Source organism: Brassica rapa, chromosome A07, assembly GCF_000309985.2.
Source record: "Brassica rapa cultivar Chiifu-401-42 chromosome A07, CAAS_Brap_v3.01, whole genome shotgun sequence".
NCBI lineage: Eukaryota > Viridiplantae > Streptophyta > Magnoliopsida > Brassicales > Brassicaceae > Brassica > Brassica rapa.
This window is the reverse complement of record NC_024801.2, coordinates 3,204,813-3,442,221: the sequence shown is the minus strand read 5'-3', so window position 1 is coordinate 3,442,221 and position 237,409 is coordinate 3,204,813. Positions and strand designations below refer to the sequence as shown.

Below are 237,409 nucleotides of genomic sequence, written 5' to 3'. Positions count from 1 at the left end.
AAATAAAAAACAATCGACCAATCAAATTATAATAATTTTTTTGAAACTTCACCTATGAGCGACACGTCACCAGAGCGACTCGTCACCAGATCTCACTAAAGTGACTTTTCTTATAATATATAGGGGATTATACTAAAATTTAAAATTATTTAATTATATAATAAATGATGAAATAAGCTTAAGAAAACTTCAAACCGTATTACATGCAATTTGACTGAACATTCATTTAGCTGCAATAAAACAGAGGCCAACCCTAGGAAAACAGCCCTCCTTGTCTTTTCCACCACCGATGAAAACAGCTCTGTCTCTCTTCTCTTTGGATGTCTAAGTCTTTAGTTCTGAGAAAGCATCAACCTTTTGAGGTTGACTTCAGATATGAATGAGTTAATAGATAGATTCTATGACTGGTTTTCAATCTTTTTTGTTGCTGTTTGGATTGAGTAGCGTTATGGGTTGGATTCGTCGGCTTCAGTATGGTGGTCATGAGTTTGTCTATGTGTTATGGCTCTGTTGAAGCTCGGTGATCAACCAAGGCTACGTGTCGTTCCTTGGTTTTAAACCGATGGGCTTTTTCGGATTTCTTGGTAAAAGATTGTAGAGCTTAGCTCAATTATGTTTGGTCGTTGAGTAGTTTGATTTTTTAACCGTGTTCTTCATCGGCTGCTCAGGTGAAGATACGCTTTTTCGTAACTTCCATCAGTTGAAGTTTGTTTTTGAGTGGCGTTTGCTCGGGGTTCATGTCGGATCATGTCTTGGAGCTCTTCTACCATCCCAATAATTCGATCATCAACGCTTTCTCGTTCATTCCAGCTTCCCTTATCGACTTGCTTCACCTTATTTATATTTTTTCTAGTTACTCAAGTCTCCATTGATCTTGTTTCTTCTTAGCTCTTGTATTGTTAAGTTATTTTCTAGATTATCATTTAGCTCCGGATAGTATTGTTTGCTATGCTAGCTCTTAGCTCTATAAGGGATTTTTACCTTACCAGCTAGGTGTAATTCACGTTTATTTTGAATATTAATCTAATAGATGAAAAAAAAAAAATTAAAGGAAACTTATAACATCGGTTTAACATTAAACCGGTATAAACCATATAGTTTCTAAGCCTTTGGTCATACAAACAAAGTTGTTTTCAAGAGTTTAGTCTCGACCGTCGAGTGGTTTGCAAGCTACCACTCCCCTTATATATTAATTAAGAAACATTACAACATTGTTTTGTAGCCACGTGTCATCATGAGAATGAAGTTAAAAATTCTCAGAGAAATAGGTTGGTCCATCTTAACTTATATTATATTTTTTTATTAAACTAACTATAAAATTAATAAACAGTATACAAAAGAATATTCTCTCACTATCTTTAAATAAAAACTATGGAATTGCCTAATATGGTTAACATATATATGACAATTAATAGTTATGAATAATAAATATTTGATAACAATTTTTGTATCTTAGCTCTTTTTGTTTAATTTTATATTATTAAAAGATATTAAACAACCACATTAACCATATAATAAAAAAATTAATTTTATTCTTATATGGTATATTTTGAATTTTTAAAACGACTATAAATTACTAAAACGTTAAATGTCTCACACTAAAATTGTGTGATCAATGGTTTAACTTTTTTGGTAATAACAAGATAGAAATGATTATAAATCGTATGAATATGAAGTCTCATTAACTAGACATTCATATTATATATTCATATAGTTTAAAATTAAACTATACTAGATTTTGACCTGCGCTTGAAAAGCGCGGGTTTGTTTTCGAAATTAAATTGTTTTTGAAATTAAATAATGTTTTAAAATGAATTTCTATATAATATAGTGTATAGGTTTGACGCGAACCAAACCATACTAAACTGAAAAAACGAAAGCAAAAGTGAACTGAATTTCATAAATAACATATCATATATCTTTAAAACCGGAAAATTGAAACCGGACTGTGAATCAAATGGACACCTGAATTTTAAAAATAAAATTATATACTTACAATTACTAATTATATTTAATTTTTAAATACCCAAATATCATAAAAATAATATTTTATATTCCGAATTATCTGAATCACCGAATTACCTGGATATTTTGTATTAAAATAATTATCTGAATTATCAGATACTTTATACGAACAACTCGAACTACATGATATCTAAACTGAATACTCAAATTATCCTATATTTTTATCAACGAATCTGTAATTACCCAAAAAATCAGAATATAACGAAACCGAATTGGACCCAATTTTTTTTTTTTTTTTGCATATTAGTCGTTCCCAACTTTCCTATTTTACCGAACCAAAAACAAAAATAACCCAACTGAAATCAAATCAAACTTTGTAAATACCAGAACGGTTCCTAAATTTTTAGAACCAAAATACATCCTGATGACTAATATTGCATATATATTTAAATGGTGCGAAGAAAGCATTCTTATTTTTACAAATTATTTAACTCTTTTTAGTATGAGTACATATCTGGGTTATAGACCTATTAAGACATAAGAAATATTCTTATATCCAAACCAGATCCACGGTTGAACTGGTAAATTCGGTTGTCGTATATAATATGGGCTGGTTTATATTTTTCATATAACATTTTATCAAAGGTTATATCAACTCATATGTTTTCACAAAATTCAGATTTAATGAAAACCTATTAATTAAGAATCCGACAAAACCTATAAACCCGCATTAACCCGTAAACCGACACCCGGCAGAATTCAGAAAAAAAATCTTATAATATTCTTTTAAAATTTGATTAAACTTTTCATATACTTTATAATAGTACATGAAACTAAATAAATATTTTCTTTTTCATATAAAGTAAATATATTGTATTTATATTATGCATTTTTAGTTATAGGTCTTTAGTGATCAATAACATTACAATCTTAACGTAGATAATTTATTTTTTCTATTTAGAAGCATACAATGGGTTTAGTTATATTAATAAAATTAAATTTATGATTGCTAAAATAGACGTGAGAATAATATTAATTTTATTAATAGGTCTAAGCGAATTTAATATTATTGTGCATGTGTCATTTATAAAGGATATCTGGAATGCATAACATTATTCTGCATGTATAATATTAATTTTATTAATAGGCTTAAGTGAATTTAATATTATTCTGCGTGTGTCGTTACAATATAATTCTTTAATTGTAAATAATTAATAACTCTATATGCAATTATTCATGAATTATAAAATAAATCGCTATTTTCAATATCAATAAAAAGGCATTTATTGTTCTTGATAGAATGCAATAATATGTTTTTAATCAAAGAATTTCATTATATTATTAATGTAATAAAAATTTATTTTTAAATTAATAAATCACATGCAACATATTTTAAAAAGGATTATGTGTGATATACTCATTTAAATACCTTGCAATGCGGGAGTATATTGGTGAGGAGGTTACGGGAAGTTGAAATATATTGTTTACAGATTTTGTTAACAAAGAGTTAAGAAGAATATAATATGTAGGGCTGGGCAAATAAACTGAATCCGAAAACCCGAACCGAATCCGATCCGATAAAAATGAATCCGAACCGATCCGAACCCGACGTAAATACCGAATGGATCTTGTTTTATGGTATTTCGGGTTATGGGTATTATCCAAACCGAACCCGAATCTAAATGGATATCCGATAGAATCCGAAATATTCAAAACCTCGAAAAGATCTTGTACTAAACATGATCTCAATTCCTAATATGTATCCAAAATACACTAAGAAATATTGAATATCTAAAATACTTATCTGTTACATGAAGGTTGGTGGTTCAATTGCATGAAGGTTAGTGGTTCTATTATATGAAGGTTGATGGTTGAAGATGGCCGTTGAATCTTGAAGTATTTAGATTTAGATTTTGTTTTCGTTAAACAATGTTTCTCATTTCATGAGAACTTGGTTTTCATTTTATACTTTTATTTATTTGGTTTTCTTTTTATCAGTAAATATGTTTACTTTTCGTTTGATTTTGAATGATCACAGTTGGTGTTCTTTATTTTTTAATCGATTTTACTTAAGTTTTGGTTACATAATAGGTACACATCAGGTATTTTAAAACTGAAGAACCGATTTTACTCATATTTTGGTTATAAAATAGATAAAAATCAGGTACTTTTAAACCGAAAAACCGACTGGGACCCGAACCCGAAAGTATATTGGGTTGTACCGGTTCTTTGAAGATTTACTAACCCCGACCCGAACCTGATAGAACCCGAACCGGTCCCAAACCGAACTTTCATATAATCCGAATGGGGCTGATTTTAATAAACCCAAAAAACCGAAATCCGATTGGATAGAACCGAAACCCGTTTGGGACCCCGAATGCCCCGGCCTAATAATATGTGCTAGAATAGGAAAGGGATATGTATAAGAGAATATGTCTATTACATTGCAATATATACGGTTGCAGTAGTGCTTTTAAATTAAAGATAAAAACATATGTGGTTGTTATAGTGGTTAACTCACAGTAAAAATCGGATAAATATACGTAATAATATTATTGAGTAATGTAGTGTTACAAATATATAATATAAGACCAAAATAAAAACTAAATCTAATGAAATGGTCCAACAACCTTGAATAAGTAGATTTTTTCAGAATGTTTCTCTTTTAATAGTATAGATAACATAGAAAAATACTTAAATATGTTCATTTCTAAATTTGATTTGAAAAAGTATTGTAACCTTAATATTTTAATTTTGAAATTTTCCATTAAAAAATTGCAAGAAATTTTTTGTTTATCATATGAGTATGAATTCTCGATAATAAATATTTATATTAAAATATACTCCCTCCGTTCCATTAAGATAGACTTTATAGAAAAAAAAATTGTTTCACAAATATGTATTTTTTGTGTTTTCTATGAGAAAATTGTAAACTCCAAGAAAATTAATTGACTTTATTGAATTACTATTGGTTAAAAGTTATTAAAAATTACATAAAACGATACATTTATTATGGTAGTTTAATGTGTTTTCTTAATATGTGTGAAAATACTAAAAAACATTATCTTTGTGGAATGGAGGGAGTACTATATGTCTATGTACATGTCATTAAAATTTAGTTATATACCATATAAAATAAATAAAATAATTTTTTGATTCATATACCAAAAAAGTATCGTAAATAAACAAGATGTATTGTTTTGATTTATGTGTTTATTCTAATTTAACTAGAGATACTTTTAGAACGGATTGTAAAGATTGATAGCAATAATTCAAGAAGACTGGCCCAGCTTTTCAACAAAAGTGAATGAATTAAAGGTTTTAAAGCAAAGCTTCTAACACTTTTCAATTGGATATCTTCCTTGAGGTGGAAATACAACAGTAGGTTTTTTTGGCTAAAATTGCTGGAATATTTCATAAAATTTATTTGATTATTTTATTCCGGTTAGTTATCCAGAACATATTTATTTTGAATAATAGAATAGTCTTTCAATGTCAAAAAAATTATATTCATATCAAAAAAAAAAATATATATATATATATATATTTGTTGTTTTACATATTGATTACAGATCACATCTATATTATTAAAGTTGAAGTACACATTGAGATTGTTTGACAATACGGATTGTAGTTAAAAAAAAATTGTACTGTTTGGAAACATAGATAGTAGTAAGTTAGAAAAAAAAATAATGGGCTTATGATACTAAAAATTGGAAGTCCATTACATTATATTAAAAAGTAATGGGTCAATGTTATTTGATATATAATATATTCAAATCAAAATAATAATTTAAAATTGATTTATATAAAAAATTCATTCAAATATATATATATATATTCAAAATTTAATTTTTACTAACATATTTTCTAATAACTATTATAAAAATATTTTCAATATATATAAGAAAAATATAATACAAAGCCCAATTTCAAACACCAACTAAAATTATGGTTTTTATATTTCACATTAAATTTTGAAATATAATATATGTGATTATTTATATGATTGTACGTATAAAATATTATTAATTATAAGAAAACTTATTTGATGGTACGTATAAAATACAATTAATTATATGATAACACATATTTTGTAACCTATGATGACACATATAGGATATATATATAATAGTGATTAGGGGTGGGCGTTCGGGTTCGTTTTCAGGTCTTTTTGAGATTTCGTGTTCAGTTCAGATCTTTGAAGATTTTGTTCGGATTTAGATAACCAATTTAAATAGGTTTGGTTTAAATATTTGGATAGAGAATTAATAATTATTTAAGTATTTTTGGAGTTTTGAGTATATTTTAACTATTTAAGATATTTACGTTTGATTATTTTTATATATTTTAAAGCATTTAAGCGAACTTAAAAGTTTACATCATATATATAAGTATTTAAGCGAACTTAGAAGTTTACATCATATTTTCAAGCATTTAAGCGAACTTAAAAGTTTACATCATATATTTAAGTATTTACGTTTGATTATTTGTATATATTTACATCATATATATTCCGGATGTTTTTATATATATTAAATCTAAAAAGAATTAATATATATAAGTATATAAATCTATTTTGGATACCCAAAATACTTCGGTTCGGATCGGATTAAATTTCAGTTCTTCAAATACCAACATTTTGAATAATTCGGATATTTAATCAATTCCGGTTCAGATTTAGTACTACTTATTCGGATTGGGATCGGTTTAATTCTTCGAATTTGAATTTTTTGACCAACCCTAAATAGTGACATAAAAATCAAATAGCATCATATTTTTTTAAAAAATACACCTGCACAGGGCGTGCGGATCAAAATCTAGTATGCATTAAAGAATGGCCCAAACAGCCTACTAAGTTATGAGTTTATCACTACATTATTGTTCTTTTTCTATTTAACGTATCTATTTTGCATTTAATTATTTAATATATATATCACCTTTTGATCTTAAATGAACTCATAACAGTACTATATATAGAAGCTCTCCTTGTCCCTCAAGCCACTTTCTGTAGACTTTTGCCACTTTGTTTGATAAAGCTATGTTAGAAGTAAAAGAAAAAAACAACAACATGGGTCTGATGAGATCGATGATTCCGAACGGGAAGCAACTTTTCAAATCACAATCTTTGAAAAAAAGAAACCAATGCCCATCAGCACCAAATTTAGAGCTTGTTCCAACGGGTCATGTCGCAGTCTATGTAGGAGAACAAGTGGAAAAGAAGAGGTTCGTGGTTCCTATATCGTACTTAAACCATCCTCTCTTCAGAGATTTTCTTAGCTGCGCTGCGGAAAAACGGCCTATTGGTACCTGAACTAGGGTCATATCCTCTAATCAGTACCCAAATTATTTCACTGTGCGATTTTGTACCTGATCTTTCAAAAAAAAATTGAAATCAATACCTACCACTGACAACGTGTCCGGTAACAAATGATCTAATCGGTCATTATATTGATGTGGCACTGAGTTACGGGTAGAAGCTTAAAATTGTATCGTTTCAATTTAAAAAAATAAACAAAAAGGTTTCCCCTAAAATCAAACCCGGGGCTATAGCTTTAAATTGTACATCCCAAACCATCTTTGCTACCGAGTAAACAATGTTCATGCACGCAAATAGCACATATATAGTTTTAATACCAGCACCCTCCGCTGACTCAGGTCCTCCACCTGATCATTCCATTGTTGGTTCTCCTCCTCCACCTACCGATTCCGCACCTCCTCCTTCTCTGCTGGCTAATTCATCACCACCGCCTAATATCCCATCTCCACCTCCTCCCGAATCCAATCCCCGACCTCTTCCCACGAATGATGCACCTACGTTTGATCCTCCTCCGGTGTAATCCAGTTCTACCGGAGCCCACAAACTCTCCTCCACCTCCGTCCCTTGGGGAATTTGAATCACCACCACTGCCTCCTACGAGAAGAAGATGACGAACAAAAATAAATGGTATCTTCTCTATATTTCGGACATGTTCGTTTGTACATCTGGAAGATGCATCCAGATGGTCCATCTAGATGTCTTATCCAGATGCTCCATCTGGGTGTTGTTCGTTTCTTCATTTCGTCCATGCATCCAGATGAATCATCTGAATGCAACTATGTTCGTTTGCTTGTCATTTTTTAACTTCCATCTGCATCCAGGTGGACTTGTTAATAAAATGACTAAAATATAATTTTTTACGTTTCGGTGGAAAAATAGCATTTTTACGGTTTTGGCCGAAAATATTTTTGCGATTTTTGAGGAAATATGTGTTTTTTGAGAAAAAGTGCATTTTTATGGTTTTGGCGGAAAAATAAGTTTTATGGGTTTGGCGGAAAAATATGATTTTGCGGTTTGGACGGAAAAAGTGTGTTTTGAAGTTTTGGCGGGAAAAGTGTTTTTGACGGGAAAAGTTTTTTTTTCACAATTTTGGCGGGAAAAGTTATTTTTTTGCGTTTTGGCGGGAAAATACATTTTTCTGGTTTGACAAGAAAATGCATTTTTTCCAGTTTTGGCGGGAAAATACATTTTCCCGGCTTTGGCAGGAAAATGCGTTTTTCCGGTTTTGGCGGGAAAATGCGTTTTTCGGTTTTGGCGGGAAAAAGCGGTTTCCGGTTTTGGCGGGAAAATGCGTTTTCCAGTTTTGGCGGGAAAATAAGTTTTTTCCGGTTTTGGCGGTAAAATACATTTTTCCGGTTTTAGCGGGAAAATACGTTTTCCGGTTTTGGCGGGAAAATACGTTTTTTCGGTTTTGGCGGGAAAATGCGTTTTTCCGGTTTTAGCGGGAAAATGTGTTTTTCTGGTTTTGGCGGGAAAATTTCGTTTTCCGGTTTTGGCGGGAAAATGCATTTTTCCGGTTTTGGCGGGAAAATGCGTTTTTCCGGTTTTGGCGGGAAAATTCCATTTTCTGGTTTTGGCGGGAAAATTCCGTTTTCCGGTTTTGGCGGGAAAATTGTATTTTCCGGTTTTGGCGGGAGAATTGTATTTTTCGGTTTTGGTGAGAAAATGCGTTTTTTTGGTTTTGGCGAGAAAATGCTTTGTTTCCGGTTTTGGCTGGAAAATGCTTTTTGCGGTTTTGGCCGGAAAATGCTTTTGGAGTTTTGGCGGGAATATGAGTTTTTTGGGTTTTGGTCGAAAAGTGTGGTTTTACTGGTTTAGCTGAAAAATGTATTTTAATGAAAATGTGTGATTTATGTTTTTTGCGGAAAAATGCATCTTGCGGTTTTGGCGGAAAAGTGTGTTTTTCCGTTTTTGCGAGAAAATGTATTTTCCGGTTTTGGCGGAAAAATGTATTTGCAAAAAAATAAGATTGACGGTTTGAAAATAACATTTTGATTTTAAAAGGTCATTTTTGTCATTTATCTTTTTGGACTGAACTAGGTGCATCTGGATGCAGATGCATCTAGTTCAGTCCAAAAAGATAAATGCATCTGCATCCAGATGCACCATCAAGACTCACCTTCATTTGGGTGAGAATTTGAGATGAGTTTTTAAAAATTCAGCTAGGTGATCCATCTGGATGTAACATTATAATGCATTAAACGAACATTAATTTGCATCTTCACCCAGATGGATCACCTGGGTGAGCAAACGAACATAGCCTTCTTCTATCTAATAGATACGATTATATATCTACTAACTGTACAAAAGAACAAAGTTTCTTCGCTAGTACGGTTTGGGATGTACAGTATAAAGCTATAGCCCCGGGTTCAATTCTAGGGGAAAACCTTTTCATTTTTTTTTTAAATCGAAACGACACCGTTTTAAGCTTCTATCTGTAGCTGAGTGCCACATCAGCATAATGACTGATTATATCACTGGTTACACTGGTTACCGGACATGTTGTCAGTCGTAGGTATGTAAAAGTCGTTTTACATAAATCTAGGTATTGATTTCAATGTTTTTGATAGATCATGTACCAAATCGCACAGTGAAATAGTTTGGATAGTGATTTGAGGATATGACCCTAGTTCAGGTACCAATCGGCCGTTTTTCCCCTGAAGAAGAGTTCGGATTCAATCACCTAATGAGCCCCCTGTAGAGAAGAAACCTTTTGTAGTCATTAGCATCTCATTAATTCTCAGTTGTATTGAAGAGAACGTTGAACAAGAAAGCTACTGATTCTTAAGTTGGGGTTTTGATGAAGGTTCTTACTCTTTGAATATAAACAGATCAGTAATTAATGTATGTATATGGTAACTAAAGCTAATAATGTCCGTTGGAACTTAGTGCAAATATATGACCATATAGCTCAGTTGGTAGAGCGCAAGCTTCTTAACCATGTGTTCCTAGATACGAACTCCCTTACGGACAAAGACCCAAGTTATTTTTATTGTAGAAATTTTTTAAAAGTTGAGTCAATCGTTTTTTTTTCATCAATATTTTTATTAATTAAAAGGCGAAGCCTAAGGACAAAACCCACCAACCAGAACAACAACAAAAACAAAAAGCCTAAACATACGGGCCAGCTAAAAAACCACACTACGGGCCTAAAGCCCAACAAAATGAAAACCCTAGAAGCCGCATGCCGCCACCGATACAGCCACGCAAACTCTGTAACTTTACCGGATCCCACCTGACCTAGAACCACATCGCGACCTCTTAATCTTCCGATCATCGTACCACAGAGAGCCTTCATCGAACGAATCGAGATCTCATCCGCCGCATACTTCTTCCAATGGAGAGCATCAATCGATTTTGATCGAGATCTAATCCTTAACACAAACGAAGCCACCACACTCAGATCCATCTTCAGTCTGTCGGAGAGCTTCAGCAAACGAATCGAAATCTCATCCGACCACCAAACACACAAGAAAAGGGAAATAAAACTGGAAGCCCTAGAACCACCGACTCCATCTCTCGGGACACCCCAAGCCGACTACAACGACTGCTGCAGAGCCAAACCCACCAAACGCCTTCATAGACAAAGGCCACAAATGCCAACGACGCAGAGCTAAGAGAGCCTCCCCCCCCCCCCCCCCCCACCCACCAAACGCCTTCATAGACAAAGGCCACAGATGCCAACGACGCAGAGCTAAGAGATCTAATCCTTAACAAAAACGAAGCCACCACACTCAGATCCATCTTCAGTCCGTCGGAGAGCTTCAGCAAACAAATCGAAATCTCATCCGACCACCAAACACACAAGAAAAGGGAAATAAAACTGGAAGCCCAAGAACCACCGACTCCATCTATCGGGACACCCCGAGCCGACTACAACGACTCCTGCAGAGCCAAACCCACCAAACGCCTTCATAGACAAAGGCCACAAATGCCAACGATGCAGAGCTAAGAGAGCCTCCACCACCACCCCCCCCCCCCACCCCACCCACCAAACGCCTTCATAGACAAAGGCCACAGATGCCAACGACGCAGAGCTAAGAGAGCCCCCCCCCCCCCCCAAACGCCTTCATAGACAAAGGCCACAGATGCCAACGACGCAGAGCTAAGAGAGCCTCGCCCCCCCTCCCCCCCCCCCCCCCCGGGGACAAAAACCGACAACAACGGAGCTATACGCTCCGTACTTCTCAAAACCAAACACATCAAACCGAGTAAAGAATCCAATGGACAAAGAGACACAACGCCAGATCGATGGTGGCTGTGGAAGCCCTTCCATCGGCCGGAAAACCAGATCTCTTTTTCTCTCTCTCTTTTAACCGTTGCGTAGGTGGATTGATTTGGTGTTGAGTCAATCGTCTAATTTTTGTTTTTTTTTTTGTTTGTTTTCCATCTAAACAAGTATGTAGTAATTAATTAGCACAAGAATTGGCCGTTAATGCAATCCTGAAAATGATTTCAATGTGTTGTGTGTTAATACTATTTTGTTAAAACGATGTCATTTATGGATCCGGTCTTAAAAGTCCATATGGTCTTTGTTTCTTCTTCGTCCACCGTCAGGGCCTGTGACGAAGCATAAAGCAACCGTCAAAGACAAAACGCCTTTCTTGTCTTCTTGCTTTCTACGCCTTTTACTTCAGAGCAGGACGATTGAGTTCGTAACCATCTCAAAAATACCATCATGAAGACGATTGTTATTAGACATGATCTCTTCCTCGCTTTCCTTCTCCTTGCTTCACCTTTCCTCCAAGGTTCTTAACACCTTTCTCTGCTCATCCGTAGCTTGACATATGTTTACTGTTTACTGCTGATTCTTCTCTCTTTCTTATCGCCGATGCTCTTAATCTTGTTCCATCTCGCATGAGATTTGCTTTTATGGGTTTTGACAAACTTTGAGTTGTGTGTTCATAGTTGCGTTGTGCCAGTCGGATTCGGAGGATTCTGGGTTTGAAGTTTCCGATGTTGGCGAAGACGAGAGCGAAACAGAGCAAGTGTTTGGTTTGGAGCTTACCTCAGCTCCTGGAATTGAAACCCTCTGCGTTTTCCCTAATAACAGAGCAAAAAGTATTTGATTTTTCTTCGGTCCTGTTTCTGATTCTAAGTTCCAAAACTAGGGTTCTTGTTCTTGCCAGTTCTGTATGCTAACGCCCTGTGTTCTGCAGTAATTAAAGCTGGAACTGAGACTGAGGTGCTCGTTGGAATGAAAAATGATGGTAATGAAATGGTTTCATATCATACTCATAACGTGAAGTTAGCTGAAAGTTTCTAACTTTCCTTTATTGGTTCATATTATATGATTAGGTCCATCCGATGTAGACATTGTTGCGGTTAAAGGCAGTTTACATCTTCCTTTCGATCAAAAGCCTCTTGTTCAGAATCTCACCACTCTGGTAATTATTTAATGCGTCTTGCCTCTGTCAAGTGTAAGAGCATTTTTAACTTCATTCTAACTTTTCCTCCGAAATAGAATTTAGAATACAATTATACTATATTTTCCACTTCATAATAAAATAAAAATGAGTTTACTCTATGGATAATTAAATATTGTAACTTTTTTTTTATTTTTTTGTTCCATAACTTTGTTTTTTACCAGGAAAAATATAATGAACCATTGGAGATGGTCTTTTACAGTAATACTTTGTTGTTACTTGCTGTTTCAATATTGCAAGAAAGTTTAGTTTTGTTCATTTATGTTTTGACCGTTGGTATATTTCTCTAAGCCGTAATGTTATTCCATATACCTCATTTCTAGAATTAGAAAGTTATTATGTAGTTAAATGTATCTTCTATTTGTAGAGCTTCGGCAACGCTTCTGTGCCTGTTTCAGCGCAAGCTACCTTCCCATATATCTTCGCTGTCAGCAAGTTCCTGGAGGTCTATTTGCTAATCATATTGTTTTTCTAGTCATGAGTTTTCGCTCCAGAAGATTGAAAAGTTATCCTAGCTTTAAACCATGTCCTTGTGCAGGCTGGTGCTTTTGATCTAGTTGGCACCATTGTCTATGAGATGGATGGCAAGCCCTACCAAAGCATATTTTACAATGGAACCATCGAAGTTGTTGAAGACGGTCCTCTCTTCAGGATGGAGTCAGTCTTCCTTAGTGGTCTTTTGATTTCGCTTATTGTTGTTCTTATCATCTATATCCAAAATGGTCTGAGGCATATGACCAAGGTACAAACTTTTACATCCCACTTGGCTATCTGATGTTGTGTCCTTTTGTCGTGAAAATACAATACCAAAAAGCGTTATTAGATTTGAAAATGGTTAATGCAGCCTAATCCTTCCTTTTACATGCGCAGAAAACAAAGAGAGCAACAAAAGCAAAAGTTGAAGTTGGAACTGCGGCTAAAGATGCTTCACTTGATGAATGGCTTGAGGTACTTGCGTAGACAAGCTCTAATAACTTCTCCATAATGGGTTTTTGCATTGTTTGAATGTTTTGAAACCGATGCATTATTACTCTTGATTTACAACGCAGGGCACTGCCTATACTCAGTCTTCGAGTAAGTCAAAGAAGAAGAAGTAGATCAGACCAAATCTCACAGGCTTTCTCTGTATCTCCAGGGACTTGTAAAACCAAAACCACACGAACGAGATAGTAACGGTATAGATTGAGAGTGAGAGAGAGAGAGAGTAGTTGGTCGAGATCATCCTTCCTAAACTTGTAACTTCATAAAATCTTAAATGCTTTTTTCTTCTTACTGTGGTAGATGTTACAAGGAAACTTGTTACCTTTGTTAAAAATGTCAGAATACTTTTTTATGACTTTCCATGAGTCGTGGTTACTTTTGTGATTGGGTTAAGAAAGTTTCAAAATGCATGATCGCAAAAAAAAAAAAAGAAACTAGAAAGTATCATTAGATTAACGATACAAGTTAAAAGTTCCAGAGTTGTGTCATTGCATTTGTTCACAGCTATATATAAAGAGAGATGAGAAAGAGAAACTAAGAACAACAAAATCAGAAGTGATCAAAGGTGCGGAGAGTAAAGTTCCAAATAAGTGGACGATACAAACCTGAAAAATTGGTTTCCTGGAATATTGTTGTAGAGTGCACGGTATGGTCTTTGTTGGAGTCAAAATTGGTCCTACCGATATCAATATCTATAATCACTTAAACATAGCAAAACATATCATCTACGTAGTCGAGTCGAAAATGTTGAGAGAATAGCTCTACATACGCAACGTCGGTTTAAATGATGATACATAGAAATAAGCATCATATAATTCTTCTAGAAGATGTAATAAAAACAATTTTCATGCAAACTAGAATTATTTGGAAAACATTCCCTCACAATGGATTAACTAGAACTTCCTTCTAAAATAACCAGGACGAGTTAATCTGGTGGTAAACGGTTTGCGGTTGCAAGTACGGCCCCGGGTTTGACTCGCACTGGCCACCAAGAAATTTACATGCGGACTTGTTTTGGCACCCGAGACCGAAGACCGTTGCCTGGCCATGACCCACTCTCGGGTGTGCGTCCGCGCTGCTAAAGGGTTCAGTCTCTAGTCTGGACCACCACGGTGGGACCAGGAAACTCGGTTATAAAAAAAAAAAAAAAAACTTCTTTCTAATCAGAAACGTTTTACGGCACAGTTTTGTAGAACGAAACTAAACAATTTTACAAAAAAAACTAACTTCGACAAAGTTGTATGAAACAACTTTCATAAAATTAGTTAAATAGTTTTATACTAAACAACAATTTTATTCCATAAAATTAACTTCGACAATGTTTTACAAAACAACTTTCGTGAGATTAAATAAAAACTCAACGTTTTACGAAATAACCTTCGGAAACAAAACATGATTACAGGAAACAATCAAGACGAGAAGATCCAACAATGTACCTGCTCGCCCATTTCTCTCTCTCTCTCTCTCTCTCTCTCTCTCTCTCTCTCTCTCTCTCTCTCTCTCTCTTAGCTCGCCCACCAAAAGCTGCTCGCATGTTCCTCCTCGCCCACTCGTCCTCACCATCTATTCTTCTCTCGTGTGCTCACCCAGCTTGACATGCTCGCCTGTTGCTGCTCACCCAATCGTGCTTGCCCCTTCTCCATTGTATCGTCACGAGTTGTCACTGAACGTTTTATGGTTTGTGTTTGGAAATCCATTACTTTCACCAAAGTGGCCAAATCTTGAGTCGAAAACTGTTATTATTTAAAAAAAGATATTGAGAATTTTATATCCAAGACAATTATACTATTGTTTAGTTTAAATATTGTTATAATACTCTATAATATAGGCCTTGTAATTAACTTTTTGACACTAATCTTCTCTTTTTTGGTACACTAATACTTATATAAATTTTTCTTTTCCCACCATCATTGTAATAACCCTCAATAAGAATAACTATATGGACGAAGCCAAAGAATGGTGGAAGAGAAAAATGGTCGTTGTATGACCACGAAAATGCCGATGGATGAACGAATAAGGAAATTCGAGCCTAAATGGTTTTGATGAGCAACCATGATTCTAACGACTGAATAAATTTGGGCAAAGCTTTGGAATTAGTTTCACACAAGAAAATATTGCATGAACTCGAATGCTCAGAAGAGCATTAAGGTTTCAGAAAATTCAAGCACCAGGAAGCCACAAGTAGAAATGGTAGTGTTCGAGAATGAGAAGTCAAAGTCCAAAGGACAAAGGACTTAGAAAATTATTTGTTGCCAGAGTACACATCGAATCAGTCAGATTATCAGTTGCAATGGTCGAGAAACTGTTTCTTCGATAGTTCAGAAATGATTGCAAAACACTAGATTGGGAAGACCGCAAGTGATGTCGAGAAAACAACTTAATATCATGTTATGGGAGGCCAAGTGATGTTAAGCTTCTTAAGAGGTGCTTCCATTTGAAGTTGAGGTTTGTAAGAAATAATGGCACATGAAGATTCTTAGGAAAATTTAACGGGTTAGAAACCTCGCAGCCGTTCTAGAAATTTAGGAAAATTTTAATTTAATTTTTTAGAGTAGGAATGACCTTAGAACTATTTTAGAAGTATTTATGTCTGTGAAAACAAGGTTTTTGCCAAGGAGAAAAATTTCCGGCAATCCGGATCATACAACGGGACATTTGGAATTAAATGTGGTTCGTTCGGGTCTTGCTCTCCTCCTTACAGTAACTGGACACTTTGATGTGCCCTGGATCGTAGACCCGGGCCAGGATGGTGCACAACTCGACCCAACCAAGGTTTCCCCATCGGATGAAGCAACCATGGTCGAGCCAGAAGCTAACTTTGGACGAGCTGGACGAAGTGACACTTATTTGGGCGAGCTGGTCGAGCTGAATATTTGGGCGAGCTGGTCGAGCTGAATCAAAGTGACACTTACATATCTGAGCTGGATGAGCTGAGTGAGCTAAGTGACACTAGTTTGGAGCTGAATGAGCTAAGTGACACTGAAGATGGAGCTGGTTTAGTTGCTGGGCGAAATGGGCCTTTTTCTGTCCAAAGAAAAATTCATAACAAATTCAATGTGGGTCGGTTTTACACCAAATTCGACCAGGCCTTTGCTGATGGTCTCCTGCCCATTTGCATCAAGAAATATCAACAAAAGGAGTCAAAGTCGTGATCATCCAAGAGCCATTCAACAACACACTTATTTCTAGTCAAAAGTCTTAGTCTTTGTTTATGTTTTCTAAGTTTCTAGTTTTCTACAAAACTCTTAAGTCTTTCTTTGACTCATTGTACTATAAATATGTAAACTCTGCCATGAATAAAATCAGTCTATGTTTTTGAGTTTATTTCGTTTCTTCTCTGAGTGAGAAAGAGAGTTCTTTAGCTAGTTCATCGGTTTGAACCGGCTTGTTGATTTGGTGGTCAGCCAATCATCTTTGTGTGTCGTTTGGTGGTTATCCAACACACTACATTTGTCCTTAGGTGGTTAGCCTTAGATCGTAGGTATATCAAGAGTCATTCCGCATCTCTTGACGATCCTTTCAATCCATCTCAGTTTCAGAAGTGCCGTTTGCCTTCTCGGATCATATCCAACACCCAGCTAAAGTGATCCTTCCTTATTTTGGTTCTATCAAGTGGTATCAGAGCCACTTTGGCTGGTTTGTTTTCATTCTTCTTATCATCTTCTCATATCTTCATCATTTTTCTTTTCTTATTTCTTTTTGGATCCGGGCTGTTCCTTTACTCTCTTGTGATCGCCAGTTATTAAAAAAAAAAGAGAAAAAAAAAATCGATCAAAAAAAGAAAAAAAAAGTAAAAATTTTGGCTTGAATCACTTCTGAAGAGAAATCCAGGGGGAGTGGTGGAAGAGAAACCCTGCTGGCTGAAGAGAAACCCAGCCTTAGGACAGTTAAGGCGGATCCACACAAAAATCTCTTCATTGTTCTTTCTCTTTTCTTTTCCCACAAAGTTTGTTTTGGGTTTTGACTGCTGATTTTTTACTGCCTATCATCCTTTGAACCAGTGAAAGAACTCTGAGTGACCATCTAAAAATCGTGAGCTAAACACTTGAGAGTGTGAGGATTTTTTGCTAACTTTGTTAAGTGTTTTCAGGATGTTTGGACTTCTCAAGAAATCAAAACCACAACAAGACGTCTACTTTCCTTTTAAAACTGTTTTTGAAAAGGAGCAATTGATTTTTGATAAGAAACAGTTTGCTTCTAATGGGTTTGACTTTGTGCAGAAACAAAAAAAGAGACAAAACAGGTGCGATGATAAGAAGTGGGTCAGAAGTGGTGATCGTCCCTTCACCAAAGCCAAGAGAAGCAACTGTGATGTGCCTGATCAGAACGAGCTTCAGACTTATGCCAGCTTGGAAAAGATGTTGCATAAGGCGATTCATGTTGTCCGGCAACTCAAAAAGAAGGGAAACAACAACACTTCTTCTGCACCAAAACAACAAAGTAATTCTTCTTCTCTTTCAAATTTTGATTTGAAAACTAATGTGTTGTCTTCTGATAAAAGCAAGGCTGTGAAAACCACAAGCAAGGCTCTTTCTACCAGGTGCTTCAAATGTCATAGGATCGGTCATTATGCCAACAAGTGCCAAAAACAGAAACCGTTGGTGACTTTGGAGAAAGTTGAAACCGAGCCAGAAAAGGAAGACCCTTTGCCAATTTTCGATAACTATGCACATGAACCAAAGGAAGGGTCAGGTGGAGAGCAAAACTGTGGTCATCAAGAAGAACCATCTTCCATTCACAAACCGGACCGAACTCAAGGTGAGCAACGTTCTGATTATGGTTCTTTTGCATATAATCCTTTTCCTTTTAATGTTTCAGATTTGAGGACAAATCTTTTTGAAGAGAGAGGGAATGATGTGCCCTGGATCGTAGACCCGGGCCAGGATGGTGCACAACTCGACCCAACCAAGGTTTTCCCATCGGATGAAGCAACCATGGTCGAGCCAGAAGCTAACTTTGGACGAGCTGGACGAAGTGACACTTATTTGGGCGAGCTGGTCGAGCTGAATCGAAGTGACACTTATTTGGGCGAGCTGGTCGAGCTGAATCAAAGTGACACTTACATATCTGAGCTGGATGAGCTGAGTGAGATAAGTGACACTAGTTTGGAGCTGAATGAGCTAAGTGACACTGAAGATGGAGCTGGTTTAGTTGCTGGGCGAAATGGGCCTTTTTCTGTCCAAAGAAAAATTCATAACAAATTCAATTTGGGTCGGTTTTACACCAAATTCGACCAGGCCTTTGCTGATGGTCTCCTGCCCATTTGCATCAAGAAATATCAACAAAAGGAGTCAAAGTCGTGATCATCCAAGAGCCATTCAACAACACACTTATTTCTAGTCAAAAGTCTTAGTCTTTGTTTATGTTTTCTAAGTTTCTAGTTTTCTACAAAACTCTTAAGTCTTTCTTTGACTCATTGTACTATAAATATGTAAACTCTGCCATGAATAAAATCAGTCTATGTTTTTGAGTTTATTTCGTTTCTTCTCTGAGTGAGAAAGAGAGTTCTTTAGCTAGTTCATCAGTTTGAACCGGCTTGTTGATTTGGTGGTCAGCCAATCATCTTTGTGTGTCGTTTGGTGGTTATCCAACACACTACATTTGTCCTTAGGTGGTTAGCCTTAGATCGTAGGTATATCAAGAGTCATTCCGCATCTCTTGACGATCCTTTCAATCCATCTCAGTTTCAGAAGTGCCGTTTGCCTTCTCGGATCATATCCAACACCCAGCTAAAGTGATCCTTCCTTATTTTGGTTCTATCACACTTGTCTTAACTTGACTGGACCTCCTCCAAGTTGGTCATGTTTTATTATGATTGGTTGAATTGGTGGCTGACCACAAATCTGTTTCTTATTGGGCAGAATCCGGCTGGACACCAATCTGCCTCCTATTGGTTGTTAAGGTCGGCCAGGCCACCTCCAGCCTGTTACCCATGACCTTAAGCTCCCCTTAGTCATTCCCATCACCTATAAATACGTCCACACCCCTTAGTTTAGTTCCGACACTAAAACTCGACAATAGGAAAACGAAAGAACCTGAGAGCACCCAAACCTTAAGGTAAACCTTCTAGTCTTTAGCTTTCCTTTTAAATTTATTTTTTACTTCTTTATTTAGATTCAGATTTATATCCTGGTTCAGACTAACAGAACATCGGAACTCTTTTTATTCTAGGATTAATTTGATAGAAACTCTAAGTTGTGCCGGCCGCGAGATAGAGGTGATAGAATCCCATAAGGATATCGTGCTAAGGCTAAACCACTCGATCACCCAGGTGAATCTCGGCTATGGGTTATGATTGTTGTGTGTGCGGTTAGCGCCTGCAAAACAAGAGTATTGGTTGATGCATTGCTAGGTTGCGCATTTAGATATATAATGATATGATAATGATTGATACTTGTTAAAGATATTGAGTTATATCGTTCGGGCCTCGTCTCGGGGGTATAACATGTTTGTGATATAATGATATTATGTTGCATAGACTTGTTTGATTGCATTATATCGTTTCGGTCTCGGCTCGGAAGGTATAACATGTTTGATCATATTATAACAGGGAAACCCCTAAAGCCACAAAATTTAGTTAAGGAATGATATGTGAGAGTCCGACACTCGGTGGAGTGTCGTGAGAGTCATTGGTGTCCATTCGAGGCCCATGCCTTTTCTGGGGCCTTACCAAAATTAGTTCCGAAAAGGACGCAAAGATAGTGCTAGCTACCCTCGACCGTGTAGCTGCATGACAATGCGGCTAGTGTGTTATCCGGGCCATCTGCTTTTTAGATTTTGTGTTTAGAGCCAATGGGCGCAAGAAGGGATGTGTTATGGACTTCGTATCGAGATAGGAACTAATGGCAAGAGGCAGTCATCGACGATCGATAATGATCTAACCACCAAAATTTATTATGATTTGTTGAATTGGTGGCTGACCACAAATCTGTTTCTTATTGGGCAGAATCCGGCTGGACACCAATCTGCCTCCTATTGGTTGTTAAGGTCAGCCAGGCCACCTCCAGCCTGTTACCCATGACCTTAAGCTCCCCTTAGTCATTCCCATCACCTATAAATACGTCCACACCCCTTAGTTTAGTTCCGACACTAAAACTCGACAATAGGAAAACGAAAGAACCTGAGAGCACCCAAACCTTAAGGTAAACCTTCTAGTCTTTAGCTTTCCTTTTAAATTTATTTTTTACTTCTTTATTTAGATTCAGATTTATATCCTGGTTCAGACTAACAGAACATCGGAACTCTTTTTATTCTAGGATTAATTTGATAGAAACTCTAAGTTGTGCCGGCCGCGAGATAGAGGTGATAGAATCCCATAAGGATATCGTGCTAAGGCTAAACCACTCGATCACCCAGGTGAATCTCGGCTATGGGTTATGATTGTTGTGTGTGCGGTTAGCGCCTGCAAAACAAGAGTGTTCAGGTACCCGTTGCGATACAGATTGGATATTTGGAATTTTGGTTCTAATTTATTTCACATCTGAGGACTTATTCTGTTAAATTTGTAAGTACAAAACAAGTTCGAATATAAAACATCGGTTTTACTTCGAAATTGTATCACATCTAAAATCCATAAAGTAACAATATATTGTTCCGATTTAGGTTATATGGTTCCGTTCAGATATATCCGAAGTTCAATCCAAAATTGAAAAGCAAAAGATAAGAAATATGATTGGATATTTAAGGTACTCATTGAACATTTAAATACTTATATATATATATATATATATATAATTTCAATAAATATAGAATTGAATATTTGAAGTACATATTTATGTTTCATATATTTATATTTGCGATTAATTTGAAATTTTGGTCTGTTTTTGGATATTTCAGGTACTTATTGAACATTTAAATACTTATTTATATACATAATTTCAAAATAAATATAGAATTGATTATTTGAAGTACATATTTATGTTTCATATATTTATATTTGCGATTAATTTGAAATTTTGGTCTGTTTTTGGATTTTTTTGTTTTTCGAGTTCGGCTAATAATATTTTGGGTTTGGATATTTGATGTACCACACTACAAAACCTATTATGGGATTTCTTATATTTCGGATTGGGTACTGATCAAGTTTTTTTTGTTTGAGTTCGGTATTGACTTTGGATTACAAATTTTATGTCTAGACCTACATTAAATGAAGAAATAATGAGATTATATAAAAAATTTACCAAGAAATTATCTCGCGTTTATATTGGGTTTATTTAAAAATCTAATAATGACTTTAATATTGGGTTTAAGACGGATTATAAATACCATCGTCCGTATATTTTTCTCACCCATTCATATGTGTAGAAAATTTCCACTATACCATTTGTTTGTTGTGTTTTATGTTTTCTCTAATATAAACAAGTTCTAGATCGTTTTTCTTTAACCAAAAAAATGTTGGATCAACTAAATGCGTTTGGGCTTTAATTAAATTGTGAATGTAAATGACATGGGCTTTAGATATAATAAAACCCAAGGAAATGTCAATTAAATGAATAAGAGGTCATGGGGAAGTATCCCACACCGGCCAAGAAGGGTGAGAGAGAGTGATATATATGTGCTCATGTGTTATGAGTTGTTAGGAAATCTCTCCACGTGGGTTCGGGTCTTGGTGGAGGATTAGAAAATTTTCTGGACCAAATTAAACTCAATATTTTGTCATTTAAATTCTCAAAAACCACATGCATTTTATTTTGAAACGACAAGCAGTTTGTCTACAAAATAAAAACGTCATGCAGTTTATCCTCTCGAAATTTTTTAAACGAGATAAAAGAGAGTCTTGGGGAATAAGTTTCGCAACTCAACTTCTCTCGATCTCCGCGAGATTATCGCCCACGTGCATCAGCTGTTGCGGGAAGTGGGTTGTCTCCGTCTCTTTAAATATCGTCTTTCCTCTTCATTCATTTCTTAACTTTTGTCACATCGAAACCAACAGCAAAAAACCCTTAGCGTAAGTCATAAATACGAGAGTGTTTTGTAGAGTTTATAGTTCGATAGGGCGATCACGAGTGAGGCGTGATTCGTCTGCCATGATTGTATCCCGAGACTCTATATTCGTACAGTCTCGTCTCAGTAACAAAGCGAATATTTTGAGTTAAGGAAAGAGATCATATCTCGACTTCATGTCTCTTTGCGACGCAAATACGATTTTTTATCGTTCTTGTATTCGCCTTTTACATTCGTATATTTCCTTAACATCGCTTTTATTTTATCGTTTATGTCAGTCCGGTTTTCCGGATTCTACAAAAAAAAAAGATAATTTTCAAAACAGTTGTAGATTTGTATTTCCTAGACCTAATAATGTAGTGGCACTAATACTAATATGATCAATTGTTAACCTCGTAAGTGCACAATAGTGCATAGTAATACTAAACTATCGAATCCACAAAGACCAATCATATTACTATTTTTGGAGAGAAGAGAAAACTAAGACAAAAATGGTTGTTTTGTTCCTGGGAATAAAATCTAAAATCCGAGATCCAAACCAAACTCGATATGTTATCCGATATGAAATGCGAGAAAATATCCGAGTGGATTTTATAGGGTGTTACCTCAATTAAATATTTACTTTATATGATATATAAAATAAGTATTAAAACTTAAATAAATACATTAAATACCCAATTACATATAAATCATTACTTTATAATTTACTTGTTAAAATAACAAGTCTACTCTGTCTATAAGTTAATGTATATTGTTTACAAATGATATTCTTTTTATGCTTGATTTAACATTTTTTGTTATTTTATAAATTTGATGTGTGCTAGATTAACTTATATTCAATTTTTTTACTTTCGATATATCCAAACCGAACCGATATAACCTGAATCCGAATGATATATAGTTACTTTATGGATTTTAACATGTATGTACAAATTATAACCGAATCCAAAAAGTTATTAACCGATACTTATAAAATATTATTTTTGACCAACAATTACCCCCTATATATTAATAGATAAACATTTAGAAAATTATAACATGTAATTTGTACTAATTAAAAATTGTCATGCTGAGTTGTCACATAATTGAAATGTTAATTTTGCTTATGTGGCGGCTTGAGAATCAGTTGAGAAATTTTTTATATCAAAATTAAATTTTTAGGGAATGTTATATTATATAATATGTCTATTATGGACCATTCATTTATCAAATTAAAATTAATTATTATATATTCTTTCCTTAAATAAAACCTACAGAATTATCTAATATGATTAAGATATATAAGGCAATTAATTATTTTAACTAATAAAGATTTGCTAACAATATGTATACTTTATATCATTTTTAATTATTTATAATTAAAATAAATTACACAATTACATTAATCATATAATAAAAATTAAGATTTTTTTATATAGGTTGTATTTTGAATTTTTCAAAATGAGTATAAAATAATAAAACTGTTAAAAGTCACACATACACTTTTGTGATCAAGGTTTAATTTTTTTCTATAATAAAATACAATGATTATAAAATCATATGAATAAATAATTTTATTTTAATAGGTGTTTATGTTAATATATATATATATATATTTCATATCGTTTAAATTAAACTATGCATCATATAAAAATACATACTTATATTTTGATATCTGCGTTGATCATATATTGAAAAGTTAATATTTTAATTTTGAAATCTTCATTCTTGTTTTTAAATGATTATAAATTATTGAAATCACTAAACATTCCACATTGAAAAAAAATCGCTGGTCTAAAATTTTGTTACATAAATATGCAAATAATCATAAAATCATATGAGTAGAAACCTTATTTAATAAATATCCATATTAAAAGTATACTATATATTTATGTTAATATCATTTAAATTTAATTATATATCATATACGATATATAAGATTGATTGTTTTGATTTATTTATCCTAAAATAATTGCGAATAAACAAGAGCGGTTGTTTGATTTTATATACGCAAGCCAATTTATTACATAATAGTAACTAATTTTTTAGTTATTTAATATATAATTATTAGTTTATTATTTCATAATATGCATATAAACATAAAATAAGTAATAAATATAAAATATTTATTCTGCACAAGGCGCAGATCTTAACCTAAATATGTATTTATTAAATAATTTTAAATCTTAAATATTTTCTAAATTTTAGGCCAAAACAGCATAACGAAATGAGAATAAACTAAAAAAATCAATATTTATTTCGAGCAATAACCAAAATGAAAAAAATGATACAAAATTTGAAAAATATTGAAGATATATAGGATTGACACGTGAACGTAAACTTCTCGTAACCATAATTAACTTTTAAATTGCTAAATCATGATATAAAACCAAAATGACATAGTTTCATTGTAACCAAATAGTAGGCATGAGATTTTTCGGTCTCAACGTTAGGTTTTTATGTAATAAGTGATTTTTTGAAATATTTTTAAAAATGAGATCAGCTCATCAGTAAATAAATTATGTAATTAACAAAAAAACTTTTAAAAAAATTTTAAGGGCCAAAAATATTAATTCGATCAAGAATATAAATTTTATTTTTTATACGATATTTTTTAAATAATTTTCATATAAATTCGTTATGCACAAGGTGCAGGTGTTATCCAAATAAAATATTATAGTGAGAGTTAGGAGAGTGAATCCAAAATTTGAAAGCCCGAAATACCCCATCTGAATCCGAATGAATCCCGAACGTCTATGGCGCATGAGGGTTAAAATTTGTAAAATACATGCACACGTCGAGTAAAACTTTGTTGTTTTTAATTTCACACGTCACGTGTTGCGTGTGAAACTGTGTTCACATTAGTCACAGCTCGACACAACTATATTCATACAAAGTCTTGATAGTATTAACTGCGTGGAGCCAATACCTTTAAAACCAATAACTATAACTTTTTTTTTGTAACACACCAATAACTATAACCCAAACCCATTATCAAAAAACCAAATTAATTATTTTGTTATATTTATTGCTCAGCACAAAAGGTTGGGGAGATAATCAAGGAACATTAATGTTCTTGACTCGTACGAATACTCTCATGTTCAGACCATGAGACCATCATAAACTAGGAGTACTACTTTTTTCTTTTGTCTTTGTCAACAACCTCAATTAATATTTCAGCAGTTGAACGTTGTATGATTTCCTTTTTATCTACTGGCTTTTAAGACTACCATAACTACTCATCTTCTCTTCTTGTTCTTTATTGCTTATAGTGCTGAGAAATCAAATGGATCCAAATCATAATCTCCTATTTGTCTCCTTTCTTGTTCTATGCTTAGCCGTAAATGGAGTTACTGGATATGCCACCGTCACAGGATCAGTGTTTTGTGACCAATGCAAGGATGGAGAGAGATCTTTATTCGATTTCCCTGTCTCTGGTAATTAATAACAACATTTGTCAATACTTTGTTTTTGCTGTATCTCTGCTTAAGATGTGTTGTTGATTTCTTAAAGGAATCAAGGTTAGTGTCACATGTGCTGATGAAAGTGGACAAGTCTACATGTCGAGAGAAGAGACAACTAACTGGCTTGGAGGATATGTAATGAGGTTTGACGGGACACCGGATTTGAGCAACTGTTATGCTCAGGTTTCAGACAATGGAGCTCAACAACAAGGCTCAAGTAGTAGTTGCAGCATTGCTTCAGGTCCTGCACAGAAACTTAAACTATTGTTTAGCTTTTTTGGATTTGAAACGTTCGCTGCGGATGTGCTTCTTACTCAGCCGGTTCGGCCAATGTCTTATTGTCCTAAACCACCACCAGCTCCAGTAATGTCTCCTCCTCACCAAGCCCCACCGCCTCCTGAGGTTAAGCTTCCACCTTCGCCTCCTAAACCTCAAGTTCCGGTCTTGCCTCCTCCTCAGGCCCCGGTCACGAGTCCTCCTCCAGCTACATCGCCTCCTCAGTTTAAGCTTCCACCTTTGCCTCCAATCCCTCCAGTTCCATTTGTAGATCCATCAGCTTGTTCCCACCAGTGAGTTTCTCTCTAATTTATTTTTTGTTGATTAACTCTGTTTTACATACTTCCTTAACATTTGGACTTTGTGACTTATATAGGCTGTGGATAAGACCTGAGTACAGATGCTATTGGAGGGTGATAGGTCCAGACACGAAGGTGGCAGTTGCGTTCGGACTAATAGCTGGGAGGAGATATGGTACTGATATGACAGTACGTGAAGCACTAGACGGGCGAGGAGAAGCCTACAAGACTCTCTTAAGGGAAGCAACAACTGCATTACTCAATTCATACAACTCTCTTGGCTTTCCTTATAACTCCATCGCTGTCATCACACACACAAATTTGGCACTCCTCGGTAATTCTCAGCACGATGTTCTCATGACCGCTATCCGTTTCATCAAGGCTAATTCAGGGACTTGCAAGTTCACAGTTTGCAAGTGATTGGTTGTGCGGTCTTCCTATTTATATACTCCACACCTTTTTTCTTCAATTGTTCTTGTGTACGTTGGTAACACCTACTGTAAAAGTCTATCTTTGGATGCATTGGGGAATATTATTATATATATATATGCCCTTCTAGTATATGGATTACGGACAAACAGAATCAATTCTTGCATTTATGTTAAAAAGCGTAACGAATTAGGAACTAGAATTTGAATTTAGACAATACTAATACAAATTCTTATGCTACCTTCATGTGAGTCCTACGCTAGTCAATGATGCGAGTCCTAAAAATGAATATATTTGTATGACTGATCCAGAGGGGGAGACATGAACAAACATATGATAAAAGCTTTATTCATAACAGAGATCACAAGGTTCTTAGAAACATGAAAAACAACCATGGAACTATTTATCAGACAAGTAACGTGTTATGTTTTGGCTATTGGAAGACACATGCTTTCCTAGAACGTCTGGTCTTTGCTTCTCGGACACACATACTGTTCAACACGGTTTGAGGGAAAATCAAAATCAAAGATAATCAATCAGGTTGTGTACCTTTTCAACTCGCTCTAGGGTGTATTTATTAACTAGCATTTCCTCATACTCCATTGGCATTATAAAATTCATCCTAAGCGTTTGTTAAATCTTAAATTGGTACGTACGTAATGAACGTACAAATTTGATGATGAGTTATTTGAAACACCATTATTAAATAACTAGGTGCTGATCTGCGCTTTTTCCGGAGTGACGCATTTGTTGACAAACTGGGTCGAGTTTACTTTATTTGATGGGTCTTATTTGAAGGATGTAATCTCTCCTAGTTCATTGCGAGAGATGAAGCCATTCTCAATGAATTTACATGAGTAGGTTATTAAAGTAAAGAATTTGACACTTGTCCTTCAAAATGATGTCGGACTTCCATTTCGGCACGTCCAAGAGATCCGATATGTTTACCATGAACCGTCTAAAATCTCAGTTCATTAATCTACCGTTTTTGATCCGTAAACCGGATCCTAGTTTACGTTGAAAAGTGGAATCGTTGCTCCTGAAAAAGCGGGAAGCAAGCCGCCGTTTTAGATTTCGTAGACCTAATGTGATGACTTTTCGTTTGTCGTGCCATACTTCTATAAATAGATGATCATATTCTCATTTCCTCACTTCTCTTCGCGATTAAAGGTAGTTCTCACGCAAACTCTATGTTTGTGTGTAACAGCAACTGCTCGAGTTAGAACACACGAACACGGACCCCAGACGCCTTGAAAGGATGAGAGAAGTACGTTAATGTCACTCAGTACAGGCTGGATCCGAGGATATTCTGTGGGATTGAGAGTAATTCCCTTGCCAAAACTCTTGAAGATTCAAAGATGATCCTTTGTTAGTGAGTGTGTCTCATGATTGTTATCGCCCAATGCAAAGCTATCAGCTCTGCTTCCCTGGTCGTCTGTAACTTCGAAAAGGCTCTATGACTGTGACGAATAGTTCTGTCCTGATATCTCTAAGAATCCACGCTGCTCCTCTATTGACATGATTTCCAGTCCATGAAACAGCTATGTTACATTTAAGCATTCCTGGTGGCGTGCGGTTTCGTCCATCTATTCAACCGGGCAGAAGCCAATGCAGAAGCGGACCTATCAGTCTCCTCAGGATAGTTTACCTCAAGCCACACTTTGCTTCCTCTCTTACTTTTAAAACATCAATCTTTTAAAGACAACAAATCCAATAAATCAATTTTTTTAACACACAAGGATTATGAAATACGAATGAAGCATACGAGGTCAAACCCGAATAACTAGATCTGGACACTCGGTGGATTTTGAAACAACAAAAATGTAATTTTATTTTCCTTCTAATGGGCAAAAAGTTCAATCCTCTCTCAAAGATATAATGTTTTTTTTTGTATGTAATATTCTTCCCGGAAAATAAAAAAATAAAATAACAGTCTCAACAAAGAACAATGGATCTTCAATTAGCAAGATACTGCTAACAATGGCTCTCCATTGCCAGATTCCACAATCTCAATTCTCATCATTACCTGCAGCATCACATGAACTCAAGAAGCTGTTGTTGTTAAATATACTAAGAACTGTCCCCATTTTCAGAAGTTTCCAGCTTTCCATTAATCATAAGTGAATCCAAAACACTTCTTCTGCTAATACACATCCAAGTTCTTGAAGACTCATTGTTTTGGCTTGCAACAGGAACATGCCATGACCCTTTCTCTGACTCCTGATATGTACTCAAGATTTATTCAGAAAACTCCATTTCTTAAAACCGGATAAAAAGAAAAAAAAAACATGAATAGGAATAGGAATAAGATGGTGAACCTGAATGACAACAGAAAAAGGAGGCGGCATTTCAAGCTTCAGATTACCTTTCGTAAATGTATACCGAACCTACCACCAAAACCATAAACCATAAGGTAATTTTACATTCACAAGATTATATTTTTTTTTACATAAAGGGCTCATTCAGGCTTATTATACTTTATAAGGGATTATAGATTTTTACCTGATGCCTTTCTTTCCACTTTTGGAAAAAACTGTTGCTTAAGAGTTCAAAAATGTGATCTCTCATCTCATCATTTGTCACAAGCAAACACTTGAGTTTAGCAGCTGCATAGAGCCAATACCTGAAATAGAAGGAAAATGCCCAGGAGATGAGTGTAAGCAGACTCTGTTTAATAATGGGATTTTAAGAGAAGCTAAATTCATACCAATCATCGTTGAAACCTGGTGGAGTCGCATACAGGACGCCGTTGTTAATCCATTCATCAACCAGATTCCTGTGAGTTGGGTTCTCTAAAAGCGTCCTGACCCGTTTCTTATGCAAGAGAATCAGGGGCCATTTTTTATCACCACTTTTATGATATAGTTCGTTTACCACACCTTCAAGCTGCTCGGTCGCACACCTACGTTGTTAGTCTTGCACGAAGTGTATTCAAAATTTTGAAAGAAGAAAGTGACAAGTAAAGATAGATGAGAGAACCTGTGAAAGACTGAAACCGCCGTCTGCAAAATTTTGTTGATAGAGACCAATATTTGCTCCATCTACTATAGCCTCGTAATCTCCATGTTTCTCAAGCCAGTCCTGACAAAGATTCGTGTAACGTTCAGACAAAGATCAATATTTGAATACTCAAGATTCTTTGTATTTTCAGTTTTAGAAAACTACATTATAAGCACCAACTAAGTAGAATTCCACAATGGACAATAGGAGATACATACATTAACATATAATGAAATCTTAAAACACAGAAGCTAATAAGAGCATTTTCTTCTTCCTATATTACTTCCATTTTTTGATTAATTCCTGAATAAAACTCCACCGTAATTTCCTTCTTTTTTTTTTTTTGCTTATCAAAGTTAAAAGTAAGCAAAAGAAAATCTTGCAAGATTCTGTCCTAGACTTATTAGAAGCAATCTAAGAGAATCATTAATTCATTCTCTAACCTGAAACTCGCTGAAGTCCACCTTTGTCTCGGAAGAAATCATCTTTGCCTTCCTCTCCATAGCCAAAGCCACCAAAGAATCCACAAACTTCTGTGTTTCTACCTCATTGGTATCAACACAAGCCAGCTGCTCATTGCAGCTCAAACATCTTCCGGTCGAGCTAACATTATCTTTCTTCACAATCCATTTACCTTCCCCAACCCATCCACGCCCATGCCACCCACCTCCATTCCTCAAAACAGCTTCCCTAAGCATCTCAACATCAGAGCCAATCCCATCACTACTAACCTCTCCAGCTTTCTCTCCACAGAACCAGTCCTCTATAACTTTCGATGTCTCTTCACAAACGCATCCAACAGATTCCCTAAGTTTATGTAAATATCTATAAACCTTGTTTTCTCGGCTCGTGGCAGCGCTTGCCTTCAACAAAGCCGAGATCTCAGCCTCCTCTAGTGCAATGCCTGCAGCTTCCATGTGCTCTTCCACCTCATAACCCTTCTCAGCCTCCAACCTCTCGCAGAAACAGAGCAAAGCAGGCGCATAGGTTCTGAGACGGGGAATCGATGTGCCGCCAACAGAAGCAAAGTCCTTAACAATCTCGAAAGCGTAATCTCCATCACCCTTAGCAGAAGCCAGACGAGCGACTGAAGTGACGGTTGCCTCATTAAGAGTTAACCCGGAAGTGACCATACGGTCAAAAATCTGGTAGCCACGTTCAACAGCAAGGGTTTGAAGACAAGGGTCGCTAATGGAAGCCGAGCATAGGTAAAGAAGGGTCTGAAAATGTTGCTGGTTTAGTCGGACTTCGTTGGAAGCCACGGCTGCATCATAAAGAGCTAATGCAGCTGAGAGATCCTTAGACTTGGAGCATGAGTTGAGATTGAAGAGGAGATTCTTTTCCGGGTTCTTGTTTGCCTTCCTCTTCTTGTTGGGGTTTGAAGGGCTTTCGTCGTCCTGGCGAGAGCGGCGTTGACCATTAGCAGCCATCAAATAGTAGCACAAGATTTGCACCCTAAACCCTCCTGACCAGCATTAAGAGAGCTGAAATAAACCAATAAACAACATATATGCTTGAAAAGTCTAAGTACTCAGCGTTATCAAGGCAAGTTTATCAAAGAATATAAATCTGAAAGTATCAATTGAATTCATAACAAAGATCCACCAAATATCAAAACTTTTTGAACTGTACCGGTACAGTTTATATGATTCCACGGTGGATACTATGTTTCAATTTATATGGGCAGTTTTTAGACAGAGCATGCAGTAGTAATACTATTTCTTGTTCCTAAGACAGAGCATAGAGAGTTTACCGTGTTTGAAGTAGACGATACACTCGAAGAAGAGCCGGCGGGGTTAGGTGATTAGACGGTGGAACAACGTCGACGGGCGGAGAAGAGAGAGACCACGAATTCGACTCGAGACTACGGCGGCGACTCGCTGAACAAAAAAAAGAATTTAAAGGTAACCGGATCGCCTATCTGGTCACTGGATACATAACGGGTGGATCATTAAGGCGACCCGGTCTGCAGATTTGTGGTTTTTTTATTAATTAAAACTAATTAGAGAAATTGTATATATTATCACTTTCCTAATAGGCTAATACCATTTTTGGTTACTTTTAATACACGCTTATATATTATTTACGGATCTTTTAAATAGTTATAACTTCAATTTTATATTAACTAGAGGACTTTTCCGCACTACGCGTAGATTATATACTATAATTTTTTCTACAAATGTTTTTTTAATATTCTGTTTTACTTGTTTTATTTTCTTTTATATTTGAAGTATAGTTTTCATATTTATTCTGTATGTATAATCATAAAATTCACATAAGGTTCCAACATTTAGAGAATGAATTGTTTGATTTAGAACTTTAACAAAGTTTTTGTATGTTATAATTTTATATGACATGATAGTCATTGTTACTCTAAGTTTTGAGTAGTTGCATATTCACTTAAACTAAATATTTTAAATTTAAGTAACCCACAAGAAAAAGGAAAATTTGAATATTAATTTTACTTTTGGCATAATAGAGAAAAAGAATAATAGTATGCGACTTTTGTTTTGAGAAAGGGCATGAGTTTGAAAGATTTATAAGCATTATTGTTTATTCAAAATGGTTCAATTTGTCACCAAATGAATTACGTAAGGATTTGGTATAGTCTAAAAAACTATAATTTTTTACTTTCGGTGTGTTTCTATTAGGTGAAGTTGGTATATAATATTTTTTGTTGGTTATGATGTTTTTTTTTAAATATTTTTTAAAACTTTTTGTAGACAACATGCGAATCTCTTTCCAAAAATCACATAGAGTTTTGATTCCTTCTTTGGTAATAGAAAGTTAAAAACTTATATTTTTGGTAAAATAAAGTTACAAAATATTTTGGTAATGGTTATTTCATAGTGATTTTTTGCATTTATGAATTTCACTTTTTGTTTGTTGTTGTGTCTCATATTTATATTTCTATAGCTTTTAGCAATTCTTATTGAATCTGGTGTTAATTATTAACTGTACACTATTTAAATATATGAGAAATATAGTATTGTAATAGTGTTTGGAAATTTTTTTATCCAAAACACTTAAACATTCATCAAATATAAAAATAAATAATTATTTAATTGTGTATATTATATTTTTTAGTTATTTATTATCTGTCATTTGTCATTTATGTTGTTTAATACTTTTATCTCCTTTTATATTTTGTTTTCTTTAATTATTATGATAATGTTTGTGTATTATATATACATAAATAAAATTTAATGTTCATCAAACAAAATATATGCAGTAGGAAGTTTGTTTATTTTAGTTCAGAGTGTGAATTCTTAATATTCATAATATTAATGTTAAATATTTAGTATAAGTAAAAAAATTTTATCTTTTGGGCTTCTATTTAAAATGATCCATTAAATTATTACTTATCATATTAAAACTAATTCATTATAATTTACTGCATATGTTTTGGTTAAATTATTTTATTCATTAAATTCTTTATTTCACCCACTTACTCATATCAAATAAATAATGTATTGTATTTTTCTTTATTGTATATGTGTTACTAAAAACACAATATTAAGTGGTCATCTTGATATAGAACCATAGATGAAATTCTATTTGGGAGTTGAGGAAACCAAAACTATTATTTGTTACTTAAGCTTAAATCTTGAACAGTTTGAATAGTTGAGTATTATCTTACATTCCTTAATACTTAAGTCATTATATAAAGATAAAATTTAGCTTTTTCAAGCAATAATAAAATTCTGTATAGGAATACAAAACCGGAAAAAAAAAACAAATTGACAATCTATAAACTGTAAAATCTCATTGTTCTTCTCCGACATTAGCATGATCAAAACATGAAACAAATATTTCTTATTCTTCAAGTGCAGCATTCACCAGATGTTTTTTTTTTCACCAGACGTTTCTTGTAATACAATTGTTCAAAAACAACAAAGTGAATGTCTATATAATTGCCTATCCCCAAGCCTTTGGTGAATGCTTTCTTCTTGGTGTGTTATGTTCCATTACCTAACATTAAACCAATTTAAAAAAGCAAAACTATATTTACCTACTTACTCAATATACTCTTATGGAATATTATTTGATTACTACAATATAAAATCACTAAAACTAATCACCTTGGAGCTCAAAGATGTAAATTAAGAAAATATACATTTTCTGTTATCATTTGAAGAAAATAATTTATAAAATTATTTTAAGTTCTCAGAATGTATATTACATGATTGTTTTTTACTATTTTTAATTATATGGAGTTTCAGAACCCTTAGATGCTTAGCATATGTGTAATAGTCTGTATATTTTATATTTATATCACATGTTTAATTTTCAGTTTGATTTCTTAGTCAGGCTTTTATATACAAAACACTGAAAGATTTTAAACCAAACACCAATTTGAATTGGAAAGAACACGTAACTGGAATTTGAAGACTCTTTATATAGTTTTCAAATTTGATTGACAAAATTTGTTTCCAAAATAATCTAATACCACTTGAAATTATAAGTCAACCAAGTCATATGGTCGTTATATATATTAATATTTGTCTTTTTCATAATGTATAGATCATTGTGAATGTGAAATTTTCATCTTTGTATTTATATATCTTAGCTTCAGTTCCTTATTTAGTAAAGAACTTATGGAAAATTATGACGAAGATGACATATACGCAAACAACTATAAAGCATACACACGTCCCGTCATGCCATTGCAGCACACAATTCTATATAACATACACACTGATGTGTTTCAAAAATAAACATACACACTAACGTCATGCCATTGCAGCCAAAAACAAAGAAGCAGCAAAGAGGAGTTGGTTCGTCGAAGTCAAATAAGTTCCAATATATATAAAAGCTGAACAAAGAAAAAAAAAGTATAAATGCCCTTTTACAGTTAAAAAAAAAAATAAATTAAACTTATTCCAGCAAACATAATTTGTCATGTTTCTAACTGTAGGAGAAGACGTGAAGTGGTCTTTATTACTCTCTTCATGAAACTCTTCACCTCTTGGATCCATACACAATGATTTTGTGATTCTTGAGCTTGATTTTACATATTATCAACTTTGCTTTCTGATTCTCCGAGCATTGACAGCATCTTATGAAATTGATTCCCAGCTAATGCATTTTCCTCTTCAATCAGTTTGACTCCATCACTTTAGGTTTTCCACAAGACACTTATATATTCATCAAATATAAAACAAAATAATAACCTGATTTTTTAGTCCAAAATCATTATTTATGTTTTGCTAGTGAAACCGGGTAATCAGGATGACACAACACACCTCCTGACATTACTTGATATGCATCAGTTTCTTGGAACGCTATTGCTACGTTATCTCCAGCTCTTGCAATGGTGAAACCCTGAGAGTCATGCTCCAGAGAAGCAAGATTTCTTGATCTCCCGATGTCATAACCATTACCTAGCAGAATGTTCCAGTAATGTAAGCCATTAGTTGAAGCAGACTCATTAGTATCATTAAACAATATACTAAAAGCACATCCATAAGAAAGTTTTTCGATTTAAAGCTAATGACAACAAAGAGAACTTGTAAACCCATAACACCTAAACATAACTTGTACACGAAGCAGTAGTTCTGTTTAAGGATACTAATGAAAAACAAACGAAGTGAGTGCTCTGTTAAACCCTTGTTGAGCGAATCTGGTCTGAGTCAAACTCTCTCAAAGACTGTAACTTTAACTGTCTCTGTGTCTCTCTTCATCTCTGTTGCAAACTTGTGTTCCAACTTTCCGACATGTCGTTGTGTACATCTAATCTCCACCCTTCATCTTCTTCTATCAATCTCTTCTCCAACAACAACAACTCCCCAAAACCATCTCTCAGCTCTCTCCGGTTCTCCACCTCTACTTCTCCCTCTTCCTCTGTTGCTCCTCTCCGTTTCGCCACCACCAACCACGCCCTTAGCTCTCCGTTCCCTTTAAACCATATCCAAAGCCGCCAACTTTGGCTTCGTTGCGTCACGTCAGAGTCCGAGCCCTCTATTTCAGTTGCTCCCGGTGGTAACGGCGGCGCTGGTAAGTTCCAGCGATACCCTTTTGCTCGCTTAATATTCAGTGTACTAACTTCGTTTCAGTTACTGCAGAAGAGAGAGTGATAGTTCTTGTAATCGGTACCGGAGGGAGAGAACACTCCCTTTGTCACGCCTTGAAACGCTCTCCTTCCTGCAACTCTGTGCTATGCGCGCCTGGAAACCCCGGCATCACGAGCTCCGGAGACGCTACATGCGTACCTGACCTCGACGTATCAGACAGCTCAGCTGTCATCTCCTTCTGTCGAAAACAGAATGTGGGTTTAGTCGTTGTTGGTCCTGAAGTGCCTCTTGATTTCGATCGTATCACTGAGATGCGTTTCTACAGCCAACTTGATTTGAAAGGATTTAGGTTTAGACGTAGTGCTTTATATAGGAGGAGGATCAACAGGAGGTGAAACAAAACAATCAAGAAGAGTTTATAGATCATCATTGATTGATCAGTAGTGTCTCAAGGTAACTGAAAGTTCTGAGTTTCAGAGAAGAAGACGAAGTGGAAGAGTCGGGGAAGATCATTGATTCTCAAAAATTTAGAGGAAAAACAAAGGTTTGGCAAAGCGGAGCTGGTATGGGCTGAGTTAAAACGTTAACTAAAAAAAAAGAGAAAAATACCAAAATAGCACTAAATCAAGTTTTTGTTTCCAAACTAGCACTCAAGGCCAAAAGTCACAAAATAGCACTCAATGGGTGGGGTTTAGGGTTTAGAGTTTAGGGTTTAGGGTTTAGAGTTTAGGTTTTAGGGTTTAGAGTTGAGAAGTGAGGTTTTGGGGATAAGATTTCAAATTTTGAAAAATAAAAAAAATTTAAATTTTTCAAAAGATAAAATGCTATTTTGGTCATTTTAGTTTTTGAGTGCTATTTTTGTGATAAAATGCTCTTCATCAGTAGAAACGATTCTGAAATGGCGGAGATCTAATCTCTTATTGGTCGATTTTTTTTGAGGACGTGGCAGCCTCTTCATTAAATATATTTAGCTTTTAGTATTGTTAGATTACAAAATGAAATTACTTAGGTATCATTTCGTAACTTATACTTATTGCTTTTTGTTTTGTGCACTTTTTTTGTGCACACTTATTCTTATTGCGCATTCTTAGACAAACTATACAAAAATTTTAGTCTAAAATTTTAGTTTTTTTTATTTTTTTTACGTCGTCTAAAATTTTATTTATCTAGAACATTTATTAAGGTTACATTAAAATAGTACTAATGCATTTTTCGGACCAAACACATTAACTCATGTGTACGTACAAATCATGTGGACCAAATATTAACTTTTACAAGAATGTAACGTAAATATTAACTTTCAAGCAAATAAAGTAAAACCACTATCGAACGTATGGGAAAATGGCCAATTCCTCCATAAACTAACGACTCCCGGTTTTTTAACACACAAACTTTAACGCCAAGCCAAAACCCACACGAACAATTTTATTTTTTTAATTACATACACAAACTTTTGATTTTAACCTAATTGCCACAAACCGTAAACGGTGTTATGTTAGCCGTCAACGGTTTAATGACATGTCTGATTTGGTTTAGTTTCTCATATAATTCTGGTTAAACCAAACAAAAAATCACGTCATTTTGGTCTTCTTCTTTAATAGGAGATAAAATAAGAATTAGGTTTCACGACAAAAACAGAAAAGGGAGGGTAAAAAGATTTTCTGTAGAATGAGAGTGATTCTAATCGGTATTCTCATTAGCTAGAGACGTGTTTTTTGCAATTGGTGGATTGGGACCAAACAAAGCTCGAGAATGAGGTAAGTGAACTTTGGTTATCTCTGAAATTCTCAAAATCAGGTCGTTTTACTCTCCTTTTGATGGCCTGCTGTTTATTTTGCAGTAGCAACATATTTTTGGAGTGTGAAACAGAGAGAGACGAGGCAGGGATGGAAGAAAATGAAAGAGATGCAGAGAGATATGAGTATGAAAGAGATACTGAGAGAGATAGGTCTCCATGTTATGAAGAAGCAAGAGTTGAGAGAAATGTGAGGGATTTTGTGGATGAAGATGTTGATTTGTTTGCTACACCTGTTGGCTCAGATGATGATCAAGATGGTAATGAAGGAGAAGGCTACTTCACATACAAGAAAGGCAGTGGTGAGCTTCAGTTAAAACAAGCCTTTGATAGTTTACAGGCTTTCAAGCAAGCAATGGTAGATTATGTGTTAAAACATGGTTGGAATGTGAAGTATGTCCGTTGGGATAAAGACAAATCTGAACTCAAATGTGCTAGTGAAGCAGAAGAAGGAGAAGAAGCTTGTATGTGGAGGATATACTGCTCCTATGAAGCACCATTGCAAAAATGGATGGTTAAAGTGTATGTAAAGGATCACAGTTGCAGTAAAAGTGGGTACTCAAGGCTGATTACACAAGAAGTCATTGCCAAGTTGTTTAAAAATGATCTTAGAGACGACCCCAAGATAATGCCAAAGGAGATATTGGTTGATATTCAGAAGCGTTGGGAATTGACGGTGACCATAGATCAGTGTAGAAATGCAAAGACAAGGGCTTTAGAAATGATCAAAGAGGAGAATGATCAACAATTCTCAAGGCTTAGAGATTATCGGGTAGAGTTGTTAGAGTAAGTGTTTCATGTTTTGTATTTATAAATGTCATGTTTTGTCTTTATTTGAACTTAATATTTATTTGTTTTTACTAGGTCCAATGAGGATTCAACGGTAGAGCTCGAGACGTTCAATGGAGATGATGGTTCAGATGTTTTCTATAGATTTTACGTTTGCTTTGCTGCATTGAAGAAGACTTGGTGTGCTCACTGTCGACCGATATTTGGTCTTGATGCATGCTTCCTCAAGTGCACAACAAAGGGTCAGTTGTTAGCAGCTGTTGGCAGAGATGCAAATAACCAAATGTTTCCTATAGCGTGGGCTGTTGTTGACGTCGAGAGTGAAGACAATTGGGTTTGGTTTATTGAGAAATTGCAGACGGACCTGAATCTCCACGATGGTGAAGGCTTTACTATCATATCAGATAGACAAAAAGTAATAATATCAAAGTTTTTATTTATTTTCAGAGCTTATTTATGTTAGTATGAGGATAAAAACAAAGCTTTTCTTTATTTTCAGGGGTTACTTAATGCAGTATCAAATATCTTGCCAATGGTTGAGCACAGGATGTGTGCAAGACATATTTACGCAAACTTAAAGAAGAAACATCCACATAGAACTGACATGAAAGGCAAATTCTGGAAGGTCGCCAAGAGCTACAACATGGCGCAGTACAACAAGAGGGTGGATGAGGTGAAGGCATATGACATGAGTGTATATGATTCGATGATGATGAAGAATCCCAAAAATTGCAGCCTCGCCTTCTTTACTCCATCCTCGACTTGTGATGATGTAAGCAACAACATATCTGAGTCTTTTAATTTTGCGGCAATTATGTGTTGTGGTCTTTCTATGAATGGAAAATCTGAAGATAAACCATTCCCAAGCTCTCTTGTTGTAGAAACAGAGAAACCTGCGAGAGAGAAAACTACCGTGGAAGTTGAATATATTAAATCTGAGAACTTGAATAATATCTTTCTATATTCCACAAGGAACCAATGATGCATATGCTGTAATCCGTCTTCTCTGTGCTGAAGTCTGTGACTTTTTTTTTACTTTATTATCTCCTAAAAGTAAATTAAAATATGGAAGTCTCATCTTACGATGATAATTCCTTTTTGCTCCGTCGTCGTGAAAGCTATGTTGTCGTAAATCTTAATATTGATTTAATCCCTAAGTGAAGAAGAAAAGCAATACAACGTCGTTTTCCTCTTTATTTAACCAGATTTAAATGAGAGATTAAGGCTGTTGACGGCTAACATAACAACGTTTACGGTTTGTGTCAATTAGGTTAAAATCAAAAGTTCATGTATGTAATTAAAAATATAAAGTTGTTCGTGTGGGTTTCGGCTTGGCATCAAAGTTCGTGTGTTAAAAAACCGGGGGTTGTTAGTTTATGGAGGAATCGACCATTTTCCCATCGAACGTATATCACATCTTTTCCATATATCGTAACTATAATTATACTGATATATATATAAGATATACTTTTTTTTTATATTAGATACAACTATATGCATCGATTGTCACATATTATATAATTATTTTGTACATATATGTTTGTTATTTGAATTCTCATGTATCCTCTATATTGACTATACCATTGAAAAATGCTTAGCTACTAATTATAAATAGTAATTATGGTTAGTTAGGATTCAAAATTAAAAATTAACAGAATATGTAATAAGTAATGAATATCTTACCTTATGGACAACCAATATATAATAAGCTTTTATTGTGTGTTACATCAATATTTTAAAAGATACTGAAGTATTCATTATTAGGTTATAGTATATATGCTTTAATACAAAATCATCTATCTATACTATTATTTGCGAAGTAAAATTTTGGAATCGAGCTCTCACATTGAAAGTTAGAGCGGTTAATATCTATAATACCCTTAATGAATTTTATATATAATTAATTATATAATCAAAAACTAATTTTTATTAATAATATTAAATTTTAAAAAATAAGATAATTCTTATATATTGTGCTGTTATCTTAAAACATATTTTTCAATTATAAAATTTAGAAATAAAATATAAAACAATTATAATAAATTCAGTAGTTAAAGTCAATGTTATCTTTAATAAATTTTAATTAAACATATATATTTAATTAGATTTTGTCATATATTATATATATATATGTTTGATTTAATTTTTTTGAAAACATAAATAACAAGATATTATTCTGGTTTTTGAATTAATAAAAAATAAACTAATAAATATTTTTTTTTAAAAAAGAACTAATAAATATTTGTAAAACGATTAAGCCCGCATATGCGGGTAAGACACCTAGTTTAAAATAAATACCAAATGTGGCGTTTTAATTTACCAAAATGGAATTGTGATCTGAAATTTACCAAATGTGGTTCTTATTAATTTGCCTCACAAACCCAATCCCCCTTCAGCAAAATGACCAAAGTTTCTATAATACACAAACTTAAATTATATAGTTACAAAAACTTAATTCTAAGCCCATCGTTCTACAAGACTTTGTCCATTAATTATAAATCCTTAACTGGTCCATTAATTCAATGCACCTTATTCATTTGTCCAAATAATTATTTACAGCAACCGATATTTCACTTTTATAATGTAACAATAAATTATATGCTTGATTCTACGATATTTAATGGGAATATCGCATAAAAATTTTGAAAGTATCACTTACTCATACTTTAAATTTTAAAGTTTTTTCACGAATACTTTTAACCTTTAAAGTGATATTTGCATCACAAAAAAAACATCCAAAGTAAAAAAATTGACAGGTTGTACGGGTAAAAAAATCATGTGTCGAGTTTTTATGAAAAAAAATTATTTAATTAATGAAATTGACAAAAAAATTAAGTAAAAAACTCATAAATTAAATGAAAATAAATAAAAATAAATAAAAAATCGTAAAATTAAATAAAATTCAGAAAACCAAAAAATTAAATTAAAAATCAGAAAATTAAATAAATATTTAGAAAACTAAATAAAAATAAAAGATTAAAATAAAAAGAATAAATTAAAATACAGAAAAACTGAATAAAATTAAAAAATTTAGAAAATTCAAAACAATTTTTTTTAATTAAAATATTTTGTTAAGAAATTATATTAGATTCAACAATAACAGTTTCAAATATATCATTAATACCAATGATGGTTTCTCACGTAACCATTAACAATGAAGGTTTTTGGCATATCTCCAATGATAATTTCAGACATAATCGTTGAAAATGATTTTGTTTTTATTTTGAATTTTGGAATTTTCAAATTTTTTTTGAAATTTATAATTATTTTTAATTTTTTTTCGTATTTTAGTTTGATCTTATTTATTTTTGATTTTTTAATTATTTTGTACTTATTTAATTGTCTGATTTATAAAAGAAAGTTTCTGAATTTTTATTCAATTTTATGAGTTTGTTGTTAAATTTTCTGATTTTATATAATTTACCAATCCGTGTTCAAAAAAAAAAAAATTTACTAATTTTTACTGATTTTTGTTTATTTATTAATTGAATTACTATTTTTTTGAAAATCATATTGACACATCATTTTTTGCATGTACAGTCAGTCAACTTTTTTACATTTCGAGGTTTTTTATATGAAAACGTCAATTAAAAGGTTAAAAGTGTAAGTCAAAAAATTTCAAAGTTTAAATTGTTAGTAAGTGGCACTTTAAAAGTTTAATGTGATTTTCCCGATATTTAATTAAAACTCTTATATAATTTTAACCCTGCACAAAGCGCATACCTCTATCTAGTTTACACTTAAAAGTTTAGATTTGACGGGTATAGTTTATGATTTTAATAAATATTTAAAAACAATTTTAAAAAAATTAAAAAATAGTTTGGAAAACAATTTCGAATCTCAAAATATAAATCTCGAAAATATTTTTTTTAAAACTCTCGAAAAAATAAATTTAAAAAAGTTTGAATTTGAAAATTATATAAAAAGATATTTTCTTTTCTTTTATTTTATTGTTTGTTGAAATAATTATTTATTTTATATATCTCCAAAACAAGTTAAGAATGGTTTTGAACTCCTTAACAAAGAAGACATTTGCGAAAATACTTAATGAACGAAACATGAACAATGGTACCAAATATGCTGTAAAGTGAAATTTCCCCAACTAAATAAGGTGTTGATTGGTTAAACTAGTTTTTGGTTTCTAGATTTTAGCTTTAGATATTTAGATTTTTGTTTTTTTTCCAGATTTTATTTCTAATTTTCAGCTTGTGCTTTTGGTTTTTTTATTTATTTTCAGAAAATAACCAGTACATTATTTGTTTGCCAAAAATAAAAAATACATTATTTTGAAGTAATACGAAATATAAATAAAATATTAATAAATTACCATTAAATTTATCAAATTATAAATATTTTAATTTAAAAATAAATAAATTAACATGTTTTAAGTTATTGTATTTTAATATTATACTAAAATATAATCATTTAAAGATCTTATAATATCAGTAAATTAGTAAAAAAATTATAATTTTGAAACTAATTATACATTTTCATATATTAATATTTAAAAAAAACTTGAATATTTTACTGTCAAGATTAATAAAATATATTATTTTATTAAAATACATTAGGTTTTATAATTTAGTTATTTTTAATATGTCTAATAATTATTACAAATTGGTTTATAATTTAATTTATAGAAATTAATAACTAATTATTTACAATTAATTAATATTATATGTAAATATCTTAATTTATTTTACATATATGAAATAAAATAGATTATTTTACATTATTCTTTAAATAAAATTTCTGTCCAAAATGTTTTATGAGAATTTTATCTTTGTAAAAATATTATTTATTAACTCATAATTAATTAAAATGTAGTATGTCTACAAAAAGAAACAAAATTCGTTTTTTTATAAAATCTCAAAAACTTGGTTTTGGATTTTTCTTCATAAATTTGGTTAAACTTTTCAAAAAAACTAGTTTCTCTATTTTTTAGAGAATCTATTTATCAGAAATATGGATTGGCAAATCAAATGTTTTTTTACAAAAATTTAAACTAAAAGCTAAAACTTGATTGGATGAAAAATGGTTTTTGGAACAAATAAAATAAAACCACAAACAAGCATCACTAAAAATATAATCTTGCGTCATCTACATAAAATATTAGTATTGAGCAGCACTGTTTAATATCATATGCAAGTAGAGCGGTCGAATAAGACTCTTATCTAATAAAAATATTATTATAGATCCCTTATATATTAATAGAGAAACATTAAAAAAATTATAACATATAGTTTGTATTAATTAAAAAAGTGTCCAGCTGAGTGATCACGTAATTAGAATGTTAATTTTGCTTACGTACTTGAGAATCAATTGAGAATTTTGTTAGTCCAAAATTAAATTGCTAGGGAATGTTTTATTATATAGTATGTCCATTATGGACCATTCATTTATCAAATTGAATTTTTTTCTTAAATAAAACATACGAAATTATCTAATGTGATTAAGATATATATGACAATTAATGATTTAAATAATAAAAATTTGCTGACAATCTGTATACTTTCTATCATTTTGTTTAATTACTTATTATTAAAATAAATTACATAATTATATTAATCATATAATAAAAATTTAGATTTGTTTGTATATGTTGTATTTTGAATTTTTCAAAACGAGTATAAATTATTGATACTGTTAAAAGTCTCACATAAACTTTTGTGACCAAGATTTAAATTTTTTTCTATAATAAGATACAATAATTATAAAACCAAACAAATAAATAATTTTATTTTAATAGGTGTTTATGTTAATATATATATATATATATATATATATTTCATATCGTTTAAATTAACTATATACATCATATGAAAATACATACTTATATTATGATATCTACGTTGAACATATATTGAAAAGTTAATATTTTAATTTTGAAATCTTCATTGTTTTTTTAATAATTATAAATTATTGAAACCACTAACATTCAACATTAAAAAAAACTCGTTGGTGTAAAATTTTGTTACACAAATATGCAAATAATCATAAAATCATATTAGTAGAAACCTCATTTAATAAATATCCATATTAAAAGTATACTGTATATCTATGTTAATATCATTTAAATTTAATTATATATCATATACAATAGATAAGATTGATTGTTTTGATTTATTTACCCTAAAATGATTGCGAATAAATAAGAGCGATTGTTTGATTTATATGTGCATGCCAATTTATTACATAATTGTAATTGATTTTTTAGTTATTTAATATATAATTATTATTTTATTATTTCATAATATGCAGAAAAACATAAATTATGTAATAAATGTAAAATATTTATTCTGCGCAAGGTGCAGATGTTAACCTAAGTATGTATCTCTTTAATAATTTTAAATCTTAAACATTTTCTAAATCTCATGCCAAAACAAAATAACGAAATGAGAATAAACTCAAAAATCAATATTTATATCGAGCAATAACCAAAATGAAGAAAGCGACACGAAAATGAGAAAAATATTGAAGATATTTAGGATTGGCACGTGAACGTAAACTTCTCATAACCATAATTAACTTTTAAATTGCTAAATCATGATATAAAACAAAGCTCTCATATTTTCATTGTAACCAAATAGTATGTCTGAGATTCTTCGGCCTAAACGATAGGTTCTTATGCGATAAATAATTTATTGACCTAAAATATTTTTAAAATGGGACCAGCTCATCAGTAAACAAATTATATAAATAACAAAAAAAATTTTAAAAAATTATTTAAGGGCCAAAAGTATTTATTCGATCAAGAATATAAATTTTAATTTTCCGTATGATATTTTTAAATAATTTTCATATAAATTCGTCATGTGTAAGGCACATATCTTATCCTAGTATACAAATTGAAACATAAAACTTTATATTTTTATTTAAAATTTATGATCTTGATTTCAAAAAGAAAAAAGTTCAAACATATATTAATTGAAGCTATTCACTTTTAAAACTAGATCATTACTTTTCATATATTATATTAATTGTTTTAATGAGATCTGGCAAAAACAAAAATGACACAAAACTTGTAGTGAAACACAAAATAATCTTTTTTTAATTTTCATTGGTCATATTCACCCTACAAGTTTTTGTTATTAACGAAAAATACCATCACTTTCCCCCCCAAAATGATTGTTTTATCCAATCATCTTCGTTTTCATCTCTTATCTACAACAGTATCATTGTCTTCTATGGGCTAAGTGTAGATTCTGTTTCGGCCAATTTAAGTGTGTCTTTGGGATCAATGTCCAGATTATTGAAGACTTTGTTATTCTTCTATATCTTTATTTAACTGTGTATTTCCCATTTTGTGTGAAATGCCAACCATATCTATCTCCCATCTGACTCCTACTAAGTCTTCAATAATCTGGACATTGATCACAGAGACACACTTAAATTGGCAGAAACATAATCTACACTATGGGTTAAGGCACAAATATTGGACACACAGCAGACACCACCACACATAGAGCCAGTGAACCTACCCTCATTACCAGGAAAATGGTGTTTCACAGGTGGTTCTTGGAAAAAAAAATGATATTTTCTCTTGACAAGGTTGGTTTAGTACTCTAACGGGTTTTGATGGGTTGATGGGGGAGAGAAATGTTAGGGCTAGTCTCTCCCGTCTTCATGCGGAGATGGAAGCGCTATTAGGGGCAATGGAATGTACATGGAATTTACGATAATTTCAGGTTACGTTTGCAACGGATTGTTCTGAATTGGTGAAGATGGTTTCAAAACCACGAGAATTTCCAGCTATTGCAAGCTATTTAGAAGATATCAAGACCTTGAAAGGAAGTTTTTTTTCAGATCAGATATCATTTATGTACCAAGGACGCAGAACTTAAAGGCGGATAGCCTAGCACGTAGTGTCAGGAAGCAACCGTCTTTCATCGTTCACATGGATGCAGATCTTTCGGTTTGGTTTACAGAGTCAGTATGAGTCTGTATAAGTTGATGACAAAAAAAAATCATGTTCCATCAATACACTAATGTTTTAATTATACTAAATACTAGGTGATTACCCGCGCACGTGCGCATAATAAAATGTATATTCTAATATAAATGTTAAATACAAACTTTGATAGTTCAACCATAATTATATCATTCATAAGGCCCTATATAAATATTAATATGAATATCTATTAAATCTGATTTGTACTCATATGGTTTTATGATCATTTGTATTTTTTTATAACAAAAACATTTAAACTATAGATGATAAAATTTTCATTGTGAGATTTTTAACAATTTTTGTTATCTATACCGTTTTTAAAAATTCAAAATATAACATATACGAAAAAATCTAAATTTTTATTATATGGTTAATATAATTGTTTAATTTAGTTTAATATTAAAACATTAAAAATAATAGAAGATATGTAAAATGTTGTCAAATCTTTATTATTAAAATCATTAGTTGTCAAATATATATTTTATTCAATTTTGGTAATTCCGTAGTTTTTATTTAGAGAAATAATAAAAAATAATAATTGTAGATTGTTAATTAATTTTATGGTTAGTTTAATGAAAAGTATATATTATACGTGTAGTGGACCAATATATTTATCTAGAGACTTTATAAATCATTCTAGTTTTGATACATGTCATAGTTAAAAATGTTGTAATAATTCTCTTTTAATATATATGAGATTTGTATGATCCTAGAGAAAATGAATCTTACAATATAAATACTCTAAAATAATTGAGCCATATATAACAGATGAAATATTACACTTTTCATATTTTATACTTTTTCAAAGAAAAAGAAAACCTTTCATATTTTATGAGTTACCTGGGCCTTTAACACATTTTTCTGAAATCGTTCCAAGACCAAATGGTCATTTAATCGCTAAAAGGTTTACTAACTAAAATCATTTATTTTGGGTGGGGTTGGGAGAAAAACATTTATTTATATATATTACTTGTAAATAACTGCATTACAACCACACAGAAGAGAACGATAATTTTGATACATGATCGAGGCCTTAATCATTAGAAAGGCGTAATTACAGAGAACCAATGTTGAGATAGAAAAACAAAGACATGAAAATGTTGAACTTGGTGTTGAATGCTGAGACTGAGACTCTAACGGACCCTCCTGCAATTAAGCCTGACCTCGTTACCATTCCCACTGATACTACTCATCTTGATCATGGATTTCACAAAAGCCCTCTCATACTCTTCCATGGAAGTTGCGTATTTGGCCACAAGTTTCTTTGTAGAAGGTGTTGTGAGAAGTGCTTGGTCTGATGAGAATAGCGATTTGCCTTGCATAAGCATCTTGTAATATATGTTGTCGAATGATGTCGTGCTACCGTCCATAGTCGCTCCAGCGTTCTTAGCCTTGTTATGGGCTGGGCAAATTCCTTTCAAGCTGGCCGCAAATGATGGGTTTAATGTTGGGTCAACCTGTTTTTGTGTGCTGAAGTTGTTAATCCTATTTTGGAACGATGAGCAGTGTGCGAATCCAAGTGTGTGTCCTCCTGCAATATCATAAAACATTCCATGTTAATACTCTTGTATCATAAAAAAAAATAACATATTGAGAAAACTATTATGGTATTTGTACATTGAAACGTTAAAAAATATCACTAGACACACTGATCAGTATCCACCTAATGCCTATGTTGTTTCGATGACAGCCTAAACGCCCATTTTCTGAATTTTTCTATTCATAATGTATGTTCTAGTTTTTGGCATTTTTAACATACATATTATAATGAAGTTTTGCAAGTGTATTATTGGACTGTCAAGGACATCAAAATCGAGGCACTCTGTTGGTTGACACGGCTGAGCATTTAGGTAGCAAAGCGATATGATCCTTGCGCTGTATATTTAAAGGATAGAGAAAATGTATAATACCAGAGAGAACAACAAGATCGTGCATAGAAAGGCCTCTTTGGCTAAAGCTTTGTTGCAGCTGAGAGATGTTGAAAGTAGGAGCTGGTAGTTGTCTTGTTTCTATTGCCTTTGATACTCTTCCATCTTTTCTCCCTTTTGGCACTTCCCATGTAGGCCCTCCAGACTATCAAAACATCCATACAAATGAATTATATGGATTATTAGAATTATTAAATAGTATATAATATGTAAAATGGTAAGAGACTAACGAGAGCGACAGCATCTCTTGCAGCGAGTGAAACGATATCCGCACACGAGACGACACCAGGACATTGCTCTTCTAATGCCTTCTTTGCATTGTCAATCACATAAAACGCATGGAGTGAGATGTTAGGAGGTCCATCTTTCTCTGCTTTGTTCTTTCCCTTCGAGTCTAACAGCACTGACGCATCACATCCCTTTAATCAACAAAAATATTCTCCAACAGCGTTACTTCTTCACTATATATATATTATTGAAAGATTACAAGAATGTGGTGTGCAAGTAGTAGCTACCCTAACAAAGCAATCGTGGAAATGCATCCTCAAGAGCGCGGCAGGGACAGTTTTGTCATTTGACATGGCTTTCTTGACTGCATTGGTGACTATTTGGTCGGCTTGTGGACATGAATGGTCGTAGTAGTGAGGACTAAGTGCTTCAGTGTTGAAGGAAATCACTAAAATGACTGTAAGAATGAGACTGAGAAAATAGACATTCATTTCGGCCAACTTTTGGAAATCTTAATTACTGACAAGATTCTTAAAAATATTTCTTGATAAAAAGAATGTATTTAGAGCGAATAGTTTGTGTTGCTTAGGTGATGGAAGATTAACAAGATTTTATAGGCATAGCTAAAGGTGTTTAAGTTTTGGGTGATGGAGTTGTTAGTGAGACGATAAGGTTGTTAAGCAAATTAGGTTATGAAGACAAGACTTATTTGGTTGGTTGTGGTGGAGTAGAGTTTAAGCATTTGTAATATAGATTCATGAAAATGACAGATCAAAACAAAGGAAAAATGTTCAATAAATATATTATAACTGTAGTATGAGATATTAATTGTCTACGTCAAAATTAACGAACTTTTAAGAATGCTGATGGAATTTGACATTCAATAATTAATACCGAAGTAGACATGATTTGGTTTTGGTGGAGTAGAGTTTAAGATTTGCAAATTAGATTCCTGAAAATGACAGCCGAATACATACAACATAAAAAAGTTAGTTCGTTACAGCAAATATAGGTGTGTGTGGTACAATTGATCTATTGTCCACGTAAATTTCTTAAGAAAGTTGATGAAACTTGACATTTGATATTACATCTCTAAACAACCATGTCTGCTTTTTAAATATTCGAACAGCTAATAATTATGTCTGGAATAATATTATAACAACCTACCAAATCATGTCGAAACAAAAATCACGGTGTGCCAAACATTATATCATTTACTCATTGTCCACATGTAAATGGCTAGCTTGATCATGGAGATGAGTTTCGCTAACTCCTCAAAACCTATCAAACAATGATGTAACAGCCGCCTCTCCCAACATTACCGGGGATTACCGAGCGCGGGGTTAAGGACACCCATATCTACACATCTGACATTTCCGTCTGTCCTGTTACAGGTCTCAAGAACTTCAGGTGTGTTTCTTTTGTTACAAACCATCCATCACGGCCATTTCCGACACTTCACTTACAGTTTTGCTAAAATGGAAAAAAAGAGAGAGGTGAATACGACTACTCAGTAAAGTGATTCTAGACCAGTCTCTCCGTATGAACCTTTATACCGCTCTATGCGAAAGAGAATTGACTAGCCACTGTCTATCATCATTTTGAGGCAACTTAACTACAAGATTATATAATTTTTTATTTCACTCAACCAATCATTGTGGGATCTCAGTCACCACTCAAGCACACACTTAGTTTTGACTTTTGTTTATCCTAGAACTCTAGGTTCTCATAACACTTGGTTCTTATAACCTCTAGATTCTTATAAACTCTAGATCTCTGATGCACACCCAAGGAATCACTTTCCGGTCTTACATGACGTGCATCCTTGCAATCGGCCGCTGGTATGCGCAAACATACAGGTCCAGATAAGGTTCCACCTCGGCTGATCACTTACTGCCACTACTCGGCATTGACTCGATCTTAACTGGTGCCATTGAAACCGCCGTCGCTGTCGCCGTCCTTTCACGGCCCTCAGCCCCGCTTTCTTTTTCCCACCGCGGTCAGCGTCCCTAGACATCACCTTTACCGGTGTCTAGTTCTATACCTATTTTTATTAACCTTTATATTTCTTTTAACCGGATTCATTTCCTTTTTTTTTTAACCTTACTTATACACTTCCATTCAATACTAGATGCCACCTGTTCTCAGTGTCACACTCAATTCATACAACTTCCAATCACACGGTTCTTAGCATTCATCTAACTGGACCGGTTAGCAGTGTTCTAGGAACCTACATTTAATTCTTTCTAAACACCCTAGCTTTCACAAACATTCAAGTCACACACTCAAATCAGAAATCCACATCAACACAAGTTAGTCCATTAAGGTCCTTTAACAGTATGAGTGTTCTTATGCAACATGATCTACCATCTTAGCTTTCAATCAGGGTCTAATCAATCCTAGATCCACATACAACAGTATAAAAGGGCATGAGAACAGATCTGGGTTCAAAACACCTCACCTGGGATTAGATTTGAGTAGATCTGAAACAAGGAAGAATGAGAGTTCGAGATTGGCAACAACACACCACACAGCCACCACCACCACTCGCGGTTTCTCACGGCGAGGAGAGAGGGAGAGAGGCGCAGCAAAGAGAGAGAAAGAGGAGAGAAAGAGACGACGCGAGGAGAGAAAGTCGACGGCTAGGGCTTCCTGTCTCTGGGGTTTTCCTGCATAGCTTCGCTTCAAAGTTTCTGATGAGAGAAGGGGGTGGGGGGGGTGGGGTGGGGTGGATGCTTGTATTTATTAGAAAGAGGGGTAAGAAACCCTATGTTTTTCTCATTGGGGCGTAGAAAGACCCATCCCCTAAATTATTTTTGAAACAAGCTGGTTTTGGGATGTTATAAATGAGTTCAGCCAATTTACATCATTTCCAAACCTGGCGATGAATATGATCAAAACAAAAAGTCACTATTAGGAAGAAGAAAAAAAAATGAAGAGAAAAGCTTATTCGACTTACTCTTATCTAATAGGGAGTTTACCAAAATAGAACCAAAAAAAACACAATCTTTGTCCTTTTGTTAGAAAACCAACCTTAATTTGTCTTTACAGTATATTTTTTTCTAAGGATCCAAAAATTAGCCATTGATTAATCAAATAAAATATAATTTAAATTAAAACTACTTTAAATATTAAAAACGGAAATACATATAATAAACAATTTAAAACAAAAAGATCCAAATTAGGACCTAACCCTAATTCTAATTGTTTTATCCGCCTCTCTCTCTTGACGAACACGAAAGCAATTTCAGAGTTTCCCTCGGTAAAATCAACAGCGAGATCAATCACCGATGAAATCAAGAACGGAACCTCTTCGTCTTTCTCCGACATCGCTAGCACCGAAGGTAAACTCAAAACTTTCTCCTTTCCAATTTTATCTAGTCTCTATTTGTATGCTCTTTTCTCCTACTAAATCTAATTGGTTTCTCCGCCTTCCTCTCTCGACAAAGTCGATTTTGGAGCTTCTCTCGGTGAAATCAACGCCAAGACCAGCCACCGGGAAATCGAGTCTCTCTTCCAGCAGAACCCCTTGGTCTTTTTCCAACATATCTAGTACCGAAGGTAAAGTCAAAACTTTCTCCTTCCAATTTGATCGAGTATCTCTTTGTATGTTCCTTTCTTAGGATTAATAGTTATGTTGTTCTATTTGTTAACTGATTTCGTTAATAGAATGAAGTAATCGGGTTTTCGACTTTTTTAGTTTGATTTCATTCAATATGTGGTTGTGACTTTTTAACTGAATGAAGGAATCAGGGTGTTGAGTTGTTGTAGTTTTAGTTTGATTTCATTAGTTTTATGATCAAAATGAAAGTGTGTGTTTTTCCCTTCTGGATTTGTTTGATTTTGAGTTATCTTAATTCAAATTTTGTAGGAAATTTGTCATTTATGTGTCCATTTGTTTGAAACCGTGTTTAAGGATGTATATGTTGTCATGAACATAATTTTCAAAACATTATTAATTGAATTGAAAGTGTTTGTGTTTGTGAATGTTTATTGATGTATTTTTTATTTGTCTTGTGTTAGTTTTTGTTTCACTCTTAAGTTTGGTCCTTTTGACTTAAATCAATTTCTTTTGTCTTTTGTAGATATATTTTCAGAGCTACCTAAGTGTTTATACTAAAAGGGTTTCGAACCTCAGATCAAGAAGATCAACAAGAGCTGCCGCATAACACTTCTCAAAATTCTGAAGAAAGTTATGTCTGAAGAATACATAGAAGTGAAGAGAGATCATGTATTCCCATCTATATCAGTTTACATAAGTGATTTTAATATATGTATCAGTTATAAAATAATAAATATACTATTTTCTTATATAATTATAATATTTTATTATATAATTATAATGAATTTAAACTAATTTATATTAATTTCAAACCCATGTTAAAATATCAGAAAAACATTGTTATACTTTAATAATTTTAAATAAAAACAACGAAACTAAAATTGTTTACTAAATAATAATTATGAAATTATTAATTAATAATAGTTCTTTAATTTGTGTCTTCAACTTAACTACCATTTCAGAATTTTCTATCTCTAGTCTAGTTGTAGTTGAGCATCTCACTAATTTTGATGGTGTTCTCCTCCTGAACACTATAGACCAAAAACTTGAACAAGTTTATCATCCAAGATAATTGTAACATTGTTGTGTCGTGCGTGCGGATTTTTTTAACTCATCAAAGTTGTAAGTGCTTCCTAGAAAAAGCATAAAAAGGTGCCAAACTAATCAACTAAGAAAAACAAGGAATGGTGCAAGACTAACTGCTCGTATTTGTGCATCCTCTCATACAAAGCTGCCATTAAGTTTCGTGCAAGTCTCAGTGAAAAACTCTGTTTGGCATAGTGCTTTTTCCTGTCTTTATTTTATTCACAAAAAAAAGAAAAAAAAATATACATTATCAGTATAATAAACTAGTTTTATATCATAATTACATGTTACTTACAATCTCACTTATTCTCCTTGAAAATATATTTTCCACATAAGTGAGGCATAGTAGGCTTTTTTTTTGTTCTTTGTATTCCGCTTTTACATTTTCTGAAACCTCACATATTAAAAATTTGCATTTGAAACCTCACATATTCCATTTTTAGGAAATCTTATGTGAACGAAATATTCTCCCATTGATCTTAAGGAACATTTTTGAGTCGATCTTGCAATGTTTCACTTAGATCATTTTGTTTGTGTGTTTTCCAAAGATGTAGTTTAACATCTTTGCACTTTCTTCCTAGTGCATTCATTGCATATTCTTTTCTCATCATCAGATAATCAAACCATAATTTGGATTGAAATGACAACGAATACAATGGTTGATGAAGAAAAAATATTGTTTCAGAACATTGCTTGTTTAACATATATATAGAGATAAATAGATGGTGAAAGTTACTGAATTACATCCCATGATTTCCTTTTAGTGTAAATATTAGCTAACCTCCGATTGATGTAATTGATAGGCAGCAAATTCACATCATTACTTAATTGACCTAACCATGATCCAACTAAACCACAAGAACCTCGTAATTCGCTTCCGCTAATTCGTCACTGCATAATAATCGCTTTGCTATTTTGAAATTTTCAAACATATTTAGATGTCACTATTTTGTCTTTTGTGTAGATCAAAATATTTATATTAGTACAAATTAAACTTTTATCACTTCTAATGGCTTTAACATAAACATTTATCAACATACCATGTATTTAAAATACAAATTTTATCAGTTTTAATGTAAATTTAGTCTTAAATATATAACAGTAAAAAAAAAACTTTTGCAAAGGCCAATTTCATGGAAACACCAAAACATCACATTTAGTATAGTTTAACTGCAATAAAACATTAAAAAGTGAGACATTCCCACCAAATTTGGTGTTTTATGAGTAATATTATACTAAATTTGGTTTAAACTTTAACACAATTCATCACGCCAAATACTAAAATAATATATTTTAATACTTTTCATTTAATTGTAGGTATATTGTTATTATTAATTAGTTTTAAGTTATAGTTAAAATAAGTATATCATACTATTTTTTATTTTCCTTTTTTGCTTTTATTTTACTCAACATGAAATATTATTATTTTATTATTAATTAAGAATATAAGTAAATGCATCTTATAAATTACATCAAACTGTTACAAGATAAAAAATCATTTATTATGTATTTTAATTTTTAAATGTATAAATTTTAATTTCAACTAATATTTTATATTAAATTAATAAAATAATATATCTCCCAATAAGCATATCAGGGTTACATTTTTAAATCTTAAAAAAATTAAACAGAAAATTATATTAAAATAAACTAATTATAAGTTAACAAAAAGAGATAAAATAAAAAGGAATTAACTTGATATGTATATATATATATATATGAAAACTGTTTCAAAAACTAATGTGAAAAAAATTAATTAAAATTGTGTACGAAAGTATGCCAAGACATACAAATAGCTAGGGGTGGGCGTTCGGGTACCCGTTCGGGTTCGGGTCAGGTATTTCGGATTTTCGGGTATTTCGGTATAGAGGTCTAGAACCCGTTCGGGTATTTTTGTACTTCGGGTCGGGTTTGGGTATTTTTAGTTCGGATTCGGTTATTTCGGATCGGGTTCGGATATTTAGATTTTGAAAAAAATATATTAAAATTTTCATTTCTCAAGTTTATTGTATTTAAAAATATAACTTTTAGTTAACTAATTTTTTATTTTTAATAGATTGAATGGTTAATAGATTTGGACATAACATTTTAAAACTAAAAAGACACTAATTTAGTTTTTTTTTTTTAATTTTGGATATAACTTTTTGTTAATTTTTGAAATAAAAAACTTGACATGCATTTTAAGTGAGTAGCAAATCATTTTTTCCGGAATTGTATGTATATCATACGAACTTAAATTATGTGTAGTATCAATATAAATATTTTATATAAAATGAGAGATATAAACTAGAAACATAAGGTTAATTATACATATGTTCGGTTATCTTCGGATATCCATTCGGGTTCGGGTATTATCCGTTCGGGTTTGGGTATCCAATCTCTCCTTATTCAATACCCGTTTAGGTATTTTGCTACTTCGGTTCGGATTTCGGTTTGGTTTTTTCGGATCGGGTTCGGGTGCCACTTCAGATATCGGGTAAAGTGCCCACCCCTACAAATAGCGGACACATCAAAATAAAACAGTTAACTAATATAAAAAAATTATACCAACAAAAACTAATAATAAGGTAAACATGAATTAAGAATTTAATTTTTTTTTGTTTATTTTCTATTTGTATCAACTATAAATTATAATTTAAATAACACTACTTTACTATGTTTTGATACAAATGTTTTTATATAATTATAATTCAAATCTTCATAGAAACTAATCAAATAGCTAGCTATAATGAAGCAAACATAAAGATTATTGTAATCTACGAGTTGAAAAAATTCATAAACAATAAAGCAAAGTAAATGATCTTATATCTTTAATCCAATTCACCGATAAATATTTGGGAGTTAAATTTTATAAAATTTTAGCAAGAAACATAATATATAAAATTAAAGATGATCTCACATGATTCAATCAAAGAAAGATATCTGAAGAAAAATATCAATAAAATATATAAAAACATATTAAGTCAAAATATGCTCCCGAAAATAAGCTTCTAATAATATTTACTATTAATACTCTAACATGAACTAATAAAATAACATAATCTTGACATTATTATTTTATATTTTAATAAGAAGTAGAAGACAGATCTAATATTTTAGATTTATATATTCTTATTTCAATAAAATAAAATATTACTTAACATTATTTAAAATTATATATATTTATTTCCCTTCTCTTATATTTAACATGGAAATTTTATTGGTATTTCAATTAAAAAAATATTTGTGATGATTAATAATGGAATCTAAATATAATACTATTACATATACATTCAAAAGAATTAAATAAGAGTAAGCTAAGTATCTATGCATATAATAAATATACAATAATCATACATTAATTGTAAAAGTGTACTTAATATTAATCAAAGTTAAAAAAAATATGAATAAAGATTAATTATTCATTACATTCAAGGGAAAATTACATGTTTACCACTTTCATGGTACCACTTTTCATTTTTACCATCACTAAGGAAACATTTTCAAAAATACATTATTCATTAAGTGGCAAAAGACTCTTATGCCCTTGTTATTTATATATATAATTAACCATTATTTAAATAAAATAAAAATAAATAAATACAAAAAATAAATATATATTTAAAAAAAAAATTATGTTTTCGAATTATACTTTTTCAAATTCGAACTTTTTATAATTTTTTTTTTGAAATTCGAAAACTATATGAAATTTGAGATAAATTAGAAACCTCTATTATTTAAAGAGTATATTTGATAATATTGTAAATATAAAAATAATTAATCATATTTTGAATACATTTTCGTAAATATAGATAAATAATTAATAATATTGTATCCGCGTACTAACTTTATTAAGCTTAGTTTGTTCGACTGAGGAAGAATATAGAGATCTTACTGAAGAACATAAAGCCTTATTGAGCTTAGTTTGTTTGACTGAGAAAGACCATTGATATCTGATTGAGCTTTAAGCTAAATATTTTTTATTAACTCGATCCTAAAAAATTTACGGACCACCCATATAAACTGTATTGTCATGTATTGGTTCATGTTTGTTCCAAGAACATTGAGAACATAGAGATCCGTTGCAAATATATCGTTTTATGTATTTTATTGAGCTTAGGTTGTAAAGTATTCCACATATATATGTTCTCTTTATCTTTATCTTCATCTTAAGAATCCTATTATTCCACGTAGCATATGTAGTCATGATAATGTTTGTAAAGTAGTTCTCATTTCTTATATATGTTTCGGAAATTATATTAAAAATTTGACGAACATCCCTTATGTAAAATACAAGATCACTATAATCATTTTTAATAATAAATTAGGTTATACGTAATTGATGAGCTGACTAATTTTTTTTAGAACTAAATACCGACTAATTTGTTTTATTATGCTTTTTGTTTATAATTATTAGACCCAAAAAATTATACGCTCCATGAAGAATGTAATTCACTGTGTTTTCTATAAAAGTTGAGAGAATGTTATTGTTTCCTAAAATACTTTACAAAATTATCAATCATGTCATTATAACTGATTTCACGATTTTGACTACATTCTAATAAGAAACTAGGGGTGGGCATTTTACCCGAAATCCGAAGTGGCACCCGAACCCGATCCGAAAAACCCGAACCGAAATCCGAACCGAAGTAGCAAAATATCCGAACGGGTATTGAATTAGGAGAGATTGGATATCCGAACCCGAACGGGTAATATCCGAACCCGAATGGATATCCGAAAATAACCGAACATATGATAATTAACCTTATATTTATAGTTTACATCTTTCATTTTATATAAAATATTTATATTGATACTACACATACTTTAAGTTCATATGATATACATACAATTACGTAGAAGATGATTTGCTATTCGCATAAAATGCATGTCAAACTTTTTATTTCATCAATTAACAAAAAGTTGCATCCAAAATTTAAAAACAATAACCAAATTAATGTCTTTTTAGTTTGAAAATGTTATGTCCAAATCTATTAACCATGCAATCTATTAAAAATAAAAAATAGTTAAGTGAAAAGTTATATATTTAAATACAAGAAATTTGAGAAATGAAAATTTTCATTTTTTTTTCTTCAAAATCTAAATATCCGAACCCGATCCGAAATAACCGAAACCGAACTTAAAATACCCGAACCCGACCCGAAGTACAGAAATACCCGAACGGGTTCTACACATCTATACCGAAATACCCGAAAATCCGAAATACCCGATCCGAACCCGAACGGGTACCCGAACGCCCACCCCTATAAGAAACTTTATTATTTTCTTAATCTCTTTAATGTTTGTATATTTATGTGGATACCCAATCACGTAATCCTTCCATGACAATTTCGAGCTTCAAAATATTTGGTAATTAATGCATGATTGAATCAAATTTCAACTTTTGCGTTGAATAATGATCTAATACAAGATTACGAACATCCCTTATGTAAAATACAAGATCACTATAATTATTTTTAATAATAAATTAGGTTATACGTAATTGATGAGCTGACTAACTTTTTTTTAGAACTAAATACCGACTAATTTGTTTTATTATGCTTTTTGTTTATAATTATTAGACCCAAAAAAATTATACGCTACGTGAAGAATGTAATTCACTATGTTTTATATAAAAGTTGAGAGAATGTTATTGTTTCCTAAAATACTTTACAAAATTATCAATCATGTCATTATAACTGACTAGATAGATATCTGCGCTACGCTGCGGAATGTTTTGTATCTTCGGCTTTAACATCTTTAAATCTTCTATATCTTATATTTTTATGTTTTTTTATATTATGCTATGGTAAAATTGAATTATATAAAAATAAATATTCTAAATGTAAATCTATTTGATGTGATATTAAAAAACTTAATTTAGTTATTAAAACTAAATAAAACCAAATAAAATGAGGAGTAGACATGTCTTCTTTATAAGAAAACAAAATATATGTTTTATTATTTTGCATATAACCTCAATTCTCACGGCTAATCCAAATTGATTATAAACCTTTAAAATAAAATAACATCGTGTATGTTTTTCTTTTAATTTTAAAGTTTGAATATGTCACTTTTTTTTAAGTCATCCCATGTATATTATTACATTTTGATATTTATTACAAAGAACTGATGTATTTCACCAAATTCAACAGCAGCCTATGTTCTTCAATTTGTTATAGCTCTATTATCTTGATCTCCACCATTTTTTAGACTCCAACAGTCCACTGAAGAAATATTTTTTTCTTCTCACTACACCTTTAAATGTCATCTCTCTTTTCTAATGTCTATATCTTTGTATGATATGAACAAAGTTCAGTGTCTTTTTTTTTTATCACCCATGGTATTATTTTCATTTAAACTGTTATTCAATTTGTTTATCTTGGGTTTACATTGAGTGCAAAATGAGTTTGGATAACTTCTTACTTTTATTTTAACATTTGTCCAAAGGGAAGATTTCTCATAATTCTTATGTTTTTTTTTCCATTTTTAGTCATCTAATAGTGTCATTGTATTTCTATGAAATGACAATGTATCATATTCCTATCTCATATATGTTCATCTATTTTTTTTTTTTAATTTGCTGTCGTTCATCTTCCACTTTTTCTTTGACCACTTTCCAGGTGTTCTCCTTCCTTTTGTCTTAACTCAATTCATTATCATCATACAATTCAATCATAAAAATTGCTAATATTATGTGTTTATCTCAAAATAATATTTTAATATACTTTAAGTTTAAATTCTGAAACTTCAAATATTAAATTGCGTTAAAATAATTTCTTAAATAATATTAAATAGATATGAAAAATATCAACGTTTATGGTTTCACTTGCATTAGTAATTATTACAAAATAATCTGAGCAAAAAGATGCTATCCACACATTCCTGATTTTATTAATATGCATGACAAATTTTCTCTCGGTAGACAATTGTTGAATTTTGAAACACCATAACCTAATCACCCTACGTTTGACAAATTTAAAGGGTTATAAAGTTGTAAAAATGACCAGTCAAATGTATTCTTTGAATTGGTTCCATGACCATATAGTGTTTTCTTGGATGAGTTAAATATATGCCATTGCTTTAACGAACCAATAAATGATGGTAAAATCTTAAGAAAAATAGAACATTCATCTATCAAATATATACATGTATTGACTTTTTACTAAACTTTATGTGAGCGAAAAATCCTTTAAATCTTCATCTTCATCTCCTTCAACAAGCCTAAAAGCAGATCACACAAAGCTTATATAAAAATTATACTCAATGGCTCACTGTGCCAGAACCTGTTTCTACAGAACAGGAAAGAGAAGCAGCAGTCGGTAACAAATGGATTTTTGATGTAAGATTGTGTTGTGGTTCATTGACACAAGAGCTCGTTAAGCACCACATTATCAACTCTATTTCCTTTCACAATCAGATCCTTAGTGGCTACGGCCTTTAAGACGTTGGGACGAGCCAAAATCATACTCATGATAGTGGATGTGAACACAACAACATGTTTTGTCAGACATTGTTGTCTTGCTCACCAATCTCGTCGAGAAATATGAGTTGGTTTGTGCACAACTGTCACAAGAACGTGACTTCTCACATGTAGAGGACCGTAAACAAACAGATTCAGTGGAGAAATTGTGAAAGACTTAGTATACAAAAGAAAAGAGACTAACCAACACTTTGGGAATGTAGTTGTTATTATTATTATTATTATTTTTTGTTCACCAGGGAACGTAGTTGTTAGATATTAATTTTTTTTACTTTATCAATGTTATGAACGTGAATAAAACGAATAAATGAAAACATTTGATATATAAGTGACGTGTAAGTTTCTTTTGTTTTCATTGGAAGCATAATTTTTTCATTAATTGAGTTGTCAACTCCACAACACTCGAAAATGCTGATGTGTCAACTTCTTGAGAAGCACTTGTGTTATTATTGTGTTGATTTCACGATTTTGACTACATTCTGATAAGAAACTTTATTATTTTCTTAATCTCTTTAATGTTTGTATATTTATGTGGATACCCAATCACGTAATCCTTCCATGACAATTTCGAGCTTCAAAATATTTGATAATTAATGCATTATTGAATCAAATTTCAACTTTTGCATTGAATAATGATCTAATTCGATAATATATTAAACAAATATGGTGTAAGCTGATTAAGCAGTAATTAGATTATACACCTTCCTTTGTGACACTCTCAATAATTGACGTAGCACCATTGTTCTACTATTTAAATACAACTTGCATCTCCATTTAGAAATCATTCATCTTTAAACGTTTTCCAATATCCTACTTTATCATGTTTTATGCCGTCATTAAAACCCTAACCCATATAAAAGATTTAATAAATGTGCATGTATAAACAGCTTTGATAGGCCGTTGCATTATAAATTTGCCCATATACATATGATCGTAGACCTACTAGCTACTTTTTTATGGAGAATTCATAGGAAATTGTTTCATACGAATATGCTAAACTATTAAAAGTTGAAGGAATATGAATAGTTCATTTTTCTATAAATATATTTAATTATGGTGTATAAATGTATTTAATTATATTTATTATTTAGGTAGATCCACTTATTGGAATAGTTCAATTTTATATAAATTATTCCTGAATGTTCGGTATTTCTAAAATGCTATGTGAATGTGAATCTCATAACGTAATGTAATATTTCGTTTTTATCACTATGAGCTCGGTGAATGCACATTCTTGATCTTCAGTCAAAGATCTGTGTAAGGTAAATATATAATGAAAACCGTAAGGATATAAATGTATTAATTCACGGGATCACAATCTTGCATTCAAATATTGAAGAATATTTTTTTCTTGCAACTAAAGATTGAAGAATATTTGAATGCACAACAATATATATGGCATTGATTCAAGATATATAATTATATCATTAGTATTAAAAGAATTAATATAGAAAAAATTTAGTCAAAAGTCAAAACCAATTCTGTACGAAAATTATAACAATTTTGTATAAATGATTTCTGTATTTAATGTCGTATATATGTAATTTATTTACATTTATTGTTGCATTAATAGGTTAGTCATTGGTTCTTCTATACAAACACCAACTTATTTCGTATTACATTTCATCACAAGCATAAACTCTTACCTCTCTATACGATTTAGTTGTTCTTAAGTATAAAATGGTTGATTTTGATTTTTTTGGTGATTTGATGCCTTTAAAGTCTATATGTGGAAGATAAGAGTAATTGTTTGAACAAGCCTTTAGAATAAAGTAATACCATTTGTCCCCTTATTTTTTAAAGTACACTAGATATTGACCCGCGTTGAAACGCGGTTATATTTTTTTTCATTTTAGTTATAAAATCGATAATCAAAATTATTGTTAATTCAAAATATTAGATTAGATATTTGCTTGTTTGGATTTGTGTCACTATTGCGGAAACATTTATGGCTGAGAAATTTAGTCTAAACCGATGGATCATGTCCTGTTTGACTTGCGGATCGATTTATTTTAAAAATATGAATTGCGAGTGCGGTTAAAATTATTTTAGGCGGGACATGTACCACCAACCCGCAAATTTCTAAAAATATTTTCGTTGAAATATATTAAATATTACAAATATTTATATTATTTTGATTTTAAATATATTAGTTAAATAATTTTAAGCTAAATAATTAAAATATATATTTTATATTTAATAATACTGGCAGATCCTGCTGGTTACCAACATTTTTTTGCGGGTTATGCGGTTATAAATTTGTTACTTTGCAAATTACGCGGATCAGGTTTTATCCTCAACCCATTCCTAAGATCAATCTTACCCGATTTTGTAACAATCATTATATATGTTGATAATTAAGATTTATTGTAATGAATATATAATCTATTCTTTTAATTTAGGTTTCATAGCCTTTACAAATATCCATAAATGAATAAGCTTCAGATGATTTTTTTAATTTGAACGCTTGAGGTGTTGTTGTGAACTTGTGATTAGAAAAATGCAATCGAGGGTTGTCTATATATAATGTTTATGGTTAGGTTTGCTGTAGCTTAAGGATTCCTTATTATGTGGGATAATATTTTGTAATCTTCGAGGCTATCATCGAATTCTAATTGTTTTTTAAATAGTTTGCTATTAATTATTAGTAAATAGATTGTTATCTTCGAGGCTATTTTTAAGTCTAACAAAGAATCAATCAACTTAGATTCAGTTAACATATAGCACAAAAATAAGGTGTAAAAAGAGTTAGCGTATCTAGTCTGTTATAGAAGCAAAGAGGAACCAAACATATACATGTTCTTTGTGTGCTGATATGATGTCGATAAGAAAAAAATATAAATCAACTTAGAGCAAAGTTTCATCTATAGTAAAAGAGGTCCAAGTGAGAGTTATTGTATGTGCTAATAAATTAAAAAAAATACAATCGGTCTACTTTAATTTTAATAGAACATAATTCGTTTGGTTTACTTATAATAGAGTAGATTGTTGGTTTAATTTAAGTTGTCCGGTTTTAATGTAATAATAGTGTCTAATATAATTATATTGTAACTAACTCAGATATGGTCCAAAAATTAAGTAATATAGTAACAAACTTGAAACAGTCCAAAACTTAAATGACAACTTTAATGGTAGATAAATTTAGGACTCTATTTTAATAGAGTAGATATGTTTGTATGTTTACTGAAACATTTTATTTATTTTGTTAATGGAATTCCAAGCAAAGCATATTGAATACCAAATTTATAAACGGTTAGTTCAAAAAAAAAAAAACCAAAATTCCGAGATAGCTTTATACAATCTCGGTCAACCTACAATTTTTTGTGTTTAATTCCCTTTTGGTTTGGTTTTTTCGGTTTCACTATTTTGGTTTGTAAAAATAACTACTATAGTAAAACCATATATATATTAGTTTGGTTCGGTTTATATACCATTAGTTTTTGGGTTATTCGGTTTTTTTTAATCAAAAACCTATAAATATATTTATCTTTTATAGCATTTTTTGATTTTACTTTAGATGATTAGATATCGGTTTTAATAAAACATGAAAATATTTCAGTTTTTTAAATAGACCATTTTTTCTTTTCTTTTTTACAATCTAAATTAATTAGTAAACATATTGTAAGCTAATAATAACTTTTTTTTTATAAAATAAAAATAAGAAAATTAGTAATCCATAATATTATTAAATAACTAAATACTAGCACACATATTTGTCAACGGAAAAGTAAAAAATATGTTTTGTTTAAGAGAAATTGCTACACATACCACATTCATAGTACCACTTTTCATGTCTACACTAATCACTTTTACCCTCACTTTTAATAAATAGTAAAAGACAGTTATACCCCTAGGAGTAACTAATATAGACTTAGGGTTTAGAGTTGAGGGGTAGGGTAGGGTTTTTGAAATATGAAATTTATGATTCTAATAAATATATAAATAAATACTTAAAAAATATAAAAAAATTTTAAAATAGTTTCAAACATAAATTTTCGATTTTCAAAATGAAAATTTGAAAAAAATAAAAAAAGTTCAATTTTTTTTTATTAAAAGTTCAAATTTGAAAAAGTATAAGTCGAAAACATTAAAAAAATTATTATTTTTTCTTATTTTATTATTTTTATTTATTTAAATAATGATTCATTATATATATAACAATGGTATAAGAGTCTTTTGACACTTAATAAAGAACGTAGTTTTGAAAATATTTCTTTAGTGGTGGTAAAAATGAAATTTGGTACCATGAAAGTGGTAAACATGAAATTTCTCCATCTTATATCAATTTTTTTTTGTAAACTAAACATATAAATGATCAATCATTGAAGTTCCATCTTATATTAACATGCATAATTTCTTTACATCTTTTATTATATAACATATAATATTTATGATTACAACTTTTACATTTTTAACACCTATAGATTAAAAATAAATAATTTATATTACATCATTCACTCCGTGCAGGACGTAGGTTACCACCTAGTGGGTAGTTATAAACATCATCGTCGACATTAGCGTGCGTGGAAAATATGCAAGTGAAACGTAGAAAGTTCCTTTGTACAATGTGGAAAATTCAAAAGCTTTTTGAGTTGAAAGTCGTCGTTTTCCAGATCGGTCCAAGTTGGGTTGCTGTATTAATATTTGAGAACAATTTTATCCACAGAATATTCAATATATGAGAATATATAAACACATCGCTTGTGCAAATTACTGACCAAATTAACTCACAAGAACCATCACATTCGCAAGGTACATATATAGAGAGAGATGGCTCCTACGTACACGATGGCCGGAAGCAAGGGTCCAAACAGCTATAGTCAGCACTCAACGTATCAGGTTAGTAGTTTTTAAAAAAAAATTCCGGACGGTCAAAAATTCTCTAAAACGGTGTATTACTAATGGATGGTCCGAGACTGAAGGAGAATATGGTGCTGGAATTGTTGAAATTGTTGAAGTTTGAATCAAATTAAATATCGACGATGTTTTAAATTGTTTAAGTCTTTTTTTTTCAAATATATTTAAATTTGACGAACTTTGAAAATATAGAACATATTGTTTTATTGATATAACTGATCATTGTCTTTGGGGTTATTAATATATTTAATGTTAAATTTGGTTCTTCTTTTTAATTGAGCTTTAAGTTAATTTGAGACATGAGAACTTTAAATCTAAGAAGTATGCTGTCCATTGATGATGGGGTTGATCATTGTAGAGAGCGTTACTTGAAGTCGCAAAGGAAAAAATCAATGAAGCTATCTCGACCAAACTCAACGTCAACTCAGCTTCCAGTCGCTTTAACATAGCGGATTTCGGTTGTTCCACTGGACCTAATACTTTTCTTGCAGTACAAAACATAATAGATGCTGTGGAAGAAAAGTATCGCAAGGAAACTCAGCAAAATCCGGACGGTAACATTGAGTTCCAAGTTCTCTTTAACGATCACTTCAAGAATGATTTCAACACTCTTTTTCAAACACTCCCTCCGACCAAAAAATACTTTGTTGCTGGAGTTCCGGGTTCTTTTTTTGGTCGTGTTCTTCCTCGAGACAGTCTCCATGTGGGACATTGTTCTTATTCGCTTCATTGGTTGTCCCAAGTTCCTAAAGGGATCGCGGATAGAAACTCTCCAGCATGGAACAAGGACATTCATTGCACTGGATTCTCGGAAGAGGTCGCGGAAGCGTACCATGATCAGTTCAAGATCGACATGGGAAGTTTCTTGAGAGCAAGAGGAGAAGAACTTGTCTCAGGGGGTTTGCTATTCCTTCTTGGATCATGTCTACCTGATGGAATTAAAATGTCTGAAACAATGAAAGGAATGCTTCTTGATTTCATGGGAAATTGCCTCCATGATGTGGCTAAAGAGGTAAAAATATTGTCGCTCAGATCCTTCACTAGAATTGTAGTGTGTACCACGGTGCAAAAGTATTATCTTTTATATTTTTGACGCTTTTGCATCATTGTTTTGCTTAGGGGCTAATTGACCAAGAAGAGCTAGACTCTCTCAATTTCCCAATCTATCCGGCACATGTTGCGGAGTTCAAGAGTGTCATTGAGGACAGTGGGTGTTTTACGACAGAAGCGTTTGAGAGAATTAGTCATGCGAATGAAGAACTTCCCTTGGACCCAGAGTTCTTGGTAACCTCACACAAAATTACATTTGGAGGAATTCTTGAGACGCGGTTTGGTAAAGAAGCAATGGAGAAGACAATGGAGCGCATTGAGGAAAAGTGTCAAGATATACTTCCACAACTTGCGAATGCCAAATCCGGAATGCAATATTTCATTATGCTTCGAAAGAATTGATTCCTGTCAAATAAAATATTGGTGATGTTTGTTGATGGCTTCCAAACTCTTTTGTCGATGAGACCGAGTTATTGTTGTTTTTTTTTGGTCAACAGAATTATTTTTGTTAATTGGGTTGTTCCATGCATTTCAAAAAGTCTTAGGAGAGAATGAATTCAACTAAGAGTTTCAGATAATCTATATTATTAAAACTGAAGTACATTTGAGAGTTGTTTGGAAACTTGGATAGTATAAATAAGAATTGTTTGGAAACATGGATAGTAGTATAAATGAGAATTGTTTGGAAGCATGGATAACAGTAGAAAATAATACTTGCTTATCTTAATTGATTTTTTAAAAGATTTTTATTATATTGTTAATCAATTCTAACCCTTCATCTATTATATTTACTAAATAAGTTAATATCATTTATTACAGAAGTACAAAACAAAATTTATTTGTTTTCAATTTTTATTTTATCTTTTGCATTCATTTTTCTCAATTTTAATTATTTCTATACAAAATTCAAATCAAAATAATAATTTAAAATTAATTTATATAAATAATTGATTCAAATATATATATATATATATATATATATATTTTTTAAAAAAATTTACTAAAATATTTTCCAATAACCATTTAAAAAATATTTTCACTATATATAAGAAAAATACAATACATAACTTAATTAAAAACACCAACTTAAATTATGGTTTTTATATTTTATATTAAGTTTATAAATATAATATATGTGATTATTTATATGATGGTATGTATAAAATAATATTAATTATATGATTACTTATATTATGGTACATATAAAATATGATTAATTATATGATGACATATATATGATATATAATAGTGACATGAAAAACAAAACTTATTTGTTTTCAATTTTTTTTATTTTATCTTTTACATTCATTTTCTCACTTTTTAACTATCTCATTAATTATATTTACTATAATATTTTGCCAGGATTATTTACATATTAACTATAATAATTCGACATATTTGAATGAAACCACTCTATTTGTGATAAGAATTCAAAATGGTTAACAATTTTTTTTATTTACTTATGTATCGGTTAGACATGGACATTCGGATAACTATTCAGCTACGAGTTATTTTTGTGGGTTATCATGCTTTTTGAGTTTTGAAACTAGACTTCATTTCGGTATTATAAATTTTCATGTGTGTTTCGAATCGGGTCCAGATGAATTCAGTCTTGATATATACAAACCTACAAATATCCAAAAACTAATGTATTTGACGCCGGTACGGATATTTGTATGAAAAGTAAGAATATTAACCGATTCAATTCGGGTATGTTGAATTCAAATTAAACTAAAAATAACCAAATAACCAAAAGTAATCATATTACTCTATTTGATTCAGGTTCGATTATGAGTCATAAAAATAAAATATCGATTTATAAGAAAGTAAAAATTAACACCCGCACGGGCGTTCGGGTCAATCTCTAGTTTGTATTAAAATAACAAATCTACTGTTATTCATCCACTATTATTGTACTAGGGTGTTTGAGAATAGTTTCTTAGTTATAAAAATAAAAATAAAAATCTCATAGTTTTAGATAAGATTCTAGAGTTGTTTAACAAAAATCATACCAAATTCTAATATTCACCTAAATCATCTAAAACTCATTAAAATCAAATTACTTCAAATTTCAGATTAACACCCACTTATAATTTGAATTTTTTTAATATAGTGAAGGCAATGGAGAATCTATATTAATAAAGTTGCTCAGAAACTCTCTTCAGGCCTCCACCTCAGCGTTGCATATCTGAAAACATGACACCTGTCATCTCTTAAAACTATATGAACTTCCGTCTTCTTCCTAACCTCTGCGATACGGCCTTCTTAACGCCTACTCTACATTCACGCTAAGTAATAAAGCTTCTCATTTATGGGCTTCAACCCACCCCTCCCACTATCTAACATTAAATTCTCTGATTCCGATCTTTTCATCCTATATATAGAGAAATTTGTACAAATAACTCATTGATTGCAATCAGATGCGCTGAGAAGATATGTATTTAGTAAGAGGGAGTGGTGGCTACGGACAACCGGTAACCGCCGTACGGTTCTCAATTGGGTTATCCTCACAATGTAAGATCAAACTTTATCCATCAAAATCCAATTTTTACTACTATATTTGATTGAAGCTAATCGTCATTTCATTGCCTGTTTCTATTCGTTGCTGATTGATGAATTGCTCATTGTTCTTGATAATAATTGGCTGATTGGGTTATATTAATATGCAGCTCATCCAGGAAGAACAGTCAGTCGGGCAGAAGGGGTATCTCAGATTCCTTTGCCTTTCGCCATCCATCATTAAATAAAAGAAATGTCCTCAGAAGACTGACATTGGTGCCTACAGATATCATTTATCCACAGCCACTCATTACGGAACGCAATATGGGTCGGTCTATGGAGCTACTTCTCTTACCAGCTCCCATCTTTGAGCACACAAGTCGTCGGATTATCCGGATATGTCCCCACTCTGCCAGTCACCAAAGTATGCTTCTGGAAGCTATTTGTCTCCCTCGAGCAACGTTTATGGTCAAAAGGTAGAAGATTTGTATTCAGATAAGCTGTCTGGTTACGTTTTCGTTGACAGAAGGCAGTTTGGTGAAAGGTCAAGTATTTATCTTGGTCGGGAGTTGCAAAGTGACACAACTACTCGATATTCTGATTCACAACAGCCGTGACACTATTCTGCACATCCAAGTACACAAACTTAATCTCTACGTTGTTGACTTGAAATAGAGAGTATGGAGAAAGAAAACGAACATTTCACCTCCGACTTCTCCAAAGTCAGTATCTTTCTGTTTCAAAAAGTCATATGGTTAACAACATCCAATGCTGTATCTGTTGATTTACTGTTTTGAGTATCTAACAGCCTTAGAAAATAAATGCAGGAATACTATGAGGACATTGTTATACAATGGAAGGCGAAGCTGGAGAGAAGTGCTTCGGGTGAGCAGAAGCGGGAACTTTTTTATAGCATTATAGCCAACAAAATTTATGAAGTCTTTCACTTTTATATGTACGTTTGCTTCTTCAAATATAAAAATATTATTTCCCTTTGGCAATGATGTTATGTGGACTTGTGTGTTGTGTTTGATTTCGTTTGTCTTCACTATTTTCGGTTTGATATATAAACTGATTTTCGTTTGGTTCATTCTTTGTTTCCCATCATTATTTGTGTTAAATTTGAATAATTATAATTTTTTTTTTTTGTTTAGATTTTTGTAGCAATGTGTTTGATGAAACCGGGTTATTCATATTGAAATGTGGCTACAAGGTCTTTAGCCTGTGGGTCTATTCAATCTTGTCTGAATTGGGCATTGCTTGATATCGATTGTGATGGATCCATGGCTAATAAGTCTATTTCTATCTTTATCTTAGAATTAGACAACATTTAAAGTATTGTGGGCTTTTAGGCCTAAAAATATTAAAATTAATCGAAATTGTAAATTCTGAAAAAATCAGAATTTTTGTTACAGCGTACAAATAGAACACTATTGTCCATAATACCTCACCATAATATTAATTTTTTGTTTAATTATACCACATTTTCTCATCTTCTATTATTTAAACCAAATCTATCTAAAAACCCAATTAATAGTTTGTTTTCAGTTCAACAAATTTTTTGACATCAATATTTCTAACAATGAAAATACATAATGTAGTCTAAAAATACATCAAATTAAGAATAGATAGAAAATATTAAGAATAACAAAAAGAGAGGAATTTATTTACGATTTTGTTTTTTCTCACTTTTATTGAACCCATCTATCAAAAAAAAAGGTGGATCTCACTGACTTTTTTTCCTTCATCAAACAGATTAGAAAAACAACAAAAAAACATAGAAATCCACATTCAAAGATTAATACACGATCCAAAAAAAAAATAGTGTGGAAAATGAAGGTACTAGACACAAACAGTAAAAAAAATAGTAAAAATACATAATCTAACTTGAGTTCGGGGAAAACTTTAGTCAACAAATAATAATTTGTGAAATTACATAATATAATTTAAAATACATAAATGTTATAAACTGATTAAAACATTCAGAAGAAATAAAATGAGAAATTCTGTTTATGCTATTTTCTTTTCCACCGTTCACTAAACCTAGGGCAATGAAGACCAAATGGAGTAAATCTCATAAAATTTTCTGTAGTTTTGAAAAATTAATAAAAAGAAATGATGGAACTACAATCAATGATGAATACATAATTAAATCATAGGTTAATAAGATCATGAATATCAGAGAATACTAAAGGGTTTCTTGACTCCTGGGCCCCACAAAAAATTTAAAAATCAGTTTCAAAAGGCGTGAGATAAGGACCGATTGTCGTGGTTTTTTGTACTGTTCGCGAACCCACCGACACGTGGCGCCCCGCGATTGATGCATTTTTTAATTTTAATTATTTTTAAATCAGACAAAAAAAATTATTAAAAAAATTCTTAAGTGGGTTTCGGGAATAATCATGGTCTAATATAAAATAAAACACTACTTTCTCATGATGACACTTCATCAAGAAACTTGCTACAAACTTGAAATATCACCATATGTTCAATTATTAATTATTCCAGTTTTCTCCTCTTTTATTATTTAGAACAAATATATTAATAACTCATTTAACAATTTAAACTCATTTTTAATCAATATTTTATTTTCAGCTCTATAAATCTTTTGACATCAATATTTATTAAAAAAATAATTAGTGAAAACATAATATAATTCAAAAGTACATAAATTAGAAAATAGAGAAAATTAATAAAAACAAAAAAGGAGAAATTCATAGGCTATATATCCATGCTTCATCAACCCACCCTAATAAAATAAAATAAAAAGTGAATCTCACATCTTTTCTGTTCACCAAACTCAATTTACAAAACCAAAAAAAAATAATAATAGATAACCACATTTGAAGATAAATACATAACCAAAACTAAAATTTTAAAAAGTTTGGAAAATAGAAGTAACTAGATATAAAATAGGAAAATAGTATACTTGAGTTCGGGGAAAAATTAGTCAGCAAATAATAATTTGTGAAGATCATAATATTATCTAAAAATGTATAAATTGAAAATCGATAAGAAAAATTCAAAACAAAATGAGAACAGATATCGCAAATCATTGAAAAAACTATTAGACAACATATCATGTCCACTCAGTATCATCAAAAACCAAAGCTTCGAGGGCTACTGTAGTGTTGGTTTAGTGCTCATATGAGGGGAAGTTAGCTTTTTTTTGCCATTCTATTAGCTTCTTGGTTGTATATAATTTTTTTTTATATTGATCAATAAATTTAATATTTTATCAATAAAGTAAAATAAATAAATAAATACAAACAGTTTTTGTCTTTAAAAGTAGTGTATCTTTGGATCTTTTTCTCTCTTTTATGGTCCCAAACTCAAATTAAGGAAATATTAAAAAAATCATGCAAATCCATAATCAAGAGTTAATACTCCATTAACTAAAATTTTATTCCAAAAATAGTTGGAAAACCAAAAAAAAAAAAAAGACTTTTGCCCAAATTTGGAAAAAAATAGAACATATGTAAAATAAAATAATTGATATAAAGTATAACTCTAAAGTTATGCTATCTAATAAAATATTTATAACTCACCAGACTTCTTTATTCAGTAAGTTAAGAGACACCACATCTCTAATAAATACTCATATATTACTAAAATCGTGAAAAGTAAATATAATATACATTAAAAGCACATGAAAAAAGGAAAAATAGAGTACACAGTTAATCAAAAGAAAAAATAGTTAAAGAAAAAAATACATTTTCCCTTTTCGAACAAACTACATCAATATATAAACAATTGTTAAATCATAAAATTAAAATAAAAAAATAAAATATAAATATAAAATTCCGCGCGAAGCGCGGACAAACCACTAGTAATCTCAATAAAAAAATACACACAAATGCACACCATACCATATACAAGCTCAATCCTTTAGCTTAAAGCTAACTTGAAATTTTGAAAACGATCAGTTTATTTCATTAATACTTTTAAGACGAAGAAATTTGATCAAACCTGATAAATATATGGAAAACAAAGTGTACCATAGAGACGCTCATGCCTTTAATTTTGATTAAGATAAGGCTTTGGTTTATTCTTCTGATAAAAAAAAATTATCAAAAATATCACATTCATAGTAATTTTTTTTATGTTTACACTAACCACTTTTACTCTCACTTTTAATGAAGGGTAAAAGACATTTATAATCCTAAGTTTATTTAATTTAGACTTAGGATTTAGAGTTGAGGAATGAGGTTTTTGGAATGTGAAATTTAGGATTCTAATAAATATATAAATAACAAAATAGTTTCAAACATAATTTTCGATTTTCAAAAAAAAATTTGAAAAACAAAATTCGAAAAAGTAAAAAAAATAATAAAAAAGTTTGAATTTGAAAAAGTATAATTCATAAAAAATATATTATTATTATTATTATTATTTTTGTATTTCAATTGTTATTTATTATATATATATATATTTATTAAACAAGAATATAAGAGTCTTTTGTCATTTAAAAAAAAATATTTTTTTTGAAAATGTCCTTTTAATAATGATAAAGATGAATAATGGTACCATAAAAATAGTAAACATGAAATTTTTCTATAAAAAAGTACTATTTTGATAAATAAAATAAACACTAACTATTGAAGAGGTTTAAAACACCAGAGAGAACCATTGAGGACCGCCGCAGCGACCACCGGCAAAACGATCGCCGACAAAAAAGTCCATGAGGATAACTCTTCTGTAAAGGAGTCTTGGCATCTAGTTTAGCTTTTTTCTTAGAAGGTACCTCTTTAGTCAAAGTTAGGCCTGGGCATTCGGGGTCCCAATCGGGTTTCGGTTTTATCCATTCGGGTTTCGGTTTTTCGGGTTTATCAAAATCAGCCCCATTCGGATTATATGAAAGTTCGGTTCGGGACCGGTTCGGGTTCTATCGGGTTCGGGTCGGGGTTAGTAAATCTTCAAAGAACCGGCACAACCCAATATACTTTCGGGTTCGGGTCCCAATCGGTTTTTCGGTTTAAAAGTACCTGATTTTTACCTATTTTAGAACTAAAACATGAGTAAAATCGGTTCTTCAATTTAAAAATATCTGATTTGTACCTATTTTGTAACCAAAAGTTAAGTAAAATCGATTCAAAAATAAGGAACATCAACCTTGATCATTCAAAATCAAACGAAAAGTAAACATATTTACTGATAAAAAGAAAACCAAATAAATAAAAGCATAAAACGAAAACCAAGTTCTCATGAAATGAGAAACATTGTTTAACGAAAACAAAATCTAAATCTAAATACTTAAAGATTCAACGGCCAACTTCAACCATCAACCTTCATGCAATAGAACCACCAACATTCATGTAATAGAACCACCAACCTTCATGTAATAGATAAGTATTTTAGATGTTCAATATTTCTTAGTGTATTTTGGATACATATTAGGAATTGAGATCATGTTTGGTATAAGATCTTTTCGAGGTTTTAAATGTTTCGGGTTCTATCGGATATCCATTTAGATTCGGGTTCGGTTCGGATAATACCCATAACCCAAAATACCACAAAACAAGATCCATTCGGTATTTACATCGGGTTCGGATCGGTTCGGATTCATTTTTATCGGATCGGATTCGGTTCGGGTTATCGGATTCGGTTTATTTGCCCAGGCCTAGTCAAAGTGATCAACAAAGCCAATCTTTCAATCATCTCCTTCGTATCAGCCAATCTCTAAAGAATGTGTAATAATATAAGTTTTCACATTGAAAATTTTAATGAAATAGTATATAAATAACTTCTACCAATCCGTTAACCATCAATTGGTTTTAAGTTGAAAGCTCATGATATATTCGAAAATAACAAATGATGCACCACTTGAGTACAAGGTAAATGTTTCTTAACCTGATGAGCATATAAGACGCACACAAACATGTTTGACATGTGAACTTCTTATAAATCCTAGGAAGTACTAATAGAAGGATCTGATTGCAAGTAAACTTGGATGTACTCATCTTAAGGTCGGTGTATAAACATACAGTATTATGTATACTTAGATAAATAACAAAAACCATCTTACGCAAAAACTGAATAGATAAGTTAGGAAGCAAAACTAAATCCCTTGGACAAAGTATTTAATCAATCAGTATTTCAAATCAAAACTGTAATCCGTAGATAGGCATTGTAATTAATAAATTCAAAAATGGAAGAACAATTGACACATAAGTTTTGTATCGACTAGTCAAAAGTATAAAACCGTTCAAAGCAAATAAAAGAATTATATTCCTGATTCTTAGTTCTTATTGGTGCGACCGCACTTGACTTGCACCGCAAGCATCTTCACGACTTTGGGGCATGAATCCTTTTTATCTTGCTGGAATGTGCTCTTGTTCACCGGAATGTCACACTCCGATTTACCCAAACAATACTGCACCAATAACAAAAACAGTTTTATTATTTCAATTGCAAGTAACGTTAGTTATAAAAAAAGCAGACAAAGTTTATAATTGTTACCTTCTCGATGACTTGCTTAGAGGCAGGAGCATTACAAGATCCAAGGGTGAAATTTCCACAAGTCCCAGTTGGGTTTCCGAAGCTAGCAAATTCTACAGCGGCAATCTTCTTAGTACCGGAACACTTGAGATTAGCCGTGAGAAAAACATCATCAGCGATGGCTTGGACTTTGTCATTTTTCTTGGTCCAGTGTCGTACACTAGGAGTGTAGTTTTCTCCGATGTAAGAACACACAGTGTCTCTGTTGATGATGACAAAGTCGATAAGCTCTGGTTTCACATTTGGTTCTTCCTCAAATATAACCAGAAGATTTTTCTTGGGCTTCAAGAAAGACCTAGGTATATGATACTCTACTTGCGTAGGATTTTTTAAAGGCGATAAAAACGACATCCAATATCTACCAACACCTTCTCCATTCACCCAAATCAAACCTTTCCCCATTCCATTCATCCTAATTGCTACTGAGTTTTTGCTCTCTGGCGCATCAAAGCGTGTCTGCATTCACCTCACACGTTGTTCAGGAGTTATATATCTTGCTACCCAAATCATCTCTAATATATGATATATGATCATAAATCCTTTTATTTTATTTTGGATGTTTTAGTATTTCTACCTGATACCATGTAAGCCCTGGTGCTTTTCCTGAGAATTTCTGCCATTTAACCTTCTTTAACCCTTTCTCGGCGTGGATACCGAGCTTTTCGCCTTCCATACCCACCTAAAGATTAGGAAAACCGGATCAAAATCGCCAAAAATGATCGAGAAAGTAAGATTCTTGTTAAACCTTGTTTCCCCATTTGTTTTTCTCGGTGAGATCAAGTGGTCCAGAGCTGAGGCCTAAGATGGAAACACTACGCGGACCTGTGTATCTATGCTCCAAATAAGATCCACTGTCCTGTTCATACAAGACATTCATATATCTCATCATCGTAATTTAAACTTTTTTTTCTTTGCTACTTAGGCTCTTAAAACGTCTATGTTTCTTACCGGAAATCCTGTTAAAACGCCTAACATAGTTAGGTGGTTTTCTCCTTCTTTTAGAGAAACCTGCTTCTGAAAAACAAAACTCTTCTCTTCATGGCTACCATGTCCGTTTCCTGAACAAATTCACTAGTTAGACCAGCTTCTTTTAGTTTTTCTCAGAACTTCAAAAATTCACTAATTCAATGCTTCTACATCGTACTTACCAAGGTATTCTCCATTGAGCCAGACATGCAACGCGTGTCCAAGACTTGCAATTCTCAAAGTAGTCTTACCTCCTTTCTTCTTAAGGTCATTGTCATCTATCTTGAAGCTACATAGCAAATTAAACAGGAAAGTTTTTTATGTTTACTTTCTTGTTTTTCTTAAATTTTCATACATAAGAACAAGTTCGGTTCTATCCTTACTTTGTTGTGTACCATCCGTAATCAGTCACGTCTTCCGTCAAGCCATAGAGCTCAACGGGGATAAAAGATTCACCTTTAAGCTCACCAGGAACTGTCTCGGTGAACACCTTGAAATCAAACTTCTTATTAGCCTTCTTCGACTTCACATAGTTCCTAGAAGTGTGCTGAGAGATGACCTGAAACAAATATAAAAAACGTAATTCAAGATTCATTTTCTTTCTTTAAGGAACAACTTGATTCGCAACAACAATTTCTATTTATCATCACCTCCGCTGTGCTGTAAACAACAGTTTTGCAGTCCGGGAGAATACTGATGGAGCGAGGCGGTATAACATGTTCCTTGCCCTTGAATTTGATTGTTTCTGCAGCTTCTGTGTTATTGTTAGCTAGAAACGCCGCACAAACTTTCGTTCCAGGCTGCTCGTAGTACCGTATCTGTAAGTACAACAATACATTAAAATCAAGAAACTTTGAATTTCTATGTATTCTGTGAGAAATATTTAAATGTTTGTACTTGTTAATGCATATATACAGATACAGTTACCTCTGTGTCTTTGCCAGGCTTCTCAGTTCGGGAATGGCCCCATAGAAGTGCCTTCTTGCATAAGTTGAGCGCATTGTGAAGAAGTTTTAGATGACCGTACTTAGGCTCCCTTTCCAATCCTATGTATAACAAACATTCAAATGAGAAACATACATATTAATCCGCAATTCAATTTTATTTATTCACAAAAGGTTTGTTTTGTTTATTGTTACCGAATTCATCAAGAGGTGCATCATCATAGTAACGAGTGGTTACATAATGTGCAGAGGTTCTTCCAAAGTTAGTACCTCCATGATACTACAAAGGAAAAAAAGAAAAAGTTAAACAAGTTGGTCACGTTTTTGAAAGATATAAACCCTTTTAATTGTTCTTATTTCAATCTATACCATGTAGTAGTTAACATGGCTTCCGTTCTTGGAAAAGAACCGAGCAACAGAATAGGCGATGTCTTCTACAGATCTGTGAGCTGGCGGATCGCCAAAAACTCGAAACCTACAATCATATTACAAGAACCTCTCGAAATTGAGCTTATCGTTTCCTTGTTTCTAGAAAATGCTGACTAAGTTAAGAACTCACTGAGTAGTCCAATTCTCTGTCCACAAAGATGGCTTATTCTTTTTGTTGGGACCAGGGAATGTATCACCACAATGTCTTCCATTGCAAGCATTGATCTGTTAGAAGATTAAAGTTCTAGGTCAAACAAGTTCTTGTTTATCTGGTTGTAATCATCATTTAATGTGTTAGGAAGATGACTTACCATAGGATCAGGAGCACTATTATGCTTACACATAACCCATGGGATCCCCAAATTCATAGAATCTACTAATTTAGCTGCCCACTTAATGTAGTTTACTCCATCTTCTTTATATGCACGTTCAACCGCGCTATATTCATTCTCTATCTGCGTCAAAGTTTAATTTAATATACAAATATTTTAAAACTAAACATAGTTCCAAATTCTTGTTCACAAAATGTTGGGATCAATGTACCTGTCCTAAAATAATGGGGCCTCCTTGTGAAGCAAAAAGCTTCTCTTCCTTCATCTTATCAAGTATCACCTTCACATACCTCTCTGTATGTTCCTGCAGTTATGTCAAATTCTTTTAAGTCTTTTGGTTGTTCTATCATTACACACATGTCAAACATGCACGTATATATATAAAGATACCTTGAATGGTTTGTTGTCGGTACGGAAGAAGATCCCGGGAACTTCTCTTAGCCAGTAAGGAAGTCCTCTGATGTTTCATCATAACCATAACCATGAAATATGTCCCATAAGAACTCAAAACACTGAAATATGTTATGAATATGAAGAGTCAAATAATGTAACACATAAAACTTACCCATGATTCCATTCAGCCTGAATAAAAGGTCCAGGCCTCAACGTTACATACATACCATTCTTCTCGATCAGTTTAATGAACTTCACTAAATCGGCTCTACCCGAAAAATTGAACTATTCCAAAAAAACATAAATAAAAAAACTTAAAACAAGGATGAATCTTATCTTTTTATTGTTTTTTCTCAAATAATCTCCAAAATTACCTTCCCCTGCACAGGCTCATGAACATTCCAAAAAACATATGTCTGAATCGTATTCAAACCGCCTTGTTTTGCTCTCTTGATGATCTTCGGCCACATCTAAACAAAAAGTTATCGATGATTCAGTAAATAAAATAAAATCATATGATTAAACAAATAATTTACTATGGTTTACGGATGATTTACATCAGGAGTGCTACGAGGGTAATGTATGGAGCCAGAGTAAAGTAACTCTCTCTTTCCATTGATTATTAAAGACGTTCCATCATAAGTTACTTCTTTCTTCGGATTCTTTGAGGTTGTCTTCTCTTTGTGTGTGCTTGAGAGAGCTCCAGAGAAAGAGAGGAGAACCACGAGGATGGCTAGTAAGAACCATGGATGATTAGAGGAATGTATTCTCATTTGAATATCTTCTTTTTTTTTTTTTTCTTCTTTTCTTTTAGAATATTAAAACGAGGAATAAAAACAAGGATAGCTAAGAAAATAGGCTCTGAATGAACAATGAAATAAGAGAATGTTTCGCAAAGAACATAAGGTTTGAGAGAAATTCACGCGTCTCAATCTGAATCTACCGTTTCAATAACACTTTGAATAACTTTCCTTCTTTTCTCCTCCAATTTTATTTTCTTTGTTTCGTTGAGTTTTCTAATTTTAAGGTTTTTGTTTGAAGGGCCTCATTTGGCGGGTATGCACACAACTTCTTTCAGTAAAAAAAAAGGCTCTCACCGTCAACTTTTTTTTAGTCTGAGCTGATGAATGCGTTGAGAGAATGACAGAATGTCAGCGTTCATTATATACAGTACTTTTGGATCTTCTTAAACCTACCAAAACCTTACGGAAATGTGGATTCAGTCCATGAGACATCTAACACAAGTTTGTTTAACTAGTTGACAAATTTTGTTTGTTATCTTCTAGATTAAAATCGTTGCTTCACTAGTGCCGATCAAAGATCATAAAGAATAAGATTGTCAAAGCTAGGGCTTTCTTGATGTTCTTTTAACACTTGGTCTTTCTTGATGTTAAAATGGAAAAGAGAAAATAAAAAAAAAACGTAAAGAGATGACAAAAATTTACGTATTTGGTTTACCAATGATATATTGACTATTAGCATGCCACTTACATAAAGTATATATTGAGTACTAGGTGTTTGTCCTTGCATGTGAGCATCTTGTGAAAACTTACAAATTGGACAAACTTTAATTTTAGAACGGTACCAATAAGTTTAAATAGGGTTATTTTACTTTTTCACCACTCTAAAAATCCATTATGCCCTTTGTACTCATAATAACATGTATGGTATCTTATTCGATTGCCATTTTTCAAAACAAAAAATGACTCACATGTTTATTGAAACTACAAGGACTATTGTATCTCACCAAGTTTGTTCAATCAAAACCAGCTTCTTATTCTATGCCATATCTCCTTTGTTGGATATCCTTCCATCTCTTCTCCTATGATCTCACTTGTCCTTCAAAACCCATCAAGTGAATTCGAGGTGACAATGAAGAACGTGCCGGTGACGGTTATAAGTCAGTCGCTGCAGACGACGATGCAGTAGAAACGGCCAAAGTTGCATAACATGCAGGAAACAGGTCCTTCAACCGGGTTCGATTGCCAATGTGGGATCTTTTGGTGGCTCTTTCTTCGAGAAGCTATTACAAATTGGCGAAGACATTTACGGGTACCAACTTACTTGACCTTAGGGTTCAGCTACATGAAATTTGAGTGGAAACGGCTTTTGAATTGGCCTTTGCTGGGGTTTCCAGATACATTGAGTGGGAGTGGGGACTGAAAGATTCAGTCTTTTATTACTTTGAACATTAAGTCATGGTCATTTGCAGTTTTTGAAGTGGTGAACAACGTATAAAATGGTCGAGTTTAGGTTAACATCAAAGTAGTATTAGGTCCAAGCTATAAACTCTGCTAATGTTTGTATTTGCTTAAGAACTAAAAATTGGAATATATTAACCCTCTTTGTGGCCTTTTTTTGGCAGCTAATTGCATGTTTCATGTGATTATGTAGATTTTCTGATGTACTGAATATTTTTATTGTCTCGGTCACTCCTTAAGAAAATGTTTTCAGTGAAAAACCTAATAAGGTTTACATTGAGTGGGATGAGCATTAAATGATTCAGTCTCTGGCGATTAGGCCATGGTAGTTTTCAGTTTTTGAAGTAGTACTGGACAACTTCTTGCTGACGTAACTGTTGGATTTGCTTATGAACTAATCGTTGGAATGTGTTAACGCTCTCTGTGGCCTTCCTTTCGCAGCTCATTACATGTTTCATGTAGTGATATCGATTCGGTTATGACTAGAATCTTCTTTAGTGTTGTGGTCACTCCTTGACAAAGTGTTTTCAGTGACGAAATGTATTGTTATCAGATCCAGAGTGTAACATGCAATGTTTTTGCTGATTGAAATGTATGTACGGTCTCTTTCTATAGATTTTGTTGTATACTAAATTAAATTTGTTTTATTAAAAAAAAAAAATTTGTTGCAAGATACTCAGTTGCAAGATACTCTCCTGACATTGGCTTTTGATTATATAATTTGATTTGCTCAATCTCTTATTTCTATGTAAGAGTAAACGCCGATGATGTTTGTGTTAGATATTCTTCGTTTGTACATCTGGAAGATGCATTAAGATGATTCATTTATATGTCTTATTCATATGTCATATATGGATGTTGTTCATTTGTATTTTGGATAGTGCATCCATGTGAAGCATCTCGATGAAACTGTGTTTGTTTAATTTTTATTTTCTGAATTTCTATTAACATCCAAATGCACTAGTTAATAAAAAGACTAAAATAAACATGATTTATATTTAACTATATTTGGATCTTCATCATACTCTGGTTATATTTAAAATAAATGCAAACTGATGTAATTTTGCGAGAAAATGCAATTTTCCAGTTCTGGTGAAAAAATATTATTTAACAACTTTGGGGGGGGGGATTTTGCGGGAAAATAGTTTTAGAATTTTATTTTGAAAAGACGATTCTTCGGTTTTGGTGGAAAGTATGATTTCACGATTTTAGTAGGAAAAGTAATTTTCAGTTTTGGTGGGAAAAGTGATTTTAAGGTTTTGGTGAAAAAATGATTTTCAGTTTTGGGGAGGGGGAATGTTATTCCACGATGGCGAGAAATTTTTATTTTGCGGTTTTTGGCAAAAAAATGTGATTTCACGATTTTGGTGGAAAATTGCTTTTGTGGGGAAAGTGATTGCGTTATTTTTGCGAAAAAGTGATTTTACGACTATGGCGGGAAAATGTGATTTCACGATTTTGGCAGAAAGTGTTTTTTTTTGTGGGAAAATGTGTTATCAAGATCTTTTCCGAGAAAAAAAAAATATTTTGCAATTTTTGTGGAAAAAAGTGATTGGAGGATTTTTAAGGAAATATGATTTTGTAGTTTTGGAAAGAAAATAATTTTGTGGTTTTAACAGGAAAAATGATTTTGTGATTTTGGGAAAAAAATATTTTGCGGTTTTGGTGGAAAAATATGATTTTCCGAAAACATCTTCACCAACTAAGAACAATCTGTTGCAAATATGATACTGAATTTTCAAAAAAAATTCATACACTTCATCGCCTAAATTAAGGCTTCCATTTCTGCCTGCAGTGGTGAAAGAGCAGGGCATCTTAACATACGGGTATTTGCTTCCGGTTGTCGTTGAACAAGCCTCATGACTTCTCCAATGCCTTATGTGTATTCTTAGGTAAGCAAGTTGTTGTTTGGATCCAAATGTGTTTTATCCATCCATGAACGATAATAATTTCCAGAAGACATGATTTTTTTTTTTGGAATTGTAGTAAACAGAATGAGGAGAGAATGAATTGTGAATGAGGGAAATGAGGGAGAGCACGTATTTGTAAAGGAAAGTTGCCGACAGAACCGACAGAATTCTGACGGAAAAGCATCAAACCGTCGGAAATTCGTCGGAAACTGTCAACGGTAATAATATTCGTCGGAATTCCGTCGGAAATAAAACGGTTAAAAATCTTCCGTCGGTATTTTCCGACGAACTTCCGACGACAATATAAAATACAAAACTTTAAAAACACTCGCGTAATGGTTATATACTTTTGTCGGAATTTCGTAGGAATTGCCGACGAAAGTTAAAAAATAGAAAGCACATAAAAATGTTGCGTAACGGATATATTCTTTCCTCGGAAAGTGGTGGGAATTTCGTCGAAAGTTACCGATAAAGTAATGTTCGTCGGTATTTCGTCGAAAATTCCCGACGAAATACCGACGAATGCGAAAATAAACAGTTCGTCGGTATTAGGTCAGAAATGTGTCATAAAGTTCCGATAAATTTTGTCGCCATCGGAATTTCCGTCAGAATGTTTCGTGTTTTCTTGTAGTGCCTTGTCCTGAGAATAAGTCTTTATTTTTCTAGGAAACATTTTTGTAGCACCATCACCCAATCCTACGTGGAATAACATAAGTTTCTTCGTTCTTATGAGTTGAATTCTGAGTTCCTATGATCCCTTTATCCAATTGCGCGTCCCTCCAAAGAGTTGTTTCTGTTTCCACCACCTGTAAAGTATCTCTAGGGTCTCTGTCAAAACCATTAAATATTTTATCGTTTCACCCCTTCCAAATATACCAATTAAAGAATCCAAGCAAAATGGTGATCTACAATATATGATCAATTCTCTAAAATAAATAATCTATATTTGCAAAGACTGATTGCATATGAAAACATCCTTGATTAGTGGAAATCCCAAATAGAGCCCATACCTGAATAGCCGGTGGAAATTCAAACAAAATATGATTTATTGTTTCTTCTTCTGCCCACACCTTGCACATTATGTATCACACTTTATGCCCCGTTGTTTGAGATTATTCCGTAATGGCAGACATCCTGAGATGATTTGCCAAAGAAGGTGTTTCAAATTTAGAGGACATTCAATCTTCCATGAATAAGCCTTCAAACTCTTTGTATCCGGGCCAAAAACTGGAGCCGGTATTCTTGAGTGTGGAAAACGAACTTCAGTGTCATTATCTAATTTAAACATGTACCATCCTGACTGAATAAAAAACCATCCATCTCTATCTTCTTAGTGAAACCGACTTAACTTAAATACTCTCAATAAGCTAGGTATCCTTCGGTTTAACCAAAGATCTAATGAGCTGTGAGTTCCACGTATGTGATGTGAACAACACATTATATATATAGGTAGTAACATCTTTTTATTTATAAGATACATTATTATTTTTGGCCAGTTTTATTATGTTAATTTATAATCATTTTTATTTTATTTCTATGATAATAATTCATAATATAACGATGGATTTAATTATTCAAGTGTAACAACAATTTTAATCACTTTAATTTTTAATGTGAGAGCTTAGAAACAGAAAAAATCATTTTGTAAATAATAGTGTATATAGATTCGATTCTGTTAAAGGTTTCATTGACCCCATAATCGTTTCTTGCATATATCTAGTTAAGGATGAACGCCATGGTTCAAGTGTTCAGTCGAAACTTCCCTCTCAATCAATATACATAATTTAATTCCATAGTGCAACATCTATATATTCAACAACATTTATACAGCTTTGAAACAAAATATCACATCTTAATATAAAACAGTAACAACTAAGAAACAGTACCACTATTTTGTTTGGTTGGGCCTAACTTGAATTAGACAGAAGCTCAAAACTCGCAATCCCATTTTCCGTTTGACCCTCTTCATCCTCTTCGTCGCCCTTTTTCTCACTTAAGGGTTGTATTGCGTAACTTCTCAACTGTAAATTGAAGGGAAAATGTGAATCAATTGCAACAATATCTGAATCTCTGTATGTATGCAGAACATAATCGTGTTCGACCTAACATACCTCACAAGTCAAAATGACCTAAAGCGTTCTGCTGTGTTCATGAACCATCGAGTCTTTGGTATATTCAAAATGTACTCGATGGTCAGTCCTAGGATGATTCCAGGTGCTAAGCCTATTGCAGCTGCAGTCCAGCTCAGTATTCCTTCATCTTCTTCTTCCTCTGATCCTAGTACTTGTGATTGCTCTTTTTCCACGTTATCTCCGCATTTTTCACTGAGAGGAAGACCACATAGTCCAAGGTTTCCTTCAAAAGATGAAGCAGATTGCGTTTGAAACTGTGTGCTTTGTGGTATCGGTCCCACGAGCTGGTTGTGGGAAACCGTGATGTTGGAGATACTGGTGAGGCCTCCGAGAGCAGGTGGAATATGGCCTGAAAGCTTGTTATGTGATAAGTCTAGTGACTCAAGCTCAGTCAGATTCGCCAAAGATGAAGGGATGTTTCCAGTGAAAACATTACTTGACAGATTGAGCACAATAAGATCCTTCAGTAGACCAACAGATTCAGGGATCATTCCCTGAAGTTTATTTCCAGAGAAATCAATGGCTGTTAGGAGTGTAAATATCCGTTCAAGTTTCATCTCTACTCCTTTACTTATCAAAACCATTGAATCATGGTAATAGCTTCCACCGTCGCCAATGTAACGAAATCCTTTGAAATCTTTATTTGTTGTCATGTTCCATTCTGCAAAGTAATATGAAGGCAAGTTTCCGGTGAAGTGATTGTTGGCTATGTCAATGATTTGCAGATTGGGATACCCAAAAGAATGACGAGGACGGTGTAAGAGTCCTTTGAATCTATTATTGCGGAGGACCATAACTTTTAGTTTAGGCAAAGAACTCAACCAGAATGGAAAAGCGTCGTCGATTTTGTTACTTCCCACATTGAGCACTTCTAGGACCGGGCAGTCCTTCAAAGACCTTGGAAGTGTCCCCACAAATCTGTTGTGACTGAGGTCAAGTGATGTTAACTCGGTAGCATTGGTAAATATTTCTGGAATATTTCCGCTGAGTTGATTGTAACGGAGGTTAAGCACAGAAAGGTATTCATTCAGATTCCTTAAACACCTAGGAATTGAGCCAGTGAAGTTGTTATTGGATAAATCAAGGACGTTTAGAAACCTATGCCTACATATGGATCGAGGAATCTTTCCTGTAAAGTTGTTCTTGCTGACAAGCATGGCTTCCGTAGTGACTGGCGGGATTACTAACGGTCCTTGGAACGCGTTTGAACTCAGATCTAGCATAAGTATATCCTGTACTGGGACATCATTTGAGGATCGTTGGAGCCTAGTAAAAGAGTTGTTGGAAAGATTTAGGTTCATCAACCTTGGGAGTTTCCAAATCCATTTTGGTACTCGACCTTTGATATTGTTGTTGGAGAGGTCTAAGTCAGACAAATGTTGTAGGTTTTGTACGAACTTTGGAAACTTCGTGATACCACAGCCCAACAATTGCAACCGATCCAAGTGTGGTGGTAGACTGGAATTTGAGCCCATCTTTGAAGTTGAGACGTGCTGGCCCGATAGATCCAGTTTAGATAGGGACTTGAGATGTGAGAAGAGGATACTCAGATCAACAGTACCGGTGGTGTTCAGATAGCTTAGATCCAGATCCATGAGCTCCTTGAGTTGCGAGAAGATGCCAAAATCCACTGACATCCCCGTGTTGAAATAGGAGAGATCAAGTTCCCTAACACTGACCAATTTTGATATGGATATTGGGATTGGTCCTCTGAAATGATTATGGCCAAGCAATAACCTTTCTAGTCTAGAGGGTGAAGAGCTATTCCCAAATTCAAAAACATGAGTGAGTTCATTGTCTTTCAAATCAATAAGAGTCAGAGAAGGAATGTTGAAGAGGGCAGAAGAGAGAGTTCCGGTGAAAGTGTTGTGACTTGCCTCAAAAGTCTTCAAATTGGAAAGTACACTTATGTTTGGAGGAAGTGTACCTTTGAAATGATTGTCGGTAAGTGATAAAAATTTCAACCTCGTAAGATTGAGTAGTGGAAGGGGAAAGTTACCACCAATCATATTGGAATCTAAACGCAAGCTAGTGAGTTGCTTAAGATTGACAAACGAAGATGGAATTTGGCCATCAAGTCTATTGGAGGAAAGGTCGAGATGGGTGAGATGAAAAAGGTTTCCAATAGAAGAAGGGATCTGCCCACTGAAAAAATTATTTGAAAGTTCGAGAACCAATAGTTTAGAAAGGTTACTAAGTGAAGATGGAATTTTTCCTGAGAAAGCGCTACTCTCAAGTCTCAAATAATTTAGATGTTTGAGGTTGTTGATGGAGTCAGGTAAGTTACCTGAAAAGGATGTGAAAGAGAGGTCCAACAAGACAAGAGAGTTGTTTCCATCGAACTCTGGAAGAGAGCCTTCCATACCTTGATTGTTGTACAAGTTAATGGATTGTATAGTAGGAATCAAAAGAAGATTGCTTGGAAATTTACCAAAAAAGTTGCAGTTATCAAGTGAGAGTGATTTGAGAGAGGATAGGTTTGAGATATTTTGGGGAATTTCTGAAGAAATGTCAACAAGACCTAAGTTAAGTTCATGGAGGTTTGTCAAATTCTGGACAAGTTTGTTAAGAAATGACTCTTCCGATGATAAAGAATTGTAAGAAAGATCAAGAGACATCAACTTGGTCAAATGAAGAAGCTCTGTCGGAATCTGACCGGACAACCAAGAGTTAGAGAGATTGAGTCGTCTTAACTCAAAAAGTATACCGAACTGAGTCGGTATCACAGAAGAGCTAAAATCGTTGTAAGCAAGATTGATAACACGAAGCTTTTGCAGCTTAAAAAGACAGCTTTTGGAGCTGAGTTGGCCCTGAAAGCAGCTGCAACTAAGATCTAGCTCGATCACTTCGCCAGACGTGGCCTCACATGTGATACCATCCCAATAACAGCAGTCACTCTGGATAGCCCATGACTCGGTTCTTGGATAAGAAGTAGAAAAATTACACGAGCTGGTAAATTCGCTCTTGAATTTCAGAAGGGCATTCCTCTGCTCAGGAGGACACAGTAACTGCCGTTTAGAAGAGGCAAACGTGTTTAGAAAAATTAAAACGAAGACAAGAAAACAGATTAAACAAGGAAGAAAGCCCATTCTCTGTATAGTTTTGAAGGCAAAGTATTCAAGTAAATAATCTAGTGTAGTGTATATATAACTTATACACGTAAGTGCTTTCGTGTTGCCGTGGATAAAACGTTTATTATTTTCCACCAAATTGTCTTTCTCTACCCACATAGTTTTTTTTCTTCCACTTATTGTTTTTCTATTTACAAGAAAGTTTGTCAAGTCAATGAAAAGAAAAGTACATCCTATTAAATTCTAACCCAAAACAAACGTGAGCACTGTCTATAATTGGAAAAAAGACAGCAGTCAGCATCCTTGATCAGAAGGATTGAATATCTAACCTAAAACTATTTAAAACAATGGTGGAAACCTCTTCGATTGTTTCAAGATTAATTTGTGTTTTTACATTGGAAACCCCAACGAAACGGGTTTATCATCTTTTATTTTACGATCTCTTGTTAAAAGAAACATTCTTTTGTACCCAACTTTTTTATAAGTTTTTAATTAAATATAGAGTAATTGGCGTAGATGCACTCAGAAACCCATGTAATTTGCCATATAACCTTGTTTCTTTTTAATATTTTTAGTGACTATAATATCCTTATCTCTATCTCTCTCTTCTCCCTTTTATGTGTTCTAATCTCTTTATCTCTCGTACAAATTCTTCAAATCATCTTCTAATTTAACATAAATTTTTATTTTTTTTATTCTGATTCTTTTGACACCCATAATGTTAATCTTATTATCTCATCCCAATTCCAATGTTTCCAATTTTGAATCACAATCAACTTTTAGATAATATATACGTTAGTAGGTATTTTATTACTTACCTGCTATTATTTAGATTTTAATGAATTCTTAATCGATACATGAAGTGTTAGCTGTTACAAATAGATTTGAAGCTATTTAATAGATAACTAATTAATTGTTAATAGTTTCATTAACTGATATATGATTTGTTAGTCGATACATTTGTTTGATACATAGATTGTTAGATGATACTGAAATTATTAGCGGATATGTTAGTTGGTATGTAGATTGTTACCTGCTATGTAAATATTTAGCTGATAAATCTAGAGTTACTTTTTTTCGACAAAGCATAAGGGCATTTTCGTCTGCACAGTGTCAAAAAGTTACTCCTTTTCGGGTTATCCATAATTATGGGCATTCAGCAAATTTGGACCTTAATTGAGGATATTCCACACATTGTCTCTTAAATATATCCATCTATCTATCTATCTATCTATCTATCAATCTATCTATCTATCTATCTATCTATCTATCTATCTATCTATCTATCTATCTATCTATCTATCTATCTATCTATCTATCTATACTATTATTTGAAAAGTGATTTTGCTTACTTGTCATCTTTTCCATGATTTTAGTTAATTCGCTTACTTGTCATTTTCCGATGATTTTTAAGATAAATCATTAGTTTAATTAATATTATTATTTAAAACTTTACTTACTTCTCATTTTTTTTCTTGATTTTAGTTAAAACAATAAGTATTCGTAAGATGATTATTTGTCACTTTCTCCATAATTTTAGGCTTACTCAATAGTTTTTATAAATATTTTTCATATATTTTAATATTTAAACATAATAATTACAGTATTTTATTTATAGAAAGATCTCATATTATGTTATTTATTGTTATATAAGAAAAAAAATCTTAGGTGAGTCAATGATTTTAATAAATAAATAATTTTAATAATATTAGAGAATTTTCTCATTTGTCATATTTTTCATAATTTTAGGCTCTATACTATTATTTGAGAAGTGGTATTGCTTATTTGTCGTTTTCTCCATAATTTTAGGCATAATCAATAGTTTTCATAAATATTTTATTTATGTACTTAACATTTAAACATGATAATTACAATATTTTATCTATACAAAGATTTGATATTGTAAAAAAAATTCTTAGGTGAGTTGATGATTTTAATAAATAAATCTATATATATAAAGAAATGTTCGCCTCTCTCCCGTGAAACCACGTCATCAATTCGTGCGTTCTGGGAGTGACACGTGTCCCATTTTATATTTAGGGCCAAAATAAATAAATGCAGTTAAGGGTAATTGAACCCAGCACCTCTAGCACTGGTAATTTCTCTTAGAACCACTAGGCTAAAGTCACTTTTTATAAATATGTGGCCGCAAAAATACTTATTATCGTGTCAGCTGGAAGCCCATGCTTCTTCTGCTTGTGGCCAGGGCCGACACTGAACTGACGTCAAGATGAAGATCGTGAAGTTAAAAACTTTGCATCAAACAGTTTTGCAATATTTCCAACCTTTATAACTTGATGCATATAATATATATCAAAATACATTTGTTGTACACGCTTTTATTAGTTTTGCTTTTAAAAGAAGGATTTACAGTTATAAATGTTTTGTGCCAGTGAAGTAATGGTTGAAAAATCTCTATACATATGTCATTTTAAAATAACACTCAACTTCTATATATAGTCAATACATATGTACATGTTATATTCTAGACTAAATATTTTCTCTTTTAAAAATATAGAAAACAATTTTTTTAGTCTACAAGCAAATGTTGTACAACAAGTATGCATTATACAAAATAATATATATTTAAAATCCATACACAAAAAAAATAAAAGTTGTTATAGGCCTCTTTCTGACACATGCACACTCCACTATGAATAAGAATTAAAAAAAACAGTATTGTCATCAAACTTTATCACAAATCCACATTTGTACATCTATAATTATGAGTTAGACAATTAGTTAATTTGATACAATACCAAAGCAAGAATAATCGAAAAACAACTATAGCACCGCATACTAATAAGTAAGACATAACAGATAACCACATTCTTGAATCTTAAAATAAATTTCAACTCGAGCATTTAGTGAATATCAAATTAACTAATATCCCGCCCGTAGGGCGGGCCGACCCTAGTAGTTTTAATAATAATACTATTATTTGAGAAGTGATTTGGCTTACTTGTCATCCTTTCCATGATTTTAGTTAATTTGCTTACTTGTCATTTTCCCATGATTTTTAAGATAAATCATTAGTTTAATTAATATTATTATTTAAAACTTTGCATACTTCTCATTTTTCTCTTGATTTTAGTTAATTTGCTACAAATAATTTTTCAGGTTTACAAAATAATTTCAATCAATATCAAATCAATTAAATTAAAAGATTATTTTGTAAGATTTTAATTTAAATCTTATATCAAATATATTATATTTTCATCAAAACTTATATCTCTCTTGTTAAAACATAAACATTCATTTGAATACATCCTTTTTTGTAAGATTTTAATTTAAATACACCCCTCCTCTATTACAAAGTCCTTATGGAAACAATATTAACTAATATCTATTTTCAAAATAACACAATAATTAATATTCTATCCAAACCATATAAAACATTAGGTGTACCTTTTTTATAAATTTTAATCAATTTTATTTCAAATTATTTAATAAATCAAATAATTGATTAAAACATTCAAATATTTCTGAAAAAAAATTGAAAATAATTATAACTTATTTTTGCAGGTTCAGATACTACAAAATAATTTACTATTAATAATTATATTATAATTAAAACAAATTTTATTGAAATTATAACTTTCATCTAAATTAAAAGATTAAATAAGTAAATGCTTTGACTATTAGTAATTATACTATTAATTATTATTATATTTTATCACAATAATGTTTTCGATGTTTTTATAATTTATAATGCGGCATTATTGGTAATTTATTTTTAAACCGCTGCATTATTTCACCAATCATAAATATTTCGTAAACGCATACCAGTCGTGCAAATCGTTTAATAAAACTAGAAATTGCAACCACCTACTCCCGCAACCCTACATTTCACTCGTAATGGATTGTATCACTCGTAAAGACATGATAAAAAAAAACAAAATGGATTGTATCACTCGTAAAGACGAGGCTACTAAAATAACCAACAAGTAGCCATGTTCAATATGGTAAAACTGAATTGTACCAAACCAAACCGAAATAGATAATATGGTTTGGTTTTGGTATATACCTTATAAACCGACTGAATATGATTTTATAAAAATCTGTAGGATTTGGATACGGTTTGGTTTATAGCTGATTAAACCAAATATACCAAAAACCCCGATCAAAAGTAGAAATATATATATATATATATATATATATATATATATATATATATACTATGGCAAAACCCGCCCTACAGGCGGTTATACAAATGAAAAAAAATATTTGCTATAAAATATGTTTAAAATTAAGATTGAAAATGCTATTTGAATTTAATATATATTACTGATTCTATAATATTTTAGACTATTAGATTTATTAGTACCAAAATTATTTAAGTTATTACTTCTTATGAAATTACTTTGATTTTTTTTTATTCAAATGTTTATAACTGAGGTTGATTAAAAATGTCACTGGTTATTAAAATGTTTGTGGACTATTAAATGTTGTATTAAAATATATGGTTTAGATAACTAATGAATAAGATATACGCTAAACTTCAAAACATTCAAAAAAATAATAAAGATGGTGTGTTTATTTGTGGTGCTTTAATTGATTATGTGGCCAAATGAAAAAAAAAAATATCAACTATATACGATAAACACAAAGAATTATGAAAAGAGAAAACAAAGAATCAGATGTATTAAATTTAAAAACAACTATAGTTAACAATTGCTAGATAAGATTTTACAATTAAGAAAATATACATGTAGAACTTCCTAAAATGGTGGTAAGGGGTTTCCTCGATCACCACGGCTCCCTCTAACCATGGTCCATTATATTTCTTGGAACTTTTGGGTTGGTTTTACTGGTCTTCTTACTCGAATCCTTTGAGAAGGAGCACCCATCTCAAATCTTAAATCCATGTCGAAGACAGCCAAAAATATTCCCATTAGCTTCAATAACCAATGAACCATTGGTTATTGGTTAAAGAAGCTGGTTCATGTAAGTCATTATTTATTCAAAGCGCAAACACTTCAAACACATCTGCCTGGATCACTGAGAAAACAAAGAACCATCAATATCATAAAGAGGGAACAATTGTTGCGGTTATCAACGTTGATACCTCTTAGACTCTTAGTAGTAACTCAGAGCTTGTTCAATCTTGAGCCAAAGTGGACATGACCTTCAATTTAAGCTTGGAAAATGAACTGATTACTTCTTTCCCTACGCATAGTTTGAACAAAGACTATTATAAAAATCTGTAGTTTTAACTGGAGTGGTTAAAGAGTGAATCCTACCGTACTTCATATTCAGATAACCAAACCAAATAGGCTACACCGAAGTACATAAACAACTTAAACAACTCCAGCTAAATCCATACAGAGAAATCCAATGCGCATTTTCTTCCACCTTCGAAACGATTATCCGCGTACCTGGCTGATTTTGTATCACCATATTTTGTATAGCTCCTTTCCCCAGTGGAGATATCAAACACACACACACACTTTAACACTTAAGTGTCTGCAATTTAGAAAGTTCAATAATATTAAGGCAAAAGAAAAATTATCTAAATTTCTCTCTGTCGGTTGAGTGATCTCTTTGTAAAGTATTTCATTAAATGTACCAAAACTTCCAGCTCTTTGGCTAATATTTCGGTAGCTTTTGCTTTCTCATTTCTGAAATAAACATACAAACAATATCATTAATTCAAAGAAGAACATATCCAAATCATATAATCAAGAAAGAAATTAAAATATTAAATCATACTAATTGTTTGTGATGTTTGTATGAATATGTAACGATCTATGCTTGACTATCTAAACTGGGCTCTCCTAAAAAAAAGATCATTATTTCACATTTCGCAACAAAAAAGAAAATTAATTACCAAGAGACGAATTGCCAAAAGTTCCAAACCAGAGAAAATGCTTTATGTAAGTGATATGAAACTTGAGCAAACTAATGATACGCACAGAAAAGCCAAAGGCAGAGAAGCGAAGACGCAACGGTGACGTTAGAGTCTCGGTGGTTGTTGTATGAATAGCCATTTCCACCACCACATCCCCTTCCTCTGCTGTTGTAGTAGCTCCTTTGGTAACTGTTTCCACCGGAATTATCATAAGATTCATACCGCCCATTCGAGTAGCCACCATCACCAGCTCGACCTCCTCGGGCATTGGAATAGCCTCTTCGAGCACCTCGATGACCTCGTTGGTTCTGGAGGGATCCACGTGCCACATACTGTTGCTGGCAATCTCTCTTTGACTTCCCTCCTTCTACCTGAGTGTAGGCTTGTTCCTGCTGTTCATGAATCACATCTCTTTCCATCCCTAACTCATCCTTTAAACCAAAAACATCAAATTCAGCCTCGGGCAATTAATTCTTTAAAGATAATTTAGAACTTCACGTTTCACTGGATTACCTTCGGTTGCTCAAAATGATCATTAACAACAGATTCTTCTTCTTTACGGTTTAATGTATATCTTCTTCCTGCGAACAAAACAACAATCAATTCCACAGAAAGAACGGGAAGTTGCTCAAGAGAACACATATAAAGGTTGTATGTTTTCTAATTCACATAATGATACACTCAGAAACATGTCTATACATTTACTATAGTGAAAAAAAATATTGTCACGGTTTGTAGTCACCAGCCACATGAACAAACCAGAATATATTTACAACTCGTACAGTAGAACTACAAAGCTTAATCTAACCAGGGCAGAGTTTTCAAAGAGTTAAGACGAAGAGTTAAGACGGTCGTTAATGTGACGATTCAATGCATTTCATAACGGTTTGAAGAAAAGAATCCCAGACGAAATGGACTGAAATGAGCTCGAGCAAGAGAGTCAACATGAAGATGCTTCGCAGTAAAACTTCTGGAAAACACCATCGTCGCTTGAGTTTCAGATGTAGAAGAGAAGGATGAACGAACCCTAGATTGGTTCTCTTGCTTAATTAAAGAAGCCCAGCACACAAAACACAAAGAAGCCCATCATGATTGTGGTTTAATGAAACGTTGAGTTTCGTCTGAACTGGACACGTGTCGCCGCGACAGAGAACGACTTATCTACGTGGCATGCCTACGTGTATCAAGGAGAAGGGAATAAACAGTCTTTTATATATATATATAGATAAATTATAAAACGACATATAAAAATCTATTTGTTATATAAGTTAATTTGTTGTTACTAACTAACACCATACAATTACCATATTTTTAGAGAAATGGCCTCAAGTGACCATAAACCAAGATTTTCTTCCCAATCTATCCTCCAAGGTCCAAAATCACCAAACTATATTTTATTTAATAGGGAAAATTACCATAATACTACATCTCAAATACTCTAATTACATTAAAATAAAAATGAATTTTGAATCGAGTATCTCCACTATGTCGTGTCTCGACGCCGTCGTTATCTTTGGTGATCTCACTCAGCTCCGCCGTCATCACTTCCACCGTCGTCTATCATGTTTGATGATCTCAGTTTCGTCGTATCTCGTTTTCGTTATCATCATTTTCCAAAGTAACTATATCCATCGATGATAATTTTCAATTTTGTTTTTGAATTGGTGATTAGTTTTCGAACTAGTTTTTGAATTGATTTGGAAGGTTTATTCCATGATTTAGGATATCGATCATGAATACTCTCTGATTCACAGTTATCCGATGATCCATGTCATCCGATGATACATTTTGATGGATTTTTGTGATTTTGGTTTTCATTGCAGTGATTACGTTGTTTTGCATTGTTTTGAATTGATTTTTGAAATTGGTATATACATTATTGTGGAAGGTTATAGGAAACCTATCATCAACAGTTTCTATTTTTAGCAAAAGTCTTTGTTTGTTTGTATCTAGTTACGTCGGTTTGTTTGTAGATCAATATACTTTGTTGTAGCCAATGAACTCTATTTAATACCCTCTATATCCCACAAACTCTATTTAATTAGCGACCTCTGTAGCCAATGAATTAGAATCTAGAGTTTAATTGTTACAAAATACTAGGCTTATTTGATGGTCTTCTAAACATCTGCTAGTGAAAATTGAAAATTCTTTGGTTAAGTAATTATCAAGTTTTCCTTCTTAAGCTTGCTTTGTATTTGTTTGCGGAGAGTTTCGTTTTAATTACAGTAAATCAGTAAACAATGACTCAAATCTGCAAAGTTGCTAGGCTCCTTAATATGCATCAACTATGGAGAAATGAAAGAATGACTCAAATCTAAAGAGATCACTAAACAATTCATAATACAACATGGGGGTTCATATCAATTAGAAACAAGCATGGAGAGTGAAAGAAGAAGGTAAGAATTTGTGAGAGGAAAACAAAACAAATAATTTTATTTTATATTTCAGTTGTCTTACGAACTTTTTTTCATGTGTCATTTAAATACTATAAACATGTTTTTATTCTCTTATTTTTAATGTTTTCTCGATGATTACATTTATATGAATAATATCTAGATGTGAACATTTTAGCACAAATCTTATATGTAAATCGAACATGTCCGATACTTGTCAAAATATTTTGGGAAGACTTCCTAACTATGTTAGAAGTTGTCTTGGATATGTGATATGATTGAATACACTCATATTTTGTTTTGGAAACTCTTCCTAAACATGTAAAATGTCATCCAACATAATGTATATTTACGTTATCGTCTATAGTTTTAATTGTTATTGATGATTACATGCATAAATGAACATGATTACGTGATATGTTATGCACACTTATATTTTGTTTTGGAAACTCATTCTAAACATGGTTTCATACATAACATATATTTAAGTTTGTTAATAGATATGTTTATGTTTTGATACTAACTAAAGATCCACCGTAGCCTTACACATCTGCTTTTGATTTCCCTCGGAATAAGAACATTTTATATTTTTTTAATTAAATAGAAAGTTGTTGCTTATGCTTTTTTAAGTGCTAGGTCCAACAAATATAACACCATGGCTCATCGGGTGAAAACTATGATACCATTTCCAAGAGTACTCGGCATCGTTTCCTTAGTCTTATAAAACTTTTCTGAAAGCAAATTCCTAAAAATTATATAATACAATTTGAAACTTACCGATTTAGATATCAAATAGTTAATTTTTTTAAATCTCATTTCATATTTTTAGTTGAGATTTTGCATGAAAGACTCTCATATTTTGTTTTGGATATACATTATAAACATGTCATATACTATCATATTACAATCAAACCATATTCCGACTTTCATTATTACCTTCCTGGAAATGTTCAATAACCAACATAAATAAAACAAATCTCTTCATCATTCGTTATAGTCTTCAGTTCTTAGAAAAATTATAGTACTTGTCCAAGTAACATTCATAAAAAAGTTTAAAACATAGAGTCTTAGATAAACATAATTTATTACAAATATTCATCTTTCTCTTTTCTTAAACCTTTTATCCATACACTAATTGAAGATCTCATAAGATAGATTGCTCGTTATGTCCAATGCAGCTTCGAAGACACAACATGAAAAAAAAAAAAATTAGAAAGATACATCATCAATCAACTGAGACAATAAACAAGTTTAAAGACATATGGATTTACACAAACAAGAACAAAATCATGAGCAAAGTATTTTGGAATACCTTCGTAAATATTTTACAGTAAATACCATAATGGTTAACACATACAAATCTTAAGCAAACAACAAAGAATATTATGGATAAACTCATGAGATTAGCAAAAAGATAGAAATGAAATTAACCATGACATATAAAGACACTTGATCAGCCAATTAAATTACAAGAAGAAAAAAATAAAATCATGAAAGTAATCACTTGATCTTACTAAACACAACTCTCACTCATAGAACTAATAGAGGAATCATGATAAACTATATATGTAATCTTAATCTCCTAATATTCAGAAACACACAATAAACATAGTGAGTAAAAAATGAAATGATGGAATATAAACAAAACTAAAATATAGAATTAAGAGAACACAAGCAAACAAAAAACAAGGTCATGAGCAAAGTCACGAGACTGCCAAAGGTAGCAATATGTGAAATTAAAATGATTAAGGTCACGAGCTTACCAATGAGAAACACACTAATATTTTTTGTAAAATCATCCTAAACATATCACATGCTATCATATATAAGATATAGTTGTACATTTATGTTTAGATATTCAAAGAGGATCCACCATAATTATACTCATTTCGTAAGTTATCAAAAATTAAGGATTCTTAGGACTTGCAAAACTTTTCAAAATTTTTAATCAAAATAACATAATTTGAAATTTACCAGTGTGTGGATCAAATATTTAATTTTTGGCTAATCTCATTTCAAGTTTAGTTATTGAGAAATGCACACACATTTTATTTGGAAACTCATCCTAAACATATAACATGTTATCATATTACTATCATAGCACATTAAGATTTCCTTGATAGATTTCCTGAAAATGCTTCAAGTTATCCTGGAAATGAAACAACGTCTTCATCATTCCTTACAATCTTCTTAGAAACATTCATGTCCAATATAAATGGAACAACCTTCTTCACTTCCTTATAATCTTCTCAGTAACATTCTAGTACATGTCCAAGTCAACATTCATAGCAAAAAAGATTTAAAAACATTGCCTTAGGTAAACATAAATTGTTTCAAACATCTTCATACTTCTCTATACTTCAGTTTTATTCACAAACTAGTCGAAGATCTTAAACATGTCCAGCGCATATCCATAATTAATATTAAACATGCCATTCACTCCGAGTGACTAGCATTTGAGCATCTTGACAACATGTTAATATCATGCCTTTCCAAAGCCCTGTGAACTCTTTCCTAAATTGTTTACAAATGTTTCATGAAATTGACATAACACAGCGTTGAAGAAACAACATGACAAATAATGTTTATGTATATGTATTCTTTAGTAATGTCAAATTGTTAGACAGCTAATATAATATATATATATATACACAGTTAAAAGATGAGTTACTTGAGATAAAAACTGATTTGTAGGTAATGTTAAATTGTTAGACAATTGATATAATATTTACACGGTTAACAAATAAATTATATGGGATAAAACTATTTGAATTCTCGTATATCACATTCCTCGATACCATAAGAATCAAGATCATAGCTATAACATATGAAATGAGGATACAAATATCGTTCATGTATATGTGTTTGTTGGTACATGTCAAATTGTTGGACATCTAATATAATATATACATGGTTAAAAGATGAGGTACAGATTAAACAAAGTTTGTTGGTAATGTCAGATTGTTAGACAGTGAATATAGTTTTTTACACAGTTAATATATAAGTTTCTCCATTTACTTAATTTGGATGTCTCTTATTCTCATATTTGATTGTAGTTTGTCTACTTCGACACAAAATCCTTCTCTCTCTCTTCCATCAACATGTCATATCTCATATATGGGTTGTCGAAATATTTTTTCAACGCTTCTATAAGCACATCTCGATACCTTCAATTGTCTAGAAATAATTAATCGACCAAATCGATCCAAGAAAAAAATATTTTCCGCGATCTCTACCAATTTCCTGAATGGGGGATGCAGATAAGGTCTATTTCATCAGCCTTGAGTGCGTTTATGATTTTTCTGATAGCGCAGGGTTTGTGGTACTATCTTACTCTGACTCCAACTAGTTATTCTCCTAAAAACTTCTTTCACATTTTTTCAAGAGTTACCACACCATGAATGTCATATAAGTTTTATATAATAATATATATCAGGTAAAATGGCTAGATCTGTAGAAAATAAATCAAGAAAATAAAATATTTTATTTATTTATTGATTTGTATACCTTATTATATAAAGAAGAGTTTGCTCCTTCATGGTGCTGCCACGTCACTAAATCGAGGCACCACAGCTTGACATCTGTCAATTTCATGAAAACGATGCGTCTCATTAACGAACTTCATTTATGGTGAGTTTTCTTACTGGACTTCATATTGGGTTAGTTGTTTGATTATCTATGGGCCTTTATTCCACTTAAAATTGGATTTCTTTTACGACTTCTCGTTGACGTTGTTATGCTTCGGTTCATCTTACCGGAGACCTAGAAATATGAAAACGTTACAGAATCTGGCTGAATTCAAGCGTGTCTTTAATGCAATCATGAGCGATAGCTTCAACTCCTATCACGATTCATCAATGAATGCATCCCCTTAACTTTCTTTCTCTGAATCTTAGACTATAAAAATGTAAGTCCTATCCCTAAAATTCAGCTGTTCAGTACTCTTAATCATAAACTTAAAAAAAAAATCCAGTGATAACAATAGTTATCTCTGCTGTTATTATTGTTTGAGGGTCATCAAGCAACTCATGTTCTTCGATATATATCTTGAAAAGTTGTTGTTCCCGATTCACTAATGATCTTCATTCTATTTCTTCAAAAGTTGTAGATTCCCGATTTGAATGATTATTAAGGTTTTGTTTTTGATGTTTTGCAGGTGGAGATAAGAAGAAGATAGAATGGAGGAAAGATCAGATCTGTTTTGAAAGATCTGATTACAATGCATTTTAGAAGCAAGATCTGGGAATCTTCTATGACGGCTGACGTTATCTCCAGAGTTATCTCCAGAGATAGCTTGGTGGGTTTGATCTCAAGCTCTGTCGTTGAGAACGGTGGCTCTGTCGTGAATCAGATTGATATCTATAAAAGTTGCCTATACAGAAAATCTGCACACCTTACGCATGGTTGCTGGAGCTATTGATGATCTTTGTGGTAGGTGAAAATAACACAATAGTTTGATATCAAAATAATTTTAACTTGCAATCTAATATTCTAGGATGATTATAGGAGGCAACAACATCTACTGACAAATGAGAAATTTGAATTTTTCAAAGAAAGCATTTAAAAACCATTCCCATAGTCTATGTATATTATATGCTCAAAGAACCAAATACGTAACCACATTTTAGTGTACATATTCCTTCTTTCTTGGTTTATCTGCATATGAAACTTGATATTAAGTGACCCACAATTTCCTCACTGAATTAGGGATAATGTAAGCCATAGTTGAAATAGATGTTTGCTTGATCATATCATATATAAATTGCCATTTTCTATATTTTACATTTATTTTGTTACTGAGATAGTTTTTTTTGCAGGATGAGTCGAGCTTCTTCTTACAGCGTTTGAGGAATGATTGCTGCAGATGTTTCTGATTAAGTTCTTCGTTAAGTTGATAAATTGGTCATGAATAATAAGCATGCTGCTGCACGTGATAATTTGTCAGTCAATGTAATAATTTTAATTCTTTTTTTCGACCCTATGCTCATATGCTTATACATCAGCTTTGATGCCTATACATAAGATTTGATGACAAAGAAAAAAAAAGATCACTGTTACCAGTACTGATTCATGGAAAATCTACTTTTCAGAATAACCAGGCGATTAATCGTCAATAGTCTTGGAATTTTCAAATAAACTAATAATGCCTCATATGCTTATACATCAGCTTTGATGCCTATACATAAGATTTGATCACTGTTACCAATACTGATTCATAGAAAATCTATTTTTCAGAATAACCAGGCGATTAATCGTCAATAGTCTTGGTATTTTCAAATAAACTAATAATGCTTCTAGGTGATGATGAATCAATTGATGGGGAGTTGCTCAAAGGCGCTTACACCGTAACACTAACATCATTTGATACTTATACATTCTCTCTGGTAACCATGCTACTGACAATGGGTTGACTCCAGTGTGTCAAATAGTTTTAGTTATTGGTGCTCTACTTGAAGGAGGCATAGAAGGTGCATCACTTGAAATTCTCATTTCTAAGCTTCATCCAGATATGAAATTTTATAACTTCAATCTAGGCTAGGATTTAACCATTTATTAATGTTCATGTATAATATTATTTTGCAGCGTGAGCCTCCAATGTCATTTTCACAAACCCAGTGTTTATCATATGGACATTTTGATGAATGTGAGACCTCCTTGAGCTTCTTCAAGGGTACATGGAAAAGGGGGTCATCAGAAAGTGTTTCATTTGGCGCATAAACATGAGATAACATTGTCTCCACTGTTCTGTTGTTTTATATATTTTAAAACCATACATGATGCATATTATGCTTTAGCATGAATTTGTTAGCAGAATTTGGTTTATAAATTGAAGCTGGTTTAAATTAAAAATGGTTTACAAATTCTTATAAATACAAATCTTGAGTTAAAAGATTTTTCTAGTCAAGTTGGATGTTTGTATCCTTAAATAAGTATATAGGTTGGTTACCTTTTGTAACTTTTGACATTGACACATCAGTGTTAATTTTTAAAATTGATAATAAAATTTACATTTTTGTTAACATTTGAACTATATATATTAACAATACATTAAATTTTCCATAAATAATCTTAATAGCTAACAATAAATTAAAAAAAGGAAACAATTGCATTTTAGGCCTGGGCATTTTTAATCTGGACCCAAAAACCCAAACCAGAACCGACCCAAAAATACCCAACCCGGAACCGAACCAAAAATTTACAAGTACCTTTTGGGTCTAAATTTCTTTTACCCAAAAGAACCGGAACCGAAATGAACCGGCCCGAATAGACCCGGACCCGAAAAGAACTGTTCCGAATATACCCGACCCGATAAAAACCGATTTGTACCCGACTTAAAAACATGTATATTCAAAACTATTATTTTTATGTTCTATTTTATATATAGATTATTTTATGATTTAGTTGAAATGTTTTTTGTTAACAACATTTATTATTATTTGTAACATTTTTAAGTAATATGAGCTTTATAATGTAAAATTTAAAGTTTGAAAATGTTATATTTTAATTATTAATATTTTTATTTAAGTTATTTTGTAAAATTTTAGAAAGATATGACAAATATCGACTAAATTTGATGGAGTTGGGTATGGCATGTCCTTTTCATATCCTAAATACCCGAACCGGACCCGATGTGGACCCGGAAAATTACGGGTATTTTATGGGTATATTATTTAAAGACCTGAACCGACCCGGACCCGAGAAGAACCGACCCGAACCCGAACTGAAAATTTCTATGTATCTATTGGGTCTGAAATGTTTAGAACCGAAGGACGCTGACCCAAAAGGAACCGGCCTGAACCCGACCCGAAGATCCGAACGCCCATGCCTATTGCATTTTACACATTTTTGTTCATGTGAGTTTGAGGAAACATAAAAAAAAATAAAAATCAATATCATATTTTAATGCTACTTGCTTTTTTAAGATAATAAAAATTGGCTTTCTTTTCAAATTGTTTAAATTATAAAATTTAAGAAGAAATATATTAAAAATCTATCAAATTCAATAAAAGCAAATATTTTGAACAAAGTAAAGTAGTTATATTTTAAATTAATTATTTTAATATCGTAACAAATATATAATTTCTATAAAAAGAGAAATAGTAAAATTTGTAGTGAAAATATTTAAAATTATAATTAAAATAAACTAAAAATTCTATTTAAATTTAAAATATATTTATATCATTTCGTTCATTTGCTTACCCGTCCGTAGTGCAGGTTCGGCCCTAGTCTTATATATACAATAACAATATGTATACCGAGAAAACATATCTTTTGACTCTTTGTATTCCAATAGTGGATTTTATGTCATTTATCATTATCATTTAGTTTAATTTTAATTATGTTTAAAATCCTCTCCGAGATTGGACAATGTTGTGTTTGCGCATCCTTATGCTCCATTTAAGGATTAGCTGGTGGAAATTTCTAGGGTTTTATTGAAGAGATTGGGAAATAGTTACCGAGAAAAAAGATTGTGGAATGAAAGAGGGAAAGAGAAAAAAAGTTAATATTTTGAATTTTAAGTTAGTTATTAGAGTATTATGGACTATCTATATTTTCGATTTGACATAAGATGATTACAACAACGTATTTCCGAATATGAATATACAGAGCGGTGACTACTAAAAGAAATTTAATGTTGTAGACAACAACAAACAAAATAATAACTAGTTCAACAAACGCAATATACCCCAATCTCATTCCACATAGGCTTTATGTGTAAATGTCACATGTATAGTTTAATGTTGAATACAACAACAAATGAGATTGTAACTAGTTCCCGATCACTAAACCGATTTAATAAATATATTTGGCTTATGGCATCAAAACACCTTCACACAGCTATGTGAATATAAGAGCATGAGTAGTGATGAGTTATTGACACAGTTCTTTAAGAAAAAAACTAATAAAAAAGGATAAAATAGAATGTCACAAGAATTACAATCGCTTCTTTATGAAGAAACGTTGACAAATATTTGAGAGATGAGCTCTCCACTTGGCTTATGTTTAGTGGACATCTGCATTTTTGATATATAAATTTAATCATTAGGTAAAAATATATGTAAATCAAACAAGTAATAAAATGAAGATATAAGGCTTAGATATAGTGTTCACGTAGACAAAATAATCGGCCAATGAGAAACTATATTTTTGCCATGTCACTTTCTCTATTTATTTTTAAAAAATGATCCTTTAACTTTTTACTTAAAAAATTATAACCGAAATATTTTTTTAGTGAAATATATTATTTATATAATTTAATTATATTTTTTATTTACATAATAGTTTGTAAAGAAATATTTAGTGTAAATAATATCATAATTTTATAAAATACTAAAATAAATTGGGTTGGTTTTCAACTTTCACAAATAAAAAGTATTATTTGTAAACTTAGAAAAGAATATATCAAGAATATTCCTTTTTAGCAGAGAAAATAGAAAAATACATCGGAGACAAATCCATCTCTATTATGAATCCTCTATTTTAGAGAAAAAATAGAGGAATACATTGGAGATGGTCTAAAGCATGCCCGACGTAAATGATCGACGTTGAGATTTCAGCTTTTCTGATTCTTACTATTTTAATATTTCAATATAATTTGAATATTCTCTTTGATTTATAATATATTGGTTTAAAAGTTGTTTTTGTTTCACTATATAAATTGTTTTTATATTTCAATGTAACTTTATATTTATTAGATATTGTGTGGCCAATTAAATTATGTAAATTATTGTGTAATTGATTAAATTTATATATTAAATGACAGTTTTCTAAAGTAATAACTTTTAAATATTACATATTTTAATTAAAACTGGAGGATATAAGCCTCATATAAAGTGTCCACGTAGGCAATATAATCGGCCAATGATAAATTATATTTTTGCCATGTCACCTCCTTGATTAGTTTTTACAAAATGATCCTTTAACTTTTTACTTCAACAATTATAACCGAAAATATTTTTTTTGTGAAATCTATAATTTTATAAATATAATTATATTTTTTTATTTACATAATAGTTTGTAAAGAAATATTTAGTGCAAATAATATCATAATATTATAAAATACTAAAATAAATTAGGCTGGTTTTCAACTTTAACAAATAAAAAATATTATTTGTAAACTTAGAAAAGAATATATCAAGAATATTTTTTTTAGGAAAGAAGATAGAAAAATACATCGGAGGCAAAGCCATCTCTGTTATGAAATTCCTGTATTTTAGTGAAAAAAATAGAGGAATACATTAGAGATGGTCTAAGGCATGGCCGACGTAAATGATCGACGTTAAGATTTCAGCTTTTCCGATTCTTACTATTCTAATGTTTCAATATAATTTGAATATTCCCTTTGTTTTATAATATAATGTTTTAAAGTATTTTTATATTTCAATATAACTTTATATTTATTGGATATTGTATGGCCAATTAAATTATGTAAATTATTGTATAATTGATTAAATTTATATATTAAATGACAGTTTTCTAAAGTAATAACTTTTCAATAGTAAAGATTTTAACTAAAACTGATTACATTTTGAAACAGATAGAGTAATTTATAAACTAACTCTATATAGATATGAGAAAAAATAGTAAAGTGGTCTCACCTTGAATTTCTCTCATTCTGTGCATTCTTAATTGCAAGGAGATAATCAACATCTAATATTATGTTACTCTCAGTATATTAGAAATGGTCGAACCGTAAACCAATTAAGGAAGATGTAAGAAAGACATAAATATATATTTTCAGTTATCACAAATATAGAATCAACTGACAACAACCTAATTATATTCAGCGTAGGACAACAAAGAAGGGTTTTCATACCTTCTAATATTATAATATCTCACTATATTAGTGGCTAAATCAATTTTCTCGTTGTAAAAAAAAAGAATAAGTTGTCAAAAAAATCAATTTTCTCTAGCACAAATACTCACTCCATTCTTTGAGTTTAAGTTTTTCTATCTGATGATATTAGTAGCTTGATCCAAAAAAAAAAAAAAAAACGGTCGAACTGTACATTGTAATTGGAGAAAGAAAACAAACAAAATCAACCGAAGACTTTTAAGGAATATGAAACAAAATTTGGAAATAGCAATTCTCTGAAATTAAATAATAACGCAATAAAATTGTAAAAATACAAAATAAAACAAAAAATATACAGAGAAAGAAAGATTTAATAAAATGAAATCATAATATAATTTCCATAATTGATAGTGCTTAGTTACACTGAAAAGTCTAAATTTACAAAATACACAGTTTTATTTACATCTTTAAACCCATCATCCAATTAAAATTATTCTAAAAAAAGTGCTAGCATGAAAAGTTAGAAAATATACGATAAAATATAATACATAACGTTAAAAATATATTATCACTGATCACTAAAAAATCATGGTAGTAGTAATAAAAATGAAATGATAACACATTTATTAAAACCATAGAACGGCACGCAACAAGGTGTTATTAAATATACAAACTAAAAATTAAATATGCTAAACGCAAACACACATAAAAATGAGAAATCATATTTGGATATATTTAAATAAATAATTTTAATTATATTATACTCTTGATCATTTTAAAATTACTTAAAAATAAACTAAATTATTAAAAAAATAATATACAAATTAAACTAAAGCAATATTTTGTAACATCAAAATAATAAATGAATAAAACATATATTATGTGAATAAAATAGATTTTCGATTTTAAATACTTCTAATTCATGTAATATTACAAAATTCAAAATTTGTTTATTACAATTAATATTTTACCATTAGATATATTAAAATAATATTCTAGATCGATATTCAGTTATCGGTTTTCAACTATTATACGTAAAAAAATATTATTAAGTACGCTTTTTTTTAAAAGGGGTTTTATATTTTAAGTAGGTTATTGTAGTACTTTTTCTTTTCGTGAATTTATTCGAGATGTGATTTTGATCTTTTAAACTAAGATAATTTATGTTCTATACATAATTATATTTTTTTTTACATAACTCTTATAAAATCTCGGATTTGATTCTTCATATTTTATTAGTTAATTGTGTTACATATAATAGAAATACTTAATTCAAACTAAAAATAGAAAAAAAAATTAAAAATTAGTTATATAAAATTTAATATACAAAAATTCACATACAAATAAAAATGATAAATGTAACAAATTTAAATATATTAACCGCGCGTAGCGCAGAGAAAGGATCTAGTATTAATAAAAAACGTTAAGAGACTTGAGTGTGAGAGATTTACCACTAATGTTGCTCTAGGATCTTACATATATCTCGTTTATTAATGTATAAGAGTAGACATAGGGGTATCAGAGTCCCAAATTATTATGTATAGTGTTGAAATATGGTTTGTTGGTAGTAAATAGTTGGTATGGGCGTTCGAAGGCCCGTCGGTTTCGGTTCGGTTGATTCAAATTTTTGGTATAATGTTCATAAGTCCTATTCGGGTATTACTCAATATCGGATCGGGTTCGGTTCCTTACGAGTTTGGTTTGGATTGGTCTGTAACCAATGTATGAAATCGTCAAAAATATTTTTTTAAACCCGAATTTTTTTAAAAAAAAATATTAAAATATATAAATTATTCACAAATCTAATTAAAAATTAGTTAAATTATTTTAACTTACTGAAAAGATTCAAAATAACATATAAAACAAACAACAAAAATCTTTAGAAAACTATAAAATACTAAATTACCTTAACATATATAAAGACATTAGCATATTTAACTAATTTTGGATATCTTCGGATCCTAATTTGGATTTCGGTTCGGTTTGGGTTATATACATACTCCAAAGTACTAAATTCATCATAAGTCTTGTTCGGATATTTTTATATAACGGTTTCGATTTTTTTGTTCGGATTTAGGTAAGTATTTTGGCTTGGGATAAAAACGTCCAGATCTAGTAAATAGATTAAAGAGTTTTTGTAGGAGTTCTAATTTCTCACAAAACTAAAGAAAGAAATAAGAAAAGTAAAAGAAATCGAAAGAAATGGAACAGAAAATTCAAGTCTAGAGTCGAAAAGACTTTCGGTTTCAGCTGCCCTTTTCTTTTTCTTTTTCTTTTTCTTTTTTTTGTCTCCTAGCTGCCTAAAGAACCTCTCTCTCTCTCTCTCTCTCTCTGCTCAAATCGAAATTAGGGTACGAAGTTGACGGCGAGAAGATGAGTGCTTCAAGGTTCATAAAGTGCGTCACCGTCGGTGACGGCGCCGTCGGCAAGACTTGTCTACTCATCTCCTACACAAGCAACACTTTCCCCACTGTGAGTTCACTCTCCTCTTTTTCGCCTAAAGTTGAGATCTTTCTTAGAAAATTTTGCTTAGGTTCTCTCAAAGGCTTTATCTTTTTGCACATCTGCTTGTTATCGTGATCAGTAGTAGCTCACGGAAGTGATGTTACTTTAGTGATGTATAGGATTGAGAATTGTCTGCTAGTCAATTGTGGTCTTTGGGATGTTTGTAATCTATTTATGTTATGTTCTGAGCTCTGATTGATCCATCGTTGTGGTTACAGGATTATGTTCCAACTGTCTTTGATAATTTCAGTGCTAATGTGATTGTTGATGGGAACACCATCAACTTGGGATTGTGGGACACTGCAGGCAAGCTATAGCTTTGCTTTGTTCTTTCTTTTTGTTGCTGTGTCTTATTTGTCTTTAAACTTTGTGTGTTTATGTTCTGCCTTGATGAAACATACACAGGACAAGAGGACTATAATAGACTAAGACCATTGAGCTATCGTGGTGCTGATGTCTTCTTGCTCGCATTCTCTCTAGTCAGCAAAGCTAGCTATGAAAATGTTACTAAAAAGGTTAATACTCAATCATAAATTTTCAATAGTCATTTTCATACAATAGATTTGATGTTTTGCTTATTATTTCTTCAGTGGGTTCCTGAACTCAGACATTACGCTCCTGGTGTTCCAATCATCCTTGTTGGAACAAAGCTTGGTTGGTTCTTTTCTTTATTTTTTATTTCATCTAGTCAAAAGATATAGTTCTGATTAACAGATTCTCTTTCAGATCTTCGAGATGATAAGCAGTACTTTGTTGAGCACCCTGGAGCTGTGCCTATATCTACTGCTCAGGTACCTTTCCTCATATTCTTCTGGCGGATCGTTTTCTTTAAGTACTTATGTTCCTTTTTATTCATTGTATTGTAGGGTGAAGAACTGAAGAAGCTTGTTGGAGCTTCTGCTTATATAGAATCCAGTGCAAAGACCCAACAGGTACCTCATATCAAATTCATCATCTTTTTATACCTTTGTTTCAAAATCTTGCTGACGATACCTCATTGGGTTATACAGAATGTAAAAGCCGTCTTTGATGCGGCTATTAAAGTAGTTCTCCAGCCACCTAAAAACAAGAAGAAAAAGAAGAGAAAGTCTCAGAAACGATGTTCTGTATTGTGATTCGCTAGAACAAGAAGAACCCAACAGTTATAAAGTTATAACTAATCCTTGTGTTCCGAGAGTGCTACGGACCCATTTTTTCTTATTTCCATGAAACAAGAATCTGTTGTTTTGTAGTCTGAATACTGACATATCAGAAGAAACTCATTGGTCTTGTTTGAGGTTGTATTCTTGTTTGCATTATGTAAATATATGATGATACCACGTTTTTCTTTCGATTCCATTTTAGAGACTATTTACTGCTTCGGTTGTGTTGTTGTTGTTACAAGAGAGGGTCGCAAGAAGAGATCAAGAACCAAGTTTTGGTTTTGCAAGTTGGCAAGTTCAGTTTCTAGTCCAATGAACGTAGACGAAAAGAGACTAACAAAAGGATATTGTAATAAAACAAATCTGATTCTTTATGGAGAACAAGAACTTTAAAGAAGTCCCATTAAAGACCGTTCAATAGATATGACATCAAGCATGTAAGGGCCATCAGCTTCTAGGTAAGTCTTCTCTTTGAGAATCAGAACAAAACAAGAGAATCTTTCTCCATTACCTTTATATGAAGACAAAGCGGGCGGCTCAAAAGAGACTTTTTTTTGCAAATGACACCTATATTGCTTAAGCAGATTGTAAATGGAACCATTAAGAGAATCGCCAAGAGGCTTACGGTTCACGCTTTGAAACACAGGCCTCTCATTTTGATATGTATCCCATTCTTTCTTATAAATAGAGATTTACGTTTTGGTTTGTGAGACCTATCCCAAGCAAGAGAGCTTTCGTTTCAATCAAAAACTATGGCAACGAGAAGGATTTTAAAAGAACTGAGGGAGTTGCAAAGAGACCCTCCTATGTCATGCAGTGCAGGTTAGAGAATTTTTTTTTTCATTTTGTGTATCCAAGTTGATTTTTTGGTTTGTGTATCATTACGTTTCCTCTAAAGGATTTGATCTTTATTTTTTTGTCTCTCCTTATTACTTCCTCCTTTCCTAAAACATTTATGTTTTAGAAAAAAAAAATTGTTTCAAAAAGATACATTTTTCATATTTTCAATGCATAAATTAAATGTAAATTGTAAACTTCGAAAAACATAATTGTATTTATTAAAATTCTATTGGTGAAAACTTGTGGGAAATAGTTGATTACAAAAAATAACGTATTGGTAACGAAAATTTGATATATTTTCTTAATAAGTGTGAAAATCCTAAAATATAGATATTTTAGGAACATAGAGAGTATTATTTTCTTGGAAAGAATCTTAAAATGTATTGGTAACTAACATGGTATCTAAGGTTTTTTTCTTCTCTCCTTGGTTATGGATTTTTCAGGTCCAGTAGGAGAAGACATGTTTCACTGGCAAGCTACAATAATGGGTCCTAACGAAAGTCCATACACGGGAGGTGTTTTCCTTGTCACTATCAATTTCTCGCAAGATTATCCTTTCAAACCTCCCAAGGTAAATAAAATAACGTCCACAACACGAAACTTATAATCTCCCTAGGGCTCAAAAAATAACCATCATGGTTTTGTTTATGTCTTCAGGTTGTATTCAAAACCAAAGTGTTTCACCCTAACATCAACAGCAACGGGAACATCTGTTTGGACATTCTCAAAGACCAGTGGAGCCCTGCCCTTACAATCTCTAAGGTTCAAAATCACTAAAAAATCTTCTTTAAATATTTCTATAAGCCTCATCAGTTCTTGTTTTATACCCAACAAATTTAACAAGTTACTAAACATGCTTGGTGTTACAGGTGCTTCTCTCTGTGTGCTCTCTTCTTACAGACCCAAACCCTGATGATCCTCTGGTTCCAGAGATAGCTCACATATGCAAAACCGACAAGGCCAAATACGAAGCCATGGCTCGAAGCTGGACCCAGAAGTATGCCTTGTACTAAAACTCACAACTCCTGATGTCTACAACTTGTGGTTTTGGTCTTATTTTATTATAATAAAACAAAGATGTGGAATGATATTCTGATCTCTATTGTTCCTTGAATAATTTAGAAACTTGTTTTTGTATTATACTAATAAGTGTCATTACTATATTAGATATCGATTTTGATTCCTGCCTAGACCTTTTCTGTATAATTATTGGCAGTAAAGCTGATTTGGATTCTTTGCTCTTTGGTGGTTGATCAATCTATTCATTGTAATAACTACTTCTCAATTGTAACCCACCAATTATTTGATCGGTAGATTACTTTAAACAGACATAATTCATCAGAGCACCTATGTGTAATATTTATGATAGGTGTGGTTGTTTTATGTTTGTGTTAAATGTTAATATATAACTTTACATTTACAATTGTCGCAAAATTTTATATTTTTTAATTTAAAATTATACATATTTAAAAAGCATCATTTCAATAACTTTAGATACATTTCATTTTCAAGTCTTTAACAATACAACGTTGTGGGCCTTGTGTTTATGAACTATGCTCGGTCTAGATGGTTCAAAATTATGCGGATACCACCACCTATATGGCTCCAAAAAGCCAATAGAAATGAAATAGATTATATATGTCAAGGTATTAGCTAGGTTCGATTTGATCTTAATCAGATTAACTCCTTAGCTTCAAGATCGATTCCTTCGTTTCTTAACTAGTGATCAGGCAATCGAAACTCACAACATAAAGAACAACACGCAATGTTTACCCAATGTTCACCGCACTTCTCCAATGTGGAGAAGCCGCTATACTCACCAGTGCTAGCTCAGCTAGCAATCCACTAGAATCAGTTTGAATACAAGTGTAGATATCACAACCTGATATCGATCATGTTTTCTGTGCAGCTATTATTACAAGCGTATACACGGAGCAGTAACCGGAGAGGAGTACGTCAGCGACTATGACGGAGATGACAGTCTTTCAACCTCTGAATCCTCCGAAGACGAAGGCTCGTAGCTTGAACCATAGATTGTACAGTGACTTCAAGAGCTGCGATCAACTACTGGATCTTCTCTATCTCAGTCACCTCAATCTCTTCTGGCGTTCATAACCTCTCCCTTTCTCTATCTCTCTATAAAACTCCTTTCTCGCTCTCCTCTGTTTTGGTGAGGAAGACGATGATCGTAACGGCCTGTGGGACCGACTCCCTTTTATAACAACCTTCACTTGCCAGCTCAGCTGAGCTGTAGATCAGATTCTTTTTATCACAAACGTTTAACAAACATGTCACAATCTCGAAAGGCCTAAAGACTTAGATATGATACGACAACGTTCTTCAAAAATCTCCACCTTGTCGAATTAGGTCTTTGAAACAAAATCTTTCCTCCGAACACTGTTCATACCAGAAGCGACAAATCATGTCGGAATCACCACATAACAGCCACACCGGCTCAAACAGCCATACTCAGACAAATCCCGTACTCAGTCTCCACCTTCTCCGGTGAACAGCCCAGACCCTGTCTTATTCATTCCAGATCGAGAACCTTCCCCGACACTAACTCTACCAGCTGATTTTACAATCTCGGATTCACTCCATGCCCCTATGCATAATATCCCAGAAGAACAGACAACAATAAACCCTTATGATCCTTCATCAACCCAGCCACACAAATTAACCAACCTCGAATATTGTAAGAATATTTATCTTCTCCACATTGACTTTAAGAATGAACTCGAGATAACAATTTTTCTTCTCAGACAACGAGAACCTGAACCTCTTCGACGAAGATCCAGTAACCCCCTCGTAAGTCTTTTATTAATCTGTTAGTTAACCTTGTTATTTTGTCAAAATCAAACCACTAACAAGTTTGTCTCTTACTTTTCCATGAACTCCTTCCAACGAGACGATCAAACAACAGAACCATCTCGAGGTATCTCAATGCACGCTCAAGCAACGACCCCCAGCGTTATGACATGCTTCTCGAACGCGTTACCAGGTAAACTCTTCGTTAGGATATCGGCAGGATTTAGGGTTGTATGAATCTTTAGAACTTTTACCATCCCAAAATAAATAATGTCACGGATGAAATGAATTTTATTTGCAACATGCTTGGTCCTGTCATGATGAACCGAGTTCTTAGCTAAGCAAATAGCACTCTGAAAGTCACAATGTAGCTTAAAGAGCTCTGAGTTAAAACCCAATTCACTGCAAAACTCCCTCAACCATAATCCTTCCTTCGTAGCCTCTGATAATGCCATATACTCAGCCTCTGTTGTTGACAACACCACAACATGCTGAGAGTCACAATGTAGCTTAAAGAACTCTGAGTTAAAACCTAATTCACCGCAAAACTCCCTCAACCATAATCCTTCCATCGTAGCCTCTGATAAGGCCATATACTCAGCCTCTGTTGTTGACAACGCCACAACATGCTGAAGACACGATCTCCAACTAATAGTATTACCTCTCACTTTGAACACATAACCAGTCACTAACCTTCGCTTATCAAGATCTATAGAGTAATCAGAATCTCTGAAGCCTTCAATATCAAAATGTCTTGACTTTGTAAAGGTCAAACACATTTCCTTAGCTCCTTGTAGATACCTCATAACCTACTTCACAGCTTCCCAGTGTTCTCTGCTAGGCTTAGACATAAACTTACTTACCAAACCAATATCAAATGCAAGATCAGGCCTTGATCCAACCATAGCATACATCAAACTTCCAACAGCGCTTGTGTATGGAACTTTATCCATATTCTTAAACTCAATTAGCCACTCTTTATCTAATAAACTCTTGAGCTTGAACTGGGCATTTGAAGGAGTTACTATTGGCTTGTTATACTCCATTCCAAACGTTTTCAAGATATGTCCAATGTATTTACTCTGAGTCAGCTTCAATGTTCCCTTCTTTCTATCTCTTATTATATTCATTTCGAGAATCCTTGAAGCTGCACCAAGATCTTTCATCTCGTATTCAGATTTTAAACTCTCCTTCAAATTTTGAATCTCTTTCTTGTTCTTTGCTACTACATATCATCCACATATGACAATAAATATATTCCTTCTCCTGAACTCAGTTGCTTCATATAGACACACGGATCTTTAACACATCGCTTGAACCCCAAGGTCTTGATGAAAGTATCAAATCTTCGGTTCCATTGTCTGGGTGATTGTTTCAACCCGTAAAGAGATTTTCTTAGGAGACACACTTTTCCTTCTTCTCCCTTCTTTATGAAACCTTAAGGTTGCTCCATATAAATGGTTTTATCAAGTTCTCCGTGTAAGAACACAGTCTTTACATCCATCTGTTCAAGCTCTGTATCAAAATTCACCACATATGACAACATGATTTGTATTGACACATGCTTCACAATTGGAGCGAATATCTCATTGTAGTCTACTCCTTCTACTTGAGTATACCCTTTAGCAACTAAGCGAGATTTGTATTTGGGATCTTCAACTCTAGGAATTTCCTCTTTGATTTTGTAAATCCACTTGCACTCAATGATTCTCTGTTTTAGAGGTGTATCGACTAAATCCCAAGTGTGATTCTTATCCAGAGAACTTTTCTCTTCTTTCATTGAGACGTTACATTTATCCCAATCTTTGCTCTTCAACGCTTCAGCCACAGTCTTAGGTTCATCAACAGAAATGTCAGCCACACTCATCAAAGTTTAAGCAACAAAGTCTCCACTTTCAAAGATAGCAGGAGGTTTAGTCTGTCTTCTGACACGATCACGAGCAAGAAGATAATCACTGAGAGATTCTTCAGCCCCTCCAGATTCCTGCTATGTTCCCTCCTCACTTTCTTCTGATTCCTGAGCTCCACTTTCTCCTGAATTTCCTGAATTCGAAGTAGAACCAACTTCAACTGAAGACACCCTGATACAGTCCTTGAATCAGATCAGCTTTGAAAGTAACCTTCTTGATTTTAGAGCCACTCTCTAGTTCTTTTCCTTTTGACTTCATATAGAGTACATTTTCGTCGAAAACCACATTTCTGCTTATGGTGGATTTGCCTTCATCATCCAACCAAACTCTGTATCCTTTAGTACCCTAAGGATATCCCATGAAGATTCCCTTAATAGCTCTTGGACTCGTTTTGTCTTGAACTGTGTGCACATAAGCAACACATCCAAATATTTTAAGATGATTAAACTCCACCTTGACGCCAGACCATACTTCTTCAGGAATCTTAAATCCAATAGATGCACTAGGAGTCCTGTTGATTAAGTAGACTATTGTCGATGCAGCTTCTGCCCAAAATTTCTTCTCTAAGCCGGCTTCAGCTAGCATACATCTGATCTTGTCTACTATAGTCCTATTCATCCTCTCTGCCACTCCATTTTTCTGTGGAGGATAAGTGGAAGTTCTGTGCCGTTTAATTCCTGCATCCTTACACATCTTTTCCATCTGATTGTTGTAAAATTCCAAACCATTATCAGCTCTGAAACACTTGACTTTCTTTCCTCTTTGTGTTTCCACGAGTTTCTTCCACTCAAGAATGTTCTCATAAACTTCATCTTTGGATCTTAAGAACCTAATCCAAACCTTCTTTGAAAAATCATCAATTAGTGTAAGAAAGTACTTGCAACCAGATAAGCTCTCTGCTTAGACACATAACCCCAGAAATCACTATGAACATACCCAAGAACCTCAGTAGTAGTATGCTTAGCCGTAGAAAACAGTAACTTGTGAGCTTTCCCCAATACACACTCTTTGCAGAAATCCAAAGTATGCACCTCTTTGTCACTCTGGTAACCATTCTTAACTAGAATATCCATGTTCTTTAAGCTCATATGTCCTAGCCTAGAATGCCAAAGGTTTGTCATGTTCACGCCTTGTCGCACTATGTTCACTTCTGCTTTCTCCACAGAGCCATCAAGATAGTAAAGACCATCTTTGTAATTTCCCGAAATAACCTTCTTCCCTCCTTTAAAGAACACAACTTTGTAATTTTATCCAGAATACTTACATCCATTCATTTCAAGTTAACCATACGATATCAAGTTTCTCACCATCGAAGGCATGTACCTTACTTCAGTCAAAACCACAGTAGACTGATCAGGATTAACGATCTTCAGCTTTCCTATTCCTTTCACTTCGCTGACAGTGTTGTTTCCCATTAGTACCTTGCCTCATTCGAACTCCTCTAGATCAAATAAGACTTCTCTGTTCGGTGTGATATGAAACGTACATCCAGAATCGAGAACCCATTCTTCTTTTGTGTCATGTATACTTGCAGATAAAATCATGGGAAACTCCTTTTCCTCCACGACGTTTGCAGAACTAGAAGACCTTTGTTATTTTCTTTCCGGACAATCCCTCTTGAAATGTCCTTCTTTTCCACACACCCAACACTCTCTCGTCTTCTGTTGAAACTTGCCTTTAGATTTAGATATATTGTCTCTACTCTTTGATCTATTTCTCCCATAACTTCCTGGTTTCTTTTCACTCCTCCCTCTAAAAACTACTAACCCTTTAGAGCTTGTCTTGGGCTTCTTACCTAGACCTTTCTCAATAAGTTCAGCTTCTTTGGCATAAGCTGAAGCAGTGACCTCTTTAACCGTTAGAGTTTCTTTACCATTCCCATACTTAAGAGTGTGAACCAGTGAGTCATAATGAGGAGGTAGACTCGTTAGAATCTGAATTGTTTGATCCTCGTCGGACACTTCAATGTTTAGACTTGCTAAATCATCAACCAACTTCAAGAATGTATCAAGATTCTCCTCTATACTTTTACTCTCAATCATCTTGTAGCTCGCAAACAGCTGCTTTAGATATATCCTGTTTGGAAGCGTTTTTGTCTGATAATCTCCCTCAAGAGCTTTCCAAACTCCCATAACTGTAGTTTCTCTCATGACTTTTCTCAGCACAATGTTGGTTAAGCTTGAGAAGATAAGATTTCTCGCACGAGTATCTTTTTCTTTTGCTAGAGGATCTATCTTGACTTCCTTCTCAGTGACAGTATCATCACCATCTTCTTCTTTTGGAATTGTAGCTTCAGTGCTTAAGATGTGTCCCAGTCCCTGCAACTCAAGTTGCATTAACATCTTAAACTTCCACAATCCAAAATCATCAGAACCATCAAAATTCTCCATCTCAAACTTTGTATGTACCGACTTCATTTTCGAGATTCCATAACCAACAAGCCTTCACGCAATACAGATCTAGCCTGCTGAACCACAGATCCAATCGAACCTAGTTCTCTTCACCGAGAACCTGGCTCTGATACCACTTGTTAAGGTATCAGCTAGGTTCGATTCGATCTTAATCAGATTAACTCCTAAGCTTCAAGATCGATTCCTTCGTTTCTTAACTAGTGATCAAGCCATCGAAACTCACAACACAAAGAACAACACGCAATGTTTACCCGGTGTTCACCGCACTTCTCCAATGTGGAGAAGCCGCTATACTCACCGGAGCTAGCTCAGCTAGCAATCCACTAGAATCAGTTTGATTACAAGTGTAGATATTACAACCTGATATCGATCGTGTTTTCTGTGCAGCTATTACAAGTGTATACACGAAGCAGTAACCGGAGAAGAGTACGTCAGCGACTACGACGGAGATGACAGTCTTTCAACCTCCGGATCCTCCGAAGATGAAGGCTCGTAGCTTGAACCAGAGATTGTACGGTGACTTCAAGAGCTGCGATCAACTACTGGATCTTCTCTATTTCAGTCGTCTCAATCTCTTCTGGCGTTCGTTACCTTTCCCTTTCTCTTTCTCTTTGTAAAACTCCTCACTCGCTCTCCTCTGTTTTGGTGAGGAAGACGATGATCATAACGGCTTGTGAGACCGACTCTCTTTTGTAACAACTTTTACTTGCCAGCTCAGCTGAGCTGTAGACCAGATTATTTTTATCACGAACCGGCCCATTACTCGTTCAACAAACTCGTCACAATTTCGAAAGGCCTAAAAACTTAGATCTGATACGACACCGTTCTTCACAATATATATGTAATGAAGAATGATTCTTAATTTTTATTCTTATTTTATCAGAAATATCTAATATGGCCTCCCATGTTGATACACAAATCACGCGATTGCTCCTACTAACTACGATTTTATCATCTCAAGAAAAAAAAAATTCAACGATAATGATTTTATCATTTTAAATTATGATGTTGGATCATGTATTCGAATCTGATATAGGCAACATCCCGTATTTAGCTTAGCCTTGGGGAAGTTTCATTGCACTACATAATCGTTTCATGATCTGAATCCACATAATCGGCGTTGTGTGTGTTCTGAGTTACAGAAGTGCAAACAATACCCATCACTTGACTGTATGTCAATACTCAATACGGTCGAGAATGATCAGATACTATACGGTCTAGAATGATAAATATAAAGGGGTGAATGGTCAAACAAAACTTAACACGTGCCCAAAAAAACTCACTTCAAAACTTTATGATCAGAAACTAGATGAGTAAAGTAATTCTTTTTAAGGGCTAAGATATACTCCACCATTTCTTAGTAATTAGAAGATTGTAAACTAAAAGGCTAACTATTCTTTGTTGTTGACATATATATAAATTATGTAGTGGGTCAAGTAGTAGGTTCGTCTAATATAAATTGATTTTTGGTGTCCATCATAACTAATTTATGTCATCACTGTAATAGGTGGTGTCCATCATAACTAATTTATGTCATCACTGTAATAGGCTATTAGCCCCAGATTCACTTTATCTTGGTAGTCGCCACAGATTGGCACGTTTTAAATAGCTACAACAAATTAGCACCGCAAACTATATTTCTCCTGGACCTACCATATGCTATATTTGAATACGAAGTTAATGTTGTATACCTAGAAAGTGTATTCATTATATTCTTCTTTGATTAATATGTTACAAAATAACGTGCTTACTGCTTAGTAAATTGTCAAATTTCTTCCTTCAAATTTTATTTTGTTGATAAGTAAATTTAAAATTTGAACAACAAATATGTATGTAGAATGATAAATTTAAGATTTTGTGTCACATGATATATACATGGGAAATTGCCAAAAATATCACATTCATAATACCACTTTTCATGTTTACACTAACCATTTTTACAAATTCACTGAGGAAAAAACAAATTTATAACTCTAGAGTAACTAATCTAGATTTAGGGTTTAGAATTGAGGGTAGGATAGAGTTTTTGGAATGTAAAAATTAATATTCGAATAAATATATAAATAAATACTTTATAATTTATAAAAAATTATTTCAAAAAATATTTCAAAAAGAATTTTGGAATTTCAAAAAGAAATTTTGAAAAAGAAAAAAAAATCAACAAAAGAATTCAAAATGAAAAATTTATTTAAAAAAATTAGAATTCAGAAACATAAAAAAAATTATTTTTTATATTTTTTTATTTATTTAAATAATTATTTATCATATATACAGAGTAATGATATAAGAGTTTTTTGCCTTTTATTGAATACTGTATTTTTAAAAATGTCTCTTTATTGATGGTAAACATGAATAATTGTACCAACAAAGTGGAAACATGAAAATTACCCGTACATATTATAAAATATTATGGTTAGGTAATTTTTTTTTTTTTAATCAACTGGTTAGGTAAATTTATATCTAAAAATTTATGTTTTGACAAAAGTTTTAGTTTCTTACACATTTTGATAAGTATAAAGACCAAAATAACATTGGATAAAGTCTAATAATCAAATCACTTCATATCATATATCAGCCTCTCTAATTTTATCCATTTTGAACAGGGTCTTCATCCCGTCGGCGTCGACCAGTCACTTAAACTACATACATTGATAAATATATATATATATATATAAACAATCTTTAGATATGTAAAACTCGTTCATTTCAGTTCCAGTTAAAATTCTTTACCGGCTTGGGATTTAATAGTTACTTCCTCAATTCCTAATTTATGAAATTTATAGTCGGTGATACTACTTTGACACAGAAATACTTTGATACTCGCGCATGTGGTTATGGAAATTCTTCCTATGCGCTAATCTTGTAACTCACCTCCAGGCTCCAGGACCGTGCCTGAAAGTTTTAAGTCCTGAATCCCATTATTTATTTGGCCTCCCAAAACCATGAGAATTTTAAATATTATGGAGAAAGAATCGAACTGTGCATTTGTTTATTTCTAATAAATTACCTACATATCTACGTAATTATCTCGGTTCAAAATTGGACTCTAATAGTAATATAATTTTGAGAAATTACCTAGACTAACTCCTATTCATCTAAAAATTACTAGAATAACTCATATTAAATTTAAATTACTAGACTAAAATGAGGTATAAGCAAATTTACTAAAAGTCCATTACTAACTTGATTAACTACAAAATTGCCACATAAATAAAATAAAAATTAGAAAATATATGTTAAGTTTAAAAAAAAATCGACAAAAAAAAAGAAATAGAAACAAACCTTGGTTTTGACGGGCCTCTCTCTCACGACAACATCGACATAGGACAGGAACAATCTCCGATCAAGAGTCGCTGTCGTCCCTATCCCACTCCGACAACATCTCCTATGTCTTAGCCGCCATCGACAACTCCTCCGATCAAGAGTCGCTGTCGTCCCTATCCCACTCAGACAACATCTCTTACGTCTTAGCCACCATCGACAACTCCTCCATCACAGCTGCCGTCGACAACTCCTCCGTCACAGCCGCCGTCGTCACCTCCTCCTCAAGTCGCCATCGTCTTTCTTTTGTGTAAACCTAAATCCCAATTTCAACTGTAAGTGCTAAATCAATCCAATTCCCAGTAGTTATTACACTTTTTAAACATATATTATTTGATTGAGATGTTTAATTTCGAAAACCCTAAATCCCAATTTCAACATTATTTCACTTTGAAATCTCGAGACTTTTTTCTGTAATTAAAGTTTAGTTATGACAGATTGTTTCATTATTGTTTACTGATTGTGAAAATTTGTAGACTCTAATTCCTAGTTCGTTTAGCACTTGATGAAAATTCAGTTGAACCCATGGTCATAGATACCAAGATTACTCATGATTTTTCTTAAATTGTGAAAAAAAATCCAGTAGCCTTGATTATTCATAACTTTGTTTCTGCTTTTTTTCTCCACAACTTCGATTATGAGACTAGTAAGAAATTTTGCTCCTAGAGAAGAATGTAACTTGTTAAGTGATTTATTTTTCAGGTATGGTTTCTTCTTCAGGTATGAGAAAGTTTCTTCATCGTCTGTATGAGGTTGGGAAAACCCCAGTTCAGAGTAGGAGCATGAACCATAGTTGTTATCTCTCCAACATTCAAACCGTGAGAGAAGAACTTGGAGAAGATGTTTGGTCTGAGTTGAGGAAATCAGCTATTGGAGTTATTGTGAAGCTGAAAGAGCTGCAATATATTTGGTCTGCGAAAGTTGTTCACCATTTCCTTGCCAATCAATTGGCAATTGAGAGCAGTCATGAGATTTGGTCTTTGATAGATTCTATGCCATTACGTTTCTCTTTGTATGAGTTTGGAGAGATTACAGGTTTGAATTATGATCCTTTCGACAAACATGACGTTTGAGATGTGAATCATCAAGAGTTTTGGCTGGAGATGAACGTTCCGACATCAGATGTGTATAACTATTATGCATTGATGAATGTATAATTATGCAGGTTTTACAAAGAATTCAGATGTATCTAAATCATATGTCTGCTAAATCTTATATATATTTGGTTGCTAACTACAGACGCATGTGGATTGAAAATAAAACGTCTATCACTTTAATATGAGACATAAGATGGTTAAATAGTTCTGATTGATTTTGAAAAAGAAAAAAAAAACTAAATGGAATACGAAAGTGAAAATGTAACGAAACACCAAAAGAGTATACCAACAAATGTAGCACCAACCAGAATGAAATTTAATGACCAAATCCTCAAACTAAATCGAATACTCATCACTTAAGTTGATCATGATCCACTTCAAAGAACCACTTTTTTCTTTCATATCTCCACTTTCCACAGACGAGAATGATGTGATCCATGTTTCTTCAAGTAGTAAGGATTGCAACAAGTGATTAAACAACCATGAAAAGGACAACTTGAAAAGGAAGAAAAGAAGGATAAAAGAGACGACAACAACTACAAAAGTTTACCTAATTCTGAGTTTAATTAACCTAAAAATAAACCAAATTCGGAATTAATGTAAACCGGGCCGAAATTGAAATAGGTTTACATAAATCCAGATTTCTGTCAATAAATCTGCTACAACATAAATTTAAAAGTCTTCCAACAATTTTAAATCGGATATATAAATCTTCCGTAAAAAATAAGTCAAACAAAAATAAATAAATCGACCCATGAGAAAATAAGTTGACCACATAAATCTATCACCTCTAACAAATCTGCTACAGCATTCCATCGATATATGCTTAAAATCTATTTTATAATCAAATCGGACAATTAAATCTGCCGTGTGAACAAATCTGTCATTTCCAAGAAAGTCTGGCTCCACTTTAACAGTAAATTTTTATTTCTTGTCAAATTTTATAAATAGATTTATTACTCGATAGATTTAAAAAATAAAAATAAGTCTGTTGTCGAAGGTACTTTGGTAATATATTTTTTTTGTTATAACTGTGTGAAAGGGCAAGTTTGACTTGAAAAATATTCTAATAATTTTGAAAAAACATGAGTCATTCTGGTAATTCTCAGATCAATTAGTGTCATTCTAGTAAATTTCCCATTAATTTTTCAAGGCTCCAAGCGTATGTTTGATTGGCTTGTACTCAGACACAGCCCTGCTCACTTCTAGTCTAATTTTCTTTGCTTGTGGTGGGGTTTCCTTGTCCTCGGTTAGCTTCAAATTCAGTTTTGGTTTAGAAAGTTAGGATCTGCGGCTAGTCTGGCGCCAAATGTACATATTAAGGATCGGTTAACAAAGCGATGTACATGCTTGGTGCAGTTCTAAACTTTCAATGTTTTTTTTCAGAATAGGTAATTATAGACACTTGATTTCGTGAATACTTTCGAATTAGAGGGTGTAGCAGATAAAGCTTATGCTTGTAAAACTGAGGGGCATACGGAAAAAATGAGTCACTGATTTGTTGAGTTCCTTACATCTAGGGCAACGATCATTACATCACATATAATGACGTAATAATTTCCTGATAAAACTACATGCTTTGTTAACAAGTACCATATAAGATAGCACATCTTTTGAAAATCATTAATTTTCCAAACAAAAGCTTGAAACTTCTTAATGCTAGTCTCTGAATATATGACCTGAGCTGTAGTAAATTTCTACTAACCCAATAATCCGACAATGTACATTCCACTTTTTGTAAAATTTTAAAAATAAGTATTTAGATGTATATTCACAACCAATAAAAATGGAACACAAAATAATAAAACTATTCTATCAATGTATCATTTAAAAAAATTATGTTTAGTTCAAAAGAATCGTATTGTATGTTTTTGTGTTTATAAGTTTATATTTGATTTCTTATACAATATATGTTTATAGCGATCGATATATTTTGATTAAAAAAAAGATATCAATATATTAACATAAAATTTTGAATAACATCCAATTATTTTTTACAATATAAAAACTATATTATGCTTTTTCTTAGAACTAACGATTATTTTAATTCTCAAGTTAAAATTAAAAAGTCGTATATTTTCGGAAAATATTAATTATCACTGATCTTATAGACAGGTGATTTTAGTGCTTTATGGTTCAACTATTCAGTTACATACCACTTGAACTCAATATTTTTCAATAGCATGTTATTCAATCAAAAACATATACTTTCGTTCATATATATTCTTGATACACAATCACCATTTAGTCAAATAACACATCATTTTACTAGATATAATAGCAATTGATAAATTCACATAATTTCACAAAAGTGCAGAAGAGTATTTTCGTCAATCCACACAAAATCACCTTATTAGATATGCATGGGCATTTATCCGATACATGAACCCCGTACTCGAATCCGACCCAAAAACTCCAATCAAAATTCAAACCAAAGTACCAAAACATCCCAATAAATATTGTGTTTGGAGAGATTGGATATCCGAACGGTATATCTGAACCGGAATAGATATCTAAAGATAACCGAAAATATGTATACTTAACCTTATATTCCTAGTTTAATTCTCTCACTTTATTCAAAATATTTATATTGATGTTACACATGCCTCAAGATCGGATAATATACATATAATTGCGGATAAAGTAATTTGCTACTCACTTAAAATACATGACAAGCGTCTAGTTTCATGCATTAACAAAAGTTGCATCTAAATTTTCAAAACAATAACCATATTAGCGTCTTTGTATTTTTAAATTTTAATCCTCAAATCTATTAATCTTCCAACCTATTAAAAATTAGAAAATGAGTTAAGTTAAAATTTTAAGTACCAGAAACTTGAATAGTGAAAAAATATTTTTTTATTTCAAAATCTAAATATCCAAACCTGACCCAAATTAAAAATATTCGAGCCTCATATGATATGTAAAAATACTCTAACGGATTCTAGACCCCAATACCTTATCTGAATCCCCCATGTCTATTCTCCGTTCTTTACAAATTTACCACCATAACTAATTACTTTCTTTGTGCTTACAATTAGGTTATCAATCTAATTAACTATATGCTTTATCACTTCAAACAAAACATTTATCTACAAGGAGAAAAAATATAGTAATTTCTTTTCATGTAGCCGTTTCCGTGCATTAAGTAAATGAGGCAGCTTTCAAGGCTTTAAGGCCTTCTTCGCTACGCTCGTAACCCGCAATAGCCGATGGCCACACACATTCACTTGTGACTTGGCCCTTTTAAAATCTCCTCATTTCATGCTTCCTTCCCGCTAAAATTGCCGGCTTCTCCTAACCAACTCATTTATATTCGTATAATAAAAGTATAAATCCAACAACAACCCACACAAAAACCTCATTTGTTTCCTCTTTTTTCCCTTTCTCAATTATTAAAAAACTAAAAATTATAAAAACAGAAGTAAAAACTGAAAAAACAAAATTGGTCCCCTGTCTGCTTTTGGTCACTGGACCTCTCTTTCTTTCTACTCACCGACACTTTCTTCTCACTTCTCTCTTCACCCCTTCCTTCTTCTCCGATCATATCAGTTTTATTATAATTTAAAAATAAAACCAGTCTCCTTTCTTTCCCTTTGAAGAAGTTAAGAGAAGAAATCAGCATTCACCTCAAAAAATCCAGGTTTTAATTGTAAGTTTTTTATAATTCTATTTGGCAAAAGCAGGTATAAATGCTGACTGCACATGACAGCAAAACTATCTTATTTTGACGACCAAATTTAATAATGAATACAGAGGATTTAGGTGTTACTATGTTGTCTGTTAATGCTCATCGTGTATCTTCTTCAAATCCAATTTGATTATTTTTTTTCATCTTTAAATGCCTTTGAATTTTCAAGTGTCACTCTCACTTTCTCTACTCTGGATTTTGTATTTGTTTTTATCTGATAGTAGTTGCAACTTACATTTCTGACTTTTCTATCACTCAACTTCCCTATAAAATTGTATTTAAAGAAAAAGCATTAGGTTTGGGTTTATATTTATTTATGTAAGGCATTGATTCCTCTGTAGTTCGCTTTTTGTATTAGTTCTTTGAACAAAGGAAACAAAAAAAAAAATGGCAGTGGAGAAAAACAACAAAGTGGATAATGTGAATGTGAAGCAGAGAAATATTGTATTGGTTGGAATTAAAATTGATGAGAGTGGCAAAGAGATCTTGAAATGGGCACTTGAAGCAGTTGCAGGAAAACATGGAGAGTGTGTTGTTGTTGTTATTCATGTTTGTTCAACTTTTCGTGAGTTCTTCTTCTCTTTACTAAGCTTTTATATTGGTTTCTGACTTAACTTGTATGATGATGATTTGATACAGATAGTGCCTTGAAAAGCAAGTCAGCGTTGGATCGGTACTTAGAACTTTACACTGAATTCTGCTCAACAAAGAAGGTAGCTTTACATCATTTTCCATGTTTATTTCGCTAAAGATAAATTTTGAGAAATGGGTGACAGAGAGTATATGGGGTTTTGAGAACAGATTGAGCTCAAAGGAGATGTTTTGAAGGGAAACTCAGTTCAAGAGGTTTTAGTTAAAGAGGCAAATAGATACAACGCTATGTCCATTATTGTTGGAGTTAAACATCAAAGAAAACTAAGGTGAGAAAATCTGCATAGCGCAAAATTTTATATATAAAAAAAATGATATTCTCTTACTGATTTCATATAATTTTTTAGCCTAAAAGTAGCTAAAGGCTGCTCAAAAGAGCTTCCTCCAACAACTGATGTTTTGGCCATCCACAGAGGAGATATAATATTTAGACGTTCCAACCGTTCCCAGCCACCTCTTGGTTCGTTGGCTCCCTTTACATCAACTTTGTGAATCTCTATAAGTGATCTATATACCATTCTTTAAACTCAAATCCGTTGACCAGAAATGGGTTTGATTCTTCTTGCAGCTCAAAACATAAGTTCAAGACCAAGTTCTAAACTTTCTGATGGACTTTCAGCCAAAGAACTCAAACTGAAATCCGGAGAATCGATGGTTAAAAACAGAGAGCTGCAGAGAACAAGCCAAGAGAAGAGGAGGGTTTCTGGTAGATCACTTTCTCTTCCATCAGTGGAGGTAGTAGATCAGAAACCAGGTTGGCCATTGCTAAGAACAACCACTTTAGCTCCTCCAGTGGTTCAACATCAGACTCGGAAAATATCAGTTGTCAATTGGGTCATGAGCTTGCCTGAACGGTTTCCACATCATCCCAATCACACTTCTCAACCGAGCTTCTGTGATTCACAACTTAAAGACATACTAAAGGAAATAAATAGATGGTTTAGCTATGATGTTCTTAAGACAGCAACATCAGGTTTCTCTTCAGGTACTAACTAACTCTTGTCTTTTTATTTCTACGTCGCTTTATTTTTTTTTTGTCACTTTATGCTCATCTGATTCTTAGTTTTTTTTTTTTTTAATCTATTACAGAGAATATAATTGGAAAAGGAGGATGTAACGAAGTCTACAAAGGGGTTCTTGAAGATGGGAAAGCAGTGGCGGTGAAGATCTTGAAATCATCTGGAAAAGAAGCAGTGAAGGATTTTGTTCAAGAAGTGAGCATAATCTCTTCTTTGAGTCACCAAAACATCTCTCCTTTAATCGGTGTGTGCGTCCAATATGATGACCTTATCTCTGTTTACAATCTCTCATCCAGAGGAAGTTTGGAGGAGACCCTTCAGGGTTAGCACAAATACTACTCTACTTACTCTCATAACCATCTTTACCCAATAGTATTCAGTATGCATGGTGATTCAATTTCTGCAGGTAAGCATGTATTGGCATGGGAAGAGAGGTTCAAGATAGCAATTGGGTTAGGGGAAGCTCTTGATTATCTTCACAACCAATGTTCTAATCCTGTCATCCACAGAGATGTCAAGTCTTCTAATGTCCTTCTCTCAGATGAGTTAGAACCTCAGGTATTGAGAACTAGTGACTCAGAACATGTAAATATAATATAAATATATTTTTTATCAGAAAAAAAACTTGTAAATATATGTACAACTTCATAAGAAAATTCAACATTTTTCGGATATTTCTTGTGAGAAAATAGCTTTCGGATTTCGGACTCTCGATGTGGGGATCCAAGTCTTGTCTATACACAATACAAAGAGACGTGGTGGGCACGTTTGGATACCTAGCTCCTGAGTACTTTATGTACGGAAAGGTGAGCGACAAAGTTGATGTTTATGCCTTTGGAGTAGTTTTGCTTGAACTCATATCAGGAAGAACTACTATTTCTTCTGATAGCCCAAGAGGACAGGAGAGTTTGGTCATGTGGGTAAGTGTTGGTTTTGGTTACTTGTAGCGTAAGCAAAAACCCTCATTGAGAAACTCTAAAAAGAGATTACTTGGGTTGCAGGCAAAGCCGGTTATAGAAAAAGGTGCTGCAAAAGAGCTCTTGGATCCGAACATTTCATGGACTTTTGATGAGGCTCAGTTTCAGAAAATGGTTCTTGCTGCTAAACATTGTCTTACAAGAGCCGCTACTCATCGTCCCAACATCAGAGAGGTTAACTATACACTATTTGTGCTGTGCATACTTGTAATCCCAAAACTGAAGTGTTGGATCCTCTGTTACATCGGTGAATTGGGCCAAAAACTAACCTTTTGGTCTCTTTTTTTTTTTACATTTATGCAGATACTCAAGCTGCTAAAGGGAGAAGATGAAGTAGAGAAGTGGGTGAAGAAAGTAGGAGAAGATAATGACTGTTTCGACGATGAGGTTTACCCAAATTCGAACAAAGAATTACACTTGAGTCTTGCGATGCTCGACATCGAGGATAATGACTCTGTTTCAGTTGGCAGCTTGGAGAGAAGTAACAATAGCCTATTTTCTTCTTCTCCATCTCAGGAGCTTCAGCCTTGATTAGGGTTTTCTTAATGTTTCGAGTTTGCTTGAGGGTTACGGCATCTCTCAGGATGTCTGCAATCAAATCAAGCTTGATGTCTACTCTGACTTTGGCTTTTGCAACCATTGCCGGAAATGTGTTTTTTTTTTCTTACATAGATGAGAGGAAGAGAATAAGACTTCCAAAATAATGATTAAAGTGTTTTTGATAAATAAATAAAAAGATTAAAATGTTCATTGCACAAGCCATTCTCAAGCTTCTCTTGCAGGTCACATTGTATTCTATCAATACAGTTTAATCTATTCTTGTTTTTTTCTCTTATGTAATTGCATTTCCTTGTTGAATTCAACGACTATGCCCAGTGTTCTTGCCGCTTGGTTTTTGTGCTTTAGTAGCTTCTTTCTATAAGCTCTTATGGTAAGAGGTTGAATATTGCATTTGATAAATCAAGTTTTGATTCTTACTCAAATCAACTCTCAACTGCTGAAAATGGAGCTTTAGGGGGTTTTCCTTGATGCTACATGGAGTGAGATACTGGGCAGTACGGTACTATGCCTAAAAAAAACAAAGATTCTAATGATTCTTGAATCTTATTACCTACTAAAGCACAAAAACCAAGCGGTTTTTCTGATGATTCTTGAACCCAATTACCCAGGTTCTATAGTAACAATACAGTGTAACTCAATTTCACTTTAGTTATGGCGAAGAGCAATCATGTCTATGACGAATATGTTGCAAGCTCAGTTCTGAGATCTAAAGTCTAACTAGTTCAACCCCCTAATTTTATTTTGCAACAGTTATAAGTAAACTACCAAGATCCAAACATGGATACATTAACTAACAGAAATGATTCATGACATAAAACTGTCTTTTAGAAACTGGCTAAAGCAGGATATAGCTTAAAGTAACGGAGCGACCAATTCATTTCTTGATTTTCATGACTGTTGTGTAGTATCTTGTTTGATCTCCTCGTCGTTCTCAGCTTCATCTTCATCTCGATAGATGCTTTCCGCCATTTGCCACACCTGAAGACTGTTGTCTTCTGCTACACTTGCAATGACCCAAGGCTCGTTTTTGTTCCAAGCAAAATCTGAGATCTTAGCCTTGTGGCCTCCGTGAGAGAAGAGCAACTCTGGTGGACCATCTTCTGCATCCAACTCTATCTCAAGCTGTTCTTCTCCAACCCTGTAAACCCCAATTAAAAAAAAAAAAAACTTACTAAACGTCGAATCAATCGTCAGATTAAACTCAACTTTTTTTAAGATTAAGATACCTATTAAGATCCCAGACCATCAGCCTTCTGTCTTCACCGGAAGATGCAAGCACTGTTTCGTGGTTAGGATCCCACTCCACTTGGAAAACCTCTCCCCTGTAATCAAATTTTTTTTATTTTACGGTGCAGTGGTGTTGACATCTGGTTCTAACACAATAAATAGATGGCGTGTGGAATGTAAGAAAATGTAAACGAACATACTCATGGCTGCTCATGACGTGCAAAGGTACATTCAGCTTCCGGAGGTCAAACAAGGCAACAGTTGAGTCTGAGGAAGCTGTGGCTAAAACCCATTCGTTAAACGGATTGAAAGACAGATAGTTCACCTAAGAACACACAATAAAGCATGGTCACATAGTTAGCAGCCTTAGAGACCTCGTGTATACAACATATGTATCTGATATATGAGTTCCGGTAACCATAAATACAGGACATGCAAGCTTTGCTTTAGATATGGTTTCTACCTCTTTCTCGTGAACTTTCACATGGTGTTGCATTTTGTTTGTCCGTGTGTCCCATATCACCAATCTACCATCATCACCCGCAGACCCAAAAAGGTACTCATTCTTCATATGCCACGAAACATCTTCCACAGCACATTCATGTCCCTAAAACCATAACAAGAGCGTAAACTCAGAAGCAGTAACCCTCATCTTCAAGAAACAGTAACACCAGTATTATTCAACTTACCTCATACACAAACATTGCATTCAATTTCTTATCTTGCGGTGTAGCAGAAACATCCCAAAGACAAATCTTCTGATCCTGTGAACCACTCAGGAGATAACCTTCTTTAAAAGGACTCCAAGACAACCCATACCCTTCCTTGTCATGTCCCAAAAGCCTCAGATCAGGATCACAATCACTTGTCTGAGGCTTCGAAGCGTGCTTGGTGAAATCAAACAGAAATACTTCACACCCACTTGTCTTTGCACCCACAAGCGTCGGCCTTTGCGGCATACACCGCGCTCTGTTCACTTCTCCATCAACACGTATCTTCTGCCTAATCTCCACCTGCAACAACAACAACGTTCCAGCACTTTCAGCTATTAATTTCATCGAACACGAGCTATAAAGATCGCCAATAAAGGAGGAACCAAACCATAGGGACAAATCTCTACCAAATTAACACAAGTATGCATTAATGTTATCGTTCTAACACTTTCAGCTAGTAATTTTATCGAACATATGGTGCGCATACAACAAGAGCTACAAACATCGCCAAGAAAGGAGGAAGCTTTAATAGAACACGTGGTGCGCATGAACACGAGGTACAGAGATTACGAAGAAAGAAGGAACATTAGGGACAAATCTCTACCTAATTAGCACAAGAATGCTTTAATCTTATAAACATCACTTTCAGCTAGTCATTTTATCGAACATTTGGTGCGCACACAACACGAGCTACAAAGAGAGCCCCCTAAAGGAGGAAGCTTTATATACCTTAGGGACTATGGGATCTTGATTTGTGCCGCCTAAGCCAGGTTCGGCGTCGGGAGTTGGGATAACGGCGTCGGCGATCATGAGGAAGTCTTGGGCACCACCGGAAGTGTGGGTTCCGAGTATGAGCTTGTGAACGTTGAAGTATGGGTCTGCAGCGTAAGGAGTCGGCGCTGATGGGACCCAATGGACGGTGAGAGAGGGCCATTCCAGAGGGTTGGAGATCATAAGATCGTAGAGGAATGGCGTGTTCTTCTTCCATATAGAGAAATCCTCCTCCACCTGATCCATTCCCTGCTCCTCCTTACCTTCATCTGCCATATCTCTCTCCCTCTCTTGGATCTGTCTGTGTCGAGGGTTTTTTGTGTTCTATTTTTCCCTCCAAATACTCGCAGCGAAACTTGGCGGTATAAAGCACAAATGTGAGTCGTTTTAGCTTTTTACAAATGCACGTTGTGCCGTTTTGTGGTCGCGGCCTCTTCTAGCGTTATAAATTTATGGGCTTACAGGCCCATAGATCAATACTACATGTCACTAATTGGACTCACTCGTTCTTTTACAATTAAAATAAGTATATTTTCTGGTAAATTGCAACTAAATATATATTTTTTTAATAAATGTAAATATTTAAAAAAATAGTTAATATATTAAATACATTATATTTAAAAAAATTATATACACATGAATTATCTACTACCAAACCAAAATGAGAGGATGTTTTCAAATCTCTATTGCTTCATAAGCCGAGACAATTTTTAACAGTTTTGTCAATGATTTTTTAGGAGTTAGTTGAAAAATTGGAGTCTTTCCATGATGTCGATGATTCAGCTCCCTCCAAATCGTGTGTATGGCGGTTTAAAAGACATATCGAGTACATAAATGTTGGTCAGGCTCGATAGAGCCGACTGCTATGATCAAGACAATGGACGACCAGTTGCGTGTATATTTTCTAGGCAGGAACCCCGTGTAAGCTTCTACCAAATCTTTGAGTTGTAAGAACACTAAAAAAATTGATGATTACAGATTTTCATTGTGTGTAAACATAGGACACAACATGGGTTGACACATATCTTCCAATGCACATCCCGATTCATTGTTGAAATCTTATTAAGGATCTCAAGACAACTGATAAAAGCAAATTTTAGTGTTTCTTTAGACCAAATTTTCAGAGCCAAATCACAAGTAAGACGTTCCACCCCTAATCAACCTCCAACCTCCAAGTACATATTTATTTTAAAAAACTAAAACTTTCATTAAACAAGATAGTATATAACAATGATCAAGCATAGTTGTTTTACGAAGAAAAACAAAGAATTAAAAAGAAAAAGTCAGAAATTCTTATTGATTTAGTCTTGAGTTAGTCATATATTGGATGAATCTACTCTTTTAAGGATTGTTTAGAGAGGTTTATAACATGTGTATTATTGCTTTATGTTTGTTAATGTGTGGAGTCATGCAGCTTTTTATTCTCCTCTTGATATTTATACGATTTGTGTTTGGATGACATTGAAGAACATTTTGAAACCTATTTTACTCAAAACCAGGTTTACATAGACCTGGTTCTCAATTAGGTTTATCTATCCTTAGTAACAAGTCATTATTTCATGGGTAAATCTTAGATTATGGTTGAAATATAGTTGGACAAATCCATCTCCTTAGAAGATAGCATTGGTTGAAAAAAGAGTATGACATCCATGGTTGATGTGGAATATATGTGGACTTCCACAAAATATGAAAGATGTGTTTAGGAAACAAAGAATCTCAATTATCACTAAGAGACGAAAAAATCTGCCAAAACAAATGTTTACACTCCTAACTTTATCAATAAGACTAAGCTTAGCATTAAATTTGTGTTAGACTTGTAAGATACATTTTTTGATGCTAAACTTGCGGATTTTCTTTTTCTTTTTAAGTTGGATGATCTTAGTATAGAAATCGGTTTATGAGTGTGGTAAACCTATTTCCACCACATCCAACTTCCAACTCATACTCCATCGTCACTCTCATCATCCTGAACAAGTAAGCATTATGGTGTGAAGATTTGCAACGACATATGTCATGTAATACATAAAATTTATTTCGTCACGTACCAAAATACTTGTTCAACAACAAGTTTCATTATCCAAATATAAATTAATTCAAACGACGTAGAATTTTCATTATTAAACTATGAATAACAACATGTCATTAGATACATATCTCCTAAGTAACATGGTAAGAATCTCAAAAACAAAAAGTTCAGGATGATAGCTTGCCAGCTTTGTAACCCCACTTAGAAGATTAGTTTATTTGGGAGATAAACCTTGCAATCAAGATTTTAATGTGAAGAGTAAGGTTTAAGAAAACGATGAGAAATGATCTTTGTCAGTATATCTCTAAGATAGTTTATTCGAATTGAACTAGTATTATTGACAATGAATATGAATACAAAGAACAAAGCACTAAAATACAGTTCGAAGATAGTAGTTTAGATTTTAAATAACTCAAAAAGCGTTTTTAAAATGATGGTTATTGCTTATCTTTTTTTACTCCTCAGCTGACTCCAGTTACTCTACGTATCAAGGACACACATGTCGTGCCTTACTCCGAATATCGCGGTATGTTGTGCAACTGTTTGACCATGAATAATCGGGTCTTATTCATTATCCATTCATTAGATTTGGGACTCGCTACCTTAAACCGCAAAATAATCTTTTTGATCCAAAAGTTGGATTTTACCGATGGATCTTGTGAATATTTGCCAGTTAGTCTATAGCCTATTTCCACTGAATCTTTATAGGGTCTAATTTCTTTCCTTCCTCCAATTGTTTGCGCTTTAAAAAAAATAGATTATAGAGAGTGTATAGACCGTATTACCAAATTGTCTGACATAGAACTTTATGCATTTGGTGTAGTTGTAACATAACATAACGTGAGAGATTGGGGAGTCTTTTATGGTCTGGCTCGCATTAAAAAACAGACTCTCCACTGGAGTAAGGATGAGAGATTGGGGAGTTGGCAAGGATGTGTTTATTGTGGAGAGAGAAATGAAGATAGAGATCACCTCTACTTCGCCTGCCCCTATACATTTACAGTAGGGATGGACGTTCGGGTACCCGTTCGGGTTCGGATCGGGTATTTTGGATTTTCGGGTATTTCGGTATAGAGGTGTAGAACCCGTTCGGGTATTTTTGTACTTCAGGTCGGGTTCGGGTATTTTTAGTTCGGATTCGGTTATTTCGGATCGGGTTCGGATATTTAGATTTTTAAAAAAAAATTAAAATTTTCATTTCTCAAGTTTCTTGTATTTAAAAATATAACTTTCAGTTAACTAATTTTTTATTTTTAATAGATTGAATGGTTAATAGATTTGGACATAACATTTTAAAACAAAAAAGACATTAATTTAGTTATTTTTTTAAAAATTTTGGATGTATCTTTTTGTTAATTTTTGAAATAAAAAATTTGACATGCATTTTAAGTGAATAACAAATCAATTTTTTCCGTAATTGTATGTATATCATATGAACTTAAAGTATGTGTAGTATCAATATAAATATTTTATATAAAATGAGAGATGTAAACTAGATATATATGGTTAATTATACATATGTTCGGTTATCTTCGGATATCCATTCGGGTTCGGGTATTACCCGTTCGGGTTCGGGTATCCAAACTCTCCTTATTCAATACCCGTTCGGGTATTTTGCTACTTCGATTCGGATTTCGGTTCGGGTTTTTCGGATCGGGTTCGGGTACCACTTCGGATATCGGGTAAAGTGCCCACCCCTATTCACAGTATGGATGAATGTAGCAGAACGTTTGCTTGGCTCAAGGATCACGCCGGATTGGGACGACACCGTCACCTCTCTACTGCAGCCAGGCCAGAACAGGCTTGACATAATCCTTCTCTGATTAGTTTTCAGACTTCCATCTATGTTCTATGGAAAGAAAAAAACTCAAGAAGAAACGAGGGTGCTTGCACGTCGGTAGACATGACCACTCGGGCCATTGGGAAGCTGGTTAAGAACCGTATATCTTCCCTCAAGTACAGAGGAAATCATAAGCTGGAGGGTCTTTTTAGGCGTTGGTTCGAGGTTTACCCCTTCTAAAGTATCTAATTCTTTCATTTTTTTACACTATAGAATAAAGATCCACCATATTGTAAATCCTTTCAACATTTGATCAATAAATTTGAAGTTTCATTAAAAAAACATATGTTAACAGCACGCCAAGGACAGACACTAAACACGTTTTCACTGTGATATTCTTTTCTGACATGTTTTGTGATAGTTGTACGAATTAGTACATTCTAGAACAGCCTTTCATTTGTATTCTTTGTTTGTATTTTTATTGGAGAGTTTCGGCCCAAAATCTACTCTCATAAATTTGTCTAAGTCCCAAAGCTTAGGGACCATATAGAAGACAAATTCAGTATTCTTTGTTTGTATTTTTTGAGAGTTTTGACCCAAAATCTATTCTCATAAATTTGACAAGCCCCAAAAAGATTAGGGGGACCATGTAGAAAACAAATTCAGAGACAAATAATTGTGCGTGCTTTGAAAGATCCAATACGTAAAATCAAAAATAAAAATAAAAATAAAAACAAAAACAGAAGTTTGCTTCTCTAAAAAGAAAGGAAAGATCGTTACCCATTAGCCATCAATTCCTTTTCCAATCATTATCATTCATTTCGGAAACATGCTTGTGTTATTATCTCGTGGAATTGGTCTGTCTTCTGTGTTGTCAAACTTTTGCAAACCTATTCTTTTGTTTTTACTTTTTACACTACACCTGATTCAACGGTATACATTTGTCTTTTCTAACTCCATGCCTTCAAGCTTAATAGAACGGTATATATTATTGACTTCTCGGTCACAACATTTATGTCTGAGAGATAACAATAAGTACATACTAGCAGCATTTTTTGGACCGTGAAAGAAAAAAACAAGAAGAGCAAATCTTTTGTTTATTGTTCTCGAATTGTATTTACAGTTACAACTTAATATTTGTAAAAGAATCATTTTCGAAATTATAAAGGAAACACACAAAAAAACCTTTAAACTTTACAAAGAAGAAAATCATAAAACGGGATTAAAAATTCTACTTGGTGTTGGCACAACGATGCTCTGTGTTTCTGTTGCTGCCGTCTCATATGTATCTCCGGCGGCCCATCGCCTTAAATACCTCATCAACGACGCTGCTTTCCTCCCTCCCCTCGCCGTTCCCGTCCCTATCATCTCCCATATAACCCTTTCAATCCCTGGAATTGTCGCCATCTCCGCCACTAGCTCCGAACCTCCTTTCCGGCACATTGTCACCAGCGTGGCTGCCGCGCTCTCCTTTGTCGTATCCCCTCCTTCCCTCATCATCTCACCCAATTGCCGTATCAACCCGAACGCCGCGGATACTGCCATGAGTCCTCCTTTCCTCACAATCGCCTCAACAACCGACACTGCCTCCTCGGGCAGCTCCCGGAATGCATCTCCCGCGGCTTGTACTACCCCCGCTTCGACGAATCTCCCCACGTTCTCCCTCTCCGCCGCCAGGTTAAGGATCGCCACGAATGCGTCTCTTTTAGAGCTCGTGGGACCCTGTTTCGCTAGGTCGACCAATCCGCTCACCACACGCACTTTTCTCCCAAGTCTTCTTTTGTAAGTCGAGATGCTCGCCAAACTGAACAAAGTCGCGGCGGCGTTTGCCTTAGCCTCCCACGTGGCACCCGAACGCAGAACCTCGATGACGCCGTTTAAAGCTCCGTCAGTTTCCATGATCCTTGTTTTGTTCTGTTCTAATATCGAGAGGTTGAGGATCGCCGTCACTGCGTTTATCTGTAGGCTTGGAGAGTCCGAGCCTAGATAACGTACCAGCTTCGGTATGGCTCCGGCCTCAGCTATACAAGCTCGAGCCACCGAGTCTGACTTAGCCAGAGCTCGGAGCTCAAAAACGACAGCGTTAGGCTCTGCCACACTAATTAGCTTATCGATCAGAAACGAAACCATCATCCTAGTAAACTCCACCGCCTCCGTGCACGGCGTAGAAGATCCAACACCGCCGTCTCCGTAAATCTCAAACGGTATCTTCTGATCGCGACACCACATCACAATCAAGTTCTTTAACGCACTGTTTGGTATGAGGTTAGTATGCTTGAGAACTTGCCCTGTTTTAGGGCAAGTGTTGTGCCCTGATTTGATCCAAAGATCGATGGATTCTCGATCGTACGTTTGCCCCATAGACACCACCACCGGGTCACGCATAAGCTCCAACGTGATCGGACACCGGAAGTCCGCCGGGATATTCGCTTCCGACAACGACTTATGGCGGCGGAAGTCAGGGTGAGGCGACGGCGTCGAAGGACCGTACAAAACGCAGTTTGCGTAACGCACAAGTCCGATGAGGGAAGCGGCTGCGATTCTTGATCTCTCGTCGATCTGATCGTGAGTCTCATCCTCCAGTCTCTGAATCTCTTCTATCAAGCTAGCGGAATCCAGAAGACCTAGATCGTTGAAGATCCCGATCAGCTTCGATTGATCTGGAACGATCTGGTGCTTGATCCCGTCGATTGTATCCGTCACTTTACGACGGAGATCATCGTCGCGAGGATCAACGAACTGGATCGAATCAGAGCATTGCTTCTTTAAAAGAAGGATGAGATCTTCGGCGTCTTCACTGAGGTTGAAGTCGTTGACCGGTAAAATATCGAGAACGGTGGATAGATCGGCGACGAGCTCGTGGAAACTGAAGGAAACGTTTTCGATCTGTAAGAGTAGCCATAGTTTGCTTGACCTTGTGCAGTCTTCGATCAAAGTCTTCATACGTTGCATCACTATGTTCATCTCCTCGAAACAGAGCTGAGCGGATTGCGAGTAAACCATGTGCGATCGAAGAAGCTCATCGAAAACGGCGGCTAGTACCTTCACCTTGCGTATGATGGATTGAGAATTTCGTCTAAGGATGAATCTGAGAGGTTGCATATGAGAAAGCTCTTGCGATGCGAAGAACAGTGATCGGAACAGTTTCGTATCTGATATGTTCGGGGAATCGAGATGTCCGACGACCAAAGGACGCCGTTTTCTCGTCGGAGTCACTTCAAGGGTAACGGCCATGGATGATGAGAAGAGGAGACGATGAGCAGGAGATGAACAGAGGAAGAAGAAGGAAGACGAGACGATGGCCGATATTGAAGCAAATATTTATTTATTTTTAAAAACTTTTCCAACAGACGGCTAATTTTTATATATATTATATATACGTTTTGATGAGTTGTCAGCAATATGAGTTTAAATATTGATTATATATTTTTAACTAATTAAAGGTATATTATGAAAAGTATGGAGAATGAAGATAAGGTCTTCATTTTGATGACATAGGAATGCAACAGTGGGTACATGTTTGTTAGAGTAGAATTGATTTGGTCTTCCTAATACAAATAAATGAGAAAACCATCATTTAAATACTGAACTTTCTTGTTTTTGCCAAAAAAAACACAAACTTATCACTAAACCAAATAAATACCAAACTTAGTTTGACCATGCTAATTTAGTATTACTTTTGGTCAATCTATTTTGTCGTCTATATGACGTTTACTATTAACGGCGAGTGCAACTACATCGTTTTAAAATTAGAAAACAAAATAAAAGCCCCAAATCAAAATACCTTAGAACCCTAATTTAAAATCGATTTTCTCTCATCATTCTTCCAAACCCGAATTCAGCTCTTTTCCTAACGGTTTTATTACAGGTGTCGGTGGTTCCGGTGTCGTTAAAACAACCAGCGACCTTGTTCTGAAAAGCTCATGTGTTGTTCTGTTGGTTCGTAACAGCATGTGCTGTTGTGATCGATATCTAAAACATTATGTGTTATTGTGTTCAGTTTGTAAGATCTTATGTACTGTTGTGTTTTGAAAATTATCGTGTGCTTTATTAATTCTAGTAGTTTTCTTTTAACAAAAGAATCTAGTATCAAGCAGACTCATCTTTATTCATGTTCCCGTTATGGTGGTCAAATCGGTGATGTTATATTATACAAATCAAAGAACTTTTTTTCTTAATAATTACCATAAGAAGACCAATTTGAAAAAAGAAAAAAAATTTTGAGCCACAGCTAATAGATTGCAACTTCCATCACTTGAACAAGAAACAGAGTTTGAGCCATAGCTAATAGCTTGCAACTTCCATCACTTGAACAAGAAACATAGTTTGAGCAATAGCTAATAGCATGCAATGATGCAAGCTTGAACCAGTGACCTAGTGATCAAAGCGTTTCTGGTTGACTAAGAGAGAAACAGAGTTTTGTAGAACAGAGCAATACCAACGAGAACGTCTTGAAAGCACGAACATTCAAGTTATTATGAAATAGTGGTCAATCATCGTGAGATAGCATGGTACCAAATTATCAAAGTTTTGAAAGCACAAACAACTTTCAAGTTCTTAAACCAGACATGACATGCAAGTTTTTAAAGTAAAGCATCAAACACAACACCATAACCAGCATCCTCACTATCAAAGCCGAGCATCAAACACCTTGTGATCCACCTTCTGCTCCTCCTTCCTATATATAAAACATATAATATCAACACTGTTTATAAGTAAAGACATAATGAGAACAACAATAACATACCAGATTTTTTCTTGGACGACCACGTGGTCGTTTAGGTTCAGGTTCAACCGTTGGTTTTGAACAACTCACTTTGGTGTGTCCTTCTTCTCTACAATTGGAACATGTCATGATACGCTTGTCACGACTTAGCTTAGTCTTACTAGATGAAGAAGATGATTCATTGGCGCTTTTCTTCCTTGCATAGTTACTTGGTCTTCCCCGATTCCCTAATCTATTTGATGGAGGCAAGACGGGTAATCTGTTCAACCTAGGCCACAACTTCATCCCTTCCACAGGCCTAATACTATGCTCATATGTTTTTCTCCATCTTATGGTAGTGTAGTAATCTGAAACGTAGTCATCCACTTTCTGTTTCTTTGCAGTGATCACACAAGCAGCATGGTTACACGGAATTCCATTTAGTTGCCACATCCCACAACCACAAGTTTTCAGACCCATATCAACACTATACGTACAGTCATGATAGTCAATTTCGTATACATTCCCCGTAGCCATGTATCTAATACAATCCTGAGCCTTAGCTATAGCTGTTTCTATTGCAACATGTGCCCTCTTAGTGAATCTAGTCTTCACCCTATTAGCAATTATAGACCTCTTTGCTGTGCGTACCATACATTGTCTCCTAATATCCTCTAGCATTTCAAGTAATGGTTTCCTCCTAGCCTCACGAATTGTTTTATTGAAAGATTCATTAAGGTTGTTCAGATTATCATTGCAAAATGAACCAACCTTAAAATATGCCCTAGACCATGTGTGAGGATTGGTGACTTGTAGTGTTCGATGTGCCACTACATTGTACTTCTCTAGCTCGTTCATATGCTCATGAAAGTCTCCCATGGTGTAGCTGCGAGCTATCTTCCAGAACAGTATCTCTAGCCGCGGGTCGTGGCTGTCTCTCTTCCAATTTCCAAGTATGTGTCTTGCACACATTCGATGTTCCGCATTGGGGAGTTCTTGGTGGACAGCTTTCAACAAACCCTACAAAGCAGTACATAAAACACTTGTTATGATTGTAAATAATCAAAACAAAACAAAAAAAATCATGGGACTATTCAGTGTGTACCTTTTGCCTATCAGATATAATTGTGTAGTTGTTCCCATCGCCAAGTTCCAAATCAATCTTCAGATGATTGACAAACCATGCCCAATTAATATCATTTTCGATCTCCACAACAGCCCAAGCAATAGGAACAATTCGGTTGTCTCCATCTCTTCCAACCGCAGCAATCAACTGGCCCTTCACATCCCATTTTAAAAACGCTCCATCTAGACCTATGATTGGTCTACAAGTAGACTTCCAAGCTGCTCGTTGTGCTTCAAAACATACATAGATCCGATCAAACTTTTGCTTGTGTCTTGGTGTAGCTCCTGGAATGGTCACTATCTCTGTGATGGTGCCTGGATTAGTCTTATGAAGCTCGGCATCATAATCCCATATTCGTGAAAAGTGAGCTTCGTGGCTTGCTTTTCTTTCCCTAGTGATTTTGGTTTTCGCTTTTTGACATTGACCTTCTGTTACAGTCAAATTGTATGACCGCTTGATCTCTTCACCAATTTCCTTAGCCGTCAGCTTTGGATTCACTCTCAATCTTTCAGAAAACAGTTGCGCAATTGATGAACTCTTTAGCATCTTAGAGTAACCAGATCTTACACAAGCATGTTCATTGATATACACCTTGATCTGCAGTTTATGTTTCCTCTTCTCATATGAACAGTACACTCTCCAAGGGCAATCATATTCAGTATCCGAGCAAACCGCAGCAAGCCTCATTTGTGTCGATATGTATAGCTTAATATTGTATCTTGTTTTCAGAGAATACCTCAAGAGAGCTTGCTTGAACTCATCTGCAGAAGAAAACGTCTTTCCAAGTACCAAGACATCATCGCTTGATGCTCCATCCTCACTAGCTTCCCTTCTCGCATCCTCTTCATCATCTTCAGATGATATAGGATCGGGAATCTGATCCTCCTTCCAGCAATCGTCATCTCCGCTCTCATCATCGTTTTCTCCATCATTCATTGCTATATCTCCAATGTGTGTAGATAACACTTCACAAGTTTGTTCTTCAACTCTAATACCAAGAACTTCATCATCTTCTTCTTCTTCTTCAACATCATTATCTTCCACTTCTTCATCACCAGGGTCATCAATAATCGCTTCACAGTCGTCACCAGGGATTGTTTCATGCTCTTCGCCGCCGTCACCTTCATTCTCCACAACGACACTAGTAGGATCATGAGCAGGTTCGGGTTCGCTTGTCATAGGGCGACAAATATCTAATTTTTTTCGTCTCATATTTGGAGGATTGATTCAAGGATGGTTTGGATTTGATTCTTGAAGGACAAGATACAAGAGAGATGAAAGGAAATCGTTTTCTAGTTTAGGGTTTTAAGGTATTATGATTTGGAGATTTGTTTTGTTTTCTAATTTTAAAACTACGTAGTTTCAGTCACCGTGAAAAGTAGACGTCATATAGACGGCCAAATAGGTTGACCAAAAATAATACTAAAATTGCTTAGTCAAAGTAAGTTTAGTATTTATTTGGTTTAGGGATAAGTTGGTGTTTTTTTTGGTGAAAACGAGAAAGTTTGATATTTAATTGATGGTTTTTCCACAAATAAATACTCCATAATGAGTCATTATATAGTTTTTAAAATTAGTTGGTGTACACAAAATAAAAGTTTTTTTAAGTTAGTTGTCAAATTTGACCCCAGAAAAAAAAAAAGAAAAAGTAGCTGTCAAAAAAATAGCTATTTTAAAGTAGTATTGAATTGGTTGCGCTGGCTCTCTCCACTTTGGCTGTAGTATAATTGAATATGTATATTATATATATTTGTATGTATTTTAGTATATTACAATGTTTCCATGAACAAGTTGTTCCCTTTATTTTAAATAAGTAATGTATCTTCTAAGCAAATATGTGACATCTATGGATTTGGAAGTAGATGGATGATAATCAAAGAAATAGAGTATAATTGTTAAAATCCACGTAGTTTCGATTTCACGAAAAAAAAAATCCGTTTCTTTTGTCAACAGAAAAAAATCCTTCTGTATGTAAGCAGTGTAAAACTAATATATTGAATAGTCAACTGAATATAAAATAGTTGAAAATATGAAACAAGAGAAAATGGAACTCAACTGAGTATTTTAATAGAGTTTTTACAATAACTTTTTTTAATGACAAAATTGCTAATTTGAAAAATGAGAAAACCATCATTTAAATACTGAACTTTCTTGTTTTTGCCAAAAAAAACACAAACTTATCACTAAACCAAATAAATACCAAACTTAGTTTGACCATGCTAATTTAGTATTACTTTTGGTCAATCTATTTTGTCGTCTATATGACGTTTACTATTAACGGCGAGTGCAACTACATCGTTTTAAAATTAGAAAACAAAATAAAAGCCCCAAATCAAAATACCTTAGAACCCTAATTTAAAATCGATTTTCTCTCATCATTCTTCCAAACCCGAATTCAGCTCTTTTCCTAACGGTTTTATTACAGGTGTCGGTGGTTCCGGTGTCGTTAAAACAACCAGCGACCTTGTTCTGAAAAGCTCATGTGTTGTTCTGTTGGTTCGTAACAGCATGTGCTGTTGTGATCGATATCTAAAACATTATGTGTTATTGTGTTCAGTTTGTAAGATCTTATGTACTGTTGTGTTTTGAAAATTATCGTGTGCTTTATTAATTCTAGTAGTTTTCTTTTAACAAAAGAATCTAGTATCAAGCAGACTCATCTTTATTCATGTTCCCGTTATGGTGGTCAAATCGGTGATGTTATATTATACAAATCAAAGAACTTTTTTTCTTAATAATTACCATAAGAAGACCAATTTGAAAAAAGAAAAAAAATTTTGAGCCACAGCTAATAGATTGCAACTTCCATCACTTGAACAAGAAACAGAGTTTGAGCCATAGCTAATAGCTTGCAACTTCCATCACTTGAACAAGAAACATAGTTTGAGCAATAGCTAATAGCATGCAATGATGCAAGCTTGAACCAGTGACCTAGTGATCAAAGCGTTTCTGGTTGACTAAGAGAGAAACAGAGTTTTGTAGAACAGAGCAATACCAACGAGAACGTCTTGAAAGCACGAACATTCAAGTTATTATGAAATAGTGGTCAATCATCGTGAGATAGCATGGTACCAAATTATCAAAGTTTTGAAAGCACAAACAACTTTCAAGTTCTTAAACCAGACATGACATGCAAGTTTTTAAAGTAAAGCATCAAACACAACACCATAACCAGCATCCTCACTATCAAAGCCGAGCATCAAACACCTTGTGATCCACCTTCTGCTCCTCCTTCCTATATATAAAACATATAATATCAACACTGTTTATAAGTAAAGACATAATGAGAACAACAATAACATACCAGATTTTTTCTTGGACGACCACGTGGTCGTTTAGGTTCAGGTTCAACCGTTGGTTTTGAACAACTCACTTTGGTGTGTCCTTCTTCTCTACAATTGGAACATGTCATGATACGCTTGTCACGACTTAGCTTAGTCTTACTAGATGAAGAAGATGATTCATTGGCGCTTTTCTTCCTTGCATAGTTACTTGGTCTTCCCCGATTCCCTAATCTATTTGATGGAGGCAAGACGGGTAATCTGTTCAACCTAGGCCACAACTTCATCCCTTCCACAGGCCTAATACTATGCTCATATGTTTTTCTCCATCTTATGGTAGTGTAGTAATCTGAAACGTAGTCATCCACTTTCTGTTTCTTTGCAGTGATCACACAAGCAGCATGGTTACACGGAATTCCATTTAGTTGCCACATCCCACAACCACAAGTTTTCAGACCCATATCAACACTATACGTACAGTCATGATAGTCAATTTCGTATACATTCCCCGTAGCCATGTATCTAATACAATCCTGAGCCTTAGCTATAGCTGTTTCTATTGCAACATGTGCCCTCTTAGTGAATCTAGTCTTCACCCTATTAGCAATTATAGACCTCTTTGCTGTGCGTACCATACATTGTCTCCTAATATCCTCTAGCATTTCAAGTAATGGTTTCCTCCTAGCCTCACGAATTGTTTTATTGAAAGATTCATTAAGGTTGTTCAGATTATCATTGCAAAATGAACCAACCTTAAAATATGCCCTAGACCATGTGTGAGGATTGGTGACTTGTAGTGTTCGATGTGCCACTACATTGTACTTCTCTAGCTCGTTCATATGCTCATGAAAGTCTCCCATGGTGTAGCTGCGAGCTATCTTCCAGAACAGTATCTCTAGCCGCGGGTCGTGGCTGTCTCTCTTCCAATTTCCAAGTATGTGTCTTGCACACATTCGATGTTCCGCATTGGGGAGTTCTTGGTGGACAGCTTTCAACAAACCCTACAAAGCAGTACATAAAACACTTGTTATGATTGTAAATAATCAAAACAAAACAAAAAAAATCATGGGACTATTCAGTGTGTACCTTTTGCCTATCAGATATAATTGTGTAGTTGTTCCCATCGCCAAGTTCCAAATCAATCTTCAGATGATTGACAAACCATGCCCAATTAATATCATTTTCGATCTCCACAACAGCCCAAGCAATAGGAACAATTCGGTTGTCTCCATCTCTTCCAACCGCAGCAATCAACTGGCCCTTCACATCCCATTTTAAAAACGCTCCATCTAGACCTATGATTGGTCTACAAGTAGACTTCCAAGCTGCTCGTTGTGCTTCAAAACATACATAGATCCGATCAAACTTTTGCTTGTGTCTTGGTGTAGCTCCTGGAATGGTCACTATCTCTGTGATGGTGCCTGGATTAGTCTTATGAAGCTCGGCATCATAATCCCATATTCGTGAAAAGTGAGCTTCGTGGCTTGCTTTTCTTTCCCTAGTGATTTTGGTTTTCGCTTTTTGACATTGACCTTCTGTTACAGTCAAATTGTATGACCGCTTGATCTCTTCACCAATTTCCTTAGCCGTCAGCTTTGGATTCACTCTCAATCTTTCAGAAAACAGTTGCGCAATTGATGAACTCTTTAGCATCTTAGAGTAACCAGATCTTACACAAGCATGTTCATTGATATACACCTTGATCTGCAGTTTATGTTTCCTCTTCTCATATGAACAGTACACTCTCCAAGGGCAATCATATTCAGTATCCGAGCAAACCGCAGCAAGCCTCATTTGTGTCGATATGTATAGCTTAATATTGTATCTTGTTTTCAGAGAATACCTCAAGAGAGCTTGCTTGAACTCATCTGCAGAAGAAAACGTCTTTCCAAGTACCAAGACATCATCGCTTGATGCTCCATCCTCACTAGCTTCCCTTCTCGCATCCTCTTCATCATCTTCAGATGATATAGGATCGGGAATCTGATCCTCCTTCCAGCAATCGTCATCTCCGCTCTCATCATCGTTTTCTCCATCATTCATTGCTATATCTCCAATGTGTGTAGATAACACTTCACAAGTTTGTTCTTCAACTCTAATACCAAGAACTTCATCATCTTCTTCTTCTTCTTCAACATCATTATCTTCCACTTCTTCATCACCAGGGTCATCAATAATCGCTTCACAGTCGTCACCAGGGATTGTTTCATGCTCTTCGCCGCCGTCACCTTCATTCTCCACAACGACACTAGTAGGATCATGAGCAGGTTCGGGTTCGCTTGTCATAGGGCGACAAATATCTAATTTTTTTCGTCTCATATTTGGAGGATTGATTCAAGGATGGTTTGGATTTGATTCTTGAAGGACAAGATACAAGAGAGATGAAAGGAAATCGTTTTCTAGTTTAGGGTTTTAAGGTATTATGATTTGGAGATTTGTTTTGTTTTCTAATTTTAAAACTACGTAGTTTCAGTCACCGTGAAAAGTAGACGTCATATAGACGGCCAAATAGGTTGACCAAAAATAATACTAAAATTGCTTAGTCAAAGTAAGTTTAGTATTTATTTGGTTTAGGGATAAGTTGGTGTTTTTTTTGGTGAAAACGAGAAAGTTTGATATTTAATTGATGGTTTTTCCTTTGAAAAATTAAGATATTTTAGATAATCATTATACACATGTCACTTTACAATTGAATAATTTCCTGTAAATAAAAAATAATTAAATAATTACATTTTATTTTAATATTAACTTTTTGAAGTATTCTCAGAATACCTAAAAGATGTAGATGCTCTTATAAGGATGGCACTACTCATGGCCCAAGCAAACGCAATGCCTTAATGCACGCACTAAGGCTTAATTAATTTTGTTATAATTTGCTAATATGAATAATTATTGTAATGATGATGTCTTGCAAGGTCCAACAGACATTTTGCTTTGTTAATTTTGTTTTAAACAACATCCTATATTTGTTTAGTACCACTATTTGACATGGAGATACTTCTGCTCTAAGTTAAATGTCTTTTTTTTTTCTGTGACATAATAATGCACAGGTTGGTAGAATTGATATGGTCTTCATTATTCAAATAAATACTCCATAACTAATCATTCTAGTTTTTAAAAACTATAATTGATTTGGTTGTGTTGGTTTTTCTCCACTTATGGGTTCTTCTTCTGGCTACATAATCTGACCGCTTCAGCCATCAAGTTGTTTTTGTTTTTTTTTTCTTTGACTAAGAGCCATCAAGTTGTTCAGTCACAACGTGAATACTCAGGAAAGTAAAAGTTTTGCTTATTGTATTGTACATGTTGACTACATAGAATAATAGTAGGTGGAAGTTCCTTGTAGAGGTCCAGAGAGTTTGGTGCCTAGATGGAAACGTGAAATAGATTATCGGTCGTAAAATTGTCAATAAAAACAATTTACATAGTTATATTAAAATACTAAATCAGGATTCAAAAGATAAAATAGTAATACAAGGTGTTGATAGTTTCTTATAAACAATTTAGAGAGTTTGTTAGCAGTTCATGAATCGAATTAATTAAATAAATAAAAAATGAATCGAATTAAGTATAGCTTCGGGGATTAGAACCACACTAATTTTGAATATCTTGTAGAGTTTAGATCGAATTCTTTTTGGTTTAATCTTGCTTGTTTAGTTGATTGATTCAATTGTTTGTGTTTTCAAGTGTACGCTTTAGATCAACGTAAAGCAAATGACACAAGAGATTATTCACCCGGTGTTCGCTGATCTACTCACCATGGAAGGAATCAGAGTACCTCAACTGATTCACTATCAATCACGTACGATGTTACAAGATCACAACAATAACAGATCAAAAGAAAGAACAAGGTATTAAGCTTGCTTATCGTATACTCTGTGAGATCAGAAAGTCACCGCCGGGATGGTACTTCTGACCATATACCGCTTTCACCACTCCGTCGATGCTCACCCTCACGAACTCAAGTCGCTCTCCTTCTCTCTCTTCTCTGTAACTGGATTGGATTCTCTCTATGTTTCCGTGATAGTGATGACGCCATCTCACCAGCTTGTTATAACAAACTCGTCCACTTGATTATACAAAACGCAGCGTTTCAGTTTCACAAAAATGGGCTGAGACTTTGGGCTTTATTCTTTCTTGTAGGTTTCGTACGAGCTGGGCCGCAAAACACAAAGCCCACTTGGAGTGTTGGCTGAACTTAGGTCCACAATCTCCACCTTTTAGACAAAACACTAAAGTGTTGTCTTTCTTTCTGTGAAACCCTAGCCTTCATGTCTCTCTCCCTTCTCGCTTGGCTATTCGTCGCCTCCACCGTTTTGAGTCTATCTCCAATGACTTCCGGAGCTTCTAAGATGCTCCTCAGACTCCTGATAGAGCCCGTATAACAACAAGGTACTCTCTGTAACTCGTTTGTTCTTTTCCTTTTACTTCTTTGTTTGAAAAAAAAAACTATCATCGGCTTCTACCGATTGATCTCTCTCTCTATTTTCTCCGCAGACCTCGAAGAACTCAGACTCAATCTCTGATCAGAACACTTTGCATGACCCGGAAACTGAACCGACGAACCTTCAACCATTCTGCATGTACTAGATCTGAGTCAGACTGCTTCAGAATCAACCATCTAACCTCAAAAGCTTCAAACTTTCCTCATCACCAAACCCATATAAGTTTTCTCTGACCTTTCCCCTTTCCGATGAAGACTGAAACTTTTCTGATGAACTGATGTTGACTGTCGAAACTCTTTCTGACTCTGATCTTACTGTGTTTCAGGAAAACCCGAAGAGACTCCACCTGAAACTGAACTCCTCCAGAGAACTCCACCTCGCTTCCATTGCTTGGGTAATGAATTATTTCTTTGTTCTTCAAGTTGGTTCAAGACAATAAGTGTAGATAGCACCTGACGTTTTATGATGATGTTATCTAACCTCAATGTCTCTTTTGTTTTGCGAGGTAACCAACAACGGAGACACATCGTTACCCGAAGCCGTTTCTTCTTCAGAACAAGTTCACAGCTCAAAACAAATCCTGAACTTCTGGATTCTTGCTTGTGTGAATCTTGTGTAAGATAATATCACCCTGAGCAACAATATCACGGATGAAGTGATATTTGTTAGCAACGCACTCTGTGAATCACAATGCATCTTGACACTTCCCGTTTGTAGTCCTAGTTCTTCACATAATGCTTTTAACCAAACTGCATCTTTGGTTGCTGTGGAGAGTGCCATACACTATGCCTCAGTAGTCGATAGAGCTACAACTGATTGCAAATTTGATCTCCATGAAACTGTATTACCCCAAACTTTGAACACATAACCAGTAACTGATCACCGTCTGTCCAAATCAGCTGAATAATCTGAATCTGAAGAACCTTCAATTGAACAAACTGAAATCTTAACAAACGTTAAACTGGTTTTAGATTCACCCCTCAAATATTTAAGAATCCACTTAATTGCCTGCCAATGATCCATTCCTGGTTTGGACATAAATCTGCTCACAACTCCCACTGTATGAGCTAAGTCTGGTTGGGAGCCTATCATGGCATCATTAGGCTCCCCACAACACTTGTGTAAGGAACTCTTTTCATTTTCGCAGCTTGTTCTAATGCCTCTGCCTTGGTTAGACTCTTCAATTTGAATTGAGGCGCCAATGGAGTTGTGATTGGCTTAGAATCTTCCATTCCAAAACTCTTTATTACTTTCTCAATGTAGGCTTCTTGAGATAACACTAGTGTTCCTTTCTTCTGTCTTGGACAATGTCCATTCCAAGAATTCTAGAAGCTCTTCCCAAATCTTTCATTTCGAATTCTCTGCTCAGACTGTCTTTCATCATCTGAATCTAAGTCTTGTCTCATGAGGCTATTAGCATATCATCAACATACAGCAGTAGATAGATAGCCTTAGGAGTATTTACATTTCTTATATAGACATATAAATCATAGCCACTTTGTAGAAACTTTTCTTTCTTCATAAAGCTGTCAAAACGCAGGTTCCATTGTATATGAGATTGCTTTAGACCGTATAGAGATTTCAGTAGAAGACACACCTTGTTGTCATCGCATGGTTTCACATAACCTTCAGGAAACCTGACTTACTGAGCAAAATAGTTGCTCATTAGACTCTTTCTTTTGCAGGTAACCCGTAATAGGTTCCATTTGGGATCGGAGGAGGACAAAGCTGTTGGTGTAGATTTGCTACCTTTTGCAAAAATGTACATTTTGTAATATGTAAGATATGGTTTTGAATATCGGCCGAGCATGTATAAAGTTTTGATGTGGTTGAACTTAAACGATATATGAATAATAAAAGGTTTGTGAAATGCTTGGATTTCATATGATACTAGTCCTAGTCCGGGACGAACTAACTAATGGTTTCAAACTCGGGTTGCAAAGCCTTAACTTGGAATCACTAGGAAACCCGTTCTTGGACATATGATCTTGGTATTTCGAATCGAACCTCGGATCAAATGTTTGGGCACGTGGTAGTAGTATCTTCGATCTGGTTAGAGTTCTTTAGTTCTTCATGTTCTTGTTTGATTGGTGCATAGCAAACTAATTAACTTTTACTTATTGCGGATCGAGGGTGTTACATCACTGATCAAAACTGAGCTACAATTTCGAAGGTTTTGTTAGATTGCTTAGCTGACTGGGGTATACAAAAGGTATTTTGTGTGACAATCGACAATGCAACGACCAATTCATCTGCATTACAAATATTTCAGATTGAATTCTCACTGGTGTCTGAAGAAGCATTAGTTTTAGATGGTGAGATGATGCATTTGAGATATATTGCACATATCATCGACCTCATCGTGAAGGATAGAATGGCTGACACAGATGAGAGTGTCAATTCTATCTGTAATGCTGTGGTCTGCGTTTGAGCTTCAGGTAACAGGCTGTCATCATTTGAGCAGACAGTAGACGTTGGTAAATTGACTAGGGGAAGCTTGCCGTTGGATGTGATCCAGTACTAGGTGAAACTCCACTTATCTGATGTTAATCACAGCTATGAAGTTCAGAGTTGCTTTTGACAAAATGGAGCAAGAGGATAAGCTGTACAACTATTATTTTATGGAGATGGAAGGTCCTCCTCAGTTCACTGATTGGAAAGAAATTGAAAGGTTAAGCCGGTTCTTAGTCATCTTCTACAACTCAACTCTAGTTGTTTCTACCTCAACCTCTCTCAATGCTTATAAGTGCTACGGGTAAATTGTAACCATAGCGGCTAACCTTATGGATTTGATGAAGAGCAGAGATCATCAGCTAAGAGTAAAGGCAGAGGAAATGTATCAATAAGATGTTGATTGTGGCAACTGTTTTTGATCCCACGAAGAAGATGGATCTCGCAAACATGTGATTTGAAGAGCTTTATGGGCAGGACAGCTTGGAAGGTAAAGAAATGCATGATTATGTGATCAGTGTGTTGCGCAGCATGTTCAAGGAGTACAGTGACAGATATGGAAAGAGTAAAGAAGAGCAATCTGATCACTCTAAAAATTCCAAGGCTCAAGCCTCTCCGTATGCTGAAACGGAGTCATCGCTTAGTATGGATTTAGTTGAAGATGGTTTCGGTTATAAGATGATTGACCGAAGGTATAAGCAGAAGCTGAATGAAGGAATGAAAGACAAGCGAGGCGAACTTAAAATTTATTTGAAAGAAGATGTTGAGAATCCAGACTTGATGGTTGGTGTAGAGTATGCTGTTCTATCATATTTGAAGAGAAATTGTACCAAGTTTCCGATTCTTTTCCTGATGGCAAAAGATATCATGACTATGGTTTTCTTTAATCTGAAAGTGTATTGTCGTACTAATTATAATAAGTTGTATATTTATATAAAAAATGAGAATTTATATTTAGCTATCATAAAGAATTATAAAATTACGAATTTAGTTAAACTTTTCAATAGTAAAAAATTCACACGTATTGAGTTAACTTTTAGGACATTTTATAAATTTATCTGTCTCATCTATTCATATACTATGCAAATTAATTATATAATTATACTTCATAATAATAATAATAATTACTTTTTCCTGAAAATAATACTGTTGAGTATAAAAAAAAAAGAGAGGAATAATGCGTCTTTCCGCCAAAAGTAAAAAGACGAGGGACAAGCTATGCTGTTTGTGTGTCCAAATGTCCAACGCTTTGCCGTTTTATTGTTCCAGCCAACCCGCACTGCGCTTCTATTCTTCTAAATTAAAAGTTATCTAGTAATTCTTATTTTTCTCATTCGCATTTTTTGGGGGTTAAATTATATTCAAGAAAACATGTTGGTGACAAAAGTATATCGACCAATACAACTTATATTATAAGAATTTGCTGGAAAAATATATAAACTCCATATAAATGAACAATATTTTGTTTTAATTTATTCGTTGCTATAAACACTCCACAGGACATGATCCTTTTTGATTTTGTCTCGTCCAAACACAAATAAAAGATCTTTTTTATTTTAATAGCCTGGCCTGGTCAGTCCCCAGCCGGGCCTTTTTTTTACTGGGAACAATAAAAATTAATCCATTAAAAATGAAATTAGTTACCCCCAAAGGTTTGTTTGAGGAAAGTTGTTAAACTAACAAGACTTCAAAATCAATTTAATTACTAACATTTAAGAATTTTGCCAGTTGTTAGCATTCAATTTTCGAGAAGGTATAAAAGAGAACTGGCAAAGAGTAAAACAAAATCCTTCTTACCGTTTTTTCCTCTAACGAGAGAATTTGATGGTACATTCTACAAGTTATTGAAGACAATAAGCAGACAAAAGCATATAATTCGACCAGATAATACATTCCTTTGTTTCACACATGTGATCTCAAGTAACTTAGTCAGGTAAAGCAGTTCCTCGTTCCAAGTTGTTTTTGATCTCCAGCGTGTACTTCCCAAACGCACGCTCGATCTTCTTGTTGAAATGTTCGTTTCTGTCGTTGATCGAATCGATATCCTTTTCTTCCCTGAACTTTCTTCTCCTGCTAAACTCCTGTCGCTTCTCCTCTCTGTCATGGAGCTCCTTTGCCATCTTATCTATCTTATCTTTTGAAATTTTTGGTGCCTGCAAAAGATCAGCTAATGATTCTTTGCTCAAGACTTGAATCTCCAAAATGACCAAACGATTTATATCAACTAACCTTGCCGTATTGCAAGCTAGAGGCCTCGCGGTAAAACTCTGGATCAGCTGCTCTCATTCTGTTGTACTCCTCTATGTCAACCTGAATGTTCTTTGTCCGTTTCTTGTATGCGTTGTATAACGTCTTCTGGTTAAAGACTGCAAGGAAGATACACCAGTTAGAACACTAGCATCAATCAATGGAACAAAACAAAACAAAATCAAAAGTCAGGTGAGAACTGCACGTACCATCCCAACCAGAAGGTGTGGGTTCCTTCTCCCATTTTTTGTATTTTGTTTCCGCAGCTTCTTGAGTATCGAGCATGTAAGCCTTTGACATATCTAAACCATTAGCATCGAGAATCTTCCCAATCTTTTTCTGCCTCGCCTCCACCCATTTCTGTTTCGAGATTCCTTTTGGCTCAGTTGGTGCTTCCATCTTCTTCTTTTCAGACCCGACATCTGTCTGATTGGACTTTCTTGCTTCATTCTGAAAACCAAAAGCGGAGACTATATAAAACGATCTTACATACAAGTTAAAGAGTTAAAGCTATTGACTATAAGAAAAAAAAAAAAAGAGTTACCATCTTAACTTTCAGCTCATACAACTTCTTCTTCCTCCCTGTAAGTTGGGTGACGTCTACTTGGGGTTCTTGGTTATCCTCCTCATCTTCTTCTTCTTCCTCGGAACTCGCTTCCTCTATTCTTTTATCAGCAAGTGACTCCCTTGACTGCCCACTGACAGCTTCAACTAATCCTTTTGGCAAATGAAAAAAGAGCATTCATGCTTACTTCATTAGACAGAACAACACAATCAAAACAAACATGTTTGCAAAGAGTGAATCACAGAATCAAAACATAAGTCTGCATAAACAAATATACTCACATTAATCTAAACCTCAAACAGCTACAGGTACACAAATCGGAGTTATAGACCATAAACAATTACAGGAGACGCATCAAAACAGATGATAGCATCAACAGAAACTTGAATACCCTAGCAAATAGCTATCAAAACCATAGAGCTAATAGATACATCAAGAGAGAGAGAGAGAGAGAGAATTAAAAAACAGTACCTTGCTTCTCTAGTTTGGCCTTTGCTTCAGCTATTTTCTTAAAGCAGTACTCAACACACTCGTGGTAAGGATTCGAGGCGTTTATACAGTCCGGATGAACTCTTCTCTCACCATCCATATCTCACTGCCTGCGAATCTGAACCAAAGAGACAGATCCGAGATTAAGCATAAACACGGAGGCACCTAATGACAAGACACTAAAAGTTGATGCTGACAAGATCCAAACTGGGTTCGATTAAAAAAATCCTAATTTGATGCAAAACCCACATCAAGAATGAAGCTAACCAATTTAAAACCCTAAAAGATTAGGGGAAAGAGCAACAGGCCATATATCTCTAGATTCTAGTAAGAGAACCCAAACCTTACGCCTAAGATCTTGTCGGAAACCTAAACGACGAAAACCCTAGAAAACACAATTGAAATCGCGTCGAGAAACCAACCTGCGAAGAGACGATCTGAAGGAGGAACTTCCGAGTTACCTCCCTTTATGATAACTGATAAGAACACCAGAGATTCGCCCGACGATAAATTTGATGGGCTGTAAATGGGCCACTTCAATATGACTTGGGCCGATAAATTTAGATGTTACTTTCCTTTTGTTTTTTTTTTTAAACCGTCACTTTCCTTTGTTAAAAAGAAAAGTTACATTTTATTTCTGGCTAATGATGTTTATTGGAAAAAAAAATAAAAAAAATTGAAAGGACCCTTGTGCCCCAAGCCAAAATAAAGAGCTATAAATAAGCTGTTTATGGCTTATGCTTTCTCATTCTTACATAGAGAAACTCTTATCATCTTTTCCATGGACATGAAATCCGCGATCAAAGGTAAACCATCTCTTGTTTGTAAGACAATGAGTTTCCTTTGGAATATACATTGTATTCATCGATTAATATATAGTACAATCAGTTCCAAGAATTAAGGGATCTCTCTCTATATATACTAGAGGTTGGTCCGCCCTACGGGCGGGTAAGCTTACAATAAAAAATTTATAAGATTGGGCAAAAAATCTAAACCTAAAAACCCAAACCGAACCCGATTTGAAAAAGTAGTATCGAATCTGAACCGAAATTGATTAAATATCCGAATGAGTTCAAAATTTTGGTATTTAAAGAACTGAAACCGAACCCGATCCGAACCAAAATATTTTGAATAACCGAATATATCCGAAATAGTTTTATATACCTGATAATGTTACTTATTTTTAGATTTAATATTTACTAAAAACATCTAAAATATATAAAATATTTTTAAAATTGCTCAAAATACTTAAAAATATATAGAAATAATCAAAAACAAATGTTTGAAATAGCTAAAATATACTTAAATCACCAAAAAATATTTGAAATATCTATTGATGTCTTATCCAAATATTCAAAACAAACTAATTTATAAGTTCATTTTATGTATTTTGACATATGTTATTCAAATTTATATGTAATATATCATTTTTTTATAAATTTTGAGAAATTTTAAGCATATAATAAATTTTAAAAGTTTTAAAATAATTTAAATGGGTTATCCGAACCCGAAAAGATCCAAACCGAACCCGAACTGAAATTTAAAAATACCCGAATGGGGCTAAAATTTTTGAACCCGGAAACCCGAAAGCCGAATAGACCCAAACTGAATCCGAATGTGTACCCGAACACCCACCCCTATAATTTTTTATATTAAAATGTATTTTAATTTTATAAAACATTTAAATTTAATTTAAATTGAATATAATAAGTATAATCTGTTTTTTTTAAATCATATTGTAAATTTTATTTGTTAACATTTAATTTGAACAATTGTTATAATTTGTTTTATAAGATCATACCTTATTTGTTATTTGCGTTTCTAAAAAATTGTAAGTTGGTAGTGCAGGTTTACATTTCGAATTGATAGGTGTGCACACAGTTTGGTCCAATTCAAAGAGAAACTCCAAAGATTAGAAGCAAAGAACATTTACACGATCTGTTGAGTGGGGTTAAAGAGACACTTTTGTTTTGCACACATGAGTGAATTAATGAAGTAAAAGATTGAAAATAACAAAGGAAAATATTGAAAATTTAAAATGAATAAACCTCTTCAAGCTTCGCTCAACAATTCACATCCCTAATTGTAAATATAACAAAATCATAAAAAATATCAATTACATAATTAAATGGACGAAACAATTAGCAATATATTAGCAGCCCAAAAAAGAGGCACACCACAAAGCAAGATGATTAAAATAATCCCTTCACTCCAAACATCGATCTCATTTCCGTAACTTTGTATTGATACTTTAGGATCATCGTTGCTCTTCCTATTGTATTCTTGTAAATTATCTGTAAGAATAATCAGAAGACTATCAACTAAAATGGCATAACTTATTTGACAATGTAACATTTTATCAAGCAAACAATTATGGACACTAAAACTCACAGAGCCACTATGTACTAAATGAGATCAGATTCATAAGTACACTATGAGCCTCCAACAATCTGTTAAAGTTGCTACAACATAACAGTTTTCTGCATTTCTGTATATTCAAATGATTTTGGATCAACTTACAAAGCATTGTATGCATTGAGCTACACGTTAGTGTTGTGAAGCAGCCATGGAGTTGATAGGTGGATAATTGCAGGTCTTAGTAGCAACTTCTTGCCCACTTAATTTTCTTCTTCCCATCAATGTCATTAGCTTGTGAACTTCCATCAGCAGCAGACCCTGGTTGTACCTATAGCAGAGGCACATGCTACACATGACTTAGAAAATTGGAAGTCAAAATACTTAGTTAGATTGATTGATATACCTTGTCCTGGTGCGTAATATTCTCCCAGACAATGAGCTGTTGTTTTAGTGTTGCAGAAATTTGGATCTTTAGTGGCTTCTCTGCATGGTATCCTTCTATAGATCACAAAAGCAGAATGTATAAAAAGGTAAAAACGTGCACCACAACTAATAAACACGATGAGAATCAACCACGGGTCTATGTTTTTACAGTGCTGACCTCATTGTCTGACTCGTTCTTTCACCTTCTTCCCTTTCGTAGCTGCATCATTCAAATTTCAAATCATTTACTTGGAAGCTGGAAGGAAAATTTGACTTAGTTTGTAGCATTATGGTAATATAGAAAAATTACATAGTTATATATTACATCTAAAGGCTCTCTCCAACGCAAGGTCAGAGAATCAAAACATACAAATGAAAACCAATTCGCTGGAGATAAAAGAGTGTAAGAAAGTCAGCAAATGCATTGTCAGTGATCAACGATATTTTGTGGATGTAATGAAATATTAAAAGAAACCTATGAGGAAGCCGATCCATGGAACTGATTCCATCATCTTCTGAATGCTTTCTAGCGGCAAGCAAGTGAGAATCCTTCAAAGACGCATATGTTTGTCATCCATCTCTGGTCTTTTTTTTTTTCAGAATGTAAATATGGTATCTGACTATGCTTCTTCCATTTACATTTGTCTTGACTGATAAATCATTTTGGGCAGAAGCCTCTGGTTTTTCAACTCCTGCAGGGAGAGAAGACAAAAACAGTTAAAGGAATGTAGACTCTACTCCAAATGCAGAAGCAAATCTTGCACATGCCAAACGCAAACAATTAGCCAAAATTACTTACGGTGATCACGCCTCATAATCATGAAACTATTGGCACCATATCACACTAAATAGCGGCCAAATAAACTTAACAAAAGATCATGAGCCTAAATTCTGATCTCCTTCTTCATTTCTTTTGAAATCTATTAGTCCTGATCAGCTAACATCACTAAGAAAAAATGTAGTCACTTATGTCTAAGTAAGAACTTGATGGTAATTTCATGATCATGGAATGAAAATTAAAGATTTACTGAATTTATAAAAGCTTGTTGCAAACATTGAAAACAGAAGAGAGCAACCATAAACTAAAAATCTCTCACCTTGGAGACACATCGATCATGAAGAGTAGCCATGAACAGCTTACATGATTCCATTTTCATTCTGCAGCAGAGTTTGTTACATCTAGTAAACATCTCGATCTGACTGAAAATATCATATATACTTTAAAAAAAAACTTACAACCATATGTTCCAAAAATATGATTGAGATAATTGAATCGAACAAACCTTTACGGAAAGCAATATGATGTATCGATGAATATGAACAATTTGTGTCTTGATGGATCCTGTGAATAGATAGAGCCACGATCTTACATTCCTGCGAACAACACATGGCTTGGCCAAATGAAGGTGTGAGTTTGAAAGAGAAATCAAAAACAGATGATAGAGATATGTATAAGGCTGTAGATGGAATCTATATGTTACCGAAGCTAAGGAACAGAGGATGCATAAAGGCCGAGACTCAAAGCTTTCCAAGACGATATGGGATTTCGCCGGTGTTGCGGTGCTCGAGTTTGCCGGAGAAGTGGAGCTGGAAATCGTTTCGTCGGTTATATTAAAGCTGCATATTTTGTCACCCGCGATTATTGTACTATATTATTCTTTAGTTGAGTAATGAAACCGATTAATGTAAGAGAAACACCGTTGATCCCAGCAGCACCGCCGTTGATCTCAGCAGCACCGCCGGCGTCTACGCTTCTTGCCTCCGTGAACGTCTCCTCTCCCTTGCCGCTTCCGCCGCCGTCACAGAAGACGATAACAACCATAATCAATCGCGTAAATCTAACAATCTGATTTTCCCTCGCTCTGTTTCTCCTTACGTAGACTGCAGAAAATCAGACGCCGGATGAGGAGGAGGAGTAAACCGCCGGTTCATCACCACTCCTCAGGTGGATACCGGATTCTCATGCAAGGACTTCGAATTCCTCTAAACCGAGAAGCGGTAAAGCTCCGAGAATCTCCAGTCTGTTCAGAGTTAGATCTGACGATTTTGATTCCGATACCAAGTCTCGAGTTTCCTGCTCGTCCTCATCTCCGTCGTGGATAGTGATGAAAATTGAATCAAACAGACTAATTAATCTATTGTTAGTGATTCAATGGGTTGAATCAAAAGATAATTATGAGTGATGGAGGAAGGTATGGGAGTTGAGAAGACAATCGTCTGAAAAACATTTTTGTTTTGAGGAGAAAAGATGAGACGACAGTGGAAAGAGACGCAATTCTATTGAGAAAGCTGATTGGTGATGTGGCAGAAAAATGATATTTGATTGGTTGATTATAATTGAGGACGTGGACATTGTGAGAGGAGCCCTTATTTCCCTTTTAGTATTGTATTGATTCGTAGCTTAACTACTACAAAGAATATTAAGAGAAATATTATTCATATTCTATCACCCTTCCGCAGTTGCAGTGTCGGCTTCTGTCAGGCCTAAATTGGATTAAAATTGATTGAACAAACTTTATGGCAAGCCTTTAGTAACGATGTCTGCATGTATACTGTAACTCGGATGGAATGTGTAAGACCTGAACCAGACCCATTTGGACCTTCTCCCTAACAAAATGAATGTTGATTTCTATGTGTTTGGTTCATTGGTGTTGCACCGGTTTGGATGAAAGATATATTGCGCTGATGTTGTTGCAATAAACGAGTGTTGCTTGACGTAAGGGACAGTCCATTTCTAACAGCATATTATGTATTTAACATTCCTCTGCTACTGCATTTGCCACCCCTTTATACTCTGCCTCTGCACTGCTTCTTGAAACAGTTGGTTGTCGCTTTGCTGACCACGAAATCAGATTATCTCAAAGATAGACACAATAGCCAGAAGTTGAGCGCCTTGTGGTTGGACAACCGGCCCAATCAGCATATGAATATACTATCAAAGATGTCTTCTGGTGCCTAAGTACCTGTAGACCCTTTTGATTTTATACCTTGCACATACCTTAAGATGCGTTTGAGAGCTAGCATGTGAGGTTCTCGCGGATCATGCATAAAGAGACATATTTGTTTGACTGCATAAGCAATGTCTGGCCTTGTAAATGTGAGAGGTCTTGTAGAGTTTCAGCCAAGCTTCTGTATTCAGGAGATTATAAATTTGTTTGCCATCTTTGTCACCAAGTTTTGACTTCGTATATATCGGTGTGGTACATGGTTTGCAGTCGCCCATACCTGATCGCTTCAATATATCTTCCGCATATTGTAGCTGACTTAAGAACAGACCTTTGGTGTTGAATTTAGCTGAGATGCCAAGGAAAGGGTGTATTTGCCCTTCATCAGTCATCGGGAATTCACTCTTCAAAGCTGAAACGATGGTCTGACGGAGTGTAGTGGATGAAGCTGTCAAAACTTTTTTTTTGGACAGAATTCAATTGTTAGGTAGTGAGAATTTGATAGAGCACATGTTAACGTCCGATGAAGCGAGTAGCAAAGTATCAAAAGCCAATTCATAAGTCAAAATTAACACTTAATTCGTTGGTCCTATCTTATTGTTTTAGTTAAGTTTTTGTCTGAATGTTTAATGTAATTCTACCAGTGGATGCTTGATATGCTGGGTGATCGGAGAATTATTGATATGAGAGTAAGAAGAGAAGCAACTTTGGAAGAGGTAGTGCTTAATACCAGAAGAAGAAGAAGGCATCAAACGGACTTGCTTAAAGACATTGAGATTGAGCTGAGAAGAGAGGAACTTAAATACAGAGAAAGAAAATGTTTGTCTGTGGAAAAGGAAGTCTCCATATAAGAAGAGTTTCTCGACATATGAAACTTGGTCGATGTTGAGAGAGAGCAAGTCTCAATGTTCATGGGCTCGAGGTGTTTGGATTTCTCAAGTTACACCAAAATATGCGTTTATGGCATGGATGTCAGTTCGTAATAGAATGTCAACTCTAGACAGAGCTGCTACATGGAGTCAGGGTCTTGACACTACATGTGTTCTCTGTAAAAGCGCCACCGAATCGAGAGACCATATATTTTTTGAGTGCTCCTATTCAACTCAGTTCTGGGAATATATTGCCAAAGGAATACTGCGTAACTCCTACACTAATGTCTGGTCTGTGATAATGACACTCATTGTGGATGAGAGTAGGGAAAAGATGAGCTTGTTTTGTCTGAGACATGCTTTTCAATCGACATTGTATGCAGTGTGGTGAGAGAGAAACAAGATAAAACATGGGATAAGCCGTTGCTTTTGCCAGCACTCAAATGAATGATAGAGAAAAGAATTCGAAACAAGATAAGTGTGATGAGAGGGAAGGGGATCAAAGGAATGGAGAAGTTAATGCAGTTTTGGTTTCAAACTAGAATGTAAATAGCTTTTACATTAGAGTTGGGTAGTGCAATAGATTTACTTAAGTTCTATGAAGGACGCACTAGTTGTATAAAGACTTTTTTGATGAATAAATTTAATATTCATTTGAAAAAAAAAAATCTTACCAGTGGGTGTGGGTTTGCCAATCGAGAAATCTCATTTATGTTCTTGTATGGTAATCGATCTTACATTCTTACGCTTATGTGATTACACTACATTTCATGAGCGTTGCTCACTATCACTGTCCGATCATTAGTTTCAATAACATCAGATGACAAGATCAAGATTTACTTGAACACACACATATGGATTTTGATCAAGATTTCCTATGCTGAGCTGAGGAAGCTTTTTAGCAAAGTGGATTTTGATCCACACCACCCGCTGCAGGGTTGCTGCTTGGCCCTTGGATGGGGCTCTGATTTAGTCTGTTTCTTGGTTAGCTTTGAAATGTGTATGTCTCCATCTTTTTCCCTAACATGTATAAACTGATCCCAAGAATTTTATAAGGTTTAATGAACAAGAAAAAGTCAGATTATTATCCCAAAACATATGGAGTCAAACGATTATTTGCCTCTTACACAAACACTGAACTAAATCATGGCGAGAGCTAATAAGAATATGATATCTCCAACACTGAAGTAAATGACGATCAGAATACGCATCTACTTACCTCAGAGTGTTTGTAGAATTTGATATCCCACCAAAGACATTTAAAAAAAAAAAGTTTCAGAAGTATTGAGCAATGGATGATACAAAATTGATTGTGACTCGTAAACTGATACAAAACTAAACAAGAATACATTTAGCCAGAGAACCCAAAAAAAAAGAGAGTTTTGCCTTCACTCTATGTAACTTCTACAGTAACCCCCTTTGATCTTCCTCTACTACAAAGTTCATTTATAACATCAGAGTATGCAATACCCTCAGTGTTATTAAGTTCCTCCTTCGATTCAGCATTTTCATGCGTCTGTCCCTGCAAACTCTGTTTCGCCGATCCAAACTTTACAGAAACTTTCTCCAACAATTCCTCTGCTTCACTCAGCTTACCATCTTCCATAAGTGCAGTGACAATACTGTTGTATGTAAACCGATCAGGCTCTAGTTTTTTCTCCTCCATTTCTGATAAAAGATCAAACGCTTCTTTCACCTTCCTGTCCTTGCAGAAACCGGAGATCATCGTGTTGTACGTAACCGTATCGACCTCTCTCTCCTCGATAAGCGAGTTGAAGAAATTGAGAGCCTTTTCTGTCATACCCTCCTTACAAAGACCATTGAGAAGAATGTTACACGTGTAGCTATCAGGCTTGAAAGAGTGTCTGACGCTTTCGTTATAAAACTCGAACGCTTTCTCAACACGTCCTTCTTTGCAGTATCCGAGGATGATCGAGTTGAAAGTAGTGTCATCAGGAAGCAAGCCGCTCTCAGCAAGCTCATCGAACTTCTCCATAGCTAGCTCAGTTTTCCCATTGTGACAGAGACCTCCAATTAAAGAGTTAAACGTGCTCACGGTAGGGATGATCTTTATCTTCTTCATCTCTTCCCACATCTCCAAAGCCTTCTCAACCTTCTCTTCCCTGAAGTAGCCTGTGATTAGCGTGCTGTAACTAACCTCGTCAACAATATACCCTCGCTTGCGAGCACTATCCAGTAAACTGCGAGCTTCGTCAAGTTTCCTCTCTTTACACAAAGCATCAAGAATGGTATTAAGTGTAATGGTATTCATCTTAATCCCCTTCTGCCCCATCTCACGCATCATCTCAAGTGCACCATTCAAGTCACCTGCTTTCAAATACCCTTTAATCAATGTATGATAAGTAACTCTATCAGGAGAAAACCCATGCACTTCCACCAGTTCCTTAACCTTTCTACTAACCTCTTCCATCTTCCCTTCTTTGCAAAGCCACTTAAGAGATATGTTATGAGTCACTTGGTTCGGTTTAACTCCAAGATTCACCATCTGCTCCATTAACTTCTTAGCGTCCAAACTCCTCCCCAATTCAAAACACCCATCAATCAACGTGTTGTAAGTAACCACATCAGGCAGTAACTTCAACTCCTTCATCTCATCTACCAACTCAAGAGCTTCCTTAATACTTCCCTCATTGCACAGCCCATTCATCAACATGTTATAAGTGCGAAGATCCGGTAACATATTAGTCTGCTTCATCAGCTCCACAATCTGAAACGCTTCCTTCAAGGAACCCAATTTACAGTAACCATAGACTAGATTATTGTAAGTATCTTTATTAGGCACCAAACCGTTCTTCTTCATATCCAACAACAGCTCCTTAACATCATTCAAACGCCCCTTCTTAGACAACGCTTTCAAAATCGTATTGTAAGTAACGTTATCAGGCTGCACACTGAACTCACTAACCATCCTCTCAATCATTCCCACGGCGTCGTCGAGCTTCCCTTCTAAGCAAAACCCATGAATCAAAACATTGAAAGTCTTGGCATTTAGCGAGACGCCGAGCTTAACCATGTCGTGAAACACTTGTCTAGCGTTTGCGAGAGAGAAGCTTGAAGGGTACCTGACCAGACCGATGAGAAGAGTGTTGCAAGTGAGAGGGTTTGGTTTCAGCTTCAACCGAACCATCTTCTGGAAGATGTGTAACGCCACGTGAGGCTTCCCGGCTTGAAGGTAAGCGCCGAGGGAGACGTCGAGGAGGGCTTTGGAGGGAGGGGGAGAGAGGTGGAGATTCGGGTGGAGGAGGGAGTTGGAGAGAGAGAGCGGTCCATCGGAGGTGGTGAGGATGTGGGAGACGAGAAGGGACTTGGCGTCGGCGAATTTGTGGTGGGAGATGAGGGAGCGGACGACGGAGAGGAGGGGGAGAGGGGAGTCAGATGGGAATGCTTCCGGGGTCGAGGTCTTAGCCCAGTGGAAGAGAGAGAGGAGAGTTTCGGGTCGCTTGGCGAGTGAAGGAGAGGAGAAGAGAGAGAGGAGGAGAGGCTGAGTGATCTGAGGGATGTAAGGGTTTAGGGTTTCGAGGATATGGGTTTTATCCGATGTGAGGATTGATGAAAGGGTTTTTAGTAGTTGAGATTCCGGTGGCTTCAGAGTCGCCATTGTTGTCGGAATGGAAGTCTGATTTGCATCGTCCAGGAGAAATGTTTGATTCGCTTTTTCATTGTGGTGGCTAAACCGGAACAAACCGAGACTCCTGAACCGGAAATTGGAGACGATCTTGTATTTCATTGTGATGGCTAAACCGTAACAAAGCTATGAAGCTCTTTTTTTTTAATTGTGTAGTTGTTCTGATTGCTATCAATGAAAAATGCATTAGTTGATTTAATTAGAGATCTTCATAGCACTACCAAGTCAAGACAACGTTCAGGCACACTAATATTCAGATACTGTAAAGCTTGTTAAAGCCACTCCTTTTGATTATGGAAGTGGTCATGTCAATCCAAGTGCTGCCCTAGATGCTGGTCTTGTTGAAGACTTTTTTTTTTTTTTTTTTTTGGTAAAATGTTAAATTTTATACCAAGTTTTAAATTTTCGACAGCGATTACAAAGATGACGAGTAGCGGAATGCGGAAAAATTAAACTACACAGCACAACGAAACGACAAAGACAAGAAACCGAAGCTGGTAAACTAGACTAGCAACCAGCTAAGCAGCGGATCGGGCAAAGACCAAAGCGAGCTGGAAGGTCGGAGAAGAGGAAACAGTTGCCACGAGCCGAGAGATAGGTGCCCTCAAACCTAGAAGCTACGGATCCTGCAGCTTCCGAAACCTGACCCAACACAAACCGCCCGAAGAATCATCGCACGAACCAGCCAAAAACACCAGACAGAAGCACCCCCGACGGCACGAGAGTGAGTGTCCACACGACGATGCCGTCGTTCGAGAAGCAGACCCGAAGAATGCCGTCTTCAAACCCGACCCCTCGTGACCGTTTACACCCATTGAACCGAACCCACATATAGAGGAAGCGGACTGCATAGAACTCACCCTCCGGGAATACGCCTACAAGAGAAGAGGCAGGCTGAGTGACCCACTGCCGCACGGAGACTAAGCGCAGCAACCAACACCACGGAGAACGAGTCAAAGCCGCACATAAAATGGGATGAGAGAGCGAGGCGCAAGGCCACACCGCCGAAAACTCCAAGGGTTGGGGCAAGGTAAACCACCGGAACACCAGAATAGCTCGCTAACGGAGCCAAATAAACACCTCTGATGACACGTGCTACCACCACACACCACCTTTCAAACCACGCGCTGCCACCACGCGCCACCACTGGGAAAGCCAACAGACCGGGACGTAACCCGACCATCGACGAACCCACGCGCCTCCTCCAGAGACCACCGGAGGAGCTAGAGGAGGAAGGTCTTTGACTCGCGAAAACAAAGACCTAAGCGAAACTGCCACCGCCACACCACCGACTCAACAGGACGCCGGAACGAGGCACATGGACAACAAAGCTCTTCGACGCTACACGCAACTTCACTCTCACAGAAGATCAGCCGAACTCAGGGAAAATGGACCGGACGGAAACCCTAGAGCACCCCGCCGCCGTAGACTAGGAAGCGCAACCGCCGTCCTCAAGCAGTGCCACCACCAACAAGTACTTGTTGAAGACTTGAAGTACTTGTTGAGAGAATATGATATTGATTGGTAGGGATGTCATTTTTATATGCGGCCGCGGCGTTTGTGATAGTCCTTATTCCTTGGTTGGAGGGTTGGCCTATCTGTTCCTTAGGTTACGAGCTTTAACTTTTAGATCGATAATACGGCTCCATATTTTTTTTTTTACTTCGAAACCTCTAGTAATAGAGAAGACACAAGGGCAGAGTGTTTCAGAAAAAGCAATATGCTGTGTTGTTGTTTGGTAGTGAAACTAAGCGGAGTTCTGTCTGGAAACTGTTTTTTTTTTTTTTTGAAACACAATCTGGAAACTGTTTAAAAATTAAAACTATATGAATGTTAAGAGCGAGGGTCTGAAACATGAAGTGACAACAAAGGTTCGAACTTTCTGTATTCTCTGAGTATTACATAGTTTCTTCATGAAACAAGGGGAAAAATAACAGAGCATTTGTCTTCCTGGAATATGTATACACTACCCATCAAACGCACTTGCAAAATCTGTCCCACTTTCACTGGATCTAAAACAAGAACAGAACACAACAACGTTTTTTTTTTTTTTTTTCTCTTCTGCCTCTTCTGGTTTAACATGTCCAATTCTGCCCTCAACAGTCAAAACTCTTGATCCTTGCGCACAAGACGCTCAGCATCTCCAAGCTCAACTTCACCACCTTTCCTTTCCACCCCACCCTGAAACATCAACTCTATTTGCTCCAGCGACTTCCCGCTCGTCTCCGGGACTAGCATGTACACAAAGACAACCGAGAGCGCAGACACAAGGGAGAATACAAAGAACGTTCCTCCGACAGTGATGGCGCGTGACACCGAAAGGAAAGACATGGCCACCAGACCGCTGCAGACCCTGTTCCCGACAGCTCCAAGCGCTGATGCCTGCGCTCTTAGCCGTAAAGGGAAGATCTCCGACGTCAAGACCCAGCAGACAGGTCCCATCCCAATAGAGAAGAAGGCAACATTCCCGCAAACAAAAAGAAGCGCCAAGGCTATGCCAAGCGTTCCTTGGCCGAGAAACGTGAGAGTGAAGCTTAGACTAAAGAGACAAAGAGTCATTCCAACGGTGCTAACGTAAAGCAGCGGTTTCCTTCCAACGCTATCGATCATGAAGGTGGCGAAGAGTATGAACAACGTTTTCGTAATCCCGACAGCAACAGTTGCAGCGAGCAGCTTGGTCTCGTCTTGTATCCCTGCCTCTTTCAGAATCTCTGGGCTATAGTAGACTGTGGCGTCGATTCCTGTGATCTGCTGGAAACATTGGATCCCAAACCCAACGATGAGCATTTTTCTCACAGCAGGAGATGGGCTAAGAAGCTCACGCCACACGGGTCTCTCCTCGCCGCCTTCTGTCTTCGCAGCCGCCAGTTGTATCTCAGCAAGCCGCTCTTCAGCTTCATCATCTCTCTCGTTCGTCTTAATGAGAACCTCTCGTGCTTTGTCCACTTGACCTTTCAACACCAGCCACCTCGGCGATTCAGGGATCACGCAGAGCGCAAATCCTATAAACACCGAAGGAAGGATACCAACAGCAAGCATGATCCTCCAGCTGATATGCACGGAGAGCCCCGAGAAGGCGTAGTTGGAGACATAGCCGAGCAAGATCCCTAAGTTGATAAAGATCTCAGGGAACGAAGTGAGGAAGCCTCTAGCCACCGTGGGAGATATCTCCGCGATGTAAACGGGAGCAATCATGACGCCGAGTCCGATACCGATCCCGGCGAAAGTTCTTCCGATCATGAGAACCTCGAAGGAAGGAGCAACCGCCATGACGGCAGCGCCGGTCTGGAAGACGAGAGCAGCCAAGGCCATGGTCCATTTCCTGCCGATGGAGTCAGAGGTTCTGCCGCCGGCTAAGCTGCCGAAGAGAGAGATGATGCTGAGGCTGCCGATGAGGACCTCCGTCTGCACTTCGGTTATGTTGAGATCCTGCTGAATGAACAACACCGCACCGCTCATTACACCAACATCTGGTCATCAAAATACCAAAAACAGAGAGAGGACACCGTTTCTTGTAAGCAAAACAATTTAAAAAAAAAAGTTTCTATTCATTAGACGGTTGAGACTAACCGTATCCGAGAAGAACGTTGTTCAAGGACGCAAAGAAGGCGCAGGCCATAACGTATTTTCTGGATCTGCTGCGATGATTATCCTCACGAGTTTCCTCTGCGTCGGAGTCCATTCTCTGATACTTATTCCTCTTGTTTCCGATAGAGTCCGCCGGAAAAACAGAGCCACCGTCATTTTCTACCGCCGGAAGAGTCATTTCTCTTCGCCGAGCAGAACCGGTTCGGAAAGAGAATTTCAGACAACGAATTTTAGTGAAGAAATCCCGCGGATGTCGGGAAGGGCAGCAGATCTGAAACGGAGACTAGAAAATTATCATCTCCTTTGTGTGTTGACCAAAATTGGTGAATTTTCTATTCAAAGAACACAACTTGACCCAAAGCCAAAGGTAAAGACTTTGTCTGTCGTTCATTTGTTTACATTTTAAGTCATTAATATGTTAATAACACTACGTAAAAGTTATATTAATTACTAGGAAACGTAAAGAGAAGGTTAGAAAATTATAAACTATGCATAATCAAAGATAGAATGGACCTTTCAAGATAACAACAGCTCATCTTTTTAAGCTACCTATGAATGATATCTGTCGGTGGCTCTTCCAAGTTGATTGGAACTACAAAGACGTGGTGGCACCAACAAAAACTCTCCTTCATTGACATATTTTCCTTTTAACTCTGTATATAGACTTATCAATATGGTAACAGATGTAAAAAAAAACAGATGGTAACGAATTCATCAATTTGTGTTGTTGAGGTACACTTCTATGTAGCCACATTCCGTATTTGTTGGGTTTCACTGTCTTCACAGATAGTAACGAGGCACACCTTTGATGCGAGAGTGATACTAGGTTTATCGACTTTTTCCAATGGCGTTATTCTTTTCAACGTCTCGTAGGAAGTTGATGTCAATGATGCAAGAGTATATGCTGTCGCATTGTCTCCTCATGGGATCTTTGTGAGCTCAAAGAAGTCAAATTCATTGGCCATATCTTGACTAACTTTAACGTAATCAATTCGTTCGCTTTTAGCTTCGTAGTTGCCACAATATTGGCTAAACTACAAGTTACGCATTACAATATGTTTAAATGCATGTTGCTCTTATTAATGTGGCCAATCATGACCATGAATGCTTCGTATTCGGCTTCGTTGTTAGAAGCGGCAAAGCCCATGCAAAAGGACTGCTCGAATAACTTTTTGTTGGGATATTGAAAATATATACCAACTCCATATACTCTGTGTGAGGATGCTCGTCAACTTGTAAGTTCCACTTTGTAGTGGGATGTGCTAAGTTTCTCTGCAGTGGGATGCGCTAAGTTTTTCTCAAGCTCTGGTGGTATTTCCACAAAAGTCGGCTAGTACGTGAGATTTGACATTAGGCCAGATTCAGCGGCTCATATTGTATGTACTGAGCTTGACCGCCCATTCACTAGTCGATAAATTGTGTTGGACTCTGAAAAACGGTTCTAAGTGGATGGTTAGTGAGTACAACAATAGTATGAAACTGAAAATATGATCTTAAAAATACATCATATTTAACGTAGCGTTATTACGGACGAGTACGGCCCAATAATGAACTTGAATTTTATTTTTATGAAAACGTGAATCACTTGACGTATGTAATATTTAAAATATATTAACTACAATATAACAAATGCATATAACCTACATATACTTTAGTTTGAAATGGTCATGCTCAAGTTTTATATAGTCAACTTACATCATGCAACGATCGAACCTAAAAATACATCATATTTAACGTAGCAATATTCAAACCACCTATATTTTTCGTTTTCTTTATAGGATGTATCAACCAACCAATCATCCTATTGATTTTCTAAGCTTTATAAAAAAAATCAATAAATACAAAGCCTATAAATAATTTATTATTAATAAAATTATGAAATGATTTACAATTTGATGACGAATTCATCGCCCTTTTTTATATGTTAAATTTTTCATAGAAGTTTAAAATCATTGTATTTTCTGTAAACATGTATAACTAATCTATAATCTTTTATGCCATACTAAGTCATAATATAATATTTCTTCATATTTTGCCATTAATGCCATTGTTTTTATATATCGTCCACAATTCTCTAATTACGTCTATCTGTTCAATTTTTTATATAATATCAAATATTCGTCATAAAAAGATGGTTTAAGACGCAAAAAAAAATAATTTACTTGGTGAATATAATACCTCAAATATTACAAATACATCATTTAGTTAAATAAATAACCAAAAACCGAAAAATTCATACCCGCGCGTCAGCGCGGGTCAGGGTCTAGTTACAACATTATTTCGTAGCCACGTGTCACCATGAGGATGGAATTCTGAATTCTTAGAAAATATGTTGTTCCATCTTAACTTATATTATATTTTTTTAATAAACTAACTATTAAATTTATAATAGTGTACAAAAGAATATTCTCGCACTTTCTTTAAATAAAAGCTACATAATTGCCTAATATGAAAAACATATATATGACGTATATGATTATGAATAATAAATATTTGATAACAAATTTTGTATCTTAGATATTTTTTGTTTAAATTTACATTATTAAAAGATATTAAACAACCACATTAACCATATAATAAAAAATTATTTTTTCTTATATGTTATATTTTGAATTTTTAAAACGACTATAAATTACTAAAAACGTTAAATGTCTCACACCAAAATGTTTTGATCAATGATTTAACTTTTTTGGTAATAACAAGATACAAATGATCATAAATAGTATGAATATGAAGTCTCATTTACTAGACATTCATATTATATATTAATATAATTTAAATAAAACTATATAACATAGAAAAATAATTAAATATGATAATTTTAAATTTCTATTGAAAAGGTATCGAAATATTAATATTTTAATTTTTGAAAATTTCATTCATGGTAGAGCTCGGTTGATGCGGTAGAAACGCGGCGGAGAAGATGATATAGAACTATAATACCTTTTATTTATATGAGACTGATGAGTACTCAATCTCGTCAAGTCATCTCTTCAACTTATATGGATTATTTGCTGCCGCCAAAGGTATAGTAATTTCTTTCACCACCGCACCTTTCCGTTTGTTGGTATTCAGAGAATAAGTAGAGATAAAATTACTTTTTGTTTGTGGTTCAGATTAAAAATAATTAAATAAAATAATGTATTTTCACCTTTTTAAATAAATGAAACACTAAACTCACGTGACCAGAAAAAAGGAAGAGATAAGTAATGAAAGGTTTGGTTTTTGTTCGGGAATATTGGTGTCTTTGACCACCAACAAGGTACCCTAGTAGAACAAACAACTTTAAAATGTTAATAAAACTTGTAAATTGTTTTAGGGTGTAAATGACTTTTCTTTTATTTTAGGCATGGGCCAGACCTGCCTATAAATCAATCCAATGGTTCAATCCGGTCTCAGTAACCAAAGATCCAATCAGCTAGGAGTATTCATTTAACTATTGAAGTATAGTTTGATATTTTATGTCGACAGTACGAGCCAACATGACGTACAAAAAGTTAGCTTCTAGAAAAAGTAGTTACTCTAATACGTGTATCTATAAATTACATATCTTCGTAGGGCACAAATTTTAGCAAAAGTGAAGAAGACAAGAAACACTTATTGAAAATACAAATGAGAAAAAAAGGAAAAATGAACGGCGAGACACTGGCTAGAACGATATTGTCACGGCAAGAGGTTGGCCACTTTGCTTTAATGCCAAAAGTGGAGGGAAGTGATAAGTCATTGTAAGGTGTATGTCTATGTCAATTGCATCATAGATCCACGGTTTTCTATTTTATAAAACTCGCAGTTATTTCGAATAAAAATTACGATTACTTAAAAAATGGGGCAATTGTCAATAATAACACATTTTGAAGTTTATGTCACAAAAATGGCATTAGAAGGAGAAACTCACAAAAATGACATTCATTAAATGGTAAAATATCTCTAATACCTTTGGTTTAAAATTAAATAAACAAACAAAAATAAATAAAAATAAATAAAATAAAAATAAATTAAAGAAAAAAAAAGAAATTTTTTTTACAGTTTCAGATTATATGTTTTCAGATTCGAAATTTTTATAATTTTTTTTAAAATTATTTTTTTCGAATTTTTTTTAATTTTCTTTTTATAATTTAAAAATACTTTTTGAAACTATTTTTAAAATTTTTATTTTTTATTTTAGTATTTATTTTTTATAAAATTTTAAATCCTAATTCCAAAACCTCACCCCTTAACTCTAAACCCTAAGGTTTGGATTAATTAACCCAAATGATATAAGTGTATATTTACCTTTTTAATGAAACTTATTTTTGTGACTTTGATACTTGAGTGCTACTTTGGGAACAAAAACTTGGTTTGGTGCTATCCTAATCTTTTTCTCTAAAAAATGTCATAAAAAAGCCTACCTTTGTTTAATTGTAAATATTATAAATATTCTAAATTTCATGCGAATAAAACTTCTTGATAAACTTTTTACAAGTTTGCCTTTGATTTACCAAAAATGCAAATGCAAATGAAATCTAGTAAGAGCATCTCCAATGTAAAACTCCATTTTTTCCTCCAAAATGGAGTAAAAGTGAAAATGGAGTAAAATTGCTCCAACCTTACTCCATTTCCCACTCCATAATGGAGTGATGAACAAACAAAAAATAGATTACTCCATTTATAGAGTAAATTTCATTATGGAGTGAGATATGGAGTTGGGTTGGAGGATTCTTTACTCCATATTCACTTTTACTCCATTTTAGAGAAAAAAATGGAGTAGGGATGGAGATGCCCTAAGTCAAAGTCAAACCTACTAGCATTGGTTTTGAACAAAATCTTGGATATATTTCGTCTTCGTCGTTTTGTATTTATTTGCATTATATATGATTTTTTCTACATCATATATAGGCTTCTAGAAGAAATAAAACACACCACCCGAACAAATTCTCCGTTATGCCGTAGGTAAGCTCCCAAACTTTTTGCCCATGGTAAAGGAGTATTGGGAGTCTACTTAGAAATTGTTCATCTCTACCTCTGCAATGTTCCGCTTCTCGAAAAAACTAAAGAACCTAAAGCCGTTGTTACGAGATCTTGGAAGACAAAAGCTGGGAAAATTTGTCTGTTAGAGCAAAAGAGGCTCACAGCATTCTCTGTGAAAAGCAGAGGAACACGGTTGCAATGCAGGAGGAAGCTGCAGCATACGATAAGTGGCTACATGTTGCAGAGCTGGAGGAAGATTTTCTGAAGCAGAGATCAAAGCTTCACTGGTTGGACGTGGGAGATCAAAATAACAAGACCTTCCACAACTCGATCAGAACCAGACAAGCGCAAAACACAATGAGGGAGATAAGATGTCGTGACGGAAGCACTGCGCACTTGGAGATCAAGGCAGAGGCAGAGAGCTTCTTCTCAGAGGTTCTCAATCTGACACCAGAAAGCTTTAAAGGTGCTTCAGTGGAGGAGTTGAGGGAGTTGGTGGATTTTGAATGCACCACAGGTGATTGCATACAGCTGCAAGCGAATGTTACAGCAGAAGAGATTAGAGAAGTGCTGTTCTCCATGCCACCAAATAAATCTCCAGGGCCAGACGAGTTTTCCTGTGAATTTTATAAAGCTTCTTGGTCAGTTATCGCACAGGATTTCACCATTGCAGTACAATCTGTCTTTCAGCTTGGCTTTCTCCCGAAAGGTATTAACACGACCATTCTTGCTCTTATTCCCAAGAAGACTGTGGCGCAGGAAATGAGAGACTACAGGCCCATCGCGTGCTGCAATGTCTTATATAAAGTGGTTTCTAAGATCATAGCCAACAGATTGAAACTTATTCTGCCAAGGATTATTGCTGAAAATCAATCTGCATTTGTAAAGGGGAGACTCCTAATGGAAAATGTGTTGCTGGCTTCAGAGCTTGTGAAGGACTATCACAAAGATTCGATCTCTCCACGCTGTGCAATGAAAATTGACATATCGAAGGCGTTTGATTCAGTGCAGTGGTCGTTTCTGCTCAACAGTCTACTTGCTATGGGATTCCCGGAGAGATTCATACACTGGATCAGGTTATGTATCACCACACCCTCTTACTCGGTACAAGTCAATGGAGAACTAGCTGGTTATTTTCAGAGCACAAGAGGGCTGAGGCAGGGGTGCTCTCTTTCACCGTACCTCTTTGTGATTTGTATGAACGTACTGTCGTATAAAATTGATCAAGCTGCGCGGGAGAAGAGATTTAGACTGCATCCTCGGTGTCAATCCCTAGATCTCACGCATCTTTGTTTTGCTGACGAGTTGATGGTGCTTGTGGAGGGTTCAAAGGAGTCTATTGAAGGTGCTCTAGCAGTGTTTGACGAGTTTGAAGTTTGGTCGGGCCTCTCTATAAGTTTAGAGAAGTCAACTATCTATATGGCTGGCATAACTGAAGTGGAAAACGGGAGGATTCTTAGGAATTTCCCTCTTGAGGTAGGAGATCTCCCAGTGCGCTACTTGGGTTTACCTCTGATGACTCAAGCTATGAGAAGACAAGACTTCTTACCGCTGCAAGAAAGGATCCGAACTCGCATCTGTTCCTGGACCAGCCGGTTCCTCTCCTATGCCGGTAGATTACAGCTAATAAAGTCTGTCTTGATGAGTATTATAAATTTTTGGGCTGCTGCATTTAGATTGCCAAGCCAATGTACCAAGGAGATAGAACAGCTCTGCTCAGCGTTTCTTTGGTCAGGTCCAGACCTTAAGACTACAGGTGCAAAGGTGGCGTGGCATGATATTTGTAAGCCGGTAAAAGAAGGAGGATTAGGCATCAGAGCATTGAAGGAAGTAAATAAGGTTCAGGGGTTGAAGCTAATATGGAGATTGGTTGTCGGGGATTCCCTTTGGAGTAAATGGATCAGATCAAATCTTCTGCGTAAGAATAGTTTCTGGAAAGTCAGTGTTAAGACACAAGCGGGTTCTTGGATTTGGAAAAAATTGCTAAAGCTGAGAGAAGTGGCAAGGACTTTTCACATGAAAGCTGTTGGCAATGGTCGCCACACTTCTTTCTGGTACGATAAATGGTCCAGCTTGGGTGTTATGTCGGAGATGCTAGGGGAAAGAGGATTTATTGCAATGGGTATCAGGAGAGAAGCCACAGTAGCGGAAGCCTTGCAGCGGAGGAGGACAAGGCATAGAAGAGAGATTCTAAAACAGATAGATATGGAGCTGAGTCATATCGCAGCAAATCAAGAAGTGGAGGGAGTTGGTGCAAATGATGTTGACATGTGGAGATAGAACTCTGGCTACAAACCGAGATTTTCAACTCAAGAAACATGGAGGATGACAAGAGTAAGTGCTGCTCAGTGTGACTGGGGTGGTAGTATATGGTTCTCTCAAGCCACGCCGAAGTTTGCGTTTATGGCCTGGCTGGCCATCAGAGGCAGATTAGCTACAATGGACCGGGTTGCTGTATGGAGTCAAGGGGTAGACACCACTTGTGTTCTATGCAAAAGGGCTTCAGAGACTCGAAATCATCTCTTCTTTGAGTGCTCGTTTTCCACGCAGATTTGGGAACCACTCATGAAAGGGATTTTGCGCAACTCCTACTCAGGCAAGTGGGAGGAGCTGGTCAGTCTACTAGCCACATCGCCCATGGAAAAGAAGAAACAGTTTTGGTTCAGGTACACGCTCCAAGCTACTGCCTACATGCTGTGGAGAGAGAGAAACAGAAGACGGCATGGTGAACAGCCTATGCTGGCTACTGTCTTGACAAAACACATCGAAAAAGCTATCAGAAACAAACTCAGCTTGGTACAGTCGAAGGGAATTGGAGGTCTTGAAGTGAGTTTGCAATACTGGCTTGGTACTAAGATGTAAATACAGATTTGAGGTAGAAGTTTTGGTTCTCTAGAAAAGAAAGTGTAAAGAAATAGGAGTAGTCTTCTTTTCATATAAAGTCTCACTTGATGTAAAAAGGCTTTTTGATGAATAAAATTTAGCATTCATTCAAAAAAAATAAAATAAAAAATAAAATAACTCACGCATACGTATGCATGAGAAATATATCTATAGAACTAAGGCTGAACAATGTTACCATTGGAGCTATAGTCACGACTAATCACAATTGAAAATCACTTTTTCATATTTTAACCTGTGTCAATTTTACACCCCATTTATTGTGTGTGGGTCCGTTTCTAGATTGATGGTGTATGAAGTTCATATCTATCTATCTATCTCCTATATATTATTTGAAAAATATTACAACTTCTTTTTGTAGTCACATGTCTTCACTAGGATGATTCTTAGAATCATTAGAGAAATATGTTGGTCCATCTAATTATAAAATAAGATGTTTATTAAACTAACAATAAATTCATTATTAATGTACTTCATTATTTTCTTAAATAAAATTTACGGAATTGCCTAATGTGGCAAAAGAATATATGGCAATTAATGATTTTGAATAATAAAGATTTGATAAAAATCAGTGTATCTTCTATTATATTTGTTTAATTTTAAACTATTAAATAAATTAAACAACCACAATAAAAATATAATAAAAAAATTAGATTTTTCTGTATATGTTATATTTTGAATTTTTAAAAACGACTATAAATTACTAAAACTGTTAAAAGTCTCACATTCAAATGATTACAAAATTATATAAGTAAAAAGTATAATTTAATTAATTATTAAGATTAATATATATATATATATATATTAATCACACATAATTTTTTTAGTTTCATCTAGAGAGAGGTTTTGTTTCATATATATATATATATATATATATATATATATATATCTTTTAAATTAAACTATAAACCATATAAAATACATAAATCTTTTAGTTTTAAAATTTACTTTGAACAATTTTTTGGTAAAAGTTTTGAACGAACATTGACAACTTTTTTTTTAAATTATAAATTATTAAAACTATTAATATTACAATAAAATATTTTTTATCAGTAATTTAAATTTTTTTCTATAAAAAATACAAAGGATCAAAAAAACTATATGAATAGAAATCATCATTTAATAGACATTAATATTAAAAATATACTCAAATATACTATGTATGTTAGTATCATTTAAATTTAATTATATATCCTATCAAATATTAAAAAAAAAATTGGATTAATAAAATTAATTTATATGTTTACACCAATTTAATTATATATTTAATAGTTACTGACTTTTAATTATTCAATATATATTTATTATTTCATAATATGTAAAAATATTTAATACATAAAATAATTTTTATATATAATCTTCATCCCGCGCAAAGCGCGGATCTTAACCTAGTATATATGTAAAATTGTCTGCCTCCCTCCTGTTGCGCCACCTCAGCGCCAGGTCAGAAAGTCGGTTTGTGAACGTGACACATGTCCCCTTCACAAAAACTCTGAGTTTCATTTATTTGGATGTGTGATGCATGTGCGCTTTAGTCTGTATTCGGGCTTTATGTTTTGCTTAATGAAACAATATCATCCACGTCTCCCAGAATATCCCCCGAACTCGAAACCCTTTCTGGAAAATGTGAACGAAAGAACCCAACTCTATATTCCACGAGATTTCCCAGTTTCACGGATTTGTTCGTTAAAGCGCTTGCGAAAAGCCCACGAATTTTCTCCGATCGCCATAGGAGAGAACGGTCAAAGCGACTCGCTGGAGGAGGAGGAGACCGGGTAGAAGGAAGATATTGAGTCCGGAAATGGCGGGTCTGGCTCGGTCGATGGAAAGAAGTGAATTAGGAGGAGTGACGATTCGGGTGAGAATGAGCTGTTGGGTTCTCGAGCAGTTTGGTGAGACGCGAAGATGAGTTGATGACGACTCTACGAGAGATAATCGAATTCATCTTTACCCCAAAAGGCGAGACGTTTCGCGTTAGAAAAGAGAAAAAAAAAGATGGAACTTTGATGGACGCATGCAGTGCACAGAAGTCTCTGATCTTTAAGACCCAAGTGCTGGATAATAACTACTAGGCTTTACAAATACATAGAGGAATCAATGTGCAGGGCAGTTTCTAGCATCACCTTTGTTGTTTCCCACGATTTATTATTGAACACATACCCTTTTACTCCATTTCTCTGAATCTTCTACTATAAAAGGTATGTTCTACACTTCATCAGATCAATCTTCTCACTCAAACGCTTTCACAAAATCCAGCAACCAACAATAGCTAACTCCATTGTTTGGCATAAGCACAAACAGATAGAAGTATAGTCTTTATGTATATTAGTCGACAGTTTTTTCTGTGATTTGCTTGGTACGTGGTTGAGTCTGAATGTGATCATGTTTAATTCAGTATTATGAGTGCTTCCATGTTTAGTTCTTATGTATATTAGTCTATAGTGATTCACTTGGTATGTGGTTGAGTCTAAACATGATCATGTTTGATAAAATATGATGATTTACTTGGCACGAGGTTGAACCTAATGTGAATGTGTTTGATTCAGTATGATGAGTGCATCAAGGACTGTGATAAGGCTGTTGAAAGGGATAGAAAGCATATGCCTGGAAAGGAACAGCTCTGGGAAAGATGAAAAAAGTCTCGACAGGTAACCGCCAAGAACGGCTGGTTTTGTTGGCTATGCTACTGCTCCGCACACCCTCTCCTCTGATGCACATGTGCTCTCTTCAGAGCTGCGACCAAAAGTTGGCGGGTTGGGTCTGAAACTGAGGGTTTGGATTGGTGGTAGCCTATAGAGGAAAACGTTGAAACATGGCTCGAGAGCTTGGAAATGGAGAGAATGGTGCGCTATTTGGCGACCAAAAGAAGTGAGAGTGACCTGAGAATGGCCTCTCCTTTTTGCTAAGGTTAGAGATTGCTTCTAAACTAAAGCAGCCTTGGTGTTAGCGTCTGTTGCATGGTATAAACCCATGTATGCATCACTTTATACCGTTTCAAGTTTTATCTGTGTACCCACAAACAAAGAAAGGTTGAGACTTGGAAGTTTCTTTAAGCTTAAAGGAAGAAATAGTGGTGTAGGAAGCAAACTTAAGTATTATGAAGATATGGTTTAGTATGAGAGAAGTATCATATAGATGAGGGAGAGCAAGTTATGGCTTTATATTCTTGGTTAGTTTCATACTTTGGATGTTGTTTTGTCTTTAAATTTTTAGTAATTAAATATCATAAAGAGCTCAGATAAATACATAGAATGTGAATACTTTTGTAATACTAAACATTTGCTCAATCGTTCAAATTGTTTTATTTGGAGGATCCAGTAAAGAACTTCACTTGAAGCAGATATTAGTTTTTCTGAACTTCACTTGAAAAATTTATAAGAAAACGAGAATATAATAACATTATTGTTTTTTCAAGTTTTATCAGGTTAACCATAATTAAATAAAAGATTAAACTTTTTCTTATTTTAATCATTGAAGTTAAGCTAAGAAAAACTAATAAGATACTGAGAAAAGACAACAAATAATTTATACATTATCAAAATAAAGGAAAAAGTAAAATATAAAACAATAAACATAAAAACAAAAATGGAAAAATAATTTCATGATATAAACAATATACTAAATTTATTGTATCTATCTAAATAGATGTATTTAAAAATGTTAATTCATGAATTCCAAAAATAATCTTCAAACAATTTCAATATAGCATAACCCATACCTCTTTATATTTTATTATGAGAATCAAATTTTATATAAAACAAAATAAATCAAGTAAATAACAGAAAATTAACGATGCTAATTGATGGTAAGTGTTGATGTATCAAAACGTAGATTCTATGTTATATTGTTGAAATCCTACAAGATATTATATTTCAATTTATTTGGTTGTAAATATTTTTCTAACCTATAAAAATAAAATTTAAAAAACTAAAATGACTAAAAATGAAATTTCCTTACAACAATATTTGACTAATAAAAAATATACAGAAATGTGCAAAATAAATACATAGTTTACGCTATATAAATAGATTTAAAATCTCTGCAAACCATGTAAAAGTTTTAGTATTTTGGTAATGAAAATACAAATAATACCAATTTCTACCAATGGGTCCTCCAAATCTTTACAACAAAAAAATCTTGGTAGCTGATTTCAAATAGAACATAGAAACAGTTATGAATTTCTTTCCTCCAAAATCTAAAATTCTATTATTAAGAGTTATGATTAAGCAAGAAATGGTCCAGAGATGCTCATATTTGTTCCTAACCAACAATATAGCTTATTTACCAAAACCAAGTATCACCCAACAATAAACTTAAGAAATAAAACCGATGAACACCAGGAACAACATTCCCAACCCAGGAACATTATTTCCAACTCAACTGGATGGCTAATTTTTTCATTGTCAGTTTCTAACCAAAGTTGAAATTTTCTTTTTGGAAAATTATGCAAAGACCTTACGGCTGGCGAGAACCTCAAAAAAAGTCATATACATTAGTTGTTAAATACAAATTATTCAATTGAAAATAACATAACAACTCAGTCATGGTGATGTCTTAGAAGCAAATAAAATCAAAACAAAAATTACTTACAAACAAGCTAACCAACAACTTAAATTAATAAAATAGTAGATCTCATACATATCACTTGCAATTGTGAACCTAAAACACAAACCACAAAATTATATAAAATATAATAACTTAGATTACAAGTAAAATATATCCCGCCCGTAGGACGGGCCGATCCTAGTATTCTTGTATTTTATTGTTAGTTGTATTTTTTTATTCATTTAGAAGTGAAATATAAAACTATGTTTAATTGTTTAAGTTTGATGGTTAAATATCTTAAATTTTAATTTTAACAACCCAATTTCTGGTATATGTTCAAAGATTTAAGAGAATTGATTTGATTATCTATATCACTAAAGTGCATTTATCTTTTCGGCAATACATCCAAAAAAACTCAAGAGTAAAGCGTGTTTGAGCTGTAGTAGTGAAAGGATGGGTAACCAATAGGGAAGTGATTTGTAATATCGTGTGTGTGAAACGAAAGCACGTGAAAAGGTCATGTGGTTATTACAATAAAAAAAAAAATTTGAACCTCCGAAAAATTAACGAACCGCCTGTAGTACAAAATGGGACCCATGGACCGATAAAGCGGGTATTGGAGGCCCATTATCCATGGGTATCGTTAGTATCAAAGTCAAACCCAGACAAGTGTGAAATCATGTGTGGGCTCACACTAACATGGATAATAATCTTTGGATGCAACGAGGACGTTGCGTTTTTTTAAAAATGGTGAATTGTAACATATCATTTTGGGTATATGTTGAAAGGCTTAACATAATTGATTTGGCTACCTATGTTACTAAAAGTGAACTTAGCTTTTCGGTCGCACATCCAAAAAACACTCAAGAGTTTAGTGTGCTTGATCTGAAGTATTGAAAGGACATGTATCATATCTTTAAATTATTTGTGTATCATGCGAGTGAGACCAAATCACGTGAAAAAGTCATGTGGTGATTGTAGGATCAGTAAATAAGACTTCAGAGCCTTCCAGAAATTAACGCTTTGCTTGTCACACGGAATGGACCCACATGTGGAGTGAGTGGGTGTGGAATGCTCATTAACCATAGATACTCGGGGCGTTACAATAATATTGTTAGTATACTCATTTAATCTAATTAAATAAAAACGTTGATTTTTTTGGTTCGGTTTAAAACCAATAAACAATTTGGGTTGATAAAATCTTTAAGCGAATGGTTCAGACATATACTTTGGTTTGGTTTGGTTCATTTGTTTCCACAAAACACCATTATTATTAGTTATTAATTTTCTTTTACCATTATCATTGGTTTTTAACAAGTATTTCAACTAATAAATAATTAAAGAAGGAAAAAAGTAAATTGGTTTCTCATTTGAGATTTTTTTTTGGAAACCTATCTATATACTCTGGATACATGTTTTTATTATGAATAGTTGTATTTTCTTTATTATTTAAAAACTAATTAAATATTTTCTTTTTCGGAAAATCAATATATTGATATCGGAATCTTTTTACAACAAAATACAAGATCAATCGGGAAAAAACCATTACATCAATATATATAAATTTAAATTTCAACACAAAGGTTATATATAACAAGCTTTCCTAATGAAAGTCTTACTGGCTAATAAATGCACTTGGTTATGTTCCTTCTTTGTATTCAATTTTGATCGGATTCAGATACTTAGAAAGTTTTTAGGACACATCTGGAATTTAATTTTATGAAATAATTGTAGTTCTTCCACAAGACGACATCAAATAATTTAAATATATTAAAAGTATCACTAATATATCAAGTAGTAATTCTCATAGCTGATAAATCCTGCTCACTAAGATTATCTCTCTAAAAACCCAATCACTCTAACATCTCACTAAAAAAGCTTCGAAACCTAACTTCAGCTTGACGGTTGCCGGCGCCGGAGGCTCTTCCTTCCCTATTTTTTTCTTTGCTTTCTTCACCATCTTCTCCTCCCTATTTCTTTGCTTGGTGTTCTGGACTGCTTGATACTCACTGGACAACGTTGAAGCTCGAAGGTGTCAGTCCTCGGCTTCATCTGGAGTAATGGCGAGACTAGTGACATGTTGGTATGGGGGAGAGTCGGATTTCAGGGCTGGGAGTTTAAGCCAGATCTAGTTTTCATTTTTCTCAGATCTTCATCGAATATCTCGCAGTGGTAGCACGTGGCTTGGCAAGGAGACTCCTCCACCATTTACTACCTCCTTTTGGGGTGGTGTGATAAATAGACAAGAGAAACAACGACCAGCAGAAAGCGGTTTATTTTCAGGTTCTTGGGGACAACACGTACCGAAGTTTACAACAACTGAGTGGTAAAGCGGAGGAGTTTATCTCAAGATGGTATGTGGTTGAGCTTCTACTTCCCAGCGTTGGGAAGAAAGACAGAACTAGAGGTAAGAGCTTACACCTCTGGATGCTAGAACTTGCGGATCCCGCTCACATTTTGCTTCCAACGTCCGCTTTTTCATTTAGATGCATCTGTCTGGTTTATTGGCTGAGGAACGAGGCATTGAACACCAATGGTCATGAGATGAGTTCGAAGACGCACCTGTGGTGAAGATGTTTTTGGGACAAGCACTACATTTTCATATTTTGGGACCAATAACTCGATGAACATTGCCTTTCAAAGTTGTCTAATGTTTTTGCTAGTAGTTGTGTTCGTTCATGAGATCCAATTAGGGGTGAAATGAGAAAATGTCATCCCAAGGTGTGGGAGATGTTGTTCTCTGTGGGGCTAAAGCATACAATGGGGATTGATTTGGTAATATTGGATCTTTTGATTCAGGTTGATACTAAATCCCTAATTTTATAAGTGGTTAAACTATGTTTTGGTTTCAACCTTTGTACCTAATTCTTTTGATGAAATATAAGTGATGTTGGATTAAAAAAAACTCAGATAGGTTTATATCCCCAAAAATTGCCTCTATTCCGAAGCGTTCTTTGAAGTTGTGTCAAGGCAACAATCTTTTAATTCACTGAAAACATTTATGCTAATTTTTTGGGTCAGAAGTTCGGAATATATTGTAACATCTCGACCGTCGATGGCTAATGGGCTTTCCACGCGTGCTTACTCGCCCATTCCGTGCGACGTGTAGTGCGTTAATTTTTTGGAGGCTCGAAAGTCTCATTTATTGACCCCATAATCACCACATGATTTTTCTCTGTGTTTTGACCTCACTCACACGATACCACAAATGACTTTCCAGTATGTTACTCATCCTTTCACTACTCTAGTTAAAGTACACTTAACCATGGAATTCTTTACAGATGTGTGATCGAAAAGTTAAGTGAACTTTGATGACATCGGTAGTTATCAATTCTATTAAGCCGTTATCACAAACCGGAATGTTACAATTCACTTACTCTCACAGAATGCAACGCCCTCGTTGCGCCCGGACATCGTTACTCATGTTAGTGTGAGCTCACACATAACTCCACATTCTTCTGTGTTCGACTCTAACATTCCATTTGCCCACGGCTAATTGGTTTCCTACGTTCGCTTTCTCGATCCGTGGGCTCTATTCCTTGCGACATACAGTGCATTAATTTTTTTAGAAGTTCAAATATCTTGTTTACAAACCATACATTAACCACATGATATTTTTTCGTACTCTGAGCCCATTTACATGATACCACAAATTATTTTTCGATACGTCTCTCATCTTTTTATTATTCCAGATAAATCACGTTTAACAATGAAATTTTATACGAATATGTGATTGAAAAGGCAAATTCACTTTGGTGACATATATAGTAAATCAATTTATTTAGTTTATATATATATATATATATATACTATTAAAAGGGAATCACTCCTAAAAAATCTACTTAAATAAGGTTGTTGGACCATTTTATTAGACTTAACTATTTATTTGGTCTTAACTTATATTTCTCTAACTATATAAATATTTTACATAATTTAAATGAATTCATTTATTATTTTCTCATAATCTATTATATAATTGCTCTAACAATAAATCCATATAAATATATGATAAATTATTCAAATGTGATCATTACCGCATATAATTCTATTAATAGTATAAATTTTTAATGGTTTAGTTATGTTTAATAGGTATATAATTTGTATTTTAAAATTGTAAGTATTCATTTGGTTCTTACTTTGGTTTCTATTTTTTTTATGCTCGATTATTTGTGAAATTCAGCTTAATTTTGAGTCTTTTTTCCAGTTTGGTACGGTTCAGTGCACTCGGATAAATGTACTCAAACCTATACATGATCTCTTATATAAGAAGAACTTATTTAATTTCAAAAATAAATCCGCTCTTTCTAAGCGCGGATCAAAATCTAGTTCAAAATTAAAGTTAAATGAAACACTCAAATTTCAAAATTTATGTGTTACATCGAAGATCAACTTTACCTGTAGACCGAATAAAGTGGGACTTGACTAAAGTTGTAAGCAATTTTGTTTTTTTGGTCAACAAGTTGTAAGCAAAATTTTTTTGCTAAATGAGTTGTAAGCAATTTGAAAAACGAAACATACATATATAGTTGTTCCCGATGAATTTACCCAGATAACATACGAACAAAAAGATCAAACTTTGAAACTGAAATCAGTTGGGATCAATACCTTGTATTTTTTTTTTTAAGTATTTATATTATATATGGAAAATTGCAAAGTTGCGTGGTGTCTCCTCTCACATGTGACATGTGTATATGCATTTTTCTCAACATCTATAGATGTAAACATGATACATTTTTCATTGAATTAACTCTTCTTTACTTTATTAAACAGCACCTTAATCTACAAGTATAAGTAATGAATATCAATACAAACATGTAACTGCCTATAAATAGGCTTGCAAACGCATAAGAAACATATACAAGATAACAAAATGGCAGTATCATCAAATCATGTGGTTCTCTTCCCTTACATGTCAAAAGGCCACACAATCCCTCTCCTCCAGTTCGGCCGTCTATTACTCCGTCACAGCTGCAAGCAACCAACCACCGTCTCCATAACCATCTTCACCACCCCCAAGAACGAACCTTTTGTGTCCGAGTTCCTCTCCGACACACCGGAGAACAAAGTCATATCTCTCCCTTTCCCGGAAAAAATAACCGGAATCCCTCCCGGAGTCGAGAGCACCGACAAGCTCCCTTCCATGTCACTCTACGTTCCCTTCACGCGCGCCACGAAGCTTCTCCAACCTTTCTTGGAAGAATCACTAAAGAATCTTCCAGAAGTTTCCTTCATGGTCTCAGATGGATTCCTCTGGTGGACATCGGAGTCCGCAGATAAGTTCAAGATTCCAAGATTGGTCTTCTATGGCATGAACTCGTACGCTGTTGCTGTCCCTGTCTCTGCTTTCAAACACAAACTCTTTACCGAACCGGAAACTGAATCTGATACTGAACCGGTAACAGTACCAGACTTTCCATGGATCCGGATAAAGAAGTGTGATATCAGCCATGGTTTTCAGTCGGGTGAAGCGGCTGAGCTAATCATTGACCAAAGAATGTCGACTACTACAAGCCATGGGTTCTTAGTAAATAGTTTCTACGAGCTTGAGTCAACATTCGTCGATTACAACAACAACTCTGGCAGACCAAAGTCGTGGTGTGTTGGACCACTATGCCTGACAGATCTTCCTAAACAAGGACGTGCTAAACCGGCTTGGGTTCACTGGCTGGACCGGAAGTTAGAGGAAGGATGTCCGGTTTTGTACGTGGCGTTTGGAACGCAAGCAGAGATATCAAACAAGCAACTCAATGAATTAGCTTTTGGCTTGGAAGATTCCAAGGTACGTACGCGTTCCCTTAGCTACAGACAATATATGTCTGTATTCAATTATTCATCCTATATATGATTGACCTTCAGGTACACATATTATTTAAGGGTATTTTCTTCCATACTCTATATTTTACTGCAAAAATAGAGTAAAAAATGGTGTATGAACAAAAAATAAAAAATAAAATATTTTTTTTATTTTTTATTTATATTTTATTTTCCATTCCACTTAGTATTTTTTATTTTTTATTTATATTCTGTTTTCCATTCACTTTTAGAGTAAATTGTAAAATGCGGATAGAGATATTTTGAAGCGTTATAAAGTATTTTAGTATTATTTTTTATACTCCATTGTTCCATTCTAAAATTATAGAGTACGGATGAAGATGCTTTTAGAGCATGATTAATGAGAGATTCTTAGGGTGGAGTTCTTAGCGTAATATAATAAACCGTCTCTTAATTTTTAACTAAAAAAGCTAGAGACGGTTTTTTATATTCTCCTAAAAATTTCACCCTAAGAATTCATGTTAATCATGCTCTTAAGACATCTCCATCCTTACTTCATTTTTTTCTCTAAAATAGAGTAAAAGTGAATATAGAGTAAAGAATGCTTCAACTCAACTTCATATCTCACTCCATAATAAAATTTACTCCATAAAAGGAATAATCTATTTTTTGTTTATTCATCACTCTATTATGGAGTGAAAAATGCTGTAGGATTAAATCAATTTTACTTTATTTTCACTTTTACTCTATTTTAGAGAAAACAATGGAGTTTTACATTGGAGATGCTCTTAAACGTTAATTATACAAATTTATTGGACATAGGACTGGTCAACCTGCTTCCATATCTTTAATTATTACTAGATTTTGATCCGCGTTTAGAAAGCGCGGGTTTATTTTTGAAATTAAATAAATTCTTTTTATACAATTTCTATATAAGATATTTTATAGGTTTGAGTATATTTACCCGCGTGCACTGAACCGTACCAAACTGGAAAAAAAACTAAAATTAAGCTGAAATTTTATAAATAACCGAGCATATCATATATTTTTGGAACCGAAAAATATAAACCAAAGTGAAAAATGAAAAAAATTGTTACAAACCAGAGGATTATCCATTACAACCTATATTAAACATAATTAAGCCATTGAAAGTTTTATACTAATAATTGAACTATATGTGGTAATGATCACGTTATGTATAAACATGTTCGAATAATCTGTCTATATTCATAGGGATTTATTGTTAGAGTAATTATATAATAGATTATAGGAGAATAATAAATGAGTTCATTTAAATTAGAAAAAGATATGTAAAGTATTTTTATAGTTAGAGAAATATAAGGTAAGACCAAAAAAATATTTAAGTCTAATGAAATAGTCTAACAACCTTGTATAAGTAGATTTTTTAAGAATCTTCCCTTTTTAATAGTAAAGATTTGATGTGCAATTCCAACTAAATCTCCCGTCAATAAAATATGTTTTCAAGTTCCATAAATAAATTTATGCATTTATTTGTTATAACTGATTCAATATATTAGAATGTAAATAAAGTATCACCCGTAACGATGAATTTCCGTATTTGACAATTGTTGATCTACTATCTAATGATAAATCTAGAAAATGATTTAGTATATTACTATATTTTGAGCTAATTATTTGACTTAGATATTTTGAATGAACAAAATGACATAAAAATATTTGGATATTTTAAAGTTGTCAAGTTGAAAAATAGAAAAATTATTAAAATGTTATTTTTTATATTTTAATTGATTATAATACATATTTAAGATTCATCAAATATTTATATGTGAAAGTTTGAAAATATATAGAACCATTTTTCTATAGTTAGACGATAATATTGCCTCAAGGCTTCTCTCTCCTCTCCTAGAGAGAGAGTTCTCTCTCGGACACTCTTCCTCTCTTATCTTCTAAAAAATCTTTCAGAGAGGTTAGATTTTGTTTTGAGAGTGAGAGAGACCTTTGTTTTTTGTTCCCGGTTTCGGTTTCATCCGACCGGTCTCTGTCTCCGGCGTCTTCGCCTTCTTCTCCGGCGTGGACGGCTGGCTTTTGTCTCCGGGAGGTGATGGCTCCTTCTAGCATCGCTATCGCCGGCTCAAGTCCGGGTTTTTCCGGATCCGTTTGATCTACGACTCTGTTCTTTTCCTTCTCACTGCCTCTCTTTCTGAAGCTTTGACGATTCTTCTTCCCAATCGTTTTTGGGTTTTTGCATCTTCACGCTTATCTTTATCTTTAAAGATGCCTGTTTGGTTTTGCATGATAGTCGGAGATGTAAGATCGATTGTAGGCGGTTGATTATCTTTCGTCGGTTCGTAGATCCGCCAGATAGATTCCTTGATTCGAGCCTCTTTGAAGACCATTCTGTTGGTTCTTGTGGTTCGTTTTCACTGTCGGCGGAGCTCCGCCGTTCTTCTCTCTGGTTCCGGTGGAAGGAAGGGATTCGTGACTTCACACGTGTTCTTCGATCGCGAGACGATCAGACATTTGGTGGGTTACGTGTGCTTCCTTCTACAACGGGTTTCTCCTATGGGTCAGGCCCATAGTTAACAAAATGTTGTTTGGTCCGTTTGTTTTGGGCTTTCGTTTGGTTTGATGGCCTTTTCTTTAGTCTTTCTTTTGACCTTGGTTTGTATAGCATGTGGGCTTAGTCTTGTTGGGCTAAGTTCTTTTAATAAACTTCAGTGAAAAAAAAAAAAAAAAAAAAAAGAACCATTTTTCTATCTAAACCGATAATCCATGAAGAGTATATAGTTTCGTAAATGATAACATTTTCGAAGCACCAAGTACATGATGCCATTATCAGAATCATCGCCTTTACCATTTGAAGTCGTGTAGATATTTATTTTGTAACACCAAGCTTCAAAGAATTATTAATATAGACACAGTGAAACAATAAATATTTATTTTGTGAGTCTGTTTCATGTAGGTATTTTTTGCTGAATGAAAAGTTTGTATCTGCAGAAAGAAAACGAAAGAATATAAACGTATTTATAAACTTTGGTTATATATAATAAAAATAATTAATAATGAGTAGGTAGATTTTTTATAGTTAGAAAAATATATGGTAAGATCTTAATAGTTAGAGATAATTAGAAAAATATAAGGTGAGAAATAGTTAAGTCTAATAAAATGGTCTAATAATTTTTCATAAATAAATTTTTCAAAACTTCTTCTCTTTTAATATTATAGATGCGAACAATTTTATAAAAGCAAATCTCGATGGATACAAAAAGCATGTTATTTTATGACGTGTTTTTATTGTTTTATTGTTCGGCACGTGTTTTGATTCTATTAAAATCATTTCCGTGTCGATACAGTAGAGCATATAAAATCTATATTATATACTTTTGTCATCAATCTATAATATTTAATAATTTATTTTCAAGACGTTGCATTCATGCTAATTTTCATAAAAAGTTAAGTACACAATTTTTTTAATAAACTAAAACAATTACGAACAATTACTTTTTTTTTTCATTTTTAGTTTCTTTTCATGTTGCTCAAAAGAAAAGTTTCTTTTTCAAAAAGTATTGTATTTACTATAAATGATTTCTATAAATAACATAAACAGAAGATACATATCTCAAATGTAGAAACATCGCAAAAAGTTTAAAATATTATATTATATGTGTGAAGTGTTTCCATGAAGATTACATAGCCTGGTGGTTAGTATCTTTTAAAACAGCTTGCAGATCATACTATCATAGGTTTGAGCTGGGTAACACCTTGTTTTATGTAATTTTTGAGTTGTTCATTTAATAAATGCAAAATGATGATTAGGCAAAATTACGATTCTTTTTTCCACCTTTTCACAATTTCACAGCTTTCTTTAACTGATTCTTTTTTCTTAATCAACTCTTAAACTGATTCTTATTGATTTTATCAGTGTAGTTCTTGAAAAGGAGTTCTAATTAAATGAATACTAATATTTTATTATAATTTATTTATTTAACTATAATTTATTTTACTTTAAATGCTGTAATGAATGGCAAAATGACACATGTTAATAATATTTTAGAATTTTTCTTCTCATCTCTCTTATGTTTTTTTCTTTTTCGTAATTAATTTTTGACTAAAATACTCACTTATAACATACTAGGGCAAGTCCGCGCAGAATTTGATGGATTGGTTTGTTTAAAAGATATAATTTTGTGTTAATTTTCTTTTGTGTCAAGTTGGGCGTGAATATGATTATGTTGTGTACACCAAATTTTAATTATATAACTAAATTTGTTTTAATTCTTAGTATTGTTGTTGTTTTAATCGTGAATTGTAAGTTTTTACTGTGTTTATATGAATACATTTAAATTTGTTAATTTAATTGTAACTATATTTGTTTTTTGTATTAAAATTTTGGTTATACATTCTTTGTTTAGATATTAGAAGATTAAGTGTCAAACTCATTGTTAACTAAATTTATATATAGGTAATTACATTTGTTTGAACGGAGAAATGTGAATTATTGTTTATATAAGTATTAAGAGATTAAGGTGTATTCAACTAAGAGTTTTAGATGATTTGTATTTAAGTGACAAATCTAATGTTATTCAAAAGATGATTTTAAAACATTTATTGAACTTGTCATTTTAACAAACACTCTAAAATCTATTGTCATTGAACAAAATTTAAGTTGGAGATTTTAGAGTGCTTTAAATGTTTTTAAGGTGTTTGAGAGAGGTTTCTTAGTTATTAAAATAAAAATCCAAATCTATGGTTTTAGATGAGATTCTAGAGTTCTTTAACAAAACCACACCAAATTTTAATATTCATCTAAAATCATCTAAAAACTCATTAAAATCAAATCACTTCAAATTTCAGATTCAATACATCCCCTAAGTGTTAAATTGTATGATAGTTACAATTATTTGATTGAAGCAATGTTAGATCTTATTTTCCAAACTAATTTTCAAATAATACTTGTATTGATTATGTAATTATTATAACTTATGCTTTTCGGTAATTTCTAAAAAAAAAACTGTGATTCATCGGCATGAGTTTTAATAAAATTTAAAATTTCATAAATATTTTTAATGAAATTGTATTTATTTAGAAACTTATGCATATTTATTATTTTTTTAGTTCTCTAAATTTAGTTTTTGTCAGACAAATTAAAATTCCTTGAGTTAATGCTGTTATTTTTATAGGTCTAGATTTGGTAAAACTTTAACAATAACGTAAGTTGATTTCTATTTTTTTGTTCTATTTAATTTTCTCTATTTATTTTTACATTTTATGTATTTTGGATTATTTAATGTATTTACATTAAATTTATTTGATGATTACAATTTTAATTAAACTCAAGCTAATTTAACTAAATTTTCATTTTCATTGTTATATATACATATATATATATCTTAATTGATTTTTTTTTAATTTTCTGATTTTGATTATGTATTAATAACTGATTATGGTTTTCGATATTAGTTTACATGTCACAAGTTTCATTATTTTAGTTTAAGTAGTGACTATACAAGTTAGGTATTCAGTGTACGACATAGGTTTTTTTGAACTACCGACATGGGTTATAATTGAGTTCTTACGTTGAATTAATAATTTATGGTCTATGATTTTTCAAGATAAACTTTTTATGGGTCACAAGAAAAGACGTGGAAGAGATTATTGGAGAGGGGTTCAAAGATAGAATAAGAGATACTGGGATGATAGTGACAGATTGGGTAGACCAGTGGGAGATACTGTCACATGAAAGTGTTGAAGGTTTCTTGAGTCATTGTGGCTGGAACTCAGCACAAGAGAGTATATGCGTTGGGGTCCCATTGTTGGCTTGGCCAATGATGGCCGATCAACCACTCAACGCGAAGATGGTAGCTGAGGAGGTAAAAGTTGGAGTAAGAGTTGAAACCCAAGACGGGAGTGTGCAAGGATTCGTGACACGAAAGGAATTAAGTCAAAAGGTAATCAAGTTGCAAACATAATTTTTTTTCTTAATTTTGATTTTAATAGTTCGAACAGATTACGACATGAATTATTGGTAAATAACAACGTTAATTCTGTCTTTTTAAGCTAATTAGATCTTGTTCTATGTGTTATATATATATATATATATATATATATATATGCCAACTTACTATTTTGATATCTTTCCTGTTTGTTAGAAAACTCTTCATTTTTAGATTATTTTTATAAATCTTTATGAAAATGATCTTTCTGTTATTTGTTAAAGACAAACTAAAAAAAATACACAAGGTTCAAAAAAGGGTTCAAATCGATAAGTTAATTTTATAGTTATTTAATGTTAGGGTGACATCTAAATTTTTTTATGTGTTTAAAAAATATTTCTATCTTACAGATTCGAGAACTAATGGAAGGAGACGGAAAACTCGCAAGGGAAAATGTAAAAGAATATTCAAAAATGGCAAAAGAAGCTTTGGTCCAAGGGACTGGTTCCTCTTGGAAGAATTTAGACTTGCTTCTGGAAACGTTATGCAAGAGTAACCACAGGGTGGTGGGCTAGTGGTCTTGAGGTAGTTAACAAACCAATACGGACCTGGGTTCGAATACCTCATGTGGCCACGGAATGCTTTACGCCCTCCCCAAGTTTAAAGTTATCGCGGCGTTGGTGCTGGGTCCTTGGGTAATGGGTATTAGTGCCGGCTGGTTCCGGGCCAGGGGGATTAGATGGTTGGCAATCGGAAACCATGTGCGGATTACGGGTCTTTGGGCAAACGGAAACCACGTGCGGATTACGGGTCACTTTTGAACCTCCTGTTAAAAAAAAAAAAAAAAAAAAAAAAAAAAAAAAAAAAAAAAAAAAACGTTATGCAAGAGTAGAGAGCCAACCGTATACTAATATCAATATGTAATGTGTAGTAAGATTGAAGATTGGCTTTTCAAAAAAAAAAGATTGAGGATTGGACAACTTAACCGGAATTAAACCGGCTAGTATATGTCTTTGGTCCAGATTTAGAACCGTTCGTATGATACAATCAGCGTCCAGTTTATGTATTGTTTTAGTTGGATAGTCCGTATAAACTAAACTGGTTGAACAACAAACCACAAAGCATGATCTTAACAATAATAAGTTTTTTCTTTAGGTTCATTAATTACACAACAATCGTAAAGAAAACCTAATCAGTATGGTTTAAAACTTTAAATATTTTTTATCGTGGGTTTTTACTATTCTTGTTTATTTTATTTGCATTTTTTTTTGTAATACCTGTTGCATATATTTTAAGGTGTAAAACTTTGTTGATTATATATGCGTTGGAAATGATTTTAGGTAAACTTATTCTATGATGACATGTTAGTAGGGGTTTTGCCTACTAAAAGGAGGAGAGATATACGGAGTCTGACATCATGTCTGTTGGAAACGCTGTGAATATAGGTACGAAGGCTTTTCCATTTTTCACATAAGTTACTTTCCCTAGTAAGGGCTTATTTGCCAAATAACCCAAAAAAAATGAAAATTAGATTTTGGGAGAGAGAGTAGAGAGATAGGAAGAGAAAGTAGGAGAGATGGGAAATTTTGGTTAGTTAGTGTATTTAAGTTTTTTTTATGTATATAGGGTGCAATTTCCCTAGTAACAATGAATGATAAGAAAAAATATCTCAAAAGCAAGATAAACAAAATAGTATACAATGCATCCCACCAAGAAAGCAAAAATATGAATAAATAACCTAGGAATATGATATAATATACACAAATTGTTAACAAATCTTTATTATTCAAAATAATTAGCTCTCATATATATTAATCACATTATATAATTTTGTAAATTTTATTTAAGGAAACAAAGAAAAAAATGAGCAACAACTGTTCAATCAAACAAATGAGCAACTGTTCACATTAAGAACAATTCAATTTTTTTTTCTGGAATTCAAAAATGGTTTTTGAAACTATTTTTAAAAATTTAGTATTTTTTGTTTTAAACATTAGTTCCAAAACCTCACAACTTAACTCTAAACCATACGTTTTGATTAGTTAACTCTATGAATATAAATATTTATATATATTCTCTTTAATAAAACGTCGTTTGATCATTTTTCTGGATTCTTTTTGTGAAATAAATTAAAAAAAAATTATCTTAGAGGTTTCTCTAGTTTCTTTTATAATAAAATGATTTATTTAGTTTTAATCTTACAAAAAAATTGGGTTCAAAGTAATATTTGTGTTCTAGTAAGAGAGATTAAAACTTTTACAAACCCAAAATTGAATCAATAACTATGGTCAACGAGACTCCAATCCAAGACTACTGTAATAAACAATTCAAGAATAAGCATAAAGAAAAGTTAGAGACTCCAATTCCAGTATGAATCTGTAGTTGATGATTAAAAAAAGAAAAAAAGCCTTGATCAGATTGTCCAAAAACAGAGCAAAAACAGAGTATATATTTATTCAGAGCAAAAACAGAGTATATTCATTCCAAAACTCAGTTAAAAAAATTAATGTATTAACTTTTTCATTTCAACCTCTAAATATTAGCAATCTATTAAACAATAAGTATGAAGATACAAAATATTCAGAAACCTATTATAATAAGAACGAGGTAATTTATTGTCACAGGTACAAAAGAATTAAACAAGAAAATAATACCCTCTGTGAATAGTAATCAACTCACTAGGAACTGTAATATCGTTCACATTTAATGACTGTTAAAAGAACAATATCAAACTTAAACGTTATACTTTTGGAGTATTGAGTTTAATTACTCTTATTAACATCAAAGAAGCTCATCAAGAAACGACCTCCCTTTAAATTTCTCAACCTTAAAACCCATCTCTTCCATCCTCGACCGCTCTGTCTCAAGCTCAGCCAGCTCCGCCTTCATCTCCTCCACCCTCAACCTCGCTTCCCTTGCTTCCTCCTCTATCTTGGCTAAGTCTGCTTCCTGAATCTCCAGTTCTTGTTTCTTAGACCTCAGTGATTCTTCTTGTCTCTCTTTCTCCGCGTCTGCGTTCTCTTGAAACCGAGCAAACTCCTCAAGAACAGAACGTAGCCAACCAACATCGATGTTCACAGACTCCAAGTCCTTAATAACCGCAAGCATCTCTTTCACTTTAAGTTCGGTCAACTGCGCGACCGGAGTTGATCCAAGTTCTTGCATCAGCGAGCATAGGCACTCTAGGTATCTGGACCTCATCGATGCTGATTCTAGCCTGCAGTTTTCAGCTATGTCTCCGTGTTTGTCGATGATTGACTGTAGGATTGTGGAGACACCAGAGCTCACACGGTATTTTCCAACCGAAACACATGTGTCCGACATTACTGATTGAAGGTCGAGCTCTACACCTTCCTCATCATCATCATCATCATTGACGTAAGACCTTGGAGGGCTTACAGCATTGAATTCACTAATCTCACTGGCTGTTTCATTCTTGCCGTTGTGCTCATACCCTCCTCGAGGTCTTGGTGATACAGTTTTGTAACGATCAGCCTAAACAACAACATTAAAACAAAACAGAAGAAGATGTCAACATGCCCCTCTCTTACTTGTAAGATTGTCTCCTATTAAAAAAAACATGTCAAGAAATACCATGTTGTTTGGGGATAGAGGAACCGTCTTCAAGGGCTTCTCTGGCCTATGGTTGAAAGAATCATGCTGACCGTTGAGGTCAACAGAGATTTCATCAGCCGGTGAAGAGGGGAAAGATTTGTTACTTTCGGGAACCGTTGTCTTCTTCACAGCTATTGGTGAAGGTCTTGATTGATGAACTCTTGGCGAATTGGCAGTACCGTTCTGATGCTGCCTTGTGTTAAGAGGTGACGGTGGGTGTGATTCTGTCTTTTTCTTACCAAAACTCCCTGGGAGGCTAAGAACCTTTGAGGCTGTAATAAAACATTCAAGAATAAGAATAAAGAAAGGATAGAGTCTTGATTATAAAAACAGAGCAAAAACACAGTTTATTCATTTCAAAAACTCTAGAACAAGTTCTTGATACTGACAAATATTATCATATTCACTCAGATGAAACATGATGTGGTTTGATCGACTGCCAAAACACATTTATAGATTAACAGATCAGTCATACTGCAGATTCTATCCCCAAGAACAGAGAAAGTTAAAAGAAAAAGATACCTTGCTTCTTTGAATTCTTCTTTCCATTGCCTTGAGCAATCTTCTCTACACAATCAGAAGCACATTCATGGAAGGGGTTTTTAGAATATTTGCAATCCGGGTGAGTTCTCCGGTTGGTATCCATATCTTAAATCAATGTATAAACTCAAATCAGATTCCAAAAAAATAATAAAACAAGAAAAACCCAGAAGAAGAAGGCTTATCAGGAACCAAACTCAAAGACCAGACGCATAAACTTAGTTTTTTATAGTTTAAACAGAGTCGCTTCAGGGTAAGTGAAAAGGTCAAGACGTTAAGACATCAAATTCAATATTAAAATGGTTGAAAACCAAACAACAACTCCATTGAATCCCCCTGTTTAAACCAACCATTCATGATTTATCTCTTCAAAAACAAAAACAAAAAGAGAAGGAGGACCAAACAAGTGGTAGAAATGAAAAAAGAGACTTTCCCACCAATACACACATTAAAGAAACTTTGAAACTATTGTATCAGACGATCCCCACAACAATAACTGCTTAAGACAGAAGTCCAGCAAAAGCAGGCCCTACCACAACAATCTCTTTGAAAATAAAAGCCTCAATTTTTTCTTGAGAGAAAGATACCTGTAAAATGGGAATGATGGTGGTGAAGAAAGGTCTTGAAGCAGAGGAGAAGGAAGCGAAATAGAATTTTTTGTTTAACGATGTAAAGTTTACAACTATATAGGAAGAGCCAGAGGTGATGTTTTCATTTGACCGAAACCTATTAAATATACGAAGAAGATCGTTGAAGATTCGAAGAGGATTGACTATTCATTAAATTGCGCAGGAGAATGAAGATACACGTTGCGATCAATGAGAGGGGCTTCCAGAAGTTGACAACAACGAAGCAAATAGGAAGAAAATGGGAACAAAGAAAGCCTCTTTCAGTTCATACCTACTAATTAACCAGATTTCATACTTTATTGGTCACGCTCACGTGTGAGCCTAGTAGCTTCTAATTTTTTTATTTCTTGTATAAGATAAAAATCTATTACTATTATTAATATTTTTTCGGGCATTCAGTCTTTACAAAATTTAACTGCCAACATTTGTCATTCTTATAAACGTGGGAATTTATATTATTAGGATATTTTTTATTCCATTCTACGGCCTTTGATCCAGCTGCATTTTAAAGTTAAAGAAGTTTTATTTAGTGATACACCAGTGTTTTTTATTTGTAATGTGTATGCTTTTTTAATAGTTACTAGATTCGGATCCACACTATTAAAACTATACATTATTTTTATAAAAACTTAATACCTTAAAGTTAATTTTTTTAGATAATATATAGTTGTCGATCTAAAAATCGAAGATATGTTTAAAGTTTCACTCTTATATAAATATATTACATAGTTACTAAATTTAACATGTTTTGAGAACATATTCTATATTATTTATTTTAATTAAAAAGATTACAAATTTAATATAACAAACTAGATGAATATATAATATATAAAAACATCAAATTATTGATTTTTCCTTATAAATAATGATACATTAATAATGATCTATAATACTTTAAAAAAAAATAAAATTAATATATTAAAAAAATTTTGATTTTTTTAATAAGAATTAGAATCTTTCTTCAACAAATTTGTTAGAATATATATAGACAAGGTTCCACAAATCGGTATAGGCTGCGAAGAGGCGGCAAATAAATCCCTTCTAACAGAAACAATTTTCTAAAAATAGGATTTATAAGATTCAAATCGCTTTAAACCATTTTAAATCAGCTTAAACGGGTTTAAATCGGTGTAAACAATTTAAATTATAGTATAAATCTGTTAAATTAAATAATAATGTTACTAAAAATTCACAAAGTTTTTGTAATTCTTTTTATTTTGTATTTCTAATTTGATAATTCATCAAGATAATTTTATAGTTAAAACCAAAAACTAAATATCTTAATAAATGTAAAATGTATATAAAATTAATCAATAATTCGTTAACATCTAGTCTCCGCCTAGGCTCTGAATAATCTGCCTAGGTGCTAATCCTCTACAGAGCGTCTAGTTACCGCCTACCAATTTCTTAAAACTTTTATATAGATATTTAAAATAAAAAGATATTATAATATATTATCATTAAAATTATTGAAACTATTTTATATTATTTACTAAAATAAATAAATGCATTTAGTGAACATATTGCGTAATTTATGTTGGGATATTATGAAACGTACATTTAATTCTTTCTAAAAGATGGTCGAACTTGAAAAATCACATATGAATGTTTTAGTAAGATAGATTTTATTTTCCTAAATTTTAATAAACCAATATTTTATATGTTATAAAGTTATATCTACCAAAAATTTAACCTGAAAATACTACAAGAAATAATTAATAGAATTAAAAAAATCAGAAGCAACAACCTAGCAAAAGGATACAATTTGTTTTTTTTTGTTTAAAGCAAAAACAACAAAATCATAATTCTAGTAAACAATTATCAATAAAAACAAAAATCATAATTCCTAACTTTTAGGAATTAATATAATTTATTTACAAAATCATTTTACAACCATTTCTAAAAAAATATTGGCTGCTAACATGACTGCTAACATAACCAATTGTTAGCCAGCAAAATAGGACTTCGAACTCTCGAACAGAGACTACCACAAAATTGAAGAAGAAGATAGACCAAAAGCTTACCACCACAACATCATTGAAAAGCTAAATTGAGAAGAAAACTAAGGCATAAGATACAAAACTACCACTGACTTACCACACAAAATGAATTCAGTGGTGAAATAATCCACATTTAAACATCATGCCCGAATAATTAGGACTTACAAATAAAAGTCGAGCCTAGTCTCGCAAAGATCGGAAAATCGAATATGTACTAAATAAGCTGAGGCATTCTTGTATGCCAATCTTTGACTCCACCATAAGGGAATAAGCCAAGCCAAGTACTGGTCCAAAAATAGACTCTAATATACACAAAATGGGAAACAAGGAATAACCATGTAGAGAGACATAAATCGAATAAGTACTAAATAAGCTGAGCCATTTTCGCATGACTATCTTCGACTCCACCATAAGGGGATAAATCGAGCTAAATCTTGCTCTCCCCGAAAGAAAATAATATATACAATAGAACAAAATTGGGCATAACCATGTAAAGTTTCAGAAGTCGAGTGGTACTAAATAAGCTAATCTGCTTTCGTACGCTTCTCTGACCCTAGGGAATAAGCCACAAATCTTATTCCCCACAGACACAAGCATAACAACATCATACACGAGTAAGGGAAAACCAGGACCCGATCTCATGCAAGAAAAATAGTCGAGCTGACATAGCAAGCTAGCAACAAAAGGATAAACCCAGCTTCGTGCTCCTGGCTACAACAACCCCATAAAGAAAATCATTTCAAGAATCATCAATTCAAAAACTAAAAGGCACAATTACTTGGAACAAATCCTTCAAAGGCGAGTGATAACATGTTTTTTTATAAATAGCTAGCATTCCAGAAGGAAATAAGCGATAAAATAAAGATAAAATGGTACAAACTCATTTGGGATCACCTTCACGATCATGCACCTCCAAAAATCCTCCATGACCAAATCAACCACATCCATCTCATCAAGAGAAGTTATGCTGGCATCCGACACCGCCTCAATCTCGTGTATCTTCTCTTCAGAAGTCGAGATAGCCTCCTTCATGTAGTTTTAAGGCAAGCAACGATGCCAGAAATCTGATTCTCAGCCATCACCGCCCTCTAAATGGTATCTCTCCTCAAGTTAAGCCCCTTACCTTGCTTAAGCATCTTTCGTACATCGTCGTCATCTATGAAACCACCCTCTCTCTTTCCACAACACCAGTTGATATATCATGGTTCTTATGGGTTTGAACATGATATAAATCATGTTTTAGATTCTTTATTATATATTTTGATTTGTTTTTGGAGTCTTTGTAGGTTCGGGTACGCTTTAGAAAAGTTTGGAGATTCTGGAGAACTTTGAAGTTTGGAGAGAATTGATGCTGAAAATACCAAGCCGGAGTCGAACATTGGACCTAGTGTCGATCAACACCCACCAATGATGTCGGCTGACACCCATCACTTACAAAGAAATTGACGTGTTTTAACGAAGTTTCAAGAACTGCAGTTTTCCCAAACGTTTCCCTTATTTAAAAAGAGGTCAGATTCGTCTTTTAACCTATATTAACTATTCTAAAGAAATTATTTAGGCTAAACTTTATTTTACTTTAGAGAGCATTGGATAGACAAGTCAAAAAAAAATTAGAGAGAAGATTTTGAACTCATTTACCTACTCTTTTGATCTTTAACGCAATTTATTCAGATTATGATTTATATTTCATCGATCATGTTAGATTCAGGGTTCTTCAAAGGAATGATGAATTGTTAGATTGAATTTGTAGGATTATCGTATATTCTTCATTTGGATTGTTCTTAATGCTAGATTTGGATTCACAACCTGAAATCAAGATCTTAGGATAATTGGTAGATGCAAAAGCATTACTGATTGATTGAACTAATCTTAGATGTAGTTCAATCAATCAGACTGAATTAGATTTGGTTTAGCGATTTAGTGAACGTATCAAATCTGATCTTAATGTTTGTCTTAACTGATTGGAATCACAAAAGATTTGGAATTCTAGAATCTAGACATAGATTATCTCTGCAACGAAAATTGATTATATTAGATTATAGCGCTTTGAGTTCTAGAACTGTTCTTCATAAACCTTTAGCAATTGTTTGATCTGCAATTCCGATTTACCTGTGAGTTATCCTGAGTCTAGCGCACTTCTCCTTCGATTACAACATCTTTATTTACCATTCTATTGCATTGAAACTACTGCTGTCTAGCTTAATTCGAAAATCAGAAGTCTATTGTGTGATCTGAGTCTATGTGAATATGATCCCCAAGTACTACAATGCACCTCTAAAATTGTACAGTTGCTCATTAGGGTTAATATAATCATATAAAATTTGGCATAGTTGTTGGGGACTCTTGATTCACCATTAGATCAGGTGTCGAATATAGACAAGTTTTTTTTTGTTTATTAATAGTTCTATATCTCTTTTCTTGTGGATTTCAGGTGTATGCATCTAGCTAACAGAAGCAATAAGGGAAATCAGCTTTTGAATCTTTCGAATCAGGAGTTTTATGAGTTAGAACATACCAACCGGAAGAGAGTGTCGACCGACACTCACTTGGTGATGATCGACACCATTCGTGCAAACGCAGAGATGGTTAATCGGATTATTCTGGTGGCTGATGATCAAGTAGTCCTAAAGGATCCAGAGGGTCAAGCGTGTAACAGAGCTGGCCAGAAGGTTGGTGAGCAGGGAAATTGATCCCTGGTCAGTTCTATGTTAACAGATTTGCGATTTGAGATTCTCCATTCCAAAGGAATGACTTTAAATTTAAACGTGTGTACTACACTCTTGTGGGATAGCACCCTTTTCATGGTCTTCCTCATGATCATCTTATGGACTATCTTGAGAGTTTTGAGGATCTAGTGACAAGCATAAAGATAAAGGGACTCTATGAAGACTACCTCTTCTGCACGTTTTTTTCATACTCTCTTGTTAGGGATGAAGCTTATTGGCTCAAGCAGTTGCAGCCAGGATCTTTGACTACCTCGAATGACACCAAGAATGCAATCCTGAACAACTTTTTGATGATGCAAGTTTTGAGAAGCTGAGAAATAAAATATCCATGTTTTCTCAGGGTCCTACTGAAGCATTTAAGGTTTTTGGATAAGATTCAGAGCATACTAGAGAGACTGTCAACACCATAGTTTCTGTGAGGTTCAACTGTTGGGAATTTTCGTCAGAGGTGTAGATTGGAGGTATGAGATGGCTTTGGATAAGTGAAGGAAACTTTGGATGAAAATCATATTTCTGAAGTGAAAACTAAGTTGGATTATGATCACCAATCTTCTTGTGAATAAGAATCAAGTTCAGTTTGCTGCAAAGGTTGAGTCATTTGAACCAACTCAAGAATTTGAAGAAAAGGATGTTAAATATGTCAATGGAGCTGGTTTCCAAGGTTACAATCAGATATCTTAGTTTCAGAAGCTTTTCCAAAGCAGCAACAAATTCACGAGGAACTATGGTTTTTCTTCTTATTAGGCTCCTCCTGCAGCAACTCAAGGTAGTAATTTGAGTCTATGCAGGATAAGATCTTGTAAGGACGGAAAAAACAGGATGAGAGAGTTCAATAAGAAGATGGATTCCATGTTGAAAAGGAACTTTGAAGCTCTTAAAACTCATGTCAAGAAGCTGGATATTCAGGTTGCACAGACTGTTGAGTTTGTGAGGGAATTTTCCCTGTAAAGTCAGACACCAACCCAAGACACTTTTTCAATGCCATCGTTACTAGGAATGGAGAACAAGGTGTTGATACATGTGAATTTGTGGGGTTAGAAGAATAAAACGAAGCTGATTTTGGTGACCGGAGTATAGTATCGATCGACACCCAGCCCTGGTGTCAATCGATACCCCCAAGATTCATGAGCTTTCAAGTTTTGATGGACAAAAATCGACTCCAATTTTCCAAGTCGACACTTCAAGAGCCGACCAAAATGAAATTTGTGGTTAGTTTACTTATTCTAGTAGGATTTTTTTTTCTGATTTGGCAGCTTAAAAAATTGGTTTTTGGTTCGGTTAGTTTCGGCAACTGCTTACATTGATTTTCTTTTTTCTTTCAAAAAAATATAAAATAATCAAACCATACTAAAAACTGAAACTGAACTAACCGATTTTGCCAAAATTGACCAAATTTAACAAGATTAAACCAAATATAACTAAAATCAAAATTTTGATTAAGTTAATAGAATTTTTGAAAACCAAACTAACTGATTAACGAACCAAACCAAATTTTATTTCGGATTAATTCAATAAGATTTATGTCGAACAAAAATAACCAAAACCAAACTATCCAAAAGAATAACCTGAATTAATAGTCTATGAACTAACCAAACAAGCATACCTAACTACTATCAACCAAGAACGCCAAGCAAAGAGGAAATAAACTCACATGCGCCACAAATTTATCCCAGTCTCTATCGGCCTGCTCTTGGACAAGACCCAACAGAGATGACATCTAGCTCAATGGGCGCCACAGAAGATGAAACAGATCGCTCAATTCGCCACCTTGCTTTTTTCATTGGATCGTCATCACCTTTGATCTACCCGTCGACAGCAGACCTCTTATCCAAAGCTCCACTTACAAAATGCCCCAATGAATAACGCTTGAAGGCACAATGGGAGCACCAGCAGAAGTCAGAGTAACAACAAGATGCAAGGAAAAACCTTCCTTGGTCAATAAAACGGCTGAGAATCAGTGTTCCCCATCCCAAGGGCGTCCCATACTGAACAGCTCCGACCGCCTTCTCTGGGTAATCTTCAATGATAGGGGAAGAACCCCATCAGGACCAGACTCAGCCGAATCCAGACGACTCTCTCCTTGACCCAACTACGATGACGATCCCTTCACAAGGTCGGTCTAATTTCAGATATACCTCCTAAACTTCCCCCCCCCATTCTTTTCGACGACCTTCTCTCTTCTTGGTTATCCGTAAGATTGTGGAAAATCATGATTGATCTTCTTGTTTATGCTTGAACGGAATTTAAATTGCTATATCCAAAAATTGATACCAAACTCGATCAGCACCAAAAAAACCGAATGAGTATCCAAACATATAAATATATATTTACTTATTAGTTGTTATCATACTTACAATATTATTAAAACCTTAAATGAAAATTAAAAATTAAATATAGTAGTTATTTTGGGTATAAATTGATTAAAAATTGATGATTTTGTCGCAAAATACCCAAATCAAATTGTATATATGGTTACTTGCAGTTAAAAAGAATACCAATTTGAACCTATGGTTACTTGCAGTTAAAAAGAATACCAATTTGAACCATATCTAATGAGTATTTTTTTTTGTTATTTTGGTCATTTTTATTTATTTTGGGTAAGTTCGTGTAATTTGGATTTAAATATACAAACCGAATTGGAAAGTTTGGTTATTTTAGTTAAAAGTATCTTAACCTGAACCAGATATAACATGTATCTAGAAATTTGTACTTTTTTCATGAGAAACGTACCCACCTGAATCCAAGAGGAGCCGACTCAAATCCAACCCATATGTTCTATTACACGAACACGATATTTTCAAAATTTTAAATAACTTATATCCAAAAAATTGACATGTACTTAAGTGGATACCCGATAACCCAAGCCAAAATCTCAACATCACTGCATAATAATTGTTAAAAATCATATGTATTTATTTGTCAACCAAAATATCTTTTAATTTGAATATCCAATACCACAAATCGTTTTAAATATTCTTAAAGTTATATATGAAACTTTATTTTATATCAAGCAAAAGAAATTTATAATCGAAATGCAGAATTTTTTTAGTCTTAAGAATATCATTTCTGATACTTTACATACTTTGTAGTTCTAAAAATTATAAGTTTTCTTATTATGTACTTAATCTTTATACAAATAATTTTATTTTTATTGGGCAGCTGACTTTATGTTATTTGTTCTAATTTAAGTGGATTAATTAAACGGGTTTGTGAAAAGTTTTTTTTTTAACGGTGGATATATATTATGCTATTACAAACTTGGAGAAATATTACAAACATAATTAGTCAATCTTATTTTCTTTTCTTTAGATCTTTAGGATTTTGTTCAGAAAAAAAATCAAAGAGAAAAAAATCTGATACTTATGTGACTGTGTCTATGTACTTTCGTTTTTTTTCTCGGTGTAAGCATCCCATAATTATCCCATAATAAATTATCACTTTCGTGTAATGGTTAAAAACGGTTAATAGTGGTTCGAGCACTAATAAAAGTCTGTATATGCAAATATGCTTTAATTCAGTCGTGGGATTAGGGCTGGGCAAATAAACCGAATCCGAAAACCCGAACCGAATCCGATCCGATAAAAATGAATCCGAACCGATCCGAATCCGAAGTAAATACCGAATGGGTCTTGTTTTGTGGTATTTCGGGTTATGGGTATTATCCGAACCGAACCCGAATCTAAATGGATATCCGATAGAACCCGAAACATTCAAAACCTCGAAAAGATCTTGTACCAAACATGATCTCAATTCCTAATATGTATCCAAAATACACTAAGAAATATTGAACATCTAAAATACTTATCTATTACATGAAGGTTGGTGGTTCTATTACATGAAGGTTGATTGTTAAAGATGGCCGTTGAATCTTGAAGTATTTGAATTTAGATTTTGTTTTCGTTAAACAATGTTTCTCATTTCATGAGAACTTGGTTTTTGTTTTATGATTTTATTTATTTGGTTTTCTTTTTATGAGTAAATATGTTTACTTTTCGTTTGATTTTGAATGATCACGATTGATGTTCCTTATTTTTGAATCGATTTTACTTAAGTTTTGGTTACAAAATAGGTACAAATCAGGTATTTTAAAACTGAAGAACCGATTTTACTCATGTTTTGGTTATAAAATAGGTAAAAATCAGGTACTTTTAAACCAAAAAACCGATTGGGACCCGAACCCGAAAGTATATTGGGTTGTACCGGTTCTTTGAAGATTTACTAACCCCGACCCGAACCCGGTAGAACCCGAACCGGTCCCGAACCGAACTTTTATATAATCCGAATGGGACTGATTTTGATAAACCCGAAAACCCGAAACCCGATTGGGACCCCGAATGCCCAGGCCTACGTGGGATTGTGAGGTGGGGACCAAAATCTGATTTGACCATTTTACCTTTAAGGGTAAAATTTAGTTTGAAAAAACAGTGGTAAAATAAGTAAGGATATGCCAAGTAATAGTAGAGACAAATATTAGCAATGATCATATTTTAATAATATTGATATGTTATGAAACTAATGAGCTTCCCTTTAAACCCAAAACAAATATTCCACTTCTTATTAATTTAGAATCCAGTATATGCTGTACGTTTGTCAGTAAAAGTTCCCTTAGTCCGGTAGTTTATCATCCCATTCATTGATGACGGGAGACATGCGTATAGATATATTCCAGATGGAGAAACTTACGTCGGACTATGGGAGTGGTTTTGTTACGTAATCGAAATTTCAGCTTCATAAAAGGTGGACAGTTGGGTGTATGGATATATTGATTAGGAGGACAAAGCCAGCCCCGGATTTGCCCCACTAAATAATACTAGTACTATACTAGTAGTATTAATTATTTTCATAATAGATCTACCTTATTGTCAGTTCATTTAATTGAACATGTCAACATGCAATCATTTATGTCAATTGTATCTCTCATGTCATACGAGAACATATTTACGCCGAAACTCGGAAGAATAAAAAATGGAAAAAAGTTTCTTAGCTGCATGAAATTTACTATAATATGATGGAAACCATCCAATGTATGAGAATGTGTCAACAACTACACGAAGTTTATGTTAATACATGTCACATGTATGAAGTAAATAATAATATGGTGGCACCATCACAATCGGGTTTAATTGATTTTAAACAAAGTTAATGGAATCAATCTGTAATTTACTAAACTTAATGATTTATTAAGTTTAATAAACTTAATTGATTTATTAATAAACTTAGTAATTTAATAAACTTTAACTTAATAAACTTCATAATTTATTATACATAATAAATTTATTAAACTTAATAAACTTAATAAACTTAGTAAATTTATTAAGTTTATTAAGTTTAGTAAATGATTAAGTTTATTAATAAATGATTAAGTTTAATAAATTTATTAATTTTAATAAGTTTAATAAAGTTATTAAGTTTATTAAGTAAGTTTAATAAATTATTAAGTTTATTAACAAAATCAATTAAGTTTGTTAAACATAACAAATCATTAAATTTATTAAGTTTAATAAATTACGGATTGACCCTATTAACTTAGCGTAAAACCAATTAAACCCGATTGTGATGTTGCCACCATATTATTATTTACTTCGTACATGTGACATGTATTAACATAAACTTAGTGTAATTGTTGACACGTTCTCATACATCGGATGGTTTCCACCATATTATAGTAAATTTTATATAGCTAGTAAACTTTTTTCCATAAGAAATCAGTGACAACTTAAATTATCTTTGTTTTGTTAGATTTTTTTTTCTTAAAGCATTAGAGATTTTCCTTTTAAAAGAAACTAAATATAAAAATAAAATAAACAAAGAATAAGTAGTAGTTGAGACACCGAAAGAAGAATGCATAACCTAAACGGAACAAGAGAAGCTCTCAACAAAGTTAGGTAGGGCTTTGCACGTTACCTTAGCTCATGCAATCTTCGCCTTTCATCATTTTAATTCTTTTTAATATACTAAATTTGATCTATATATCATTTATATACGTATACACATATATACCTGATCGTCATGCATGTCTTGCACTTTACCTAACAAAGCCACAATCAGTCTCTCCTAAGAGAGAAAGAAAGAAAACTATACACAGCTATTTTCACACAAATATATATATAAATCTAAGTTGTTGGTGACGTTATTTTACACAGAAAGCACAACCATGTATGTATGTAGTTAGCTTCTATTGTTTCTTTTCTTTCTTGCAGTCTCTTGTCTTCTTACTTAGCTGTTCTTGCTTTATCTTTTCAAGTTTCGGCAGTCACAAGATTTTTGAGGAATCTTTACTTCCAAGAATCTTGTGTAAGTTCTTGTTATCTTAATTCTTTTCATGATATTTGAGCTCTCTCATTAGTTTGAAATCATGTAAATGATACATTTTAATTTGTCTTTCTAATTCCTTATGTCATCTCAAATTTCTCCTTTGTTAACAACAAACCCATTAAAAAATATTGGCACTATATTGGTTAGAGTTTCAAGGGAACTTGTCCATTTTTGAAAGTTTATTTCTTCTTATTGTGGTGTAGACATTTTGAGAGAATGGAGAGTAGTATGCAGAACTTGTTGGAGAAACTGAGGCCTCTGGTAGGTGCAAGAGCTTGGGACTATTGTGTTCTTTGGAGACTAAACGAAGACCAAAGGTCTGTCTGATTTGATTCTTTCAGTACAATAAAGTTATAAAGAACTGATCTCTCTATCTTTCCTCTTTCATCACATTGTTGCTTTTGGTTTGAGAGGAGACAGGTTTGTGAAGTGGATAGGATGTTGTTGTGGTGGGACACAACTCATAGAGGAAAATGGAACTGAAGAGTTTAGCTTCGAAGGTTGTAGGGATGTTATGTTTCATCATCCTCGAACCAAATCTTGTGAAATTCTTGCGCATCTTCCTTCTTCCATCCCTCTTGATTCAGGGTATACACACTTGACACGCATAAATATACTATTTCATATGATACATCTAGAGATGGAAACATGAACTTTGTTGTAGGATATATGCGGAGACTCTTCTGACTAACCAGACCGGTTGGTTGAGTGAGAGCTCAGAACCAGGTTTCATGCAGGTATTATCCGTTTATATCATTACAATCACATGAACAAGAACTCTTAATCAATATTTTAGTATTTGTCAAATCCAGGAAACGATCTGTACTAGGGTTTTGATTCCTATACCGGGAGGATTAGTGGAGCTCTTTGCGACCAGACATGTATGTTTAATGTTTCTTAATTAATTATGTCAAGTTTTGGTTCTTAACGGTCTAAAAATGAGCTTGTTCGTGATGATGTATGTATAGGTAGCTGAAGATCAGAACGTGGTGGATTTTGTAATGGGGAACTGCAACATGTTGATGGATGAAACCGTAACGATCAACATGATGGTAGCTGATGAGGTCGAATCAAAGCCATACGGGATGTTATCTGGTGACATCCATCAAAAGGGTTCAAAGGATGAAGAAATGATGAATCTCACATCGCCCTACGACATCTCTACCGATCAAATGCGGCTCAACTTCTTGCCTCCGATGAGTGAGTACGAGGCACAACAACACTTGAAGGTGAAGAGTGATTATAATCACCAAGACTTAGGATATCTCCCGGAGAATGGTAGCAAGGAGATGATGGGCATGAACCCATTTAGCACAGAAGATGGGATGTCGGTGATGGGCGAGCCAAGCTTGCTTGTGAATGAACAGCAAATCGCTAACGATAAGGAAATGAATGAGAACGGAACCGGTTCGGATTGTAGCGACCAGATTGATGATGAAGATGATCCAAAGTACAAGAAGAAGACAGGGAAACATTCTCAAGCTAAGAACCTGTTGGCTGAGAGACGGAGGAGGAAGAAGCTAAACGATAGGCTTTACGCTCTCCGGTCTCTTGTTCCTAGGATAACCAAGGTAATATGCATCTGCGACTTTACTCTAAAGGGGTTGTTTCTTTCTCTGAAACTAGTTTCTTTGTGGCATGGAAGTTGGATAGGGCATCGATTCTTGGTGACGCGATCAACTACGTAAAGGAGTTGCAGAATGAGGCAAAGGAGCTTCAAGACGAGCTTGAAGAGAACTCAGAGACTGAGGATGGAGCTAATAGGCAGCAAGGAGGGGTGAGCCTGAACGGGACAGTTGTCACTGGGTTTCACCCAGGGCTTTCGTGCAACTCCAGTGTTCCTAACCTGAAACAAGATGTTGATCTTGAGAATGCCAATGATAAAGGACAAGAAATGGAGGTTAGAGGATAATAAGAAAGAACCTAGACTCTCACCTTCTGTATTGAAACTATTAACACCTCATTTTATTGGTATCAGCCGCAGGTGGACGTGGCTCAGTTAGATGGGAGAGAGTTTTTCGTAAAGGTGATTTGTGAATACAAACCAGGAGGCTTCACAAGGCTAATGGAGGCACTTGATTCTTTGGGGCTGGAGGTTACAAATGCTAACACCACTCGGTTCCTCAGTCTTGTCTCCAATGTCTTTAAAGTCGAGGTATGATCCACAGAATCTGCGGAATGAAGAAACAAAACAGAACATACAGAAACTAAATGGTTCTTTTTTCTCTCTCCATGTTACAGAAAACCGATAGCGAGATGGTGCCAGCTGAACACGTGAGGAACTCTTTGCTGGAAATAACCCGGAACACATCTAGAGGATGGCATGATGATCAGATGGCAACCGGTTCAATCCAAAACGAAAAGAATGAAGTTGACTATCAACACTATGATGATAACCACCATCACAGCGGTCATCACCACCTAAATGATCATCAGATGAATCACAGCGCACAACATCATCATCATCACCAACACATCAACCATTACCAGAACCAATAAGGAACATTGTTCCCATAGCTATCAGGATGGGTGTTCTTTACAGGAGAAAGAACCGTTAACATATGCATAATTACACTTTAAACATCTTTCCGTTTCAAGAAATATAATAAAAAGGAATATCAGATTCTCATGGGACATAAAAGCCGAAAAAACTTCACTTGAAATCATCTTTGTTAGAAGTTATTTGACAACTAATGACAAAACAAGTGTTGTAGTGCACCCCTATAACTTTTAAGCAAGCTCCAAACCATTGATCAATCAAAACAAAATCATTTGCCAATATTGCCGGAGCAGATTCAGGATCATGCAATTCTTGTGTAACTAAAAAAAAGAGAGAAAATTTCCGACACATGCATTCAGACATATCTGAGTTTGAAACTTAGAAAAGCCACAAACCTCCGCTTTGGTTCATTGGCAATGTTTGGTATATACCCGGCTTGTGTTATTGCTGCTGCAGATGCTTGAATTCATTGCAGTCAGCTCCTACTTCACTCAGCGCTGAGAAAAGCTTTGGCGCAATCTTAGCCAACATAAGCTTAAAACCAACCGAAGTTGAATTTGCACTGCTGTGCTCATCGATAATCGAGGCATCTTTAGCGAGGGAACCTATCAGATATCCTTTCATGTATGCCTCACATGCCTTCAAGATGTAATAACCACGTTTCTTGAAATGCTCTTTGATGAGTTCTTCAAAGTCCTATAGAAATGATCACAAATTAAGAATGTATTCAATGTGATAGAGTTTAAGAAAGAGAAACAGAGCTCGCCCTTACCTTTGGTGGTCTCCGCATAAGATACATCATGGTTTTACAATTTAGCAAAAAGGTATTCTCGTTGTACCCCAGTGAGTTTTTCTCTCCTTCAGCAGTTCCGATCTGCCTATCATACCCAGCTTCATTGAAGTAAGGCTTTGAATTCAACACCAAACCCTGGAGTGAAACAAGGACTTGAAGGATGCTCGATGATTTGGGATCCCAGACTTCATTTCCTCTGCCTGTCCACGTATTAAGAAGGCTGAGGCAGACCTTTCCTTCTTCATATAGGTTAGGGTTTAGCCTCCAACCGCCAGAATGATAATATGCCGACTGCAGAATCAAGAGCCAGACACAACATTATTTTATGTTATGCATAAATGGATTCGATTGTGCAATAACAAACACTAGAAACTCATACCGGTGGCACACTAGGGTAGTCAGGTGGAAGGTGAAAATCGAAAAAGAAGAGACCATCTTGGTATGGTGTTCCATATGCTCCGGCTATTACGGCCCTTAGGAGATCCATTCTATCTTCGTAAACTCGGACAAAGATTCCATCTGCCAAAATTAAATCAAATTTCTGTTCGATAACAAGTTACCAATCATGAAATGATGCCTGAACGTTTAAACTGTATTGTTACACTTTCTTACCGGGAAGATTGTTCTGAAGTATTTTCCAGTCTTGATCAACCTTTTTGAACCATCGTCTTTCTTTTGTTTTCTGCAAGTTTGATACGATAGTTTCAAGAATCAAACTCAAGTTTCCAATTAAACTGTTCATCTGAAGTGTAAGTCGTTGACCTACCTGCTCATCTGCGCCAAGAAAATGGTGGTCCAGAGGCTCTTGTGATATATCAAAGCGTCTGAAACTGCAACTATCACCTTCAGAGGTTACTGGCTCATCAGATTTTTCGCTCTTTGATCTTTCCAATGCTTCGTTTTCTAGAACTGTGCTCTCTGAGTCACAGTTATCAGTGGCACTTAAATTTGGAGAAGTAGGATCGTCAAGGAAGGAATCCCTCTCGCCGGAAGGGTTAGTCAATTCAGCCTGCTTTTCACCTGTGGGACTGGAACTGGAAGGATCTTCAGTTTTCCGTCCACGTGAAAAGATTCCACTAGCAAGTCGAGTCACAAATTCAATTGCAGCTAGTGGGAGAGCTAGGGCACCTTTCCTCCCAGAATCATTCTCAGCATTGGTTTCTGCACCAGAGTTTCCCTCAGTAAAACTACTCCTTCCATGATCCTGTAAATAAAAGATTCTCATTAGTTTGCAGAAACGAGTGATTGTAATGCAAAGAAGTAAACCAGTGCCTCTCTATTTAACATAATGTACAGTGGGTCAAGCAAAAATATTCAGTAACACTTTTCAACAAAACAAACCTCTTCAGGAATCTCAGGAGCATCCTTATCATCATCGTCTACAGTTTCCCAACTAGCAGCATCACTTGCATCACTTTCTGCACCAGTTGATTCATCATCATCGTCCCGTCCAACGACATAAACTGCTTGAGGGCCAACCTAGGAGAAAGCAGAAAAAGTAGAATTTAAACTCAAAAAGTGCAGGGAAAGTCCCATTAGATTCATGCACATACAGTCTCTAAGATAATCAATTTGAATGTAACTCCTAAAATTTCAAAATAAAAAGTAAACAACTGTCTTAGTCCAAAACATCAAGGAGGGAACAACACATATTGTATTGTACTCCCCAACAGAAAAACTAGCAAGAACATAAATCAAATAGTTTGAAATTAGAACAGCAAGTGTATTAAAGCACACTTTGCAAATCATATAATGAGGAGAAACCAGACCAGTACGGATTGTAAGTGAATAGACTAGTCGAGGTTGACATACCGTTGATACCACTCCATCGGCCCATGTGACTTGAATATCACCATCCTTTAGACCAGTAATATTTCCTACCCACGAGAGCTCTGAAAAGTCCGTGTTGACTTCGTTTTCTTCCTTGTCATGGACAGTTGCTTCTTGATGCATATCTTGGTCGCCATTGTCTTGCTCTGTTGCCTCTTCTAAGGAGTTTCCAAAAGAAGATGCTGGCAACGCCATGGTAACAGGTGATAGCCGAACAACAACATCCCCATAACAATAGTCATAATCAGGATGGCCCTCCAGCTCATAAACACTAACTATCTCTTCCTTGTCAAACTCACGAGGTTCTTCTGCCCTCGGGAGTGGCTTCAACCATCTCACAGAAGCAGTACGTTCTTTAGCATTGACACTTTTAACAACTCCAACACGCTTAGCTTCAGTTTTGTTATCATCATCATCCGAAGCCTTCTCCACCACATACTGCTCAGCGACAAATTCATGATCACCAGGGGTCTCAATCGGAATCAATGTTGTTCCTTCACGTCTACATTCTACTGTACCATCCTGCCAGGCTACATCAACACGCGTTCTGCTATTAACTATCAGTAGGGATCGTTCGAAGCTTTCCTCTTTTTTCTTTACCTTTTTGTCCTTTTTGATAACAAGTTTCCGTATCTTCTTACGATGGAGAGGCCAAGGCTCATGAGCAGGCTCCTTTGAAAGAGAAGAAACACTAGTTTCTTTTGGCAAAGCTTCAGCAGTTATACCCGCAGATTCATTTTTCTCGCTTACTTCCTCTTTCTGGTGCTGATTTGCTTGTGAATCATAAAGTCGTAATTTGGATACGTGCTTATGTAAGGGAATTGTGGCAGGCTGATTCACGGATGGAAGGAGGCACCAGTCACCTACTTGCCAATTGGCATGAGTGAAAGATGCCAACAATGTCAGATCACTTGGACTCTGCTCCTCAGGTGGGGAAACAGAAGAATCTGGCCCAACGCCAGCTGAGGCAATCCAGTAGACAAAGATAGAACCAGCAGTGACTTTGGTCACAGTGCCTTCTAAGCGGTTTGGTTTCCACAATCCAGATAACCACCGCGAAGTCTTAAGGACAGATGAGGAGCTTGCTTTGACACGCTGGCCTGGGTGATATGGGAAGTTGGCATCTTCTTCAAGGTTATTCTTAGTAATAGGTTTTAGTTGAAGAGGCTCAGCGCGTAGGACTTTACACATGGAGCCATCATCAAACAACACAGTCACATTGTCCAATACATCATCAACTCTACCTAGCCAGGGGCCATGAACCACATAATCACCAACGGCAAAATCCCTGACCCGTTTCAACTTTTTAGTGGAGATGTCCTTGTGGACAGAACCATCGGGAGCTAATAAATCTACCGAAATGTTAGCATCCACTACTACTCCCACCTGCCCAGTTGGCTCAGAAGCTGAAGCAACATAGTCTCCGTGTAGGAAACCACGGTCTACAACGGTTACATCCTTAACACCTTGAACTGGCTCAGTGTCATCATCCATCCAAAGCACACGGATCTGATCACCCTCAAGAGTACCACATTTGTAGTTCCCAGAATTATCCTCATTGCCCTTTTTCCCTTCCTCTTCCTCCCCATCATCATCATCATCATTACTGTCGTCCTCATCATCTTCCTCATCATCTTCTTCTTCCTCGTCATCATCATCATCATCACTCATATCACTGTTAGAGTCAGAATCAGAATCACCAGCTACTTCGCTCACAACTCCAATACTACCCGTCTTGTTGCTTCTAACAATATCTTCTCGGTAAATGTTGGGACGCTCGTTACTTCCAGAATCCTCAGCCTTATCTGTATGAACGCTGTTGTTACTCACAGTAGGATGATCACACATAGACTCACTTGCAAGTGAATTCTCAAGTAGCGAATCAACCCCACCATGTGGTGCTGTACCAGGGTCATCTTGCTCATGTTCCATCTAAAAAACAGGCCAAGCAAGAGTTATTGACGAATCAGTCCTCACAAAAACTTGTAATGAACTTTACTAAACACCAAACAGCTACAGAAGGTTAGGATCTAAACTCATTATAGTAATAATTCAACAATCAGAGCTAAAAAAAGATGCGCCTAAAGTCAAAACAAAAAATAATTCAATCTTTATAAAGAAAAAAAAAAGAAGCTCAAAATCTAAGCATGCCCATAGAACATTCCGATGGTTCACAATCCAGTGAATTGAGAATCTGTCACAAACGGAAGCTAAAATTTACACCAGCAACAGATAATCACATTGAGCTTGCAGATGAAAAATTAAGAGATTCAAACATATAGCAACAGATTATTTAGCGACGAATCAATTTTTTTTTTTAAAAAGAAGCAAGTACCAAGGTTGGAATCTTCTGAAGTGATGAGAGGAAATTAAAGAGGCAAAGATTTAAATTAGATTATCGTCGATCGTCTATCGCAACAATTATATTCAGGAGAAGAGACGAGAATTGTAGAGCGAGAGGAGAATAAAAAGATTGAACAAGGCAAAGGGGGAGGAGGGAGCTGGGTTGGGATTCTCTTCTTCTCAGCGGCGTCAAGGGTATTTTCGTCATTATAATACTTCAGGTCTAATTGTATTGACATTCCACCAGCACTACCGATGATCCAAAATATTCAATCTGAGCCGTTGGATCTTCTTACCAAGTCTCCCGATTGAACCGGTATCAAATTTGAATTGTGTAGCGAACCAAAATATAATAAACCATCGGATACAAATGGATACATCTTAACCATAATCTTGATTTAAACATCCTTAATCAGCTTATACGTGACAATATTTTTCTAAAGCAAGATAATCAATCGTCTACACTTGGTTTGGAGAACTGTAAAATTGTAAATTGTAAATTGTACTTACAAAGTTTGAAGAATGATTATGAGACTTAAAAGATTAATAATAGGTTCAGAAGAATTAAACGTTGACTAAAAGATCTGTTCCAAAATGAAAATGTTAAAACATACAAAACAAAAATAGTCAACTTTTTTTTTAATATCTTACCCAAGTAGAAAGCGTCTTATAAAGATCTAAAATGAGTTGGCATAATACAAGATACTACTAAATTGAACTTAAAGAAAGGTTGTCATCAGTGAAAGACAGAAAGTAACCAACACACACAATATCGAGAGAGTTTAATAATACAATAAACGTTCGTCAAAGATTTGGATTTCTTTAATAGCCATATGACAAAAGCTTTCATTATCTTAAATACCATCTTCACTGATGCTTTAAAGACCGTAAAAAAAAACTCTTTCTCAGCTCCACCAGAATACAAGGCTTAAGTTCTCATGAAGCTCCCTCTACTTACTCTGAGGGAACTTGGCCTCGTAAGTCTCTGTAGTCTGCGGACACAAAACAAGAAGACGAAGAATCGTTAATAGAGAAATTAAATCCAACAGTCTTGAAGTGAAACAAGTCATGTACCATGTAAGTAGCTGTAATCATCTTCCCGGCAAACCATCTTCCATGGAGAGCACGTTGGGCTCCCATTGCTGCTTGTGCATTCTCAAATCTCAAGTAGACAAAACCCATGCTGTTCCTGTTTTTGTGAGCAACAGACAATCAATGTCAATAAAGATGAGTAGGATAGAGAGAGATAATACAGGATTCTGAAGCTCACTCACTTGTCAACAAAGATATGATTCAGTTCTCCGAACTTGGAGCATTCATCTCTAACATCTTCCTCGATGTCCTTATCAAAACCAAGTTCAGTCTGTGCGAGAAAGATACATGTATAAAGACGAATTGGCTTGTGATATAAAACTGTTAAGCAGACAAGAAAAAATGTTTACACCGACCTCTGTGGATGGATCAAACATGTTTTTAAGCAGTAGAAATTCGCTGGGGACACCAACTGGGTCGACAACAGCTGGAACATTTACACCGAGCCCTGCGAGTCCAGCAACAGCAGGGAAACCCCCTTGTACAAGAGGAGCCACCAACGGAGAAACGGTCGAAGTTGCACCGAGCATAGATGGAACTGCAGTAAGGCCAGTGCTGCAAAGAAGATTTGATTTTAGTGGAACTGGAACATGAACAACGCAAACTACATAAACCGAAAGAAGTAACAGGAGTCAGGGAAACCTTGATGCAGTTCCACTGCGATCGAGCTTCATCATGAGTGCAGCCCGCGATTGTGCATTCAGAGACTGCAGTATAAAGAACCTGGTAAGGCTTAAGTTTGCTAACAATGTTTGAAAAGTACTCCATTTTTCCTTAAATCCACCATTAATCTTACATACGGTAGCTATTAAATGTTATAGAAAACCAGACTTAGTAATAAATTTGTCCATCAACAGTTAGCCTTTTATTAAGTTGATTATAAAATTGTGTTCATATAGATGCCAAATCCTACATGATGCAGTGTTTTTTTTTATCAAAGGATGAAGTGTCTATAGCTATTATATGAAACACATTAAACATACTTCAGTTCTCCCTATAAATATCCATGAGATATGTTCTCTTTTGGAGGATAGGTTATCAAGATTAATAAAATTACTTACCAGGCCCGCTCCATCATCATCATCCAGATCACCAGTGTTTTGCGCTTGTCCAGCGTCTGGGACTTCAGTTTGATCTGTTACCGCTGACACCTAATGAAAGGTAAAACCACATCATCAATAGAAGCCCTCTAGAATGGACTCAAGATCGTTTGACTACTCAAAACAACAAAATAAATCCACATGCAAATGTCACGGCTCAGTTTGCTTAGTAGACGTAAGAATATAACATCCTTAAGCAGAGAGAACATGAACTTCGGTTTGGTTGTTATTTCATCATTTCACCACATTGAAAGAATCACTGTTTCTTAGTCTCTAGAAAATATTTAATACAACTACAGCTCTCTATGGCCTTCCGGATTGATATCACTAAAATTTTCAAAATTAAGTTCAGCCAATACCTTGATTGCACGACCTGCAATCTCCAACTGCCCATTCAGATTCACTGCATTCCTAGCATCCTCCAGGCGAGCAAACTGTAAGGTTTGGAAAAAGATAAGATTGCTGTAAATCACAATGAATGTCAGCAAGAAGTCAAAACTGGTATTGACTCAACATACCTGAACAAAACCAAATCCTTTGCAATGGCCAGTTTCGTCCCGAGGTACTTGTACCAGCTCCACACTCCCAAATGATTCAAAAACCTAGGAATGCCAAAAGAAAAGTATTATCATCTTACATGAACACGAAACTTATGATCAGAAGATGAAAATTACAAAAGAAGTCTAGATTCCTTAAAGCTTGTGGTTTGTACAAAATAAGATATTCAAATTTTAATCTACGTACTATACTAAGCATAATAGCAATTGGATGGTTAATTTTGATTAAAAAAAAATAGAGTAGGTGCGTTACGTGTCACACCATTAACCGCTCGGAAAAAAATAGTTTACCTTTCGCAGATCATCTTCTGACATGTTAACATGCAGGTTACCAACATAAAGACGTCTAGCACCGCCAGAATAGGGGCCCAGCATCCCTCCTGCTCCAGCGGCAGCAGTTGTTGACTGAACAAGATTCTTCTCAGCTTCAGATGGTTTTACCATAACAGGCTGACCAAGAAGAGGCTGTCCAGATAGAGCTATAGCCATAGGGACTGACATTGTTTCATAAAACTCCACATACCTGCAAGCAGGACCAACTTAGAAACTAGCAAACAGTAGTGAAACAAAGACATCATAACAATTGCACTGTTTATGTTCCGCAAAGCTGCGAGAAGCTTCTCAGTGTACCAATAGTTAAGTATTTTTTAACATGAAATGAATTTTCTCTTGCCACATAAGTCTCAGATTTTTTAAAACTTACCCGATTCCTCTGGAACGCCTGGAAATTCGATCCATGATTATCCGCACATCTCGTACCTAACACCGTATTAAAAGGCAATGTGTTAAAAAAAACTTAACTGAACCATCCAGAAAAATATTTAGATGGCGTCATTGCAACGTGAAACCGAAGAGGAGAGGACAAACCTTTCCTGCTCTAGAGAAGAACTCATAAACATCCCTTTCAGTTGCCCTCAAAGCAATCTGTTGTGTACAGATATCCACAAACCATAAATTATTGATCAAGTAAAGATGTTTCAAAGGAACCATAACTATCACAATAGGAATACCTGATAGGCAAAAACTGTTCTCTGGTCTCTTTCAGGATCAGCCTCAGGCTCTACCTTATCCTCTTTTTTATCTTTATGGCGTCTGCATAATAACATACATGAAGCATTTAACCTTGTTAACTTTGATCGTAGATAATTTACTAACAATATTTTCCAAGATGTCGCAACATCTTGGAATATGCCAGAGACAACATTTCAGAAGGCATCTATCTTCTGGTACGAAGAAAAATGTTAATATTAGGACAATTCAGAACAGTAAACTTTTCTCCGATAGGCGTACACACGTGAAGAACGAGATGGCCCTGCATGGAACTATGCGAAGTCAACAAGTGATGAACAATAAACTCATAAATTTAAACTTGCAACTTTTTCATTTTAAATGTAGCACGTGACCAACCTGAAGTCTAACCAAAAACCTTTTTTTTTACCTTCTATAACAATGATTATCTTAAACGGAACGAGCCTCATCAAGTTGTACAGAAGGCAATACCAATGAACCTAATAGCAGTATGAACCTGTTAAAACTTATAGCTTACATCAAAGCTATTGTAGCATAACGCAAAAGCTTAAAAGAAATTTCAAATTCAGTTGCCAATTCAAGAAAACAGGAAGCACACTAGGAGCCCACATCCTCAATTTCATCAATAAGATTATGAACCTACCATGCAGGACTCTTCTTAAAAAGGATAGAATAGCAAAGCAGCCACCACTAAACACAGTAAGAATCGGCGATAATCACTAACTTGATACGTCTTTTCAAGCCAATTAATGACAAGTATGTATTATATTGATTGAATGCAGTAAGCATTTATGAGACCAAAACGTTAGCAATATATTGATTGAATCACCTGCGATCTCTATCACGGTCCTTGGTGTCTCTTTCCTTAGTTTCTATTTCCTGACTCTTTTCTCTTTCCTGACTCCGACGTCTCTCAGATCGACTTCTGCTTCGACGTGATCGGTCTCTCTCTCGATCTTTTTCATGGTCACGCACTTTACCGTCGCGATCCTTGTCTTTGCCCCCTTCTCTCTCTCTACCGTTCCTTTCTTCTTTATCTCTATCCTTCTCACGGTCTCTGCCACCTCTCTCTCTGTCTCTGTGGTCCCGGCTACTTCTATGCCTATCCCTCTCTCTGTCTCTAGATCGTGAGCGGTGGTGCGACCTCGAGCGCTTAGAACGCCGACCATCTTCGTCTTCATCATTCCTATGCCTTGAGCTTCTACTCCGCTCTTTCACTTCAGATTTGGGTTTCTCATCACCCCCACCATTTTCGACTTCGTTGTTCTCCAGGTGAGGATTCTCAACGGTCTTCTCTAAGTACTCATACTCATCAAAGTCCATAACTCCAACGCCAAAAATCTACAAAAGTAATCAGAAACGTCCAATTAGCATAAGAACAAGCACAAACTCAACATCACTCCCAGAGGAAGAGTATCTAAATCGATCCCAAACCCTAATTCCAGAACAAAGATCTACTAATTAGGTTTATCTCTCACCGTGGGATTCAATTCATAAGCAAGGATACGACGAGGTCTAGATGGAAATTGAAAACGAGCTTAATGGCTTACCCGTGGTAAGGAAGATTGGAGAAGGAAGAGAAAAGGACGAACTGGGAGAAGCTCGAAGCTGCTCTCAATCTAGAAATCTCCCGCTCGCTCGAAATCTAGGGCAAGAGAATGGCTGTGAAGACGAAGCTTGCGAGGTGGTCGCTATCTCTCTACAGGTAACCCCACTTGCCAGATTCAGAGTAAACCCCTCTTTTGGGTGTAAGGCCCAATCCACTTATTAGCAGCTCTTTTATTTTTATTTTCAATATTTTACTATTGGTTTTTCCCGAAAAGAAAAAAAAAACTTTTTAATTAGTTTCATTTTTTCGTTTTAAAAATGCAAATCCTACCGAATAGCAGTCGGCCTGGGAATATAAGTCTTTACCCGCGAGGTCCGGTCCGTTTGATCTGCCGCGGAACAGATGCAGGTCGAACAATTTGAAAAAATCGATTTGTGGGTGCGGGTTATGAGTGTTTTATGCGAGGTGGGTGCAGGTTGGTAGATTTTGAATAGTGGGTTGTAGATTAGTATGCTAGTAATATATACATAAAAATAATATTAATTACTAAATCTATATATATAAAAAATCATTTTGTTTAAATATGTGCATTTGGAAAGAGAAGAAGATAAATGCGTTGAGTAAAAATAATTTTATGAACTCATGGATAGAGTATGCCACTATAGTAATATGACAATATTATTATATACGTTGAAAATATACTATACTAAAATGAAGATATACTCCACTCTAAAGCTGTCCACGTTAGATGAAAAAAACCAGCCACTAATATTGCAACAATCATTCATGTCATTTTGATTAATCTTGATTTGGGCTTCGTGTTTTATTTGGGCTTTTTCTCTTACTTTTGCTTTTTTTTTTTTGGTTTTTCTTGGCTTCAACAAAAACTAAATTGTCTTTCTTCTTCGACGCAAGTCACGCGACTATGATGAACTTTCGCGATTCTTCTTTCGAACTGAAACGGTGTTATTAATGGCTGTGTGATTACTCGAATTGATTCACCTCTCCACGATTCATCTTCAATGTTTGGCTTAGATGTGAAAGGCGGTGTGTAAACAGTATAAATAGATGTGACTTGTGAGATCTCTCTCCTTGAACTCATCTTCTCTTCAATCATCAATCTATTTTTTTTTAAAGCTTGAGTTCATATGATTCTGGTTTCGTTTTATTGATTTAGAAAGTTTTAGTTTATATGATTTTGTGTTCCTTTATTGATTTATTTAAGGTTTATGATGTAAGATGATGCAAAGCAACTCGATATTTACTTTATGCTGTTATAACCGATTAATGATTTAATATTTATTGTAATTTGTTTCATCTACTCGAGGCCTCTCGCAGGCAACGCTCATCTAAGGATCAATCACCTTTTACCGTTGTAACTCCTTCCGACATAACTTGCAAGAAGGCCCAGTTTATGAGTTAAATGGTTTGATTCCGAGAAGCAATCCTACCTTCAAGTTTGCTGACGCAGCCGTTTCTATTAAATTCACGGACCATACAGCTTTCGTGGAGGTCACAGACACAACTAAGCTGATCCTGAATCCCGAGGGAGAGCTTCAGGTTCCGCAATACGAGTAGCTCATGTCACTTGCCAATACCAGCACTCATTTTTCAGGTTTGAATAGCTAAAGCTTCACTACAAGCACACTATATAATAAGTAGCGTTTATGTTTATCTTGGTTAACAGATATATTTGGAGAAATTAGGAGCAACAAAACCATGTACAACGAAGACACCCAGAGCACTCAACGCCGCAAGGAAACCATAAAGTTTGATGATAGGTATTTGATATTTTGCTTCCATAAACTTTTAACGTGTAACTTATATGTTTGTGCGAAGTTTAGTGTACGATAAGATACCTCTTTCCAACCATTTCAGGGACAAGCCTGTCTGCCTCAGTGTTGTTGATGGCCTTTCTGCGGACCTAGACACACAACTACTAAGCTCTGGCTGAATCCCTGAAGTTACAGCTTTAGAATATTTATTTAATGACTCTGCTTCACTTTCTTTTTATCATGTGCGTTTCCAGGCACAGTCTTTGCAGTATTTTGGATTCTACAGTTACATGGTGTTTCTATCACAGTCCTCTCTATAAGTGGCTTCAAAATATGAATAGGGACAAAAACATTTGAATGGATCACATGTCTTATTAATATTTCTATCTTGAGTGCAGTTCGAGCTTGAAAATTGTTGTGTCAAAGCAGTAAACCGGAGAAAGAATAAGAACATGTACAGAGTTTGGGTTCGTGGGAAGTTCCAAAAGCCATTTCTAAAATAAAGAAAGGGAAGTGCTGGTCCAATGTGGAATGGCTAAAAAGTTTATTTATTTTTTAACAACTTCATGTCAAACTCTTTTGCGGCTCTTCTAGCATGCAGCTTCTTTGCATAGTGCATCTTCTCAACTGCTCATTGATTCGACCCTCTGTCTCAATGTGTTTGACGGATAAGTCAACCACCTTCCTTAAAGTTTGAACGTTTGGGGTTTGGAACCAACAACCCAAAAAAAACTTTTTTGTTAATAATATTTTGAGATTGTTTGTTGTAATGTCCAAATATGGGAATCATCTGATATAAATTGAGAAATGCTTCTTCTAGAGGGGAGGAGGATATGAAGAAATCCATCTTCAAGATCGCCAGTTTCTTGATCTGATTCTTACTGATTGCTCATGTTTATTAACTAGAAACATCGAACTATTTTATACTAATCAGAGAATCCAATATCATGTGAGCTTTCACATCAATTGGTGCTTTCACACAACACACATGCAGATACACATTTAATAAGAATTACAACATGTGCATCTACTTTCTAGGGTGTTGTACTTCTGTTATCCACATACTTGCGTCAGAGGACTCATCAGAACCTATATATTTGTGACAAAAAAGTATTAAATCATTTTTAGTGTTGCTACGTACGGAAGAGGTTGTCTGCAAGGGCTATGGAGATGATAAAGTTCTAAGATAATAAAGAAGAGGTGAATAAAGAATTAAGAGAAAATGTGTACTGGAAATCACAAAAGAAAACTGAAATGTTCTGGAGTTTATACACGTTTTTTTAGTTTTAGTCTGAAGATCTTTAGTGATGTTCACAAAACATGATATAAATATAATTTACATTTTTGTAAATTGTTTCAAAACCTTAATAACAGTTTTTTGTATCTTCCATAGTCTATGTTTAATTATTAACATAAAATAAACATATCATATTGACCATATAACAAAAAGATACATTTTTCGTATATTTTATTATTTGAATTTTAGAAAATGACTATAAATTACTAATACTATTCAAATTCCCACATTAAAGGTTGTGATCAAGGGTTTAAAAATTGTATTGTAGAAAATATAAATAATCGTAAAACATATGAGTGAAAATTTTCATTTAATAGATATTCAAAATATATATATTAAAGTATATACCATATAAAAATATAAAATTATTTTTATTTCAAAATTTTCATTGATGATTTGCAATGAATATTCAAGAGCTGTTATAAATTACTAAAATTATTAAAAGTCTCACATTAATTTCTTTTGTTATCATAAGCTTACAATTTTTGTTATAAAAGATGCATAAAATCATAAAACCATACGATTAATAATTTTCATTTAATAGATATCTATATTAAAATACATTATATATTTATGTTAATATCATTTTTTCCCAAAAACAATTTCCTAAAAAATTAATTTATGTTACTATCATTTAAATTTATTTATATCTATACAAAATATATAAAATGATTGTTTAGATTTATTTACCTATAATTTATCACCAGTTTATCACTTTTAACTTAAAAATGTCTATTTGAGATAATTTCTCTATAATTTATCATTAGTCAATTTTAATATTTAATTAGATGCTAAATATATAAAGATATGTTTCTTAATATTTGTATTTTTAACCCAAAATACTTATAATTTGAAACAAAATAAATATTAAACATAATAATAGATTTTTAGCCTACAATTTACTGTTACATCTCAATCACAACTTACAAAATACTATAATAAATGTAAAAGGCACCACATAAGTTATTATATGATAATAACTTCCAGTACAACAGCATGAATACTCAGAAAGAAATGATGTAATGCCACCCTAAGAAAAAAAACATAACTAATTATCAACATAGCATGGTTTATTTAGTCTTTAAAAAACATGTATAAAATTTAACTAATATATTTATTTTTATTTAATAAAAATATATTAAATATTTACTCTAACAATTTAAACTATTTTTAAATATTCATCCCACCGGTAGTAAATGAATATTTACTCTAAGATATGTGGCATACCATAAGAAATAACAAATTATCTTTTAAATTTATTGGAAGAAACAAAGCAAATAGTAAATGAACTATTTAGTAAAACTGCTTAAATACAAAAACAAATATGCAAAATAAATTCAAGTTCAAAAAAAATAATTTATATAGTATAGGATAAAAACTAAAAATTCAGATGTACTAACCGCGTATAGCATCATTTACCAAAATAATATAACAACATTTGAATCCAATAACATCAACAATAACCATTCTTTTAAAATTAGATGCACTACTCTTTACATATAAAAAGAGTTACAATACAATTTACCAGAAATTACTATCTCAAAATAAAAATACACAAATTTAATTTAATTTAATAATATTATAGGAAAAATCCGGGCGTAGCCCGAAAAACCCTCTAGTTACATTAGAAGTTACCGAGAACACTGTTTTATGATGGAGAAAATGTGTGTCTATAGCTAGAAAATGAAAAAACAAAAAGAGAAATTACATGTTTACCACTTTCATGGTACCACTTTTCATTTTTACCACCACTAAAGAGACATTTTCAAAAATACCTTCTTTATTAAGTAGCAAAAGACTTTTATGCCCTTGTTATTATATATATAATAAATCATTATTTAAATAAAAAAATAAATAATAAAAAAAATAAATAAATAAAAAAAGTAAATTTTTTTTTATGTTTTCGCATTATACTTTTTCAAATTCGAACTTTTTTATAAATTTTTGTTTTGAAACAAAATCGATTTTTTATTTTTTTTTTTCAAATTTCTTTTTGAAAAACAAAAATTATGTTTGAAACTATTTTTTAAAATTTTTTATATATTTTTTTAGTATTTATTTATATATTTATTAGAATCCTAAATTTCACATTCCAAAAACCCAACCAACCCTCATCTCTAAACCCTAAGTCTAGATTAGTTAACCCTAAGGGTATAATTGTCTTTTACCCTTCGTTAAAAGTGAGGATAAAAATGGTTATTGTAAACATGAAAAGTGATACTATGAATGTGCTATTTGTGGCAATTTTCCAAAAAAAAAAATAGGCCGTGAATTTTAAGAAAACAAAACAAAGTTTGATTGGTTGAATTTCGTGGCTATAGAAATATTTTTGATTGTCTTAACAATCATAACACCAACCAATCAATTTCATAACTCTTAGTCTCTTTTTTTTTGACATCGAACGGTTGTTCTATTACTCAAAGAATTTGAGGTGGTCTGGGTAACAAGACCGGAATATAACAACCAATGTAACAAAGCTTCATATAAAAGATTAATGCAGATTTTATGCAGATCAATTGCCTAATGGCTTTGAATGGATGATGCAAATCAAAAAAATGCAAATTAAACAAATATGTATATCAAGAAGAACAAATGCAAATCAAATACGTTAATCAAAACAAATACAGATCTACCAGATCAAACTAATTTACTGAGTCAACGTATTTAACCGAATGTTAAAAAAGTAAACATAATAAAAATAAAGATCTAAAACAAAACATAACTTAATACAAATAAGTACAAAATAACTTGTTGACGAAAACAACAATAAATATAATATATTAAAATTTTAAAAATAAATTAAAAAAATATTAAAATGACAAAGAGTATTCCTTTTCCTCCTTAATTATTTTTATAATAATTTTCTTGATGTTTGTCATACAACTACATTATCCAATTTTTACTTCTTTCACACCATTGGGTTATTTTCAACCTTATTTATCTACAAATATTAAAGTTTCAGATTATATCTCCACATCTATCTTATTATATAAAGCTTGGTTCTTCAAAATTGCTAATTAACATGATCGCGACACATGACAATTATATATTTTATGATTGTGACATGTGTTAATCTATTTCATAATTAAAAATATATATACTAAGATATTAACAAAATGAATTTTATTAAAAAACTTATTAAATGTATTGTTTAATAGTAATTTTCCTTTTTAAAAATATTAATCAAAAGATTATTGCAAAAGATTATTTGATAATAATTTTCATTCTAATATTGTGACATGTGTTTAAATAAATTATTAAAAATATATATAATAAAATAATAAAAATGATTTTAAAAAATACTTTTAAAAATTATTTAATAGTAAAAACAATTTTTAAAAAAATATTTAGTAGTAATTGTTTTCGAAATTTTCCTTTTTCAAAATCCTAAAAATAGATTTGAAAACAATTTACTTAATATAATTTTTCTTTTCTAGACTTTTAATGAAAATATTTGGTTCTTCAAAATTGCTAATTAACATGATTGTGACACATGGTAGTTATATATTTAAAAATGTAACATATGTTAAACTATATCACAATAAAAAATATATAAACTAAAATAATAAGAATGATTTTTCTTAAAAATTAATTATAAATTTTATTTAAGATTCTAATTCTTATTATTATTATTACTATTATTATTATTATTATTTTTATTGTAATGTTTGTTTTAAAATATACTAAAGATATATAATTATAAAAGATAAACATTAACTTTTAAGAAAAAAATATTAAACAAAAATGAATTGTAAAATCCTACAAGTACAATAAATTATTAACATGAAGAAAAACTGACTTTAAAATAATTAATATTACTTTTTTAAAAGCATAATTAAAAGAAAATTGTAAAAGTACTTTTATTATTTTCTTATAAGTAAATAACTTTTCTTTTTAATAGATAATTGTATGTTAAAAATTATGAAAAAAATAGCTACAAATATTTCACATCTATATTTAGGTTTAAGCATCCACATATTATTTTTACAAAACATAATAGTATTTACATGAAAAGTATTACCTGAGTATTTTCTTTTAATTTCTTGATACAACTCAAAATTTTTATTATCCTTATTACATCGTACGATGCCAGCATAACTTTTAGTTTTGATGTTATTATCGAATATAAATATATGTGCATATGATAAATATGTGTTTATAATGTATAAGACAAAATATATAAATAATTAAACAAAAGTTTTCTATTAAGAATAAAATAGTTGTATAAAAATCTAAAAGAAATAAAATAATTAATTTCCCTTTTTAAAGTATAAATTAAATAAAAACGAAAAAGTAATCTTATTTTTATTAGAGTAAAAGTATATGGAGTGTATTGTATCGTTACAATGAGAAGCATGTGGAAGATGAGCATGGGGAAGATGAGATGAACGGTGGAACACATTCAATAATTATTCAGAAACTATTTGACTTTGAATGTTTCAGTTTTTTTAATTATTTATGTGTTTATTTCATTTGGAGAACGAGGAACACTCGGCATTGTACGGGAATTGGAGTGTTAGGCTATAACATAACAGCACAAAGGATTAATGGGATTGCTATTAATCAACGCCAGTTTACGAGATTTTACGGTGTTTATGGGCTTTGTATGAGAGTTTATGTGTATCATAGTATCGAAGGATTAAAAATGAAAGTATACTTTGTGTGGCTCAGGCTGTATTTAACTAAGGTTTCGACAAGATGGTTGTTTTGTATGTAAGTTGACGTTTACAAATAGGAAAAATGGGTCCAAACGGTGCGATTGTAACTATAAAAGGTCTATCGTAATTTTGATCGCAGAGGTGGTTCGGTGTATATGGGAGTTGGTGATCACACTGCTGGGTATCCATAAACCTCAATTTATCGGCTCGTGGGAGCAATATATGCATTATTATATATAAAAATATTAAGTTGGAATTGCAAAGACTCAGGAAGTCATTGGACCGAGAGTTATCTTCGGGAAATATGACATAAACATAAACCAGACTTTTTATTTTTATCTGACACGAAGCAGAATTTTGGATTTGTACAAAGGTTTCAATCACACTTTGGCTACGATAGTTTGGTTACAGTGGATCCAAATGGGAGAAGTGGCGGCCTAGCTCTTTTTTATAATAATGGATACCAAGTTAAGGTCTTATATTCTAGCAATAGAATGATAGATGTTGAGGCGGTGGTAAAAGGGAAACAAGTTTTTCTGACTTTTGTTTATGGTGAACCGGTTCAAAAATTAAGAGAACATGTATAGGAAAGATTAACCAGGTATGGATTATCACGCTCGGAGCCTTGGTTTATTATAAAAGATCTAAATGAGATTATTGGGAATCATGAAAAGGATGAGGGAACACTAAGATGTGCGGCCTCATTTATTCCTTTCAACAATATGATAAGAAATAGTGGTTTACTAGAATTTTCGGCTCGTGGTAATAAAATGTCATGGCAGGGTCGTAGAGGTAAAGGGAAGGGAGCAGTAACGGTCAGATGTAGACTGGATAGAGCTTTGGCCAATGAGGATTGACATACACTTTTTCCATGCTCTTATACAGAATATTTGAGACTGGTGGGATCGGACCATCGACCTGTGATTGCTTTTTTGGAGGATCAATTATCAAGGAAAAAAAGGGTCAGTTCAGGTTTGATAAGAGATGGATTGGCCAAGTGGGACTAATGGAATCAATTGTAATGGGATGGACAAAGGACCAGGATGGACAATCTGAGGATTTTATTACAAAAATCAATAACTGTCGTCATGAAATATCGTCATGGCGGAAAGACAATCCACCATATGGAAAGGACAAAATTCTGAATCTTCACAAGGCGTTGGAAGAAGTACAAACAGATAATAATAGATCACAAGAGGATATTATTGAGATTTCCAGGAAATTACAAGAGGCTTACAAGGATGAGGAGGAATATTGGCATCAGAAAAGTCGAAATATGTGGTTTTCATATGGGGATCTAAATACTAAGTTTTACCATGCTTCCACAAAGAAATGTCGGATCCGAAATAAATGGGTCTCCACGATGAAGCAGGTAACTGGGTCACAGAGGAGAATGGAGTCGAGAAAGTGGCGGTAGATTATTTTGATGGATTGTTCAGTTCGACTAACCCAACGGAGTTTGATGGGTTCCTGGGGGAGATAGGACTATCAATTTCTCCCCAGATGAATCAAAAGTTATTACGGTTAGCAACGGAGGAAGAGGTTCAACAAGCATTATTCATGATGCACCCAGAAAAAGCACCAGGGCCGGATGGAATGACTGCTCTTTTTTTTCAGCATTCCTGGAATGTTATTAAAAAAGATGTGATTGAGTTGGTGAATAATTTTTTGGTCACAGGTGAAATGGACCCACAGTTAAACATAACTAATATCTGTATGATTCCAAAAACAGAGCGACCCACAAGGATGACATAACTCAGGCCGATAAATTTATGTAACGTTGGCTATAAGATTATATCAAAAGTTTTATGTCAAAGGTTGAAAAGTTGTCTTCCCCGATTAATCTCGGAAACACAATCGGCTTTTGTGTCAGGAAGGTTAATATCAGATAATATTCTTATTGCGCAAGAAATGTTTCATGGATTCCGAACTAATAAGTCTTATCAAAATAAGTTTATAGCAATTAAGACGGATATGAGTAAGGCATATGATCGGATAGAATGGAATTTTATAGAGGCTCTCCTTAAAAAAATGGGATTTGATGCACATTGGATTAAATTAATGCGAGGATGTATATCATCAGTTCAATATAGGGTACTTATTAATGGCCTGCCAAGAGGCCTTATAACCCCTCAACGGGGATTACGTCAAGGGGACACCTTATCTCCCTACTTATTTATTCTATGTACAGAAGTCTTAATTGCAAATATAAAAAAGGCAGAACGGGAGAAACAATTAACTGGTATGGAGGTAGCAAGAGCGTGTCCAGCAATTTCTCATCTGTTATTTGCAGATGATAGTCTTATTTTTTGTAAGGCAAATAAGGAAGAGTGTCAAACTATTCTCAGGATACTAAAAGACTATGAGACGGTGCCAGGGCAACAAATTAATTTTCAGAAATCCTCAATTCAATTTGGGCATAAGATTGAGGAAACCAGCCGTCAAGAGTTGAGAGACATTCTGGGAATTCAGAACCTAGGCGGAATGGGATCCTATTTAGGATTGCCAGAAAGTCTAGGAGGATCTAAGGTACAAGTATTTGGCTTTGTACAAGAGAGGCTAAATAACAGGGTGAATGGATGGACCTTTAGATTTTTTTTACCAAAGGAGGAAAAGAGGTGATTATTAAATCGGTGATCACGGCTCTACCAAGTCATGTGATGTCCGTGTATCGGCTACCGAAAGCTACGGTAAAGAAATTAACGAGTGCAGTAGCTCAGTTTTGGTGGATTCCAGGAGGAAGTACACGAGGTATGCACTGGAAGTCATGGGATAAATTATGTGAACATAAGGATAATGGCGGGCTAGGATTCTAGGACTTGACTGATTTTAACACGGCAATGCTTGGAAAGCAGTTGTGGCGGCTGATCGAGAAGCTAAACACCCTTTTCTCTCGAGTTTTCAAAGGACGGTATTACAGGAATGCTTCACCCCTGAAACCGATTCGCTCATATTCTCCGTCTTATGGCTGGAGGAGCATTACTTCTGCTAAATCTCTGGTTTATAAAGGACTAATCAAAAGGGTTGGAATAGGGTCATCTACATCAGTATGGAATGATCCTTGGATTCCATCCACTCGCCCGAGACCAGCTAACAAAAACTTTCATAACAGTTACCCGGACCTCACAGTGGATTCTCTCATTAACCAGGAATCCCGAACATGGAATTTACAGGCAATTAGAACTTTGGTGGAGCCAGACGATGCAAAAATGATTCAAAGTATTCTTTTGAGTAGGCATCAGATGGAAGATAGGAATGGATGGCATTTCACCAATAATGGGAAGTATACAATACAATCAGGATATCAAGTAGAAATGATTTATCCTGATAGAGAAAAACCACCAGAATTTTATGGACCTAATGTGGATGTACTCAAGGCTTTCTGCTGGAAGGTAAAGTGCTCTTCAAAGTTAAGGCATTTCTTATGGCAGCTATTGACGGGTTGTATAGCGGTAACAAAAAATCTAAAAGCGAGAGGAATACAAGGAGATACATGTTGTGCACGGTGTGGTGATCCGGAGGAAACAGTGAATCATGTTGTTTTTTGAATGTTCCTCAGCACGTCAAGTATGGACACTATCGAAGATTCCATCGAATCCAAACAGTTTTCCTATTGGCTCTCTTTTTGCTAATATGGATCATTTTTTTTGAAGAGTTAACCCAAAAATGAAAGATCATCAGTTTGCATGGATATTATGGTACATTTGGAAAGCGCGGAATAACAAAGTTTTTAGTAATCTTGATATTGATCCGAGGGAAACGCTTAACTTAGCAGAACTGGAATCAACATTGTGGACTGAAGCACATGTCACCACTAACCCCAGGGTGGCACATGAAGTACAGATCATACCTAATATAGGGTCTACAGGAAGATGGTGTTTCACAGACGGTTCTTGGAAAGATAAGGACTTATTTTCAGGGCAGGGCTGGTTGAGCACATTACCGGGATTTGATGGTTTGTTAGGAGCAAGGAATGTAAGGGCAAGTCTCTCACCCCTCCATGCGGAGTTTGAGGCTTTAATCTGGGCAATGGAATGCATGAAAAATTTAAGGGTTACGTTTGCAACGGATTGTTCTCAGCTGGTGAAGATGGTTTCAGAACCAGAAGAATGGCCAGCATTCGAAAGCTACCTTGAAGATATTAAGCTCCTGCGAAGAAGCTTCATCAACTCAGATATCGTTCATGTACCCAGGACGGAAAACAAAATGGCGGATCGCTTGGCACACAATGCTAGGAAACAACCGTTTTTCGCCGTACACATGGATGCAGAGTTGCCAAATTGGTTTACAGAGTCTATATGAGTCTGTGAATGTTTGCTGTCAAAAAAAAAATTAACTAATTTTAATTTTTAATAATTTTGTGTTAAAAAATATAAACCAAAATTAACTTCAAATATTTTACGTGATATAATTGTGATATGTGTCAATTAAAAAGTTAGATTGTGAATGTGTCAATAAAACTTTCATTATGTGAAAATAAACCTCTTTGAATTTCATCATATGTTAGTGTAGGATGCAATCATGCATTAAAACAATATTGTCTAAACAATTCATCATATGTTAGTGCAGGATGCAACTATGCATTAAAATAGTATTGTCATATTTTTTATTTTTTTCTCAAAATCTATGTGTTAACCCCTACAAAAATATTGTGTTTTTCGGTAAATGCTCTATATACTGAAGCCTATGATCTTTAGTGTTGTTTTAAAATTTAAAAACATATTTTACATTTGTATTAATGTATCTTAAATTCTCTTGAATGGTACATGGACATAGTTTTAATTTTTTTTATCAATTAATTTACTAAAACTTCATAATACTCCCTAAATTGGTGGACTAACCACTATAAAATCGCTATTCTCTAGAGAATTGGAAACGACAAAGGTTCCAAACCTTATTTTCTATATAATGAAGCCTATGATCTATAGTGTTGTTTTAAAATTTCTAAACATATTATACATTTCTATTAATGTATATTAAACTCTCTGTTAACAAAAAAAAGTATATTAAACTCTCTTTTATGGTGTATGGGGATCGTTTTAATTTTTTTATTAATTAATTTAGTAAAACTTTATGATACTCCCTAAATTGGTGGATTAACCACTATAAAATCGTTATTCTCTAGAGAAACGGAGACAACAAAAGTTCCAAACCTCTTTGATTAATCATATGTTAGTGCATGATGCAACTATACATTAAAACAGTGTTGTCATATTTTTATTTTTTTCTCAAAATTTATGTGTTAACCCCTACAAAATATTGAGTTTTTCGGTAAATGATCTATACACTGAAACCTATGATATTTAGTGTTGTTCTTAAATTTCTAAACAAATTCTACATTTTTATTAATGTATATTAACCTCTTTTTCATGGTATATGAGAATCATTTTAATTTTTTAGAAATTAATTTAGTATAACTTCATAAAACTCCCAAAATTGGTGGATGAAACACTATAAAATCGCTATTCTATAAAAGAAACGGAGTCAACAAAGGTTCTAAACCTCTTTGACATTCATCATATGTTAGTGCATGATGCAATAATGCATTAAAACAGTATTGTCATATTTTTAAAATTTTCTCAAAATCTATGTGTTAACCCTATGAAAGTATTGTGTTTTTCGGTAAATGCTCTATATACTGAAGCCTATGATTTTTAGTGTTGTTTTAAATTTTCTTAACACATTCAACATTTGTATTAATGTATATTAAACTCTCTTTCATGGTACATGGACATCTTTTTAATTTTTTTATCGATTAACTTAGTAAAACTTCATAATATTCCCTAAATTGGTGGACTAACCACTATAAAATCGCTATTATCTAGAGAAACGGAGATAACTAAGGTTATAAACCTCTTTGACCTTCATATATGTTAATGCAGGATGCAACTATGTATTAAAATAGTATTTTCATGTTTTTGAAATTTTCTCAAAATTTATATGATAACAACCTGTACGAAAATATTAAGTTTTTCGGAAAATGCTCTATACACTGAAGCCTTTGATCTTTACTGTTGTTTTAAAATTTCAACTCATGTTATACATTTGTAGTAATGTATATTCAACTATATTTCATGTTACATGGACATCGTTTTAATTTTTATCAATTAATTTAGTAAATCTCATAATACTCCCTAAAGTAGTGGACAAACCACTATAAAATCTCTATTCTCTAGATAAACGGAGATAACAAAGGTTCCAAACATTTTTAAACTTCATCATATGTTAGTGCATGATGCAACTATGCATTAAAATAGTATTGTCATATTTTTGAATTTTTTCTCAAAATCTATGTGTTAACCCATACGAAAATATTAATTTTTCGGTAAATGCTCTATACTGAAGCCTATGATCTTTAATGTTGTTTTAAAATTTTTAAACACATTCTACATTTTTGTTAATGTATATTAAACTCTCTTTCATGGTAGATGCACATCGTTTTAAATTTTTATCAATTAATTAAGTAAAACTTTACAATACACCCTAAATTAGTGGAGTAACCACTATAAAATCGATATTCTCTAGAAAAACGGAGACAACAAAGGTTCCAAATCTATTTTACCTTCATCGTATGTTAGTGCATGATGCAACTATGCAATAAAATAATATTTTCCTTTTTTTTATTTTATTTTTTTCAAAATCTACGTGTTAACCCATACGAAAATATTGATTTTTTCGGTAAATGCTCTATATAGTGAAGCCCATGATCTTTAATGTTGTTTTAAAATTTCTAAACACCTTTCACATAATTTTTCCCCAAAATAATATTTATTGTAATTGGCCGTGAAGCTAATGCTTCATCCGCCTCATATCTACTATGTAGTAGGGTTTATGAGACGTTTCCGTCATACGGCTTATTTATATGTCTAGAAAAAATGAATATTTTCACTTAATTACATTTACATTCACTTATTAGTTTTATTTTTTCACTTCATTTATTTTTGCATGAGACATATATATGTAACGTTAATTTTGCATGTTCTTCATGTGTTTTCCCTTCCACATATATATATATGTATATATCATTCTTTTTTTTTGTAAACTTATATATATCATTCTTGTCATCTTACAATTTTTTATTTTCTTTCGACTTCTTGAAATCTCTCTCACGTATATATGTCCATTGATTATCAACACCTATAATATCATTAAACTTTAATAAATTTTATTTAAATCATTGTTTCTCTCGATCTACTCACTCAAATCCATAAGAATAGTTGTAATAATTCAATCAAGAGATGAAACTAGGAAAAATGGTGAATTAGTGCACGAACTAGGCCATATCGCCTAATCAATATATAAACTATTTAATTGTCTGATCTGATATTTGGACTAATAACGAATTTAAATTTAATACATCAACTTAGAATAAAAGACATTTAAATACATACAACCGTCATCATGTCCGTAAAATGGTGGCATGAAACAGTTCGTAACTGAATCATTTTAGTTTGAACGAAACAAATGATGCAATCCGATACCTGAACTTATAACAAATTTGAATTTTAATACCTGAACTAAGAATAAAAAGTTTTTAACTACCTGGAGCATGATTTATCACATAAATTCATCCAAGTAAATGCCTAGTCGCAACAGCTAGATTGACGATGAAGACATGATCCATCGGCGAAACCTATCAATATTTTTACCCAAATGTGAATTTAACATATGTACTATGTTGTTCTTCTGCTTAAGGTTGTGGAGATATGTATTGTCGAAGTGGAATTTCGTCTTAGAGAGGTTTATTCTCATGATTCATTATGTCGACTCAAAAGTTATCAAAATGAATAGTTTCAAAAAAAAAAATATCAAAGTGAAGAATAGAGTATATCAGAATAGTGACAGAAATTCGGCCCAATAAAAGCTGCATGACAACATGGACTGAATGCATTTGCAGAGCTTCTACTATGTAGGGTTTATGAGACATTTCCGTTCATAGGATTTATTTATATGTTGAGAAAAAATGAATATTTATTTTGGTAACAGAAAAAAAGGAATATATATGTACAAAGGAAAAAAATGAATATTTTATTTTTAAATGATTATTTTTATTTTTCACTTAATTACATTTACATTCACTTATATTAGTTTCCTTTTTAAAAAATGAATATATGTACAAAGGAAAAAAATGAATATTTTATTTTTAAATTAATATTTATATTTTTCACTTAATT

At 33.8% G+C, this 237,409-nt stretch overlaps 24 protein-coding genes and 3 long non-coding RNA genes across 48 annotated transcripts in view; 11 read left to right on the top strand and 16 right to left on the bottom strand.

Moving 5' to 3' along the window:
- Positions 1 to 11,574: 11,574 nt before the first annotated feature.
- On the top strand, positions 11,575 to 14,074 carry LOC103846035 (translocon-associated protein subunit alpha). 2 transcript variants are annotated; one of them, XM_009122962.3, is made up of 8 exons: positions 11,585 to 12,033; positions 12,194 to 12,346; positions 12,445 to 12,495; positions 12,584 to 12,672; positions 13,079 to 13,156; positions 13,250 to 13,453; positions 13,582 to 13,659; positions 13,761 to 14,074. In XM_009122962.3, the coding sequence occupies exons 1-8, from the start codon at positions 11,964 to 11,966 to the stop codon at positions 13,806 to 13,808; spliced, it is 771 nt and encodes a 256-aa protein (XP_009121210.1). In that variant the 5' UTR covers positions 11,585 to 11,963; the 3' UTR covers positions 13,809 to 14,074. The 2 variants fall into 2 exon arrangements, with proteins under 2 accessions (XP_033131602.1, XP_009121210.1); XM_033275711.1 differs by lacking the exon at positions 13,079 to 13,156 and having other exon boundaries at positions 11,575 to 12,033.
- A 7,341-nt stretch (positions 14,075 to 21,415) lies between these two features.
- Positions 21,416 to 44,452, bottom strand: LOC117126638. Its single transcript, XR_004449301.1, has 2 exons — positions 44,112 to 44,452; positions 21,416 to 23,885 (listed from the first exon to the last, which is right to left on the bottom strand). It is a non-coding gene; the product is annotated as an uncharacterized LOC117126638 (long non-coding RNA).
- Positions 25,746 to 27,252, top strand: LOC103846033 (protodermal factor 1). The gene is made up of 3 exons (XM_009122961.3): positions 25,746 to 26,051; positions 26,128 to 26,647; positions 26,731 to 27,252. The coding sequence occupies exons 1-3, from the start codon at positions 25,901 to 25,903 to the stop codon at positions 27,071 to 27,073; spliced, it is 1,014 nt and encodes a 337-aa protein (XP_009121209.1). The 5' UTR covers positions 25,746 to 25,900; the 3' UTR covers positions 27,074 to 27,252.
- On the bottom strand, positions 28,888 to 32,087 carry LOC103846032 (proteinaceous RNase P 2). 2 transcript variants are annotated; one of them, XM_009122959.3, is made up of 7 exons: positions 31,836 to 32,087; positions 30,526 to 31,566; positions 30,062 to 30,163; positions 29,790 to 29,968; positions 29,585 to 29,705; positions 29,401 to 29,469; positions 28,888 to 29,302 (listed from the first exon to the last, which is right to left on the bottom strand). In XM_009122959.3, exons 2-7 carry the CDS (start codon positions 31,510 to 31,512, stop codon positions 29,153 to 29,155), a joined length of 1,608 nt encoding a protein of 535 aa, XP_009121207.2. In that variant the 5' UTR covers positions 31,513 to 31,566; positions 31,836 to 32,087; the 3' UTR covers positions 28,888 to 29,152. The 2 variants fall into 2 exon arrangements, with proteins under 2 accessions (XP_009121207.2, XP_033131096.1); XM_033275205.1 differs by having other exon boundaries at positions 30,526 to 31,537; positions 31,823 to 31,839.
- LOC103846242 lies at positions 36,054 to 40,659 on the top strand. Of its 2 annotated transcripts, none has more exons than XM_033275206.1 (4): positions 36,054 to 36,079; positions 36,148 to 38,677; positions 38,756 to 39,095; positions 39,180 to 40,659. In XM_033275206.1, the coding sequence occupies exons 2-4, from the start codon at positions 37,914 to 37,916 to the stop codon at positions 39,660 to 39,662; spliced, it is 1,587 nt and encodes a 528-aa protein (XP_033131097.1). In that variant the 5' UTR covers positions 36,054 to 36,079; positions 36,148 to 37,913; the 3' UTR covers positions 39,663 to 40,659. The 2 variants fall into 2 exon arrangements, with proteins under 2 accessions (XP_033131097.1, XP_018510909.2); XM_018655393.2 differs by lacking the exon at positions 36,054 to 36,079 and having other exon boundaries at positions 37,420 to 37,853; positions 37,937 to 38,677; positions 39,180 to 40,588.
- Positions 44,453 to 47,569: 3,117 nt separating the features above from the next.
- On the bottom strand, positions 47,570 to 49,378 carry LOC103846031 (peroxidase 64). The gene is made up of 4 exons (XM_009122958.3): positions 49,075 to 49,378; positions 48,790 to 48,978; positions 48,542 to 48,704; positions 47,570 to 48,162 (listed from the first exon to the last, which is right to left on the bottom strand). The coding sequence occupies exons 1-4, from the start codon at positions 49,276 to 49,278 to the stop codon at positions 47,765 to 47,767; spliced, it is 954 nt and encodes a 317-aa protein (XP_009121206.1). The 5' UTR covers positions 49,279 to 49,378; the 3' UTR covers positions 47,570 to 47,764.
- Positions 49,379 to 65,384: 16,006 nt separating this feature from the next.
- LOC103846030 (farnesoic acid carboxyl-O-methyltransferase) lies at positions 65,385 to 67,391 on the top strand. Its single transcript, XM_009122957.3, has 3 exons — positions 65,385 to 65,736; positions 66,113 to 66,766; positions 66,874 to 67,391. The coding sequence occupies exons 1-3, from the start codon at positions 65,668 to 65,670 to the stop codon at positions 67,204 to 67,206; spliced, it is 1,056 nt and encodes a 351-aa protein (XP_009121205.1). The 5' UTR covers positions 65,385 to 65,667; the 3' UTR covers positions 67,207 to 67,391.
- A 6,988-nt stretch (positions 67,392 to 74,379) lies between these two features.
- Positions 74,380 to 84,495, bottom strand: LOC103846028 (beta-galactosidase 13). Its single transcript, XM_009122956.3, has 18 exons — positions 79,423 to 84,495; positions 79,240 to 79,335; positions 79,038 to 79,150; positions 78,863 to 78,929; positions 78,684 to 78,776; positions 78,452 to 78,595; positions 78,271 to 78,365; positions 78,081 to 78,186; positions 77,907 to 77,991; positions 77,695 to 77,813; positions 77,418 to 77,585; positions 77,151 to 77,326; positions 76,950 to 77,056; positions 76,750 to 76,859; positions 76,547 to 76,657; positions 76,376 to 76,480; positions 75,763 to 76,257; positions 74,380 to 75,676 (listed from the first exon to the last, which is right to left on the bottom strand). The coding sequence occupies exons 1-18, from the start codon at positions 79,636 to 79,638 to the stop codon at positions 75,542 to 75,544; spliced, it is 2,541 nt and encodes an 846-aa protein (XP_009121204.1). The 5' UTR covers positions 79,639 to 84,495; the 3' UTR covers positions 74,380 to 75,541.
- Positions 84,496 to 84,752: 257 nt separating this feature from the next.
- Positions 84,753 to 90,258, bottom strand: LOC103846027 (receptor-like protein 6). Of its 2 annotated transcripts, XM_009122954.3 has the most exons (3): positions 87,540 to 90,258; positions 85,088 to 87,473; positions 84,753 to 84,997 (listed from the first exon to the last, which is right to left on the bottom strand). In XM_009122954.3, exons 1-2 carry the CDS (start codon positions 88,336 to 88,338, stop codon positions 85,096 to 85,098), a joined length of 3,177 nt encoding a protein of 1,058 aa, XP_009121202.2. In that variant the 5' UTR covers positions 88,339 to 90,258; the 3' UTR covers positions 84,753 to 84,997; positions 85,088 to 85,095. The 2 variants fall into 2 exon arrangements, with proteins under 2 accessions (XP_009121202.2, XP_018510770.2); XM_018655254.2 differs by having other exon boundaries at positions 85,088 to 90,254.
- Positions 90,259 to 108,432: 18,174 nt separating this feature from the next.
- Positions 108,433 to 110,081, top strand: LOC103846026 (rac-like GTP-binding protein ARAC3). Its single transcript, XM_009122953.3, has 7 exons — positions 108,433 to 108,691; positions 108,943 to 109,030; positions 109,130 to 109,239; positions 109,315 to 109,378; positions 109,451 to 109,515; positions 109,591 to 109,656; positions 109,735 to 110,081. The coding sequence occupies exons 1-7, from the start codon at positions 108,593 to 108,595 to the stop codon at positions 109,837 to 109,839; spliced, it is 597 nt and encodes a 198-aa protein (XP_009121201.1). The 5' UTR covers positions 108,433 to 108,592; the 3' UTR covers positions 109,840 to 110,081.
- A 369-nt stretch (positions 110,082 to 110,450) lies between these two features.
- LOC103846025 (ubiquitin-conjugating enzyme E2 29) lies at positions 110,451 to 111,983 on the top strand. The gene is made up of 4 exons (XM_009122952.3): positions 110,451 to 110,688; positions 111,150 to 111,277; positions 111,364 to 111,468; positions 111,576 to 111,983. The coding sequence occupies exons 1-4, from the start codon at positions 110,619 to 110,621 to the stop codon at positions 111,717 to 111,719; spliced, it is 447 nt and encodes a 148-aa protein (XP_009121200.1). The 5' UTR covers positions 110,451 to 110,618; the 3' UTR covers positions 111,720 to 111,983.
- A 13,127-nt stretch (positions 111,984 to 125,110) lies between these two features.
- Positions 125,111 to 129,422, top strand: LOC103846011 (probable receptor-like serine/threonine-protein kinase At5g57670). The gene is made up of 11 exons (XM_009122936.3): positions 125,111 to 125,905; positions 126,286 to 126,509; positions 126,584 to 126,657; positions 126,746 to 126,864; positions 126,943 to 127,055; positions 127,164 to 127,580; positions 127,685 to 127,936; positions 128,021 to 128,172; positions 128,307 to 128,534; positions 128,616 to 128,765; positions 128,895 to 129,422. Exons 2-11 carry the CDS (start codon positions 126,332 to 126,334, stop codon positions 129,120 to 129,122), a joined length of 1,911 nt encoding a protein of 636 aa, XP_009121184.1. The 5' UTR covers positions 125,111 to 125,905; positions 126,286 to 126,331; the 3' UTR covers positions 129,123 to 129,422.
- Positions 129,423 to 129,859: 437 nt separating this feature from the next.
- On the bottom strand, positions 129,860 to 132,204 carry LOC103846012 (WD-40 repeat-containing protein MSI2). Its single transcript, XM_009122937.3, has 6 exons — positions 131,822 to 132,204; positions 131,069 to 131,392; positions 130,843 to 130,986; positions 130,580 to 130,704; positions 130,379 to 130,474; positions 129,860 to 130,290 (listed from the first exon to the last, which is right to left on the bottom strand). The coding sequence occupies exons 1-6, from the start codon at positions 132,137 to 132,139 to the stop codon at positions 130,041 to 130,043; spliced, it is 1,257 nt and encodes a 418-aa protein (XP_009121185.1). The 5' UTR covers positions 132,140 to 132,204; the 3' UTR covers positions 129,860 to 130,040.
- A 4,474-nt stretch (positions 132,205 to 136,678) lies between these two features.
- On the bottom strand, positions 136,679 to 139,013 carry LOC103861730 (U-box domain-containing protein 16). The gene has a single exon (XM_009139444.3). The coding sequence runs from the start codon at positions 138,901 to 138,903 to the stop codon at positions 136,879 to 136,881; it is 2,025 nt and encodes a 674-aa protein (XP_009137692.1). The 5' UTR covers positions 138,904 to 139,013; the 3' UTR covers positions 136,679 to 136,878.
- Positions 139,014 to 140,311: 1,298 nt separating this feature from the next.
- Positions 140,312 to 142,679, bottom strand: LOC108870140. The gene is made up of 3 exons (XM_033275244.1): positions 141,480 to 142,679; positions 140,417 to 141,394; positions 140,312 to 140,347 (listed from the first exon to the last, which is right to left on the bottom strand). Exons 1-3 carry the CDS (start codon positions 142,677 to 142,679, stop codon positions 140,312 to 140,314), a joined length of 2,214 nt encoding a protein of 737 aa, XP_033131135.1.
- A 2,020-nt stretch (positions 142,680 to 144,699) lies between these two features.
- Positions 144,700 to 147,067, bottom strand: LOC108870141. The gene is made up of 3 exons (XM_033275243.1): positions 145,868 to 147,067; positions 144,805 to 145,782; positions 144,700 to 144,735 (listed from the first exon to the last, which is right to left on the bottom strand). Exons 1-3 carry the CDS (start codon positions 147,065 to 147,067, stop codon positions 144,700 to 144,702), a joined length of 2,214 nt encoding a protein of 737 aa, XP_033131134.1.
- A 6,377-nt stretch (positions 147,068 to 153,444) lies between these two features.
- Positions 153,445 to 155,511, bottom strand: LOC103846014 (pre-mRNA-splicing factor syf2). 6 transcript variants are annotated; one of them, XM_009122940.3, is made up of 6 exons: positions 155,401 to 155,511; positions 154,961 to 155,096; positions 154,469 to 154,641; positions 154,134 to 154,374; positions 153,907 to 154,043; positions 153,445 to 153,830 (listed from the first exon to the last, which is right to left on the bottom strand). In XM_009122940.3, exons 2-6 carry the CDS (start codon positions 155,076 to 155,078, stop codon positions 153,603 to 153,605), a joined length of 897 nt encoding a protein of 298 aa, XP_009121188.1. In that variant the 5' UTR covers positions 155,079 to 155,096; positions 155,401 to 155,511; the 3' UTR covers positions 153,445 to 153,602. The 6 variants fall into 6 exon arrangements, with proteins under 6 accessions (XP_009121188.1, XP_033131504.1, XP_033131506.1 ...); XM_033275613.1 differs by having other exon boundaries at positions 154,961 to 155,088; positions 155,401 to 155,502; XM_033275615.1 differs by having other exon boundaries at positions 154,469 to 154,635; positions 154,961 to 155,088; positions 155,401 to 155,492.
- Positions 155,512 to 157,003: 1,492 nt separating this feature from the next.
- On the bottom strand, positions 157,004 to 166,826 carry LOC103846017 (pentatricopeptide repeat-containing protein At2g16880). Of its 2 annotated transcripts, XR_004449497.1 has the most exons (6): positions 159,241 to 166,799; positions 158,235 to 159,133; positions 157,938 to 157,979; positions 157,740 to 157,834; positions 157,499 to 157,664; positions 157,004 to 157,272 (listed from the first exon to the last, which is right to left on the bottom strand). XR_004449497.1 is itself a non-coding variant. In XM_009122942.3 (2 exons), exon 2 carries the CDS (start codon positions 165,319 to 165,321, stop codon positions 162,967 to 162,969), a length of 2,355 nt encoding a protein of 784 aa, XP_009121190.2. In that variant the 5' UTR covers positions 165,322 to 165,567; positions 166,698 to 166,826; the 3' UTR covers positions 162,818 to 162,966. The 2 variants fall into 2 exon arrangements, 1 of the variants encoding a protein (XP_009121190.2); XM_009122942.3 differs by lacking the exons at positions 157,004 to 157,272; positions 157,499 to 157,664; positions 157,740 to 157,834; positions 157,938 to 157,979; positions 158,235 to 159,133 and having other exon boundaries at positions 162,818 to 165,567; positions 166,698 to 166,826.
- A 250-nt stretch (positions 166,827 to 167,076) lies between these two features.
- Positions 167,077 to 169,575, bottom strand: LOC103846018 (probable polyol transporter 4). Its single transcript, XM_009122945.3, has 2 exons — positions 168,790 to 169,575; positions 167,077 to 168,689 (listed from the first exon to the last, which is right to left on the bottom strand). The coding sequence occupies exons 1-2, from the start codon at positions 168,983 to 168,985 to the stop codon at positions 167,323 to 167,325; spliced, it is 1,563 nt and encodes a 520-aa protein (XP_009121193.1). The 5' UTR covers positions 168,986 to 169,575; the 3' UTR covers positions 167,077 to 167,322.
- A 6,504-nt stretch (positions 169,576 to 176,079) lies between these two features.
- Positions 176,080 to 176,616, top strand: LOC117126643. Its single transcript, XM_033275242.1, has one exon. The coding sequence runs from the start codon at positions 176,080 to 176,082 to the stop codon at positions 176,614 to 176,616; it is 537 nt and encodes a 178-aa protein (XP_033131133.1).
- An 8,544-nt stretch (positions 176,617 to 185,160) lies between these two features.
- LOC103846019 (UDP-glycosyltransferase 90A1) lies at positions 185,161 to 194,110 on the top strand. 2 transcript variants are annotated; one of them, XM_033275611.1, is made up of 4 exons: positions 185,161 to 186,979; positions 192,567 to 192,902; positions 193,298 to 193,424; positions 193,761 to 194,050. In XM_033275611.1, exons 1-4 carry the CDS (start codon positions 186,071 to 186,073, stop codon positions 193,796 to 193,798), a joined length of 1,410 nt encoding a protein of 469 aa, XP_033131502.1. In that variant the 5' UTR covers positions 185,161 to 186,070; the 3' UTR covers positions 193,799 to 194,050. The 2 variants fall into 2 exon arrangements, with proteins under 2 accessions (XP_033131502.1, XP_009121194.1); XM_009122946.3 differs by having other exon boundaries at positions 185,162 to 186,979; positions 193,298 to 193,442; positions 193,779 to 194,110.
- Positions 194,111 to 195,453: 1,343 nt separating this feature from the next.
- Positions 195,454 to 198,113, bottom strand: LOC103846020. The gene is made up of 4 exons (XM_009122948.3): positions 197,630 to 198,113; positions 197,025 to 197,150; positions 196,482 to 196,774; positions 195,454 to 196,382 (listed from the first exon to the last, which is right to left on the bottom strand). The coding sequence occupies exons 2-4, from the start codon at positions 197,146 to 197,148 to the stop codon at positions 195,669 to 195,671; spliced, it is 1,131 nt and encodes a 376-aa protein (XP_009121196.2). The 5' UTR covers positions 197,149 to 197,150; positions 197,630 to 198,113; the 3' UTR covers positions 195,454 to 195,668.
- Positions 198,114 to 208,398: 10,285 nt separating this feature from the next.
- On the top strand, positions 208,399 to 211,339 carry LOC103846021 (transcription factor ABORTED MICROSPORES). Of its 3 annotated transcripts, none has more exons than XM_033275603.1 (10): positions 208,399 to 208,553; positions 208,642 to 208,691; positions 208,916 to 209,029; positions 209,133 to 209,300; positions 209,377 to 209,449; positions 209,525 to 209,593; positions 209,681 to 210,283; positions 210,358 to 210,612; positions 210,691 to 210,867; positions 210,954 to 211,339. In XM_033275603.1, exons 3-10 carry the CDS (start codon positions 208,929 to 208,931, stop codon positions 211,209 to 211,211), a joined length of 1,704 nt encoding a protein of 567 aa, XP_033131494.1. In that variant the 5' UTR covers positions 208,399 to 208,553; positions 208,642 to 208,691; positions 208,916 to 208,928; the 3' UTR covers positions 211,212 to 211,339. The 3 variants fall into 3 exon arrangements, with proteins under 3 accessions (XP_033131494.1, XP_033131495.1, XP_009121197.2); XM_033275604.1 differs by having other exon boundaries at positions 208,434 to 208,557; XM_009122949.3 differs by lacking the exon at positions 208,399 to 208,553 and having other exon boundaries at positions 208,573 to 208,691.
- A 25-nt stretch (positions 211,340 to 211,364) lies between these two features.
- Positions 211,365 to 216,569, bottom strand: LOC103846023 (probable ubiquitin-conjugating enzyme E2 23). Of its 2 annotated transcripts, XM_033275602.1 has the most exons (9): positions 216,171 to 216,569; positions 213,818 to 215,767; positions 213,347 to 213,484; positions 213,026 to 213,209; positions 212,772 to 212,947; positions 212,618 to 212,687; positions 212,385 to 212,524; positions 211,985 to 212,296; positions 211,365 to 211,908 (listed from the first exon to the last, which is right to left on the bottom strand). In XM_033275602.1, exons 2-9 carry the CDS (start codon positions 215,765 to 215,767, stop codon positions 211,654 to 211,656), a joined length of 3,225 nt encoding a protein of 1,074 aa, XP_033131493.1. In that variant the 5' UTR covers positions 216,171 to 216,569; the 3' UTR covers positions 211,365 to 211,653. The 2 variants fall into 2 exon arrangements, with proteins under 2 accessions (XP_033131493.1, XP_009121199.1); XM_009122951.3 differs by having other exon boundaries at positions 212,772 to 213,209.
- Positions 216,570 to 216,871: 302 nt separating this feature from the next.
- LOC103846010 (RNA-binding protein 39) lies at positions 216,872 to 221,725 on the bottom strand. Of its 8 annotated transcripts, XM_009122935.3 has the most exons (16): positions 221,507 to 221,725; positions 220,786 to 221,297; positions 220,397 to 220,452; positions 220,222 to 220,249; positions 219,938 to 220,019; positions 219,795 to 219,851; positions 219,631 to 219,686; positions 219,219 to 219,450; positions 218,889 to 218,972; positions 218,730 to 218,804; positions 218,332 to 218,421; positions 217,913 to 217,977; positions 217,627 to 217,825; positions 217,453 to 217,541; positions 217,253 to 217,367; positions 216,872 to 217,170 (listed from the first exon to the last, which is right to left on the bottom strand). In XM_009122935.3, exons 2-16 carry the CDS (start codon positions 221,277 to 221,279, stop codon positions 217,129 to 217,131), a joined length of 1,764 nt encoding a protein of 587 aa, XP_009121183.1. In that variant the 5' UTR covers positions 221,280 to 221,297; positions 221,507 to 221,725; the 3' UTR covers positions 216,872 to 217,128. The 8 variants fall into 8 exon arrangements, with proteins under 8 accessions (XP_009121183.1, XP_009121181.1, XP_033131496.1 ...); XM_009122933.3 differs by lacking the exons at positions 220,222 to 220,249; positions 220,397 to 220,452 and having other exon boundaries at positions 221,507 to 221,724; XM_033275605.1 differs by lacking the exons at positions 220,222 to 220,249; positions 220,397 to 220,452 and having other exon boundaries at positions 221,435 to 221,647.
- A 246-nt stretch (positions 221,726 to 221,971) lies between these two features.
- LOC117126714 lies at positions 221,972 to 226,465 on the top strand. The gene is made up of 2 exons (XR_004449498.1): positions 221,972 to 223,120; positions 223,193 to 226,465. It is a non-coding gene; the product is annotated as an uncharacterized LOC117126714 (long non-coding RNA).
- An 8,802-nt stretch (positions 226,466 to 235,267) lies between these two features.
- The window catches only part of LOC117126784, a 5,005-nt gene continuing 2,863 nt past the window's right edge, over positions 235,268 to 237,409 (bottom strand). The window contains exon 2 of the long non-coding RNA XR_004449601.1: positions 235,268 to 237,409. This exon is cut by the window's right edge and continues 489 nt beyond it. This is a non-coding gene — a long non-coding RNA (uncharacterized LOC117126784).

Excerpts from the sequence above, each read along its gene's own strand:
- LOC103846014 (XM_009122940.3), bottom strand. The coding sequence starts at position 155,078 with ATGGATGGTGAGAGAAGAGTTCATCCGGACTGTATAAACGCCTCGAAT. Across the intron at positions 154,375-154,468 it reads ATGAGCTGAAAGTTAAGATG|AATGAAGCAAGAAAGTCCAA; the intron begins GTAACTCTTTTT and ends TTTGGTTTTCAG. Across the intron at positions 154,044-154,133 it reads CACACCTTCTGGTTGGGATG|TCTTTAACCAGAAGACGTTA; the intron begins GTACGTGCAGTT and ends TCTTCCTTGCAG.
- LOC117126643 (XM_033275242.1), top strand. The coding sequence starts at position 176,080 with ATGACAAGAGTAAGTGCTGCTCAGTGTGACTGGGGTGGTAGTATATGG.
- LOC103846021 (XM_033275603.1), top strand. The coding sequence starts at position 208,929 with ATGGAGAGTAGTATGCAGAACTTGTTGGAGAAACTGAGGCCTCTGGTA. Across the intron at positions 209,450-209,524 it reads CAGAACCAGGTTTCATGCAG|GAAACGATCTGTACTAGGGT; the intron begins GTATTATCCGTT and ends TGTCAAATCCAG. Across the intron at positions 210,868-210,953 it reads CCAATGTCTTTAAAGTCGAG|AAAACCGATAGCGAGATGGT; the intron begins GTATGATCCACA and ends TCCATGTTACAG.
- LOC103846019 (XM_009122946.3), top strand. The coding sequence starts at position 186,071 with ATGGCAGTATCATCAAATCATGTGGTTCTCTTCCCTTACATGTCAAAA. Across the intron at positions 186,980-192,566 it reads TTGGCTTGGAAGATTCCAAG|ATAAACTTTTTATGGGTCAC; the intron begins GTACGTACGCGT and ends TGATTTTTCAAG. Across the intron at positions 192,903-193,297 it reads GAAAGGAATTAAGTCAAAAG|ATTCGAGAACTAATGGAAGG; the intron begins GTAATCAAGTTG and ends TCTATCTTACAG.
- LOC108870140 (XM_033275244.1), bottom strand. The coding sequence starts at position 142,679 with ATGACAAGCGAACCCGAACCTGCTCATGATCCTACTAGTGTCGTTGTG. Across the intron at positions 141,395-141,479 it reads TTATATCTGATAGGCAAAAG|GGTTTGTTGAAAGCTGTCCA; the intron begins GTACACACTGAA and ends ACTGCTTTGTAG. Across the intron at positions 140,348-140,416 it reads GTCGTCCAAGAAAAAATCTG|GAAGGAGGAGCAGAAGGTGG; the intron begins GTATGTTATTGT and ends TTTTATATATAG.
- LOC103846035 (XM_009122962.3), top strand. The coding sequence starts at position 11,964 with ATGAAGACGATTGTTATTAGACATGATCTCTTCCTCGCTTTCCTTCTC. Across the intron at positions 12,673-13,078 it reads TTCAGAATCTCACCACTCTG|AGCTTCGGCAACGCTTCTGT; the intron begins GTAATTATTTAA and ends TTCTATTTGTAG. Across the intron at positions 13,157-13,249 it reads CTGTCAGCAAGTTCCTGGAG|GCTGGTGCTTTTGATCTAGT; the intron begins GTCTATTTGCTA and ends GTCCTTGTGCAG.
- LOC103846031 (XM_009122958.3), bottom strand. The coding sequence starts at position 49,278 with ATGAATGTCTATTTTCTCAGTCTCATTCTTACAGTCATTTTAGTGATT. Across the intron at positions 48,979-49,074 it reads TCCACGATTGCTTTGTTAGG|GGATGTGATGCGTCAGTGCT; the intron begins GTAGCTACTACT and ends TGTTGATTAAAG. Across the intron at positions 48,163-48,541 it reads CGATCTTGTTGTTCTCTCTG|GAGGACACACACTTGGATTC; the intron begins GTATTATACATT and ends ATGATATTGCAG.
- LOC103846242 (XM_033275206.1), top strand. The coding sequence starts at position 37,914 with ATGGCCTGCTGTTTATTTTGCAGTAGCAACATATTTTTGGAGTGTGAA. Across the intron at positions 38,678-38,755 it reads TATCGGGTAGAGTTGTTAGA|GTCCAATGAGGATTCAACGG; the intron begins GTAAGTGTTTCA and ends TGTTTTTACTAG. Across the intron at positions 39,096-39,179 it reads TCATATCAGATAGACAAAAA|GGGTTACTTAATGCAGTATC; the intron begins GTAATAATATCA and ends CTTTATTTTCAG.
- LOC103846010 (XM_009122935.3), bottom strand. The coding sequence starts at position 221,279 with ATGGACTTTGATGAGTATGAGTACTTAGAGAAGACCGTTGAGAATCCT. Across the intron at positions 220,020-220,221 it reads AGGGCCATCTCGTTCTTCAC|ACGCCATAAAGATAAAAAAG; the intron begins GTGTGTACGCCT and ends GTTATTATGCAG. Across the intron at positions 217,542-217,626 it reads TGTTTGATCCATCCACAGAG|ACTGAACTTGGTTTTGATAA; the intron begins GTCGGTGTAAAC and ends TTTCTCGCACAG.
- LOC103846028 (XM_009122956.3), bottom strand. The coding sequence starts at position 79,638 with ATGAGAATACATTCCTCTAATCATCCATGGTTCTTACTAGCCATCCTC. Across the intron at positions 78,596-78,683 it reads GCCCCATTATTTTAGGACAG|ATAGAGAATGAATATAGCGC; the intron begins GTACATTGATCC and ends ACTTTGACGCAG. Across the intron at positions 76,658-76,749 it reads GCGTTTTAACAGGATTTCCG|GACAGTGGATCTTATTTGGA; the intron begins GTAAGAAACATA and ends TTGTATGAACAG.
- LOC108870141 (XM_033275243.1), bottom strand. The coding sequence starts at position 147,067 with ATGACAAGCGAACCCGAACCTGCTCATGATCCTACTAGTGTCGTTGTG. Across the intron at positions 145,783-145,867 it reads TTATATCTGATAGGCAAAAG|GGTTTGTTGAAAGCTGTCCA; the intron begins GTACACACTGAA and ends ACTGCTTTGTAG. Across the intron at positions 144,736-144,804 it reads GTCGTCCAAGAAAAAATCTG|GAAGGAGGAGCAGAAGGTGG; the intron begins GTATGTTATTGT and ends TTTTATATATAG.
- LOC103846020 (XM_009122948.3), bottom strand. The coding sequence starts at position 197,148 with ATGGATACCAACCGGAGAACTCACCCGGATTGCAAATATTCTAAAAAC. Across the intron at positions 196,775-197,024 it reads GAAGAATTCAAAGAAGCAAG|CCTCAAAGGTTCTTAGCCTC; the intron begins GTATCTTTTTCT and ends GTTTTATTACAG. Across the intron at positions 196,383-196,481 it reads CTCTATCCCCAAACAACATG|GCTGATCGTTACAAAACTGT; the intron begins GTATTTCTTGAC and ends GTTGTTGTTTAG.
- LOC103846012 (XM_009122937.3), bottom strand. The coding sequence starts at position 132,139 with ATGGCAGATGAAGGTAAGGAGGAGCAGGGAATGGATCAGGTGGAGGAG. Across the intron at positions 131,393-131,821 it reads AAGATCCCATAGTCCCTAAG|GTGGAGATTAGGCAGAAGAT; the intron begins GTATATAAAGCT and ends TTGTTGTTGCAG. Across the intron at positions 130,291-130,378 it reads ATGGTCTGGGATCTTAATAG|GGTTGGAGAAGAACAGCTTG; the intron begins GTATCTTAATCT and ends TGGGGTTTACAG.
- LOC103846030 (XM_009122957.3), top strand. The coding sequence starts at position 65,668 with ATGGCTCCTACGTACACGATGGCCGGAAGCAAGGGTCCAAACAGCTAT. Across the intron at positions 65,737-66,112 it reads GTCAGCACTCAACGTATCAG|AGAGCGTTACTTGAAGTCGC; the intron begins GTTAGTAGTTTT and ends TGATCATTGTAG. Across the intron at positions 66,767-66,873 it reads TCCATGATGTGGCTAAAGAG|GGGCTAATTGACCAAGAAGA; the intron begins GTAAAAATATTG and ends TGTTTTGCTTAG.
- LOC103846025 (XM_009122952.3), top strand. The coding sequence starts at position 110,619 with ATGGCAACGAGAAGGATTTTAAAAGAACTGAGGGAGTTGCAAAGAGAC. Across the intron at positions 110,689-111,149 it reads TCCTATGTCATGCAGTGCAG|GTCCAGTAGGAGAAGACATG; the intron begins GTTAGAGAATTT and ends TGGATTTTTCAG. Across the intron at positions 111,278-111,363 it reads ATCCTTTCAAACCTCCCAAG|GTTGTATTCAAAACCAAAGT; the intron begins GTAAATAAAATA and ends TTATGTCTTCAG.
- LOC103846027 (XM_018655254.2), bottom strand. The coding sequence starts at position 88,338 with ATGTGGGTAGAGAAAGACAATTTGGTGGAAAATAATAAACGTTTTATC.
- LOC103846011 (XM_009122936.3), top strand. The coding sequence starts at position 126,332 with ATGGCAGTGGAGAAAAACAACAAAGTGGATAATGTGAATGTGAAGCAG. Across the intron at positions 127,937-128,020 it reads TTTGGAGGAGACCCTTCAGG|GTAAGCATGTATTGGCATGG; the intron begins GTTAGCACAAAT and ends CAATTTCTGCAG. Across the intron at positions 128,173-128,306 it reads CAGATGAGTTAGAACCTCAG|CTTTCGGATTTCGGACTCTC; the intron begins GTATTGAGAACT and ends GTGAGAAAATAG.
- LOC103846032 (XM_033275205.1), bottom strand. Across the intron at positions 30,164-30,525 it reads TGGACTTCAGCGAGTTTCAG|GACTGGCTTGAGAAACATGG; the intron begins GTTAGAGAATGA and ends AATCTTTGTCAG. Across the intron at positions 29,303-29,400 it reads CTTTTTCTGTTGTCATTCAG|GAGTCAGAGAAAGGGTCATG; the intron begins GTTCACCATCTT and ends AGTACATATCAG.
- LOC103846033 (XM_009122961.3), top strand. The coding sequence starts at position 25,901 with ATGGATCCAAATCATAATCTCCTATTTGTCTCCTTTCTTGTTCTATGC. Across the intron at positions 26,052-26,127 it reads ATTCGATTTCCCTGTCTCTG|GAATCAAGGTTAGTGTCACA; the intron begins GTAATTAATAAC and ends GATTTCTTAAAG. Across the intron at positions 26,648-26,730 it reads CCATCAGCTTGTTCCCACCA|GCTGTGGATAAGACCTGAGT; the intron begins GTGAGTTTCTCT and ends TGACTTATATAG.
- LOC103846017 (XM_009122942.3), bottom strand. The coding sequence starts at position 165,321 with ATGAAATACAAGATCGTCTCCAATTTCCGGTTCAGGAGTCTCGGTTTG.
- LOC103846023 (XM_009122951.3), bottom strand. The coding sequence starts at position 215,767 with ATGGAACATGAGCAAGATGACCCTGGTACAGCACCACATGGTGGGGTT. Across the intron at positions 213,210-213,346 it reads CTCCTGAGATTCCTGAAGAG|GATCATGGAAGGAGTAGTTT; the intron begins GTTTGTTTTGTT and ends TTTTATTTACAG. Across the intron at positions 211,909-211,984 it reads TTATGCGGAGACCACCAAAG|GACTTTGAAGAACTCATCAA; the intron begins GTAAGGGCGAGC and ends TCATTTCTATAG.
- LOC103846018 (XM_009122945.3), bottom strand. The coding sequence starts at position 168,985 with ATGACTCTTCCGGCGGTAGAAAATGACGGTGGCTCTGTTTTTCCGGCG. Across the intron at positions 168,690-168,789 it reads CAACGTTCTTCTCGGATACG|ATGTTGGTGTAATGAGCGGT; the intron begins GTTAGTCTCAAC and ends TTTGATGACCAG.
- LOC103861730 (XM_009139444.3), bottom strand. The coding sequence starts at position 138,903 with ATGGCCGTTACCCTTGAAGTGACTCCGACGAGAAAACGGCGTCCTTTG.
- LOC103846026 (XM_009122953.3), top strand. The coding sequence starts at position 108,593 with ATGAGTGCTTCAAGGTTCATAAAGTGCGTCACCGTCGGTGACGGCGCC. Across the intron at positions 109,031-109,129 it reads GGGATTGTGGGACACTGCAG|GACAAGAGGACTATAATAGA; the intron begins GCAAGCTATAGC and ends AAACATACACAG. Across the intron at positions 109,657-109,734 it reads CCAGTGCAAAGACCCAACAG|AATGTAAAAGCCGTCTTTGA; the intron begins GTACCTCATATC and ends TGGGTTATACAG.